The sequence below is a fragment of the Dromiciops gliroides genome, chromosome 1 (genome assembly GCF_019393635.1).
Source record: "Dromiciops gliroides isolate mDroGli1 chromosome 1, mDroGli1.pri, whole genome shotgun sequence".
NCBI classification, from domain to species: Eukaryota; Metazoa; Chordata; class Mammalia; order Microbiotheria; family Microbiotheriidae; genus Dromiciops; species Dromiciops gliroides.
Genome location: NC_057861.1, coordinates 587,359,214 through 587,647,571, shown reverse-complemented (window position 1 = coordinate 587,647,571; position 288,358 = coordinate 587,359,214). Strand labels below are relative to the sequence as shown.

Here is a 288,358-nt window from a genome sequence, read left to right as displayed (position 1 = left end):
TCTCCCATCAGTTGAGAAAATTAGGAAAACAAAACCCATTACAAAAATGTATAGTCATGTAAAACAAAGTCTGACTTAGCTATGCCCTCCACCTCCTAAATAAATAAAATATACTTCAGTCGACAATCTTTTTTTTGGGGGGGAGGGCAGGGCAAAGAGGGTTAAGTAACTTGCCCGGGGTCACACAGCTAGTTAGTGTTAAGTGTCTAAGGCCACATTTGAACTCAGTTCTTCTTGAATCCAGGACCCATGCTCTATTCACTCTGCCACCTAGCTGCCCCTTCAGTCTACAAACTTAAGTCCATTAGCTCACTATCTGGAGGTAGATAGTATGTTTCATCATCAGTTCTTTGAAATTGGAGTTAATCATTGTTTTGATCAGAGTTAATTTCTTACAAAACAATAGTATTCCATTACACTGGCATAGCATAACTTATTAAGTCATTCCCCAATGGATTGGTATCCCAAGTTTCTAATTCTTTGCCACTACAAAAAGAGCTACTGTAAATACTTTTGTACATATGAATCCTTTTTCTATTTCTTTGATATTTTGGGGGTATAAACCTAGTAGCCGTGTGGCTTAGTCAAAGTATATGGACGCTTTAATAACCTTTTGGGTATAGGTCCAAATTGCTTTCCAAAAATGATTGGACCAGTTTACAGCTTTACCAACAGTGCAGATATTTTAAAATATCTGTTCTCCCATAGCCTTTCTAGCATTTGTCATTTTTGTTTTTTGTCAGCTTAACCAATCTGATGAGTGTGAGGTGGTATCTCAGAACTGTTTTAATTTGCATCTCTTTATTGGTGAGGTAGAACATTTTTTCTTGGGTTTCTTCCTCTGAAACCTGCTTGTTTATATCCTTCTACCATTTATCAGTTGGGAAATAGGTCTTATAAATTTGTCTTGTTTCCTTTGTATCTTGGAAATGAGAACTTTATCAGAAAAACTTGCTGCAAAGATCCCTCCCCACCCCCCAATTTCCTTCTTCTTTTCTAATTTTAGCTGCATTGGTTTTGTTTGTACAAAAACTTTTTAAAAATTTTCTAAATAAAAAAAAAATTTTTTTATAAACCGGGCAGCTAGGTGGCACAGTGGATAAAGCACCGGCCTTGGATTCAGGAGGACCTGAGGTCAAATCCAGCCTCAGACACTTGACCCTTACTAGCTGGGTGACCTTGGGCAAGTCACTTAACCCTCATTGCCCCACAAAAATTTTTTTTAAAAATTTTTTTAATTTTCTGTAATAACAATTGTCTATTTTACCTCCTGTAAATAAATATTTCTTGTTTAGTCATGAACTCCTACCCAATCCATAGATCTGACAGTTAATTTCTTCCATGCTTCTCTAATTTACTTATGATATCACACTTTATATCTAAATTATGTACCCATTTTGGTTTATCTTGGCATATGATGTAAAATGTTGGTATATGCCTAGTTTCTGCCAGATTACTTTTCAGTTTTCCTAATAATTTTTGTTGAATATTGAGTTTTTGCCCCAATCACTGGAATCTTTGGATTTATCAAGCATTAGACTATCATGTCATTTGCTTCAACAAATTTGTACACCTAATCTACTCCTATATATTTCTTATGCAGTACTATATATTTCTTATGCAGCTTTGAAGTATAGTTTGAGATCAGCAGATTCCTTCTCTTTTCATTTTTTTCATTGATTCCCTTGACATTCTTGACATTTTGTTCCTTTAGATGAATTTTGTTATTATTTTTTTGAGCTCTACAAAGTAATCCTTCAGTTGTTTAATTGTTATGGAACTGCATTAGTAAATTAATTTAGGTAGAATTATTATTTTTGTTATATTGACTCAGTATATCATTGTGTAATTAATATTTTCCAATTATGTAGATCTACTTTTATATCTATAAAATATTTTGTAATTATGTTCATATAGTTCCCCTATGTTTTGGCAGGTAGACTCCCAAGTGTTTTATAATGCCTGCAGTTATTTTAAATGGAATTTCTTTATCTCTTCCTACTGGATTTTCTTGGTAATATGCAGAAATTCTTGTGTGGGTTTAATTTTCATCCTGCAACGTTAATAAAATTGTTAATTGTCTCAATTAATTTTTTATCTGTTTTCTAAGTCAGTTGTTTTTCCTATGAGATACCTCACATTTTCTTCTATTTTTTCAAACTTTTGACTTTATTTCATTATTTCTTGATGTCTTATGGAATTATTAGTTTCCATTTGGTCAATTCTAATTTTTGGAGTTATTTTCTTCAGTAAGGTTTTATACCGCTTTTTTTTTTTTGGCAGGGCAATGGGGGTTAAGTGACTTGCCCAGGGTCACACAGCTAGTAAGTTCAAGTGTCTGAGGCCAGATTTGAACTCAGGTACTCCTGAATCCAGGGCCGGTGCTTTATCGACTGCACCACCTAGCCGCCCCCTATACCACCTTTAAAAAAATAAGCTATTAATTCTCTTTTTCATGTCTTTCATCCCTTAGTTCTCACTTCTGTTCCCATTTTTCCCTCTACTGTTATTTGTTTTCTTTTTTTCTTTTTTTGTTTTGGTAATTTTTTTAATCATAAAAGTATTTTATTATTTTCTAGTTACATGTAAAGATAGTTTTCAACATTTGTATTCATAAGATTTTTAGTCCCAAATTTTTTCTCCCTCCCTTCTTTTCCCCCTCTCCAAGACAGAAAGCAATATGATATAGGTTATATACTGTGGGGACCAATTTTTAATTGGGGATGTTAGCTATGCGGCTCACCGCAATATTGGGGCAAGGAAGGAGATCGGCAGCCTCCCTCAAAACAGAGCAGGATTTATTTAACAAGAACAAACTTAAAAAAAAAACACAAACAGGATGAGTAGAATCAAGGGAAAGGAAATAAAATGGGGAAAGGGAAATTATACAACCTGAATAACACTACTGCCCAGGAATCAGCTGAGAATACACAGCAGTGTCCTGTCACCTTCCAGCTTCCCACTAGAATGGCGAATCTCCTTCCCAGCAGACCCCAGCCAGCCCCCAGCCAATTGACTGGCCACTCTGACAGTCACATGAATGCCCTCACTAGGCTTCCAATCATTATAATTTTGCCAGGCCCATGTAGATGTCAGCGAGTGGTGATGACATGAGGTGCCAGCGCCATGGTGACGATTACAACCAGTGGGTGGAACACTGTGCCATTTTTGGAGCCCCAGAGGCCAGTTTGCACGCCGATGTTTGGTTTTTTTTTTTAATTCTAGCCAAAAGATGGGGTCATAAAAACCTCAAATAACAATTCTTTACAATATGTACAATCACGTTAAATATATTTCTGCATTAGTCATCTCATTTGTTTTGTTTTGTTTTGTTTTTTTTGGTGAGGCAATTGGGGTTAAGTGACTTGCCCAGGGTCACACAGCTAGTAAGTGTTAAGTGTCTGAGGTCGGATTTGAACTCAGGTCCTCCTGAATCCAGGGCCAGTGCTCTATTCACTGCACCACCTAGCTGCCTCTCATTTGGTTTTTAAAATAATTTTTAGGTCTTTTTTCTTTTACCTTTTTTGCTTTAAATCTTCTAGGAATTTCTGTTGGACTTGTGTCTGAGCTACGTTTATTTTTCTTTGAGGCTTTGCTTATACATGTTTTCAAGTCATTCTTCTGAGTTTGTGCCTTGAGCTTCCCTATCACCAAAATAGCTCCTTGTGGTGGAATTTCTTTTGTTTGTTTGTTGGCTCATTCTTCCAGCCTACTCCTTGACTTTGGACTTTATGTTAGTACTATGCTCCATGAAATTCTTGGGGACCTCTGGCCTAAGTTTCTATCTTCTTATGAGCTTCTGCTTTCACAGCTTAGGTTCAGGGCCTGCAAATTTTCAGTGCTCTCAAAGGAGTGTTATCTGGGGTGGGGTCTGTTCACTGCCCTTTTGGTCTGACCTCTACAAGTTACTGACCAAAATTTGGGTCTGTTGGCTTGTCCTTGGTTAAGAGTTTCAGTAGGCTGATTCTGGACTCAGTTTTGGGTAGACCTCTCAGAGGCTCCATAGGTTCAGTGTGATTGAATTGTCACTTGCCCTTAGGCCTGGAACTCCTGCCCTGGTTATTCCACCGTAGGTTTACATGCTGGGCTAGTAGTTGGTCACTATTTCTAGGATCAGGATCAGAACCACACAGCTATATTTTTAGAATTTGTTTTTTGCTCAGTACACAGTTATGGCCCATGCTCATGACTACTCCTCTCTGCCCTAGATCTGTAGCCTAGAACTGGGCAGTGGGCAATGGAGCTGCCAGATGTCCCTTATTCTTACACCTAGCACTAGTTTGGGATCCCCTGGGACCTTTTTCTGCCCTCATATGTCCTGCCCTGGTGTGCTGTCTCAGGACTCTTTCAGCCCCTGGGCAATGGAATGCTTCCTCCCATATACTTCTAGCCAGGCTATAGTAGCCATAAACCTCGATGTCTGTCTCCCTAAGCCATCCCTGGATGGGAAATTGATTTACTGTAAAATTTTCTTAAATTTCCTGATCAGAAATCAGGCTTGTGCATTATTGTGGAAAAATATTTGTGGAGACTTAAGTTGTACTACTTTCTCTTACTTCTCTATCTTGACTCTGTATCTCCTTAACTCTTTCAAAGTTATTTGTCTTTACCACATTGTTGTCATTGTGTAAATTGTTCTCCTGTTCTATTAATTTCCCTCAGCATCAGTTCATATCAGTTTTCCCAGGCTTCTCTGAAACCATCACCTTCATCATTTACTATAGCACAATAGTATTTCATCACATTGATACACCATAATTTTCTTTCTTTTATTTATTTAGAATTTTATTTTCTCCCAATTACATGTAAAAACAATTTTAACATCCATGTTTAAAACTTTGTGTTCCAAATTCTCTTCCTCCTCCTTTTCCCACCCCCCTTAAGAACATAAGCAATTCAATATGAGTTATATATGTATAGTCATGCGAAACATTTCCACGTAAGTCAGGTTGTAAAAGAAAACAGACCAAAAACAACTTAAGAAAAAGAAACTAAAAATAAATATGCTTCAATCTATTCAGACACCATCAGTTCTTTCTCTGGCGATGGATCACATTTTTTTATAAGTCCTTCAGAGTTTTCTTGGATCATTGCATTGCTGAGAATACCCAAATCATTCACAGCTGATCATCTTACAATATTGCTGTTACTTTGTATACAGTACTTCTCACTTTGCATCAGCCCATGTAAGTCTTTCCAGGTTTTTCTGAGAGCATCCTGCTCATCATTTCAGTTACTATTGCTAACTGAATTTCCCTCCATCCAACTCCCTCCCCATGCCATTTGCTCTATTCTCTATCTCCTTTCACCCTTTCCCTCCCTCCTCAAAGGATACACCATAATTTTCTCAGTCATTCCCCAGTTTATGAATAGTCCCTCATATTCCCATTTTTATGAATTCTAAAAGAGCTATAAATATTTTTGTACATTCTTAGAGTTGTTTTTGTTTGTTGGCTTACAACTAATTTCTCTATTCATCTATCCTCCTTCTAATTTGCCCTTTTCTCCTTTCCTTATTTTCCAGTTTAGTAAAATGTATTGTTATATCTAATTGTGCATATGTACTTTCTCTACTTTGACCAGTTCTGATGAGAGTTAGGTTCAGGGGTCAGTCACCCCTCCTCCTACACACTGCTCTCCTTGTTTTTTATAAATGACTATTTGCAGCCCCTGATAATGTGAGATGTTTTCCCTAACCTTCCTTTCCTTCCCCCCTAGTATATTCCTCTTCCCCTCTCTTTTTATTTTTCTTTTAAGATCATTAAGACATAAAAGAACTACTCCCAGGCTTTTTGCCTAGTTAGAATCCCTCAACAACTCTTGATGATGATAGAGTCATAGGGCACACATGTATTATTTCTCCATTTTAGAATATAAGTGGTTTATTATTAGTCTTTTATCATTATTTATGTTCACCTTTTTATGTTCCTCTTAATGCCTATTTTTGAGCTTCGAAGTTTCTACACAGCCTTAGTCTTTTCATTAGGAATGCTTGAAACTCCTTTATTTCTTTAAAAATCCATTTTTCTCCTGCAGATTATACTCAATTATTTTAGGTGGGTTATTCTTGGTGGTCGGCCTAAATTATTTTTCTTCTAGAATATCATATTCCAAGCTCTCTGCTCCTGAATAGTGGTAGCTACTAAATTTTGTGTAATTTTGACTATGGCTACTCAATACTTGAATTCTTTCTTTCTGGCTGCTTGCAGTATTTTTTCTTTGACTCTGGATATTGACTATGATATACCTGGGAATTTTCATTTGAGGTTTTCTTTCAGGAAATGACTAGTAGATTTTTTTTCTCTTTTACCTTTGCTCTCTGGTTCAAAAAGATCTGGGTAGTTTTTAAGATTTCTTGAAATATGATGTTTAGTCTCTTTTTTTATTCATGGATTTTAGGCAGTCCAATGATTCTTAAATTTTTTTCTTTTTGATCTGTTTTCCAGGTCAGTCATTTTTGCTTGGGATATCTTCATTTTCTCCTATTTTTCAGTCTTTCAACTTTGTTTTAATATTTCTTGTTGCTTCATAAAGTCACTAGTTTCTATTTCATTTATTCTAATTTTCTGGACATCTGATCCTTGGACAATGGTTTTATATCTCTTATGCCATCCTGTTAATCCTCTTTGCAATTCTTTCTTCCATCACCGTCATTTCTTTTCTAGAAATATTTTAACTCAACCCCCCCCCCCAAAAAAAAAAAAAAACCTCTTGCTTCATCTCTTTTGGGAATTCTAGTTGAATTTGTGCCCAAGCTGTGTTGTTTGAGGCTTTTCTTGTAGATAGTTTAGAAGGAGAGAGAAAGGAAGAGAGAGAAGGTGACTAGTACACCACCCAAAATTTTAACATCATAGCTTCTCTCAGGCCTGTGGATTCTCTGCAACAATCTAGGTACTGAGGAGCAAATGGACAGAAAAATCCTCTTTCAATGTAAAACTTTTCCCCCTCTTACCTTTGGCTTACTTATAGAAATTTATCCCCAGGAAACCCGATGAAATTAATTTGGTGATCCGGGTAAAAGATGGCTAAGAAATCCTCAGCGGTTGCTGGTTTATGGAACTGAATCTAACAAGTGTGAACAGACTCCAACAATTTGCCAATGGCAGCAATTTGAGATACTATATTTCACAATCATTGAAGCTGGTGAAATTTTATAGGGTGCTGGTAGAATTCCAGGGAATTGTGCATTGTAAACAAGCAAGCAGACAGCACCAGAAGTTTTGCCAATGTAAAATTCCACCCCTCTGTTCCTTATCCCATAGCTCCATTCCTCTTACCTCCTATTACATCTGGGGCTGGAGACAATGTATGGAATGCCCAGACTATTGACTACAGATCTAGCTGATCTTAGTCTCATACAGACCAGCCCACTGAGCCTATTCTCAGGCCCAGGCCTTCAAGGATCTATAGGTTGATGTTACCCACACAAGTTCTCTTAGGTCAGTTTCTTTAGTCTGCAAAACAATAGTAGCAACATTCAGCCGAAACATTAGGCCGCAACTGGATAGCAAAAAAACCCACAGCTCCTATCAGTTGTACGCTGGGGGCAAATATTTAACAACCAGTTCTCATGGTGAGCAAGATGCACTTTTAAGTTTAATCTGCACTATTAATGTTTTCTCTGTCACTTTCTTAAGTCTAGACAATCAGCAAAATAATAAATCAAGTACTGATTTGTGGCATTTGCTGATTTCTTAGGTGTAAAAGGCTGACACTGAAAATTTGACTATTAACTTTCAAATATGAGCAGACTCCAGTAGACTCCTCAGGGTACCCCATTCAAAAAGATCAGATTAGGCAAAAGGGGAAGTGTAAGAGGTGACATCACATTTTACATTAAGAAGGTGAATTTCCGAAGAAATCTATGAAGCTCTAGTGGTAAGAAGAATGTGGTAGATATTTGTTAAGGGAAAATTAATGACAAGAGTAATAGAATTGATATTGTCATTGGAGTATGCTGTAGACTACCTGAGCCAAATGAGGAAATTGTTGAGGATTTAAGGGAAAAGTTCATAAACATGGAGGGGAAGTATGATGTAGCAGCAATGGGAGATTTCAACCATCTAGACATCTGCTGGTGCTCTCTCTGCCAAAAGCAAAATAGCCAATACCTCTTGGCTTGTCTTAGTAATAATTTGACCCCCTGAAAGGTTGAAGAAATAAATGAAGGGAACTCTTATTTTGTATTTTATTCTTACCAACAAAGAAAAATTGGTTGCTGGGGTGGAAATAGTGGGAACTTTGTAGAGAAGAATTTCATCTAAGAGGTTGAGGAATGCTTGGTTCTGTTTTCCTTGTTAAATGGGAGGTTCACTGAGTGACCACATATTGACTTAGAGAACCACAAATTAGCATTATGTTGTACCATATTTTTACGTATTTCGTTAAACATTTCCCGATTACATTTTAATCTGGTTCCCCTGAAAAATTCCTCAGTGCAAACCATGAGTTTGTCAGCTCTGTTAAGAGACCAATAGGAATTCACTGAGAATTCTTCAACCTACTTAGATGAAAACTACCCACGTGTAACCCCAGTCTCAAAGATAATGAGACTGAAGTTACACATGCATATAAAATATTGAAATTAAACCATCAGGTTGTGCTGCTTGCCACTAAATGGATCCTTTTCAACAGGAAAAATCAGAAGCTGGTCCAGTTCCACAGTTACCCTGACATTTGTGATGCTCTGATGAGCTGAACAGATTTGCTGGGAAATTCTCAGAGTAGATGACTTTCTATCTAACACCTCCATCTCTCTCTCAGTGGCTGTACCAATTTGCTAGTCTAGGGAGCATGGTAATTGTGGAGTTGCCCAATCATAATTGCCTCTCAAGCTCCAATCCTACTTTCAAAACCCTCACTCTTCTCTGAACTTATGTTTCACTCATCCTTAGTTATATGACCTTGACAGGAACGGAATCATCAACTGCTGGAACAGATGAACAGACAGACCTTGTTTATCTATAAAATTTGGCTTGCTCTTTGCATAGAAACAATAAAACACTCACCAGTCAAAAAACATTTATTGAACACCTGCTGTGTCCCGTGAACTGTGCTAAGCTCTGGCAATCCAAAGGTAAAAGACAGTTCCTGCTCTCAAGGAGCTCACAATCTAATGTGGGAGACAATAGGCAAACAACTATATTTTTAAAAGCTATATACAGGGGCAGCTAGGTGGCACAGTGGATAGAGCACCGGCCCTGGAGTCGGGAGTACCTGAGTTCAAATCCAGGCTCAGACACTTAACACTTACTAGCTGTGTGACCCTGGGCAAGTCACTTAACCCCAATTGCCTCACTAAAAAAAATTAAAAAGCTATATACAGGATAGATTGGAAATAAGCAAATGAGGGAAGGCACTAGCGTTAAGAGGGATTGGGAAAAACTTCCTGTAGAAGGTGGGATTTTAGGTGAGACTTGAAGGAAGCCAGGGGAAACAGAAGGCAGAGATAAGAGGTCATTCCAGGCATGGAATGAAAATATTCAGTCAGGAAACAGAAAGTTCAGTTTGAGGAACAATAAAGAGGTCAGTGTCACTGGATCAAAAAAGCATATGGGGGGAGGGGATTAGGCATGGTTATAAAGGGCTTTAAACTCCAAAGAGAGGATTTTATATTTGATTTTGGAGGTGACAGAGTCACTAGAGTTTGAGGGTGTGTGTGTGTTGGGGAACATCACTAGATCTAAGCTACAATGTGGTAGCACACCCATAATTTCCCCTTGGCCCAAGGTATCCCCATGAAGAACAAAAGGAGTTATAGAAAAAACACAATTTGGTTTATTCAGTTTTCCAAGGCCAATCCTTTTACAAACAGATAATTATGGCTGATAATTGGGAAAACTAGATAGTAGTTTGGGCAACAGACCAGTCTTTTACACCATACATCATAAATAATGTGTTAGCAATATTAAAATATTTAAAATATAAGATAAATATAAGAAAGGAAATTAGACTTCATTAGTGTAGATAAGGGATAAATTCTTAACATGGTCTAACTTAGATGAAATAATATGGAAAAAAAGACATATTTGATTATATAAGAAAGTTTCCCTTACTAAATATATCTAGTATGTGTGTATGTATTAGACACTACCATCCCCCAAAATTATTCTTATATATTTATTTCCTTGCATGCACAGTAAATCTAGAAAACTGTTAATACCTGTTGTCTCCATTTCCTCTTTTCTCACTCAACTCTCTCATTTTTTTTTATTTTATTTCATTTCATTTTTTTTTTTTTTGTGAGGCAATTGGGGTTAAGTGACTTGCCCAGGGTCACACAACTGGTAAGTGTCAAGAATCTGATGCCAGATTTGACCTCAGTTCCTCCTGAATCCAGTGCTGGTGATCTATCCACTGCACCACCTAACTGCCCCTGTCATTTTATTTTGAATTCAATAAAAAAATAAAATGAGCATTTACATATACAAAGTAGGATAGAAAAAAAGGATTTCATGTGAAACTGGTAATCTCTATTATATTTATTTTACTTTTCCTTTTAAGAATATCATAAATTTAAGATGTAGCTCTCAAAGCTGTCAGGCTTATCAGAGTTTCTTTCTGGCCTACCTTCTGTACTCTGCTATGCACTTAAAATTTATTATTATTATTTTTTTTAATAAACATTTTTATTTAAAGGGTTGTTTTTGTTTTTCTGCCAGGCAATGAAGGTTAAGTGACTTGCCCAGGGTCACACAGTTAGTGTCAAGTGTCTGAGACTGGTTTTGAACTCAGGTCCTCCTGAATCCAAGGCCAGTGCTTTATCCACTGCACCACCTAGCTGCCCCCTATTTAAAGTTTTGAGTTCCAAATAGTCATTTTGTATAAGAAGACTTGAATAAAAGAACAAAAGGAAAGAAAGTGAAAAATAGCATGCTTCAGTCATCAGTGTTCAATCATCAGTTCTTTCTCTGGAGTTGGATGGTATGCATTATCATTAGTCATTTGGGATTCTCTTTGATCATTGTATGGCTGAGAATTCTGCTATGCACTTTTAAGAGATGCTTCTGGGCAGCTAGGTGGCACAGTGGATAGAGCACCAGCCCTGGAGTCAGGAGTACCTGAGTTCAAATCTGGCCTCAGACACTTAACACTTACTAGCTGTGTGACCCTGGGCAAGTCACTTAACCCCAATTGCCTCACTAAAAAGAAAAAAAAAGAAATGCTTCTGTTAGTCTTTTCTTTCTTTTCTTCTGGTAACCTCATTGGAATAAAAAAATAAATAAACACCATTATGACAAATATGCATAATCAAGTAAAACAAAACCCCAGATTAGCTGTGTCCAAAGATGTATGTCTCTTGCATAATGAGTCCATGACTTCAGGTGATGGGTATAGTATTTCATCATTGGACCTTTGAAATCAGAGTTGGTCACTGAATTCATCATTTGTGTTTTTCAAAGCTATTTTTTCCTTAAAATATTTTTATTGTATAAATTGTTCTTCTGGTTTTGCTCACTTGACTCTGCATTTTTTCATCCAAGTCTTCTCAAGTTTCTCTGAACCCATTTGCTTTGTCATCTCTTTGGTATATAATATTCCATTATATTCATATTCTGTAATTTGTTTAGCTATTCCCCATTTCCAGTTCTCTGCTATTACCAAAAAGAGTTGCTATACATATTTTTGAACCTGTGTTGTTTTTCTCTTTCTTTGATGTCATAGGCCTAGTAATGATATCAGTGGGTCATATGGTAGAGATGTGCTTTAATGACTTTTTTGTATAGTTCCAAATTGTTTTTCCAGAATGTCTAGAACAATTCACAGATCCACCAACAGTGCATTAGTGAACCCTTTTCCCCCCTGTAACCTCTCCCAAAAGCTGTTATTTTTCATTTTTGTCATCTTTATCAACCTGATTGGATTTGAAATGGAACCTCAAAATTGCCTCAATCTGTATTCCTCTAATTATAAGTAATTTAAAGCATTTTTTTCCCCACATAGCTGTTATTATCTTGAACATCTTTCTTTGCATCTCAGCCTTTTGTAATCTGGCTTCCAAACTCAACTGAAAATGCTGTCTCCAAAGTAGCCAATGATTTTTTAAAAATTAAATGTTCTGGGGGCAGCTAGGTGGCGCAGTGGATAAAGCACCAGCCCTGGATTCAGGAGTACCTGAGTTCAAATCCAGCCTCAGATGCTTGACACTTACTAGCTGTGTGACCCTGGGCAATTCACTTAACCGCCATTGCCCCGCAAAAAAAAAAAAAAAAAAATTAAATGTTCTGGGCAGCTAGGTGGCTCAGTGGATAGAGCACCAGCCCTGGAGTCAGGAGGACCTGAGTTCAAATCCAGGATCAGACACTTAACACTTACTAGCTGTGTGACCTTGGGCAAATCACTTAACCCCAATTGCCTCACTTAAAAAAAAAATTAAATGTTCTAATTTTTCAATTATCAAGCATTTTTTTCCTTCTTCCTCCCCACTCCAACCAGTGAAAAATAAAAAATAAAAATAAATAAAACCCTTCTGACAAATAAATAGTCAAACAAAATAAATTTCCATATTGGCCATGTCCAAAAATGTGTCTCTTTCTGCATATGTCTGTCAAGAGGTGAATAGCATTCTTCTTCATCAGTCTCCTGGAATTATGATTGATCAATATCCTTAGGACTTTCAAAATTGTTCATTTTTTACAATTTTGATGTTATGGTGTAAATTATTCTGCTTCTAATCACTTGACACTGCCTTAGTCTATATGCTTTAGAGCATCATATCCCAGACACTATCTTCTTTATCATTTTTTGGAGCACAAAAGTATTCTTTTGTGTTCATATACTGTAATTTATTTAGCTGTTCCCCCATTTGATGGGTAGTCCCTTAGTTTCTATTTCTTTGCCACCTCAAAAAGAGTGCTACAAATATTTCTTTCACAAGTGGGTCCTTTTCCTTCCTTTGATCTCTTTAAAGTATAGGCTGAGCAGTGGGATTGCTGGATCAAAGGATATGGACAGTTTAATAATGTTATGAATGTTATTCCCAGTTGCTATCAAGAATGGTTATAATGATCTCACTGACCAAGTCTAGTGGTCTTTTCTCAATTCTCATCTTTCTTGAACTTGGCAGCCTTTGGCACTCTTGACCACATTTTCCTCTTAAATATCCTCATCTTTCTGGACTTTGATGGTTCTGTTCTTGCTTACTTCTCTTCCTGGCTGACCACTTCTTTTCATTCTTCTTTGCTGTCTGATCATCCATATGCCTCTTAACTATAAGTGATCATCTTCCATTGTTTTTCTATACTCTCTTCCTTAGCAACCAGATTAGCTCCCATGGATTTAATTATCATCTCTGTACAAATTACCCCAAATACACACATACACACATATACACATATATGCATATAAATATATGTATATATGTATGTATATATCTACATCTACATCTATTTAGCCCTAGCCTCTCTAATGAACGCTGCCAGCTGGAAATCTTTTAGGCATTTCAAATTCAATTTGTCAAAACCAAATCTGATTAAGCACTGCTTCCTATTGAACTTGGTCAATATCTGTTGAGGGCACCATCATTCTTCTAGTCACTCAGGTTTGCAACCTGGTTCTCTCTTGGCTCCTCAGCTTCTCATTCTCCCTTATTCTATGTATTTAATTGATTTTCAACACTTTAGAGTTTCTATCTTCATAACATCTCTTGCATTTGTTCCAATCCTAGTTCAGGCCCTCATCACCTCTCACCCTAAGCCCACACTGTTCACAAAAAAGGAAGGTCACACTTAGGTAAATACCTTTCTGAGTCTTCAGTACTGGGCCCCTTGCTTTTTTTTAGTGAGGCAATTGGGGTTAAGTGACTTGCCCAGGGTCACACAGCTAGTAAGTGTCAAGCATCTGAGACTGGATTTGAACTCAGGTACTTCTAATTCCAGGGCTGGTGCTCTAACCACTGCACCGCCTAGCTGCCCCTGGGCCCCTTGCTTTTGCTGGACATTCCTATCCTTTGCCCAATGCGTGTACCTTCTTTCAGTGTGTAATGGAGAGAATTACCATACTCTTCAGAGTATGCCCAGGTTTGCCCTTGCCAGTGGGTTATACAGAGAATGCACAGATATTCCCTACCTGGTTCTAATACAAATATGGAATTTGGAAGCCTATTTATAGCCACGAATGAGGGGTTGGTATTGTGTGAAAAAAGTCTCTATGTAGTCAGAAGAATCCAAGCTCCAAGAACGTGCTAAGCTACAACTGAGTTCCTATACAAAAGGGACAATGCTGATCTTTCATTCTCTTTTTTTTTCTGGCAACTGTGATGTATTAAAAAGTTCGGGAGACATAGATTCTGGGTAATTAATCATTGCTAGTGGATAATTAATAAAAGGGGTCAGCTACACTTTTGAATGCCAAAGACCCTTCATGGAACCCATTCAATGTTTATATGCCCTTAGAAGAATGGGCGTTCCTGAGGGTGCAATCAACTTTGACTGGTTACCAATTAAAGAGAAGAATGAATATTATAATGAGAGGTAGGGCTTATTCTAATGAGGGGCTAGGAGATATGATTCCAATCAGTCAGTTTTAGCATTTCTTGTAGCACAATAATATTCCATAATCGTCATATACTGTAGCTTGTTTAGCCATCTCCCAATTGATGGGCATTCCTTTGATTTCCAATTCATAGCCACTACAAAAAGAGCTGCTATAAATATTTTTGTACAAATAGGTGTTTTACTCTTTTTTGGGATGTTTTGGGGATATAAACCTAGCAGTAGTATTGCTGAATCAAAGGGTATAAACAATTCTATAGCCCTTTGGGAATAGTTCCAAATTGCTCTCCAGAATGGTTGGTTCTTTTCACAACTCCACCAACAATGGATTAGCGTCCCAGTTTTCCCACATTCCCTCCAACATCCAATATTTTCCTTTTTTATTATATTGCTCACTCATTTTTGGAAAAAAGATACTCATTTCCTATACAGACTACCCTCCCTCGCTAGCAATCTAGACAAAAGGGGGTCCATCTCTACTCAGACCTGACTAACTAAAACACAGTGGGCCAGATTTCACCTTAGATTAAATTATTTGTAAGGTTCTCTAGCTGAGTGGGGTGTCCCACCCAGGATTTCAAAGCATGTACTGGGGGCAGCTAAGTGGCACAGTAGATAAAGTACTGGCCCTGGATTCAGGAGGACCTGAGTTCAAATCCAACCTCAGACACTTGACATTTACTAGCTGTGTGACCCTGGGCAAGTCACTTAACCCTCATTGCCCCATGTTAACCTGGAAATTAAGGAAACAATCAATATAGGAGAAATAAGGTCTTTAGTTGGGGCAGAGGAACTATAGCTCGTGGTATCTCAAAGGTCGGAAGCTAGGAATACCCAAAGATGGGAACAGAGGACAGGGTTTTTAATGGGGTAACAGAACAAAAAGAGAACCAAAAGATTGCTCCAGAGTGACATATAGCTAATTAATGTAAATGAACCTTTGACAAAAGAAATAATAGAACTGCTCCTAATTTAAGTATAGGCGTAGGGGCAGCTAGGTGGCACAGTGGATAGAGCCGCTGGCCCTGGAGTCAGGAGTACCTGAGTTCAAATACGGCCTCAGACACTTAACACTTACTAGCTGTGTGACCCTAGGCAAGTCACTTAACCCCAATTGCCTCACTAAAAAAAAAAAAAATAAGTATAGGCGTTACTGACTCTGAATAGAAACTACTTAATGTAGGTGGACCCTTTTTACATAATAACATAAAGTCCAGGGAGTAAGGTGGGGAACTTTGAGAGGGGACAAGTTGCTTGGGGGAAGGTCCATAAGTCCATCAAGAGTCTGGAAATGACAAAGACTGTCAGCCCCAGGTAATTCATTTGCCTGGGAAAGAGGGGACTGGGTGTGGAATCAGTTCTCAGTAAATTTTGCAGTTCTCACCCACAAAGAGAAGAAAAAAAAGAATGGAGAAGCTCAAGAACAATCCTAGTAGGAATTACAATTGTTTACCATTATGCCTAGAACCCTGTGGTTACAGCCTTTAAAAACTTGACCCACTGATTTGAATGGGAGGTGGGAAGGGATCTCAGAGGAAGTACTATACACACTTTCCCTGATTATTCATTTATACATTATTATATGTTTATTAATTTATTAATATTTATTATAAGAAAATGAGCTCTTTCCCCCACAAGTCGCCTTCCCCATCTTCATTTTTATTAGTATGTAGGGCTGATTGAAGTTTGAACTATGGGATCTATGGATAAGCAAAAAGAAAGATTTAGTTTAGACCAAAATCAGATGGTAATAGAGATGAAACTATTAATGTAGGAGGTAAAGAAGGGGTTAACAGATAATCTATCAATAGTAGCTATCAATAGTACCTAAAAGGGGTTAACAAAGAAACCTAAGACCTGAGCTCTAATTTAGATCTGAGCTCCAAGAGAAGCTATAACTTATAGACCCCAGTTCTGAAAGGGATTAATGGATAATTTAAGACTTGGACCCTCATCAAAGTCAGGGCCTAGGTTCTTGTTAACTGCTACCTGGAAGTCTGGCTCCTATTAATCCCCCTCCCTCCCCTCCCCCACCCATTAATCACCACTCATAACAAAAACATAAAGAAGCAGGTCATAGAGACCCTAACTACAACGAAAACATAAAGAGACAGATTATAGAAATCTTAATTGATAAATGTTAATACCCAGAAACTAAGCCTGAGAACAAAAACCACTGGGACACTCTGACTTTGGCAAGTTGAGGTAATATGCACAGAAAAGGCCAATTTGTCACCAGTTCACCTTATAACATGTAAACCCCCAAAACACACCTCCACAGAAAAAGGTACCCACCTTGGGGGTTGGCTTAAGCCCCTAGGAACTCCAAATTAGGATAGGCCCTCCCCTGTACCTCCCTAAGGTGGAGATTATTATAATGAGAGTGATAATCAATTTATCCATACTATAAATATAACTGTCTTCTCTTTCCCTATTTGAGAGATACCTCCATGGTTCTGTCCCTGTGGTCACTCACAGTATTGCTTTAGTTTTGTTTTTTTGTTTGTTTGGTTGGTTTTGGGTCGTTGTTTTTTGCAGGGCAATGGGGGTTAAGTGACTTGCCCAGGGTCACAGAGCTAGTAAGTGTCAAGTGTCTGAGGCCGAATTTGAATTGTGCTACCTAGCTGCCCCCATAGTATTGCAATAAAACTTGGGAAACTGAGTTACTGAGTCTTGTAATTCTTTGGGACGCCTCACGATCAATCTTATCAATTAAACCCACCTCCCACATCACTATGAACCCTACAACTGAGGAACCTTTGTGGGCTTTTGATAGCGTGAACCTCCTGGGATGATGTAAACAGTGGGCTTGACCAGAGGCAGGGAATAGGCTAACTTCTTGTGGTCCTGTCCAGACTTAGGGTTTGAGGACTCTCCATTCTTGATAGGAAATTAAATAGGTTTGAGGGGGTCACAGAGGTCCTAAATTATGGGAAACACAGACTTAGAACAGAAAGGAGCCTTAAACATCATCTAATCTAGTCCACCCACCTCATTTTATATGAAAAAACATTAAGAGAAGGGAAGCAAGAGGTTTATAGATGAACTTTGCAATTTCCCAAACAATGTTAAAGCACAGTGTAAACCTTGAAGTTGTATTAGGCAAACAAGTGTGGGGGGGTCCTTAGGTATTCCTCTGTAAAGAATTACACTTTCACACAGCCCAATGAGAATTAAAATGGTCTTTTATTTGGTGCTAGAGAAAGTGACTGAGGGGTAAGTCAAAGACTCTACCCCTGGGAAGGAGGTGAATTAGAAACATCCTCCTCCCAGAACAGAAGGAAGGCAAAAGCTTTTATAGAGGATAGATGGGGTGACCACCTGAAAATGGAAAGTTCTTTTTGGGGGTGGGATGGGGAAAGCATGCCTGCTTGTCATGTTCCTGTGATTCAGGGGGATTTTTTTTGGAATGATGGTCCTTACCTCTGGGGTTATCTCTGTCTCCTAGCTCTGGTCAGGTAGTAGCCACACCTAAGTGATTTTCCTGCAATAGAATTTTTATCTCCCCTTACTTCTTAGGTGTGTCTGTCCTGATAACTAGTTGGCCAGTCTAAACATTAATAGTCTCTTGATTCCTCGATATGTCTGTGCTGTTATCTGGTCATCTTTTATTTTGCTTCTCACAGGAAAAACTCCTGACTTGTCCTAAGCCCATGTCAAAGTGCTATATAAATATTAGCAAGTATTATTTCCCAATAAAATAACATTACTATGTTATTGTGATATAATACATACTAACATTTATATAGCACTTTAAGGTTTGGATCCCCACCCTACTGCTTAAGAGGAGATATGTAAAGCATTTCACAAACCTTAAGTACTATGTAAATATCGGCCATTGTTATTATTTCCTGTTTGAATAATATTTCCCAATATTATGCAAGTCTTAAAGCAATATATATTAACAACAAATATTCTTTCCTGATAACATAGTATTGCATTATTACATAAATATTTATATATTATTTCCCAATAATGTTATTTTAATATTAGCTAACATAATACTTTGCCTAATATTGAGAAATAACTAAGTATATAAGGCTTTAAAGTCCGTTAGCATTTTATACAAATTGTAAGTTCCTTGAGGGCAGGGACTGCCTTTACCTCTTTTTGTATTCCTAGTACTTAGCACTGTGTTGGCACGTAGAAAGGGCTTAATAAATGTTTATTGATGGAACACCAATACATTGTTGGTGGAGCTATGAACTGATCTAACCATTCTGGAGAGCAATTTGGAACTATGCCCAAACGGCTATAAAGCTGTGCATACCCTTTCACCCAGCAATACCACTATTAGGTCTTTATCCCAAAGAGATCATGAAAAAGGGAAAAGGACCCACATGTACAAAAATATTTATAGCTGTTCTTGTGGTGGCAAAGAATTGGAAATTGAGGGGATGCCCATCAAATGGGGTTGTGGTATATGAATGTAATGCAATACTGTTGTGCTGTAAAAAACGATGAGCAGGAGGAGTTCAGAGAAACCTGGAAGGACTTACATGAACTGATACAGAATGAGATGAGCAGAACCAGGAGAACCCTGTACACAGCATCAACAACATTGTGTGACTATCAACTGTGACAGAAATATCTCTCAGCAATACAATGATCCAATATAATTCCAAAGAACTCATGATGGAAAATGCTCTCCACATCCAGAAAAAAACCGTGGAGTCTGGATCCAGATTGAACCATACTGTTCTACTTTTGTTTTTCTTTTTTTGAGGTTTTCCCCTTGTGTTCTGATTCTTCTTTCACAACGTGACTAATGCAGAAATTTTAAAAAAATGTTTATTGAATTAAAGTGAATATCTCCTTTGAACCTGGTAAGCTGGGTGAGGAACCAAACTTAATTCTAAGAGGAATTCCGTGATCTGTGCACTAAAGCGGGACTCTCAGTTGTCAACAAGATGATGAGAAAGCGGTTGGGAGCTTTGGGACTTTTCCTCTTTTTCAGTTTGGGCATTCATCATTTACGGTAGAGAAGCTTAGGCAGTACATGTCGCCTAGGGAGGGGAGGGAGGGGCAAGGAGGCGTCTTCAGTCTCCGGACCCTCCACACCAGCCCGGGAGTCCTCCCTCCCACCACTCATTCAATAACGCAGAGCGCGCGCCCCCGAAGTGCACGCCTTCTCCGCCCAAGACCGCCTTCCGGCCCTTTCCATTGGCGGATTCCGCCCACGCGCTCCTGATTGGTGGAGCTGCCTCCATTAGCGCCGTCCGTCAAAGCTGGCGGGAGAGTGCAGTTTGGGTCATGGCGTCTGACGCTCTCCCTGCCGGCTCGTGCCGGGGCCCTGGCGCGGCAGTGCGGCTCCCCACGGCGCCCCCGCTGAAGCTGCTGGCCGGACAGCTGCGGCGCTGCGCCCTAGGCGGGCCCGGGGCCTGGCAGCTGGCCAGGGAGTCGGCGGGCCGAGCTCCGTTGGAGCTGGCGGTCGTGTGGATGCAGGGCCGAGTGCTGGAGACGGCGGAGCGGGGCAGCTGGGCGCGGCTGCGGGACTCGAGCGGCTCCTTCTCGGTGCGGGGCCTGGAGCGGGTGCCCCAGGGGAAGCCCTGTCTCGCCCCAGGTAACCCCTCCCTGCTCCCTCAGGCCCCGCCCCCTTATTAACGTTGCCCACTCCTCTGACCCCTCCCCCAGCCGAACCGTCCCTGATCCCTGGTGCCCGCTAGACCAGCCACGTGGAGCCTCGGGTAGACGTATGGCCGAAGCCTTGCACCTAGGAAAGTCTGGGTTCAAGTTCCACCACTGACATGTCCTTGCTGTGTGGCCCCGGGCAAGTGACTTAACTTCTCTGAGCCTCCGGTTCCTCTTATGCAAAATTGAAGGGTTGGGCTCAATGACCTCTAAGATGGGCCGTTCCAGAGCCAAATGTGTAAAACTACAAATGGATCTGTAAGTTCTGGAGCTGGAGTTAAGGAGGACTTTAACTTTGAGCTTGATGCTTTCTGTGGTCCCGGGCTAATCACTTAACCTCTCTGAGTCTGGGTTTCCCTGTCTGTAAAATGAGAGTGGGTGGGCTCAGTGACCTCTAAGGCTCTTTCCCTGGCCAAATTTATGAACATAGGCCCATGCATCTGGATGCATACTTCTAGGTAGAGTGCAGGAACTGGATTTTAATGCAGCCCTTTGATATGGGATGAGTTGTGTGGCCCTAGGCAAGTCCTGAGGTTCTGGGAGATCAGATATGCAAAAGCACCAAGATATTAGTTGAAGGTGGAAGGGAAACTTCGGGGTCTTTCCTAAGTACTTTGTGATGCAGTGAAAAGAATGCACTGTCTGAATCTAAGGGGACCTGAGTTCAGATCCTGGATCTGTCAGTGCATGACCTTGGGAAAGTCACTTAAGTTTTTTCATCTGTAAAATGAGGTCATTGGATCTCTAAGCTCCTTTCCAAATCTTCATCTATGATCCTGGGACTTGTCTGGGCCTCAGTTTCCTTCCAGCTCTAAATCAAAGCCTCCAGAGTGGAAGTAATTTATCTTTTTTTTTTTTTTTTTTGCCGGGCAATGGGCGCTAAGTGACTTGCCCAGGGTCACACAGCTAGTAAGTGTCAAGTGTCTGAGGCCGGCTTTGAACTCAGGTACTCCTGAATCCAGGGCCAGTGCTTTAACCACTGCGCCATCTAGCTGCCCCGGAAGTAATTTATCTTAAAGGCAACTGAGATGGAACTAGAACCCTGTTCTCTTGAACCTTCCTCCCTGCCCCCCTCCCCATTCATAGGATAAAAGATTGAAAACCAGAAAGACTTTCTTTTTAGTTTCATAAATCTAAATCATTTTACTTTTAAAAAGCTAAGATTACAAATGGGTACAAATTATTTTATACATATCCTACTAGGACAGATTGATAATAAACAGGTTGTGTATCATTTCATCATTGGTCAGGTTCAGTGATTGAATATATATCAATAAGAAGCCATCTTTTCAGTCATGTGATTGATTTGGGGGGGGGCAGTGAGGGTTAAGGGACTTGCCCAGGGTCACACAGCTGTCAGGTGTCTGAGGCCGGATTTGAACTCAGGTCCTCCTGAATCCAGGGCTGGTGATTTATCCACTATGCCACCTAACTGCCCCTATGTGATTGATTTTAAATAGTTAATGCGCATAAGGCCCTTATTTTACAGAACAAAAGACAGTTTTCCTAAGATTAATTTTTCTTTTCTAAGTACTTGATTTTCCTCTAATATATTCATAAAATACCCGTGGGAATCAAGATTTCAACAGCAAATAGATGAAGTGAAAAATAAGCCAAAAATAATCAAAGAAACAATAATTTTCAAAATAACACCCTTGTAATAACACCTTGTAACTGCTTAGCATAAAGGGCTTCATTAAAAGGGTACAAATATTGACCATCCTTTTCATTTTCCTCAGAGACTTGGACATTTTGGGGGTTCGTTTGCATGTAATCTATTTTAGAGTTACTGTTCTTGACTGCTTGTAAATAACTATTCTTGTTCCTCTGAGCCAGGTCTTACATTTATGCTCAGTCCCCAGCAGTTCTCCAGGGAATTACTTTGGGCTCTTTCTCCCTTATCTAGAAACTTGCTGCTTGCTAATTGTTCAGGACTCCACCTATTTTTTTGAGGCCGCTAAGGTGGCACTGTGAATAGAATACCAGCCTTTAAATCAGGAAGACTCTTCTTCCTGAGTTCAAATCAGCCTCAGGCACAACTAGCTGGATGACCCTAGGCAAGACACTTAACCTTGTTTGACTCAGTTTCCTCATCTGTAAAATGAGCTGGAGAAGGAAATGGCAAACCACTCCATTATTTTTGCCAAGAAAACCCCAAATGGGGTTATAAAGAGTCAGACACGGCTGAATAAATGACTGAACAATAACCATCTGTTTGCATCATTTTTTCCCTCCTGAGTGTGCCTAAGCCCGTTCTCAAAGCCTCTGCATCAAGCTGTTGGTTGAGAGCTTCTGTCTTTGTCTTCCTGTTTGACTTCTCTCTTCTCTGGGTCATCAGTCATTCTACTTCACAACTCCAGGGTACAGCAAATGCAGATTTAGAATTTTTAAGGCCCCTTGGGACACTAGGGTGGGTGTTATTGCTTAAGTGGAGACCCTACCACGAAAAGAGAACCTAAGACTAAATAAATCTACCTGGTTCCTTTTGGTCACAGCCTTGGGGACAAGAATATAAATCAGTCCTGGAGGATGGAGATAATGTGATAAAAAAAAAAACAAAACACCAAAAACCCAACAACAGAAGCTCTATGGCATGTATCAAGGGCTGGCAGCTTGCCTGTCCTTCGTGCTGTTTGGGGTTTTTTACACAATTGAGTTTTGTGTGGTTTAAACCAGCCAAGTTTTGCTTTCAAGGAGGACCACTTCTCTGAGGAATTGGGAAGAGGGTAGTGGTTAATATGTCATTAGATCATGAATATGGCAGACTGCCCTCTTGTTGATTTATTTTAGTTTGCCCAGTGAGTGGTCTGGGATTAAGTGGAAGGTGGCAGGATATCAGTTTTGTGCAATCTGGACCAGAATGGTACTGGCTGCCAAGCTTTTTTTGGCACTGTCAAAGGAAAATTGGATTTGCTTTCTGTGGATCCGTCAGAAAAGTTTACCTTACTCCCTGCAAAGATGAAGATTGTCCCATCTGCAGAGACCATAACTTGCTTCTCTTCTAGGGCTATTCCATGGCTGTCATTAAGGGAGCATTATATTAGATGACACAGATTTTCTTCTACTTTCCTAAGATCCCATCTAATTGTAACAGATACCTTAACAGTAAAAGTCTTTTTCATCACAACGTCATTGTTTGCATGAGGATTGGCTTTGTTTTTAACTTGGAACCAAAGATGCTGACATTGTCCAGCTGTATTTTCTTCGTAGGCTCCTCTCTACCCACCTCTTTCCTAATAATGATAATAATAGCTAGTATTTGCATAGCGCTTTACATATCTTCTACTGCTTCATTCCTTTGATTACCCCACTGCTTTGGAATTTTGATCTCTAATATTCATCTCTTTTTTCTACATCTGGTGCTTTGTCTATTTTGTCACTCTAGTGTAGTTATACTCTGATAAATTAGAACCTTGTGTCCTTTAAAATTTAATTGATTTATTCAGTAACTATATTTACTTTTTTTTTTCATCTTAGGAAAATATGTGATGGTGATGGGAGTCATTCAGACCTGCAACCCTGAACCTTGTCTTCAAGCTGTGAAGATGACAGATCTTTCTGAAAACCCGATACATGAAAGCATGTGGGAACTGGAAGTAGAAGATTTGCACAGAAATATTCCCTAAGTGCATTTTAATATGTAGTTTAAGGGAACTGGAATTCCAAATGTATTTTGGTTCTTGCACCTTTGGGATCTTGTGAGCCCTAATTGTATCTGTTAAGTTTGAGTTTCTCGAAAGTCCCCAAGGGCACATGAGGTGAATTGTCCAGATAACTGGTTTACAGACACAGTGAGAACTTAGGACATTTTCATGCTGTGGCTATTCCAGCATATTCAACTTCCATTCCCCCTGCTGAGAATGCTGTTGCTGATGGAAAGCAGATGTTTGCTGTGCGTTTTTGTTTTTATTTTATTTTAAAAGCACACGAAAACCTCACACTGCATTTCCCAAATATTACAAGTGATGGTATTTTTCCATTACTGCAGCTACCCTGTTTTAGGATGCGGAATTTGAATCCCAGTCATTGGCTATGGTGATTAAAGTGTGGTTATGGTCAGGAAAACAGACTGTGTAAAAGGAATGACATCATGGCTCCATTTATTCTCCATCAACGACTTCCAGATCCAGTTTGCAAGTCAAATGACATTTTTATAACTGCAGGGCACAAAGTGCTGTCTGCAAAATACAGCTGTCTTTCCTTTTCAAACACCACTGGACCACTAAGGCTCAACTTTCCCTTCCATAGGGACGATTTCTTCCTTCACTTAGATATTGTTGAAATGCTTGATGAAAGTTGCTATAAAGAAGAAATGATAGATATGTGTATATAGATAGTGTCTACTTAGATATGTGTATGTATTCAGGACTTAGCTTCTTCATTACTCTGGACAAGAATTCTTGAGAGAGTATACCTACTCCCTCCGATTTCTTATTCCATAAAATATGAACAGCGTGTTTTTTTCTTGGAAATGTTGAGTGTGTGTTCATGTATTCATTCTCATACCTCATTTTTGTCTTTTCTTTTTTTGAAAATAAATTTTTACCAGGCCCATTTGTTTTCACATTATTCCCTCCTCTCAGAAAGCTATCTTATATATTTAGTTTTTTTTCTTTAGATTGTAAGCTCCAAGGGAAGTGTATCTTATACATAACATAAAGAGATGAATAAGCATTTATTAAACATTTAAATATGTAATAAGTACTGAAGATATCAGTGGAAATATTGAGATAGTCCCTGCTCTCATTCTAATTAGGGGAGATAACATAAGAGTTCAGATGCAAAGCATGGGAAGACTCAGAACTCCTAAGAGTTAAAGGGTAGGGCAGCTAGATGGCACAGTGGATAGAGCACTGGCCCTGGATTCAGGAGGACCTGAGTTCAAATCCGGCCTCAGACACTTGACATTTACTAGCTGTATGACCTTGGGCAAGTCACTTAACCCTCATTGCCCTGCCTCCCCTCTTCCCCCCCCCCCCAAAGAGTTAAAAGGTATTTTGTATTATGAGTTTTAACTTTAAACGAATGGGTGAATGGCAAGCTTCTTTGGCCCTTAGGTTATATTATAGAAGTAGATGCAAGTGGCAATAATGGGGGATGGTAGGAAGGCCTGGTGGTCCATCAACTCATTGGAAAGAATGGAGTTGTTGACTCTCATCTCATCCAAGTCCTATAAGCAGTCATGAAGCCAAAGGCAAGGAGGGAAGGTGGCTGTCTGGGATGGGTTCTGGCATGGAGTTAGCCCAGAGAGGGAAGGAGAGAAGGAATGGAGGGGGAGGGTCCAATTTTAATGGTTTGGGGTTTTTTTATAGTTGTTGTGACTTACACTTTAAAGCTTTTGGGTTTCATTTTTGTAGGCCAGGCGACTAAAGAGCATCTACTTTATGCTTTGTGTTCTTCAGTTTGAAGTTTGAAGACCTTTTAAAGTAAAATATTTGTTTACATTTACCATTTGTCCTTAATCCCATCAGAATCTCTCTCTTTTTTTTTTAGTGAGGCAATTGGGGTTAAGTGACTTGCCCAGGGTCACACAGCTAGTAAGTGTTAAGTGTCTGGGACTGGATTTGAACTCAGGTCCTCCTGACTCCAGGGCTGGTGCTCTATCCACTGCGCCACCTAGCTGCCCCCCATCAGAATCTCTTAATGATGCTGTCTTTGGCATTTGTTCCCCAGGACTGTGTTATAAGTGAGACAGTGTTATTACAAAATCTTTCTGGTATTTCCAGTAGTAAGCCCCTTGGATAAAGTTCATGTTGGGACCTGCATTATATACCAGGTCCCTTTTTACAGAGTAGTACTTGGATCTAGCCTGTCAATCAAGAAACTGGCTTTGGTTCCAGGTAGCATATAACATTTTGTCACTCAGATGTAGCGCATTTGGGATAATCTGTTCTTATTTAATTCATGTAAGTCATTTATTCACTTATGCAACAGCATTTACTTCAGAAGAATGTTAATTGATCTAATAGTACTGTCTGGTTGGGGAGGAGGAGTCAGGGAAAGCAGAACATTGCATGTGTGTCTGTTCAGATTTTCATGCTATTCTGTGCTTGAAGAATGAAGCCTCAGCATAAATTGAACTATTGTGGTTTTCTGTGTATTAATAACTCTCACTGTTTTTGACTGGTGCTTCCTCCTATTGCAATAGTCAAATGAAAATGCAATTCCGGTATTTTGGTTTCATAGTGCCAAATCAGAGTCAGTTTTAGCATTCAGTGCCAGGCGATGGTGAGCTTATGTGTTAAGGTAGAAAAGCTTCCCTTTTAAAATGAGCTCTCCTCCAAGAACTGAGAATATGGAACTAAAGCCTTGACTTCACTTTCCTTGGAACTATTTTGCATAAGAAAAATAAATAAAACCCTAATATAGGTTTCTGAAAGGCTGATTTTGGATCACTGACTTCCCAACTTCATTCTGCTGCAGTTTTATAAGCTGAGGTTTGACCACAAAATGCTTATGTATCTGGTAAGTAGGAGGGGGGAAGAAATGACTACATATATTAGTATTTTTAGGGCAAGCATACCGTATTTGTAATACAGATGTCTTTTCCAGCTTCCTCTCTCTTTTTATTCCTTAAGTCATATAGGAGCAGTCCAGGAAAGGCAAACACAGAATGAAGTGTTTCAGATATTGGCTACATGGCTCTGAGATTTATCAGGCCACCAAATGTGTGAGGGCAAGTTATTGCTAAACCTCTAGGCAGTGGTCCAAAAGTAGGGAACAGATGTTTATTTGTAGGAATATGGAAAAAAGACCACACTTGGAGCCATAGATCACTAGTCTACATTTGGGAGCCAGATTATAGAATCTTTTGCTTAGACTAGGACACACTCGTTGAAATACAACAGTTAGCTGGAAATATTTAGCCAGAGGACTAAAGCTATTCTTTTTTTTTTTTTTTTCCACCTTTTTTTTTTTTTTTTTGCAGGGCGATGAGGGTTAAGTGACTTGCCCAGGGTCACACAGCTAGTAAGTGTCAAGTGTCTGAGGCCGGATTTGAACTCAGGTACTCCTGAATCCAGGGCCGGTGCTTTACCACTGTGCCATCTAGCTGCCCCGACTAAAGCTATTCTTGCACGGTGCTTAAAGTAACTTTTAAGGACCAAACATCAATCCGTGATTTCATCAGACTCATTGTAAATGACTCCTTGATACCACAGCTGAGGGTTTGGGGGGTTGGAGTAGCTGAAAAAAATCATCACCATAGCTAACTTTCTGAGAATGAGGCTCTCTGCACTTAACTTAGGTGCCAGACATAAAATCTATCAGCAGGCCCTAGGAAAGTCACATTTAACATAAACTTTTACATAGGACATCTAATGTAGTCATTGAGCCTGGTGGGCCTAGGCTTGCTTGCTGCCACGATTTTTAAGTGCTTAGGAGTACAGTTACTAAAATGTTTTGGGGGAGAGATTTTAAAAGATGAAGGGGGGAAATGGAAGACAAAACAACAAAGGATTTTCGTGTTTGGGGAAAAATCTGGAATTACATGACCTTTTGAGAAGACTCACATGTTTTGGATTTAACCTATAAGAATTATTCAAATTTTCCTTTTTATAAAAGTTGCTGATGTAGGGGGAGAAGGATATTTTGGAAATGAAGATGATATTAAAACTATCAATAAAAATTTTAAATTTGAAAAAAAAATGTTGCCAATGCTTTCATTTTAAAGTTGCTGATGTTTTCTTAAGTGACAGTGTAATTATTTTGGTTTTGAAAGGGTGTCTAGATGCCTTAGGGCTTTCCTGTGGATTAGTGGTTTGAGCATTTAATCTTCTGTTGGTTCATGGGTTTATTAAGTTAGATGTTCATGCCACCTGCTGGTCACTCTCTGGTATGTAGCTTCTAGTCATGTGTAATACATAATGGAATTGCATAAAACCAAATGAAAAGAGCAGCAGAAAATCCTCTAATAAAGTGTACATAAAGAGCTTCTACAGAGTTACTCTTGGTCACAGCTGTTTTGCATATTATAGATAAGCAGGGGTGGGGAGCAGAACCAAGTGGAAGAGATCTCTCCCTTTACTGATCATTTCTAGGTTCCTTGATGAAATAGAAATAAAGATGATTGTGAAATGTAAGAAGTGAAAGCTGTGTGACCCTGGGCAAGTCACTTAACCCTCATTGTCCTGCAAAAAAAAGAAGTGAAATGGGGAAATGATGCAAAAAAGAAAACATACTAGTTTATCCTATCTGGTTTTAATTTTGTAGGTTTTAAGCCATTGACTTCCTTGGCAAATATCAAATACTTTATAAAGAGTGTCATGGGCTGGGGCAGCTAAGTGGCGCAGTGGATAAAGCACCGGCCCTGGATTCAGGAGTACCCGAGTTCAAATCCGGCCTCGGACACTTGACACTTACTAGCTGTGTGACTCTGGGCAAGTCACTTAACCCTCATTGCCCAGCAAAAAAATGTCATGGGGTGCAGAGCACCCCAGAAGTTCTCTGGGGCACATCAAGGAACCTTCTCCTTGAGAAACTAAACCAGAGGACAGATAACGCCTAGAGAGATAAACTGAGCTAGCTTTGGATTCCCACTCTTCATTCTGGTCCCCCTTACCCTGGGGAGATGAGTATGGGTGTGGCTGTGGCCTTTGTGTCCTGAAGAGAGATCTGTAGCCACCCCTCACCCAATTCCTCCAGTCACTACCAGTGGGGGATGGTCCTCCACTCCTCACCCAATTACCCCAGCTACCACCAGTGGGGGATGGTCCTCCCTCACTAAAGGAACTTTCCACAGTCAAATGGTGACCCCCTCCCCCCATCAGTCTTCTATAAAAGTACCTACTAGTCTCCTGTTTGAGGAGTTTGGTACCTCTGAGCCACTTGCTTTGTGCCAATCTCCCCATGAGAAGTCCGAGGATTTCTTTCATGGTTTCCCTCCCCCCACCCTTCCCTTCCCTTGCCTCTCAATAAACTACCACCTTATTCTAACTAACTTTCATGTGCAAGAGGGTGTAATTCTTTAAAGAGGAATTCCTAAGAACCCCAACCCCTACCTTAACCCGTACCCCATTTCCCCCCTTTACAAGAGGATGAAAAATTCTTTTTACAAATATTTGGAAGCATGTGCTATGTAACGGGACCAGGAGTTGAGGAAAGTTCAATTTATCATTAAATAACTATTAAATAGATTCTGTTATTTTCAGTAATTTTCAGTCATGTCTGAATCTTTGTGATCCCTTTTGGGGGGGGGGTTCTTGGCAAAAATACTGCAGTGGTTTGTCATTTCCTTCTCCAGTTCATTTTTACTCTTGAGGAAACAGGCCCACACGGTTAAGTGACTTGCCCAGGCTCACACAGTGTCTGTGGGTGGATTTGAACTCATGGAGATGTCTTCCTGATTCCAACACCCATGTCTTCTCTCTCTCTCTCTCTCTCTGTCTCTCTGTCTCTCTCTTTTATAGCAGCTCTTTTTTTTTCCTTTTTTTTTCTTTTTGCAGGTAATGGGGGGTTAAGTGACTTGCCCAGGGTCACACAGCTAGTAAGTGTCAAGTGTCCAAGGCCAGATTTGAACTCTGGTACTCCTGAATCCAGGGCCGGTGCTTTAACCACTGTGCTATCTAGCTGCCCCTGTCTCTCTCTTTTAATCATAAAAGTATTTTATTATGTTCCAGTTACATGTAAGAATAGTTTTCAACATTTGTTTTCATAAAGTTTTAGTTCTGAATTTTTCTCCCTCCCTCCCTCCCTCCCTTCTGTCCTCCCTCCCCAAGACAGAAAGCAATCTGACATAGGTTATATATGTACAATCACATTAAACATTTTTCTGCATTAGTCATGTTGGGAAAGAAGAATCAGAACACAAGGGGAAATCTCAAAAAAGAAAAAAAAAACAACAAAAAAGTAGAAACAGTATGGTTCAATCTGCATTCAGAATCCACAGTTTTTTCTGGATGTGAAGAACATTTTCCATCGTGAGTTCTTTGGAATTGTCTTGGATCATTGCTCTGCTGAGAAAAGCTAAGTCTATCGCAGTTGATCATCGCACAATGTTGCTGTTACAGTGTTCTCCTGGTTCTGTTCACTTTATTCAGCATCAGTCCACTTAAGTCTTTCCAGGTTTTTCTGAAGTCTACCTGCTCATCATTTCTTCCTTCCTTCCTTCCTTCCTTCCTTCCTTCCTTCCTTCCTTCCTTCCTTCCTTCCTTCCTTTTTTGTGGGGCAATGAGGGTTAAGTGACTTGCCAGGGTCACACAGCTAGTGTCAAGTGTCTGAGGCCGAATTTGAACTCAGGTCCTCCTGAATCCAGGGCCAGTGCTTTATCCATTGTGCCACCTAGCTGCCCCCCTGCTCATCATTTCTTACAGCACAATAGTATTCTAATACATTCATATACCACAACTTGTTCAGCCATTCCCCAGTTGATGGCCAAGGCCCATGTTCTTTTATGCAAAATTCTTTTCTATAGAGGGAAGAACTTGAGTCAAAATCATCTATCAAGAAATTTTCTTTAGTTTGAGGTAGCAATACAGCCTTAAATGTTTTGCTAGGCAGGTGTAGTGAATCCAGCAAGATTTTGAAACAACTGATTGTGCTTATCCCTTATATGGGAAGATGAAGCTGGAATTTATCTTCATTGACCACAGGGGTGCCCCTCACACCCACACCACCAAGGCCCGATATGTCCTTAAACAGCCCTTTGGATTCTGGGCTTCCCGGCATCTTCTCTACCTTCCCACTTAAGAGTAATTCTGATTAGTACTGGATTGATTCTTTTCCCAGCAATCCCTAAGTGAAAGCTAGTTTATCAGCTCTACAAATCCCTTATAATAGGAATAATGGGTCAATGGCTTATTACCCCGGGGTGATATTTGCATTTTAACTTGTCCAATAGCTCCAACAAGTGACTAATGGTGGTAATTTTATGTGTATTGGTTGGCCTGAGGTGAGGAAAATTGGGGATGTATTATTTCTCCAGTGGTTGGAATGGATTTGTATTGCTTTAACCTAGTCCACCTTCACATATGGCTGGTAGGCTCCGGCTGTGAAACAACAGAAGAAAGTGGTCCCCAAATCTTGGCTTTATCCTCAACTAGCTTAATTGGTCTTGCTGGGCTCTGAATGCAATGGTAAGTATTGATGGGCAAATAAAATCTTGGGAAAACATTTTTAGCATTTAACTAAAATTTTGCTTAATTTGTTATTTATGTTTGTGCCTGAAGTCGAGTGACTACTTGCTTTATGTTAGATTAGTAGAACCTAATTTCAAGTACCTTATCTTACTCTGAGAGTAGTCTTGGAAAATGTTTCGGGGTTGGCTCACTCTCCTAAGAGTCATTGGCATCTTAATTGTACTATGGTTAAGGGCTTTCAGTACCAAATTTGCTTGAAAATCTTGTGAAATAATTTATGGGGAAAGGAGGAATAGAGGAAAGCTGGGTAATGTGAAGCAACTGGCCAGTTTTGGAAAAGTCCCAATATGGGGTTATAACTAACTGAAAGAAAAAAAATAATCACCAAACCTATGTTGCTTCCCAGCTGAACTTAAAATCCCTTTTGTAAATGCCTGGGTTTAAAGCATTCCCAAAGGATTCATTAGGACAAGATCAGCTTTCCAGGGTGGTCACTGAAAAAAAGGAAAAGAACCTAGTCTGTTTTTGTGTTACATTAGCAAGGTTTGTCTGCCAAACAAGTTTCCTTAGTCTCCTTAGATCTGAGTCAGAGATAAGCCACAGCCCCCTCCTACTCACTGGCTATTTTAGCCCTATCAAAGTGGTATTAGTGCTCCTAAACATTCTTTGTGGAATCTGAGGTGCTGAAATGCTCAAGTACAGTTCTAGCTTGTGGGATATGCTCATACAGAATATGTTGTCTTTAACAGGACTGACAAGGAAGAATGGTTTTGGCCTCAGAAAACTAATGTTTTTGACATGAGTTGTGGAAGGCAGGGCATGGTACTGGAAGAATCAAAGCCAAGCTGAATACTTCAGTTCACAGATGGTAAGCAAACAAATAATTCTACCTTTCAAATCATAGTAAGTCATATTGTAAGCATTGTACATGTGTGTATTTGGAGTTAGGAAGACCTAGGTTGGAATCCCATTTTCCACTCTTGGCTCAGCTGGTCTTGGGAACACAGACTCAGTCTGTTGCTAGGGCACACTCAAAGCCTTTCCAAGATGGTAAAACTTGCAAGAGTTTATGTTCCACTGACACAAAACTTGGAGAGCCAAGTGTTATGTCCATCTCATGATGAGTCATCATTATTATGGGTCTAGAGTGTTCTCTTGGTAGCCTGGAGACAGCAAGATGAAGCCTCTGGCATATTATGTGGACCCACCTCTACTTATGATGGGAGGACATAGACATGAATCCCAATTGTTACACAGATCGGGCAGGTGTAAAGTGGTTTATAATCTGTATAGGTGAAGGGAACACCCAAATCTGTGACCTCACTGCTCAATCATTTCTTAAAGGTTTACTATGTGCCAAGCACTACACTAAGTGCTAGACATATGGGGGGGGGGGAAAGCAAAAATAGTTCCTGTCCTTAATGAGTTTACATTTCTTTTATTGTAATTCTGTTTTAAAAACTTAAACATGAAAAAAGAACATTTTTATTACAAGGCAGTACACAAAAATATGAATATTTTATATGAAATCATGGATCTCCATTTCATATTGTTATTTTTTAAAAATGTAATCATAAATTCCATACATTATTTTCAACTCTAAGGATCTTGCTTTGTGTGGTAGGGATGCATGGATATCAGTACTTACACATCCCAAGTAGATGGAATGTAACCTTAGTGAGGAAGACATTAACAGGGGTGTAGGCATGGGGATGGGACAGGGAAAGGTCTCTTTGGGGAGATGGCATTTGAACCAGGGATTCCAAGGAGAGCTTTCCAAAGATGGAGGATGGCCAAGTGTGGAGGCACAGAGAAGGGAGGGAGAGACAGCATCATGTGTGAGGAATGCTAAGTAGGCTGGTGTGGCCAGACTGTAGAGTATGTGGCAAGGAATAATGTATAAGATAACTGGAATGGTAGGAGATCAGGTTATGAAAAGGTTTATATGCCAAACAGAGGACTTTTTATTTGATCGTAGAAGTAAGAGAGAGCCATTGGAGTTTACTGAGCAGCGATGGTCAGACTTAGCTTTAGGAAAACCCTTTTGGCAGCTATGTGAAGGATGGATTGGGGAGAGTGTTAGGCAAGAAACCCAATTATAAGGCAGTTGCAGTGATCCAGGTGAGAGGGCTCAAACGAGGGTGGTTGCAGTTTGAGAGGTGGTCCTATTTTTTTTTTTTTGCAGGGCAATGAGGGTTAAGTGACTTGTCCAGGGTCACACAACTAGTAAGTGTCAAGTGTCTGAGGCCAGATTTGAACTCAGGTCCTCCTGAATCCAGGGCTGGTGTTTTATCCACTGCTCCACCTAGCTGCCCACCGGTTGTAGTTTGAGAGTGGAGAAAAGGGCATGTATGCAACAGATGCTGTGGAGATGGAAATGACAAAATCCATTTGACATCCTAGGTAAAAATTAATTCTAGAAAAGTATTCAGTAAATTATAACCCCTAATTTTGTTTCCTTCACTGAATTTCCTTACAAAGTAAAGATATACAATGGTGAGGTAGCTTCCAGCAGAAACGCTATCACCAATAGGAAAAAATGAGGGTCCAGTGGACATGTTGGGTTGTGAGACAGTGTCCTTAGAAGGTGATAAAACAATTAGAATAATTTGGGTTTGGGGTTTCCTCTTACTGTCTCCACTTCCTTTCTGTAGCCCAAAATGAGCTTCACAGAAAAAGACTTTTCAGATTCCCAGGTGGCAAATGGAATGGCATACTTGAATTGCCAACATCCTGGTCAAGTCAGCAAAATTTATTGGAGCCTGTTTACTAATGAGGTTAAGGTGGTAGGTTTGAATTATGAATGGGCCACAGAGTTGGGGGGGAGGGGGACGACTCTATTTTTAACTCCAGACCTCAGCCAGCCATGCTACAGAAACGTGCTATTGGTCACATCTGGGAGCTAAAGGACAATTGTGACTAAATAACTGTAGAACTAATCAAAACCTTCGTCTTCTCCTTGGTAACCCTGTTTTGTCATCTTCTTGAACAAAGGGCAATGGGTTATTGCCAAACAATAGAAGAACTCTTTAGAGCCCAGTGTTGATCTGAGGATTAACCACAATATTAGCATAATGAGGGAGGGGGCATAACTGGCATTCTTTGTAGTTAAGTGAAATGGAGCTTATTTTTAATGTGCTATAAATCATTAACTTGGATGTTAGTCTGTCTCTATCACAGAAGAGAGAGGGCTTGGTGGGGGGGGGGTGTTACTCATTTGCAAAATATGAGTTCCAAAAATTTTTTTAAACTGAATTTAAACCTATTGCTTTTGTCTTCTGGATCCCCCAACTGTTCAGCATGTTCTAATAACTCACTACAGAATCTGGTATGACTGTTCACACAGCCAAAGCCCTAGAGACAACAACAAAGGAATTTGCCCCCAATGTGATTGGTAACCTTTTCTAGAAGCCTTATTAGTATATGGCCCATGTTGTTATGACAGAAGGATAAACCTTGTATTAACCCTCTGTCTATTCCTAGCACAGAGCCTGGTTGGGGAGAGATGACTGAGCAAGGGCAGAGCTTTGGGAAGATGGAGAATCAGGATGACTTCCCATTTTATCTTCACCCAGATCTACCTTTACTTAGCTTCTCCCTCCTCCTGCCTTCCCCCATCCCCCTGTTTGAAAGAGAGCGAGAAAGAGAGGGAGAGAGAATTGGACTTAAAGTTAAAATAAAATTTAATTTAGATCTCCAAGGTATATAGTCTTTTTTTAAATAAATATTTTTATTTGAAAATTTGAGTTCCAAATTCTATCCCTCCTTCCTTCCCCTCCCCTGTCCCTGAGGCAGTAAGTAGTCAGATATAGATTATAAGGTAGGTATATAGTCTTTTTTTTTTGAGGGGGGGGCAATGAAGGTTAAGTGACTTGCCCAGGGTCACACACCTAGTAAGTGTCAAGTGTCTGAGGCTAGATTTGAACTCGGGTCCTCCTGAATCCAGGGCTGGTGCTTTATCCACTGGACCACCTAGCTGCTCCCAGTATATAGTCTTTTTTTTTTTTTTTTTAGTGAGGCAATTGGGGTTAAGTGACTTGCCCAGGGTCACACAGCTAGTAAGTATTAAGTGTCTGAGGCCAGATTTGAACTCAGGTACTCCTGACTCCAGGGCTGGTGCTCTATCCACTGCGCCATCTGCTGCCCCCCCAGTATATAGTCTTAAAAGAACATTTAGGTTTAGGAATTCAATTTAACAAACATTAAGTGCCTACTAAGTAAGGCAGTATCCCTCTTAGCTTGCCTGGCTTCCTTTCTTCTCAGCTCAGATCTCTCCTTTTGCTGTAGTCTTTCTTAGCAGGTTCCCCCCCCCCCTCCTCCATCAATTTGCATTTATTTATATGTTAGCTTCTCTTAGAAAGTGAGCTCCTTGAGGGGAGGGGCAAGGTTTTTTGTTTGCTTGTTTGTTTTGTTTTAACCTTTCTTTGTATCTTTAGCACTTAGTTTAATGCCTGACACACCATAAGCACTAAAATGACCATTAGTTGATTGAATAGGGACAAAAGTGAGTTTCTACTTTCAAGTGACTGGCATCCTAATTAGGGAAATACAACATATACACAGCTAGATAAATACAAAGTAATTTCAAGAGGAAGAGAGTACTAATCATTGTGGAGGTTAGGAAAGAACTTGTTTAGGAGGTGGCCGAAGTTAGGCGATGGAATACTGCACTCCAAGGTTACTCATTTAGTTGACTAGAAGGATGGTGGTTCTATCCACAGAAATGAAGTTTGGAGTGGGAAGAGCTTTGGGGGAAAATATATTGTGTTCTTTTGGGAATATTTTAAGTTTAAGCTGCCCATCAAGGTGGTTATGTCCTGCAGGCAGATGGTAATATGAGGCTGGAGTTTGGGAGAGAGATTAAGGCTGAATATATGTGTTTAGAAATCATTTTCATCACCTGCTCCATACACACATTAGTCACATTGTGAAAGAAGAAATGGAACAAAAGGGAAAAGCCACAAAAACATTTTTTAAAATAGTGAAAATAGTATGCTTCGATTTGCATTCAGACTCCATAGTTCTTCCTCCGGATGAGGATAGTATTTTAGGAATCACTTTCATAAAGATATTTAAGTCTCTGGGAACTGATGATATCCCCAAAGGAGAGAGTGTTGAGGAAAGAGAGTCTAAGACAAAGCCATTCTTAATGAATGGGAGGAGGGGGATAAATAGGCAAAGAAGCCTGAAAAGGAAAGGTCAAACTGGAGGCTTAAGGAGAGGAAGTTTGGAAAATCCATGGAAGGGATGCTGGGTTTGACCCATGCATGCTTGGCCCATAAAATGGGGGAAGGAAGGAGAGGAACTCTCCATTTTTTTCCATAACCTCAGTCAATCATCTTGCAAAATAACGCAATCACCATTTTAAAAAAATGGGACATCAAGGAGGCCCTGAATTAAAATCTGGCTCCAGACACTTACTAGCTGTGTGACCCTGGGCAAGTCACTTAACCCCAATTGCCTCCCCCTCCCCCCAAATTCAATCACATTACAGGAGCCAAGGGAGAAAAAAAATGTCCAGATCACATTGCTGACAGCATCAAAAGTCACAGAGGGATTAAGAAGGAGGCCACTGGATGAAGCATTTAAGGTTGTCAACCGTCTTGGAAAGAGCAGTTTCAATCAAGTGATGGGATGGGAAATAGATTAGTGTAAAGGTTTGAGAAATGAATGGGAAGTGAGAAAATGGGGGCACTACGTGTAAACAACCTTATCTAGAAGTTTGCCTGTGAAAGGAGAAAGAGATTTTTTTTTTTAAAGAATAAGGGAGGGGCAGCTAGATGGCGCAGTGGATAGAGCACTGGCCTTGGAGTCAGGAGTACCTGAGTTCAAATCCGGCCTCAGACACTTAACACTTACTGGCTGTGTGACCCTGGGCAAGTCACTTAACCCCAATTGCCTCACTTAAAAGAAAAAAAAGAATGAGGGAGAACTGGACGTGTTTAGAGATGGTGGAGAAGTAGTCAGGGGAAAAGAAGATGAGACAGAATGAGAGGACAGGAAACAATTGGATCAAGAGCATGTAGAAAGTCCACTTCTTCAGATTAGAGCAGTGGTGGAGATAATGGGGGAATGATTAAGACGAGTTTTGAGGCATGGAGCAGAAAAGGAGCTTACTAATATGGCCTCTGATTTCTCAATAAAGTTAAGTGCTGCCTAGTTTTGTAGTGAACTCATTTGGCATAGTTTTGTTTGTTTCTCTAGCAGCATTCCACAATACATGAGTTGGAATAGACGAGGCAGGATGGTTGGGAACGTTCCATGTTTGGTTGGGATTTGGCACAGTGTGATGGGTGATTGGAAATGGGGCTAAAGGATTTGAGGGAGCCCTTTGGGGATGGAAGCATTCACTGATTGTACTTCACTACTATGGTCATAAATCAATGATCCTTTGTTCTAATATCCTCACATCATTTTCATATAGGACAACAAATCCACTTTCTGATGACTAGTAGCAGATGTTCAAAAAGCTCATAGGTTAAAGAAGAAAAGCTTCTGGCATGGAGGGGGGTGAGGGCGGTGTGACACCAAGGGAAGGAGCCCAAACTCATTGTACGTGCCCTGGGAAGATATTTGGCTTTGTTAGAAGTAAGGGTTCATTATTAAGGAAATTCTAATCAAAGTCTGTATTAAAGATTAGGAATTAAAATAATTGATAACATTTAGGAAGTGGTGACCTTGAATAAGTGCCATAGTCCCTCTGAATCTCAGTTTCCTGTTTGGATTAGATCTCTAAATCTCATAACCTAGTTTAGTAGCCTGAACAGCTATTAGTTATGGTAGTAATAGTAATATATAGCAACACCTCATTTATCTGGTATTATGAAGAGGTTCCACATAAGCAGTCATTTTTCCAGATAACTAATGCTTACCTAATAATATGATTACTTTGCTATATGGAAAAAGCTTATAAACTTGGTTTTCCTCCAAGGATTTTTTTTGGGGGGGTGGGGCAATGAGGGTTAAGTGACTTGCCTAGGATCACACAGCTAGTAAATGTCAAGTGTCTGAGGTTGGATTTGAACTTGGCTCCTCCTGAATCCAGGGCCGGTGCTTTATCCACTGCACCACATAGCTGCTCCCCAAGGATCTTTCTTTTACTGTACAGTTAATGCTGAATAATCTGTATGTAGATTATCCATGGCAAATATGTCACCTAACTTCCATTTATCAGGGACAGTTAGGTGGACAGAGTGCTGGTTGGACCTGGAGTCAGGAAGACTCATCTTCCCGAGTTCAAATATGTCCTCAGACACTAGCTGTGTGATCCTGGGAAAGTCACTTAACCCTGTTGGTCTCAGTTTCCTCATCTGTAAAATGAGCTGGAGAAGGAAATGGCAAACCACTCCAGTAGCTTTACCAAACCAACAAACATCCAAATGGGGTCATGAAGGGTCAGACACAACTGAAAAATGACTGAACAACTGAAAACTTCTATTTGATATAAAATTAGGATAATAATAGCACATACATCCCAGGATAGTGGTAAAGATCAAATGAGATAAGTGTTTTGTACAGTGCCAAGCATATGGTAGGTATCATGTAAATATTAGTTATTGTTGTTATACCTGCCAGTGTCCCAGGCAACTCTCTAATACTATAACTTATAGGCTACTTGCACATCTACATTGATAGAGGGAATTTCCTCATCTGTAAAATGACAGCATTGGACTAGAGGCCTCTGAGGTCCCTTTTAGATCCTCTGAGTCTATGAGTTTCCCATGCCAGGGAAATCATAGGTCAACAACAACCTCATTACTACATAGCACCTCTTTTCCCCACCTATCTATGTATAGGGACTCATTGATCTGTAGAACTGGTGTACTTAGGAATGGCATGTTCCACTCACTATCTTATGGGCAGGCATATCTTATGGTCGATTCATTTCAGTATGGAAATGGAAAAATACTTGCTTGAGAATGCTTCAAACATTTTGGAGTGAAGTGATGAAATCTACAATAAATCAAGAAACTTCTTCCTCTCCTATGCTCTTTCATGCCTTATTGTTGCCAAGACCTGTAGATTTTACCTTTGTTGCATCTTTCCTATATGGCCCTCTCTCCTTCCCTCCTTCTGATACTACCACCACCCTGTTGCAAATCATCATCCTCATTATCGAATGCCAAGGCTCTTGAGGTAGCTTTCTGGTCAATCTCCTGATCTCATTTCAATCCATAGTCCACTCGCTATCAAATTGATCTTCCTAAAACACAGATCTGACCTATTCAATAAACTCCAGTGACATCCTATTACCTCAAGGACCATATATAAAGGCATTCAAAGCCCTTCATAAAACTGGCACCCTCATACTTTTCCAGTCTTCTTTTACCTTGATCCTCACTACATGACCCTGGCCACCCTTTATCTGTGCCCTTTCACTGGCCATCCCTCGGGCTTGAAATTCTTTCTTTCTTCCCTTCTATGTCCTGCCTTTTTAAAGTCTCAGATAAAACCCCACCTTCTCAGTGGGGAAACCTTTTCCAGTGCCCCTTATTTCTAGTGTCTTCTCTCTGTTGAGCACCTCCAATTCATCCTATCTTGTTTGCCCATATCTTCTTTGCATATTGCATCTCCCAGTAGAATGTACTCATCTGAGAGCAAAGACCATTTCCCCCCTTTCTTTGTATGCTCAGCTCTTGCCACAGTGCCTGGCACATGATATGCCTTTGATAAATGCTTGTAAACTCATTGGCTAATGGAGTTTCACTTGTTTCTGGAAAGGGACACAGAATAAATGACTTTATGTTTGTTAATGTACTTGGTTCTATTTTTGTTAAATACCAAGGATTTTATTCCTTATTCCATATATTTATTTACTTGAATTGCTTTTGGTGGTGGTTATTAAATTTATAATAATTTCTTTAAAAAATGACACTGAATAGTTTCCTTCTTTTCCCTGGAAGCACAGCAGCTCAAATACTCAAACATCTACCAAATGACATTTTCATTCAATCATGACCTTAGCAGATGTGCTTTCTTCCATTTTTAGAAGAAGCCATCAGAGAATTGTAGGATTTAGCCTAGAAGGAACCATCTAATCCAATCCCCAGATTTTACAGATGAGGAAACATTTATATAGTGCTTTTAAAGTTTGCAAAGCCCTTTAAATCTATTATCTCACCAGAGCCTTGTAATAGTTAACATTATCTCCATTTTATAGATGAGGTAACTGGCTCAGAGACTTTAAGTGACTTATTCATCACCACATAGCTAACTAGCAAGCTTCATAAGGCAAGATTTGAACTCGGGGCTTCCTGACCCCAAGTCTTGCCTTCTACCACTACACTAAATGTGAACTAAGGTTCTCTGACAACAAATTTTGTGCTATTTCCAATTAAGTTATATTGAGGTAAGCTTCTGCCTAGATTCTCTTTTTCTTTGTTGGGGGCAAAGAGTAGGGATGGTATTAAAGAGATTCCTGGTGTGGTTGAACTAGATTACCTTTGAGACCTGCCTTCCAATTCTGATGTTTTAGTCTCCCTATTTGTCCACTGAATTTCACCCTTTTCCGCTTTCCCAGAACCTGCAGCCTTCTTCTTTTTAGGGCCCTAGCTCTCCCTATTGATTTCATCTCTTCTGCTTATAAACATGTATGGATGTGCTTCTTCATCTTTGGGGAGGGGCTTTATTTGATGCCTTTTAACTATTGCCTTATTCTCCTATTTTCTTTCATAGCCATTCTTCTTGAACAGGTGGTTTCTAATAACTCACCATTCATTCCCTTACCACATACAACCCTTCCATTTTCCTGAAATAGTACCCTCAAAAGTCACAAAGAGCATCATAATTGTTGAATCCAATAGTCTTTTTTTTTTTCAATAAAGAAATTAATCATCTTTAATGCTGTTAAGATTCAAAGAAGCTCGTGGTTTAGATCTCTTGGGTGAAAAGACAACCACATCAAAGTTAAAACTTACAAACAAGCTACCCCTCAACAAAACCACACAAACTGGATGTGACACTTCTGACCACCTTCTTTGAAATTCTCTCCTTCATAGTATTTCACCACACCACCCTGGTTCTCTTGTTTCTCAGCCCCCTTTTCCATTTTTAGCTCCTTGACACATGGGTATCCTCAATATCATGAACCTCAATCGCTCATCCAAGTACTGGTCATGCATCTCTAACCTTCTACTGGAAATGCCCACTTGAACATCTCACCACCACTTAAGTCAACAAGTCTAAAATTAAACTTATCAACCCTTCCCTACAAATTCATCTCCTATCTTAATTTTCATTTGCCTTTAGTACCACTGTTTCCTCAGGCATTAAAGCTTGAAATCATGGAGTCTTTAAGGATTCTTTCTCCTTTATCCCATCCATGATCAGTTATCTTGATCTTCTTCTTTTTTTTTTTTTTTTTGGTGAGGCAATTGGGGCCAAGTGACTTGCCCAGGGTCACACAGCCAGTAAGTGTTAAGTGTCTGAGGCTGGATTTGAACTCAGGTACTCCTGAATCCAGGGCCAGTGCTCTATCCATTGATCTTCTTTTCATAATGTCTTTAACAGATCCCTTTCTCCCACTGCTATAGTTAAAGCCTTTTTCACATTATGTCTAGTCTACCACAATAATCTCCTAAAATTTCCCAGCCCTTGGTCTTTTCCCCATCCCATACCCTAAGGGGCAGCTAGGTGGCACAGTGGATGGAGCACTGGGCCTGGAGTTGGGAAGACCCATCTTCGAGTTCAAATCTGGCCTCGGACACTGTGTGACCTTGGGAAAGTCACTTAACACTGTTGGCCTCAGTTTTCTCATTTGTAAAATGAGCTGGAGAAGGAAATGGCAAAACACTTAATTGTTTCTGCCAATAAAACCCGAAATGGAGTCATGGAGAGTTGGACACAACCAAAAAAAGACAACAACAATAATCTATCCTAAGTTTTCCTTCTCAAAAACTCAATTATTTTCTATCCCCTGTAGGGATAAAATCTAAACTTTTTTTTTTTTTTTTGGCGGGGCAATGAGGGTTAAGTGACTTGCCCAGGGTCACACAGCTAGTAAGTGTCAAGTGTCTGAGGCTGGATTTGAACTCAGGTCCTCCTGAATCCAGGGCCAGTGCTTTATCCACTTCGCCATCTAGCTGCCCCAAGCCAAACTTTTAATTGGCAGTTTAAGTATGCAAAAAGTAACCCACTCCCCACATTGCGTGCATACCTATGGTCTAGTTCCACCATTTCTTACTGTCTCTTTATGTGTACCTATCACATTAGACAGATTTATTCTGTGTTTCTTGAAAATGCCTTGTGAATTGATATCTCAGAGCCTTTGTTCATATTTTCTCCTACTAGTAATGCCCTTCCCCCTCCTTTCTCCAGCTAGCTAAAAATCTGCCCATTCTTCAAGGTCTAGTTCAAATCCCATGTCTATGATGAATCCTTCTCTGATTACCCCATTCTACCCCTCTACTTCCCTTCTCATGATTCTTAATAAGTACTTAGCATAAGGCAGATAAGCAAGGCAGTGAATAGATTACTGGATTTAGAGCCAGGAAGACTAGATTTCAAATCCTGCCTCAGAAATTTACTAGTTGTTTGACCCTAAGTAAGTCACTCAATCTCTCTCTGACTATTTCCTCATGGGTAAAATGATGATTTAAAAAGCCTAGTCAATAGGGTAGTCACAAGGATCAAATGAGATAACAATGGAAAATTCTTTTGCAAACCTTAAAGAACTATTATAATGATAATGCCCTGCATTTTGTTTTTGCAACTAAGACCAAAGGTAACATTGTTTATTTTTTTCATCCTAGTAAAGAGATCTGAGACAGCTAGGTATGGAAGTGGATAGAGCACTGGGCTTGGAATCAGGAAGACTCATCTTCTTGAGTTCAAATCTGGCCTCAGACACTTACTATGTGACCCTGGACAAGTCACTTAACCCTGTTTGCTTCAGTTTCCTCATCTGTAAAATGAGCTGGAGAAGGAAATGGTAACCACTTCAGTATATTGCCAAGAAAACCTTCTCAGAAGAATTAGACAAAACTGAAATGAAACAGTAACAATAACAGATTTGAAGAAGTAGAATTTTAAACTGTCTAGGAAAAGCCCCAATGATTTTAGACTTCTAACCTTGAACTTTATTCATTTTAATTCTACTTTAATTAAATGTCCCCCATCCTCTATATTATTGAATAATCCTTTCAGGTCACGTGAAGTTGGGAAAGAGATTAGAATCTCAATGGGATAAGGGCCAAATGTAATAAATATTGAATAATTGTTGGGCATATTCATACCCTTGGACTAGGCAAAAGCCTGGGTTGAAGCATTAAAAAATTCTGCACGAATGCATAGGGATTGAAAAGGGCACACAGAATTTCCAGTGACTCAGTTCTACTTGTGCCTGGTAGTGTACAATTTATTAGAAGTGCCATATGTGTGGCTTCCCCATTTATTACCCTAAGTAATAAATGAGTAAGCTAATTCTGGCTAATCCTTTTAGTGCCAAGGTAAAGCAAGTGAACCTAAATGAAAACAAAGGCAGTAGCAAGATGCCTTTTAGCATCAGAAATTCCTGCTTGAGAAGGTCTTAAGCCTATTATTCTCTTTGCTCTGAAATCTTGAATCCTGAAAGCATGACATTAAGTAGGCTCAGTAGAATGAGTGTTCATTCATAATTGGTTTTTACAAAAGTGAAATTTCCCCCCAGCCTGACAGTGGAAAGAACACCAGACTTAGTCATAAGCATCATAAATTTAGAGCTGGAAACAACTTCAGAGGGCATCAAAGGCAATCCTCTTACTTTCCACCCCCATTTTACACATAAGGAAACTGAAGTCCAGAGAGTTTACCTGACTAGCCTAGGGTTACACAGCTAGTAAACATCTGAGAGGGTATTTGAAGCCAGCCCATGTCTTCAAACCCAGTATCCTTTACTCCAAGTACCTAGTTAGTATTCCATGCTGACTCTCAGAAGTCCTGTGTTAGAATTCCAATTCCACCACTTACTAGTCTAGCTATGTGATCTGGAGATGTTTCCCCTCTCCTGGCCTGTTCCCTCATCTGGAAGAGGGAGATAATACTGTCTACTTTACAAGGTTGAGGTAGTTTATTTCAGAAGTTTTAAACTGGGAGACCATAAACTTTTTTTAAACATAATATTCTGATAACCATATTTTGATGTAAGTGGTTTCCTTTGTAATTCTATGAGTTTTATTTTAGTCATTTAAAAACAAAAGGGTAAAAAATCTGAAATTGTAAAGCTTGTATAAACAAAAGTTGAGAACTATCTTTACATGTAACGGAAAAAATAAAATACCTTATACATTAAAAAAAAAAAAAGGGTAAGGGGCAGCTAGATGGCGCAGTGGATAGAGCACCGGCCCTGGAGTCAGGAGGACCTGAGTTCAAATCCTGCCTCAGACACTTAACGCTTACTAGCTTTGTGACCCTGGGCAAGTCACTTAACCCCAATTGCCTCGCTAAAAAAAAAGAAATAAATAAAAAAATAAAAACAAAAGGGTACATAGACTTCACCAGACCAAAGGGGACCACATTACCCAGAAAGATTCAGAACCCTTGGTTTAATAATATATGTAAACGTGTTCCATAAACCTAAACTATCTTCACTGGTAAGTAAATGTGTCTGGATTTTAAATGGATTTCCCAAAGCCATTAAGTGCTTGGATTCAACCAAATTTATTAATAAGAAGCAAAATGAAGGAGATTACATTAAATCAAGTTCAAAAGTTTGATTACAGTATCAATCAGGACCCTGTTATTCCGTGTCATGACCAGAATAAGTTATGAAAACCTGTGACTGAGTCCTTAGCGAATGCTACTATTCACTTGGGAGCTCCCCAGGAATATTATTCATTCCGGAGGTTGTTCCCACCAAACCTCAAAATTTAAATCTAGTTTATTTACAGTATTGGGAAAAAACCCAGCTTGATAACAAGATAACAAAAAAATCTGAAGAGATCATCTCTGCTTTTTGAAAATACTATGGCTGCCTAAGCAAACAACCTTCCCCAACCCTGGTAGCAAATGGGAAGTTGGGACAGCTGAGGTCAAGGGAGTCATGTGCAGTAAGTCAGATCTTTTTGTTTTTGTTTTGTTTTTAAGCCAGTCATAAAATGAAACCTGATGGCAAATTACAGCTAGAAGAAAACCCAAGTTCATGGGATTAATAACTAAAGCAGACCACCTGACATTCTCTCCTCCTTACTGTTGGCACAATTGATCCAGAACCACCACATTTCATATAGAAGGTGCTCAGTAAATATGCACTGGGTTGGTCTTCTTTCCAGCCAAAGCAGATTGTTCTCTCCCTATTCCTCTCTGGAGTAGAACCATTCCTTTGAAGTGTCAGAGGAGAGCACATTACCATCCTAGTGTCTTAGGCTCCTGCAGCAGAGGAAGAAGAGGTTCACTGAAACCTGTTGGGTGAGTCTACTGTGTCCTCTGGCCATGTTACTTAAAACAGTGATAAATGGCTTCCCTTCAGCAGGCCACAGGAAGGTTCGTTGTTTTCTTCATTCTCTTGGGTGCCTGGTCGATGTGTTTTCTGCCTTTGTTAGGAAGGCTTCTCTATGATGCTGCCACTGCATGTTGGGGGTTAGAGCTGGATGATGTCAGAGGGGGAACCAGTTTGCCATCCTTTGTCAGCCTAGGGCTGCCCTGAGCAGAATCTCAAACTGCAAAAGAAAAAGAAAATAGAAATGAGGCCCTTCTTCAAGCAGGAGGGAAAATACTAGTCCTAACAGGCCTTAGCATTTTGCACTGATGCCAAAGACATCACAAAATTATCTTCTGTTGGTCTTCGGTAAATCGGCTATTGTACTCCAGTATAAACTTGAAGACTACAAACTCTTTGCTCTTAAGGAATCATAGAACTTTAGAGTTGGAAGGAACCTTTGGAGGTTATCTCATTTATCTCCCTCTTTTCAGAGCTAAGGAAATTGAGACTTTTTTCCTCCAATAACACTTCCATGCAGCCATATCTATAAATATAAAACCAAACAGATCAGTTAAGATTACATACAATTGTAAAGGTCCCAGATCTGGATTAAAGGAACTGAGTTCAAACCTCAGCTCTATAACTAACCACCTGTGTGACCTTGACTTTAACCATTCTGGTCTTTTTTTTTTTTTTGGTGGTGGTGGTGGTGGTGGGGGCAATGAGGGGTAAGTGACTTGCCCAAGGTCACACAGCTAGTAAGTGTCAAGTGTCTGAGGCTAGATTTGAACTCAGGTCCTCCTGAATCCAGGGCTAGTGCTTTATCCACCTGCAACACCTGGCTAACCCCATACTCTGGTCTTAATATCCTTAGAGGATGCCTTCTTCCTAGGCTTCTCCCTTCTCAGTCTTATGAATCCAGATTGAGGGGGTAGTATCAAGGCACTAGGAGATTAAACTCATAAAATGAGACTAACAAGATATTAGAAATAAAAGGCACCTTTGGGAGATGACCCATTTTAATGCCTTCATTTTATTTATTTATTTATTTATTTTTTTGGGTGAGGCAATTGGGGTTAAGTGACTTGCTCAGGGTCACACAACTAGTAAATGTTAAGTGTCTAAGGCCGGATTTGAACTCAGGTCCTCCTGAATCCAGGGCCGGTGCTCTATCCACTGCGCCATCTAGCTGCCCCTTAATGCCTTCATTTTTTTTTTTTTTTTGGTGAGGCAATTGGGGTTAAGTGACTTGCCCAGGGTCACACAGCTAGTGTTAAGTGTCTGAGGCCGGATTTGAACTCAGGTACTCCTGAATCCAGGGCCAGTGCTTTATCCACTGCACCATCTAGCCGCCCCCTTAATGCCTTCATTTTAAAGATGAGGAAATATTAAGTGTTTACTCTGTTTAAATTGCTGTTTCATTCTCACTAGGCCAGTAAAGAAGTGCACTCACTTAGGGTGAATCTTTTTCTCTTAGGATTGATCACTTTCCAGAAATACCAGGTGATTCTGTAATTCCTACTGTTTGTCATTTTCTTTTTTTTGGTGGGGAATGAGAGTTATGTGACTTGCCCAGGGTCACACAGCTAGTAAGTGTCAAGTGCCTGAGGCCAAATTTGAACTCATGTCCTCCTGAATCCAGGGCCAGTGCTTTATCCACTGTGCCACCTAGCTGTCCCCTGGAAGATTTAACAGTGCATGCAACAGGTAAATTTAGCAACCTAAGTCAAAGCCCTCTCTATTTCTCAACTTCAGGATCCAGCCCACTGGCCACAAATCTGGCAATCACTAAGAACCTATGGCTATTTTTCCCTGAGAATAGCCAATGTTGATGAAGACCAGGTTGGACATCTCTCTCCCCTCCTTCATATGAATGTATGTGGTTTGGCAAAGACCATTTAAAAAAAAAACCATATACGTCTGCAGGGTAAGTACTAAATCTGTTTTGTTACCCAGGCACAGTGCCCAGAAAAGTGCCACACATGTGTGTGATCACTTAATAAGTGCAGGGTGGCCTGAGAAGGAACAGCCGTGTGTGTGTGTGTGTGTGGGGGGGGTAGAAACAGACTGACTAGTTGGTTAAACTTCCCTGTAATTTTCTGAACAGAAACCAAAGTCAAACTAGTCCTCCTCTCTGTACTTTTTGGTCTTAAGAGACAAAGCATGTTTGAGAAGCCTGCATTAAATAAGACAGAGAAAAAGATAGAGCTCTAGCTGTTTAATGCAGAAAGAGTCGGACATGACTGAAAACGACTAAACTCAATGCAACTCCCAGTTTAGATTTCTTGGGCTAAAGATTATCATATCAGCAAAGCTTTAAAAGACAACTTTCATTTTTTTCACCTGGAAGAAGAAAAAAAGAAAACTGAGGCGAGCTTTGACAATGAAATTGTTCCCTAGATGTATCCAAGAGGTCAGCAAAAGCTTGCACCCTTGTTATGGACATTTCAATCTCTTAACCCCCTTTTCCTTTCCTCTCACCTTCTTTACACTCCACCATGAAACCCCACACTGCTATAGATATTTTTGGTCTGCCGGTGGTGATATTATGGGTAGAACTGCTATATGGCTTCTGGAAGCCAAGTTTATGCCAAACCCTCAGTTCAGGAAAAGCCAGCTGGTCTGATGAACTGTGTGCACAAGGGAACTTCAGGGAAATCTCTTTTAGGATTGTTGTTATGAGCTCAGGGAAGCCATTTAATATCTCTAAGCCTTCCTTGACTTTGCCTTTCAAAGGGGGAGAGTAGTCCTTGGCCTCTATCTTTTGGAAAAGAAGGAAAGAGATGGAAGAGACAACAGATGTGAACAGCTGGAGGGGAAGGAGTCATTCTTTGACTCCAACCTTCATTTTATGGGGAGGGCAGGTAATACAGTTAGCCCTTACACATCATGGGGTTAGAGATGTGGCACACACCCCCTGCCCTCAATGTGCCACCTAGCTGCCCCATGACTTTTTAATAATATAACTAATTCCTAATTAGTAATAAATCCCCTGAAGGGGTTGCATGATTCCAATTTACACTATTCAAACTTACAGTTATGTCAAATATTGTCATTGGTTCTAGCCCAACAAATATTCAGTGCTAAAGAATTTGACCATTTCAGGGGAATCATTATTCTAGGGACCTAGCTATCTGATTCTGCCCTAAGGAAGAAAGGTGGAGGATTTCCTTAGGTCCTTTCCAGCTTAAGAAATGGGCACTTCTAGGCTAGATCTTACTTCGGTCATCTCACTAACTTTGACTCACATCATTCCTTAACAGGATGAAAAGATGCAGAACAATTAATCAAATTGTAGTGCAGGTAAATATTTAATAACTGGCTCTGCAAAAAAATATGTATATACACACACAGAAAATTTAATAATTAGCAAACCAGGTATAAGCTGGCTTTAAGACTTTCCTCATACACTGTTCCAGAGCTGTCTGTGGTCAATATAGGCTTAGAAAAGACCTTATTGCCATCATTACTATTGCCACCAAAAAGCCTTTGTTAAATGCCTATTTCTACCTGATGCCTTGTTATGAAATGAAATACCTGATCTCTGATTTTATTAGTGTGTTTATTACTCTTCCATGCCTTGGTTCAATGAGTTGCTTTGGTCAACAAGATTTATCATCTGTTGGTCAACCTTCCAATTAAGTCTCCCTGATCTAAGCTAGTTTAGTTCTTTGGCCAGAATGATTGATCGTCCATTGCTAGGCCTCTACTCAAAGCCTTCCCAATTTGGTAGGCCTTTCCATAGCTTGTATTTCATTGATATCCCTTTTGAGAACACAGGGTCACCTTCACACTACAATGAGCCTCAGAATGGGCCTTTAGTGGAGGTTAAATGAGGCAATATATGTAAAGTGCTTCATAACCATAAAGTACTATATAAATGTGAGTTATTATTATTGGACACCATTTAAAGAACACTACACAGAGTCCTTGGCACTTAGAATCTGATGAGACAAGTATGTAACCTAGGACAATGTAAAACTAAGTGAATAGGGGGAGCATTAACATCAAATATGTCAGGAGTAAAGTGTATTTGTAGCAGTAATAAGGATAAGTGCAACCCATTAGCTACCTAATAAAGCACAAAATCTTAGCCTCCCGAAGTTGGGACCAGTCTGGGTTTATCTCAGATTGCTCCTCTTTTCTTTACTTTAACCACTGGAACTGGAACCACTTCCTAGTTTCCATTCTCTAAGCTTTTGTTGGAACAAAAGTTGGAACTGTCCCTTCTCCCTGGAATATGCTCCCCACCCACTTCTGCCTCTCTGATGTCTATCCATCTTTCAAGGCCCTGCTCGAAGGTCATCATCTCATGTGCCAAACATTTATCAAATGCTTGCTATGTTTTGTATCTCATTGGAGATACAAAGATGACATTAAAACTCTCAAAGAACTCATGTTCCCTAGGCAGCAGAAGTGCCAGCCATGGAGACCTGAGTTTAAATAGGACCTTGGGTACCTACTAGCTGTATGACCCTGGACAAATCACTTAACTGCTGTCTGCCTCAGTTTCCTCAATTGTAAAAGGGGGATCATAATAGCACCTACATCTCATAGTTGTGAGGATCAAATGAGATAACATGGTTGTGCCTGACGCATAGTAGGCACTTTATAAATGTGTCTCTCCACTTACACTAACTTGTATTCAATTTATTTTGCATTTGTTTTAAATTTTTAAAAATAAAATTAAAAAATAATTTGACAAAGTAATCTGTCAAGGAAAGGGGCCTCTACAATGAATTGTGCTCCTGTCTTATCTCCTTACTCACCAAAATACTTCTCTGTTTTTGCCACAGGCACAATATCTTACACATAGTAGGACCTTGATATTTGTTGAATAAATGAATGACCAGGGAGAAGCATCTGTGGGAATTGCAAACCCAGGCAGGGTGGGTCTAACCAAATATTCAGCTTTCATCTAATCAATCTGAAGGACAGCATTTTCTTTTTTTTTTCTTTTCCTTTTTTTTGCAGGGCAATGAGGGTTAAGTGACTTGTCCAGGGTCATGAAGCTAGTAAGTGTCAAGTGTCTGAGGCTGGATTTGAACTCAGGTCCTCCTGAATCCAGGGCCAGTGCTTTATCCACTGAGTCACCTAGCTGTCCCTGGTGGACAGAATTTATCTGAATAAAGTGCAGTGTGTATGAGTTGGAGACAAGAAGGCAAGCAGTACAGCCTCCACCATCAAGGGAACGACCAGGCAAAGACAGCTTTAGAGAGTTGTAAGCACTTACCACATGGAGGAGGAGTTGTCAAGGGGACGAAGCCTCTACTGCACAGGTGGATGTAGGCAGAGACCATGCTGCAGGAAGCCTGGAGCTCGCTCATCTCACAGGTGTCTCGGATGCACATACCATAGAACGGGGCAGGATCTACCTGGAATAGAATGCCCCAAAGCAGCTCCACCTTGCCCATAGGTCAATCAATCCACGACTAATGGGTTGGGGAATAGGGCAAAGTGACAGAAAGGAGGGATGCAGATTAGACCCCCTTCCCCAGATGTTAAGGGTTTTCTGGGACCTAGAGACAAGGCAATCAATGGAATGACTTTCTCAGTTCCATGGAGTGAAGGAGGAGTGGGGCGGGGGTGAATCTGTCACTTACTAAATTTGCTTTTCCAGCCAAGGATGGTGTTGCTAACTCAATTCTCTAAAGGATCAGGTTTTTTTCTTTTTTAAGAGGCTTTAGAGTTAAAGAACTCTGCTTAGTATCTCAGCAGTTAATCAAGAGACTATTGGGAGAACTGATGGCCATTTGGAGATTCTTCTACCCAGCTGGGGGCAATGGGTCTTAGTGCCCAGGAAGGGCCCGATATTCCCAAGCACCCTCCTTCCTGGCTCCTTCTTCATAGTGTTCCTCATTTTGGGGTTTGTGTTTTTTTGTTTGTTTGTTTGGGGTTTGGGGTTTTGTTTTTGTTTTTTACCACCAGCCCCATTTGTACTCACCACTCGGAAGCAATTACGGAGTTCAGAGTGGGCATCCAGAAAGAATGCCTTGCAGAGTCTGGTGGAAGCTGCCTCCAGACAGACCCCTGCTTTCTTTCCCTGGGTCCTGCACTTGCCATCCACCTAGTGGGGTAAACATAAACATTTTCCAAAGAATAATAATGGCTCATCTCATTCAGTATTTACAACACTGCACTACTGGAATTATTCCCATTTTATATTTTAGGGGTTTTTTTTGGTGAGGCAATTGGGGTTAGGTGACTTGCCCAGGGTCACACAGCTAGTAAGTGTTAAGTGGCTGAGGCCAGATTTGAACTCGGGTCCTCCTGAATCCAGGGCCAGTATAAAACCACTGCACCACCTAGCCGCCCCATTACCATTTTATAGATGAAGAAATAAGGGTTCCAAGATGTTATATGGTTTTTCCCTCCAGGGTCACATAGCTTGTAAATATCAGAGCTTGGATTTGGTCCCAAGATCTGTGAGGAGAGATTGTTTTAGTCTTTGTGTTTGTATTCTTGACACCTAGTACAGTATTTGGCACATAACAGTTACTTAATAAAGACTTGCTGATTATTTTTGTGCCCAGGATATTTCAGTTTCTGGTAAAAACCAGAAGTTGAGAGCCTGGGAAATCTTATAAGATGCCATCTATAACTTCTCAGATCTGCTACTTACTCCATGTGACCTTGAGCAAGTCACCTGACCTTTGGTTGTCTCCACAGTAAATCAAGGTAGCCCTCAATGTTATTGTAAGTATGATTATTGAGAAGCCCCAGTAATGATGGGGCTGGCCAATGACAGCCTACTCATCAGAACATATGCAGTATGTTCTGCAGAGGCAGCTAGATGACACTCTATGTAGTGGATAGAGTGCAAGGCCTGGAGTCATCTTCCTGAGTTCTAATCCAGTCTCATATACTTACTAGCTGTGTGGTCCTGGGCAAGTCACTTGATCCTGTTTGCCTCAGTTTCCTCATCTGTAAAATCAGCTGGAAAGGGAAATGGCAAAGCACTCCAGTATCTTTGTCAAGAAAACCCCAAATGCAGCTAGGTGGCACAGTGTATAAAGCACCAGCCTTGGATTCAGGAGGACCTGAGTTCAAATCCAACCTCAGACACTTGACACACTTACTAGCTGTGTGACCCTGGGCAAGTCACTTAACCCTCATTGCCCTGGAAAAAAACCCAAATGGGGTCACAAAGTTGGATGCAACGCAACAAAACAATCCAATGTGGTCTGCATTCTGCCAATCCAAATGAAAGATGCAGACTTATAGTCCCAAAACTGAACCCAGTCCAAGTAAACCTAAAGTTTCAGCTTAAAAAAAAAAATCTACGATTTCAAAAGTTGGGGTATCTTCTCTTCCAAATTTGGAAGACAGACAACTCCATATCTCAGTAGACAATTTTCGCGAATTTCATTGGCCACACAGAATTTTGGTCACAAGCGTCTCAGCTGAGCAAGTTAGTCAATGGATGACAGACCTAAGGTCTAGACTAGGCCTTACTGGCCCTGCCTTTGTAGGGACTTCACAGAGCACAGATTTATTCCATCGTCCTAGCCCTTGAGACTTCAGAGTCACCTCTACCCCTCAGTGCAGCATTGAAATAAGATTTTAGTAGGTAACAGACTCCTGTTATTTGTATAATTTACTAAAGAAATAGAAAGAGGAATTCAACCCCCCCATACCTATGCTATATAGAAATGAGGCTTTGTCCACTAAAAATATAGAAAGCCCTTAGATTCTGGTGGGCCATTGCTAATAGATGTAAAAATCTACTGTTGTTGGTTTCTTGTGTGAGAAATAATTATTAATAACAGATAGTTTGGAGGGATTCAGAACTCTCCCCTTCTTTCTTAGTCCTTCCTCTCTCCCCTCCCCACTTCCCCCTACTGATTCCGAGGTCCAGTTGTCCTTTAAAATAATATGACATTGGGGCAGCTAGGTGGTACAGTGGATAAAGCACTGGCTCTGAATTCAGGAGGACCTGAGTTCAAATCCAGCCTCAGACACTTGACACTAGCTGTGTGACCCTGGGCAAGTCACTTACCCTGCATTGCCCCACAAAAAAAAAAAAAAAAAAGACATTGAATCTCTTAATCTTGGGCAGTCCTGTCCAACAAGGAATTTAGTCTAATCATTGTGTTCTACTCAGACTCAGGTGGGGTTGACATTCTTTCTCTGTCTTTTTGACCAAGATTTGAGTGACCTAAGTCACTTATCCCAAGATCTCATTTTAATATAACCCACCTTCTGATGATGTCAACCAATTAGATTTGATAGCTATTTGATGGACCACCTACAGTTAGAAGGGTATATCAATTCTGAGTCCACTGCCATTTTGGTGTTTGGTTTGAGAGAGATGGCCATTGGCCATCCTTTTATTAGTAACCTGTCAGCCTTATTGATAAAATTATTAAATTACCCAGAAACTGTGTCTTTTATATTTTTAACCATCACAGAAGAAAACTGTGACCAAGAGTTTTTCGTGGCTTCTGACAGAGAAGTGAAGTTGCCCAGAAGAGAGAGAAAGAGCTTGGTTTCCTTTCAGACAGAGTCTAACTATTTAAAAAAAAAAAAAAACTCCTGGGGCAGCTAGGTGGTGTAGTGGATAGAGCACTGGCTCTGGAGTCAGGAGGACCTGAGTTCAAATCTGGTCTCAGACACTTAACACTTACTAGCTGTGTGACCCTGGGCAAGTCACTTAACCCCAATTGCTTCACAAAAAACAAACAAACAAACGAAAAAAATTCCTAATATATCACCCTGCATCACTTTATCTTTTTCCAGTAGAATCATTGATTTAGAACTGGAAGGAACTAAGAGACCAAGTAGTACAACCCCCTAGTTTTACAGAGGGAGAAACTAAGACATTGGATCTTAAGTAAAGAGCTGGAAAGGACCAGAGACTTTCTAGCTTAACCCCCTCCTTTTGGCACATGGATAATAAGAAGACCTAGGATTTGAACCCAGGTCCTCTAATACTCTTTTCACTGTATCCCTCTACCTCTCATAGTAGGTCTTTGGATGGGGGGGGGTAGCACAGAGGCAGCTGGATGGTGCAATGGATAGAGCACTGGACCCTGAGTCAGGGAGACATGAGTTCAAATCCAGCCTCAGATACTCACTAACTGTGTGACCCTGGGCAAATCACTTAATCTCTGCTTCAGATTCCTTAAGTATAAAATGAGGATAAGAGCACCCACTTCACAGAGTTGCACTATTAGATCAAATGCACATAGATAATTATTGTAAAGCATTGAGCACAGTGCTGGGCATATAGTAGCAGCTTAATACATACTTGTTTCCTTCCCACATCATTATAAAGAACTAAGTAGTATTAAAGACTTTGTTGTTATTATTGAGTCCTGTCTGACTCTTTGTCAAGAAAACCCCAAATGGGATCACAAAGATACTGGAGTGGTTGGACGTTTCTTTTTCCTTCTCCAGCTCATTTTATAGATGAGGGAACTAAGGCAAATAGGGTTAAGTGTGACCCTTGTCCAGGGTCACATAGCTAATAAGTGTCTGAGGTCGGATTTGAACTCAGGTCTTCCTGACTCTAGGCCTGACACTTTATCCACTTTGCCACTTAGCTGTCGATCACTTCACAAAGATGAGTCTTCTTTGGTTTCAGGCTTGGTGCCCTCTTCACTAGGTACCCCATTAAAGACTTGCCTGTATCAGAGGACAAACCTTATCTAATAGAGACCTGGAAGCACCTTCTAGTGAGTCAGAAAACTTTCGTGTGCTTCCGACACACCCTCAATGAGGAGTATGAGACTCACCTGCCATGCCTTAGTGAATTCATCCAGGCTGCCTGCCAAAGATCCGTTTGGGAGCAACAGATCATTGCCCACCTCATTGTCATTGGTGCCCAAGATGCCTGCCGACATACCTATGGAGAGAGGTCAGGGCAGGGTAAGTGACTTGCCCAGGAAGAGAAGCTAACTTGAGAGGGGGGAGGGGAGCAGGTATAACCTTTGGATTTCTTGTCCCAGGGTAGAAGATCGTATTACTGAAATGGAATGGTAAAAGCTTGGGAGTCTTGAACAGGGAGAGCCAAGTCAAATTGTGCGTCAGATTCTCACTAGCTGTGTGGCCCTGGGCAAGTCACTTAAATTCTTTTTGCTTTAATCCACTGAAGAATGAAATGGAAAACCACTCTGGTATCTTTGTCAAGAACCAGATGGAGTCATGGAGTCAAATGTGACTGAAGGACTGAACAGCAACAACAACATTCATATAAGCACCTGCAAGTTTAGGAAGCACTTTCCACATATCTTATTTGTTCCTCACAACAAACGCTGTAAAGGAGGTATTATTATTATTATTATTTATTTTTTTTTTGCGGGGCAATTAGGGTTAAGTGACTTGCCCAGGGTCACACAGCTAGTAAGTGTGTCAAGTGTCTGAGGTTGGATTTGAACTCAGGTCCTCCTGACTCCAGGGCTGGTGCTCTATCCACTGCGCCACCTAGCTGCCCCTGTAAAGGAGATATTATTATCCCCATTTTTCAGATGAGGAGGCATTAAGTAACTTGCCCAGAAATCACTCAAGTGACTGAAACAGGATTTGAACTCTGGTCTTCCTGATTCCAAAGTCTAGCACTCTCTCCTCTCTGCCACTTCAACCTCAGTTTCTTCATTTGTAAAGTGATGATGGTGCTAGACTGGAGGGCTTCTATGGTCCTTTCTAACTCTAAGTCTAGTCTCTAAGTCTGGAGGTTTTCCAGAAATCTGGGCAGTGTCATATTTATTCATGGTTTTCAGTAAGGTTAGAGAGGGTATGGGCAGTTGACATTCCTATAATACTTTATCTCATTTGCTCCTCAGGATAACACTGTGCAATATTAGGTAAGGCAGACACCTTTCACCTCTATTTTACAGATAAGGAAACCGAGGTTTGGAAAGGTTGAGTGATTTGTCCAGTGTCACACAAAGGACTCAAACTCAGGTCTTCTTTTTCCTCCAAACCCTATGTTCTTCCCGTGCTACTATGAATCACAAAATCAAATTAACTTGAATCTGGACCATATGATAACTGAGGAGGTGGGGCATATTTGGTGAGCCAGTAGGGCAGGGTGTGGAAAGAGGCTCCAAGCAGACCACAAACGTGTACCCACACCTCGATGACATCCTAATGTCCTCACCCACCTATAGACCTTCCGCCTCTGGGACTTCACACTGTCTGTCTCCCATACCTGGAACGCCTCCTCACCTATGCCTTGCAGATTCCCCAGCTTCCTGAAGACTCAGCTCAGACCTCTCTGGGTGATAACCTCAAGAGCTCATCTGTCCTGGTCCCCTTCCCCATGCCGGCTACCAGAACCTTCCTTTCTCAACCTACTTTCCACCTACTCTGTCTGTATCTTCTATACACTTGCCTATATGTAGACATTTTGTAGCGCCGCTCAATTCCTTAAGGCCTGGGCCAAGTTTTGCTTTTTCTTTGTCCCCCAAGCACAGCCTGCCACATAGTAATGAGCACCTAATAAATGCTGGTTGGTTGATTGAACCAGAAAGTATCCTTCAGGAGAAGGTCTCAAACTGCCTTTCTAATTTCAGCACTCTTTATTCCCCACCAGGACCACTACACCTCCCTCCATACTGGCCTTTTTATTCTTCCTCATCCTATCAATCTCTTGATTCTGTTTTGTGCCCAGACGCCTCCTCCCATTCCTGAAATGCACTTCTTCCTCCTTCAAGGCTCAGCTCAAGTGTCAAGCTCTATACTAAGTTTTTCCTGAGCCTTCCAACTGCTAGGGCTTTCCCTCCCCACCCCAAATTATCTTTTGGTATAAGTGTATGTTGTCTTTTCCAGCTAGAATGTGAACTGCTACAGGGCTCCTTTGGGTCGTGAGTCACACCCCCATACTTAGTGCACACCCAGATTGAAACCTGGAAGTATAGGAGAGAGCAAAGTCATAGAGAAATCCCTAAAATGAAAGGAGTCAGAGGAAAAAAAAAAATCAGCATCTGCCAGACTGGAGATATATCTATTCTTAAGTTGACTTAAATGCATTCTCTCCCCACCCCAAATGCAATTTTTCCTGATGTGCTCATGTGATAGAAATGCTTGACGTGTTTTCTTTTAGAGGCTTAATGTGTCTGGAAGTATTTGATTTAAAGAAGAGACAACTTGGGACATGATCGCTGTCATGGGTTATCTTGGAGGAGGATTAGATTCATTCTGCACAGCAGCAGAAGGCATAATTGGGACTCAGTGGGTGGGGTTGCCAAGAGGGAACAATAAAATCTAGCTATGGGATTATGAGATCATAGACCAGAGCAGGAAGAAGCCTTATGAATCATCTCATCTAGGCCCCTCATTGTACAAATGAGAACCTGAGGCCCTTGAGAAGTAAATAACTTGGCCAGACTCACATAAATACTGTAGTTAATGATAGTGTCCAAAACGATGTGATAGGATGCTGACCCCTTCTTTCTTTTTCACACACACACACACACACACACACACACACACACACACACACACACTACCATTATCATAGTTCAGGCCCATATCACCTCTTGCCTGGATTATTCCAATAGATTCCTAATTATCAGCTGTGAGCAGGATAAATTGGCTCAGGGAGATCAAAGTGATATTCCTAATGCCTTTGTTTATATTTATTAGTATTATATTGTACTTGTCATGTCCCCTGTGGAATGTAAGTGCCCTGGGGACAGGGGACTACTTTGTTTTGTCTTTAGATACCAGTGCCTAGCACATAGTAAATTATTACTAAATGCTGGCTGATGAATTGACTGTAGTGAGCTCCCCATCATTGGAACTGCACAAAATGTGGCTAGATCACTGCCTACCTGCTGCAGATGTTGTAGAAATTACTGCATTAGTTGAAAGGTTGGACAGAGGTATCAAATGCATAGCCTGCAGCCCCCAGAACTCCCAAGTGTGGGCAGGGAACCAGATTAAAATGGAATTGGGAAATATTTAACAAAATAAATCAAAATACAACATAGATGTTATTTTGTGGTTTTCTAAGTCAATATGCACTACGTTTGATACCACTGAGCTAAGTGACTTCTAAGATCTCTTCCAACTATGAAATTATATGATTCTGTTCAATCATCAATATTTCCCTTTGTCTCTCTTAGATTTGTCATCATTTATTATATCAGTCACGTCTGACTCAGCAATTCCATTTGGGGTTTTATTAGCAAAGATACTGGACTGATTTGCCATTTCTTTCTCCTCATTTTACAGAAGAGGAAACTGAGGCAAACAGAGTTAAGTGACTTGCCTAGGGTAACACAGCTAGTAAGTGCCTGAGACCAGATTTGACTCTTCTTGACTCCAGGCTCAGTGTTCTTTCTATTAAAGCACCTAGCTGCCCAGTTTAGATTATAATTATAGATTATGTCTTAGATTATAAACCCACAAAGGGCGGATTCCTTTACCAGTTGCATTCTTTCCATATAATTCCCAGTGCAATAGATGACTGTGATTTTGTGATAACAGTAACAATGTCCACAGTCTGTGTTTGTCACAAAATCGTGGAAGTCAGGAACCAGACCTCTGTCATGCCCCTAGGAGTTCCAGAGCCCAATTTAAGAAATCCCAAACACCATTAATAGTAATATAAAATCTTAAAAACACTAGGCTAGAGACAAAGATATCTTGGCCCCAGTGAAGCTCAAGTGAAGACTTACCATGATTCCAGCCATCCAGCGTCATACTACAGAGATCAGAATGAATGTCACAGGAGAACATAGCACCATTGTCATTGGACAATTCTATTTTAGGAACTTCTTTCCTCCCATTGGTCCTGAGCTTGGCAGGCAGTGGATCCAAGCCCAGACAATTCTCTCCCATCAAGGAGGAATCATATATCTTGTAGACCTGTGATTTGGACAAAGGACTAGATAAGGATATCTTTAGAATTTGGGGGGGTCTAATGGAAGATGAAGTGGGGAGCGGGGAACCTTCATCCAAGGGAAGCAGAATGAGAGCCTTCAAAGAGCAGCCACATACATTAACATACTCCTAGTGGAACTGTGAATTGGCTCAGCCCTTCTGGGAGGCAACGTGGAAAGAATTCCAAGAAGTCATTACTACTGTTCTGCAAAGAGTCAAAGAATGAGGGAAAAGACCCATAGGTTTAAAAATACTTCGAGTAGCTCTTTTTGTACTGGTAAGCAGCTAGAAACTAAGAGGGGGCATCACTTGGGAAATGGCGGAACAAAATTATAGTATATTAGTGTACTGGAATACTATTGTGCTGTAAGAAATGATGGAAGGGGGCAGCTAGGTGGCGCAGTGGATAGAGCACCTGGCCTGGATTCAGGAGTACCTGAGTTCAAATCAGGCCTCTGATACTTAACACTTACTAGCTGTGTGACCCTGGGCAAGTCACTTAATCCCAATTGCCTCACTTAAAAAAAAAAAATTATGGAAGGGATGTTTGACAAAATAAATAAAAATATAATACAATGTAGATAATGTGGTTTTCTAAATCAATATGTATTGAACTAAATGTTTGATACCACTGAACTAAGTGACTTCTAAACTCTCTCCCAACTCTGAGGTAAAATGATCAAAGAAGGGGCAGCTAGGTGGCGTAGTAGATAAAGCACCAGCCCTGGATTCAGGAGTACTTGAGTTCAAATCTGGCCTCAGACACTTGACACTTACTAGCTGTGTGACCCTGGGCAAGTCACTTAACCCTCATTGCCCTGCAAAAATAAACAAAAAACAAACAAACAAACAAAAAATGATCAAAGAAACCTGAGAAAATTTGTATGAACAGATTCAGAGTAAAGCAAACAATGCAGAATGAAAAACTTACATGATTAAGACATTCTGAAGACAACTTTAAAAGATGTAAGATATTTGATCACTTGCAATGACCAACCATAATTCCAGAGGACCACTGATAAAGCATAATACTTAGTCTTTTTCTCTTTTTTGGGGGGAGGGCCGGGCAATGAGGGTTAAGTGACTTGTCCAGGGTCACACAACCAGTAAGTGTCTGAGGCCAGATTTGAACTCAGGTCCTCCTGAATCCAGGGCCGGTGTTCTATCCACTGTATCACCTAGCTGTCCCTGTCTTTTTCTCTTTTGATAGAGATTTGATGGATTCAAGATAGTGAATGAAACATATATTTTGGGAAATGGACAATGTGGGGATTTGTTTTGCTTGACTATGCATTTTGGTTATGAGGGTTTTCTTTTTCTTATTTTAAACTTGGGTGGGGAGCTTGGAAGGGAAATAAAATAAAATAAATACTTGTTAATTAAAAGTAAAATAAAACAAACCCCAGCAACCACAGATGCTACCCAGAGAACACCATCTATGTTTCTCTAGGGGGATGGGCTATCAGTATGGTTTGAGCTTTCAGCAGCGGCAGCCTTTTGAGATGAGGTCCGAAGAGATTCATATGTATACGTTACAGGAAATGTTCAAGAACAGTCCAACATTAGCCTGGTTAATGTTTAAAGATCAATACACAAGAGAAAATCAGAGGCATAATCACACCTTTGCAAATCTCCTTAAGTGTACCATTACCACTGAACAAATATTATCAGCCTCTAGTTAAGGCTTTCGTTGTTAAATGTTTGGTCAGAGCTGTAACTAGTGTGGGGCAAACATGGCTTTGTTTCAAGGCACTGACATGAAGGGAGTATGTTTCCTCCCCATCACAATTATTCTCCACTATGCCCCCCCCCCTTGGCCCATTTTGACTATCTTCTGTGCTTTAGTATGCCCCCACTCCCAGACTTTTGTTCCCCAGGTGAAAGAACTCCTAATTATGGCTCTGCATTAGTGGTTACAGATGTATAATGAATAGTCATCCACAAAGCATCTTTCGCCTACCCACACCCTGGCTGCTCTTGTCTTTCCCACAATAGATTTTATGCTAAGTGATCTCAGCATCTGATGAATGCTTCCTTAATAAGTCCAAGGTAAAGAAGGATGCCTGGTCCCAGAATATCCCTCCTACATCGGCCATATTCCTTCATGTTTACACCTCCAAGTCACAGAGCCCTGAGCTCTAGGTAGGGAGGATGAGGTTAAGAAGTTTAGGATGGGATGCAGCTGGGGGGCAGCTAGGTGGCACAGTGGATAGAGCACCGGCCCTGGAGTCAGGAGGACCTGAGTTCAAATCCGGCCTCAGACACTTAACACTTACTAGCTATGTGACCCTGGGCAAGTCACTTAACCCCAATTGCCTCACTAAAAAAAAAAAAAGTTTAGGACGGGAAGAACTATCATTCTGTAGGAGGTCTTTTCCAGTCTCCTCAGCTTCTAAGGTTAATTAGCCCATCTACTCTATATTTTGTATTGGAATGATTGGAATGACGCCACCTACTGGAGACTTGCTGTGGAGAGCTCCACCATGAGGAAAATGCCTCAGAGGCATTGTGGCTTTTCCTTGGTGTCAGGAAATGACGTTTGCTCATGGGTGCTGTCTATCAAGTCTACCAGCCAATCAACTGGAGGAGCCTCCTATGGTCTGGGAGGAGACAGGAAGGAGGAAAGGGAGCCTGCGCAGGGAGCGCTGGCCTTTTTTGGCTTCCGGACTTGATGGTGGTGGCGGCAGAGGACTTCACAGGAAATTTGAGGAAAGATAGGAATGCCAGGCTGTTAGAATTCTGTTCTCAATCTTTTTCTTTCTATTTTCCAATAAACCCTTAAAAACCTAAACTCGTTTTATCAGTGATTTTTAGTCAGTTTCCCCCAAACTGGGGGAACACATTAGAATCCACATTTAGAATCTTAAATTACACAGTATATACCTACTTGTAAAGATGTTTACTCTTTTTTTTTTTTAGATGTATGCTTGCTAAAAGCCTTTACTATTATTATGGTGGGTTTTGTTTGTTTGTTTTTGTTTTTGTGAGGCAATTGGGGTTAAGTGACTTGCCCAGGGTCACACAGCTAGTAAGTGTTAAGTGTCTGAAGCCAGATTTGAACTCAGGTCCTCCTGAATCCAGGGCTGGTGCTCTATCCAAATATGTTTACTCTTGAAGGCAGGGATTAGGTTTGGGTTTTTTTTGTTTTGTTTTGTTTTTGTTTTTCATTAATATCCCCAGGCTAAGGAAGCTATATGGTGCTAGGTGGTGAAATGGATAGAGTGTTGGGCCTGGAGTCATCTTTCTGAGTTCAAATCTGGCCTCAGACACTTAATAGCTGTGTGACCCTAAGTCACTTAGCCCTGTTTGCCTCAGTTTCCTCATCTGTAAAATGAGCTGGAGAAGGGAATGGAAAACTGCTCCAGTATCTTTGCTAAGAAAGCCTCAAATGGGGGCAACAAAGAGTCTGAAGCAACTGTAGCAACAACAAAAATCCCCATAGATTTAGGGCTAGAAGGTACTTTAGAGGCCAATTATTCCAACTCCTTCTTAGATGAGGAAGTGGAGAGGCCCATCAAGATTACAGAGGCAGTAAGGCAGCAGGGACAGAATTAGCCTCCAGGTGCTCAGCCTCCGGTACTGATGTTTTTTTCACTTTGCTATGATCCAGTCCATTCTCAGTTATCCATGTCTGACTAGCTGTAGCGATTTTTTCCCTCTCTTAATTAGCTTCCACCCTTACTGCCTAACATAGCCATGGGCTGGTCTCCCCTCCTGTTTCCCTCCCCCTACCAACAGTTGATCTGTGCCAGAGAATGTAAACTCATTTTAACGTTGGCCTCAGCCAAAGAGTAGACAATAAATACTTGTTATGAAGGCAAATTGGCCACATCCCAAAGTCAAATACTCTATAAATTACTTTTGGATTATCTGCTGTTTTGGATTATGTTGGATCTTTGCCCTCTCTGGGAATGGGGCCCAGTAGGTATGATCAGAGGCAAATTAACAGGTTCTAAGGGAGGAAACGTGCCAGAGGGGGAAGGGGTATATTCAAAGCCATTATCCAAAATATAAACAGAATTCATTTTCACACAGGTCACTTGGTCTTCTTTAAAAGGATTGGAGAGACTTTACAAGGGAGTTGGGAGCAATGAATAGCGTCTCACACTTCACCCAACGGCATGGCCCCTCCTCTCTCCACTATGCCAGCATCACAGTGTGGCCAGAAACCATACCCCAGTTTCTACTCCCTGTGCCCCAATATCTCACTGGAACTTGAGGCTGTAGTTTGGTGAGATCCCATTGATGGAGAGTCTCTACCCTAGGGCCATAGGATTACAGAGTTAGAACTGGAAGGGACCTTAAGAGTCTACTGACTCCAACTCCTTCGTTTTACCAGTGGGGAAACTGAGGCACTACAAAGTTAAATGACTTATCTGTGGTCACACAGCTAGTGTCTAAGCAGGGATGTGAGCATAGGTCTCACTGATTCTAAGGTTGTTGTCCTGTCCACTACACCAAACTGTTTAATTGTCACGCATGCTTGGCACACCTTGGCTCCCATGGCTCCAAATGCCCCAAATGGACTCATAACAGAGTGAATGGTGGCCCCATTCCCTCCTTGAATCTAGAATCTTTCTCCTGCCCGCCCATGATTAGGAGGGCATATACCAGCCTAGGCATTCTCTAACTAGTTCAGGCAGCCATGCACTGTAGGAAGGGTCCTACAGTACATGGGGTGAATACAGGAGAAAAGTGGGGACAGACCTCATAATTCATATAAAAAGGGCATGTTTTGGGTGAGTAAGTACATTTTTTTTGGTTTTGGTTTTGTTTTTGTTTTTTGTTTTTAGTGAGGCAGTTGGGGTTAAGTGACTTGCCCAGGGTCACACGGCTAGTACGTGTTAAGTGTCTGAGGCCAGATTTGAACTCAGGAAGATGAGTCTTTCTGATTCCAGGCCCAGCACTCTATTCATTGCACCATCTAGCTACACCTACGTGTGCTAATTTAACATGTATGCTATATTAATCCCATGTATGCTATCGTAAGCATTTAAAAACATTAGTACCATGTCTGGCATATAGTAGGTGCTTACTTGATAAGTGTTTACAGATTGATCATTCTGGGAGGGGTCCATACACTTCACCAGACTAACAAAAAGGGGTCATTGAACCCAGTTAAGGTTAAGAATCCTTGTTTGCCCCCCCAATAAAAAATACCCCCCCCCAAAAGAATTCTTGTTTGTAGAAGCAAAGGATCTAGTTTAAAATCTTGCCCCTAATGCTTACTAGCTGTGGACACTGAGTAAGTCATTTAATTTCCTTGGGCTTCATTGTCCTCATCTATAAAATGAGGAAATTGAAGTCAATGAGCATTTAAGTACTTATAATGTAATAAGCATTGTATTAAGTGTGGGAATATGGGGGTGAAAGCTCTCCCTGCCAAAAAGACAGAATTAGTTGGTCTCTGCAATCCTTTCCAGCTTGAAATCTGTGATCCTAAGATATTACACTTCTGGGATGTTACCATTACTTAGGAGAGCCAGCAAGGGTTGCCACAAGTGTTTTTGCTTTCCTAGTGGGTCTTTGACCCAGGCGGAAGAGAGGCCCTAAGAATGCAGGGCTATAAACAGTTTTCATTGAGCCAGACGCTCTGGGAGGTCCTCTGCCCACCTGGTGGAGGAATCTGGGGGCTTAATTTGCTTCAGGCAGAGAGGGCAGCTGACTCTACCTGCTTCTGGAGCTAATCACTGGTTTCTAGGAAGGTTCCAAAAATTCCCAGGATATAAACCAGTTCTGTGGGGGCTAGTCCAACTCTTATAGCTCATAAGGCACTGGCTGGAGGCCTTTTAAGATGCACAGACTCGCACAGAGATGGGCTAGGAGGGGGATTTGTTTGGAATTGTAATAGGAGACAAACCTGTGAGATTCTTCCTTCTACCCAGCCCTGGAACCATCCAAAACCATTACCAGAATATTGTTCTGAGGTCAAAAAGCAGTTCACAGAGGTTAAAAACAGTTCGGGGCGGGGGTGGGGGTGGGTGGGGGTTGCAGCTAGATGGCGCAGTGGATAAAGCACTGGCCCTGGATTCAGGAGTACCTCAGTTCAAATCCAGCCTCAGACACGACACTTACTAGCTGTGTGACCCTGGGCAAGTCATTTAACCCCCATTGCCCTGCAAAAAACAAAAAACAGTCCAGAGAGTTAGGCTGGAAACTATGGAAGCAAGGGTTCTTAACCCTGGAACTTATTTAAAAAAATATTTTGATAGCTGTATTTCTATATAATTGGTTTCTTTTGTAATTCCATGTTTTTTACCATATGCATTTAAAAATATTATTCAGAGGAATTCCTAGGCTTCACTAGACTGCCAAAGGGGTCTATGACCCCCCAAAAGTTGAGGCCACCTCTGTTAAAGGGAATCCGAAGCAATAGGCCCAAAGGCCATAGGATCGTAGATTCAGAGTGGGAAAGGTGCTTGGAGCCCAGTCCCCCTCATTTTGAAGACAAGGAAAGTGAGGCAGTAAGGGGCACAGCTGGGATTTGAACCCAGGTCCTCTGATGCCATCTCCCATTCCCTTTCCCCTGTACCAGGGAAGAAGAAAAAGAAAAGCCTTCCATGGGTGGGTTTATCCTGATACAACTTCTCCCCTGGTGGGGAAATTTAAGCCCTTATCCTTCCATGATTGGCCGAGTTATCCTCATTTTGAGACCAGATATCTGTTTCACCATTGAGGAATTAATTAAGAGTCTTTCAAGAGTGATATTCTAAATTTTCTTTTCTTTTCTTTTCTTTTCTTTTTTTTTAGTGAGGCAATTGGGGTTAAGTGACTTGCCCAGGGTCACACAGCTAGTAAGTGTTAAGTGTCTGAGGCTGGATTTGAACTCAGGTACTCCTGACCCCAGGGCGCCACCTAGCTGTCCTGATATTCTAAATTTTCTGATCCCCATAATTCTCAAATGTTATGGGGAAGATGGTGGGGATGTAGCTTATTAGGAAGGTGGTTATACCACTTCTCATTAAGGAAGGTATATTTTCAGGTGGTAGCTCTTTTAAGTGGTAGTCAAGAGGACTTGTGGCAATAATAGTCATTGAATTAATATTTTTTTGAGGCAATTGGGGTTAAGTGATTTGCCCAGGGTCACACAGTGTCTGTAGTTGGATTTGAACTCAAGTTCTCCTGACTCCAGAGCCAGTCACTGCATTATTACTAGAAAGCCTCCTGCATGCTCTTTGGTCTGCATGCCAATCTCTGTTCTACTCTGGGTAATGAAGAGTTAGAGGTATGGTTGAGTCCTATAGTAGGAGTCATAATTGGACTTCTCCCCCACCAAGAAATCAACCATTACCCTGTGTCTAAGCCTCACCAGACAACCAGAGAACATGTCAAAAAGAAAAGAACACAAAATTTTGAGTTCTAGAACCTAGTTCTGCCCCCTAGTACCCATTATGACCTTGAGTAAGTCACTTTGATCAGTCCATTGATTCACTTCTCTGAACCCTCAACAATTAAGTAAGGGGGTTGGACTGCATGGCCTCTAAGATCCCTTTCAGCTCTTGGAAGTTTGTTCATAGATAGCTGTTTGTATGCTATCTCTCCCACTAATACTGTGGATTCCTTGAGGGCATGGCCTGATTTTGCCTTTTTTTGTATCCTGAGCACTTAGCACAATGCCTGGTACATGGTAGATGCTTAATAAATACTCATTAACTTGATGGCTTGACATGTCTGTTTCAGCTCTAGATCTATGGTTATATGAGAAGGGGGAACAGGATATGCATGGTTACCGTGGGAGAAAAATACAGACATGACCCCTGGACTCAAGAAAGGTAATCCTATACATGAAATTAGCTGGCACAGTGGATAGAGTGCTGGGCCTGGAGTCAGGAAGACTCATTTTCCTGAGTTCAAATGTGGCCTCAGATACTTGCTAGCTGTGTGACCCTGGGCAAGTCGCTTAACCTGATTTGCCTCAGTTTCCTCATCTGTAAAATGAGCTGGAAAAGGAAATGGCTAACCACTCCAGTGTCTCTGCCAAGAAGACCCCAAATTGGGTCATGAAGAATAGGAGATGACTAAAAAATGACTGGACAACTTATCCAGTATCTTGATTTTTTTTTTTTTTAGTGAGGCAATTGGGGTTAAGTGACTTGCCCAGGGTCACACAGCTAGTAAGTGTTAAGTGTCTGAGGCCGGATTTGAACTCAGGTACTCCTGATTCCAGGGCCGGTACTCTATCCACTGCACCACCTAGTTGCCCCTCTGGACAACTTATCTATACAATCAATCAATCAATCTCTCTCTCTCTCTCTCTCTCTCTCTCCCTCTCCCCCTCTCCCCTCTTTTTCTCTCTGTACTTATTGCACTCAGGCCTGAAATACCCATTTGCTCTGTGTCACCTTCTTTCTCCCCCATACTCTCTTACCTTTAGTCCCGGATAGATGATGAAGGCTGTGTGATTCATCTCCACATACAGGGATCTAGGTCCCGTGTTCGACTGGTTCAGTAAAAACACGAAAGAGTTATGAGCAAAGTCTTTGGCGAGCAATAGGCTGCATTTGGAAGTGAGGTCATAGGCCTGTCCATCAAATGTCATCACATGCCTGTCCCCAATCATCACTGCATGGTCTGGAGGAGAAGAGGCACAAAGCCACAATCAGCTATTAACACTTGAACTTTTAGGGTCCGGGGACGTGACTAGGACAGGGAGTCGCCCCTGGGATAAGGGTGATGACCCCCACCCTCCGCCCCAGGGTTTTGCCTCTGCTTCCACAGCCTCACACAGCAGATGAGAGAACTGCATAGGACTTTAGAGATCAGATCTCCTGGCTCAAACTTTCCTTTTATAGAGAAGGTAACAGGGTTCTCTGCAGTCCAGCAGTTGAAGCCTCACACTGATCTGCCACCTTACAGCCCTATTTGGTAGGTGGTGCAGGTATCACCCCGACTTTACAGTGAATCAGCTGTGGCCCTTTGGCTCGTAGGGGTCAGATTTCAAGTCATCTGACCACAAGGACACTGAGCTACATCCTGCCGGGTTCCTTTCATGGGACCCTTACCCTATCTTGTACCCATGAGTCAAATCCTGAATCCCCAAAATACAAAACCCAGGTGCTTTGACTAGAGCTCAAGGATGTTCCCAGATGTTGATTGTGGGGCTGGTTTCTCTTTGTCTCCTCCTCCGTCTTCTTGGCTTTGGGTCATTTCAGTGCTTCTTGACAGAAGGGTAGAGGGCTAGGTGTCAGGGGCACCCCTTCTATCAAGGCCCATGTCAGCAGCTCTGGAGGTGTTGTGTGTGATGGGTGGGAAGCTGAGATGATTTGGGGAATAGTTATAATTCTGGTTGCTTTCACTGCATTAGTAGGCTGGCTTGAGGCTCCCTGGAGTAGAAGGACCCTGGAAGTCAGCCTTGAGACTAAGAACTGTCTAGTCTTGTTCACTAATCATTCCAAGGGTGTGTGTGTGTGTGTGTGTGTGTGTGTGTATATATATATATATATAGTGTGTATGTGTAGGACAATGAGGCTTAAGTGACTTGCCCAGGTTCACACAGCTAGTGTCAAGTGTCTGAGGCCAGATTTGAACTCAGGTCCTCCTGAATTCAGGTCCGGTGCTTTATCTACTGTGCCACCTAGCTGTCCCTTCCAAGGGCACCCAACAAGACCTCTAGGGCAGAGCAGTGAGAGAGACAGCGTGGATAGGTATTATCAGAAGTCCTGGGTTCAATTGTCACCTCTATGATTTATGATCTGTGTGATCTTGGGCAAGACCCTTGCAAATGATAGCTTTAGAGCTAAAAGGGACCATAGATGCCCTCCTTCTTAATTTTTTTTTTTTTTGGTGAGGCAATTGGGGTCAAGTGACTTGCCCAGGGTCACACAGCTAGTAATTGTTAAGTGTCTGAGCTCGGATTTGAACTCAGGTACTCCTGAATCCAGGGCCAGTGCTCTATCCACTGAGCCACCTAGCTGCCCCAGATGCCCTTCATTTTACAGATGAAAAGTGAAGCCCAGAGAAGTTAAGCAACTTGCTCAGGGTAACACAGCTAGTGTCTGAGGTGGGATGAAAATCCAGGTCTCCCTGACTTCAAGTTCAGTACCTTGCCTCTTTCAGTCTCTTACTTTAGCCTCTTCGGACCTAAGTTTCCCCACTTGTAAAATGAGGGAAGTAGACTCGATGACCTCTACCATCCCTTCCAGTCTATGATCCTCCTATTTATTGGCTGTGTGACTTTGAGCAGGTCAATTAACCTCTGTGTGCCTCAGGTTTCCACACCTGCACGCTAGAGATAATTATACCTAGACCACCTTCATGTTATGAGTAGTAAATGAGCTAATGTATGCAAAGTGGTTCCGATTGGGTGAGTACCATATATATGTAAATTCCTTCTCCGTTATCTCCCAGTGCACCGGGTGGCACAGCTTTATAGCAACTTTCCTGGGCCTCAATTTCCTCATCTTTATAAAGGGGGAAGGAGGGGCAGCTAGGTGGCACAGTGGATAGAGCACCGGCCCTGGATTCAGGAGTACCTGAGTTCAAACCCGGCCTCAGACACTTAACATGAACTAGCTGTGTGACCCTGGGCAAGTTACTTAACCCCAATTGCCTCACTAAAAAAACCAAACAAACAAACAAAAAAAGGGGGAAGGACTCTGATGTCCTTCCTAGCTCTAAATATTATACTCCCATCCCCTTCCTTTTTGAAAAGCAAGGAAAAGAACAGAAACTCAAATGGGGAGTGAATCCCATACTGGGTACACAGTAGGCGCTCAATAAACACGTGCCCCTTCAACTTTGTGGCTGGCCAATCACAGATGGGCTACATAGCGAGAGGCCCCCTGAGGGAAGTGGTGTTCATTCTCATTTCTGAATCAGCTGAGGTTCCCACATGATGTGGTTATGGTGCTTGAAGTAGAGACAGACCATTCATTCTCAAGCAGGAAAAATAAAAACCCCAACTTCTCCTTCAAACCAGATCTCCCCTGGAGGCACCATTTTCTAAACCTCATTGGTCCTTTCCCAGGAAGGGGTCTGGCTCTGCTCTTGCTGCTCAATCTGCAGCCCCCTGGGCCTTGGTAGGGGGTGGGGTTGAGTCTGGATTTAATTACCATTCGTTTTGCCTTTCTAACTTCCTCTTGGTTCTGTGTATTATATGAGCCCCACCTCCCACCCCTCAACTTCCTTTGGAATCCGAGGGGTCCTTTGGGCTTTTGGAATCAGCTCGGTCCAAGACTTGGGAGGAGGTCTAGCTTCCGTTCTCCACTGCCGCCCACTGCTAAGGATTCTGCTTTCTCAGCCTTTCCATTCCATTCCCCAGCCCTGGCCTTTGGACCTGTGAGAGAACCCTTTCTGTCAGGCATTTAAAACAAGGGCTCTTAACTTGGGGTCTGTGAGCTTATTATTTGAAAAAATATTTTGATATGCTGAAATATAGTTAATTAGTCTCTTTTATAATCCTAGGGATTTTATTTTAGACATTTGAAAACATGATTCTGAGGAGTCTGTAGATTTTTTGCAGAACTGCCAAAGGGGTCCGTGAAGTAGCAAAGGCCACAACCCCCTGCTTTAGTGGTGGGCCCAGTGCTGAGCACTCCAAAAACACTCGGTCTCATTTGTGACTTCTACTCCATTTCCCTAGAAATTGTTTTTTTTTTTTTTTTTCAAAATGTGCTTCTCCAACTGCAAATGATACAGAGGTCTGCCCAAGCAGGGTAAGCCTCTCAGAACTAGAGATGCAGTATGGTGTTGGGCAGACCCGGGTTCAGGTTTTGCCTCAGACATGTACCATGTGTGACTACGGAGAAGCTTTCTATGGGTTGGTTTCCTCATCTGTAAAATAAAGGGGTTGGACTCAATGGTCATTGGGATCCCCCTTCTGGCTCTAAATTCAGGGTTTTATGAACTTTTTTTTCTTTTTTTTGTGAGGCAACTGGGGTTAAGTGACTTGCCCAGGGTCACACAGCTAGTAATTTTTAAGTGTCTGAGGCCGGATTTGAACTCAGGTCCTCCTGAATCCAGGGCTGGTGCTCTATCCACTGCACCACCTATTTGCCCCTTTATGAACTTTCAATAAGACCTTTGGTCCCTGAGTCAGGAGCCCTGAGTTCTCTTGGGCAAATTTCATCTCTCTGGGCCTTAGGTTTCCTCTTCCACAAAATGAGAGGGACTCAGTTTTCTCTTCAATCAAATGAGGGGACTGGACTCTACTTTCCCTTCCTAAAGTTCTCAATGTTACGTCTATGCACCTCTAAGTTTTCTTCTTTGCTGTTATGTCACCAGAAACATCACTTACCATCTTTTGCCCTCTTGAGAGATCACTACTGACTTTTTTCTTATTTATTTATTTTCATTTATCTATCCATCCATTTATTTATGTATTTGCTTATTTATTTAATTCATCCGCTAATTTATTTATTCATTCATTTATCTATTTATCCATCCATCCATCCATTTATTTATTTCTTTTTGCAGGACAATGAGGGTTAAGGGATTTGCCCAGGGTCACACAGCTAGTAAGTATCAAGTTCTGAGGCCAGATCTGAACTCAGGTCCTCCTGAATCCAGGGCTTGTGCTTTATCTACTGTGCCACCTAGCTGCCCCTACTGACTTTTTTCTTAAAGTTCTGGTATTAGAAAAGCCCCCTCCCCAAAGCCCTTGAGTTGCAAGGAAGGGGGAAGATGGGGAGGGTCTTACGTTCAAAGGGGTTCTCCAGCAGCCGATGCTTGATCCGATAGTACTCAGCCAGGAGGTTGATGCCGTACAGCTCACGGAGGGGCTGGAGCAATTTCTCCTCAATGAGGTAGTTGGTCACCTTGGCCAGGTCCACGGGCTGATCCCCTCCTGGAAGCACTGGAAGCCTTACCACCACGGAGCAGTTCCTAGAGGGGACACACAGAGACCCCTGAGTGGGGATCAAGAACCGTCTGGCCACCGTCAGGATCTGAGCTTCTTAGAACCTTTAAAGTTGAAAGGTCATTTGGTCCAACCCATACCTGAATGTGAATCTCTATCTCCACCAAGTAAACCTCCAGCTTCTGCCTGAAGACTTCTTTTTTCTTTTTGGTGAGGCAATTGGGGTTAAGTGACTTGCCCAGGGTCACACAGTTAGTAAGTGGTAAGTGTCTGAGGCCGGATTTGAACTCAGGTACTCCCGACTCCAGGGCCGGTACTCTATCCACTGTGCCACCTAGCTGCTCCTTGAAGACTTCTAATATCAACATACTATTAGGAGACCCCCTGTTTTCCAAAGGTGCGGCCTAGCAAGCAAGTAGTGCCCTGAGCTTGGCGTGACAACGATCCTTTGCCCTCACCCTTTGGATGAACTCTGCTGCAACTAAATTACAGAACTGATGGTCCCTGAGCTTGGGCAAGCATCAATAGACCCAGACACGGCTATGAACGGACTTTTTGTCACCAGTCAACCTTGTCTCCCTGTTGCTGTTGTACCTCACCACTCTTGCTACACCACACTGTTTGACTCTTTGTCCAGCAGCAAGTATATAAATCGAGGTTCAGCCACACTAAAGTGGCACATGTGTCTATAGCCCCCTCCTGACATGTAAGTCATTTCCCTCACTTTGAAATTGAACTTCTGTTTGATCCTTGACTCTCTTGTCTCTAGCCTTCTCTGTTTGACTCCAGCCACTTGCAGGTTAGAGGCTGATTCTGTACAGTTGACACTAGTGATGGGAGAAAGGCAGGTAAGTGGCTCAGTGGACAGAGCACTGGATCTGGAGTCAGGGGGACCTGAGTTCAAATCCAGCCTCAGATACCTACTAGCTGTGTAACCCTGGGCAAGTCACTTAAGTTTAGTTTGCTTCTGTTTTTCAGGGTTGTTATCAGTTTCCTCAGCTGCAAAATGAAGATATAAAGAGCACCTACCTTACAGGGCTGTTGTGATGGTCAAATGAGATATTTGTAAAGCTCTTATCACAGTGCTCAGCACATAGTAGGTGCTATATAAATGTTTATTCTCTTCCCTTTATTCCCTGATGGGGAGGAATTCTCCCTTTCTCCTTCCAGGCCCCTCCCCTCCATTCAGTTCAATTACAATCAACAAGCATTCACTAAGCACCAGCTATTCTGTGCCAAGCCCTGTGCTAAGCATGGGCACCATGAAGGATCACAGCCCCCACACACCCTTTCTCTTAGTTCTTTATCTTTTCATTCTGAAAAAAGGGAATGAAAAGCTGAATGACTGAAAAAGTATCTATGAGGAAACAACGACGACGTGCCAAACACTGCATTAAATCCTGAGCTTGTAAATAGTCAGGCCCAGCTCTCAAGGAGCCCGCATTTCTAATAGGAAAACAATAGTAGCAGAATGGATGAGAAGAGAAAGGAGGCCAGGAAAGGAAAAGGAAAAGAAAGGTCACCAGTAGGTGCCCATTTAATTCAACCAGCACTTACTGAATGCTTACTAGGCACCAAAAACCCTGCACGGGGGCTACAAAGACAAAACCCAAAACAGTCCCTGCCATCAGGAAGTTTATATTCCATTGGCACGTAGCCCAGTGAATCTTTTTCCCAGATGGCCCCAAACTTTAGTGTGGGAACAATGGAAACCCTGTTCAGGGTTGAGGTCAGTTAGCCAGTCAATAAACAGGAGGGGGAGGGAGAAAACCAGAAGGGAGCTAATCTGGGTTCTGGTATCAGCCGAGGAGGGCAGGCATTTTTTTCTCTGGAACAAAGGTTGCTTTTTAGAGGAAAAAGCTCCCTGGTCTGCTATCTGGGGCCCATAGAGTGGCTTTTGGATGCCAATCTCTTCTTTGTAGCTGGGCTGACTTCTGGTGCATGAGGAAGCTCAGCTTCCATTTGGCCACCTTCCCTTCTGAGCTCAGCCCAGGCTGAGTCTCAGGATCTACGGCCGCCTCAGCAGCTGTGGAAAGAAAGCCAAACTAGAGGGTGGAAGAGAGAGGTTCTCCCTGACTTCAGATTCAGCCTCAGATACTGGCTGTGTGACACTGAAGAACTCACTAAGCCTCCCCAGACTCAGTTTCCTCATCTATGAAATGGGGACAATAATAATACCATCTACCTCACAGAGTTCTTGTGAGAAACAAATGAGATATAAAGCACTCCATAAATCTTAGACACTATATAAATGCTACCTATCATCATCGTCACCACCACCAAAAAAACCAGGCCACTCTTTTTTTTTTTTTTTTTTTAGTGAGGCAATTGGGGTTAAGTGACTTGCCCAGGGTCACACAGCTAGTAAGTGTCAAGTGTCTGAGGCTGGATTTGAACTCAGGTCCTCCTGACTCCAGGGCCGGTGCTCTATCCACTGCGCCATCTAGCTGCCCCTAGGCCACTCTTAAGCAATCCCTCATCACATTTATTCAACAACTATAATATGTGACACACTGGGGTAGGTGCTGACCATACAGACAGATGACACAGACCTTGTCCTCAAGGAGATTGTCATCCAATGGGGGAAAGGACAAATATACTATGATATCACTATGATAAAATGGAAACTCTCTGAGATTAGGAATTGTTTCCTTCATTGAATTTATATCCCTAAGGTTTAGCAAAATACTCTTTGATTGATTGAGAAGTATTAAGTGCAAAGGTAAAGTGACCCTGGGCAAATCACTTGACTTCTATTTGCCTTAATCTCCTGGAGAAGGAAATGGCAAACTTTGCCATTATCTTTGCCAAGAAAACCCCATGGAGAATTGTTGGTGTGATACGGTACACAAAGACTTAGACATGACCGAACAACAAGTTTAAAGGTGTGGCCCAAAGTGTTCTAAAAACATGGGGAGGGAAAAATTACTTTCCTTTAGAACGATTTTTGCCTTTGTATCACCTTTATTTCCAAATATACCTCTTTTCCCAACTGCTCCCTCCAAAGGTACCATCCATCCATCCATCCATCCATCCATCCATCCATCCATCCATCCATCCATCCATCCATCCATCAATCTCTCTCTCTCTCTCTCTCTCTCTCTCTCTCTCTCTCTCCCTCCCCCTCTCTCTTTTTGAGGGGCAATGAGGGTTAAGTGACTTGCCCAGGGTCACACAGCTAGTAAGTGTCAAGTGTCTGAAGCTGGATTTGAATTCATGTACTCCTGAATCCAGGCCTGGTGCTTTATCCACTGTGCCACCTAGCTGCCCCCCCCCCCCCCATGATCTCTCTCTCTCTCTCTCTTTTTTTTTTTTTTGGTGAGGCAATTGGGGTTAAGTGACTTGTCCAGGGTCACACAGCTAGTAAGTGTCAAGTGTCTGAGGCTGGATTTGAACTCAGGTCCTCCTGAATCCAGGGCCTGTGCTCTATCCACTGTGTCACCTAGCTGCCCCACAGTGATCTCTTTTTTTTTTTTAATTTTTTAAAATTTTTAATTTTTTTAGTGAGGCAATTGGGGTTAAGTGACTTGCCCAGGTTCACACAGCCAGTAAGTGTCAAGTGTCTGAGGCTGGATTTGAACTCAGGTCCTCCTGAATCCAGGGCCTGTGCTCTATCCACTGTGTCACCTAGCTGCCCCCCAGTGATCTCTTAATGGACACATTTAATGAATTAATGAATAGCCTTTCTCAATCCTCATCCTTCTTGACCTCTTTGAAACTTTTAACACTATCAACCACCCTCTACTCCCTGATACACTCTTCTCTTTAGGTTTCTGTGGCACTAATCTACCTTGGTTCTCTTTCTACCTGTCTGACCCTGGGTCTCCTTTACTGGATCTTCATTGAGGTTGGGCCTAATAACCATGGATCCTGCACCCTCTTCTCCCTCTATATCATTTTATTTGGTGATCTCATCAACTTCCATAGATTCAATGATCACCTCTATGCAGGTGATTCTCAGATCCACTTATCCAGCCCTAATTTTTCTCTCTTTTGGTGGGGGGGCGGGGGGGGGGGGAGAGAAGCAATGAGGGTTAAGTGACTTGCCCAGGGTCACACAGCCAGTAAGTGTCAAGTGTCTGAGGCTGCATTTGAACTCCAGTCCTCCTGAATCCAGGGCTGGTGCTTTATCCACTTCGCCACCTAGCTGCCCCCACACCCTCACTTTGTTGATCACCTCCAACCTTTCATCTCCAACTGCCTATTGGACATCTCTAGTCGGATGTCTCCTAGACATTTTAAACTCAATCTGTCCAACATTAAACTCATTATCTTTCCTTTCAAGCTTCCCTCCCTGCCTTTCTTATTACTGTTGAGGGTACCACCATCTTCCCGGTCTCTCAGGCTTTCAACCTACGTGTCATCCTCAACTCCTTATGCTTTCTCCCCCTCCCCTATACCCAATCTGTTGCCAAAGCCTATTGGATTTATTTTTTGTAATATCTCTCCTATACATCCCCTTTCCTTCTCTAACACTGCCACTACCTTGCGGTAAGCCCTCATCACCTCACTCCTGGACAATTGCAAGAGACTTTTCATTGGTCTCCCTGCCTCAAGTTTCTCCCTACTCTGGACCATCCTCTATTCAGCTGTCAAAGTGATCTTCCTAAACTACATATCTGACCATGTCATCTCCATAATCAAACTCCAATGGCTCCCCATCGCCACCAAGATCAAATATAAAATCCTCTTTGTTTTTAAAGCAAAGTAAACCCCTTCCAAATTTTCCAGTCTTTTTATACCTTACTCACATATTTTGTAATCCAATGACATTGGTCCACTAGCTTTTCATTGACACATAAGTCACATCATCTCCTTAATCTGGGCATTTTCATATCAATGTCTTTCCTCAGCTGATTATTTCCAATTCATCCTGTATGCATCTTGTTTGTACAAAGCTGTTTACATGCTGTCTCCCTCATTAGACTGAGTTCCTTGAGGGTGGGCACTATTCTTTGTTGTTGTTTTGCCTTTCTGTGTACCCCTAGAGTTTAGTAAATGCTTCTGGCATTGATTTGTTGACTCTTCCCTACCCAGACAGCCATCTCTTGTAACAAAGAATATAAAACAGAGGAGGAAAAAGCCATTTAGCCAAACTAACCAACACATCAGCTGAGTCTGACAGTCTAAGTACAGTTCCACACCCACAGTCTGCTGGTTCTGGGAAAAAGGGAGAACATTGTCTGTCTCATCTCTTCTTCAGGGCCAAGCTTGGTCATTACCATTACAGAGTTCAGTTTTTTTTTTTATTCTGCTAAAGACCACTGTCACCCAATTTGTTAGGGAAGGCTCTGTTGATAAGTTGGCAATGACTTGAGCCTTGAAAGGTGGGTTTGCAATAATGAAGAAAAGGCAGGAAATTCATTCTTTGTGTGGACAAAATTCTGGAGATGAGAGAGGTCAGGACAGGAATAGGGAATAGAGAATGAGCCCAGGTTAGCTGGAACATAGGTTATGGGAAGGAGAGTAGCATGAGTAAAAGTTGCAGGCAGATTGGGGAGGGTCTTGAATGTCTAGGTTAAGAATTCATGCTTTATTCGATAGAGAGTAAACGCTACATTAAGAAGATCATTTGGGCAATGGTGTGGAGGATGGATTGGGGAGGGGGTACCTCTTCCAGCCTCGGCTTCTCAGCCAAATGGGTAAAACCATGCCTACTCTGCCTAGTAGACAAGAGCACTGTGGAATTTAAATTAAATAACAGATGAAAGAGACAGCAAGGGGTATTGTAAAGGATAGAAAACTGGCCTCAAGGAAGACCTGGGTTCAAATCCCACCTCTGACACACGCTGGCTTTGTGACCTTGGGCAAATCCTAGGCTACAACTGTTAAGTAGTTGAATGAATATTGACCTTCCAGGCAGAGAAAATGTCCTCTCCAAGAGTTCCTCAACAACAACAACAACAACAACAGCAACAGCAACAGCAACAACAACAACAGCAACAGCAACAGCAACATGCCTCCTTCATGACCATTACCTTGCAGAGAAGCTGTAAATATTGGACAAGGGTTTCCGAATTCTTCTAATTGCTCTGGAGAATTTGACTTCTGCCCACTTCAGTATCTGGTGGGCAGCCTGGTGAAGAAGGGGACAAATAGCCACAGTAAGAAGTCAGCCTCCCACTCCCTCTAGCTATGATTCTTGTGGTTGTCCCTTTGCTCCAGGGTGCTCAGCTATCAGTCTCATAGGGTTCCTGAGCCATAACCGGCTCTCCATCCCTGAAGGAGGGGGAAAAGGGGTGGGAGGAGATATATTCTGTCTGGGACTCACCAGATCTAGGGCACCCTTCACAGCCTGTAAAGACAGCAGGATTGGCCTCATGAGCCAGGTGTCCTTCATCCCTGAGGGCACGTAGGCCTTCATCTTCCTCAGAGCCTCCTCAGTCCTCTCCTGCCACACCTCATCCAGGGGTTTGAGCGTGACTTCATAGTAGGCGTCCTTCAGTGTGGCTAATGGCTCTGCAAGAGTTAGCCATCCCTAGCCCTCTATGTGGAGACCTCTGTGAGCTCTCCTGAGTGTGTGTGTGTGTGTGTGTGGGGCAAACCAAAGAGGAAAAACCTTTCCAAGCCCAGTTATACTAAGGCCTCTCAAAGAACTTCAAGCCAGAGTCCCAACACCTCAGGCAACAAATAAACACTGGCCTGGATACCCAGAGTCTAGAGTAACCTGGGAAAGCAATTGTTTATCCCCTCCCTCTCCTTTCTCTTCTCTGCTAGGAGACTCTGTAGGAAATATTGGGGGGCAAACAGGGGGGGCAAAATGAGACACAGAAGAGGAGCCAGGGGAACATTCACTCACTTTGCAGCTCACTCTGCGTCTGCTCCATAACAGTTTGGAGCCTCTCCAGTTGCAGGGGAAGGTGATGTCTCAGCACCTGCCTGGCTGAGCTTTGCCTCCACAGTCCAGCTGCAGCTCTACCCCCTACCTGTAGGGCTCTCACGGCAGCCTGGGACATCTGCAGGACCCAACCAGCTGCACTGTCCAGGAAGTCGATCTGTTGCACCTGCCAGCCCAGAGAGGAAATCCCCTGCTAAGTGTCAGCAGCCCTGAAGGCTGGACAGTCTCCTCTAGCCCTTTCACCCCCCTAAGAACCCATGCATAGGGTTTCTGGGAAGTTTTGGCTCCATTCCTAGGGTACCAGAGCCTATATCTGGTATAACTTTAGATATGGATTTAGATATTTACCAAAAAGTAGAGTTAGTGTGGGATAGGGATTTTCCACCCCCAGGGCCACTCCCTGATTCAGAGAGCTCTGCCCTGGACTCCAAAGAAAGAGCATCAGCTTTCAGGAAATAGCAACACCCCAAGCCATATCTCTTCAAACTCTTTATATCTTTTCATCACCCTACAATCCCTTCTGATCTCTTACATTTCACTCTCATTTTCCCTTAGCCCCTAATATTTCTCTTCCCTTACTCCACCGTCCCACCCAAATCCATATGTCCATCAACCAGCCACACAATTCCCCCACTATTTCCATAGCTAGGCAGGGCAACGCTAATATTTTCATGCCCTCTGAGACAATCTCACCCTTGGCAGAAGACACCAAAGCTAGGATTCAATAGGAACTATAGTCTCCCTCAGTGAATGAACTTAGTCCCAGAACCATCCAGAAATAGAAGAGGCCAGGCTTGGCCGGGCCAAACGCACCAGGTCCTGGAACTTCTGGAGGTAGGTGTCAAACACTTGGAACTTCTCCACGAGTCTGGCTTGTAGGTGAGAACCGACCTCGGCCATCTTGGACTGTGGGAACATGAAAATAGGGCTGGGTGAGGTAGAGACATCCTGAGCTGGGCTTGTTATCAGCTATTGAAGTAGGACCCAGGACTAGAGAGGTAAAGGCTGAGGAAAGATAGGGAGTGTTCTCCCCATTGGAAAACTGAAGAAAAGGAGCCCTAAAGAGGTGGGCTGACTTGTCCAATGCATTATAGGTCATAAAGGAGGTGATAGAGTGGAAAGTTGATCCCCAATCTACTTCCTCCTAGTCCAGTCTCTTCTAATTTAGACCATCTATTTCTCAGAAACCAAAAAGTAGGGGGGAGGGGGAAGAAAAAGAGACTGCAAGCCACCTGCCCACCCCTAACAAAGAGGGGGAAATATGTAAAGACAAACCAAAGATTATATTTTGCCTTTGCCATTTCTAAATATTAACTCTAAATCCCCCGTCCTTCTCCTCCTCTCCTAATTGGTGACTCCCTCCTCAGGACCACAATTTTAGGAAAGACATCAGCCCTGCTTCTCATCACTCTTGTCTCAACTGTCCAGATTTCTTCTCTTCACCTCAGGCATTCTCCTCATTTACTCCCTCTCCATTTACTAGCACCCTTGTAGGAGTGGTCTGCCACAATGGAAGCTCCTGGTCGGCGGTGCCACCTTGCTGGATTGTATTTGTACCCCTAGCACTTAGCCTGGCACATAATAGAGGTTCTGTCTATTTTCTGAAATCCACCCCTTCTGTGAACCATAGATTCAAAATGACCTTCCACACTCTCCCCTTCATTGGCCCCCACTAAAGAACACCTCACCCTTGATACATAGCACCACACGGAGGGGCCTGGACAGATTTACCTCCATGTTCCCAATGGGAGTGATGCAGCCATGGGCAGCCAGGCTTACACTCTGGTTGGCAGCCCTGAGGATCAGCTGGCCCAAGTGTTCACTGTGCCCACCACTGGCACGGAGCGTAGCCTCAGCCTTGGCCATCTGCTTTCCATCAGAGCAGGCACTGATCTCCACACCCTCCTCCTTTGTCCCTAGAGCAATGAAAGCACAAATGGATTCACTGGGATGCTTCTCTTTGGCTTCTCTGACACTGGCCTCTGAAGGAGGAAAGGCCAGACTCATTATTATGAGGCTGGATATAAACTAGTGAACATGATATAGTTAAAATAGATATGAGGTGGGGTAGCTAGGTGGCACAGTGGATAGAGCACCGGCCCTGGAGGCAGGAGGACCTGAGTTCAAATCCGACCTCAGACACTTAACACTTATTAGCTGTGTGACCCTGAGCAAGTCATTTAACCCCAATTGCCTCATCAAAAAAAAAAAAAAAGTAGATATGAGGTGATTTGGGTGGGAGAGGGTACTAGCATGGGGGGTGGGGTGGGTGTAGATCAGGAAAAGCTTCATGCAGAAGCAGGCCCTTGAGCTAAGCCTTGAAAGAAGCCAGAAATTCTAAGAGATGATGGTGAAGAGGTAGTACTTTCTGAGCATAGAATGGTGGGCGGCTAATTCAGAGCACGGTTTTTGGTATTCTTCATAACACTTAACAGTGCAGGACACACAATAGGTGTCCAGCAAATAAATGTTGAATCAGACTGAAGCTAGGTTAATAGGTGGAGCTGCCAGGGGCTTAAATCACATTTGTTCCCCCCAAAGTGAAGGGTTCCCTAAGGGTAGAAAGGAATATCAGCCCCAATCTGGGCAATCCCTTCAAAGTAAGTGAAGTTTGTTCCCAAAAAAGAAATACGAGAAAACACCTCTTCTCTCCCTCCCCTGCTCCTTTGTAGCTGTTGGGGTCCACAAGTGTGGAACATTGCATTTAACATTAGATTTTTTTTTGAAATGTTGATCAGTTCTACTGAACTATTTTTCTCTTTTCTTCTTTTTTCTTAAAAAAACTTTGCTAAAAGGAATCACTCTCTAGGGAGGGGGTAGGGATACAGGAGAAATTATAGGCAATGTAACAAATGATGTTAAAATATCTATCATAATTTTGTTAAAGTAAATTTGTTTCTTCTTGTTTGAGTTTTCTATTCATTACAGTTCCTTACCAGCACCATCCAATATGCATTTGATATGTTTTATATGGCCTGAGGCCAGACTAGTAAAAATGGACCAACACAGATTTTGGTTGGATATAAAGAAAATTTCCCTAACAGTTACAATGTGAAAAATGATTCATTTGGACCCTTACTCTATTCCAATCAGTATTAATCAGTATATTTTACATAAATCACAGAGAGAGAATTAGATAAGATAGGTTCTTATAGTAGGCTTTTAGAACGGGCCTCAAACTTGAATGCAATGTTCACTATTTGCTTACCAGTTATGAAGCTCACTTGCACAATCACAAGAATGCTGACAAAGATATCCCCATACTGTTTTACTCAAATTCCATGTCCAAGCCCAGCATGGGTGGGATGCCTAGATGCTTTGGAAAGTCCCCCAACTTATTTTTGCAACTCAGGACATTTTTTCTTGTCCAACACGAGCAAGTGACCATCTTTTGACCACTTAGTGGAGATGCCCTGTGCTTCACCTAATCTGTGACCCCACCCATCCATCTGCTAATGCATCATTTTTAGCCCTCAAGAGCAAGGTCTATAGACTAACAAGATTCCATATTTTACCATGTCTCATTTTGCATATTTCAGTATCAATTCCTATAAAATCAAGGTCCTGGGAATCAGGGGCATCTCAGATTGTGAGGAACATCTGAGGTCCACTTTATTAGAGGGGACCATGGACCCTTTAATAAAGTATTATTTGCTCAGACCTCTCCCTCAGTGGTTTTTCCTACAGATTGGGCAATTATAATGTCCCCAACAACTACTCCTAAGTAGAATGCCTTCACTTCGGTGTTAGTGAGTTTTCTATCACTGGGTTTTTAAGTAGTGGCTGGTTAACCTCTTGTCTAGTTTGTTACAGAGGGAATAACTCTTCAGACAAGATAACCCATAAGGTTCTTTCAACTATGAGACTTTAATGGTCCTTTTTCTGCATAAAATATATATTTCAGGAGCAGCTAGGTGGCGCAGTGGATAGAGCACCAGCCCTGGATTCAGGAGGACCTGAATTCAAATTCGGCCTCAGACACTTAACACTTACTAGCTGTGTGACCCTGGGCAAATCACTTAACCCCAATTGCCTCACCCAAAAAAAAAAAAAAAAAAGAAAAGAAAAAAAACCCAAATGTATAAAATATACATTTCAGTTCAGATGTTTTCAGTTACATCTGACTCTCCATGACCCCATTTGAGGTTTTCTTGGCAAAAATCCTGGAATGGTTTGTCACTTCCCTCTCCAGCTCATTTTACAGATGAGGAAACTAAGGCAAACAGGGTGAAGTGACTTGCCCAGGGTAACACAGTAAGTGTCTGAGGTCAGATTTAAACTCGGGAAGATGAATCTTCCTGACTCCAGGCCTACCACTCTATCCACTGTGCCATCCTAAATACACATACATACTCCCAAAGGTTGCTGCTGCCTTCACCTACCTTTTCCATAAGCCAGGTAAGCCCGGAGACAGTCTGGGTCCCGGGAAGCCATCAGCTCCAGCTTTTCCTCTCTTTCCATGCTCCCCTGTAGTAAGACTGTACTCTGAGAGGCTGATTCAGTGAGTCTTCCCAGCAGGCTTACTTGCTGATCTCCTGGTGCCCTCAGCTATAATTGAGAAAGAAACTCAAGTCTGTGAGGTAACTCATAATCCTCTCCAGCCCTCTGTTACCCACAGGACCCAAAACAGGAGTGTTTGAGGATGTGCTGAGTGAAAGGAGAAAGAACAATGGGATTCACAAACTTCCTTACATCTTCTCTGCTCCCTAGTTTCCCTCCCTCCTGTAGCTCTGAATAATAATGATGGGGGAAGGTAGAAGTATTAGGTTCTTAAGTAAAAGGGTAATAAGAGAGACTCCATATTAAGGGGAAGTAAGCAGTCCCCCTAAGTAATGTGGGAATCAAACTGAAGACTCCCTTGCCCCCAAAAATCCCCTCAATTGACCTGCCATACCCACCTACATACAGTAATAGAATCAGTTCTTCATCTTTACAATGGGGCCAATAATGAGAGATAGTGTAGTAAGAGGGGTAAGAGCACTGAACTGGGGGTCCAAAGACCTAGGTTCTAATCCTGTCTCTCTCACTATAGGGTGAGCATCTGTCACTTAGTCGATCTTGAATAAGTCACTAGGGCCTCAGTTTCCTTATCTGTAAAATGAGTGGGTTGGACTGGTCCCTTCCAGCTCTGATCCTGTGATATGATACATGATGTAATATTGATGATCTAGTCTCAGACTGTCTCACAGAGCTGCTGAACAACTTTTAGGAGAAAATATATGCCAAAGCATTTTGAAAACCGTATGTCACCACTGTATGTAGGATCAGAATCATAAAAGCTTGAAGGGACCTCAGAAGTCATCTAATCCAACCCCCTCATTTTGCAGATAAGGAAATTGAGGCCCAGAGGAGGTTAAGTGACTTGTGCAAAGTCACATTGATAGGGTCAGAGCCAGAATTTGAACCCAGGACCTTAGACTCTAGAGTCAATGTACTTTCCATGGTCTAATGATGAGGTTGCTATTTCTATCATGGGAGGAAGTAACAAGAATAGTTAAGCTTTTTCTGCAGGAATGGAGGCCCTGGAGCCATGGTGATGGGAAAAACAGCCCATCTATCTGTGGATTATGGGTCCTAAGGGACTGAATATGACCTAAGAGGGAGGGAAGCTTGCCCAAGGAGATGGGGACACGTTTCCCTCCATCATCTGCCACTAGATGGCGGTGTGATGTAAGCAGAAGTCAGCCTTCCTCCCCATCCCCATCTCCATAAGAGGGGAATAGGACATTGAGTCAGGAGCCCATGACTAGCCCCTGCTGTACTTTTGCAAGACAGTAAAAAGAGGGACAACAGTGGCCTGAGGAATGGGAATGTTCACCAGTGTCCCAGAGCCATGAGGACCCGTCCCATCTGCCCTCAGCACCAGAATGCAGTTTCAGGTCCAAGGTCCTAATTTCATAGCCCTCTACAACTGGAATAGACTTCACACCCTGTCCAACCCACTAATTTTTACAGATGAGGAAAATAGGCCCATGAGACTCTCTCTCCTCTGAGAACAGAAAGCTGGAAGCAAACTCAATTGTGCTCATAACCCAGAAAGGCTTGCTCAAGGTCACACAGAAAACAATCATCCCAGGCAGGATTTGAACTTGGGTCCTTTCCCTTTGGAGCGAGGGTTCTTTCCACTGTCTGACAAAATCTGACTTTTGGGACAAATGGGGACCATGTGGTCATCGCCTCAAGACTCCCTGGTGGAGCTCTCTTTCTGGACCGCATGAATGCCCTGTGAGGAGGAATGGGGGGAGCCTGCAGTTCTTCCCCAAGCTCGGGGAAATATAACAGCTCTAAGGTGGAAGTATTAGGTGACCTATTCCTCCATCTATATTTTCTCCTTTAAGAACAGAAAGCTGGAATCTAGCTCAGCTGTACCCACGACCTGGAGAGAAGTTATACTAGGCAAAATCTGATGATACAGCTGTCATCCCTGCTCCTGTGTTGTTGGATGCCCGTGAAACCTGGACAGTCTACCAGCACCGTGCCAGGAAACTAAATCGCTTCCATTTGAATTGTCTCAGGAAGATTCTGAAGATCACCTGGTAAGATAAGGTACCAGACACTGAGGTCCTTTTTTGAGCTGAACTGCTGCCAAGCATTCAAACCCTACTACAGGAAGCACAAGTTGGATGGGCTGGCCACACTGTTATATCTACGTTTGCCTACAAACGGGGTTTCTTAAACAGTTTTCACTTGCAACCCCTTTTCACTTGAGAAATTTTACATGACCCTGGATAGATAGGGATGTAAAATGGGTAGCCAAAGCTAACATTTTACTGCCACTTTTTTTGTGACCAGTTACATGACCCCATATGGGGTCATGACCCACATTTTAAGACACTTGGGCCTCAAATACTATTTTATGGAGAACTCACACAAGGCAAAAGATAACATGAAGGTCAGAAGAAGTGATATGAGGACACTCTCAAAGTCTCTCTGAAGAATTTTGGTATTGTGAGACATGGGAGACACCAGCACAGGACCACCCAGCATGCCGTGCCTGCATCAAAGAAGGTGCTGTGTTCTATGAGTAAAGCAGAATTGCAGAAGTTCAAAAGAAACTGGAGGGGCGGCTGGGTGGTGCAGTGGATAGAGCACCAAGCCTGGAGTCAGGAGTACCTGAGTTCAAATCCGACCTCAGACACTTGACATTTACTTGCTGCGTGACCCTGGACAAGTCACTTAACCCCAATTGCCTCACCAAAAAAAAAAAAACAAACCCCAAAGCAAACAAACAAACAAAAGAAACTAGAGAGGTGCAAATTTAGAGACATCTCCACTCCAAATATTCATGGGGACTACTTGTGCCCAACCTGGAGTAGAGCCTTCTGAGCTTGTATGGGTCTGATCAGCCACAGTTGTAGACACTATCCCTTGACCTCAACATAGTGATATCATTTGGTCCTCTTTGAGAACAAAGGACAACCACCACCCAAATGCTTGGGGCACAGGGGTTGTACCAGAAAGCAAACCATGATCCATACACCCTTGCATGCACACACACACACACACACACACACACACACACACACACATCTACATACAACAACATCTACACAGTGGAAGGAGACATAAGACTGCAGTGGCTTGGAGTGGCAGGTACGACTTCATCCCTACTCTCCTTACACTCACTGTTCTCCTCCTGAACTGCTCACCACAGTCTCTGAGGTTTCTCCTTCCCCACTCTAGCATTCTCAGTGCCCAGCCCAGCTTCTAACCACCCCTTTCCATATACACCAGCATTCTGCTCACCTCTGACATTCCTCAATAATCTCTCCTCTCCCAGAGAACAAACAATCCTTCTTCCTAGTCACCCTCGAAACCAGGAGAGGGATTTCTCTCAATGTTCTAGCCAGTGGCGTCTACAGCTTTCTCCCGCTTCTAGTCCTGCAGCTTCCCTCTCTCCAGACCAGAATCCTCCTCTAAGCCCCAGTCATACCCCTTTCTCTTTAGAAGGACAGAGGGGAGCCCCATTTCTTTGCATGCCCTCAAGAAAAGCCCTTCCAAGAATTCCTCCTTATCTAGGGAGCCTGATATCAGCTAATCCACTCCTTTTTTTTTTTTTTTTTTTTAGAATAAGGCAACAGTTTATTTAGGAGCAAGGGAAGGGAAAGGTGGGGGGAAGGAAACCATGAAAGAAATCCTTGGACTTCTCAAGGGGAGATTGGCATAAAGCACATGGCTCAGAGATACCAAATCTCCTAATCCACTCCTTTTTGCTGGGTGGGTGAGTCTGCCGATTAAAAGGGCTCCAATGACTTGTCTCCATGCTTTGTCCAGCTCTTGCTAGGCCTCCTTTCTCTAGGGTCTCTGACCTTTTGTCAGAAGGATAAACAGTGCTGAGGGAAGCCATCCTAATAATTCCTACTATCCACATTTCTTCCCTCTTGTCCACCTGAGGTGAGAATTTAAGTTTAAAGATATTTCTTACAGGGGGGTTTCCTTCTCACTTCTACCTGTAAGATCTCTCAGAACTCCTGTGCCCCTCCAATCAGGAAGGATGTTGATCAGCCCCACTGACACTTCTCTCCTGATGCTTATCCTTTCTTACAATGGTGCTATATACTTTTCAAAATGCTTTGGCATGGGGGGCAGCTAGGTGGCACAGTGGATAGAGCACCAGCCCTGGAGTCAGGAGGACCTGAGTTCAAATCTGGTCTCAGACACTTAACACTTACTAGCTGTGTGACCCTGGGCAAGTCACTTAACCCCAATTGCCTCACTAAAAAATAAAAAAAAAATGCTTTGGCACGTATTTCGTCCTAGGAGATGTTCAGCTTAAGAGTTGAGCTCCCACTTTTTATAGATTCAGATATATAGGATGTCCCAAAAGTCTTAGTGCATTTAAGTTATGAAAGATGCATTTAAGACTCTTGGGACACCCTGAATAGCTGGAGTGGAACCTTAGTCCCATATCTGGTCTAACTCTCTCATTTTACAGATGAGGAATCTGAGGCTGAGAGATGGGAAATGACCTGCTCAAAGTCATGTAGAAAAGTAGAATCATAAAAGTCACAAAAAGTAGAGAATCCTGAGAAAACTCCCAGTGTTTGGCCTTGGGAAAGAACATCATTGTCTAGATCTCCCAAGGGGGTAGATGCACTGGCGTGCTCATGTAGATACCGCAGTAGATAAAGGACTACACCTGGAATCAGAGAGACCTTGAGTTCAAATCCTGTTTCAAAACACTTACTAGCTGTGTGGCTCCAGACAAGTCACTTAACCTCTGCTTGCCTCAGTTTCCCCATCTGTAAAATGAGGCTAATAGTAGCACTTACGTCCCAGGATGGTGGTGAGATGAATATGAAATAATATTTATAAATCTCTTTGCAAACCTTAAAGTGCTCATTGATTTAACCAGGCAATGGTCTAATATTCTTTATTGTTGTTTTTCAGTTATGTCCAACTCTTTGTGACCCTGTTTGGATTTTTCTTGGCAAAGATGCAGGAGTGGTATTTGCCATTTCCTACTCCAGCTCATTTTACAGATGAGGAAACTGATGCAAACCGGGTTAAATGACCTGCCCAGGTACAAATGCTATGACGATGATGATATTGTATCTTGATCCCCACATGGCAAACATAGGCATGAGACCCAATGTGTCGACACCTTGGGGAATCAAGGTTTCTTACTGACCTCTAGTGGCTATTTCCCTATTCTCTTGCTAGTTTATATGTTGCCCAAGGATCATTGACAAATGGGCTAGATGATCCAGGATTCCACATGAAAAAGTCAGGCCATGCCATGCCATGCCATGCCTATCAACTCCGGAAACTTGTCAAGGCCAGCCTTTGGGTCTTATGCTTCCCTTGCCCCCACCCCAGATTACAAAGAAAATCAAAGATTAGTGAAAATAAAGATGTAATTCCCCCCCCCCAATCCAACTTCACAGACTTCCTTGAAATATTATACCTGTGGATTAGACTCTAGGTTATAGTCAAGAGTAAGGTAAACCACTAACTACTCATCTGAGTCTTTCCTAAAAATTTATGCCAAGACGATATTCTTCTCAGCCCCAAATAACTCAAATAGTGAAGCTCATTGATTCATCAGGCATGGGTTTCACATTCTCTGTTGTCATTCAGTCAAGTCCAACTCTTTGTGACCCCATTTGGGGTTTTCTTGGCAAGGATACTGGAGTGGTTTGCTGTTTCCTTCTTTGGCTCATTATACAATGAGGAAACTGAAGCAAACAGGGTTAAATGACTTGTCCAGGGCCACACAGCTGGTTGAGGCCCCATTTGAACTCAAGAAAATGAGTCTTCCTGACTTCAGGCCCAGTGCTCTATCCATTGCTCCCCCTAGCTGCTATTCTCACATCCTACCCCACTCCAAAGGTGCCATCCAGTCAAGTTCAGTCCCACTCGGCTTCCCAATCATTAAAGGTTATCTTTGTCTAATTGGTTGAAAACATGTGTGTCCTAGGTGAGATGACCCTAGGAGACCAAATTTTCTTCCCGATTCCCTTGAAAAATGTATGAGGAAATAATTCTTAACTCTATAGAAAAGCATCTCCCATTCCTACCCTTTTTCCATGGAATAGGAGAATAGCAGACATCCCCAGTACCAGGATATCTTGCTGAGTCACAATTTTAGCAAAGATCACCTATCCATCCAACAATCCATCCAAGGTGACAGTGCAAGGGAAGCTGCCTACATGTTATTGTTGGAGTTACTATTAGGGGGTCTGGTGCCCACCAAACCTGCCCAGCACCCACCAGGTGCTCTCCTTTTTAGAAATGGAAACCCAGAGGCAAGTTTGGCTGGGCTCATGAGCCCAGATTCATTCAGATAAGTTGTCCAGACTTTTACAAGCCACTACTTGCTTGGTATTGGCATACACTGCAGCTACCAAGTTGTGAGCCCTATACTTGCGTATATCAATCAATCAACAGACATTTAATAAATGTCTATTATATGTCAGGCACTGTGCTAGGACTGGGGATACAAACATTCTTCAAGCAACTGTTATTGGGGAAATAAAAAAATATACATATGTCTATACAAAATCTAAATAAAGCAATTTGGGAGGGGGAGTTAGTGGCAACAGCAGTTGAGAGGATAGACCTTATCTAATAGGGTGGTGCAGTGGACAGAGTGCTGGGCCTAGAGTCAGGAAGTCATCTTCCTGAGTTAAAATCCAGCCTTAGACACTCACTCAGACCCTGGGCAAGGCACTTAACCCTGTTTGCCTCAGTTTCCTCATCCATAAAATGAGCTGGAGAAGAAAATGGCAAACCATTCCAGTATCTCTGCCAAGAAACCCCCAAACTGGGTCAGATACAACTGGAAAACAACCGAACGTATAGGAAGTGGTATTTGAACTATTTGAACAAATCTAGAGACTGTCTCTAAGAGGCAGAGGTGAGGAGGGAGTGTGATTCAGGCATGGGAGACAGCCAATGCAAAGTTTCAAAAGTGGAAGATGGGATATGATGGGAGAAGATGAACAAGGCCAATTTGCCTGGACCAGAAAGTTTCTAAAAGGGAGCAAAGTAGTATAAAAAGACTGGGAAGGCAGGTTGAAGGCTGGTTGTGAAGGGTTTTAGATGCCAAAGAGTTTGAATTTGATCCTGAAGGTAATAGAATAATACATGACATCAGTCAGTCAGCATGCATTTATTAGATAAGCACCTACTATGTGCCAGTCACTGCCTTGTTAAGTGTTACAAAGGAATACAAGGAAAGGCAAGAGACAGTCCCTGCTCTCAAAGAGTCTAATGAGGGCGACAATACACAGACAACTATGTCCAAGAAAAACCGGAGACAAGCTACAGAAGGAAGGCCCTAGCATATTCTGGGACCCACACTGAGCATCCAGTGGAGAGTTCCTAGACAAATTCCCTGCTTAGTCTAAAATGTCCCCTCACTATAACGGCTGCCTGTTTTTTCCTATGCTCTGGAACTCTCAACTTAGAATCTGCTTCCAACTCCCCACCCCACTCCATACCTCACTTGGCCTGCATTTACATGTCCCAATTAACAAGATCCTCCTTGTCCCCCCCAACCCCCCCAAAATTGCAATCAATCACTCTTCCTTTTAATCCATCCTCACAAAGACTTGGGGAATCTTCTTGGAAAGAGGCACCCCCCTACATCTCTCCCACTCCCAGGCTAGCTGCTGCCTAATCTTAACAATAAAGCTGATTGAAGCAAATCTCTGTAGCAGAGTTCACTTAAAGGGAAACACCATTGGAAAGAATGAGATTCACTTGTAAATGAGCTAAAATGCCCTTGATGAGACAAGCAGGGTTATTCAGGCATTATTCAGCCCATTAAAGACCAGTTCCTTTTGGCTACATAATAATACCTTACATTTGTACTTGATACTTTCCAAAGCACTTGCTGGTATATTAGCTCATATGTGACAGGCATTGGGACCCAGAACAGAGGGATCACAAAGGGAGATAATGACTCGATGTGGACAAGAACAATGTCACCCTGAAATCAAAGCCTAATGGATCTTCAAAGTACAGGGCCTGTCTGTTCTTTCAGGGTTTAGGGGAATCGGGTCTATGAGATGCGTCCCTCTAAACTGAACGGCTAAAACGGGTTCTCCCATCCTCAAGCCTAAGGTGGAAGGAAGGATAGTACTGAATTCTACTTACCTCTAGCTCTCCAGAGAAGTCTTGAGTCTTTGGGGTACTGTGGTTCCTGAAGGTCAAGGCTAATACCAAACCATCCCCAGGATTTGGGGCAAGGTGGAGCAGGCTCCTGGACTGCAGCATGAAGCTGCCTTGGCTCAGCAGGTGTTCTCCAGAGATCACAATAGCCTGGAGATAAACATTCTTTAAACTGAACTCTAGACACTGAATCAAAGGTTCATTCCCACCAGGCTGACTGCCTCCCCAAAGAAAACCCAGGACCAATTCAACAGAACCCCTCAGTTCTGTGTTCAAGGTATCAAAGGGCATTTCGGAGATCCATGTTGAGTACTGAGTTGGATCAGCTAAAATGAAGATAATAGGATGAATGAGAGCACATCTTTTAAGTATAACCTGGTGGGGAAAAATTCATGACCTCTGCTCTGGTTGGGGGAAAACTAGCCTCGTCAAATATCAAAATCAGTAGCCAATAGTGTTCCCTTCCACTGCCCACCCCCCAAATCCCCTTCTCCTATGGAGTAGGTATGACTTACACTGGAAAGGTCACAGAGCCCCAGACTGAGAGAATGGCTGAGACGGCTGAGGTAGTTAGTCTCTATTTCTCCCAGGAAGCTTTGCCTGGGGCAGGCGGTCAAGAAGATATTCTCTAGAGTCACTTCTGCATGGAGTCTATCTGACTGGAGTGGCTGATGTCTCTGTGGGGAACAGAATAATCCAGGGATTATTGGTGGCAGCCTTTGTAATAAGAAAGAAAATGCCTGCTAAATTGGGATTTGACTTCTTGGTCCAACCTATAACCTATTAGGCCAAGTGTGTTAGCGTACATACTCTGGAGAGGCACTCCTATTGTACTTAACCAGAATAAAAGGGGAATGAGCAATGGGAATGTGTTCCTTGCCACACAGGGCATTCCTGAATACCCAACCTACCATCTATGTATGCCCATGTATATGGACATACCCAGGTACTGTTGATTTTATAGGGGGAGGAAGGAGAGCCCTCCAAAAATTTCTCCCCTCACAATCCAGTCTGTTGCTGATGTCAGAAATTCCACCATCAGATTTCATTCCCTTGTCTTAAAGGATTGATCCCCACTAATAGGGAAATACAATACAAATGCCTTAGCATAAAGGCATTTATCAGATTCAGACCTAGTTTTTATAGTTGGGGTGGGGGGAAACAGGTCTTGAGGGGAGGAAGGGGAAGGGAAACAAAGCAGGAGAATCCTTTTCCTCTAGGAGGTAAGAAGAAGGCAAGGGAGGTAGGAGAATAATGTTAGTGACAATTTCCCTTATTTCACAATTCTATCTAGGGCTAGCTCCATCCCAGCTTCTGGGAGATCAGAGTTCTGAGCAGGCTAGGATAGGGTCTGGATGCTGTCTGTGGAGAGCTCTGGATATGAGGTTTTCTCAAGCTATCCCAGGTGCCCCTGGTAGAGGACAGACTTTGGACCTTCTCCCCTCCCATTTTTGTGCCCCAACAAAACACCCACCTACAGCTCTTCCTCCTCTGCCCCCAACACTACTAACATCCTAGTCATCACTATATCTCTCTACTTGGGGTATCCCAGAAGAAAAGGCTTGTAGTATGGCCCTTGAGTGGAACTTTCCCCTATGACACAGGGTACCAGGTTGTGGACCCTTTAAAGGTCAAAGATGTCCAGGGTTAGCAACCTCAGCCTTCGCCTGAGTGGAGCAAACCAGTTTATCTGTGCAAGGACTGAAGAAGCTTCTTCTGCTCTATCCCCAGGGTAATCCAACACCATGGAGGTGCTATGGTTGAAAAAAAAAAAAAAAGAAAGACATGAAAATGAATGCTAAAACCCCAAATCAAATCCACTCTCATGCCTGGGATATCTCAGGTGCCATTTTCTATGAAAGCAATGAGATGAAGTTAATGGCCGTCCTTGCAGTCTCATGAGAATAAGTAATTCCGAGATGATAGAAAACAGCCCCCTCTTCCCGGCTGTCACAGCTTCCCTTTGGCTTTTCTTATGTTACCTCATATTTCAGGCTCTGTTTGACTTTCTGGCTGTCCCAGGACAGATCAAGATGCTCTCTGAACACCGCTGGAGTCTGAGTTACAGACCCACAGGCCTTGAGATTACCCAGGGTCAGGAATTTCTGGAGCTAATCAAGGGAAAAGCATTGGTATTAATGATTCTGGGAAAAGGGATATTTTTCTCTTTGGTATGAAAATTAAGCGATCATACTTTAGTGCTATTTTCAGAGTTTAATAAAATACAGCCGTACAAAGAGAGAAAGGGATAGACCGGCTGGCTATCTTCAATATCCTGTCTGTATCACGTTTGTACATTGATGTTTGCATGTAGCGATGATAATAACCACCAATATTTATATAGTGCTTACTATGTGCCTGGTCCTGTGCTAAGCATTTTACAATTTTATCTTCTTTGATCTTCACAACAACCCTGGAAAGGGGTGGGGGAGAGTAGGTGCTATTATCACCCCGAATTTACAGATGAGGAAACTGAAGCAAACAGAAATGAAGTGACTTGCCCAGGGTCAAAAAGCTAGTAAATATCTCAGGACAGACAGATTTGAATTCAGGTCCTCCTGTCTCAACTGTGAGTTCTTTGAAAGCAAGGATTGAATTTGGATTTCATTTTGTTTTGCCTTTTTTTTGGTATCTCCAGAGCATAACTCATAGTAGGTGCTTAATAAGTACTTATTGACTTTACTTTGATAAATCTTCATGCCCTAAGAGCCAAATCTGGTCACAAAATCTGAATCCTGATCCAGAAAGCTTGTAAGGTAGAAAGAAGACCCGTTGATTACTATAAGAACATATAAATATAATAATAGCTTAATATAAAAGAAACATCCTTGGAGTTTGAACATGATACAGAATTTGCTTCCTTTTTGCCTAGCCTTTCTAACAGGAAGGACTTGTATTTGTGCCAGAGTAATTGGGCAATAACTGCATTTGGTTAGCATTATGGCCAAGGCCAGTATGAGGTACCACATCTTGATCCATGGGTATCCAATTCAAAGCATTTTCTGAGCACTGGCCATGTGTTAGGTACTGTGCTAGATGCTCTGGATACAAAGTTTTTGGTTTTTTAATGACAAAATCCATTTCCTTAAAGATCTTACACTTTCCTGGGGCACAAGGACCATGATGAAAATGAACATTTTAGAACAAACCACAATGGGGGCATATAAGATCATATATATATATATATATTTGTGGAGCAATGAGGGTTAAGTGACTTGCCCAGGGTCACACAGCTAGTAAGTGTCAAGTGTCTGAAGCCGAATTTGAACTCAGGTCCTCCTGAATCCAGGGCTGGTGCTTTATCCACTGTGCCACCTAGCTGCCCCAGGATCCTATATATTCTACAATGCTCCCTTTCACAATAGATTGGATGCTTCTTGAGAGCAAGAGCGGTTTCCTATTTTTTTTCTTTGTGTCCTTAGTACATCCCTGCAGGTGGTAACATTTATTTATCGGCTGATTGATTGTAGAGTACTTGGGGCTGATGGCAGGTTGTAGTCTGTGTTATTACCCTCTTAATCCTCAGATTCTCTCAGAGGGGAAATCCTCCCTCCCTATCACATGTACCTGTCCAGAGGTTGCAGTCAAACAGCCTTCCCAGCTGGTGGTGGTAGCCTCTGACCTATCTGCCCAGGTGAGCTGGAAGTTGACAGGTTTGCCCCTATTCCAGGCAAGCTGTACCTACGGCCAGAGGTGAGAAACCAGATGTGCTTCAGAATGATAGGACTGGATTGGCAGCCCCCATCTCTGCTCTCTACCCTGCTCCGGTGCCTATACTAGGTTTCCAAGCTGTAGACTTGTTCCATGGCTGACATCTGGGTACCAGATGAAGAGACCAAAAAAAAAAACAAAACCAAAAAACCCCAATACCCAAACCCACAAACCCAACCAGGGCAGAGAAGACCTTATCATCTCTCTACATAGACATGCTTCTTCTAAGGATAGATGCCCTCTATCTTGAACAGTTTGGACACTAACCAACCTCAAAGCAGGGGCTTCTTAGGATCATAGTATCTCAAGCTAGAAGGGAACCGGGAAACCTTAGTCCAACCCCTCTATTTTACAGATAAGGAAATTAAGGCCCAGGGAGGTTCAATGCCTTGTTCTAGCACAAATAAGTAGTAAATATCAGAAGGTCTGCAATGAGATCCTCTGATTCCAGAGGCTCTTTCCCCCTCTTAAATTCCTTTGTGGTTTTTAAAAATAGTATTTTATTTTTTCATATTACGTGTGAAAATAATTCTTAACATTCATTTTTTATAAGATTTTGAGTTTCAAATTTTTCTCCCTCCCTTTTGGCTCCCCTCCTCTCTAAGAAGGTAATTGTTAAGGGCTAAAATTCTAGCTAAACTGTCTAAAATATCTAATGAGTGGTCGCCAATAAATTATAAGCTTTAGCAAGAGTTAGACTTTTAAGCATTTATTAAGGAGAATAAGAATTTGGTAAAAAGAGAGAAAGGCCTAGATTCCTATCTATTAAAGGGAGAGCACATTTCTAGCTCCGCTCTCCACCAGAGTCCAAAGGAAAGACCGTGAGACCAAGCGCCAGTCTCTTCCTTCCTCCTCCCACTAGCTGGCGTCACTTCCTGATGCCAAAGAAAAGACTCCTGGTCTTGCCCTCAAAGACCTTCACTTCATGGGCAGAACTCTTCTACAGTAAGTCTCCAGCAGGTGGCGTCATTCCAATAGTTACATAATCAATGTGATATAAAACCTTTGTACTTTTAAGGAATCAAACAACAGCACATAAGCCCATTTTTTTTTCTGCTTTGAAGTGTGACTATTCTCTCTTAAGAATTCCAGGTAGAAAAAGCCAATTGCTATCCATTTCTGTTCCCTTTACCACCTCTCTACCTATCTTTGCGCCAACCTGGGAATGTTTGCCATCTCACCTGTTGGCTATGCCTGCTCCCTCTCTTCTCTGCCAGGCTCCTGGCTTCGATGTGGCTCCAGGAGAGGTTGAAGGGATGAGCAAATGCCACCTGGCCATCCACGTGATCTTTTCCCAGCTTCAGAGAGGAGGAGAGCACCACCTGGCCAATGAGAAATGTCATGAGCATCAAAGCTTTGACCAACTCCCACTCCCCCCTACCCCCACCCCAATTAACCTCTATGGGCCTCAGTTTCCTGATCTGGAAAATAAAGAAATTGGACTAAATCATCTCCAAGACTCCTTCTAGCTATAAATCAATGATCCTATGATCATTCTCAAAGTCTGGGACCCCCATTTAAGGGAGATCCAGGGAGATGATAGAAATGAGGTAACACATCAAATATTCTTGCCCCCATTCACTAGCCCTTAGCTCACTAAGGGTTAGGAAATTGACTTTGAATGATGGGACACTGGGGTGCTTCATAAATGCTTGTTGATTGATTAGTTGTGGGTTTGATATTTGTGAAACTTGGCCCTGAGGCAAAGAAAATTGGATCTCCCCTTAAGACCATTGGAAGACTATTCCAAACTGAAGGCTTGGTCACCTGAATTTAGCATTTGTTACTTTGAATCACCCTGAGGCCTTTAAAGACAACACAGTGCTAGGCCCACAGTCAATGATGAATATTTCTTCACTTAATCTGACAGACTCCACCCTCAAGGAGGTAGAGTCTTTAATGGGGAACAGTCTCCCCACCCCAAATTTTTTCTCCCTTTATTTTGTGCCTTCTACTCGAGAGATACAGATAGAAATTTTGCTGAACCCACCCCTCGGAGGCAGAAGATACAGAGAAAGAAAAAGAATCAGTCTAAGGAATTTAGGTGAGAAGGACTATGGAGCAGGGGTTGGGTTCAGGGTCTTATTGTGTCATGTTCAGGGTTAAGGGGAAGGTAGGTTTTCAAGGCTAGACCCATAGCTCACTGACCACCTAGTGTACATAACTCAGCTGGCTGGTCACATTTTTCTTCTTACCTTTAAATGGGCATGAGATGTGGTGGAAAAATGTACTAGACCTGGGAGTGAGTCAGGAGCTTCAGGCTTTTGTTTCATCTCTATCATGGACCAATGGTGTGAGTTTGGGCAAGACACATTAAGTCGATCAATAAATATTTATTAAGCACCTACTGTGGCGAAATGGATAAAGTATTGGGCCTGGAGTAAGGAAGACCCGAGTTCAAATTTGACCTCAAACACTTACTAGCTGCATGACCCTGGGGCAAGTCACTTAACCTTGTTTGCCTCAGTTTCCTCATGTGTAAAATGAGCTGGAAAAGGAAATGGCAAACCACTCAAGTATTACTGCCAAGAAAACCCCAAATGGGGTCATGAAGAATCAGACATGACTGAAATGACTCAACAATGAGAAAAAGCACCTACTGTGTGAAAGGTACTGTGCTAAGCACTGGGAATTTTTTTAATCTAATGGGGGAAATGACGCGTAAACAGCTGTGTGCCAACAAGATATAAACAGGATAAACTGAAAATAATCAATAGAGAGAAGGCTGTAGCATTAAGAGAGATCAGGAATGGGGGCAGCTAGGTGGCGCAGTGGATAAAGCACTGGCCTTGGATTCAGGAGGAACTGAGTTCAAATCTGGCCTCAGACACTTGACACTTACTGGCTGGGTGACCTTGGGCAAGTCACTTAACCCTCACTGCCCCACAAAAATTAAAAAAAAAGAGAGAGAGAGATCAGGAAAAACCTTCTTGCACAAGGTGGGCCTTTAGCTTAGGCTTGAAGAAAGTCAGGGAAGCCCCTGAGCCTCAGGCCCCTTGTTGATCAATGGAGGGGGATGAACTAAATGATCTCTTAGGTCCTTTCCAGTTCTCTGACATGGGATGATTTTTCCTAGTGCTTCTCTTCCTCTCCCTCCTATCCCCAGGCTATGTTTACCTGCTCCTTGCTGTTCCATTCAATGACTAGATCATCTTGATGGCTGTGAACGGAGTGTAGCAGGGACATGGTGATCTTAGAATGTTGAGGAAAAGGGATGGAGAGAGGATGGACCAGTTCCACTGCAAGAGAGGGGAGAAGGTTACCAGGGCTGGTTACCAGTGGCTACTGGGGCTTGAGTCAGAAAGACCCAAGTTCAAATCCAGCCTCAGACAATCACTAGCTGTGTGACCCTAGGCAAGCCACTTACTCTCTGAGTCAACTTTAGCCAGGGTGCTTATGAGGAACAAATGATTTGCGAAGTGTTTAGCATACTGACTGGCACATGGTAGGCATTTAACAAATGCTTTTTTCTTCCTTCCTTTCTTTCCTTCCTTCCTTCCTTCCTCCCTCCCTCCCTCCCTTCCTCTTTCCCTCCCTCTCTTCTTCCTTCCTTCTTTCCCTACCCCATACCCCCTTCCTTCCTTTCCTCCCTGCCTCCTTCCTTCCTTCCTGGAACCACTCAGCTCTAGGAGGAGCCTGGGTGTCCCTTGGGGGTACGGTGGAAAGCATATTGGACTTGAAGCAAAAGCACCTGGATTCATCCTTCCTCACTTATCATTTCTATGACTTTGACCAAATCACTTAGTCTCTATGGGCCTCAGTTTCCTCATCTGGAAAATAAGAGAGATGGACTGGATGCTCTCTAAGCCCCTTTCCAGCTCAAAACTTATTACTTTTTTTTTTCAAGGCAATGAGGGTTAAGTGACTTGCCTAGGGTCACACAGCTAGTAAGTGTCAAGTGCCTGAGGCTGGTTTTGAATTCAGGTCCTCCTGAATCCAGGGCCAGTGAAACAGATGGGACCCTGTAAATTTAGCTGGGTCTCTTCTCTTTTTGCATACCAATCACCTAAGGCACAATTCAAGGTGGCAGAACAAGGCCTTCATAACATAGAAACCAATACCAGAAGTCTGTGATTTATAATTCCTTTCAGGAAAGACTGTTTCTTTTAGGACTGCATCGAATTAACTTTTAGGATTGCCATCTAGAAGTGAATTATTTCCCAGGAATGAATTTGGGATTAGAACACATGGCTAAAGCCAGGGTCGGCCCCTTTTAGGAAGTTATTATAAACTTTTTAATCTCTATCTTTGCTAAGGAGTAAACAGCCTTCTCTAACCTCTGGCCCTAATCTGTCTATGGATGCCTACTGGTTGTTGCCTATTCACCGATTTATTGTGATTAAGAAGCTTACCCTGCATGTGTTGGCTCCTGGAGAACTTGGGAAAGAGCCCTGTGTAGCTGCCGATGAACTTGAATTCCTGGCCGCCCCATAATACCAGCTGTTTGATGGTCCTTGTCCCATTGGCCTTCTGGTACGTGGTCAGGAGCACCATTTCCCAGGGGATGATTTTGAGCTACAAAGGAGAAATAAGGAGGCGTCAGCCCCAGGATGGCTACTCAGGCAAAGGCTCAGGATAGATAGAAATGGAAAGGAGAGAAGACTTCAGAACAATGAGGGTTTAATCTAGAGCTGAGACAAAGCTCTTGATTCGGAGTCAGCCCACCTGGGCTTGAGTCTCAGCTCCATCTATGAGACCTCAGGCAAATCACCGCATATTTGAGTTCCATTTGATTTCTTCATCTGCCAAATGGAAATAAGAGTCCTTGCTAGGACCCACTCACAGAGCTGTGGTGAGTTCTCTAAATGAGATAATGGAGGCCCAATTCAACCAGCATTTTTTGCATGCCAGGCACTGCATTTGGTGCTGGAGAGAAAAACAGAACAGCTCCTTCCCTCAAGGAGTTTATATTCTACTGAAGCGCCCTGCAGAAATGTAGGATACTCTGTTTATTCTTTTTGTTTTGTTTTGGTGAGGCAATTGGGGTTAAGTGACTTGCCTAGGGTCACACAGCTAGTAAGTGTCAAGTGTCTGAACTCAGGTCCTCCTGAATCCAGGGCTGGTGCTTTATTCACTGCACCACCTAGCTGCCCCCTTACTCTGTTTATTCTTATGATTTTCAGAGGAGATGACTTTGGGTCTTAAAGTAGAAGAAGGTCCCATGACCGCTCCCCCCCACCACACACACACAGCATGTCTTCTTTGAGACTGCGTTTTGATGACTAATTCTGGAGTAAGAGGACCATGGAAAGTCACCTCACCTTTTTCAATCTCAGCTTCCTCATCTGTGAAATCAAGTGGATGACCTCTGAGGACCTTTCCAGCTCAAATCTATGATCAGTTTCAAAAGAAATCAAAGCCAATCATAGATACCGCCTCCCACAATTATTTTGCATGGACTTTCAATGGTCCTCCATGTCTTGAGAAAAACAAGGGGATTGTTCCCATAGATCATAAATAAAACCAGGTAATGTTTATCATCAATAATAATAATGATAATAATAATAATAATAGCTAGCAAGTATGCAGCATTTAAAGATCTTTTTGGGGGGCGGGACAATGAGGGTTAAGTGACTTGCCCAGGGTTACACAGCTATTAAGTGTCAAATGTCAGAGGTCAGATTTGAACTGAGGTCCTCCTGAAACCAGAGCCAGTGCTTTATCCACTGTGCCACCTAGCTGCCCCCATTTAAAGATTTATAAAGCACATTACATGAATTATTATATTTGATTCTCACAACAACTCTTCATCCCCACTTCACAGATAAAGAAACTGAGGCTGAAGGAGGTTAAGTAACTTGTCCAAGGTGTCTGAGGTGGGATTTGAATTCAAGTCTTTTCAACTCCAAGTATAGCACACCTACATACCTAACAGCCATTTTTAGGTCACTGTGGAGGACAAGGCTCTCAGTTTTTCTCCCTTCTCTGTTATCTCTCCAAGGAGATAAGAGAAGAATGAATCATTGCATAATCAGTTTAGATGGAACCAGAAGTTAACTTCAGAGTGTGGTGCCTAGGGCTTTGCCTTTTGAGAGGAGACCTTAAAGATTTGATTTGAGGAATAACAAAAGGTGCTATCTAGTTAGTGGTGATTCAAAGGGGCAGCTAGGTGGTGCAGTGGATAGAGTGCTGGTTCTGGAGTCCGGAGGACCTGAGTTCAAAAACAGCCTGACACTTACTAGCTGTGTGATCCTGGGCAAGTCCCTTAACCTTATTTCCTCACCTGTAAAATGAGCTGGAGAAGGAAATGGAAAATCACTTCAGTTATCTTTGCTAATAAATCCCCAAATGAAGTCACAAAGAGTCAGAAACAGCTCAACAACAGTCGGGATACAAAGCCTTAAAAAATATATGTAGTTGGGGGCTGCTAGGTGGTACAGTGGATAAAGCACCGGCCCTGGAGTCAGGAGTACCTGAGTTCAAATCCGGCCTCAGACACTTGACACTTACTAGCTGTGTGACCTTGGGCAAGTCACTTAACCCCCACTGCCCCCCCCCAAAAACCAAACCAAAACAAAAAAATATATGTAGTGCCTGCCCTCAAGAACCTTATATTCTGATGTAATGTTTATCCTGTAGAAGACTTGTGGAAAAGGAGGGAAAGGAGGTAGAATATGTGGATCATAGCTATTTTAAAATATTTTGGCTCTCATGATGAAGAGGGAGGAGACTTTTCTGATGTTCTGCCAGAGGACGGAACTAAGATCAGTGGGTACAAGTTTACAGGGAGCTAGATTTTGGCTCAAAAAAGGGAAGAATTTCCCAACAATTATTATCTGATAAGGAAGGGAGATCCCCATCACTGGAAAAGTTCAAGAAGAGGTTGAATGTCCAGTTGTCAAAAAATTAGAGCATTTCTGGGTTGGCTGAGATCTCTAGGATTCCTTCCAACTGAAAGCCTCGTATCTCCAGAGTCTTATACCAAGTAGGCATTTAATAAATAACGTATCAGTTTGGATAATGATTTAATTGAGATAAGGTATTCTGTTATATGTGAGAAGGGCCACATCAGCCAACGTTACCGTTCATTGTCACTAGTCTGAGAATGGGGCCCCCTTCAAAGAAGGGTACACTTTAACAGAGAGGTTCTTAACCTGGAGCCGGCAAACATCTTTTTAATATTTTTATAACTGGTTTCCTTTGTAATCCTACCTGCTTTATTTTATGCATTTAGAAATGTGATTTTAGGGGAGGATTCTGGGATGATGGCACAGTACACCATCTTTAGAGTCTCCAAATTTCTTACACACACACACACACACACACACACACACACACACACACACACACACACACAAATGTGATTTTGAGAAATGTTTCCTAAGCTTCACCAGACTATCAAAGGGGCTCATCAACCAAAAAAAAAAAAAAAGGTTAAGAACCTCTCTTTTAATAGGAGAAGACTTAGGAACAAGTCAATATAAGATATTGCCAATATCTGGGCAATCAAGCAGCAGCAAATGCCTCAGATGGAAGGTAGCACCAAAAAGAATATATCAGGAGTGTGGAGGGGCATGGGGAACCAAGACCAATCTCATCCACTTGACAAGTGGCATTTGGTGGCTTCTTGGCACTTTGCCCAGGACACTCAGACCCTGCTGTTTCTATAAGCTGGTTACAGCACAGGGCCCTGGGAGGGGCTGTTCCTTACCTGAGGAATTGTGTGCATCAACTCAGTCACTTGAGTGAGGTTGGACACTTCGAATGTCAGCCTCGTGGCCATGTGGAAATGGTGCTTTTCCAGGTCAATGGAGATCATGCTTTCAGTTTCATTTCTGGAGTAATTTACCTAGGTGGGTGAGAGGGCAAAAACAAAGTTGCTTCATCAAGAATCTGAGGGAATGGGGCAGCTAGGTGGCTCAGTGGATAGAGCACTGGCCCTAGAGTCAGGAGGACCTGAGTTCAAATCCGGCCTCAGACACTTAACATTTACTAGCTGTGTGACCCTGGGCAAGTCACTTAACCCCAATTGCCTCACTAAAAAAAAAAAAAAAATCTGAGGGAACATTTCACAACTGGTCTGGGTATAGTTTGCTGACCCCTGGCATAATGAATAAGAGTTCAAATCTCGCTTCTGATACTTACTAGTTGTATAACCCTGGAGAAGTCATTTTTTACTGCTTTCAGGCCCAGTTTTCCCATTTGTGACTAATAATAGCACTTACCTCAAAGGGTTGTTGTGAGTCTCGAATAGGATGCTGTATGTACGGTGCTTTGCAAACATTAAAGTGCTATATAAATGTTAGTTATCATTGTTATGTTTCATATATATTTATATATGTGTGCATGTATGCACATGAACACACATTCATAGGGTACGTCCTGGTTACAAAGCACTATATATATCCCATTTGAGCCTCACAAAGACCCTGTGTGTCAGGTCATAAGATCATAGAGCTGGAACTCAGAGGGAAATCAGAAACCATCTGGTACAACTCCCTTCATTTTGTAGCCGAGGAAGCAAAGGCCCGGGGTAGGTGAAGTGACCAGGGCCTCTGCTTCCTCCTGAAGGTGATACAGGTACAAACCCATTTTACAGATTGGGAAGCTGAGACTCCCCCCAACCCCCACCCCAGTCACACAGTTAGGAGGTGTCTGAGATGGGATTCAAATCCTGGTACGCGCCTTTCTGCCACTGAGACTGACTTCTGAGGAATAAGTTTAAGACTAGCTACAATCCTGGGGCTGATAGGAAAGATAACAGTTGTTCCTGGAGCCTCTACAGAAGCAAGTTATATCTGCAAGGTTGCTCTGAGGATCTCTTCTCTCTTCTGACCCAGACTGCCCTGGGACAATGAGGGTAGGTTCAAGAAATAACATCTGCTAGACATCTCCAGTTTGGGACGGGCCCCTCGCACTGCCAGCAGACGTAAGACACAAGGGAGATAAAAGAAATGCTAAACTACTTGTGCCGAGAGACGTCAGGCCCACCATTTGACTGGAAAAAGAAAACCTTTGAGCTTGGGAGACAAAGTCTGAGATGACGAGAAGCTGGAAAAGCAAACAGAGCCCTGGGAGCCACGTCTGGACGGGCTTGGAACGCTCTTTAATCCATCCCAGACTCAGAGCTTGGGCCCCACCAACGGGATGCACTGCGGGGGGAATCTTCACTGAGTGGGGGATCAGACACGCTCGCTGAGGGGATGGGGAGGGAGGGAGGGTGCGGGGCAAGCCCGCTAAGGAATGTAAACACCAAGGGGTTTTTAAGAGCTAGACTCCCATCACTAAAGGGCAATTGGCTGGGGCGGCCCACCTGGGGTTTTCTTTAGCTCCCTTAAACAGATGTGAACACATTAACAGATTCTTCTGTGTCACTAACACTGCCCCTTCCAAATATCCGCCCTCCTCCCTCTCCCCTTCAACCTGTCCCTCTCCCTCAGCTTTCCACTTTGGAGGGCAGCCACAAGAAGAGAAAAAAAGATGCATGTGGAAGGAGTTAGGAGTCAGCAGAGCTAAGGGACCAGCTGAGGGAGGAACAGGGGCCTCAGGGAACAGTTACCTTGGTGGAAAGTTGGGCTCTTCTAGGGAAATGGTTGAGGAGGAAGGAGAGATGCTGTTGGCTGGTAACATGTAGTTCTTTGCTGGAAAAGAGAATCACAGAGCTTGAAGGGAGCTTAAAGGTCACTTACTCTAACCCTCTCCTTTAATAGAGGAGACAACAGAGGACCAGAGAGGTGGAAACCAAGAGAGCAGCACATCACACATGAAGTAAGTGGCAGAATTGGGATTAGAACTCAGAGCATCTGGCCTTGAGCACTCTTGATTGGACCACATTGTTCTCTGAATAGAAAGTATAGTTTGGGAAACCAAAACTCAAATACTTTCCCAAATGGGGTTCCAAATATGGGAGTCAAATATTCAAACTGATAATGGCCTTGGATAAGGGCATAAAGAACATTCTCCGAGATTCCCTCTTATTTTAATAGGGTAGTCCAGGCCTGTTATTTTTATTCATTTATTCATTCATTCATTCATTCATTCATTTATTTATTTATTTTTGTGGGGGCAATGAGAGTTAAGTGACTTGCCCAAGGTCACACAGCTAGTAAGTGTCAAGTGTCTGAGGCTGGATTTGAACTCAGGTCCTCCTGAATCCAGGGCCAGTGCTTTATCCACTGTGTCACCTAGCTGCCTGCAGGCCTGTTATTATATTGGTGCAGAGAACCTCTTCTATAAAAAATTCCTCCACCTATACAGATTGACATTTCAGCTGTAATTTACAGTCTTCGAGAGTTGTCAAAGGAACTTAGACCTTAAATGACTTGCCTCGGGTATTATAGCCATTATGTGATAGAGACAGGATTTGTAGCCAGGTCTTCCTGACTTCAAGGCCACCCCCCTAGCCACTATGAAGAATCCAACATCACAATCAATTCAGGTGAAAAAGTCAGAAAATCATAGAATGCTAGAGTTAGAGGGGACCTCAGACATTATCTAAGTCAACCCTTTCACTTGACAGATGAAGAAACTTCCCTAGAGAACGGAAATGTCTTGTCCAAAATCTCATTACAAGTGAGTAGCTGAGGTATGGCTAGAACCTGGGTCTTCTGGTGCCTACTTTAATGTTCTTTTCATTGCACTGCTTTCCAAGGGCCAGGTCAGCATCATTTTTCCTGAATGGAAACCCATCAGATCTGGGGTATGTAAGGGTAAGCCACCATGGGTCCTGTGTACCTCTTAGCAAAGTGTATTCCCATTCTCTAGTTCATGAGATCATTGATTCAGAGCTGAAAGGAACCAAGGAGGTGGCTCAGTCCAACCCCCTCATTTAAACAATAAGGAAAATGAGGCATAGATAGGGTAAGTGACTTGGAAATGGTCTTCCTGCCTCTTGACATGCTATGAGTTCATGACCAAAGGGCTCTGTGGGTGTCTGGATCCAAAGACCTTTTTTCCTCACCTGAGTGCTTGATTCCTTCCTCTTACATAGACGAGAAGACTTGTTTGGGACTCACAGGTCACTTCCAAGGAAGCTTTCATTTCATTGACTGCCAGGATTTCCTGGAATAACAACTAGTAGGAGGGGGAAGATAGAAGAATAGAAGATCCTGGAGGACAGGGTCTGTTCTTTTTGTCTTTGTCTCTCCAAAATTTAGGACAGTGTCTGGCACATAGAATGTACTCAGTAATGCTTGTTGACTTGAATTGAATTTATAAAACACAGTCAATAGGGTAAAATGGAAAGTGCATGTTTACCAAGTAGACTGATTACATCTAAGCCTTCTCCAACCCACTGATGTAATTTGTGATTCATCCTTCCCTTTTTTACACTACAGTAATCAGACTTACTGATTACTGCTGATTATGTGATATATATATATATATACACACATTATATATGTATATATAATACATGTATACATATGTATGTATATATATATAAACACATATGTTTCTTTTTCGTCCTTTTAAACTCTCAGCACGCAGAGGACAAGGATCTTGTCTGCTGTTTATCCCCCTCTTTCCCAGGAGCCCCAGATCCTACCATTACGCCATGGGCTCCCAATACAAACTTGGTGACTGACCAGATTGTCAACTCTCAGCAAGAAATAAGCTAAACAGAAACTTTTTTCCAGTCACCTTATCTGTGAGAACTTTGGAAGTATACATGTTGGGGGTTGGGGTAGAGAACCAAAGCCACTACATTAAGAAAAAACATTAATACAGAGGAGAAACTACTTTACCCAGGGTATAAGCTGGCTTTTGAGGACTCCAAGTAAAAGCAACTCTTCTTTGTTCTTACTAATAGTAGCAAGACTAATCCAAAATGGTAGATAATTTTTAAATCATTAAAAAAAAAACACTTTGGAATGCATGTGATTTTTCACAGCAGATTTACCTAGAAAACCAAGGAAGGCTAATCATATTCTGTGTAAACACACCAACCTGACCGGAGAAAAATATTTCAGATAATTGGGGAGGGAACCAGCTTGAAATAAAACTTTTTTCAACCCGTGGTCCATCCAGAAAATGGTTAAAGCATGCAGATAACAATTGGGAAGCCAAAGTGACTAACCTCTATAGCCTTTCTAGCTGTAGTCCCTTCCCAAGGGCTAGATTAATCATCTTCTTTCATTACCTGTGTTGTCAAGGGCAGGCCCAGCTGCCTAAGAATTGGCACGGTGTGTTGGATGTGGGTCACAAGCTCAAAAGTTCCATTTAGTTTCAAGGCTGTCAGAACTGTCACATCCACACTGACTTTCCTGTCCCCTCCCTGTATGTCCACATTGCCCTGGGTCTGGGTTTCTAGATGTGGAAAGACAGAAAGATTCAGTAATAGCAAGTATAGTAGAAAGTGTACTGGCTCTGGTGTCACAAAACCTGAATTCATATCCCTCACCTTTGATATTTAATATCTGTGTGACTTTGGGCAAGTTACTGACCCTCTATTCTTTAGTTTACTCATCTATACAACAAGAGGGCTGACCTAGATAACCTTATGAGGTCTCTTCCAATTCCATTTTATGTCACACACTATGATAAGGTGTCTCCCTACACCTTTATCTAGGTGTCACTGTCACACAGCCATTCTGCTCTTCTTAATTCCTTTCTAAGAAAAGGAAGGAACAGGAAAAGAGACTACAGTGAAGATGACACTGATCCCTGTGGTCTCCGCTAATGGGTAGAGAGAGCTAAAAAGCCTAACGCCGTGGAAAGCATCCTTCAGTTGGCCTCAAGCCAGTAATTTTCTTAGACTGAAAGGGACCTTTAGATCATCAAAACATCGATTGAGAGTTGAAAGGAATCTTAGACGCCATCTTGTACAAACTCCTTATTTTACAGAGGACAAAACTAACACCCAGAAAATTAATTGACTTAAATCCAGGGTCACAGAATCATAGAATTTGGAAGTTGGAAGGGACCTTAGCAGCTGTCCAGTCCAACTTACATATAAGAGGAATCCCTACTTTAACACACTGTGTTTGTCTGGGCCTTTGCTCGAAGACCTGCCAGAAGGGAGAACCCATCATCTCTCGAGTCAGCCTATTATAGTTTGGTAGAACCCTAATTATCAGGAAGCTTTGCTTTTGTTTTTTCTTGACAACAATCCTAAATTTCTCTTTTTTTATAGCTTTTAATCATGGCTCCCAGTTCTACCCTCTATGGCCAAACAGAGCCAATCTAATGCTTCCTGCACAAGACAATCTGTCAGATACTTGAAGATGTTATCATGTCTTCCCTGAGTCTTCTCTTCTCCAGTTCCTTCAGTCAATCCTCATATGACATGGACCAAAGGTCCTTCACCATCTTGGTTGCCTTTCCTCAGATACACTCTATTTTATCAATGTCCTTCTTAAACCATGGTAGTCAGGACTGAGCAAAACCATCCAGGTGAGGTCCAGCGAGGGCAGAGCACAGTAGAATCATGATTTCCCTCTGTCTAGGGCCCATGCTTCTCTTCTGACTGATTCTGGGGGGGAGCAGGGCAATGAGGGTTAAGTGACTTGCCCAGAATCACGCAGCTAGTAAGTGTGAAGTGGCTGAGGCCCGATTTGAACTCGGGTCCTCCTGAATCCAGGTCTGGTGCTTTATCCACTGTGCCACCTAGCTGCCCCCAATAGATACTATTTCTATAGCACTTAAAGATTTACAAATCACTTTATATATATTATCTCATTTGATCTTCACAACAACCCTGTGAGGTAAGTGCTATCATTATTTCTATTTTACAGATGAAGAAACTGAGTGAAGTGACTTGCCCAGGGTCAAAAGTAAATATCTGAATCAGGATTTGAACCCAGGTCTTCCCTACTCCTGTCCCCTGGCCACCTGACTGCCTCAAGATATATCTCTCTCTTTTTTAAAGTCTTTGCGGGGAAATTGGGGTTAAGTGACTTGCCCAGGGTCACATAGCTAGTAAGTGTCAAGTGTCTGAGGCCAGATTTGAACTCAGGTCCTCCTGAATCCAGAGCTGGTGCTTTATCCAAGATATATTTCATTTTGCAGATGATGGAAATGAAACCCAGAAAGGATTAGTGACTGACCCAAAGTCACATACTTGGTTAGTGGTAATTCATGGAAATTAGAAGTTAAACCTAGAAACTCCCAGACCAGAGCTCTTTCTACTGAAATATTCTGCTGCTCCCCAAACTCAGAGGTTTAGGGTTGTTTTGTTTTTTAAGTTCTGTAGAATAGGAGACTCTGAAGTCCTTTCCCTCTATCCCCTTCCAAAACTTAGTAGCCTTCACTGTTAGGAAATTATTCTCTCTCTTACTTGAAATACTTTGAGATACTTTGCTGTATCTCAAAATACTTTTGGAAAACTAAGAGCCATTATGAGCAAATCTGGGATTCTTTGTTTGGAAAGCCAAGTCCCCATGATGCATTCAGCCCCACCAGATAGGCCTAACAACATTTCCTCCTTTGTGGGCCCAGTGAGGAAAATGATTTCAAAAGTTCCTTTGACATTGCAAGCAAGGCAGCTCCACGGATTCCTGAGGGGCGTCCACAAAGCCACTTTTGGAGGGTACGTGGCAGGTGGTGCTGAGGCCCTGCTTCCTCGCCAGCTAGCCTTCCTTTCTCCCACACAATGAAAATGTCAAGCTGTCATCTCTGTCTGTTCTTTCCCCTGGCTGAGAAAACCTGCTTCTCAGCACAGCAGTAAAAGTTGGGGAAATATCAATTCTCTGAGTCTTGGAAATGATTTTCTCAGACTTAGGGGAGTTGATGTTTGGAAGAAGATAACTCCCAAAAGGAAGTGGTCATTTTCTCCCCTAGACTGCTGTTGTTGTTTTGTCCTTCATTCTCAAAGAGGACAGTGACATTGGGGTGATGTCATGACTTGCACTGAATTGGATTTTAAGTGAGGGAGGGCTGTGCAAGGTCACCAACCTCACTCTCTCCTCCAGAGCCATCTGGGTCCAGTGGCAAGATATACATAAGGGATGGCTCTGGATGTTTAAGACAATTGAAGTTAAGTGACTTACTCAGGGTCACAGAGCTAGTGTATCTGAGGTGAGATTTGAACTCATGTCCTTCCGACTCCAGGGCTAGTTCTCTATCCCCTATACCACCTAGCTGCCCCATTCCCCCTAGACTATAAGCCCCTTGAAGGCAAGGATCATGTCTTATTCATCTCTTCATTCTTTTTCCACTTTTAAATCCTAGCATAGTGCCTCACATACAATAGAAACTTAATAAATTGTTGTTAGACTAAAGTGAATTTTTAGGCCATCTTCCAGCTTTAACTCTGTATAGACTGACTAAGGTTTTCAAACCCAAACAACATGGTTTAAATTACCACTGCATAGATTAAGAACTAATTTAACTTTATCCCCCCAACCATGTAATACCTATGTGATACCTACAATTATCTGGATAACCCACAAACTCTCAATTATCTGTGGCAACAAAGGGCATAGGGAGTATATATCTTTTTTTTTTTTTTTGGCGGCGCAATGAGAGTTAAGTGACTTCCCCAGGGTTACACAGTAAGTGTCAAGTGCCTGAGGCTGGATTTGAACTCAGGTCCTCCTGAATCCAGGGTTGGTGCTTTACCCATTGTGCCCCCTAGCTGCCCCCCATATATAAATGGCTGGGGTTTTTGTTTGTTTGTTTGTTTTTGCAGGGCAATGAAGGTTAAATGACTTGCCCAGGGTCACACAGCTAGTAAGTGTCAAGTGTCTGAGGCCATATTTGAACTCAGGTCCTCCTGAATCCAGGGTCAGTGCTTTGTCCACTGTGCCACCTGTCTGCCCCCATAGGGAGTATATCTTGTATAAGATGGAGGGCTAAATTAACCTAGAGTGAAAAGGGACCTTGGAGTTCAGCTAGTCCCATGGAATGGGATGAGGGAACCAAGGCTTGAGGAGCCTACTCATGATTGTACAGCTAGCAACTGTTAGAATCAGAATTTGAACCCGGGTATTCCTGTCCCCAGATTCAATGGTTTAACCACTGCATCATGCTACTTCTCTGAGAAGTAATCCAAAAGTTTATTTTAGCCATTTGTTGCCATCTGCTTTCCCCATCAAAAACATCCTCAGATTTGCTTTCACAGACTAAGGGTCTTTTCTCCCCACTAGTCACATCTATCCTGTAGAAAAGGTGACTGCTGAGATGCTCAAGAGGAAGTCAGAGAAGAACAAAGGAGAAGAGCCAGGAACCTGGTGCCAGATAAACCATCTCTAAAAATCAATACTTGACTAAAAGTCAGTCTCTCTTAGTAAAGGTGCTCTTTCATCATCCATAAGTTTACCAGTCCCCTCGGGATAGCTAGGTGGTACAGTGGATGGAGCACTAGTCATGAAAGACCTGGGTTCTAATCCTGCCCCAGACACTTACTAGCTGTGTGACCCTAGGCAAGTCACTTAAGCTCTCTCCCCATCTCTAAAATGGGGATAATAATAGTACTTACCTTACAGGATCGTGAAGATCAAATGACAGGTTATATGCAAAGTGCATACAAATTGTGCAAGCTAATAAAAACAGAAGTCCCTAGCATGAAATTAGGACCTCCAACCCATGTACCATAACCCTGACTCCAATAGATACTTGATGACTTGATTAGGGCCCAGAGGCAATGGCAGGGAGCAGGCTGCCTTCTGACATGTTGTCAGGTGAGAGTAAAAATCTGGACCCAGTCCTTAGCCCAGGAAGGAGAGGAAAGACTAGTATACCCTACTTACCTTGTGTCTGGAGCCCTAACGTGAGGCTGGCCACCTCTGGGTAGCCAGTTTTTTGCTTCAGAGCACTGCTGTTATGTCTGCTCCAGCAGGAGAACACCATTTGCTGTCTGGTATAAGAACAGCTCATGGTGTAGTTGAGAGAGGTCTGCCCCACCAGAATGTTCACAGAGCTGTCAATGTTGGGATTGGTTCCGTGAAAATACATCACAACCTGGAATAATATGAAGGGAGGTAGGTGTTGAGCCCTCATCCTAAACTCCTCACTTCTCATCCTCTGAGAACAACCTCCACCACCACCACTCCAAACCCGTCACATCCGGAACTCCCACAGAATAAGCTCACTTTGGCTCCTGTGATGCTTTGGGTTTCTTGGACCCTCTATACAACATTCAAGGATCCGATCCAGCTAGAAACATTTCCTTTTTTGTTCTATAAGGTATTGGTTTCACACGTAAAATGCTCATTTTGCCAAGCATGAGAATAAAGACGAAGTCAAACAGTCCTAGAATGTGTAGGCTTAACTGTGCCTTCAGAGGTCATCTCATCCATCTCCCTTTGCACAGTATGGTATCTAGTCTATTACAGGAAGAAATTTGCTCAAATGGGGTCATAAAGAGAAGGACACAAATGAACTCACCACCACCAACAAAAATCTGAAAGGCTTGGGGCAGCTAGGTGGCATAGTGGATAGAGCACTGGCCCTGGAGTCAGGAGGACCTGAATTCAAATCTGGCCTCAGACACTTAACCATTACTAGCTGTGTGACCCTGGGCAAGTCACTTAACCCCAATTGCCTCACCAAAAACAAAATCTGAAAGGCCTGAGAGGATGCAGGGAAATGAGGGGAGAAAACCCCACTAACCATCTTGCTTCCACTTCTTCACTGGTTGGGAGACTCAACCCCACTGGTGGTGGGAGCCCAGGGCCAACAGCTATGCTTAACCCCTGTGGTGTCAGAACACTACAGGGATTCGAGCAATGCTCATTTTTTCCCTGGATAAATATGTGAACAAGGATTTCGTGAATTAAGATAGAAACATTTCATGGGGCTATGGAAAAGAAATCTGGGGCCTGGTGTACCTGAAGTGATTCTGGGAGTCCACACTGCAACAACGCAGGCCAGTTATGGGAGAGGCTACCAGACCAGGAGTGTCTGGCTGTGGTGCTCTGGCTTTGGCCTCCAAAGATGATGATGCCTGACCCATACTGGGCCCTTCCAGTCAAGTTCTTGGCTGCTTGGTGGTCCAGAGAGACCTGGGGGTACAAGATTGAAGTCAGTGAAGAGTTCTCTATCAGCTTCCATCATTGTCAATTCAGGGAGGTGGGAACCAAGTGAAGTTCTACAGGATCTCAGGACTAGAGTGGAAGATTGGGTTATAGAAGAAAATCTTAACCCAAGATATGTAATTTGGGGTTTTTTTGGGGGGGGGGCAATAAGGGTTAAGTGACTTGCCCAGGGTCACACAGCTAGTAAGTGTCAAGTGTCTGAGGCTGGATTTGAACTCAGGTCCTCCTGAATCCAGAACTGGTGCTTTATCCACTGCGCCACCTAGCTGCCCCCATGTCTTTTCTTTTATGCATTTAAAAACATCATTCTGAGGCTTCACCAGACCTCCAAAGAGGTCCATGGCACAAAAATGGCTTAAAACTCTTGGTTGAAATCAAAGAAGACAGAATGTTAGAGCCAGAAGGAATATTTGAGATGCTCCAGTCTAGCCCTCTCCTATATAGATGAGGAAACTGAAAGCAGAGAGGTCTAATTCACAGCTCTGACCTTAGATGTCATATAGTCCAACCCCATCCCCCTCAACTTTATCAGTTGAGGAAATTGAAGATCAGAGAGGGTAGTTTTTGCAAAATCACACAGGTACAGTAAAGTCAGGATTCAAACCCAGGACCTCTGATTCTAACACCAGGTTGTTTTTGCTTTTCCCTTCTACAAGGAAGCAGCTTACCCAAGGTCACAGGACAAGTTAGTGGAAGAGCTGAGACTACAAGTTGAGTCTTCTGACTGTTAGCTGAATGCACCTTCAATTCTACCAACTTACCTTCCAAAAGGTATTTCAAACTAACTTTGTCTCTTGGGGAGATGAGAGAGAGGCCTAAGGGACGGGAAGAGGGGCGACCTACCTGCAAATCTATCTTGTCTTCTACCCCCAATGCCTGCAATGTTGGGACATTGTGTCGGATTTTGTAGTCAAAGGAAATATAGTTTGATTGTTGAGTGAAACTGAGCTCTTCAGAAATCTGTTGACAGTTAATAAAGGATACAAGATCAGCCAAGATGGCTGGACAGTTCCCAGAGGGTCCCTTCCTGGACCTTTCCCTCTTACCTGCTTGTTGTCCATGCCAAACCGGATGGTACGCCTGTAACTATGATTGCTTCTCACTGTGGTTACATCCACCAGGGTCCGAGCTGGGATGCCAAAGTGGATAGTGTCAAGGAAGTTGTGGGTGAACAGCATGTCTAGTTCTTGGTGTGTCTGGGTCAGGTAAAAAAGAAATGCCAAAATATTCATGACAGCACTCTTTGTGCTCATGGATTGAGAAATAGGCTATACAAATTATGGTGAATAAATGCAGTGGAGTGTTACTGTGATGTGAGAAATGATGGGTGTGAAGAATTCAGAGATGCATGGGAAGACATATGAACTGACACAGAATAAAATAAACAGAACCAGGTAACCAATATACATGATAACTACAGGAATGTAAGCTGAAAGAACAACAACAAAAATTAAGTTGAATGCTGTGTATTTATAATGGCCAAGATTAGGCCTAGAGAAGAATGGAGAAGATGCACCACCTAAATCATGGATGCATAAAATTGCATACACTGTCAAAAATAGTTTAGTTGCTTTTGTTAGAGTGCTTTTCCCTCCTTCTTTTTAATCTTTGTTAAAGGGATGGTTTACTGCATAGGGAAGAGGTGAGGAAATGAAGATGATATTAAAAAAAACAAAAGCTATCCATAAAAATAAGATTTTTAAAAGGGAGATGAAAAGAAAAGGGGAATGAATACTAGGGGAAAGTCAGTTTCTTGCTGAGGATCTTCCTTGGATTCTTTATTCCTACTGCTCAGGAAATGAGGACATAAAATAGTTGGATCATGACTTTAGAGCTAGAAGGGATTCTAAAGCTTATCTTGTCAAACCCTCTCATTTTTCAGGTTAGAAAACTGAGACCCAGAAAGGTTATAGGACTTAACCAGGGTCACACATGTAATGGGGATTTGGTTTGCGCATGTCCAGATTACTCAATACAGAGGTACCCCCTTGGAAGACACCAGGGACCTGTTTCTGGCAGGAGACATTTGCTGTGTTCTCCTACCAAATGGATGGAAATGACTTCTTTCCATTGGCTGCATAGCCAGAACCAGCTGTGTCTTTAAATCTAGCAGACTGGGACAATCTCTCTCACTTTCTCTCTGGCTTTGAAGCAAATATTCCTATGTAAAAGTTAATTTGACTGCTAAATGGTTTTATTTCAACTGGGGTGACAGAGACTCCCTAAAATTGAGGGAGGGGATGGAGCCAATGGCAGAGATACTAGACACCCCCCCAAAATAGGTATTTGAGAACCCTGGAGGAAGAGTTGAAGTGTAATACATAAGGCCTTCAGGCAGTGGGGGACCAGAATAGTCACTAGTTCACACAGGTAGTAAATTAGCAGGGACAGGATTCAAACCCAAGTCTTCTGACTCCAAATGGAAGATTCTTCCCACTGCACCACACTGCCTCACCCTCAGAGCAGAAGGAAGTCTCTCCATTGTGTGAAGAGCCCTGGCCTTTCCCAATTTCAAAACTTTTGGCCAGGTAACTTAAATGAGCATTCATGTAAAGCACTCAGCATAGTGCCTGGCACATAGTAGGTGCTTAATGGTTTTTTTTTCTGTTAGAGATTCTCCCCAGACAGAGGAGAGTCAGCATTTTCAGGCTGCCGTCCACACCCAATATCTAGCACTTGGCTCATGAGTCACTTACCTCAGTTGCCTTCAGGATAAGAAGGCCTCTCAAGGTGCTGTCATCTACAGTGACAAGCATCTGGGCATCCAGGTCCATACTGTTCAGCACCACATAGCCTGAGCCATCAATCCGACCTGGGGCCCCAAGATCCTGGAGAGATTGAAAGAAAAAAAAAACCCAGATCATTGGATCAGTGAAGAGTGAAGAGTTAGAAGGAACTTTAGACGTCTTCTGATCTAATACCATTATTATTATTGTTGTTATCATTTTATCATCATTCTCATTAGTGCCAGAGTCTGCTTTACAAATGCAATAGCCCCTCACAGGCCAGATCCCAATCCTGGTCAGCATGAAAGCTTGGACCTGATTCATTTTTCTCACCTAAACTGGTTCACCCCTCCTTTGGTCCTGGTGGCCTACTCCAAGGGACTTGCCATATTGAAGCTGTGTAATTGATTTGAGCCCTACTGTACCACAGAACCGCAGAACTCAAGCAATCCACCAGCCTCAGACTCCCCAGCAACAGGGGCCAGAGTAATAAGCCATTGTTCTCAGCTTATTCTTATTATTCCTTGGGCCTAATCATTATGACATTGTGATCATTATACTCATTAAGCACCTAATGGTCCTTCTGGCTATACATGGCACTGAATAATGACCGATTTCCCATTAGACCCACACTGATTTCTCTGAGGTTCTGGACATGTGGGTCAATATTTAATATGATCTGTTTAAAGCCCACATCTCTCCCATCCTAAAACACAAACACACACACACACACAGCTGCATTCCTCCCAACTCCTCTAGCTATCATCCTATATATCACTCCTCCCCTCTTTCAGCTAAACTCCTTGAAAATGCTGTCTACACCAGTGCCTCCACTTCCTCTCCTCTCATTCTCTTCTAAACTCTGCAGTCTGGCTGCCAACCTAATCATTCAATTGAAATCACTCTCCCCAAAGCTCCCAGTCATCTCTTTCATTGTCAAAACTAATGGTGTTTTCTCAACCCTCACCTTTCTTGACTTCTCTGCAGTGTCAGACACTGGTGACCTGCTTTTCCCAAGTATTCTTCCGAGCTTTTGTGAAACCACCCTCTTTCTTCTCCCTCCAACCTGTCTGGCCATTTTTTTCTCAGTCTCTTGCTGGATCTTTACCCATATTGTGCCCATTAACTTTGGATGGCCCAAGGCTCTGTCCTGAGCACCCCCTTCTTTTTTTCTCTACCCCATTCCCTCATAGTGATCTCCCAGGGGTTCAATTATTATCTCTATGCAGCTTATTCTCAGAGCTAGTCTCTGCTGAACGCCAGTCCCACATCACCAACTGCCTATGACATTTCAAACTGGATGCCCCATAGGTATCTTAAACTCAACACTTCCAGAAGGAAACTCATTATCTTTCTCCTTCCTGTCAAGGGTACTACCATCCTCCCAATCACCCAGGTTAGAAACCTCAGTGTTATTCTTGGTGTCTCCCCCTCACTCGCCCTACATTGCCTTTAAGTTGCTAAATCTGCTGTTTCTACCTCCATAACATTTCTTGTATACATCTCTTTCTCTGTACTCACATAGCCACCAATCCAAATTTAGCCCTTCATCATCTTTCACTGGAGTACTACTCCTAATTAGAAGTGTCTGTCTGTCTCATGTCTCTCTATACCAACTCATCTTCCACCCAATTTCTAAAATAATTTCCCTAAAGCCTAGATATAACCATGTTACCCCCACCCCTCTACACAAAAACGCAATAAATTCTAGTAATAATAACAATAACAATAAATATTGTTTGTCCTTCATTTTCTTTCTTTCTTTCTTTCTTTCTTTTGCTTGGGCAATGAGGGTTAAGTGACTTGCCCCAGGGTCACACAGCTAGTAAGTGTCAAGTGTCTGAGGCTGGGTTTGAACTCAGGTCCTCCTGAATCCAGGACCAGTGCTTTATCTACTGTGCCACCTAGCTGTCCCTTTGTCCTTCATTTTCAAAGAGGACCAAAATTCTGCCTCAACTTAAATCCAATTCGTGCATGACTCAACGATAATAATTTCTTAAATTTTTTTGCAGGGCAAAGAGGGTTAAGTGACTTGCCCCAGGGTCACACAGCTAGTAAGTGTCAAGTGTCTGAGGCTGGATTTGAACTCAGGTCCTCCTGACTCCAGGGCCGGTGCTTTATCAACTGTGCCACCTAGCTGCCCCTTAGTGATAATAATTAGCATTTATATAGTATCTTATTATGTGCCAGGCACTGTGCAAAGCACTTTCCAAATATTAAGTCATCTGACCCTGGGAGGTAGGTGGTATCCCCTTTTTGCAGTTGGGGAAACTGAGATAAATAGAAGCTAGGTGACTTGCCCAGGGTCATGTTGGTAGTACCTCAAGAAGATTTGAACTCAGGTCTTCCTGACTCCAGGCCCAGTGTTCTCCTCAGAATGCCAATCTGCCTGCCTGTCTATTTGTAATTACTTCTAGGATGGAATATAAAGCCCTTTATTTGGCATTCAAAATGTAAAGAATTAATTGTTATTTGAGGTTTTTATGCCTTGGTAAGCACTGGCCTGGGGCTCTGCAAACCGCATGGTGCTCCACCCACTGGTTGTAGCCGTTGCCAGGGCTCTGGCACCTCACATCATCAGCACTCGCTGATGCTTACATGGGTCTGGCAAAATGATAATGATTGGAAGCCTAGTGAGGGCAGTCATGTGACTGTCAGAGCGGCCATCCCATTGGCTGGGACTGTATGCGGTGTTTCTAGGTTTGGGGGAGGAGAATTGGGCATTCTAGGGGGAAGCTGGAAAGCGATAGGTGCTCTGCTGCGTATTTTCAGCTGATTCCTGGGCGGTGGTATTTTTCAGGTATTATAATTTCCCTTTCCCCATTTTTATTTCCTTTCCCTTGATCCTACAGATCCTGTTTGTGTTTTTTTTTTAAAGTTTGTTCTTGTTAAAATAAATCTTGTTCTGTTTGAGGGAGGCTGGCAGTCTCCTTCCTTGCCCCAATATTGCGGTGAGCCGCTTAGCTAGCACTCCCCAATTAAAAATTGGTCCCTACAAAAGCCTCTCACAATCTGGACCCTTCCTATCTTTTGTTTTCTTATCTGTCACTTCCTGTCATGACTCCATGGTCCATTCAAACTGGCTTACTTGCTATTTTTCCCTCGCAATGCTCCATCTAACATCTCCAGGCCTGAAATCCACCTCTTCCTCCCCAGTCCTTAGCACACCTCCTGTCAGGCAGATTGTTAGCACTTTGTTGACTCGTTTTTTTCTGCCTAGTCACCCAGAGGTTGGGCAGCACAATGCTCCACTGGCTTCAGCTACCTCTCCCTCCTGAAGTACCTGCATCACTTTGCAGGAATTCTCCACTAGACCCCTCCACTGGAACTTCTTCTCCAGCAGCAGGTCCCCATTGGCTTGGAGTTCACAGGCTTCTGATCTCAGCTCCAGGCTGAGCTGGTATTTGGCCTGTTTTCCAGCTTGGAAAGACAGCTTGGTCTCCTCTGGAATGGCCCAGAGCACCAGCAAGGTGTGCGTGAATGTGGCCCGGATGGTGAGCTGTGGTTGGCACGCTCCCCTGAGTTCCAAGAAGGCTTCCTGGTCACCCATCCGCAGGGTGCAGAGCAGTTTAACCTGACAGCCGGCAACCTGAGCAGATCCATTGAGGTGCATCTGGGAGGGGATTCCAAGGACCTACCGACAATCAGACAAAATAGCCCCATTAGCTCCACACTAAGGATTTTTTACCTCCAGCCCCACAGGGATAGCTCCTCTTGCCTAATCTCATTTTTACATTAGACTAAACACTTTAATCACAGATGTCTTGGCATAGAGGAAAAGCACGTTAGATTAGAGGGGGAAAATAATTAATGTGCTCATAAATGCTAAAAGGTTGCTAAGGCAGGGTGTGGGAGTGTGGGAAGCAGGCCATTAGATTGATGAGGGTCAGAAGGCAGCCTGGCAGGAAGTCAGACTAGACTAACTAGATGAAAGACAAGCCTGAGCCCAAGTGTCCAGCTGTCTAGGAGGAGGATTAAGGAGTGAGAGGAGGGATGAGATAGGGAATGCTTAGAGAAGGAGAGATATAAATAATCTCCTCACTTTGCAGAAGCACTTTGAGGTTTACAAAGTGCTTTTTGAATAATAGCCCTGCCCGGTTGGTAGTATTAGTATAATTGGCCCCATTTTATAGATGAGGAAATTAAAGTTTAAGGAAGTTAACGCCAATCTACCAAAGCAACTAAGTGCAGTTGTGATTTAAACTCAACTCATTTGACTTCAAATTCTTCGTATTTTTGTTTGCTACCATACCACATTGCCTGAGGAGGAGGGTTATGTTACTGAGGCTGGAGCTCTAAAAAAGTATTCCCTTCTCCCCCCTTGCCCTGCCCCACCTTTTCCCCTTTCCCCTTCCCCCTCCCCCTACCTTCTTCTCTTCCTTTTCCTCTTTCCTTCTTTCCCCTCCAAACTCCCCAAGTGTAGTGGAAATAGAAGCAAAATCAGATTGCCTCAGTCTGGCTCCCCCCCCCCCCCAACCCCCGCCCCAGAATGCCATTTGGAGGATCCAAATCTCCCTTCCCTTCCTCACCCACTGCCCTGCAAGGGTCTAAAGGAAGTGTCCCTTCCACTTCACAAACAAATCTCACATCCAAATGCATAGATCTAAAATGACCCTAATCCCCATTTGCAGTGTGGAAAACTTGCCGAGCTTTGGAACCAAAGAGGCCTGGGTTCAAATCCTGGCTCTGATAAAAAGTCTCAGCTGTATAGCTAAGGTCAGCCAGTCGGCATTTATGAAGCATTTATTATCAAATCTATCTTTAACTTGCTTTTTTTTTTTTTTTAGTGAGGCAATTGGGGTTAAATGACTTGCTCAGGGTCACACAGCTTAGTAAGTGTTAAGTGTCTGAGGCCGAATTTGAACTCAGGTACTCCTGACTCCAGGGCCGGTACTCTATCCACTGCACCACCTAGCTGCCCCCAACTTGCTTTCTTTTTCTGTTAGATAACAGCACTTTCTTCAGATGTGACTACAAGGCAAAATTTACAGCTACGGAATCATGCAGAATCCCACTGGAAAGGTATAAAAACTCTTAAGCTTTCCTTGGTAGTTGGGATCCTTGGCTGGAAGGATAGTCCATGCCAGTCATTAAGCATCCTAGCAGTTGCCTGGTTAATTAAACCCTGTACTTTTTTTTTGTTTGTTTCTTTTGTTTTGCAGGGCAATGAAGGTTAAATGACTTGCCCAGGGTCACACAGTGACCAAGTGTCAAGTGTCAAGTGTCTGAGGCTGAATTTGAACTCAGGTCCTCCCGAATCCAAGGCCAATGCTTTATCCACTGTGCCGCCTAGCTACCCCAAACCCTGTACTGTTAATAGAGCTGGGTTCCTAAAACACAGTATGAAGTGACTCGGTTTATTTTTTCTGTCACTCTCTATGCAACCCTGGACAAGCCGATTTGAGCCTAAGCTATCTGAACCTCAGTTTCCTCATCCATAAAGTGGGTTGTTTCAAAGAGAGCAATGTGACCTTTCAATGTATTACATAGTTGTAAGTTATAACTATCTAGCCTTTCCCACCACAGGGCACTGTTCTTTTAGACCTTTCTGCTTCACCCTGCCCAGACCTACCTGCAGCAGCTCACAGTCTGTCTGTGTCTCCAAGACCCACTGGGTTTTGTTCCTGGGCTGGAGCTCTATTCTGCCCTGAAGCCGGCACTGCCCAACTTGGAGGGTCAAGGAGCTTTTTGGGACAGGGCCCACATCCGCTAGCAGGTGGATGGCACTGCTGGGGGGCAGCCCCAGGCGGCCGAGGGGACTGAAGGAATGGTGCAGGCTTCCTTGAACTAAAGGTTTTTGTCTGCAGGAAGTTGCTAAGTGCATGTGGGCATCTCCTCCATCACTCTGGAGGGCCACGTTCAGGTCACCATCACAGGGCCCAACCCTGAGGGAGCCCCTGGTGGCCAGGCTCTGTGGAAAGCCTGCTTTCTGTAATCATGGAAGAAAAAAAAAGTGAGGTTTCAGAGAGCACAAGCTATACACAATGGATCAGAGAGGTTGTTGAATGACTAAAAGAACCCCAGCATCCTTAGGCAAAGGGAACTGGGGGGAATGGGAGGGAAGCTAAGACACATCCCCTCAAAGATAATAGCTCCTACTTGGTACGCAACTTCACACTGTGAATTATTTCCCTTGCTTCTGGCCTCCCTCCATCCTATAGAGCATGGTTACTGTCATGAGTACACTGGATCCAGCTGGTATAGGCTTAGGAGAGCCCATTGTCAAATTTTCAGTGTGAGTATTTACTCCTCGGAAACTGATAAATGCTACAAACCAGGGCTTGATTTATTATTTTGTTGCTTGTCTAGACCTAAGAAAGTGATAATAATTCAGATTAAATTTAAAAGTATGTCATAGCTTTCAGAGAGCCTGTTATTAAACATTTACCTGCACACCCCTGACTTCAGAGGTTACTCTAGTAGCCCCCACCCCTGCCCTGCCTAATTTCTTATCCTGGCATTCAAGGCTCTTCACAAACAGGCCCCAATCCACTTACCTTATCTCAGTACTCTCCCTTATGTATTCCATGCCCCAGCTAAACTAGATAACTACTTGTTAAATATGATCTGTATTTTCTCATCTCTGTGTTTTTGCTCATACTGTTCTCTATACGTCGAATCCATTACCTTAAATCTTGACTATCCTTTGACAGTTAAAACACCTCCTCCATGAAGCCTCTTTGATCTCTCCTCTCTTCCCTGACTGCTACCACCCCTACCAAGGGATCCCTTCCTTCTCTAATTGTCTTTCCTCTCCTGGGCGCTTGCCAAATTCTTTTTATGTTATTTACATACCTATCTTATTCCTTTCACTAGATTGTAAGAACCTTGAGGACAGGGACTCTGCCTGATACATCTTTGTATCTATCTTCCCCATGGAAGCATCATATAGACTCGATACATAAATATTTGTAATAAATTGATGAAGACATGTATAACTTATATTGAATTGCTTGAGTTCTTAAGTGGGGTGGGGAGGGAGGGAGGAAGAGAATTTGGAACGCAAAGTTTTAAAAATAGATGGGAAAATTTGCTTTTACATGTAATTTGGGGAAAAAATCAAATTCTAAATAACTGGATAATAAAAAAAACAGAACTCACAAGAAGCAAATAAATAAATAAAATTGATGAAGAAACTGATTCAATTAACAGTTGAGTTGGCAATAATTCATATCCAGGTTAATTTTCAGAATGCTTGGGACATAATTCATACTTTTGTTCTTCTGAATGTCTTCTCATCCCTACTTCCAAATGATGATGCAAACTCCCAGAAGGCAAGGAAATAGTATAGGTAATTCCCTGCCTTGCTATCTTCTGCAGAGGCACTGAACTGTGATGGAAACTATAGTGATACACTGGGACTATCTCCATCTCAACCCTCTTGTTGGGGATGGGCTCATTGAGAACAAGGCAACAGAATAAATATGGCTGGGCAGTAAGTTGAGAAATATAACTGACAGAAAGTTACCAGCTGAGTTATATGGATAAGTGATGGCTTAAAGACCTAAGAGCCTGATTAACAATAAGCTAGAAAAATTGGAGAAAAAGTTGAATCACTTTCTACCTTTTTTTACCCCATCTTCCCCATCTCTGCCAAATCTTATCCATCCTTCAAGGTTCAGAAACACTGCCTGGTCACTTCAAACCCACATTTTCTTATCTAAAATTCATCCACTCATTCATATATCCAGTCATTCATTTAACAAATACTACTAAACAGCTACTGTATGCTGGTCCATGCTAGGTTCTGTGGGAAATCCAAGGAGCTAGCACAGCTCTGGCTGCATAGTAGGTGCATGATAAATGTGAATTGAATTAAAAGTCAGAGAGAAGAATAAGAAATGTCAAGGGGTCAAGTAATATAGAATGTATCTGAAAAATTGAGACCAGACTATACCTCTAATATAGGGCAATGGTTGCCCAGAGAAAGGGTCCAGTTGGTTTGAGTTGTGTTGCTCTCTGTCCTGACATCTCCATCCGCCATCACAGAACATGGGCCTATAGTCAATTCAAGCAGTGCCCTGGGGGCATCCCCTCCTGTAGTTGACACCCTGATTTGGTTTTCTCTGGCAATTCCCAGTTTCTTGAGTAGAGGCCATGAATGTTGAAGCTGAGCTTCCAAGTGGTTGTGGAGACCACAGAAGGTGTGGAAGCGGATGTGGGTAAAGGCTTCACCAGAAGAGAGGTGTCCAACCAGGCTGGCCTTGCAGCCATGTGTCAGAAGGGAAGCATTCAAGGACATCACAGCTGGACTCTGCAACCAAGGAAGACTGAGGGTGTTAGGGAACTAGTGGCCTCAGGCACCCCTCCACAACCAACACATTCTTTCCTCTGGCTCAATAGCTCATTTCCTATAGCCTGAGGATTTTTTAATAGAGTAGTGTGTAAACTCTAGAATGGAGAGTTTGACATCAATTCTTGGCAAAAATTCTAGAACATTTTATTGAAGAGATGCTTTGTTTACATTTAGAAAGGGAGGCAATGTTCACTGAAAGCCTGCATAGCTTCGTCAAAAAAAGGTCATGCCTATTCCTTTCTTGACAAGGTCACTAGACTGGGAGAAGATGAGACTGCCATAGATTTATAGATTTATATCTCTGCAGAGCATTTAACAAAGTCACTCATGCTTTCTTTGTGGACAAAGTCAGGAGAAGTGGAGTAAGAAGTTAGTACAGTTAAGTATATTCAGGATTAGTTGAATGTCTGGATGGAAGGAATAGTCATGAATGGTCTGGTGCCAACTGAGAGAGCTAAGTGAAATATAGATATAGACTTAGAGATATGTTTTAAAGAGAGATTTCTGGGACATATTCACTATCTATATTATGTGTGACAGATATATGTATATATATATATACACACACACATACATATATAGTGAAATGAGCAGAACTAGAATAATATATATAACAACATCGTAAAGACAAACATATATAAAACATTTATATACATATACATAATATACATATGTGTGTGTAGAGAGAGAGACAGGGAGAGGGGAAGGGAGAAAGACGGAGAGGGAGGAAGGGAGAGAGGGAGAGAGGGAGGGAGGGGAAAAGGGAGGGGGAGAGAGCGAGAGAGAATATATGTGCCATAGCTCTCTTCTTGGTTCTAGGCTATTCGACAATTTCATCAATAATTATATCCAATAATTTGGATAAAGGCTTGGATAGGCAGCTGAGAAGAAACTTGAAAGAATAACATGCTGGATAATAGGCTACAGCAACACCTTGACAGATTAGAAATTTAATTTTAATCTAAAAAGATGAATTTTAACAAGGAAAAATATAAATAAAATTGTTCTCATAATTTTTTAAAAAAACAACTGTGTGAGTGGAAGGTGGAGGAGGAGGGATGGCTAGGTAAAATTTCCTCATTAAAAAAAAAAAAGATCTTGGGTTTTTAGTGGACTGCAAACTCAACAAGGGTTAACAATATGCTGTAGAAGCCACAAAAACAAAGAAAGATCCTAGGCTACACTGAGAGGAAAGCATTCAGAATTAAGAAGGTGAGAGTATGTGCCCTGATTATCTCACATTTGGAGGGTTCAGCCCAATTCTGGGTGCCTCATTTTAGGAAGTAACCCCGATGTGCTAACGTGTCAATGAATCTAGAAGATGGTGAGAAAGCAGGAGGCCAAGAAGAAACCGAAGATGTTTAACCTGGAAAGGAAAAGACCTAGGGAGGACTTGCTAGTTTCCTACAAGTATGTGAATGAGGTTGGGCCTGAACGGCTTGGGCTCTGAGGCAGACTCAGGAGCAATGGGTGGAATTCACAGATAGGTAAGATTTATGGCTGGTGTCCTTATACTTTCTTGACGTCTTCCTGACAAACAGAGATACACAAAAATATAATGTGATGCCTTGGTGAGGTAATAGGTCCTTTCCCCTCACTGGAGGTTTTCAAGAAGGCCAGATAACCACTTGTTGACAACCTTGCAGAGAGGATTCTCAGACAGATATATAGCAGGTACTCCCAACTCTGCAGTTCATTGATTCTTTAAATGCTTCTGCTTTTGGGAACAAACATGCTTTCAGAAGGTTTGTTTTGTCTTATTTCTACATCATAGAGAGAGGAAAACATGACCACTCAAGTGATAAAAGGTCTGGAGAGATGGTTCCTATGAACAACTGTAATCAACTGGGAGATGACTGGATAAATTATGCTATATGGAATAATAACATGCCATAAGAAATGATGAAAGGAATGGATTCAGAGCAACTTTGGAAGAATTGTATGAACTGATACAGAGTGAAATGACCAGAATCAGGAGAACAATTTTTACACTAACAACATTGGAAAGACAAATTAGAAAGACCTAAAATCTCTGATCAATGCAATGACCAGCCATGATTTCAGAGATGATGGGCCCAAGTTATAGAATGAGACATGCCAATGGACATGGCCAATGTAGGAATTAGTTTTGCTCAACTATGCCTATGTTTTTTAATTTTTTTTTTTTTGGTGAGGCAATTGGGGTTAAGTGACTTGCCCAGGGTCACACAGCTAGTAAGTGTTAAGGGTCTGAGGCTGGATTTGAACTCAGGTCCTCCTGACTCCAGGGCCAGTGCTCTATCCACTGTACTACCTAGCTGCCCCAGACCATGCCTATTTGTTACAAGGTTTTTCTTTTTTTCTTTTTCAATTGGGGGAGGTGGAGAGAGAGAAAATAAACACTTGTTAATTGAAAAACACAATATTAAAAAAAGAAAATCGAGACTACTTAATGTAGAGAAGAGAAAGTTGGCCAAAGGTTCAGAGAAGATAAGAAAGTAGAGGGAGACCCCTTCAAATCCATGGACAATGTGTATAGCAAGCATAATTAAAGCTCCTTCACAACTCAGATTCCCAGATCAGAAGGTGGGGGAATATTAAGAAAGGAAGAGGAAAAGATAAAGCAAGGCATGCTTATTTCTTTAAAGCCTTCTGCCTGACTTCCAGTAGGTGTAGCCCCATTTTTTTCTTTTCTAGTTATGCTACAAGTCTGCCTGAAGGCAAGGTGATGAACCAGAATTATAAACTCATAATGTTAGAGGTGTAAAGGGGACCACAATCACTGATATATTTCTGGATCTAGAGGTGGAAAGGCCCCAGAGGCTGTCTATTCCAAGTCACTCACTTTACAGATAAGGAAACTGAGGCCCAGAGAGATGTCCCAGTGACTCGTCCAAGGTCATACAGCTAACTAAGGACATAGCTGGGATTCAAATTCAGGTTTCTAGACTCCCCATCCAGAGTTTTTCATCTCAGATCTCTCTTCTCTCTCAGACAGCTAAGGGGCATGGTGGCTAGACGGATGAACTTGGCAACAGGAAATCCTGTCTCAGACACTTTCTACCTCTATGGCCCCAAGGAAACTAATAACCTCTCTCAGCCTCAGTTTCCTTCTTTGTTAAAATGGTAGAATAATAGCACCGACAAGGAGCTAATATATGTAAAAGACTTTACAGATCTTAAAGTACTATGTAAATGTTAGCTCTTATTATTAATTATTATTACTACAAAACACTATCTTTTCCCTCAGTGGAAAGATCACTGATTTTGGAGTAAGAAGAACTGAGTTCCTCTATCATTTAATACCTGTGTGACCCAGAGCAAGACACTGACCCTCTCTTGGCTTCAGTGTCCTCAACTACAAAATTAATGGACTACAGGACCTCAAAGGGCCCTTCTATCCTTGGTTCTATGATTCTAAAACCAAAGTCCATGGAATTAAATGTGGCTCCATCTCTAACTAGAACTAGAAATTACCCATACAGATAACAGAGGAAGAATTCTTCTACCCTTCTATCCTCATGGAGAATGGGAATTTCTCAAGGGGGGAGGGACTGTTTTGGGGGTTTGTCTCCCACCCACCCACCTCAGCCCCAGACCTGACACGGCTTCTGGACCATGGTAGGTACTTAATAAAGCCTTGTCAGACTAGAAGATGATAGAGCAGATTCTGGCTCAAGGCCTATTCTGTTTAGCCCCTTTCAAAGTTTCCTTGACCCACAGTTCCTGTCCTTTCCTTCCCCAAACTGCTCCTCTGTTTGATTAACTTTGGAAGGGGCCACATCTCCACTTCCAGCATCTTTCTGGACTTGCCTGCCTGCTCCAAAGTTGAGTGTGCCACAGGCATCACCAGGCCCACAGTCAGCGGCATGCAAGAGCCAAAGCAGCTTGAAACATGTTCTTCCCTGGGACGAACATGTTCCTCTCTACCTGGAAGTAGGGACAGTGACCACGGAGAGCCAGTTCCCACTGCCCGGGCGGCCTCCTCCCTCGTCGCCCCACACCGGAGACCCTGCAGGCTCCACTCAGCACCTCCAGGCTCAGGTCTGCCCGACCCCCGAGCTGAGCTGCTCCGTGGAACCAGTTTCTCTCGGGAATGCCAGTCTGCAGCCAGCTCAGGATGGTGTGATGAAGCATCACCTTCAACTCTGTCTTCTTCCCCCAGGAGGTCAGCAGTTCCACTCTCAGTGGCTGACCTCCCACAGTGACTCGGGCCTTGCTCACTAGCAAGGTTGGCCCATAAGTCACCCACCCCACCAGCTGCAGTCTTGAAGGCACAGGGACAGTCCTCAGCTGTCTCCACTGGTGCTCCCAAGTCCAGTTCATCCTGGCTCCATGGTCCAGAAGCCAGATAACCCCACTTGTGTGGAAGGAATCTTGGATTCTTCGAACTTCCAAGCTGCCCTTAATCTTTCTATTTTTTGCTTTCGAGTGGAATGTCACCGACCACCTCCCGCCTAAGCTCTGTGGTTTTGGTTTCTGTGAAAGGTCCTGGAATAATTTGATCTTGGCAATGCCCCAGCCCTGCCAGTGAGTCCTTGCTGAGAGCAGCACACCTCGCCTGTCAAGGGAGGCATGGACATGCCCTTCAAAACCCTGGCCACAAGGCGTGGGAAACCTCCATGTCTCCACTGTGTGGTTGATAGGTAGCGTATCAGCCTTTCCCCTCACGGAGGAAGCCACTCGGCATTTTTTGAACCCCAACATGTTTTGAACATCTAAGTGGGTGTGGATGCCCTGGCCCTCTGCCGTCAGGTTTAGCCTGGCCTTCAGCCCACCAGGCTGACACCTGAGAAAGGCTCTGACCTTCATGTCTCTTGGGATGTGGAGAAAACGGAGGCAGGGGAACGTGTGCACCAGCCCTCCCGAGACCTCATGCCCATGTCCTCTCCTATGACAGCCGCCTATGCTCAGGCCATCCCGGTGGTAGTGCAGCCTCACTGCACCACACCTGCGGAACCCCAGGGCCGAGAAGGAAGTCTGTACCTCAAAAGGATGGCGGGAGACATCTCCACTGCAGTGGCCCGACAGCTGTCTGGAGGAGGCCTCACCGCTGCAGCTGACCTGTAGGGGCCAGGAGGTACAATGAAACATTGGGAGGACAGAGGCATATCTAGGCAGGAGCGCTTGGAGCCTTTTATTTGCCCCAGATGGACCTCTTCTGTGACCAGGAGGACCCTACTCAAAAGTGATAGTGACTGCCCATCCTGTTGTTCCTAACACCAAGGAGAGGCTATCAAAGAGGGGTTCTTAACCTGGGATTCACAGCCCCCTGAGGGGCCTCTAAACTTGGGCAGGGAAAAAAATGACATTTTCTTTTCACTAACCTTCAAGTGAAAATGAGCATTTTCTTCAACTGCTTAAAAGCATGATTCTGAGCAGGGGTCCCCGGGCTTCACCGGATACAAGTTAAGGGGAAGGACTTCTGCTGTAAAGGGCATGGCTTTACCTGCCCATGGCCCGCTTACCTGGAGCCGGGAGGGCACCACACCAATGAGTCCAGGCACACTGTGCTGTAGCCCCAGAACCACCTCTTCTGACTGACCTCCATCCTTCTTCCTCTCCAGCGCCATGCGAAGGTGCTTGCCATCCATGCCAGCCTTCACACTAGCCACCAGCCTGGAGCCAGAATTCTAAATAATGGGATTGGATGTCCCTGAGGCCTTGACCCTGGGCCACAGGGGAGCAGCAGCTAATGGTAAGAAGCTGATGGTACAGTGGAGAAAACACTGGACTTGGAGTCAGGAAGGCCCGAATTCAAATTCTGCCTCACACACACTTCCTAGCTGAGCGAGAAGAGTCACTTGGTTCTCTTCACTGTGTCTCAGTTTCCTCTTCTGTAAAATGAGGATAACAATAGCACCTTCCTCATAGGGGTGTTGTGAGGATCAAACGAGGTGACAAAGGTACTTTGTAAACTTTAAAGTGTTATATCAAGGGGCAGCTAGGTGACACAGTGGATACAGCACCGGCCCTGGAGTCAGGAGTACCTGAGTTCAAATCCAGCCTCAGACACTTAACACTTACTAGCTGTATGACCCTGGGCAAGTCACTTAACCCCAATTGCCTCACTAAAAAAAAAAAAATTAAAAAAGTGTTATATCAAATATTAGCTATTACAGGAGCATATGTTTAGAGCCATGAGGGGCCTTGGGAGTTACCAAGTTCTAGCCCCTCATTTTAAAGATTAGGCACCTGACTTGCCCAGGATCACACAGGTAATAAGTGTCTGAGGCAGGATTTGAACTGAGGCCTTCCTAAAGTCAAATCCAGCACTATATCCACTATACTTGCCCAGCTGCCAAAATAAGAGGAAGGATAGAGTAAATATTGCCCAGTGTAGAAAAGCCACAGACCTAGTCCTGGCTCTACCATGAACTCACTTCACTACAAACTACCTTGACTAAGACATTTGATTTCCTGGTTTTCTGGTTCAATTTCATCTATAAAATGAGAATGAACATGCCTGTGCTGCCTACTTTATAGAATTGCAAGGAAAAAATGAGATTGGGGGGGTGGCTAATGAGGGTTAAGTGACTTGCCCAGGGTCACACAGCTAGTAAGTGTCATGTGTCTGAGACTGGATTCAGGTCCTCCTGAATCCAGGGTCAATGCTTTGTCCACTGTGCCACCTAGCTGCCCCCTGGTATTATTTGTAAAATATTTACCACAGTGCCTAACACATAGTAGGCACTATATAAATGCTAGTTATCATCATCATCATCATTGATATGAACAAGTTTTGAAAAGCACTGTCCAAAATGTAAGGGATTATCAATCTAGAGCTGAAAGGCCATCTAGCCTAACTCTCCATTTTTTTTTTTTTTGGCAAGGCAATTGGGGTTGAGTGACTTGCCTAGGGTCACACAGCTAGTAAGTGTTAAGTGTCTAAGGCCAGCTTTGAACTCAGGTCCTCCTGACTCCAGGGCTGGTGCTCTATCCACTGTGCCAACTAGCTTCCCCACAACTCTCCATTTTACAGATCAAAGTAATGAAGTCTAGGAAATTAGGGAAGTTGCCTGAGGTTACATAGGTGGTAAGCATCAGAGGCAGAATTTGAACTCAGGACCACTTTTTCTAGAGCCAGTATTCTTTCCACTGTACCACACTACCATAAGTCACTTGAGTAAACATTTATTAAGTACCTATTACATGCCAGGCATGTGCTGGAGATACAAAAAGAAACAAAAGATAGTCCCTGCCCTCAAAGAGCTTACAATCTAATGGGGGGGGTCGTCTCCTCAATTTGGTGATATCTTCATCATCTTCTTCATCTTCATCATCATCAGTCATCATGACTCAGGCCTCATGGGGAGTAATAATTACCTATAAGTTGTCATTTTTGCTGTTGTCCATTTTCTTTTTCTTCTTTTTCTCTTTCTTTTTTTGATGGGGCAATGAGGGTTAAGTGACTTGACCAGGGTCACACAGCTAGTAAGTGTCAAGTATCTGAGGCCAGATTTGAACTCAGGTCCTCCTGAATCCAAGGCCAGTGCTTTATCCACTGCACCACCTAGCTGCCCCTGTCCTTCCTTTTCAAAGAGGACCAACCATATCAAGGGATGATGTCTTAACTTTGGAGTGAATTGGATTTAAGTGAGGCAGAGCTGCACAAGGTCATCAGCCTCTCTCTCTCTTTCAGAGTCATCAAAGCCCAGTGGCAAAACAAAAGGGATGACTGGCAATGGCCTGGAATACCATGGATGACCTTGGCATCTTTGACACCTGACCAAGCTCTAAGCACTCCCTAGCAACTGTGTCAGCCACCTTCATGGCTGTTAGAACAAATTGGTCTTATCCATTCATTCCACTGGGGAAATCTTCACACGCTTGGGAGTAGACATCCCCCTATCAACATGTTTGAGGCCTGTCAGTTACCCCCATACTGGCATTTTTAGGGATAGAGGGAAGGTCCCCTAAATGTCTTTCCCACATGACTGAAATTTCTCTAAAGAGATCTTTGATCTAAACCATATTTAAAATTCAAATATTCCTACGGGAGGGTCCCGGGTGACTTACATTCATACTGAGTTGTCAACAACATGCACCAGAGCCTTTGTTGACAGGATATTTTGACAAAGTTGGGGTCAGGGGATACTGGGTATTTGAAAGGATCAGGGAAAGGACATTGCGGAGAAAGGAGAGGACACAGAAAGTGAAGGCAGACTGGAGGTACAGGAGACAAACTCCTCCTTCATGTTCTAGTGTCACAAGCCCAAGTGATTGGAGAGGCATCAAGGCATAATAGACAAGAGAGCTGGACTTGTAGTCAGTAAGACCCAGGCTTGAGATCCTTCCTCAGATACTTAGTTGTGTGTCCCTGGACAAGTCACTTAAACTCCTATGCCTCAGTTACACCATCTATAAAATGAGGAAGATAGATTCTGTCAAAGGACCATGCCCTCTAAGGTCCCTCCCATCTCTAAAGCTGTGAGATTGAGATTCTCAGTGAGAAGGAATTTTGCCTACAAACCAGTAAGTCATTTTTCAGGAGCTCCTCAGGGGAGGAGTCAGCCCTGTTCCATCCCTTTCCCTCAGGTTGCTGGCTGCCTCTTTAACCAAGGGTTAGCTGTAGCATGTGCAGTGGCCACATCCCATAAACCATCTCTGCTGATGGGCTAAACCAGGTTGAGGGGAACCGACAGGCCTCAAACCTATCTGTGAGTTAGGGGATGTCTACCCCAAACATGTGAAGACATCCTCAGTGGAATGATAGGAGGATGGAAACAATTTGTTCCAGTGGCCATGAAGATGATGGAAGCAGGTACTGCAGAGTACTTACAGCTTGGGCAGACATCTATGATAGGCCATGGCCAGTTGTCTTGACTTTTGTTTTGCCACTGGACTTCAGTGACTTGTGAAGAGAAAGGGAGGCCAACAACTTCCCACAATTCTGCCTCACTTCAATCCAATACATGTGCAAATCAAGACATCACCCATGTCATTGGTCCTCTTCAAAAACGAAGGATGAACAACAACAATAATCAAGTATGCTTTTCTTCAGTAGAAATTCCCTGTCTCCCCCCCTTCCCCCCCCCCCCCCCCGCCCCAGATACACATATACTCTGTGGCCCTGTCTTTCCTTCACTCTGCCTACTGCTTTCATTCTGGGAACTAGAAGAGAGGCCTGAGAGAGGAAGATAATCTTACTCCCCAGGGGTACATCCCCTCTCCCTCTTCTTCCTGCCATTAGCATGACCATTTAAAGACCCTTACTCACATGCAACTGACAATCTCCTATTTCCTTTGGAGAGAAGGAAGATCTGCCATACAGCTCTCAATTCAGGATTTAAAGACTAAATTATGGGGCAGCTAGGTGTTGTAGTGGATAGAGCACCGGCCCTGGAGTCAGGAGGACCTGAGTTCAAATCCGGCCTCAGACACTTAACACTTACTAGCTGTGTGACCTTGGGCAAGTCACTTAACCCCAATTGCCTCACCAAAAAAAAAAAAAAAGACTAAATTAAAATGGTCTGGGCTAGGCCTTTGCCCAGCCTGTCACTGAGCTTTGAAGGATGAAGGAAACGGCCCCTTTCCCCAGTGTACCTCTCCCACCATCCTGCTGCAGAGCTTAAAATATTTCCTTCTCAAAATAAGAACACCCCATGGAAGGAAAACATAACAAGAACTCATATTTATAGATATTACATGGAAAGAGTTACAGAAACCTCAAAGCCTTATATAAATGCCATAGATTATTATTGTTTTGCAAAGCTCTTACATGTATTTGATCCTCACAACGTCCCCTCAAAGTAGGGAGTAGCTGCATTATTAGCCTCATTTTACAGATGAGCAAACTGATGCTCAGAGATCAGCACAGTATTCTCTGCCAGAGGAATCCCAGCACGGCATGCTGGATATTTTAACTGGCAACACTAAAGGAAGGAGAGTGGGGATTTGAGCAATCTTGGTTTTCCTTTTCTAAGGGCAGTCGTTTTTTGGTTGAATTTTTTGAGTTCTAAATCTGACAGGGCTCTGAAGTTTAGTGCATATGGATAACAGGCAAATCATAACCATCATCCTACGTGAGGTGGGTCAGTAGAATTTATATTAGAATTATTTCTGTTTTCTTTTATCTACAATAACACAGGCTCCAACATTCCACAGGAATGTGCGTTGGTGAGCGCCAGTGCTGAAACTCCAGCACAGATGGGACTTCGGTGTTTTGTCTAGATAATATCTTGGGATCAGAGATTTAGAGAGAGAAGGGGCCTTGGAGGTAGTCTAGTCTGCCTCCTCCCTCCTGCCCCCCTTTACTCCAAATGAAGAAATGGGGACCCAGAGGGGTCAGACAGGTTGACAGGTAGTAACAGAGACAGGATTTGAGCATACATACAGCCTCTAACTCTGGAAGTCTGAGCTTTCCCCTGTACCACATAACAACAATAGCCACTGTTTATTAGTATAGCAAGTCTTTTATCTCCTTTGATCCTCACAACAATCCAGTGAGGGGAGTGCTGTTATTATCCCCATTCTGCAGATAGCAAACATTTATATCGCACTATGTCAGGCACTGTGCTAAGTAAGCACTTTAAAATTATTATCTCATTGGATCCTCACAGCAACCCAGGGAGTTAGGTACTATTATTATCCCCATTTTACAGATGAGGAAATTGGGGGAAACAGGGGTTCTAATAAATGTCTGAGGTAGAATTTGAATTCGGATCTTCCTTATCCCAAATCCAATACTCTATCCTCTATGACCTACCTTCTTCAACTGTGGGGCATGACCCCATATGGGATCCAGTAACTGAATGTGGGGGGCCACAAAAAATTTAGCAACTGTAAAAGGTGATGTATATGTATTTTCTATACCTGTATAAAGAGGGTAGCATAAAAATTTCTTGGGTAAAAATGGGTCGCAAGTGGAAAAAGTTTAAGAAGCCCTGCTCTATGACATCTCACTGCCTTACTCATAATCAGTAACAGTTATGAAACATGCCCAGAATGCAAAAGGGTAATTGGACAAACTACCACAATTTGGTGGAAATATCTCTTAAGAACATCTAGGCCATAGGTGAGTGGCATTTTAGGACTGAGAGGGATCTTAGCCCAATTCCCTAATTTTATAGATGAGCAAATTAATAGAGAAAATGACTTGTCTAAGGTCATTCAAGGGGTAAGTGGCAGAAGTCCTGGGGACCAAATCAAATACTCTTTCTACCATAACTCAAGTCCCCCTACTCTAACGCTCTACCTATTTGCCAAATAATTCTTTTTTTTTTTTCAGTGAGGCAATTGGGGTTAAGTGACTTGCCCAGGGTCACACAGCTAGTAAGTGTTAAGTGTCTGAGGCCACATTTGAACTCAGGTACTCCTACTCCAGGGCTGGTACTATATCCACTGTGCCACCTAGCTGCCCCTGCAAATAATTCTTAAATGAGCTTGCCACATAAATCTCCCATGGTCATTATTTTTTCGGTCTAGACCTATGATTTTACCAGCAGAGGGATTGCCAGTGAGGAAATTCTATCTACCAAAGCAGATTGGTAACTCTTTAGTGGAGATGTTTGGAGCTCAAACAGATTCGTTGACTTGTCTAGGGTCACAAAGCCAGTATGTTTCAGATGTAGGTCTCTCTTCTGCCAAGGTTGGTTCTCTATCTACTATATAATACCACCTTTCAAATCCCAAGGGAAATTAATAAACTGGGTCTCTGGTTTGCCAGTGGGTACCCCAGTGCCTAGGTGAACTGATAAAAACCAAGTTTCTAAATCTAGAAGACCAAGGTCCTGACCCTGAATCTGTGGTTGTTGCCCTGCTCAGAGGCTCACACCCCATGAGGTCCAACAGATTTTTCCCACCCTCTCAACTATAAATAGGTAGGAAGGTCATTAAAAAACTCCACAGTCTGGCCGGGGTCTGCCCTATTGTATGTAGTTTACTGTTGGGAAAAAGTTCTAGGTGTTAAGAGAGATTTGAGATCAGCCAAGCATCTCCCATCTGCCCTTGTCTTATCCCTGCTCATCCTCACTCACTCTCAGACATCCCACATTAAGTACTCACTTGGTAATAACAGTCTCCTTCAACAGAAAAAGGGATACCAAGCTGCCTGAAGTCCTCGACATTGTGGCTCAGGTTTGCCGTGATCCGGGTCTCTGGGAATTCCCCAGAAGGACCTTCCATCCTCAAGGCAGCATCAACATGGCCTCCATTGCTCTGCAGCCCCAGAGTGAGCCTGTGGTTGGGAGCAAGGTAGGTGTGGGAGAACAGAATCTCTCCATTAGTGGATAGTCCTGGGTGGGAAGAGGCAAAAATAGACACGTAAAATGGAGATGATGACACCCTACCAGTCCATTTCCTCAAGAGCCATGCTGGGGTAGAAGGGGGAGGAGGTAAGAACTGAGGATTTTAGTCTAATCGCTGGGTCCTGTTAGCAGTGTGTCTTCCATGACTTTTGATAGTGGAGAGCTGGCTGGATTTTCAAGTAGTTGCCCTTCTCCCTCAGCCCACTCCATCCCCAGTGTAGGGTCAGGGCTCTGCCTCCCATACCTGCATTTCTTAAATAGCTACTGTTGTGAACCAGATTGGCAGAGAGCTGCCTGTGCCCCAGAGCTAGGATGCAGGTTGCGCCCAGGGACAAGATGGTCTCATCTGCATGGCAAGTGGCATGGGCGAGATAGCCACCAGGCTGGATCTGCAGCTGCCCCCTCAGTCTAAGCTCCTCAGGAATGGCCCGGCTACCATTCTGAATCATCACACAGGTCACACTGTGTATGCTGCTGTTCCCCAGCATGTGTTTGTCCCTCAGACGGAGCCTAAACATGGCGTCATCCACGAGGATGCTGAGGTTCCCTGTGGGAGACAGGAAATGGGACTGCTCAATTAAATGCAATTTCCTCTATCCCCTGCCACATTCTCCAGATTAAGGAACTACTTTTCTCAAGGCCCCAAGAATCCAGGTTAGGAGGACGCAGTGAATACTTTGCTCCTCACTGCCCCTTGGAGAACGTATCCCTCTTTGCCCATCACTTAGTCACTCACTTGCTTTGAGGTCCTATTCATGTGTCTATATCACCTTATTCAGCCTCCAGGTCACTCTCTTTCCTTCCTTTCTTTTTTTTCCCTGAGTTCTTGTTTTATTTCTTTCTTTTTCTTTTAGCAACAAACATTTATTTTATTTTTTCCAGTTACATGTAAGGGTAGTTTTCAACATTCATTTTCCTAAAATTTAGAGTTCCAAATTTTTCTCCCTCCTTCCCTCCCTTTCCTCCTCCCTGCACAAGACCACAACCAGGTTATATATGTACAATCTACAAGTGTTCTTTTTATCAGTTCTTTCTATGGGGGTGGATAGTAAGCTTTCTCATTAGTTCCTTGAGATTGTCTTGGATCATTGCATTGCTGAGAGTAGTTAAGTCATTCACAATTGCTCATTGAACAATACTGCTGTCACTATGCACAATGTCCTCCCAGCTCTGCTCACTTCACTGTACATTGATGTTCATTAGTCTTTCCAGGTTTCTCAGGGATCATCCTGTTTGTCATTTCCTGTAGCACAATACCATTCCACTACAATCATATTGCACAGCTTCTTCCATCAATTGATGGACATTCCCTTGATTCCCAATTCTTAGCCTCCATCAAGAGTAGCTATAAATATTTTTGTACAATTCCCCCCACCCCTTTTCTCTTTTTCATGATTACAATTGTTAACTGTTTCCCTTCCATCCTATTCCCTTCCCCATAATATTTATTCTGTTATCCCTCTTCTTTCATCCTATCCCTCTTCAAAAGGGATTTGCATCTGTCTGTCCCCTCCCCCTCTCTGCCCTTCCTTCTTTTGCCCCTCTCTCTTTATCCCCTTCCCCTCCTATTTTCCTGCAGGGTTAGAGAGATTACTCCACTCAACTGAGTGTGTACATTATTCCCTCCTTGAGCCAATTCTAATGAGATTGAGGTCTTTGAGCCAATTCTGATGAGGGTTAGGCTCATTTACTGCCCAGATTAAATAAATTACTCCACCCAGTTGGGGGGGGGTAGTCCCTCCTCGAGCCAACTCTGATGAGTTTAAGGTCTTTGAGCCTTTTCTGATGAGTGTAAAATTCATTTACTGCCCTGCTCCTCTACCATATCTTCCCCTACTCCATAAGCCTTTTCCTGTTTCTTTCATGTAGGATTTCACCTCTGCCCTTCCCCCTCCCCCAGTGCATTCCCCTCACCCCTCAATTTAACCCTAAGGATGTCACCATGGGGCAGCTAGGTGACACAGTGGGCAAAGTATCATCCCTGGACCCAGGGGGATCTCAGCCAAAACCCAGCCTCAGACACGACAGTCACCCACTGTATGACCCCAGGCATGTCCCCCAACTCCAATTTTTTATGGTTCTCTAGGGTCTTGTATTTGAAAGTCATATTTGCCATTCAGTTCAGGTCTTTTCATCACAAATATCTTAAAATCCTCTTTTCCATTAAAGTCCCATTTTTTCCTCTGAAAGATTATGATCAGTTTTGCTGGGTAGGTGATTCTTGGTTGTAATCCCAATTCCTTTGGCCTCTGGAAATATCCCATTCCATGCCCTCCGGTCCTTTAATGTAGAAGCTGCTAGATTTTGTGTTATCCTGACTGGGGCTCCACAGTACTTGAATTCTTTCTTTTTAGCAGCCTGCAATATTTTCTCCTTGACTTGAGAGCTCTGGAATTTGGCTATAATATTCCTAGGAGTTTTTCTTTTGGGATCTCTTTCTGGAGGTGATTGGTGAATTCTTTCAATTTGTATTTTAGCTGCTGCTTCTAGAATTTCAGGGCAATTTTCCCTGAGAATATCTTGGAAGATGATGTCTAAGCTCTTTCCTTGATCATGGTTTTCAGGTAGACCAATAATTTTCAAATTATCTCTCCTGGACCTATTTTCCAGGTCAGCAGTTTTTCCCAGAAGATATTTCACATTGCCCTCTATTTTTTTTATTCATTTGAATTTGCTTTATTGTATCTTGGTTTCTCATAAAGTCACTGGCTTCCATTTGTTCAATCCTCATTCTTAGGCAATTATTTTCATCAGAGAGCTTTTCCATTTGGCTTTTCAAGCTGTTGACTTTTTTCTCATGTCTTTCCTGCATCACTCTCATTTCTCTTTCCATTTTTTCCTCTACCTCTCTAACTTTATCTTCAAAGTCCTTTTTGAGCACCTCTATGGCCTGAGACCAATTCATATTTTTCTTTGAAGTTTTAGATATAGGGGCCCTGATGTTGACATCTTCCTCTGAGGGTGCACCATGGTCTTCCTTGTTACTGAAGAAACTTTCTATGGTCCTCACCTTTCTCTGCTCATCTTGCCTTTCTTTTACTTGACTTTTAGCTCCTTAAAGTGGGGCACTGTTTCCAGGCTGCACTATCCCAAGCTTAAGAAGTCCCAGGTGGTATGATTTAAGGAGGATCAGGATCTCTGGTCAGTAGATCCCCAGACCAACTTGCTAATCAACCAGCTTTGTGTGTTGTGGTTGTCAGCTCTCACGAGTCTGTGCCCCTCCCCCACCTGGGCCACTGCTACTCAAGCCTGCCTCCTGGTTCCCAGCAGGGGTGAAAAACCCAAGTTCTGCCTCAGCACCAGCATAGACCCCTGTAGTCTCCCCCCTGCCAAGGGCTCAGCCCTCTCACCAGACTGTGAGCTTAGTTCCAGACAACACTGGTGCTTCAGCTGATTCAGAGGCTCTGGGGTGTCTCCTTCTCTGGTGAGGACTTCCTGAGACTGGATCTGTGTCAGGGTGAGTGTGGGGTTGGGCTCGACTCCTGTATCAGCACAGCAGCTCCCTCCTTCTGACCTTCCAAGCCGTTCTTGGTTAGAAGATGATTTCAGCACATTCTTCTGTGAGTTTTGCTGCTCTGGGCATTTTCCTATGACATTATTTGGATGTTTTTTGGAGCGATCGTGTCATGAGTTCGAGAGCTCACTGCCTTTCTTCCGCCACCTTGGCTCCTCCCCAGAAATCGAGTGGCTCACATCTCCTTCCTTTCTTAAAGAATTGAACACTTGAATGATCATCTTCCTATCCACCCTAGTCCTCATGCTTGCGGTCTTTGACATACAAGTTGTCATCCCCTTGAAAACACTACACATATACACATGTAGGTGGCATTTTGAGGCTTGCAAAGAATTCTGGGTATCATAGGTATCATCATCTGTGTTTTATAGTTGAGGAAACTCAGATCTAGAGAGGTGTTGGTTTTTTTTTTTTTTTTGGTGAGGCAATTGGGGTTAAGTGACTTGCCCAGGGTCACACAGCTAGTAAGTTTTAAGTGTCTGAGGCTGGATTTGAACTCAGGTCCTCCTGAATCCAGGGCCGGTGCTCTATCCACTGCACCACCTAGCTGCCCTGAGAGGTATTCAAATCTGGCCTCGGACACTTACTAGCTGTGTGACCCTGAGCACATCACCCCACCCTGTTTGGCTCTGTTTCCTCATCTGTAAAATGAGCTGGAGAAGGACATGGCAAACCACTTTAATATATTTGTCAAGAAAACTCCAGAGTCACAAAGAGTTGGACATGACTAAAACAACTCAACAACAACAATAAATATTGGCCTTAGATCCAGAAAGACATAAATTCAACTCCCACCTCCAGATGTGTGACCCTGGGCAAGTCACTTGACTTCTCAGTATTCTAGGCAATTTTCTAAGACTAAATGTTACAGAGAAGGTGCCAATATGTATTAGTAAAGAGAATTCCCTCATCTAGGAACTACCTAACCAATGAAATCACACATCCAGTCCCTAGCTCTGAACATATATTTAGGTATTAGCTCTACTGACTTCTGTACATATAGGTTATTTTCCTTTTTCTTCCATCTCTTTGTGATATAGACCTTTCTTTATTTGGGGGGGGTGGCAGGGCAACAAGAGTTAAGTGACTTGCCCAGGGTCACACAGATAGTGTCAAGTGTCTGAGGCTAGATTTGAACTCAGGTCCTCCTGAATCTAGGGCCAGTACTTTATCCATTGCACCACCTAGCTGTCCCCACTCTACTGACTTCTCCTTCATTCCGAGTTGGCAGTAACTTTCCCCTCTGGATATAGGTGATGGTGAGAATTCTTTGGCTTCCTTCAAGTCCCAACTAATCTACAAGAAGCCCTTTCATCTAGCGCCCTCCCTCTGCTGATTACTACCTACTTATCCCCTCCATATCTCCTTTGTACAAAGCCATCTGCACGTTACTTTCCTCGTTAGACTGTGAGCTACTGGAGAGCAGGGACTGTTTTTTGTCTTTGTTTTCCCCCAGCAAGGACCTACTGCAGGCTCATTGACTGTCTGACCTTACATTGTACTTTATTTATTTTGCACCTTTCTGGTGCACTTGTCATATAATAGTGTGCATTATGATTATCTGTGTTTTTGCCTTATTTCCCTACTGGACGTCTTCAACTAGTGTCTGAAATGGCACAGATGTAGAACTAGGGTTTCTATTTTAAGGTGAAAGGATTTGGGGAGCTTGGTACAGACAAAATACTTTAAAAACTGGGGCAGCTAGGTGGTGCAGTGGATAAAGCACTGGCCCCAGATTCAGGAGGACCTGAGTTGAAATCCGACCTCAGGCACTTGACACTTACTAGCTGTATGACCCTGGGCAAGTCACTTAACCCCAATTGCCTCACCAAAAAAAAAAAAAAAAAGATACTTAAAAAATAAAACACTGAGGCCCCAAAGGTGTGTTTGACTTTGACAAATGTTCATTCATTTCCCAGATTCCCTCTCCCAGCTCGTGAAGGAAGACGCACCCTCGTTGCTGTGGTTCTTCTGCTTGAGAGATCCAGTGAGGGAAAGGAGCTTTGGGACGGCCCCCCAACTGTCAATGTTGTGCTGGACTCTGCCCTGCAGGGTGAGGATGGGCCCCACCTTCTGTTCCTTGAGTCCTGTGAACAATAGCTGGACGCTGTTCTGATTGAGCATCATCTTAGTGAAGAACCAGACTCTAGGAGGGAAAAAGACAAATTGATGGGGTCAGAGTGACCACAGCCAATCCCGAAGGCCTAAGACCTCTAGACATGTCCTCTAAAGCCAGGGGCAGAACATTGGAGGTGACTGAGTTTGTTTTTCCCTTCTTCCCTCCTGTCTCCTTTTTTTTTTTTTAGTGAGGCAATTGGGGTTAAGTGACTTGCCCAGGGTCACACAGCTAGTAAGTGTTATGTGTCTGAGGCCGGATTTGAACTCAGGTACTCCTGACTCCAGAGCCAGTGCTCTATCCACTGCGCCATCTAGCTGCCCCTCCTGTCTCCTTCTTAAGCCAATGTCCTAGCACCACAAAATGGACTAGAGCTGGAAGGGACCCCAGTGGGTCCCTAGCTCAATCTTCTCATTTTACAAATGAGAAAACTGAGGCCCAGAGAGGTTGACTTGGCCAGGATCATGTGGGTAGTAAGCATCAGAGACGGTATTTGAACCCAGGTCCTATGATTTGAGAGCCGGTTCTTCTTCCACTGAGCCACACTACATACCCACTCTATAGCAGCTTCATATAATGGCCCAGTCAGTTCATAGTGTGGAAAATCCAGCCATTTGTGCATTGCCACGTCTTTCCTTTTTCTTTTCCCCATGAACACTCCTATTCTCTTGGTAACTTCTCTCAGACTTCTGTTGAGAGGCAAGCATATGGTCCTCTCTGCAGTTCTACAGATCAAATCACTATCTATCCTTCACAGCTCAGCCCAAAGACACCATCTCTACCATGAATGAAGTCCTCCCTGACCCCTCTTCTTCAAAGAGAAATAACCTCCTTTTCTTCTGAACTCTCAATACATGTTGCACCTCTCTTATACTTTCCCATTCTTCCTTATTTTTTCTTTTTTTTGCGGGGCAATGAGGATTAAGTGACTTACCCAGGGTCACACAGCTAGTGTCAAGTATCTGAGGCTGGATTTGAACTCAGGTCCTCCTGAATCCAGGGCCGGTGTTTTATCCACTGTGCTACCTAGCTGCCCCCTTCCTTGTTTTTTCTGCATTTATTAATGATCATGTCTTAATTCCCCTTAGCAGACTATAAATGCTCCTTAAATGCAGAGACCTTATCTTACTTAACCTTTCATATCCCAGTATCCTTAATGCATTCTACCTTCACACTAGAGTGTGAATGACAGCTTCATTCATTCATGCATTCATTCAACAAACATCTCCCATTTGCAAAACAGTACATTAGGCACTGGCGGAGATACAAAATTTAGCTAACACAGTTTCTGCCCTCATGAAGCTTATAATTTAATAGGGATAGGGAGCTGCTAGGTGGCACAGTGGATAAAGCACCAGCCCTGGATTCAGGAGTACCTGAGTTCAAATCTGGCCTCAGACATTTGACACTTACTAGCTGTGTGACCCTGGGCAAGTAACAACCTCCATTGCCCCGCAAAAAAAACAAAAAACCACAACAAAAAAATAATTTAATAGGGATAAAAGATACAAACGCGGGTAATGATAGCATAATTTTACATGACAAATACATTAGAGGATTGCGAGTGAAGTAATTTGTGACATCTAAGTGGGAAGGTCCTTATCATGCCAGAATAAGGGAAGATTTCCCAGAGAAGGCGGAAAAGGAGATGGAGAAAGTTAAATTTGAATTGTATTTAAAAGGAGGGATAAGGATGCAAAAGGAAGAGAGCTTGATGTGTTACCCTTCTCCTGGGTAGTTACATGATAAAGTGGATACTCTCACTCACACCAGAGGCAAACCTGCACTCCAAAGGAATGAATTTCAGGTAGTGGGATTTCATATATGTTCATGGGAGAAATGTGACCGAGCAGGGAGATCTTTCTGTCACCCCAAGGGCCATATTCCAGGGGCACCCACAGCCATCATCATGGAACATGCTACAATGTACTTAATTGTGAGTGTGGGGGGTGGGCACTTCTAGCTATGGCCCAGATATCCTGAAAAAGGCAATGCCCTGCTACAAGATGGTGTCAGAGCATCCATCAGATCATTTCCTCTATTCACCAAACCATTTGTTGGCTGAGTGGTCTCTTGAGCATTATAGCACTAGCTTTTATTTTGTTTTGTTTTGTTTTGTTTTTTTAGTGAGGCAATTGGGGTTAAGTGACTTGCCCAAGGTCACACAGCTAGTAAGTGTTAAGTGTCTGAGAGCGGATTTGAACTCAGGTACTCCTGACCCCAGGGCCGGTGCTCTATCCACTGTGCCACCTAGCTGCCCCAGCACTAGCTTTTGTGGGCTATTACCTTGCTGGGGTGACCTTGCCGGACAGCTGTAGCCACACTGCCCTGGGATCGGTGAAGATGGCTTGTCGGAGGAGAGCCCTTGCATCCCATCCGTGGGAGCTCTTCCTGGTCTCTCTGTGCACACTGGCCTCTAGCAGGACCAGCTCCTTCCCTGAGGCATGCACAGACAAGGAGCCATTGATGCTTCGATCTTTGTGACGCCTACCAGCAGCCTGGACCTACAGGGTGGATCACATGGGGGCAAAAAAAAAGGGTCAAAATGGGAATTCACCTTCTGGGAGTCTGGAAGACTCATCTTACTGACTTCAAATCTGGTCAGCTGTGTGACCCTGGGCAAGTCACTTAACCCTGTTTGCCTCAGTTTTGTCATCTGTACAATGAGCTGGAGAAGGACATGGCAAACTACTCCAGTATCTCTGCCAAGAAAACTCCAAGTGGGGTCACAGAGAGTCGGACACAACAGAAATGACTAAACAACAAAACAGAAAACTACATAAATATAGATGAAAACAGCATTAAAACATATCAGAGTCACAGCTCAGTCAAATTAAATATAATGGCCATTCTTGCAAGGTTCCAGAGAACCAATGATGAAATGTCCCTCCTCTCAGTGCAGAGGTGATGGCCTATGGGGGAGGAATATTGTATATGCTGTCAGGGGTGGTTGCTGCATCACTGGTTCTACTGTTATTTTTCTTTGTTATAAGGGAGAGTTCTATTGGGTAGAGGCAATTCCACTGGAAGTAATTGTGAGTTTAAAAAAATAAAACCAAACAACCAAAAGGGGGAAGCTAGGTGGTGCAGTGGATAAAGCACTGGGCCTGGATTCAGGAGTATTTGAGTTCAAATCCAGCCTCAGACACTTGACACTTACTAGCTGTGTGACCCTGGGCAAGTCACTTAACCCTCATTGCCCCAGGAAAGAAAGATAGAAAGAAAGAAAAACCAAAAGTCATTAATAAAACACTAGAAATAGGTTTGTTTGGGGGGGGGGTTTGTTGGTTTTTTTTTAGTGAGGCAATTGGGGTTAAGTGAATTGCCCAGGGTCACACAGCTAGTAAGTGTTAAGTGTCTGAGGCTGGATTTGAACTCAGGTACTCCTGACTCCAGGGCCGGTGCTCTATCCACTGGCCACCTAGCTGCCCCAGAAATAGGTTTTAAGCTCCTTAAATGCTCAGATTGTCATATTTTTGAAGGAAGGGAGGAAACATTAATTAAGCACCTACTATGTGCCAGGCACTATGCTTTGCAAGCATTATTTTGATTGATCCTCATAACAACCCCAAGTAGTAGGTCTTATTATCATTCCCACTTTGCAACTGAGGAAACTGCTTAAAGTTACAAATCTAAGTTAAATGTCTGAGTCCAGATTTCAATTCATCTTCCTTACTCCAGGCCCAGCTCTCTATCCACGACACCACTTATCTGCCCCTGATGCATTTAGCACATAATACAGGGTATTGTGGTTACCTGTGTTTGCACCTTATCTTCCTCCTAGGTTATGTTACATTAATGAAGGGTCACTAGCAAAATTTCCCCCAGTGCCTCAAACAAAACTCTGGACCCAGTAGGAATGAATTTATGTCTCCCATGGTGACAAACACAATGTAGGTGCCAAATAACTACCTATTAAATTAGATTGAGAATAGAGACACCTTGAACTGAGCCAGCCCTAGTACCTCTGCTCGTGCAACAGACCAGGTAAACCTAAATCTAATTCTCTCTCCTATCTTGGGGACACCAAACATTATGCCCACTCTGGTCCACTTTGTTTTGTTTTGTTTTTTTGAAGGGCAATGGAGGTTAAGTGACTTGCCCAGGGTCACACAGCTAGTAAGTGTCAAGCGTCTGAGGCCGGATTTGAACTCAGGTCCTCCTGAATCCAGGGCCGGTGCTTTATCCACTGCGCCACCTAGCTGCCCCCCACTTTGTTTTTTCAAAATTAAATATCTCAGGGCAGCTAGGTGGCGCAGTGGATAGAGCACCGGCCCTGGAGTCAGGAGTACCTGAGTTCAAATCCGGCCTCAGACGCTTAACACTTACTAGCTGTGTGACCCTGGGCAAGTCACTTAACCCCAATTGCCTCACTAAAAAAAATTAAAAAAAAAAAATTAAATATCTCCCTGGGAGGGAAATTCAACTGGCCAAAAATAAGGGGAGTTGATGTTTCTGTGTAACCTTTAAAGGGTACAAAGTGTGTTCCTTAGTTATATTATTTCAGCTGATCCATAAAACAACCCATAGCATAGGTTTTACTCTTCTGATTTTATAGATGAGGCTCAGAGATTGACTGGTCACACAGCTAGTCAGAGAAGTGAGACTCAAACTAAGGTCTTGCCGTTCCCAGGAGCAATACTTTATTCACTAGGTGGCACAGTGGAGAGAGTGTAGGCCTGGTATCAGAAAGATGAGTTCAAAGTTGACCTCTTGTATTTAAGAGCTGTGTGATCCTGGGCAAGTCACCTAATGTCTGTTTGTTTCTGTTTCCTCATCTATAAAATAGGGATAATACTATACCTACTGCCCAGGTTGTTGTGAGGATCAAATGAGATGATAATTGCAAAGTGCTTAGGATGTAGAGCACCGGCCCTGGAGTCAGGAGTACCTGAGTTCAAATCTGGCCTTAGACACTTAACACTTACTAGCTGTGTGACCCTGGACAAGTCACTTAACCCCAATTGCCTCTCTAAAAAAAAAAAAGTGCTTAGGATGGTTGTTAGCAAGAGCAGTATCCCATAATGCCTTTCATGATAGTACAAATCACTGCTGTTTGGGACATTCTCTTCCTGTATTTCAAGGGGAAAGGAGGCATGAAGAGGAAGTTTGAGCTCCTTCATCCTATAAAGAACCAAAAAACCTTCACCATTTTTAAGCAGTTTAAATAACAGAAAATCTGGTAGAGCCTGTTTATGTTTCAGATCTACCTTGGGTCCCCCCTGCCTCCCCCAAGAACAGCATTTCAAAAATAGAACCTCTTTGAGTCCATCCTCATCTCCCGGTTCCCCAGATTAAGATGCGGAAAGTCCTCATAGGGAGTCTGTGGTATTCCACAGATGATATAGTACCTGGAAATTTGGAGGAAGCGTCACCCTGGAAGGATGCCTCAGTTGAGAGAAAAACCCAAAGTGAGACTTGGATCCATTCAACTGGAGCAAGAACTGCAGGAATGAGAGGAGAGAGGAAGAAAAATCAGAGCCAAGCTGGGTACTCTCAGGAGCCCGGGGGAGGGCTTTGTGTGGGAGGTTCAGGGTAGAGAGTTCATCCAAAACTTAATTCAGGCCAATACCAGGATCCTTCTGCTAGTCAAAATTAACCAATCAAAAAGCATTTATCAGGGGCAGCTAGGTAACACAGTGGATAAAGCACTGGCCCTGGATTCAGGAGGATCTGAGTTCAAATCCGGCCTCAGACACTTGACACTTACTAGCTGTGTGACCCTGGGCAAGTCACTTAATCCTCATTGCCCCACAAAAGAAAAGAAAAGAAAAAGAAAAAAAGCATTTATCAAGAACTCACTGTGTGCCAGACACTGGAAATACAGAGACAAAAATGAGACAGTCTCTGTCCTCCAGGAGCCTACATTCTAATAGGAGATAAAACATGTACATATAATGCAAAATATAATCAAGATAATTGGGGAAGGGGGAATCAGGGGTATGTTAGAGCCACTTGTACCAGCTTCCAAGAGCTGATTGTTAAATTTACCAGTGTGAGCTTTTACACCTCAGAAATTGGCAAATGCTACAGTAAATCAGGGCTTGATTTATTATTTTGCTGGTTGTCTAGAGTTAAGAAAGTGGTAGAGAAAATGTTAATAATGCAGATTAAATGGAAAAGAGTGTCCCACATTTTCAGAGAGCTGGTTGTTAAATATTTACCAGCGCGCTACTGTGTCTATGTATGTTTATATATATACATATACATATGTACACATACATATATAACATATATGGGTATATATAAAAATATATAAAACATTCAACAATAAATAGAAGGTAATTGAGGTAGGGGAGATACTAGCAGTGGGGGGGGGGCAGGGGGATAAAGAAAGGCTCTATGCAAAGGGCTTGTGTTGAATTATTTTGAAGGATCTAGGGATTCTAAGAGGTCAAGGAAAGGAAGGAATGCATTCCAGGCATGGAAGGCCAGCTGGGACAAAGACAAAGAGGCAGGAGATTAGAACAGAATGCAAGCCAGTTTGGAAGGGGATTAATAAAAATAAAGCTAGAAAGGTAGTTGGCATACAGTTGTGAAAGACTTTAAATCCCAGATAAAGAGCCCTGTAGGGTCTCTATTGGGCCCGTGAGATAATAGGGAGTTACTGGAGTTTAATGAGTAGGGGAATGAGGGGGTGAGACTTGTGATTTAGGAAAATCACTTTGGCAGCTCAGTGGAGGATAGATTGGAGTGAAGTAAGACTTGGGAAGGGAGACCAGTTAGAATGCTATTGCAATACAGTTCAGGTGAGAGGTGATTCAGGCCTGAAGTACAGCAGGGGCAGTGCAATTGAAGAAAAGAGATTCCTGAGAGATGCAGTGATGGTAGAATCAACAAGATTTGGCCACTGACTTGAAAGGAGAGGTGAGGGAAAGTGAGGAGTTGAGAATGGCACCAGTGTTGCAAAAGTTGGTGAATGGAAGCATAGTGGTGCCCTTGACTAACAATAAAGTTACCAGGGCAGATGGGTTAAGGGAGGCAGAGAAATGAATTCCATTCTTAGACATGTTGAGTTTGAGATGTCTACAAGCAGAAGTGTGGACTACAAGGCCTGCAACACTACTGAGTGTGGCCTGAACCACATTAAAATGTAATTGGGGGGGGGCAGCTAGGTGGCACAGTGGATAGAGTACCGGCCCTGGAGTCAGGAGTACCTGAGTTCAAATCCAGCCTCAGACACTTAACACTTACTAGCTGTGTGACCCTAGGCAAGTCACTTAACCTCAATTGCCTCACCAAAAAAAAAAATGTAATTGGGAAGTATTTAACAAAGTAAGTAAAAATACAATAAAACATAGATAATATTCCATTTTAAAATTAAGTCAATATGTGGACCATCAGCATCCTTATGTATGGATTAATGGCCACCATTTCTCTTTGAATTCAGCACCACTGGTCTGCAGGAATTAGAAATGCCCCAAAGGGAGTTAATAATTCATAAGTACAGGGTAGAAGAGATTCAAGTGACAACTTCCTTGAGTCTGAGTTAACTCATCTATAAAATGAGTGGGCTGATTCTAAGGTCCCTTTTCTAGTTCTAAATCTATGGTCTAAATCTATCAGGATGGAGGATGGATGTACCAGAGAGAGACCAGAGCTAGACATAGAGATCTTAGAGTCATCTAAATAGAGAGGATGATTAAGCTTATGGGAGCTGATTAGATCATTAAGTGAGAGAGTGTATAGAGAAGAGGATCTTAGACCTTTGGAAGACACCTACCATTGGGGAGGGGGAAGATAGAAGAGACTGAAAAAAAGACAGTAAGATGGGTAGAAGAACCAAGAGGGAACTGTGTCACAAAAAACCCAGAGGAACCCCAAGAAAATCCAAGCCCTTAACCCATGCAACCAGCCATTCTAGGAACACACAGCAAAAGGTTCAGAAGACAATGTTTCAGGGACTTGTGAAAGGCCGAAATAACAAATCTGGGGTTGCCAAATTCTACCCCTTTCTAATTTTGCCTCCTGCCTTTCACAAGCTCCCACTCCCAACAAGCCTATTCATTCACTAAAACCTGCTTGGACAGCAGAAAGTCTGGTCTTTTCTACTTAGCCTGTTTACCAGAGAACACAGATTTATCACCTAAGTTCCCTTGCTTCAGAAGGGAACTTGGAAACACAGGATATAACAGGCCCACCCTTCTCTTTCACAACCCCAGAGGGAGGGATGGGTCAGCTTCCCCACCTGAGATGTGACCTTCTGACTGACAGCAGCTTGCACAGTTATACCACAGTCAAACTCTCCCATGGGGTGCTGCCTGAAGAAGATCTCACCATGAAGGCCCAGTGCCTGGGGGATCCTCAGCTGGGGAAAAAAACACACATGCACACACTTTGACATTCACTCTTCTGGAGAATGAAAGTTTAGAGAATCTGAGATAAAGTTGTAGCCAGGAGGGAGTCACAGAACCTTGGATACCTGAGTTGAATGGGTCAAATCCAAGTTCAGGTCATGACGGAAATTTCCTTCCACAGACTTGTTATGGTGTTTTCCCTTCAAGTGTAGAATATCCTTTTGATTGACTTTCAAAGCAGCTTCAACCTCCTGGTTACCCTGGATATAGAAGGAAGATGTGGAAGCTGTGACAAATCACTCCTTTTCAAATGGATATTGAACAAGTAGTTACATATGCAGTTGTGTGTAAATAAATGTTTATGTATGTGTGCATGTACACATATGGATATGTATATGTGCACATGTATGTGTATGTGTATATATACACACGTATGGCAAAGAACTTTACCTATGTGAATCAGCACATTCTCTGCAACTTGAAGAGCCTTGAAGAGCTAGCTGCCTAGCTAGAGATTAAGTGAATTGCCAGTATGTGTCAAAGATGGGACTCTTCATGACAAAGTGCTGACTCTCAGTTATGCACATATACACATGTTATAAGGGGAGGGGTATAGGATCAGGAATCTAGAGCGTGAATACCACTTCTAGTCCAACTCCCTCATTTTACAAATAAGGAAACTGAGGCCCAGAGGAATGAAGTTTCTTGCCCAAAGTCCCATAGGTAATATGTCAGAGCAAGATTTGAACCCACACCTTCTGACTCCAAAAAAAAAAAAATCAAAGTACCCTTTCTAATATATTGTATACAGCTTTGCAGGCAGCTAGAGCTTGGGCCTGGAGTCAGGAAGATCTGAGTTCAAATTTGACCTCAGATACATACTAGCTGTGCGACCCTGGGCAGGTCACTGAACCCTGTTTGCCTCCATTTCTTCATCTGTAAAATGAGCTGGAGAAAGAAATGGCAAGCCACTCCAGTATCTTTGCCAAGAAAACACCAAATAGGGTTAGGAAGAGTTGGACACAACCAAAATGGCTGAACAACATCAAAGGTTGGCCTCAGCAGAGGCAGGATTTTAACCCATGCCCTCTGATTCCAGAGACAGTACCCTTAAAACTAGAAGGGACCTTAGAACTCCTCTATTCTGCCCCTTTCATTTTACAGAGAAGGAAATGGAGGCCCAGAGAGAGGCCTAAGAATGGGTCCATGGTCACATAGTTAATAAATGGTGGGGGCCAAGATTCAAATCCAGGTCCCCAGACCTCTTTCTAGCGCTACCATAAATTTAGACTCAGCCTGGCCAATGAAAATTACAGGTTTTAGGGGGCGGCTAGGTGACGCAGTGGATAAAGCACCGGCCCTGGATTCAGGAGTACCTGAGTTCAAATCCGGCCTCAGACACTTGACATTTACTAGCTGTGTGACCCTGGGCAAGTCACTTAACCCCCATTGCCCCACAAAAAAAAAAAAAAAAAGAAAAAGAAAATTACAGGTTTTAAACTGGGATGTAGCCTGACAAAGTCTCTGTTAAAGGAATACTAACTTGACAACCAAATTTTTCTTGCCAAAATGTCTCCTGCCTCCTTTGCTTCTTTGAAAAGACAAACCTCCCTTACTTTCCCTCTTCAGTTGATGGTTCGGGGACAAGCCCAAATACCAGGAATTTTTGAGTTGTGTCTGGCACAGGTTTCAATATTAAAGATCTTCCCTCCTCTCTGTGCATCTCACCTCATGGCCCCATCAAGGATCACACTTACATTTTGTTGAATCCTTGTCAAAACACACGTGTCTATGCTCTTGGGGATGACCTTGCTGTTGTATGGATGAGTCAAAGTAGCACAGATCTATAAGGAATACACATGCAGTCATGCACTCATTGGCTTAAGCAGTTCACTGTCTCAGCTATCCCATCCCCCACCCTGCTCCAGCCCAGGCTCCTTGGCCCACTCACGTAGGGTCGGTCAGCCTGGTAACCTAGGGTCAGTGTCTGCACACATTCTTCCAGCCCATTCACCAAGACTTTGGTCTCCAACATGTAATGTTTCTGGCTTTTGTCCGCAGTAAATGTCTCCTGCAGGAGGAAGCTCTGAGGCATGGGCAGTTTTAAGGGATGCCTAGATTTGGGATGGGGGGAGATTTTAAAAGGAAAATGTTGTCAAAAGCACCACGGAGGAGAACAACAAAAAACAGACTTCTAGGTTGCTGCCACAGACTAGCTCAGAATCACCACTGACCCCATTCCAAGGTCCCTCTTTGTATTCAATCCATTTAGGAGCAGCCGAAGCCAGAAAGGATCAGAGGATCATAATAATATAATAATCAATTTAAAGGTTGAAGGGTTCTTAAAATCCGCTAGTTCAACTCCTTCAAACTGAGGCCCAGAGAAGTGACTTGTCTAAGGTCACACCGGTAGTGTCAGCAGCAGGATATGAACCCAGGAGCTTAGTCATCTAATCCAACCTACTCATTTAATAGATGATAGGTTCATAGATGATAATAATAACTATAATAATAATAACTAGCATTTATATAATGCTTTCAAGACTACAAGGTGCTTTGCACAGGTCATCTCATTAGATCCTCACCACAACCTGATAGGTGCCATTATCCCAGTTTTACATGTGAAGAAACTGAGGCCCCAAAAGGTTAAGTGACTTGTCCAAGGTCACACAGGTAGAGTCAGAAGTGGGATCTGAAGGCATGGTTTTAGCATCTTCTATTTTAACCTACTCATTTTATAGATCACAGGTTCATATGATGATGGTGATGATATCTGGCATTTATATAGTGCTTTGAAGTCTGCAAAATGCTTTGTATATGTTATCTCTTTCGATCCCAACAACAACCCTGTGGGGTAGGTGCTCTTATGCCCATTTTACATATAAGGAACTATGACAGAGAGAGGTTAAGTGACTTGCACTAGATTGTAAGCTCCTTGAAGGAAGAAGCTGTCTTTTTTTAAAAAACTGTGTTTAGCACAGTTCCTGGCACATAGTAGGTGCTTAATAAGTGTTCATTGATTAACCTACTGTTGCCCAGAGTCACATAGCTATTAAGTGCCTGAGTCAGGACTTCTTGACTCCAAGAGTCCAATACTTTTTGCTTTGCACCACCTAGCTGGAAGGGGCTTTTTTTTTTTTTTTTCAGGCAGGACCCAGAGTCACACAGCTAGTAAGTGTCAAGTGTCTGAGACCAGATTTGAACTCAGGTCCTCCTGAATCCAGGGCCAGTGCTTTTTTTTTTTTTTTGGGTGAGGCAATTGAAGTTAAGTGACTTGCCCGGGGTCACATAGCTAGTAAGTGTGTAAAGTGTCTGAGGCCTTATTTGAACTCAGGTCCTCCTGAATCTAGGGCCAGTGCTCTATCCACTGTGCCACCCAGCTGTCCTTGGAAGGAATTTCTTAAAGCCTACTAATCCAATCCACTTATTTTACACATGAGAACACTAAGATGAGGGGAAGTTAACTGACTTGCCCAAGGTCATACAATTAGTAAACAGGATTCTCAAAGAGAGAAAATGAATTGCCTACAATCTGTGCAGGTCCAGACAAAATACACTCATGGAGCAGAGAAGACAGAGATTCCAAGTACCAGATCAAAGCTTTCAAAAAGATTTAGAAACAAACTCTCTCAACCTTTTTGCTCCAGGTCTCAGAGGAGGCCAAAGTTCCCCAAGCTGGTCTGTGATTCAGAGGGAACCTGAGATTCTGCTACGTTGGCAGGAGCATCAAGAGACCCTTATGGGAGGAATGGGGGTGTGTGTGGAGGGAGGGGGTGTTCCGCTCACTTCACTATCTTCCATATATTCTATTCTACAATCCAGCAACAGTGACCTTGCTGCTCCTCACACAGATTGCCTCGTTTCCAGACTCTGTCTTTTCAAGGACTGCTCCCTCTGCATAGAATGCCCTCCCTTCTCCCCTGTGACCCCTGGCTTTTCTGGTTTCTTTCAGCTCAAATCCCACCTTCTGCCAGAGGCCTTTCCCCATATCCCTACTGCCAGGGACATAGATATAGAAAAAGACATAGACATCTTACAAGATGTACATAGTTATCAGCATATTGTCTCCACTTAACTGTGGATTGTGAGCTCCTTAAAGCCAAGGGCTGTTTCTTATTTCCTTTGTTATCCCCAGGCTTAGCATTACCAGCACATAGCAAACATTTCATAAATCCGTGCTGACTGATTGATGGACTGCAAACATGCTCAAGGAGTCCGTTTCAGCCCTGCAGGTATTATCGTGAGCCTCAGCGGGGACCCTCCACACGACTCCATCCTGCATCCTTGAAAAAAGCCACTCCCTCAATGATAAAAAGACTTCTTTTTAGGAAACCAAGGCAGGTTTCCTTGGGTTTGTTACCCAGACACCTCCTGTAGGGATAATGGGTTGGGAAGGGAAATCGGGGCTGGCTGACCATTGTGATCCTTCAACAAGGGGGTCTATGGACCTGAACTGAAGAGTCCCTCGCTTCTGGTACAGCATCCTCTCCCTCCTCAGCTCCTCCAGCTGACCCTCCAGGTGCAGTCCGTTGGGCTGGCTTTTAGAATCACTCCACAGAGCTGTTATTAACACGGTGGTCTTTCTGGGCTGCAATGGGAAAGACAGAGTGGGGGGTTGAAGAATGAGGAGAGAAGAACAGGCTGGAAGCGGAGATCCAGCCCTGTCCTGAGGGGAGGCAAGGGTCAAATAATTCAGGTGCTGATTAGGCTTTACGACCTTGAGGATCCCACATAGGAAGGACGGCTACCCCCATCCTATGTTTAGATGTATATGTGTATATGAACATATACATATATGCTTGACTCTTCTATATGCCTATTTCCATGTTGCTTCCATCCATTGTTATAATGCAAGGTCCCCAAAGAAGGGACTCTGTGTGTGCAAGCAGGATGCACGCACATGTGCATTAAGTATGTGTGCATGCATGTACGCATGACATGCACGCACCTAGTTATTTGCATGTTGTCTCCTCCATTACAATGCAAATGTCCCCAAAGGAAGGTATATATGTATGTATAGATACACACATACATATACACATGTATGTGCATACATGTGGATCAGTGTATATATGTGGTATATATTTATTCACATACTGTATCCTTATTTCATTAAGGGCAGGGACGGTGTGTGTGCATTTATGTAAATGTACATATTACAATGTAAAGTCCTTGAGCACAGGAACTGTTTCTGCCTTTCTTTGTATCCTTAGAACTTAACCTAGCCCAGAATAAGCATTTAATAAATGCTTGCTTGGTTGATTGATGATGCAAAATCAGAGTCTCTGAACTGGACTGAGTCTGACCTTCCAGGACCAGGTGGCTGCAGGGCACTGACAATGACCGAGGCCAGCTGAGCAAGATGGGGCCTGTGCACAATGGATCAAGGACTTTGGGCATCCTGAACAAAGCAGCTGGGTGTCATCTCTCCAGAGGGCAGAATTATCAGACATCAGAAGTACCTGCGGTACTTCTGATTTCAGGGACTGACCCTATAGAAGAAGGAGGATGGGGCCCTCCCAGCCCAAAGCAGAATTGGATACCATGTTCTCACCTGCTCTGTGTGTCTGTAGGCAGAAGTCAGATTCAGTCCCTGCCTGGGACCCTTTAGCCAACAATGGAAGAGCTTCTTGTTCCGGCGATTCTCCAGGTGAACCTTGATCTGAACCAGGGGACTCCAGGTGGTCACCAGCTCACCCTGGCTTCGGAGAACACTCTGGTCCCAGGTAATCAATGTGGATGCCTGTAAATGATGCAAGTGCATTGGTCCCCTTGTAAAGGCTCCCTAGGGGAATGTCACCAGCTTTCAGAGCCCAATTGGGAAAAGGCTACTTATCTCCTCTAGCACTGGGGGTGATGGGCAAAGGTCAATCCAGTTCATACAATCAAGGATCTGGGAACAAAGGGTCAAGGAGAAAAGAACCACTGGTCCAGAGTCAACATAAAGTCAAAGCCAGATTTGCTGAAGTGCCAAACTTCCACTTAAACTAGAGGCAAAGAAAAGGCTAGCCTGAGGCAAAATTGTGAAGCAGATGAGGATGAGAACCTTGCATATCTTCCTGTTTCCATTTAACTTGTCCCTCTGACTGCTCCAAGCCCTATCCTTACAGGACCTAGCTCTGAGCTGGAACTCATGCTATCCTGCAACAAGCTACTCAATACAGGCTAAAAAGTATTAACTGTCCTAAGAGTATCTTCATTTTCATGGAAGACTGGAAGACCAAAAAAACCTTATGGAAAGATCCAAAGAAAGCTCTAACTATGGAATTTCAGGCATTGGGAATGGGCCAGTAGGGGAAAGTGTTGATAGGTAATACATGTATGGTCCTTTAAGGTTTACAAAGAACTTTATAAATATTTCATTTTTTTCCTCTCACAAGGGGAAATAACCTGGGAAATAGGTACTATGATTATCTCCATTTTACAGATGAGGAAACTGAGACAGAGAAATGACTTGCCCGGGTTACACAGCTAACAAGCATCTGAGGCAAAATTTGAACTCAGGTTTCCCTGACCCTATGACCAACACTTTACCTACTACACCACCCTGAATTCCTCAAACAATGCCACATAGGAGATTTCTACTCTCCTTTTGGGACAACTTTTTTTTTTTTTTTGCGGGGCAATTGGGGTTAAGTGACTTGCCCAGGGTCACACAGCTAGTAAGTGTTAAATGTCTGAGGCCGGATTTGAACTCAGGTCCTCCTGAATCCAGGGCCAGTGCTCTATCCACTGCACCACCTAGCTGCGCCGGGACAACTATTACAGGAGGCACATTTTTTTTTAAAAATCTTATTTTTATGAGAGACTTAAAGGTCAGCAGGTCCAGAATGCTGGAGGAGCATCTGAGGACTCTAATTCAAATCCTGCCTCTGTGGCTTAAAGAATGGAAATGGCAGGGGGCGGGAGGGAGCAGCTAGGTGTCGCAGTGGCTCAGTAGATAAAGCACCAGCCCTGGATTCAGGAGGATGTGAGTTCAAATGCGACCTCAAACACTTGACATTTACTAGCTGTGTGACCCTGGGCAAGTCACTTAATCCTCATTGCCCTGCAAAAAAATCCCAAACAAACAAACAAAAAATAACAAGAATGGAAATGGCAGTCCTAAAAGTTTCCTCTTCCTCCCACCAAAACCCAACTGCAGCTTAGGGTAGACCTTGTGGCAGAACAGCTTCAAGCAAGCAAAGGATGAGAGGTCTCTTCAAGGAGAAAACTGTGATGAGTCATGGAGATTTTTTTCACTCTTGGTATCACCCCCATACACACACACACACACACACACACACACACTGCACAAAAGGACTTGTAGATAACAAAGAGTATAGTGGCAGTCTGGTAGGCCTGAGTCCAGTTAGGGATGCTCTGGCCCTGAGGGGGACACTATGATCATGAAGAAATGTGGTTGCTCAGCTTGCTGGGGTCAGTTAGAGATGACTCTTTCCTTGGAGAAAAAAAGTATTTGATTAACCAGGTAGTGGTTGGTCAAACAGATAATAAAGCAGCCACTCAGAAAGCTGGGCTCCTTGAATTTACAACATGAGCTTAGTTTGGAGTCAATCGTGTTTGCTCCGTGATTAGGATCAGGTAGTGACAATAATCTCAAGTTAGAAATGTAGAATTTTTATTATTCATATATCCAAATAGCTAACATCATCATTTTCTTTTCTTTCTTTTTTTTTTTTGGTTGGGCAATGGGGGTTAAGTGACTTGCCCAGGGTCACACAGCTAGTAAGTCAAGTGTCTGAGGCTGGATTTGAACTCGGGTACTCCTGAATCCAAGGCCGGTGCTTTATCCACTGCGCCACCTAGCCGCCACTACTGGAACTTTTCAGTCTTAGGTCTCTCCCCCCATCCCCTTCTCACCTCTATAAAATTGTGATCTCCTTTGTTCAGGGAGTTGAAGTTAGGCTTCTTCTCCCAGCCATGCCCGTGTGTGCCAAATAATAAAAACTTTTACTTAAATTTTGATTGAATTGTGTGGGTAATTCTTTGAAAGAGGAATGTTTTCAAGAACCCATCTAGTGGTAACAAAGAGGAAGCTTGAAAGCAACACTGGGTAGTGGAAAGGGTTAGTAGGAGTCAGGAGACGCTTACTAGCTGAGTGACCATGGGCTTAACCTCTCTGAGACTTAGTTTTTGGATCTGTAAAGTGGAAATAATTCTATATATCCTAGCTCCCTCAACAGCTTCTTAAAGAGCTTTGCAAGTTTTAAAGGGTTATGTATAAATGTCAATTATCAATATCTTGAGGCCCAGAAGGATCAAGTAATTTGCCCAAGGTAAGTCAGCATGATGCCACATTCAGTATATGCATGTGTGTGTATATATGTACACACATGTACACACAAATGCACACATATCAATTGTTGATGCAAAATTAGGGCCCCTGAACTAGACTGGAACTAGAACTGGCCTGCCACGACCAGATTGCGGGGCATTGACAAGGACCAGAGGCCAGCTGAGCAAGAGGGGCCCACGTACAAAGGACATGCTAAGATACATACATGTGTATCTGCTAAGCAAAACAGATACATACATATATGTTTGTGTGTGTGTCAATCATCTCTATATATCTCTTAAATCAATAGGTATTTCTGTTTTTTTGGTTTTTGTTTTTTTGTTTTGTTTTTTAGTGAGGCAATTGGGATTAAGTGACTTGCCCAGGGTCATACAGCTAGTAAGTGTTAAGTGTCTGAGGCCGAATTTGAACTCAGGTCCTCCTGACTCCAGGGCCGGTGCTCTATCCACTGCGCCACCTAGCTGCCCCAGGTATTTCTAAATACATAAAATATATAGTTTGATTTTGTAGGTATATAGATATTGCTTGAGTGCTTATGGTGATGCATCTAATACTGAACAGATGCCTTTGGACTCACCCGGAGGTAGGTGGTGGTTGGTGTGTGAATGTGAATCTTCCCTTCTTTGTCTCGGATTTTGTTTTTGCATGACATCTCCACCACCAGGTTCCTGATGGACAGGGCCTTCCCGGCCGTCAGCTCCCAAGTGGCCTGGTACATAGCACGGTGAGGTTGGTGCAGCCTGTGAGCCAGGGACAACAGCAACCATGGGGTATCCAAGTTCAATGAACCTGTTTGGGGGTGGGGAAAAGAGAAAATGGAGGGAAGGACAGGAAGAATGGAAGCCAGGGTTGTCAGAGCCTTCTATAAATACTGAATTTCTTTGTCAAGGAAGAAAAAGACAGAAAAGCTACCCAGGCCTCAAACACATCTAAGCAGCACAGTGGATAGAGTACTGGAATCGAGTGGAATCAACTTGATTCAACTGGAATCAAGTGGAAACAACTTGATTCAACTGGAATTAAATGGAATCAACTTGGAATCAAGGAAAATCTGAGTTCAAATCCTGCCTTAGGGGCACCTAGATGGCACAGTGGATAGAGCACTGGACCTGGAGTCAGGAGGACCTGAGTTCAAATCCAGCCTCAGACGCTTGACACTTAATAGCTGTTCGACCCTGGGCAAGTCACTGAACCCCAATTGCCTCACCAAAAAAACCCACAAAAAACCCAACAACTAAAAACAAGTCCTGCCTTAGATACTAATTAGCTGGGTGACTCCAGATAAGTCACTTAACCTGTCTGCCTCAGTCTCCTCATCTGTAAAATGGGGATAATAATAGCAACTACTTCACAGAGTTATTGCGAGGATCAAATGAGATAAATATATGTGTGTGTCTATATAGTGCTTTGCAAACCACAAAGCATTATATAACTCTTCTTCTTCTTCTTCTTCTTCTTCTTCTTCTTCTTCTTCTTCTTCTTCTTCTTCTCCTTCTCCTTCTCCTTCTCCTCCTTCTCCTCCTTCTCCTCCTCCTCCTCCTTCTTCTTCTTCTCCTTCTTCTTCTTCTCCTTCTTCTTCTTCTCCTTCTTCTCCTCCTCCTCCTCCTCCTCCTCCTCCTCCTCCTCCTCCTTCTTCTTCTTCTTCCTGATGTTGTTATTATTACATTTAAACTCTACTTTCTGCTGAAGCTGGAAACCTGAGCAAGACAAGGGGCTAGAAAGGGGCAGGTATATGAGGCTGTAGGAGTGAACTTTCAACATGGTCTGATAACAGTAGCCTAGTACCAATATTCTACCAGTGTTGTTGTGAGTCATGGAACACTAGAGTCTCTGAAGAAGTGAAAGTGATTATCATCCAAACGATGATGGATGGGTATGACCTGGCTGCAACATATTCCAAACAAGGAATGACAAAGAACTGGAGTAAAGCAGTGTATGAATGGGGGGAAAAAGATGACTTAGTCATGTATTGAAAGAAAATGATAACTGATTAAATGAATGAATGAAAGAATATTTATTAACCACTTACTGTGTACTAAGCATTGTGTTAAGGGCTGGAGATACAAATACAAAAGGGAAGATAGCCCTTGCTCTCAGGAAGCTTGAATTCTTTTTTAGTAAACATTTTTTTTTTTTAGTGAGGCAATTGGGGTTAAGTGACTTGCCCAGGGTCACACAGCTAGTAAGTGTTAAGTGTCTGAGGCCAGATTTGAACGCTGGTACTCCTGACTCCAGGGCCAGTGCTCTATCCACTGCGCCACCTAGCTGCCCCTTTAGTAAACTTTTAAAATCTAATTTTTAACTTAACAAAAATCTATTTTCCCCCCCTTCTGCTCTTACTCCTCCACTAGAAAAAAGAAAAGAAATCAAAACTCTTATAACAAATACACAGAGTCAAGGAAAAACAAATTCTCATACTGATGATGTCAAAAGCCTAGATTCTAACGAGGGAAATAATACATAAAGGGAAATGATGGCAGAGGATGAGTATTTTGGTTTAGAAAGTTACAGGGGGGCAGCTAGGTGGTGCAGTGGATAGAGCACCGGCTCTGGATTCAGGACTGAGTTCAAATCCGGCCTCAGACACTTAACACTTACTAGCTGTGTGACCCTGGGCAAGTCACTTAACCTCAATTGCCTCACTAGAAAAAAAAAAGAAAAGAAAAAAAAGAAAGTTACAGGGATGGTAAGTGGGAACAAAGGGGAGTAGATTGACACATCCTATCCAGAAACAATGGCAGAGTTTTATCATGGCTCATGGTTCTAGACTTGGAAGGGGAGAGGGTACAAGGAAAGGAAAGGAAAACAACAATTTTTGCTGTAATGAGGTTGGTTAGGAGGCTGCAGAGGAGATGGCTGGGCAGGAGGGAGCAATAGACAGCCCATGTGCACCAGTGGCATCCTTGTAATGTCAAGAGAAATTGAAGAAGGCCTCCAGATTGTTAAGCAGACCCACTGTTGCAAATTTATGGGGAAAAATGTGGACAAGAGTCCCAAAGAATGAGTGGGAGTGGATAGGCTGGGATGTGCCTCTTTATTTGTTTATTTGTTTGTTTGTTTGTTTGATTCATTCATTTATTTTTTGTGGGGCAATGAGGGTTAAGTGATTTGCCCAGGGTCACACAGCTAGTTAAGTAACAAGTGTCTAAGGCTGGATTTGAACTCAGGTCCTCCTGAATCCTGGGCTGGTGCTTTATTCATGGGATATGCCCCTTTAGAGGGAGGATCCACATCAATGAGATCACAGATCCACTGGAATGTTTGAGTTTTGGCTGACTCCAACAAGGTTATCTCCTGAATGGCAATAGAGATTTGAATGAGAAAGGGTTCTGCTTCCTTTGACTTGGCCCTTTTTTCCCAATTCATTCCCTTGAGAGTTTCCCCACATAGTAAAACTTATCATGGCCAGAAACTATCCTAAGTGTTAGGAATACAAAGAAAGGCAAAAAAAAAAAAATTCCTGCCTTCAAGCAATTGTTGAGTTGTTTTTCAGTTGTGCCCAACTCTTCATTAACCTATCTGAGGTTTTCTTGGCAAAGATATTGGAATGGTTTGCCAGTCCCTTCTCCAGTTCATTTTACAAATGAAGAACTGAGGCAAAGAGGGTTAAGTGACTTGCCCAAAGTCACACGGGTAGTAAGTATCTGAGGCCAGATTTGAACTCAGGAAGATGAGAGTTCCTGACTTTAGGCCCTGCACTCTATCCACTGGACCACTTAAAGGCCTAGAGAGCAACCTGAGGCACTGAGGAAGTGACTTACTTGCCCATGGTTTATAGAGTTACCATGTAGCAAAGGAAGGACTTGGATCCATTTTCCTAACTTCAAAGTCAAGCACCTAGCCATTTATTTATGTCACACTGATGAAGCCTACAGTAATCTGGGTCAACTTTTTAGTTCACATCGAAATCCATCTTCCTTCAAGGGTGTACTGGGGCAAGCTTGACCATTGAAAGCTGATTGTTAAATTTAGAGTGTGAGCATTTTACACCGCAAAAATTGGCAAATGCTACAAATCAGGGTTTGATTTATTGTTCTCTTGATTGTCTAGACTTAAGAAAGTGATGGGGGAAATTCTAATGATGCAGATTAAACTTAAAAGTGTGCTATGTGGGGGGGGCAGCTAGGTGGCGTAGTGTATAAAGCATCAGCCCTGGAATCAGAAGGACACAAGTTCAAATCCAGCCTCAGACATTTGATACTAGCTGTGTGACCCTGGTCAAGTCATTTAACCCTCCTTGCCCTGCAAAACAAAAACAAAAAACAAAAACAAAAAAACCCAAAAGTGTGCTATGTGGTTTGGTGTTAAACATTTATCAGCACACTCCTACCTTCCTTGAACATACCCATAACTCCTATAGCCTTGTTCCTCTACCTACTCCATTCTAGAATGAAAAGTCCCTAGGGGCCAAGAACAATGTCTTATGGTGGTTTATATCTCCATCTAGGACCTAGGACTATGCTGGGTCCCAAAGAATTCACCCAATTATGACATTAATTAATTCCACCCTTCTATGGGTCATAAATTGAGTCTTCTTGAGGTCTCTTAGAGAAGATGTCTCAGAGGGGCCCCCATCCCAATTCTCCAGGGACACCAAATGTTTCCCCCCAAGAGACTGGGGTTGTCCTGCAACTACGCACCTTCCCATTTCCACAGAAGACCTCGAGACGTGTCCTTCCACTGAAGTCCAGCCATGAAGGGGAGGCGACCATTATACTGCACCTTCAGATGAGTGCTGCTCTCCACATGGCCCTGGGAGAAGCTGGAATGCTGGAGCTGTGTTCGGTAATCCACCTGCCTCTCCGGCACCTGAAGCAGGAACTGGGGGAGCAAAGGACCTGGGGTGGATGATGGCACCTTTGGCATGTTCCTCCAAAGGATAGGACCCATAGTAGTAATAGTCATAGGAAATCATTGGGTTTAAAACCTGGATATGTGAACTTTTTAAAAAATAGTTTTTGTGGGCAGCTAGATGGCGCAGTGGATAGAGCACGGGCCCTGGATTCAGGAGGACCTGAGTTCAAATTTGGCCTCAGACACTTGACACTTACTAGCTGTGTGACCTTGGGCAAGTCACTTCACCCTCATTGCCCCGCAAAAAAAAGAAAAAGACATTTTAAAAAATAGTTTTGAATTTTATTTTTTCCAATTACATGTAAAGATAGTTTTCAACATTCATTTTGCATATGAACTTTTTAATCATAGAAGTTATTATTATTTGTGGGGGGAGGGGCAATGGAGGTTAAGTGACTTGCCCAGGGTCACACAGCTAGTAAGTGTCAAGCGTCTGCGCCACCTAGCTGCCCCAAAGTATTTTATTATTTTCTAATGAACTTTTGAAAAAAACATTTTAATCACTATATTTAAATATAATTGGTTTTCTTTCCAATCTTACTTATTTTGTGCATTTAAACCCATTATTCTGAGAAGAGGTCCATAGGCCTCATCAGACAGCCAAAGGGCTCCCTGACATAAAAAAAGGTTAAGAAGAGGAGTCCTTAACCTTTGTAGTAAAGAACCACCAAAAAAAAAAAAAAAAGAGTTTAGACCTAGAAGGAACCTGAGAGATCATTAGGTCCAACTGTCTTATTTTATAAATGAGGAAACTGAGGCCCAGAGAGGTTAAATGATTTTCTTGGACTCACACAAGCTAGTAAAGTGCCTATGGTGGGATTTTGAACCCAGGTCTTCCTGACTCCAAGTCTATCTACTATACCACTATAAGAAGCAGTGGCCTCTTCATGACAGGGAACAAGTGTTCCCTGGCTATCAGCACTAGTGGCCACCAAGTTCCACCCAGCATGAATCCATATCATCAGGAGTGGTCCTGTCTGGAGGTAGGGGGGCTAAACTAACTCACTACTTGAATTCTCCTTCAATTATAGGTCTCTCAATTATAGACCTCAGATTCCCTCCTCCATTTTCCTTTCCCACCCCATAGACTACTTTTCAGAAGCCTCAGGAAGAGTCTACAGGGCTCACCTCCATGAAGTAGTTGCTCAGGGCTGGACCAGAGTCATTTTTGAAGGTCTGGCTGACTCGCAGCTTCCTTTTGTTGTTGATCTCATCCCAATGCTTCCCATAACTCACTTCCAACATGGAATATAGGCGGGACACGCTCTCCTCATGCTGCAGTTGAACCTGGTGGACACAGACCCCTCAATGTTGACTCCCCAAGGCTAGACTGGACCATTAGATATCATCTCTGTAAGACTATAAGCTTCTTGAGAACAGAGCCTTGTCTTACTAACACTGCATCTCCTCCAGCACCTAGCACAGTGCTCTACACACAGAGCTAATTGAATTGACTCCATCTCCATGCCTCTATACTGCATAATACTTAAGCAAACCCCTCTCCCCTTTCCCTGTATTGCCTTCTCTTCTCTGTCTGCTCTTTTCTTTCTTCAATTAGCAAGCATTTCCTTTTTTACTGCCTCATAACTCCCCCTACATTGTGGGGTGGGAGGTGGGGGTTGGGGGAAGAAAAAGAAAAGCCTTGCAACAAATATGCATAATTGAGCAAAATAAATTCATGCACTGGTTCAGTCCAGAAATGAGGGTCTCTTTGTGCATCCTGAGTTCATTGTTACCTCTCCGTCAAGATCAACCCTTTTTCAAAGGAGGCTAGAAAGAAGCCATAAGTTTGGGAAATGTGGGCAGGGAGCAGTAGCAAAAAGGGAGTGGGAAACTTAGGTAAAACCCTTTTATGAGAGTCAGATATTGGGATTTGGGATATTGAATTCAGTTCTAGACAACACCACTTAAGGATATTGATAAACTGATTGGTGATTGATAAGCATGCAGAGTAATCAGGATGGTGAAAGGTCTTGGGTCCACAACATATGAGGTCTTTTTGAAGGAAGCCAGCAGTTTCACCAGGAAAGAAAAGACTCAAGGAGGACTATCACAGAGGAGAGATGGGACCTGTTCTGTTTGGCTCCATAGGACAGAACCGGGGCAATGGGTAGAAGACACAAAATGGCATATTTAGATTAGACGTCCAGAAAAACCTAATAGAACTATCCAGAATTGGAATGGGCTTCCTTGAGAGGCGGTTGGTTCCTTCCCAATGGAGGTATTCAAGTAGAGGCGGGATGACTGCTCGTTGAGTAGGTGATAGTGGGGATTTCGTTTCTTTGGGTATGATAGGGACTCAATAGGCACTTGGGTCCCTTCTACCCCTAAATTCTGAGATTCTGTCAAAGTACAAACTGGGGCAATTTATGCATCCCTTAGGGAGCTTTACTTAATAATCAAGTACAAGGTCAGGATGAAGATTTGGGGACAACTACTGAAGTTATAATAATCTATAGAATCTCAGAACAAGAAGACATTTGAAGGTCAACTAATCCACACTGAAGGATTTGACTTCTGTGGACCTGGATTCAAATCCTGATGAAATCACTCCTCATCTCAGTGACTTGGGGCAAGTCACTTAAAACTCCCTAGAATTCCATTTCCTTAAATGTAAAATGAGGGAGTTAGACAAGATTATACTTAAGGCCTCCTCTAGTTCTAAATCTATGATCCCTCTGAACTTTTCCTTCCACAACATCCCTGACACATATTTATTCTTCTGCTAGACTATTTCCAAAGTCAGAGAACTTGACACTTGTTTGCAGGGCTGGCTATTCCATTGTTGGCCGCTTTTATTATTAGGAACCTGTTTCTTATGATTAGCTTAGAAACCAAGCTCCTTGGAACTTCCCAGCCTTGGCTCTAGCTTTACCTTGCAGAGCTACACTGAAGAAGTTTCCTTCCGCTTCTAATTCCTTTCACTTTTTAGAAGACAACTATCATCTTTCCCCACTCCCATCCAAGCTTTCTCTTCTTCAAGGCAAAAACATGCCTGGCTTCTTCCTTTGATCTTCTTATGTTATGGTTCCTAGAGTCCTCTTTCTCCAGGTGGCCCTCCCTCTGGATGTGTTCTAGTTTGTCAATGTCCTTCCTAAAATGCCTCCACTTCCCCTAGATGTGAGTACAAAGGACCATATGTGATCTGGGCAGTACAGCTTGGTGTCAAGAGAGATTCACAAAAGCAGAGAGAGTGGGGAGTGGAGTGGAGAGGAGAAGTGGAGAATCCAGTCTTTTGGTCTCTCTCAACTGCTAGGTGGGCAGCAGCACTGACTAGGTAACCCACTGAATGAGTCAGCCAACCAGACAAGAGATAATCCTTTCTTTGTTTCCCATAATGGTTGGGCACACCCAGACCTATTCACCCACTCTCCTTCATTTTGGCCTCTCTGGTAGGATCTGGCCAGGGAGCTTTTCATCCCTCGTTGAGATCCTGGATCACTTAATTAATGCTCCTGGAATAAGTGAATGAGTGAAAACTGTCGTATGGATTACTGTTCTAAAGAAGTCTGGCCTTAAACACTGGATTTTTGTGGCTTCCCTCAAAAAGCAAGTTACAAAAGAAGTTACAGCTCCCATCTATGATGTATGTTCATGGCAACGACTGTGAACTAGGAAAACAGTTCAATAGAACCACCCTCAGAGTCCCATCTCCAAGGTTGCAGCGAAGGCGGACTGGGACTTCATGCAGACACCTATCGTACTCAACCACCTACCTTGTGATTATACGTGGGCACCTGAGTGCAATGAAACTCATGCCCAAGGTCCAGCTTGTACACCTCCAGACGGTTCTCCACTTTGAGCTTCTGGCCGACATTGCATTGCTGCTGGAGGTGCTTGGCCTCTCCTATGCCGGTCAACACAGCCGGTCAACACCTGCCCTTCTCCTACCAGGCAAACACACAGCCCAGCTCCTGGGATAGGAGAGCACAGGATGCCCACAGCCCCAGCAAACCACCCCTTCTTTAATATTTACTGAGTCTCAGGGGACAGCTAGGTGGCGCAGTGGATAAAGCACTGGCCCTGGATTCAGGAGGACCTGAGTTCAGATCTGGCCTCAGACGCTTGACACTTATTAGCGGTGTGACCCTGGGCAAGTCACTTAACCCTCACTGCCCCAACAAAAACAAAAACAAAATTTATTGAGTCTCAAGAGAGGGTCATGGCATAGTACAGTAGAGTGTTGAATTTAGAGTCAGAGAACATGAGATCAAGTGCTGGTTCTGCCACTTGGAACCTGTGTGACTTTGGGCAATTCACATCATTTCTCTGGTACCTTAGTTTCCTCATCTGTAAAATGAAGCAATTAGACTACATGTCCTCTAAGATCTTCTCCAGCTCTAAATCTATGCTCCTGTAATGCCCCCATTAAAATCTTCCTAAATGTGGGGTAGAGGTGACATTCCCACCTAATTATGGGATAGAATTGGCTTTGACTTCTCAAGGCATATTGGCCTTAGGTCACAAAGTAATAGAACAGACCTCAAATCCAAGTATTATTTTCCTGCTGTCTCATGCCACTCCTCATGTAGGTGTGTGCACACACCTTGGGTTTGAGCAACTATCTGTCTTGTCTGGGTTTCAACTAATTTCAAGGTAAACACTACATCTCTGAGTTCAAATCTCTACTTTCTTTAAAGACTCCTCTGCCTTCCTGCTATTGGAGTCCAAAACCCAAGGGTACTATTTTTAATGGAGGGCTATCATCCTCTTTTTCCTTAGTTACTGGCAGCAGAGAGGAAATTAGAGATGTCAGAGACAAGATACCGTCCTATGTCCTTTATCATCATTAGTCAATTTTCAAAAATACAGAAGATTCCTCTTATTGAGCCAATAGAGAGTAGTAGACAAAGTATTAGTCCTAGAGTCACGAATGCTTGAGTCTAAATTCCAGCTCAGATACTTATTGGCTAACTATATGACCCTGGTCAAGTCATTTCATTTCTCTGTACCTCAGTTTCCTCATCTGTAAAATGAAAGAGTTGGACTCAATGACTTCTAAGGTCCCATCCAGATCTAAATCCATGATCCATTTCTCAATAAGGAAGGACATTAGATTCCTAAATAGACAGGATGCTGAACTGGGGTCGACAGGTCCAAGGATCCAGTCCAACTTTCCCAGGAAATGTGACACTCACAAAATGGTACAATACCTAGGAGCCCGTATTTTATCCTTAGGGCATTGGTCCAGAGGCTCCCTCTCTGCTGCAATAGGCCAATGGCATGGAAACCCAAGATATCTGGGAGGTAGACCTCTGCTTCCAGTGCGTACATCTGGAGACCATCCTCTGCCTTCTTCTCCAGTACTGCTGCAGAAAGGAAGGCCCACCAGGTGACATAAAGAAACAGAGCCAAGCAGTGGAATACCAGACCCAGGGGTGAAATGGTAGCCAAGGCAAAGATCTCCAAATAGACTTAAGAAAACATGGGGTAGGGGCAGCTAGGTAGAGCAGTGGGTAAAGCACCGGCCCTGGAGTCAGGAGGACCTGAGTTCAAATCCGGCCTCAGACACTTAACACTTACTAGCTGTGTGACCCTGGGCAAGTCACTTAACCCCAATTGCCTCACTAAAAAAAAAAAAAAAGAAAGAAAGAAAGAAAGAAAAAAAAAAAGAAAACACGGGGTGGGGAGAGATGGAAGGCAGATCTGAAGCCTTGCTCCTCTAGGGTGCCAGCCAGAGGCCTAGAGAAAGAATAGGATCTGAAATTGGGGGGAGCAATGAACCCAATGGCCTGGCTTTGTTCTCAATGTTCACTGAGATGTTCACATGGAGGGTTGTGGCAGTCACTGGGAGATAGGACACCTGGGTTTTTATTCTATGCTCCGCCACTTGTGTGACTTTGTTTTTTTTGTTTGTTTGGTTTTTTTAGTGAGGTAATTGGGGTTAAGTGACTTGCCCAGGGTCACACAGCTAGTAAGTGTTAAGTGTCTGAGGCCGGATTTGAACTCAGGTACTCCTGACTCCAGGGCCGGTGCTCTATCCACTGCGCCGCCTAGCCGTCCCTCTTGTGTGACTTTGAACAATGAACTCCATCCCTCTGAGTTTCCATTTCCTCATCTATCTAGTCAGTAAATGACACTAGATGATCTCTAAGGTCCCTTCTACCCCGAACATTTTGTGCTTCTATAAGGCTGGGGAGGGGGGCAGCTGGGACCAGGGGCAGGGGAGGTGGGGAAGGAGGAGAGCCAGGACTGGGGCAGGGAAGGTGGGGAAGGAGTAGAGTGAGAAGGAAGAAGAGAGAATGGGAAGGAATTCACAATGTGAGAGGGCCACGGGGACAGGGGCTGTTTATTGCTTTGCTCCTTCCTCCTTACCTGACAAGTAGGCTTTGTCTTTCAGCATGTTCATCAGGGACACAGAGAAGGTCATCTTCCTGCCCACTTGTTTGGTGATATTGCCCATGAGAATGACAGGGCTGCCTCGTCTGATCAGCTTCGCCTCCAGCTGAGTCTCATATCTCTGTTCCCCTCTGGAGGTCTGCACATCACTCAGCCCCTGAAATAAGCACCTGTATTCTTGTCCCTCGTCCCTTTTTTTAAGTTAGGCTATTAAATCTAGTAGAAATGAAATGGGGGGGAGGGAGCGAGGGGGATTAAATTAACTCTTCCTCTATGTCCCAGTGCCCTTCTTGCTTGACTTTTAAGAGATTCTCATCTAGGAGAATTTTCTCAGAGATGATCACGTGATTGAGTTCAGAGATGCAAAGGGCAAAAGAAAGCATTGGGGCCAACTAGGGGGATAGTCATTGGCTCTGGGGGTGGGGGGTACAAATGGACCCACTAAGTAGAATTCTAATAATTCTGTGATTTCTGAAAAATAACAGTGTGCTGTCATGAACAGAGCATGGAACGGAGAGGCAGGAGACCTGAATTTTCATCCCAAACCTGTCATTAACTTATTTGATTTCTCTGCACCTCAGTTTCCATAATTGTAAAATCAGGGGCTTGAGTCAGATGACGTGTCTAGTTCAAACATTCTACAAGTCCACAATTGACAAAGATGATCAATTGATTAGATGCCCAAGTTCATCAAATGGGAGGTTATTGTGGCTATGAGACAAAGAACTTGTCTCTCAAGTCATCTTCCTGCCTACACCAGAAATGATTATTCACCCCTTTCACCCCCAAAACCCACAGCCTAATAGATGGTTGCTTTAATCACCCAGAAGCAGGTAAGTGGCAAAATGGATAGAGGTGCGGGCCTGATCTGGGTCAGGAAGACCTAAGTTCAAACATAGCCTGACTAACTGTGTGACCCCAGGCAAGAGACAACCTCTGTCTGCCTCAACTGTAAGACAGAGATAAAAACAGCACCTACCTCACAAGGTTATTATGAGGATCAAATGGAGATAATATTTATAAAGCACTTAGTACAAAGCCCGGCACACAGTAGGCACTATATTAATGCTCATCTTCTTATTCCCATTATATCTAAGCCCAGCTCCAACTGCGTTTTACTTGTGTCCCCAGGCATTTTCTTGCCAGTCCTGCCCACCTCCCTCTGCCCTTTCCAGTTGTAGAATTATAACCAAGTCAACTCCATCTTTATTCCTAGAAAGGGCATGACAATCTACTCCCCCATGGCTCCACTTACCATCCCTGTCACTTTCCAAACCAAAAGCTTCCCTAGCCACTCTTTCCCTATATACTTGTCTTCCTCTATTAGAATTCAAGTTCCCTGAGGGCAGAGGCTCTTTATTTTTGTATCCCTAGTACTTAGCACAGTGCTAAGAACACAGTATAGGGGGGTTTTTGTTTGTTTGTTTTTTGTGGGACAATGAGGGTTAAGTGACTTGCCCAGGGTCACACAGCTAGTAAGTGTCAAGTGTCTGAGGCCGGATTTGAATTCAGATCCTCCTGAATCCAGGGCTGGTGCTTTATCCACTGCACCACCTAGCTGCCCCAGTATAAGTTCTTAAAAAACGTTTTTCCTTACATTCGTTCCTTAGACATTTGATCACCTCCCTTTCCAAAGGAGTAGAGAAGGTAAGATGGCAGATGTGTTTTCCAAAAAATAGCATGTTAGCCCAGACCCCCTGGCCAGATACTGCTGAGCCTTGTAAGTATCTATACTAACAAGGATCTAAAGGTTCCCAATAAGAGAAAAATCACAAAGTAGTAAGCATTACGCAAATAATTTGGGGATAAGGGAAGTGGGAATGTTATGTATCTCTTGCAGGAATTAGCCCGTCTGAGTCAGCCTCCAAAATATGCCTTCCATCTGTCCTCTCCTCTATATTCCCACCATTACCAAACTTGTTCAAGTTTTCACACTTGGACTACTACCCCCTGTTCCAACAGATTCTTCTCATGCTGCCAGAAGAATTTTTTTTAAAGAACTCAGATTACATCACTCCTCTGCCCTACTATACCTTTCAGTGGTTCTTTTGACACTCACTGCCTGTGTGGCCTTGGGCAACTCACTTAACCTTGAACTTCAGTTTTCTCATTTGTGTAATGAAGAAGTTGGACTGGATGGTTTCTGAGGTCCCTTTCACCTATGATCTATGATTCTAGGTATAAAACCCAAACTCTCAAATCTGACTTTTATGGCTATCCAAAATCTGACGTCACTCAATTTTTTCAATTAAGTGGCTCTATGGGTAAAACCATTGACTTTAAGTCAGGAAGACCTGAATTCAAATCCAGACCCAGGCACCTGCTAGCTGTATGACCCAGGGCAAGTCACTTAACCCTGTTTGCCTCAGTTTCTTCATCTGTAAAATTAGCTGGAGAAGGAAAAGGCAAACTGCTTGCCAAGAAAATCCCAAATGGGGTTGCAGTCAGATACAACTGAAAATGACTCAACTACAAATTATCATTATCATTACCACTACTCTCTTTTTCTTTCTTTTTTTTTTTTGGTGAGGCAATTGGGGTTAAGTGACTTGCCCAGGGTCACACAGCTAGTAAGTGTTAAGTGTCTGAGGCCATATTTGAACTCAGGTCCTCCTGAATCCAGGGCCGGTGCTCTATCCACTGTGCCACCTAGCTGCCCCTGCCACTACTCTCTTAACAGACCATGCTCAAGCCACAAGCCACTGGTTTCTTCACCATACCCCAAATGTTCATCATGCCATTTGCTACTCACAAAATTTCACTGTCCCTTCCCTGCTTTCTGAATTCCTACCCACACTTCAAGGCCAAGCTGAAATGCCACATCCTTCATGAAACCTTCTTTGAGGTCTTCTCCCCACCCCTTCCAATACCATCCCTAGGTAGACATGATCTTGCCCTCCTTTAAATTCTTATACAGTCTATGTCTACTCTTACTACCCCATTCACTTATCACATTTTAATTTTTATTATAATTATTTGTATAGTTCTCTTATCTCCTAGACTATAAACTCCTTAAAGGCAAGGACTATAGTTTATTCAACTCTGGTATATTGTATACGGTAACGACTTAATAAAGGCTCTTGATGCTTTGCTTTGTTGTAACAAAAAATGTAAAACAAATGGTAAGGTAAGTCTCTAACAATTAAATATATATGTAAAGCTTAGTTGTAAAGCCTGTTGAAATGAACTTTGGGGTCCATGGACCAACCTTGATGTAGTAGACGGCCTTTTCATCCAAGATCATTTCCAGGTGGCCAAAACGGGTGCTATGGAGAGAATCAATTTTTCCTGTTGGGAAAGAACACGTGGATGAATTTCCATCAAAATATTATATGAAGAAAGGGGGCAAAAAAAAGAGTAATACTTTGACTTAGTACTTTCAAATTCAAGCTCCTACTTCTAAATGTGAAATCCAGCCATGCGGTGAAATAAACTAGGCTCTGGGCCTATGAATATTTAGCCAGGCCCTACCCAATTTCCCCTACACAACTTCAGCTGATCCTGTTACTGGGTGGTCTGAGACCTCTATACTTTCAATTCAAGCTGTATGTAAGCCAGAGGCAATGTTGGGGAAGGCAGCATAAAAATATGTGTTTTAGGGGGTTTTGTTGACCACATGAGTCAACAGTGTGAAACTACAACTTAAAAATAAAACACTAATGTGATTATAGGCTGCATTAGTATTATTCAATCTGTAAGCATTTATTAAGCTCACTATATGCTATGCACCTGTGCTACGTGCTAGGAATACAACAAAGAAAGGCTAACACAGAATAGCCCCAGCAACTGGACTCACATAAGATCCAGATCAGGAAAAGCGATAGCCCCATTGTACTTTGTGCTGATCAGACGACACATGAAGTATTTACTGTGATCACTTTAAAGGAGCCACATTTCAGAGGGACATTGACAAACTCCAGTGGGTCCAAAGGAGAAAGTGATTAGGTTGGTGAAGGATGTGGAAATCAAGCCATAAAAAGCATGGTTGAATGAACTAAGAATGTTTAGCCAGTAGAAGAGAAGACTGGGGTCAGAGTGGAATATCACCATGCATGAAGTGCCTCCCTGTCACTGGATTTGCTTAAATGGTGACTGTAGGCCAGGGAAATTACAGCAAGGATCCCTATGGTTGGAAAGAAGTTAGATTAGATGTTTCTCTGTCACTTCCAGGACCATGTTTTTGTCTTTCTTTGTTTTCCTGATGCTTAGAAGAGCCTTGCAACAATGTGTGCTTAATAAATGTTTATTGAGGGAGATGTCCTTCCCAGATTTAAGGTTCTGTGGATAATTACACACATCACCCTAAGGAATCACCAAAAAAAGATTCAGCTACTGGATAAGGGTACATTAACAAGTCATTCTACAATCTCATCTTTTGTACACATACCATCCACCTTGATTTTTTTCTTGGGATGAAGCAGCTTGATTCGGAGTTTCTTCTGAGGCACACTGAAGCTGAGATCCACACCTACATCCCTAGGTCTTTCTGACTTTGGTGTGCCCATAAAGAAATGGATGGTGGCTTCTTCAGGGATCCAACTCTCCTTCTGGAAATACAAAAGGCTCCCTCACCTCTTGGAAATCCCTTCCAATATTAAGATTTTATAACCCTTTGGCAAGTATCACCTTCCCTTTTAGGTCTCAGGGCTCTCAATCCCCACCCTACCTTCAACCTCTTTTGACTGCTCCTCCAAAAAAAACAACTGAGAATCTCATGGAGTCTCATCTGAGTCTCTCCTAAAATCTGAGACATTCTTGAAAAAGTTATATTGTTTAGCACAAACAAAAAAGAAGCTCGGGTATTAGTGTTTACGAGTGAAATTTATACAGAATCCTGCTGTAGAGTATTAAGGCTAGAAGGGACCTTTGAGATAACCTAGTCATAAATCCTCAGAATGTTCAATCTAGAAAGAACCTGAGAAATCATTAAATCAGAGAACCACAGAGCATGAGAGTTTGAAAGGGCTCTTGCAGATCATCTAGTCTGACCCTCTCATTTGACAGAGGACAATGGGGCCCAGAGAGATTTAAAAAAAAAAAAAACTTACCCAAGGACACACTGCAAGTTAGGGACAAAACTGGGATTAGAAGCCAGGCCACCTAATTCCTATGCCTGTGTTCTTCCTGCTCTATCCTGCTGTTTTGAGCAGTTTTCACTCAGCCAAGCAGCTGAACTGGGAGGCCAGATTGAGCCAGAGGGTGGTTTGTGGGAACAAACAGCACTGGCCATGCTGTGGTAGCTGAGACACAACCAGACTGAGGTCACATCGATAGGTTCATGATGGGGATAGAGAAGGGGGGAAGAATCTTGTTTGGCCCTACCTGAGGAATGTAAGTATAGGCAGCTTCTAGCAGGTACTGTTGCAGTCCCTTGTCCTGCTTCGTTAATGTCACTGCTGCAGTTATTGGCAGAGCAAGAGAGAAAGGCTGGCCCCGAGATGGGTAAGACACTTGGGAACACATCTTCCAGCCCCAAATGCGAGATTCTGGAGAGACACAAGAAAGGGTGACAGTACAGAGATGGTGGTGGTACACTGTTGGCTGGTGGATCCCAATTACAGGGTGATCAATAACCAATAGCTGCATCCTTGTCTTACTGCTGATCCTGGAATGCTGGGGAAATGGGTGAAGTCCTAAATAGGGTCATGGACACACAACTCCCTCGTTTTCCCCACACCTCTAGGGTTCTATTCCATGAAAAGAGGCTCCATCATCTTAAAATTCCTAAGGGAATTCAGGCTTGCTTCTTTGAAAGGAAGGATGATATTGAAACACCTGAGTTTATATAGAAGACTAGAAAATCTGGACATTGTCATTATTCTTGAGATTTGTCATTTCTGTTGTTTTGGGGCCACCCTGAACCTTATCATAGCACATTTCCAGTAATAGACATATATGCAGCATTATATCCACACTGTTTCTAAATCCATTCTTTTAGGGACCCAGGAACTGATCAAACATGTCCAGGGCTTCCTAAATTTACAGTAATATTCCCCCTAACATTCCTCTGAACAAGAAGGAGACACTTAAGGGTCTGGAGTCAGCTCCTTTACCTACATACCCCACAAGATTTTCCCTCTCAAGATGGAGGAATGATGAGGTTGGCTACCTACCTTCCTCTCCAGTGCAGGACTGCATCTCTGAAGGGCTGTTTAATTGGTCAATATTCATCGCACCATCCACGGTCGTGAGATACAGCTTAGAGCTGAGAGAAAGACAATGGCTAATTCTGGAGTCTTCCACTTAACTCACCCAAGCTACTAGATGCATCTTAGATGATTTCCATTGCTGACCTCACCACCTCATGAGCAAAAGCCTAAGAGATGGTTAATACCTGAGACAAACCATGTCCAAAGGGAAGATGGGAAATGGAGCTAAGGCCAGGGCTGACTCCTTCTTAAATATCTGGTAAAACATGGTCCCGGGCAGCTAGGTGGCGCAGTGGTTAAAGCACTGGCCCTGGAGTCAGGAGGACCTGAGTTCAAATCCAGCCTCACACACTTGACACTTACTAGCTGTGTGACCTTGGGCAAGTCACTTAACCCTCATTGCCCCATTTAAAAACAAAACAAAACCAAAAAAACATGGTCCCTTTCTCCTTGGGCCTACCTGAAATTCACCAGTTCCATGGATTCCTCAGGCGTATTCAGGAACATCTTGAGCTCCTGCCCCCTTTTCACTGTGATTCCTCCATCAAGGCTGGTGGAACTTCGGATGCCAGTTACCCACTTCACCCCTGCTTTCCCATGGAAGCCTGCCACACCCATCTGAGCTGAGATCTGTATTAAGGCACTAAAGTGAAATATATAGACAAGTTGCAGTTGGTAAACCAAATATGGTAGAGGTTTCTTAGGAGAAGCAGTTAAAATGAAAGCAGAGAACAGAGTGAGAGCTTGGAATCAGGAAGACCTGAGTTCACATCTTGCCTCAGATATCTACAAGCTGTGTGACTCTGGGCAAGTCACTTAAGCCTCAGTTTTCTCATCTGCAAAAATGGAGATAGCAATAGCACCTACCTCCCAGGGTTGTTAGGAAAATCAAACAGAGCATATATAAAGTGCTTTGCAAATCTTAAAACACTGTAAAAATGTTAGCTATTATTATTATTAGTGTCAGGAAAACTATAGTCCCAGAGTCGTACTCTCTACCAACTCTCAGTCTTACTTCTTTCTCTGTCCACCATGCCTTCTGTAAGTGAACAGAGTCCTAGGATATATAGTATTTCCCAAATATGGAAAATGAATATTTCATTTTACATCATTATGTAAGGAATCTGTGATTTCATCCAAAGGCTAACTCCTATTGTAACCCATTTGTAACCTATAAAAGTTAAATATGGGGCAGCTAGGTGGTGCGGTGGATAGAGCACCGGCCCTGGAGTCAGGAGTACCTGAGTTCAAATCCGGCCTCAGACACTTAACACTAGCTGTGTGACCCTGGGCAAGTCACTTAACCCCAATTGCCTCACTTAAAAAAATTTTTTTTAATTAAAAAAATAAGTTAAATATGGAAATCAGAAAAATTAAATGATTTGTCCATGGTCACACAGTAAGTATCCAAGGTAGGAGTTGTACCCATAGTGGACCCCCTAGTATCCAGTGAGTGCACTGCCCACCAAGCCATTCTGCCTCTTTTCATTCCACATTTTACTATTTGTCTTCATAGTCTCATAGATCTAAAGCAGAGGCCTTCTACCTATCACTTAGCACAATACCTGGCATATAGTAGGTGCTTAATAAATGTTTATTGATTAACCAATTAACGTCCATCTTTTTTGTTTGTTTGTTTTTCAAGGAAATGAGGGTTAAATGACTTGCCCAAGGTCACACAGCTAGTGTCAAGTGTCTGAGGCTGGATTTGAACTCGGGTCCTCCTGAATCCAGGGTTGGTGCTTTATCTACTGCGCCACCTAGCTGCCCCCTGATTGATCATTTAAGACTCTCAGTTTGCAGATGAGGAAACTGAGACCCAAAGAGGTTAAGAATTTGCCCAAAGGGGGCAGCTAGGTGGTGCAGTGGATAAAGTACTGGCCCCGGATTCAGGAGGACCTGAGTTCAAATCTGACCTCAGTCACTTGACACTTACTAGCTGTGTGACCCTGGGCAAGTCACTTAACCTCAATTGCCTCACAAAAAAAAATAATAATTTGCCCAAAGGCCCAGAGATAGAAAGTATCAGAGAGGAGGGATTTGAACCCAAGTCCTCTGACTACTGAACCAAAGCTCTTTCTACTCTCCCATTTTGCCCCAAATTTCTTGTTTTTGTTGTTGTTTTTTCAGTTGTGTCTGATTCTTTGTGATTCCATTTGGGTTTTCTTGGCAAAGATACTGGAAGTACTTTGCTATGCCCTTCTCCAGCTCATTTAACAGATGAGGAAACTGATGCAAACAGGGTTAAGTGACTTGCCCGGGGTAACACAGCTAGTAAGTGTCTGAGGCCAGATTTGAACTCAAGAAGAGGAGTCTTCTAGTTCCATATTCAGTGTTTTATGCACTCTGCCACCACCTAGCTGCCCTTAAATTTCTTTTTACATGTTTTCAAATATATACACACATACACACAAGCACACATGTATATTATATAATATGATATATAAGTGGAGAGACAATTTCAGCTAGGTTAGTTTACTGTTTAAAGTTAAACCCAAAAAAATCAATGCTAACAACCAGAACTAGAAAGGTGACATCAGTACAGTTTCCTGGAAACTTGGAGTCAAAAGACATGGATTCATCTTTTAACTGCAGCAATTATTATTAGCTAGGGTAATCTTGTGATCCTGAGTAAGGCACAACCTCATACAGCCTCAGTTTTCTCATCTGTAAAATGGAAATGATATTTTCACAACTGAAAATAAAATATAAACTCACCTATTAATTTTTTAAACCCCTCCATAACCTGGCCTCCACCTACCTTTCCGGCCTTATTGGATATTACTTTCCTTCCTCTATTTTGGGAGGCAGCTAAACTGGCCTTTTCTCTGTGTCTCACTCACAATAGTCCATCTCCTCTCTCCATGCCTTTGCACCGACCGTCCCCCAAACTTAGAACATACTCTCTCCTTACCTCTGCCTCACAGAGATCCTCTCTTCCTTTAGAATTCAGCTCAGGTATTAGAATTCAGCTCAGGTACAATGTTTGCATGGAACCTTTCCTGATTCCCCTCAAATGCTATCTGTGTGTATGCCTGAGAGAGGGAACAGGGTGGGGATAGTGACAGAGAGAAAGGTACTCAAGGACAGAGGGAGAGAGACTGCTCATTATTGTACTTAACAAGAAGAAAGGGAAAAGGTGCTTTGAGATCTTCATCTGAGAGTCAGAGGCAGCAATGGGGGAGCAGAGCTGAGGAAAATGCTGAACGAAGCCCTGACCAAAGCAGAAAGTGACCAGTAAGAGGTAGACAACAGGTTAGACCATGTGTTCAGAGTGCCTTCCCTCCCAAACTGCCTTGTATTTAAGTACTTTAAATATCTTTTTTTTTTTTTTTTAGTGAGGCAATTGGGGTTAAGTGACTTGCCCAGGGTCACACAGCTAGTAAGTGTTAAGTGTCTGAGGCCGGATTTGAACTCAGGTACTCCTGGCTCCAGGGCCAGTGCTCTATCCACTGCGCTACCTAGCTGCCCCTTTAAATATCTTTTAATTCACTTTATATTTATCCTGTATGTACTCCCAGGATTGTTATATGGATCAAATGAAATAATATGCATAAGGTAATGTAAGAACCATAAAGGCTTACATAAATGTGAGCTGTTTCTATTGTTCTAAAGTTGTCCCCTAGCCCAAAAGGATGATTCCATTCAGCTCCATGGCTTCCTCTACCCTTCTTCTGCAGCAGGTAAGAGCCATGGCAGGGACGTATGAGAATTGGCACTTCAGTACCTACACTTTGGACAGCTCTGGTACCTTGGCTTGATATAGCCCTCTAAGGAGAAATCCGAAAGCTGCTTGAAGTCCACGGTCCCTCGAATCCGGATGTTGATGGCAGCTGAAGCATTCAAAGCTAATTGCACAGGGAGGCCAGACAGAGTTGGAAAGGATCGCTCTTCTGTGGCCAAACTCAGTCTCCTGTTAATCTGCACCTCCTGACCCTGCAGTCAAAGGGAGGGGATTGACTTCACTTCCGGTCAACCATCAGCTCCCAAGCCCAGAGGCGGCTCCACCCCACATATACCTTGAGGAGCTTGACGGTCAGTTCAGCCAGGTTCAGGGAGTACCTCTTCATGTGGCTTTTCACAGCCCCACAGTCCACAAAGCTAAGCTCATTCCCAAAGATTTTCAGACTGAGACCACACTGCAGGTCCTTCCTCTTTCCCCACCTTTGAGTCACCTGGGCAAGTAAGAATCAGAAAAGTTAGAATTAGTGGGCACCAGTGGTAGAGGTCATCTTGCCCAGCACACATCCTTTATTTTTATTTCACTTTCTTTTCATAGAATCAAAGCATCATAGATTTATAGTTGGAAGGGACCTTAAAGTTTATTGAGTTTCACCCCTTTATTCTATTTTTTTTTGGACGATACCTGTGACTTGATTGATATAAGGGAACTCTCAGTGAGGAAGTCCCCTCCACTTATGCAGGTCAGGACCTCCTCAGTCTCAGAGAGCTGCCTGGAATGATATGCCACACAGACACTATGCATCCGAGGCAAGATTTGAACCTAGAAATTCCCGACTTCAAGGGGGGTTAGCCATCCACCTTTTCCTCAACCTCTTCATTTTAATGAGGGCAAACCAAGGCCTTGAGATGGGGAATAACTTACTTAAGGTCATACAGGTGGATAGAAGAGGAACCAGGATTTGAATCTAGATCCTCCAATTCCAAACCCACCACTGCACATTGTTTCCTCCCAAGCTTGATGCTCAGATGGGATTTTGTAAGAGGTTTGGGGTTATCCAGTCCACCCCCTCCTTTTACAGATGAGTTAGCTGAGACCCACAAAGGTTAAGTGACTTGACCAGGGTCACACAGATAGGAAGTAGCTAAGGCAGTATTTGAACTTAGGTTTTCCTGATTTCCCCAGGGGAAAAGGTCTGGATATGGAAGAAAAGGGAAAAGATGTGAAGGGTCAGGATAGAGGGAATCTAGATTAACCTTGGGGTAAGATGAGGAGCAGAGCATGATTCCAAGCATTGTTCATATAGAAAGAGCAGGCACAGCTATGCCCTAGAGATTTATATAAGTGGGAGAATATACACTATCTCACTGATGTACGAATCATCCTCCCTACTCTGATCACTTCTAAATGGCTTCAATATTTCTAAAAGCTTGTCCCAGAGCCCCTGAAAGGATGATGGGTATCGTATAGGTGTGGGTAAGACAATGGCTGTGGGTCTATAAAATTTCCTTACCTTTTCCTGGAGCTCCTTCATCTTACTATGCCTCTGGCCTGAGCACCCTATCCTTGCCAACCCCGACTTCTTCTCATTGACTCCATCTGCCAGTTCCGTGTCAGTATCTGGTTTGGTCCCACTTTTCTCCTCATCGTCCCAGAATGCTGCCATTGCCGACTGCCTACCAAACAACCTGTAAGCCAGCTTTTCCGCATTTTCTACCCGGAGCCCAAGCTGAGAAAAGAAGCACATTCAGAATAGGCAGTGGGGATTTTGCAGAATTGGATCAGATAGAATCTTGGGAAGCTTATGGGAAAGCTGCAATTACAACCTCCTGGGTTCCATTAGGATTGGAGAAAGGGAACAGATTTGGAAAGTACCTAAGTCTAACGTGGTCCAAGGAGACCTACCAGCTTCAAGGGATACAGTCAGTTGAGATCTTCTCCTGGAACAATCACATGGATGCTACCAAGAATTTGTATGTATCTGACAAACATTTATTAAGCACCTATTGTATGCCAGGTACCATGCTAGACACTAGTCAGGCATTAAAAAATGAAACAAAATACAAAGAAATAATAACAAATAAACATAATAATGATTAATAAATAAATAATGTGATGAAATAAATAAATAAAATGAAACCGTGCCGGCATGCCAGGAGCCCATAGTAAATAGAAAATCCACTCCAAGTAATTTTAGTGGGCAAATGACTGGTGTTAGCAAGTGAAGGAATTAATATAGGTCTCTTGTAAGAGATAAAACTTGAACTGAAACCTGAAGGAAACTAGGCATTCTAAAAGACACAGGTGAGGAGAGTGAATTCTCAAGATCTCATAGATTCAGAGTTGGAAGAGACCTTTAGAGGTCCTCAAATCCAATCCACCCATTTGATAGATGAGGAAACTGAGGCACAGACATATAAGTGGTGTGTTTTGCCACACGGCTACCCAGTGTCTGAGTGGGTATTTGAATTCAAGTCTTCCTGATTCCAAATCTAGTGCTCTACCTTAGACATGCTGGAGAGCCTGAGCAAAGGCATGGGGCAGAAGATGGAAAGTCATATGACCAGGAACAGCAAAATGTCTAGTTTGGTTGGAATGTAGAGTACATGAAGGGAATAAGGTGAAATCTATTCGAAAAGGTAGGCTGGAACCAGACCATGGCAGGTTTAAACAAAAGGTTTGGGAGGAAAGCTTCCTAAATAAATCATGGAGGTACTCTGAGCCTCAGTATCCTTATCCATAAAATGGGGGTAACAGTACTTGCACTACCTATCTTACAGGTTTTACTATGAGGAAAGTATTTTGTAATTATTAAGTGTAATACTAATGGTTGTTGATATTTAAATATCACTTTAAGGTTTAAAAAGCACTTCTATAGTCATTATCTCATTTGACCCTCACAACAAGCCTCCGAGGTAGGCACTATAAGGTATTCCATATCACACAGGAGGAAACTGAGACTCGGAAAGGCTAAATTATTTATTTGCCCATGGACATACAACTAAAGTCAACCTAGGTCTACAAATCAATTCCATACATGACCTATCTGGGTCTCATAGGCTCATGGGATCAAAGTGACCTTAGAAGTCATTAAGTCTAACCCCTTCATTTTACAGAAAAGGAAATTGTCACACCCAGAGGTGAAACGACTTGTCTAGTGTCAGAGGCGAGAGTTTAACATTTGACCTTACTCTCCCTCCTACATTCTGTCATTCAGCCAAAGTGGCCTTCTCTCTGTTCCTGTCTTCCTGCCTTTGAAATGGTTCCTGGAATGCACTATTTACTTATCTTTTCCTTCAAAGAGTTACACTTTTTGTTTAAGATGAAATTTAGGCACTCTCTTACATGAAGCTTTTCCTTATCCCCCCAATTTTTAGTGCTTTCCCTCTTAGACTACCTTTATTTTATATAAATATCTTGATATAGATATTTATGTAGATATCAATAGCTATCTATATAATTATACCTATCTTTATCTATATAGATATCTATACCTCTCTAAATATAGATAGATATCTATATCTAGATAGATATAATAGATATACCTATTTATTAACCTTTTAGTCACATTTATATATTTCTTTCACTTTCTTAATTTATATTTAGATGTTTTAACATTTATATTAGATATTTTATATATTTTTACATTTACCTGTTAGCTCTCCCTCTTCCATTAGAATATAAGTTCCTTTACTATTGTGGTATGAGAAATGATGAGTAAGATGGTTTCAAAGAAACCTGGGAATACTTATGTCAACTGATGCAAAGTGAAGTGAGTAGAACCAGGAAAACATTACATACAATATTGCAACAATGATCAACTATGAAAAACTTAGCTATACTGATTAATATAATGATACAAGGCAATTCCAAAGGACTCTTGATGAAAAATGCTATGTCCAGAGACAGAAGTGAAGAATTTTGAGTATAGACTGAAAATATAATCTTTTTTTCCCTTTTAAAAATTTTCATGCCTTTTTTGGCAACATGGCTAATAAAGAAATGTTTTTACATAAGTTCACACATATCATTGATATAATATTGCCTGCCTTCTCAATGGAGAGGGGCAGGAAGAAGGGAAAGAATTTGGAACTCAAAAATTTTTTTAAAAGAATGTTAAAGGGGGCAGGCAGCTAGGTGGTACAGTGGATAAAGTACTAGCCCTGGATTCAGGAGGACCTGAGTTCAAATCCAGCCTTAGACACTTGATACTTACTAGCTGTGTGACTCTGAGCAAGTCTCTTAACCCTCATTGCCCCCCCCAAAAAAAAGAATGTTAAAAATAATAATTTAAAAGTTTAAAAAAGAATGTAAGTTCCTTGTGGGTAGGGATCATTTTATTCTTTATACTTCTATCTCCAATACCTAGCACAGTGCCTCACACATGATAGGTACTTAGTAAATACTTGTTGATTAATTGATTGAATGTAGGGTCTTTGACTTTAAATCTAGTATTCTTTCTGCTGTGCCATGCTGCCTCATTGAGACCTTCCTAGACATCTATCTTGCTCTCCAGGAGAGAGATTTTAAAAAGGAAAACAAACTTTGTTCTTACCTCCAGAATGTTGACAGCATGGCCCATGACATGGATGGTCAGGTTGGCCATGATGGAGCGGGGGAGGAAGGAGGCTGGAGAGAAGAGCAGGGTACCCTCCAGATTGGCACCCATATTGCTGGAGGCTAGAAGGGAAGAGATTAGGGTCACAGTTCTCATCTCCCTTCTATAGCAAAGCAGTATTTTTAAGCAAGCAGTTGATTTTGAAAGTAGGTTCAAAGGCTGCAGCCTTTCCAGATGTTCTGACAGTGACAAGGGGAAAGTCTTCATTTCAGTCTTTCCCGCTTCTCTCTTAGAGTAGGGAATAGACATCTAGGGAGGTCACAGAGACAAAGGTTAAGGAAATAATAAAGGGGAAAGAAGGAAAAAAAAGTCATTAATTCAATGCCCATATGTATGTTAACTGGACTAATGGGGTCCATAGTGTGGATAATCAAAAAATACTGATAATCCCCAATCCCAACAAGAGGTCCCTGGTTCAAATGCAGGCATGAAATGTAGTGTGGTGTAGTATACAGGAAATTGCCTTGGAGTCAGGAAGACCTAGTTAGTTCAAGTTTTGTTTCTAAAACACATACTAGCAGTGTGATGAAGACAAGTCATTTAATGCCTCAATGCTTCAGAAAACTCTCTAAGATCAGGTGTTGATCCATATTAATAGAGGGAGTTTTCTCACTGGGAGTATCCCATACCAATAAAATCACAGGTCTGGTCCAAAACCAAAATGATCCCAAGAAGAAACGTTTCCCAGAACAATGCAGTTTAGCCAATCTCCTGAATGCATTCATTCCATAAATGTTTATTGAGAGTGCCCTATAAACAAGTGCCTATATCAGGCACTAAGTGATAAAATCCAGTACCTTCCCTTGTGAAATTTATGTCTACTAAGAGACACAAGATATAAACAAGTAACCACCATGGGAAATAGAATATAGTAAGTGCATTCAAGAGGCATGGAAGAGAAAAACTTCAGGCTAGAGGGATTAGGGATGGCTGGGTAGAAGAATTGGCATTTATATTGAGCCTTAAAGGAGGGATAAAATTTCAACAGGCAGAAATTGATGAAAGATTTCAAGTATGAGCAAACTCAGAAAAGGGTGGAACATATTCAGAGGACAATGAATAAGAATCCAGTTTGGCTGAGATGTAGTCTATAAGAGGGAGTAACAAAATATAAAGCTTAGGAAAAGGAGGTTGGGGCCACGTTGTGAGGGTCCAAAATGGCAGGTTTCCATCAAATCTCTTCCAAGAATTGTTAACAAGGAAAAAAAGCGAGCTGATAGTGTTTGATCATACCTGAGCGAAAGGTGATGTCCGAATAGGAGGAATGTTTCCAGGTCTCAGCTTCGAATTCCTGGCTGAGGATGTCATCAGGGAGGGAGTCCCGAAGGGAACGTTTGAGGGGGTCATCGGTCTCCAGAAGCTGAGAGAGGTGACTCCAGACAAAGGCTCCCACTGGAGCCCAGAAGAGGTGGGATGGGGAACAGGATAATCAGTGAGGAAGAAAGCAATATGCTTATAAAGTCAAGTCTGGGTGCATATTTTGGGAAGAACATTGAGAAACTGTAGATCATCCAGAGGATGGCAAGCAATAATGCCAATGTCCTTGAGATTGTCCTATATGATGATCAGGTGAAAGAACAAGAAATGTTTAGTCTGAAGAAGAAAAGCCTTAAAGGGAACCGGAGAGCTGTTTCAAGCTTTAGAAGAGCTCTTGTGTGCAACAAGGATTTGGGCAGGAGCCAGAAGTAATAGGTAGAAATGAAGTTAGGCTCCACATAAGGAAAAATATTTTAATAATCAGAGTTGTCAAACAGTGGAATGGCCTGCCATGAGAAATAGTGGGTTCCCTCCCACTAGCAGTCATCAAAGCAGTCTCCATGATGGATTGGTGGCATGTTGGGTTCAAATTTGTTGGAAACATTGTCGAAATTCTTTTTCAGGGGTGGGTTGAACTAAATGGCCCCTGAATCCCTTTCAACTCTGCAATTCTAAGATACTAATGAGAGATACCAAGCTTTTCAGGACCCCTGCTGGGGGGGGGGGAAGACTATATATCCCTACATACCAATGCTTCCCCTAATGACTTGTTTCCATAGCCCGTGCCCTGGGAAAATGGAAAGCCAAAGGACATTTTTTGAAATCTGGAAATTTATCTTATAATCAGGATCCTGACACTGTTTTTATGTCAGTCTGGCCTTAGGACAAAAAGACTAATGGTTCCTGAAACATTTTATGGGAGAAGGATTCTCTTAGGTTTTTTTGGTGGGGGAGAGAAGTGGGACTCTGAGTTTTCTGAGCTTCTGGCTATTGTGAAGCTCAAATGAGGTAATTTAGGATAAAAGAGTTAGAGTTGGAAGGAACCTCCAAGATTACCTAGTCTAATCCTCTAGATAAGGAAACAATTATGCTAAAAATCCTATGGAGAAAAAAACAAACCTCTAAAGGACTATGCAAGTATAGACAGGAAGCTGAGATATCAGTGTTCTAATCCTATGCTTGTGACCAAGGACAAATCCCAATTTTCAGAGCATTAGTTTCCTCATCTACAAAAATGGGAGTTAGGGGGCAGCTAGGTAGTGCAATGGATAAAGCACCAGTCCTAGATTCAGAAGGACCTGAGTTCAAATCTGGCCTCAGACACTTGACACTTACTAGCTGTGTGACCCTGGGGAAGTCACTTAACCGTCATTGCCCCAGAAAAAAAATAGGAGTTGACTGATGTGGTCTCTCAGATTCCCTCCACCTAAAAGTCTATGACTTTTTCCTTATAATTCTCACTTACAATTATTATTACTTCAACATCATTTTGTTTCATATCAGCCCCAACATGATCCATTTCCATTCACCAAACACAGTCTATTCTACAGTCTATGTGGGCCTGGCCCACCAGATTCCAGGACACCATTATGCCTTCTAGAAATACTGTTTTCCCAGTCTAGACCTGTGTAACGATTGGAATGACGCCACCTGCTGGAGACTTACTGTAGAAGAGTTCCGCCCATGAAGCGAAGGTCTTTGAGGGCAAGACCAGGAGTCTTTTCTTTGGTGTCAGGAAGTGACGCGGGCTAGTGGGAGGAGGAAGGAAGAGACTGGCGCTCGCTCTGAGGCTCTTTCCTTTGGACTCTGGTGGAGAGCGGAGCTAGAAATGTGCTCTCCCTTTAATAGATAGGAATCTAGGCCTTTCTCTCTCTTTACCAAATTCTTATTCTCCTTAATAAATGCTTAAAAGTCTAACTCTTGCTAAAGCTTATAATTGATTGGCGACCACTCACTAGATATTTTAGACAGTTTAGCTAGCATTTTAGCCCTTAACACCTGGCTGGCTCTTCTCTGTGGAGTGGAGCTAATTACTGACCTTGGGTAGACTGCTCAGCTGCCTGGGTTTCACGCACCAAGGCAAATGCTTCCTCGCTGGGACATTTCATAAAGAAGTAGTAGGCAGTCATGCGTATTTCAACCTCTTCTTCTGTGGCTTGGTATAGCTGGGCAAGCTGGGAGCGCTGTCACAAGCAAATGGTAGAGTCAGCACAATTTAGATTATTGTAATGTTAAGAATGCCTCGCATTTGTAGAGCACTGGCAGTTTATAAATTTAATTCAATTCAATTCAGCAAACACATTTTAAGGCCCAAGGTCAAACAGCTGGGAGTCAGGAGAGTACACCCAAGGTGTACTGCCTTTTCCCCACTACAACCCAGGTGCCAACAAACCATAGGAACAGGGAGAGGAGCTCACGTCCACAGAGCAAGGGATCCTCCGGAAGGCCTGGATCGCAGCCAGGCGGATTGCGGGGGCATTGCTTTTTGTGGCTGCACAGGAGCTCAGGATGGGGGTGACAGGGGCCGCCGCCAAGCCTGCATTGCCAATGGCCTTCAAGATGAGCTGGAGCTGAAACAAAATGGCCAAGCATGTCGGGAGCAGGACTAAAAGTTCGGGGCATGGACCAATCCCTTCCCGTCACATAGAGCCATAGCTAAGATGAAATCACTGGGGCTTTTCCCCAGAGTGGGAGTACGTCCTTCCCAAAGAATGCTCCAACCAGGGAAGGGCAGGGGAAGGTGATACCATATCCCTGGCGAGTTGGTCCCAGGATAGGGAGGAGGCAGGGATGGGGTGTGCCAGAAAGATGCTATTTCTCCAGACCAGATGCAGTATAAGAGTTGTGAAATACCCAAGTATCCAAGGGATGAGCATTAGGTTGCATTGAGTCCCCCTGGACCACTTTTCACCCAATAAAGGGAGCCCTAGTTTCTCTGGGGAAGAAGATGTTCTCCATATCTCATTTCACTCATGGAAAGGAATACCAAAGGGACAAATGACAGGCTAAGAAGAGGCCTTTCAAACTGCTTTCTGCCCAAGGAAAGAGAAAAATTTGAGGGACCAGGCCTTCAGGGGACAAGGATTGAACTGCTCTGGGGCAGAAGGCATACCCACCCATACTGTGCTCAGTTCAAGGAGAAGACTAGCACAGCCCCAGCACAATCTATGGGCCAGGAAGCATTCCTAGTTCTCTCCCTTCACAGCTAAACTGTTCCCATTCCTCAGAACAGTCTGTGACAGCTTGGCTACTCCTGTTGTCATTGCCCCAATTTTCTTTCTTCTCCACCCAGTGTTACCTTAATCTTCCTCATCATACCTTAGTATCAGTCCCTCCAGGTTCCAGATCTCCTTACCCGGCCACTGTCCTTGGTCCCCTGAGAGCTACAGTTCTCTCCTAAGGCTTCTTTAAGGATCCTCATTAATGAGCTCACTCCAGGGAGTCGCTCACAGGCCCCACCTGCCATGCAGAGGTTGTGTACCAGGGCTGTGATGCTGAGGAAGGCACTCGGACCGGCTGCTGGGGACTGCAGCAAAGGCTAGAAACAGAAACATACTCCCGTGTCAGAACCCCACTCCTCATACACAAACACACAGAGACAGATTTTTGACTCACAGCAGGTAGGCCTCACAAGGAGTCAAATGACAAGCACTCAGGGAAATGGCCTGCCCATCTGTGTTCCACTCAATGGAACTATTATTTAGAGAGGAAAGGTTGGCCTGAGGGAAAGCGATGAAGATGAAAATCTTTTCACATTGCATCATGGATAGATGGATAGATGGATGATGGATGGATGGATGGATGGGTGGATGGGTAGATAATAGAGATTGTGTATATGTATGTATATAACCAATGTATGTTATGTTTATATATAAAATATATAAATATTATGTATAAAATGCATAAATATAAAAATCCTTATATATAAAATATACACATATTCTAATTATATATTATTTATATATTTGTATGACATCTTTTTATTACATATTTTATAACACATTTTAATAAACCATATACTAAAGTATGTTTTCTATACATAAAGTATGGTTTATATACATAAAACATTTTGCAAATCTTTTCAAAAATTGTTTTCATTTGCAAACCTGAAGATGCTGTATGAATGATACCTATTTTATTAATAGTAGCAGGAACTCTCTCATTAATTTATTCAACAAGCATTTATAAAGCACCAACTGTGTCCCAGGAATGATGTCAGGAATAAAAGGACAAAAACAACAGTTCCTGCACAAAACAAGATGTACATTGAAAATGAATTCTATGGGGCAGCTAGATGGTACAGTGGATAAAGCACCAGCCCTGGATTCAGGAAGACCTGAGTTCAAATCCGACCCCAGACACTTGACACTAGCTGTGTGACCTTGGGAAAGTCACTTAACCCTCATTGCCCTGCACCCCCCCCCAAAAAAAAGAAAAGAAAATGAATTCTAGAATCTATACAAAGTCATTTCCAGGGGTAGGGCACTAGCAGCTGGGGGTGGCAGGGAGGAAGCAATCAGGAGAGGCATCCTGTAGGTTGAGACATTATAAAGGGCAGAGTGGAGGGAATAAGGGCATTCTAAACTTGTTCTACAAAGCTATAGGGTCAAGAGATAGAATGTCCATGTAGTGGAAACATAAAGCAAGCCATCAGGTTAGAATGTAGAGTGTGCGATGGAGGATCATGTACAGCCAGCCTGGAAAAGAAGACTGGAGCCAGATTGTGAAGTATTTTTTTAGCCAAACAGAGGAATTTATACATCATCCTAGAAGCAAGAGGGAGTCACTGAAGGTTCAAATGACATGGTCAGAACTATGCTTTGGGAATATCATTTTGGCACCTGAGTGGAAGACAGATTGGAAAGGGAAGAAACTAGGGGCTGGCAGCCACAGTCCAGGTGAAGGGTGATGAGGGCCTGCACTAAAGTAGTGGGTCCTATACTTAGCACACTCTACTTTGCATGATGTATTTCTTGGCTGTATAGTAGAGCAAATAGAAGGAAGCCAAGATTCAAATTCCACCCCAGATTTACACTAGCTATTTGACCCTAGGATAGAAACTTAACCTACTCCAGAATCACTTTTGTTAGCTAAAATGGAAATAATCGTACCTGTAGGAGACAGGGTGATTCTGGGGACTGAAGGGAAACACACACACACACACACACACACACACACACACAGCACTTTGCAAACCTCAGAGTGCTATTTAAAGCATCAGCAAAATAATACAATGAGCAGAGTACTGGACCTGGAGTCAGAAAGACCTGAGTTCAAATCCAGCCTCAGTCAATTATATACTGTGTGACCCTGGAAAAGTCACTTAACCTTTGTTTGACTCTGTTTCCTTATGGTGATAATAATAGCACTTTACTACCAGGGTCATTGGGAGGATAAAATGAGATAATAGTTGTAAAATGCTTTGCAAACCTTAAGGTACTATATAAATGGCACTATATCCCTTATAAGTCTGTTCTTCTCCAGACTAAGCAATTCCAATTCCTTCACCAATAATCATGTGGTGGTGTTTCTATTCCTCCCACCCCTTTCTTATCAGTCCCATCATTGTGGTTGGTTGTCTTCCCCTAGACTTCCTCCATTCCTAAAATATGGCACCCAGAATGGAACATGATATTCCAAATGTGATCTAGGATTCTCATATTTTCCCTGATTCTGGCTACTTTGTTGTTGTTCAGTCGTTTTCAGTCGTGTCTGACTCTTCATGACCCCATTTTGAGTTTTCTTGGCAAAGATACTGGAGGGATTTGCTATTTCCTTCTCCAGCTAATTTTCAAGATGAGGAAACTGAGTCAAACAGGGTTAAGTGACTTGCCTGGGGTCATACAGCTATTAAGTGTCTTAAGGCCAAATTTGAACTCAGAAAGAGAAGACTTCCTGACTCCAGCACCAGCCCTTTACCCACTGAGCCATCTAGCTGCCCCGATTCTGAGTACTATTCCCTTCTTAATAGCGTCAGGGTTTTCTTGGTCACCATGTTGTACTGCCACTCCATGCAGGGATTCAGAAATTATACTGAGCACCTCCCATTACAGGAGAGCGCAGCATAGTTTTCTTCCCATTCACTTTGAGAGTGTCTCATAGACCACTGATAGTGTAATTTAGTGAGTTTATTGTTGTATTTGGAGTCAGAAATACCTAGGTTCGAATCCTGCTGCACACACTCATTTACCTGTCTGACTCTGGGCAAGTGATTTAATCTCTGTGGGGTCTCAGTTTCCTCATCTGTAAAGTGTAGGAGGTGGACTCAATGACCTCTAAATCAATGATTCTGTGACCAAAAGGTGGCAGAGAATTCTATGCATCCTGACATGAAATGATTAAAATGGGTATCATATGCAAATATATGGAGAAATTGATGCTGTGAGTTGGGAAATTAGCAATACTAGATCGTTTTTAGCCTGGGACCCAAAGAATGCTATGGCATAATTGCCTTTATGCACAGATTTCAAAAAGAAAACTAGAAAATGCCAAGGGACTCATTCTGAACCTTCGTTATTAGTCATCAACAGATCTTAGAGTGATTTTAGTTCTACATATCACATACATACATACATACACACATGCACATACACATGAATGCACATTTTTATTTTCTGAATTGACACAAAATGGTCACTTATTCATCTCTCATACCATATGTCAAATTTTCTGGATTCTCATCCTGATTCAGCCCTAAAGTGACAAGTTGTGTGTGCTTCCTTTTCAATTCATATAACTAGATTCCATCTCATTTATCTCAATTACTTGAACAAAACTACATTTGGGAAACTAATCCCACAAGATAGCTCCATATTGAATAATGGCCCCCCTCATTTTTGTCTTTTATATTATAATTATAATTTTAAATTTATTTTCTCTTCTCTTAATGGATATTCCTTAGGGTAAAAGAATTTCCTTTCCTAAGTCCCCACTGGAAAACTTGTGCTATTTTATAGGTCCTTTCTTTGCCCTGGTAGAATGAGCTCTACAGTCTAATGTACTAGAAAGAGCTTTGGATAAATGCCCATATTTGAATCCTGGCTCTTCAAGAATATAAGATTCTTGAGGGTAGCAACTGTTTTCATTTATGTACTTGTATCCTCAGGGCCTAGCACAGCACTTGATATTGTGAGATTTAAAATTGGATATATTAATGTGCTCTCCCTTTAATAGATGGATGAATGTAGGCCTCTCTCTCTCTTTACCAAATTCTTATTCTCCTTAATAAATGCTTAAAAGCCTAACTCTTGCTAAAGCTTATAATTTATTGGCGACCACTCATTAGATATTTTAGACAGATTAGCTAGAATTTTAGCCCTTAACAATATATAGTAGCAAGTGCTTCTTGAATAACTGTTATATGGCTTTTTAAAGACTTACAAAGTAAAAAAAAAAAAGACTTACAAAGTGATTTCTCTATAACAATCTAGAAAGGTAAATAGAAACTATATGAATCAATCAATTAAGCTCTTCTATGCTTCAGATACTATGATAGGACTAAAGATGGAAAGATAAAAATTAGAGTCCTCATCTTCAGTGAGTTTACATTCTATCATCCCAGAAAACAAGTCCACAACTTTAGACATCTTTTTGCTCCCTATAATCCCTTGCTCCCCACTAATGAGTACAAACCTCATGAGCTAGAGTCCAAAGCATGTTATAGGAACAGAGGTAGGATTAGAGGCAATGATCTGGAGCAATTTATCTTAGCTGTGCTCCTTGGCAGCCTGAACACATCCTGATGATGAAGTGGAGACTGAAAAACCTAAATTGGAGTTCCTTGTCCCCAAGCTTCAATTAGAACCCAACACCTCTCTAGTACTCTGTCCAAGGTTCTGACCTCCAGTGAAACTCTTGGCCAGCCATGAAAACTTGAGGAAGGAGACATCTGGAGAGCCAGACAGATTGATGCTTTGGGAGTGGAGATGGAAACAAAGGCAGAAGGGGATTATTGGCAGGAGAGGTATAAAGGGTAGAATCATAAGGTAAATCAGAAACAGGGAGGAAAATTGGACATCAAAACTGTCATTTATGGGAACACTCTGCCCAGTGTTTCTGTATTACTATACACAATTGGTATTCTGCCCTGTCAGGAATACTCTCCACTAATTCTGGAATTACCAAAGGCCCCCATGCAAGTGACAAGGAGAGCCTTTTTTCCCCACACCCAGATGAGAGAGACAAGCCAGAGACCAGCCCCAATTCCATGGGCTCATCCTTCAAGATGCCACATTTCACCAGAATAATGTCAGATCTTCTACAATCCTATAAATGCTTACTGAAACTCACACACCAGGAATCATCAATAAGGTCCAAATTGATATAGTTATGTTCTTTTCTCATTCCAGCTATAAACCTGACCTGGATTATTCAGAATCATCACCAACTTCCGAATATAAATGCATAGCTGTCAGAGCTAGGTAGGAGCCAGGCTGGTGAGTCACTTCTCCAGAGGGCATTTAAGGATTACACTCTAATCTGGAGGACCTGGGTTCAAATCCCAACTCTGCTATTTATTTCCTGTGTGACATTGGAAAAGTTGTACAAACTACCTGCACCTCCTTCACTCATCTGTATTATGAGAGGATTGGTTGAGAAGCAGGTTGTTATAGTGGATAGAGCGTTGGACTTAGAATTAGCAAAACCTGGATTCCAATCCTGCCTCAGATATCTATATATCCTGTGACCTTGTTTAAGTCATTAAACTTCTCTGGGCTTTAATTCTGTCATCTTTAAAATGAGGGGGTTAGACTCAATGGCTCCCAAGGTACTTTTTTCAGCTCTAAATCTATGATACTATGAGGAAAGATCCTACTGCTTATACTTGAAAAAACTAGGGTAGATACAAGAGCCAAATGAGTCAGGAAGATCTGGCTTTCAGTCTGACATCATGGGGATTTCTCTAGTATGTCTCGTGTGGGTGGTCAGACACATTGGCAGGGCCCCCACGTGCCCTCCCAAATACTCCAGAGAGCAGCAGGGTGAGGTCCAGACAAAGGGGGTGGAGGCTTACTCACCAGCAGTAAATGAACCATGCCAGCTGTGGGCTGAGGGACAAATGCCAAGGACCAGAGGAAGGACTCCACCTCATCATTTTCCACATCCCCAGACACGATGAGCTCCTTCATGAGGGCAACACAAGCCTCTGTTCCACAAGAGGGCAGAGCATCCACCAAGGGTTGCCTGAAACAGCCATGGGCCAGCAATGATCATCATCAACATAAGCCATCCCCTCCCACACCATGATACGTCCCCAAAATCATGGTGGCTTCAGGAAACCTGGGACCCCAGGAATATATCAGAAGCACTTAGCTGTGCTTTTCTGTACAATTTGATGCTGGTGGGGAGGGAACTAGGGCTGAGGGAACTAGAGCTGAGGAAAAAGTTATTTGTACATTAAGTAAACTGTGAGTAAATTGCTTACAACTAAACACCTAATTTTGTTGAGCCTCTCCCTCTGGGAACTATTTAACACCCCATGCCATTTCTACTATTTTGGGTTGTTTGGATCTAGTGTGGAGTAGCAGATTGGGCAGGCAGCTAAGTGGTTTCAGTGGATAGGGCACTGAGCTTAGAATCAGGAAGACTCCTCTTCCTGAGTTCAAATCTGGCCTCAGACACTTAACTAGCTGTGTGACCCTTGGGCAAGTCACTTAACCTTGTTTGCCTCAGTTTTCTCATCTGTAAAAATGAGCTGGAGGGGCAGCTAGGTGGCACAGTGGATAGAGCACCGGCCCTAGATTCAGGAGGACCCGAGTTCAAATCCAGCCTCAGACACTTAAACACTTAGTAGCTGTGTGACCCTGGGCAAGTCACTTAACCCCAACTGCCCTGCAAAAAAAAAAATGAGCTGGAGAAGGAAATGGCAAATCATTCCAGTACCTTCACCAAGAAAATTCCAAATGGGGTCATGAAGAATTGGACACAACTGAAAAATACCTGAATGACAACAAGTGGATAGAGTAGTGACTTTTAAGTCAAGAAGACCTGAATTCCAATCCTCTCAGACATTTATTAGCTGTATAACTGTAGGCAAGCCACTGTGCCTCAGTTTCCTCATTTATAAAATGAGAATCCATTCCAGCTTTAAATCTATGATCTTATGATCCATGATTTCATTGGCATAAGGAATATTTCCAGTGTGAGAGCTTCCTCTACCCTATACAACTCATCTATACTTACAATCTAAGAGTTGCTTGAATTGTTGAGAAGTCCAGTGACCCATCCATAGTCATAAAGCTAGTGTGTGTCATATATTAAATATGTTAATATATGTGTGTCATATATTAAACTCAGGTCCTCTTGACTTCAAGGCCTCCATGCTGCCAATCAGTTTTCAAAATACTTTCGTATACATGAACTTATTTGATCCTCACAATAATCCTGTGAGGGTGGCAGGGCAGGTATTATTGTTCCCATTTGTCAGATGAGGAAACCAAGGCTCATAGCAGTAAAGTGATTTGCTAAAGTTTATATAACTAGTAAGTGGCAGAACCGGGGCTTGAACCCACCCATGTCTTCTGATACCAAGCCTAGTTCTCTTTCCACCAAACCATACTACTTCAAGAGACTGTGACCAACCTTGGCAAGTTAAAAAACAAATCTAGAAGCACAGCCCTTGTTGAAATGTAGATTTGTGAAATGGAAAATGAATGCAACAGTCCAGGATCCTGAGGTCACATCACAGAGGGAGATGAATCTCTCAGAAATCCCCTTTTTCCAAACACAAAGGGCAGCAGGGTCTGGGGGAGGGGGAGAAGCTCTTAGACAAATTAGCTCTGGCAAGTGTCAATCACAAGTCATTTTTTCAAGAAAGCAAGAGAAGAAGAGAGATGCTCCATTGTCAGCAACCAGAAGCAGAGCCTCCTGACCGTGGGACTTTGGATAATGACAACAAACAGCAACACGACCTGTTTGTACAGTCTTCCAAAGAACTTTTTCATACATAGCGCTATAAAGACTTAGGTCTCTGAAACCCAACCCTTTGTGAGAATTAAGAACTGTGGGAAGAGAGGGAAAGCTTTTGGAAGAGGTTATGTACCTTGGAAAACTCTCTGATTAGATAAAATAGTAGAGCGGTAGAGAAAAATGAAGGTTCCAAAAGTGGCTACCAGCCTTATGCAATGAGGACATTATGAGCAGTCACGACACCCAGCAATACCCCCCGGAAGGCTGCTATGACTTGAATTGGTATCATCCAAAGACCTCTAAGAAGGCAGAGGGGCCAAGAGAAAAAAGGCTCAAGTCCTGAGCCTTGCTTTTGTGTTGGCCTTAGCCCAGTGAGCAGGTGTGTGTCTTAGCAAGTCTGCTTGGAAGGCAGGCCAGATGGAGCCACCCAGTTCACCTGTTCCCTCATAGTTCCCTTCTAGTCTTTATGGTCTCTCTCCACCCATAGGTTCTACTTGTTGGCCAGAGAGTTCCTATGTATAGCAGAGTTCTGATGCTAGCAGTGAATTTCATCCCTAGGCATGTTAGACACGTACCCCAACCCTGCTATCATCTCCCCCCCCCTTCTTGAGTCTTTTCCCTAGGAATGGTACCCAAGATGTATTTGAATGCTAATTCCATCTCTGAGCAAGAGGGTCCTCTTCTGTGGGAGGGAACAATACCAGCCTTTATGTAACTTGACCTTCCAGCTCTCTATTCTGCAGCAGGACAGTGCTGGGGTCCGTGGGAAACTCAAGGTTGCCCTGCCCGGTTTGCCATCCTGGCAGACTTCCCAAGACACACACCAAAGTCTGGAGAGTGAGTCCCAGGTCAGTGTCACTCAGAGGAGACAAACCAAGAGACAGATGGAGGGACGTTATTATCTATCCTGGTGGCATCCAAGTCACACGCAAAGACCAGGCAGTTCCCAAAACACCCAGAAGAATCTCAAAGCCCAGGCAGAGTCATCCGGATCTTTCCCTGGGTCCTTCACTCTGGGAAACAACCCCTTACCAATTGTCCCTGCACTTAAATGAAGATCTTTGCCAGAGATCCATCAGTGCATTGGCCGACAAGCCCCTCAGTTCAAACACCAGCTCCATGAAGAGTTCTGCAGTCTGTGAATGAAGGGGAAAACTATGAATCATATGGAGCACTCAGTGGACAGAGACTTTGAAAGGTCATCATAGTCATTCCATTGCTTCTGGACAGAGCAAGATAAACATCTATGCGAGGCTTCAAAAGAGGGCAAGTCACCTCTACCCCCTTTCTGGCCCTTGGTTTCCTCACCTATAAAATGACTCCCAAAAAGAAGAAAGAAAATAATTGTTTATTAAGCACCTATCATGTGCTAGGTATTTTACAAATATTATCTCATTTGATCTTCACAACACCCCTCACAAAATAACACCATTTTAGGTTTTGGGTTTTTTTGCAGGGCAATGGGGGTTAAGTGACTTGCCCAGGGTCACACAGCTAGTAAGTGTCAAGTGTCTGAGGTCGGATTTGAACTCAGGTACTCCTGAATCCAGGGCCAGTGCTTTATCCACTGCGCCACCTAGCTGCCCCTAATAACACCATTTTATAGTGGAAGAATCTGAGACATACAGAGGTAACTTGCCCAGAGTTACACAGCGAGTGTCTGAGTTAGGATTCTAACTCGGATCTTCCTGGTTGCAGGCCCAGTGTTCTATTCCCTCTACCTCCTAGTTTCCCTAGGCCATATTATTAATCCCCTGCTTCCAGAGAGAATCACAGATTAATTGAACTAAGGGTCCAAACTAGAGAAAATCATTTCCTCCAGATAGCACCATTTAGCTAGCTGGCATAGTAAACAGAGTCAGGTAACCTGAATTTGAATCCTCCCTCAGACACTTATTAGCTGTATGACTCTGAATAAGTCGCTTAACCTCTGCCTACTTCTGTAAAATGAAAGGGCTGGACTTTTAAGGGTCCTTCTAGCTCTAAATCTATGAATCTTCTTGGACCTCAGTTTCTTCACCTGTAAAATAGGGCAGTTGGACTATCTGATGTCTAAGGTCCTTTCCATTTCCCGATAGCTAGAAAAATAATAGAAATCAGGATTTGAACCCTGGCCCTTTCTGACTTCATGTCTGATGATCTTTCTCTAGCACCATGCTGCCTCCAAACTTCCTATTCTTGTCTTGTTTGCTGATTATCTGGGGCCCATGTGGGGCCAATGTCACAACCTAAAGCAACATCAGAAGCTCCAAATACCAAGATCTGTTTGGTCCTAGAACAAGCTGCTTTCATAATTCCTTAGGCCTGGTTTCTGTGAATGAAGCCCCTGTTGTAGGTAGAGCTAAGAAACTAGCCTCCCTCTCTGGCCCAGTCCAGGCTGCCGCTTCATCTATATTGTGCTTTCTAGGCAAGGCCCCAGGGGTTGTCATTTCATAATTTCTCTCTGTGTCCTCCAACCTTCCGGATTCCAGCCAGCTCCAATAACAGAGGTGCTAGGGGTTTGGGAACTCCCTTTCCATGAGTGGCATTTGCATGAAAGGTGCTCAGTTCTCCTGAGGGCTTGGCATTTTCTATGAGAATCCTTCATCTTAGGCATTGCTCTTCATTTCCTGAGATTGCTGGGCAGAGAGCCAGGCTCTTGGGAAACTCAGTCATGTGTTTCCCACTCACTAGTAATTTCCTTTCAATTATCATCTCTTAGTGTTTCCTGGGTTCTGAACAGATTTTTCCCTAAAAATAACTCAAGTTTTCATATTCTCTCATACACCAAAGTATCTCTCACCCAAGGTGCCTTGTTCCCAGTGCATTCCCATACAACATGTTGCAGCTTATGCTTTGAGGGAGCTAGGTGGTAGAGTGGAAAAATAGATGAACTTGTTAGCTGTGCAAGCCCGTGTTAAGTCACTTCATCTCTCTCAGCCTTCATCTATGAAATGGGAATATTGACGGCACCTTCCTACCAAGGTTGTTGTAAGGATCAAATGAAATAACATAGATAAAGCATTTTGCAACTTTTAAGTGCTATATAAATGCTAGCTATTATCATCTTCATCATCAATTAGTCTAAAACACTTAAGTGCCTACTACACATCAAGCACTGGGAATACAAAGAAAGGTAAAAGATAGTCCCTGCTGTCAATTAGTTCATATTCAAAGGGGAGGAAATAACAAGCAAAGAACTATAGACAAACCACATATATAGGACATATATACAGGATATATATATATTTATATATATATATATACACACATGTATACACACATATATGTGTGTAGGAGATTAGATAGCTAGCTAGATAGATAGATAGATAGATAGATAGATAGATAGATAGATAGATAGATAGATAGATAGATATGAGATAAGTTGGAAATAATCAACAGGGGGCAGGCCCTAACATTAAGAGGGATCCAAAAAGACTTCTTATAGAAAGTGGGACTTTACCCGGGACTTGAAGGAAGCCAGAAAAGTCAGAAGAAAGAGATGAGGAGGGAGAGCGTCCCAGGCATGGAGGAAAGCCAGGGAAAATACTTGAAGTCTGGAGAGGGAGGAACTTGTATTAAAAAACAGCCAGAAGTCACTGGATCAAGGAGTAAATGGGGGTGAGTAAAGGAGACCAGCTTATGAAAGGCTCTGAACACCAAACAGAAGATTTTTATATTTGATCATGGAAGTGATAGGAAACCACTAGAATTTACTGAGTGGGGTATGGAGAGGAGTGGGGTGTGTGGGCAGGGTGACATTGTTAGAACTGTGCTTTAAGAATATCAGTCTGACAGCTCTGAGGTATCACCTCACACCTATCAGGGTGGCAAATATAACAAAAACGGAAAATACTGGATGTTGGAGGGAATGTGGGAAAGCTGGGATGTTAATCCACTATTGGTGGAGTTGTAAAAAGATCCAACCATTCCAGAGAGAAATTTGGAACCATGCCAAAAAGGGCTAGAGGGGGCAGCTAGGTGGTGCAGTGGATAAAGCACTGGCCCTGGATTCAGGAAGACCTGAGTTCAAATTCGGCCTCAGACACTTGACACTTACTAGCTGTGTCACCCCGGGCAAGTCACTTAACCCCAATTGCCTCACCAAAAAAAAAAAGGGGGGGCTAGATAACTGTGCATGCCCTTTGATCCAGCAATACCATTGCAAGCCTTATATCCCAAATACATCCCCCAAAAGAGCAGAAGACCTACTTGTACAAGACTATTTATAGCAGCTCTTTTTGTATTGGCTAAGAATTGGAAATCATGGCTGGACAAGTTATGGAATATGAATATGAAGGAACACTATTGTGGTGCAAGAAATTATGGAGAGGATAGTTTCACAAAAATCTGGGAGGACAAAAAGAGAAAAAGACCCATTTGTACAAAAATATTCATAGCAGCTCTTTTTGTGGTGGCTAAGAAGTGGAAATCAAAGGAACACCCATCAATTGGGGACTGGCTAAACAAGCTGTGGTATATGATGGTGATAGAATATTATTGTGCTCTAAGAACTGACAAGCAGGATGATTTCAGAAAGGCCTGGAAAGACTTGTATGAATTGAAGTGAGCAGAACCAAGCGAACATTATGTGCAGAGACAGCAATAGTGTTTGATGAAGAACTGTGGGTGACAACTATTCTCAACAATACAATGATCCAAGACAATCCCAAAGGACTATTGATGAAACATACTGTCCACCTCCAAAGAAAGAACTGATCTTGATGGAACACAGACTGAAGCATGCTATTTTTCACTTTCTTTCATTTTTCCTTTTATTCAAGTTTTCTTATATAAAATGACTAATGTGGTAATGTTTTGCATAATCATAGATGTATAACCTATATCTGAGTGCTTACTGCTTCTGGTAGGGAAGGAGGGATAAAAATTGGAACCCAGGGAGCAGCTAGGTGGCGCAGTGGATAGAGCACCAGCCTTGGAGTCAGGAGGACCTGAGTTCAAATCTGACCTCAGACACTTAACACTTACTAGCTGTGTGAACCTGGGCAAGTCACTTAACCCCAATTGCCTCACTAAAAAAAAAAGTAAAAATTGGAACCCCAAAACTATAAATAAAAATGTCTATTACTTAAAAAAAAAAGAGTATCAATTTGACAGCTAAGTAGAGAATGGATGCAATGGGGGAGAACTGGTGGCATGGAGACCAACCAGCAAGCTCCCTGGCACAAGTATCTTCTCCCAGAATGAGAGTGTGACATTTTCCAAGGGATCATTATTTCTCTTCCCTATACCCTAACCCCAAGAATTATCAAGAGCTTTCTGGAAAGACAAACACTTATCCCAAATTATACCTCCTTTCCTGCTGCCAAGGTTGTTCCTTTCCAAGAATTCATGAAGTTGTATCCAAAAAAGAAATCAGGCCATCTATAGGTCATGGAGAATAGAGTACTTACTGTTTGCTAAATGGAGTAGAATTTATTAATGCTCAAATATTTCTCTCCAGCAATCCAAAGAAACAGTCTCATTGATTCACTTCCCATCTCTCCTCCTCTTATACTCCTTTACTTGGGTCTCATCTACTTCCCCCTACCTATTATCATTCTCTCCACTTGACTCATTCAATCTACACTCTCAGGAGTTACACACATCCATCTCGTGAAGTAACCAGGCCAGAGAGATTTTCTCTTTTTTAATACAAGTTTTGTTTTTCTTATTCAAAACATAAATCTCACCTTCCTCCCAGAAAACTATAAGGAATCTAAATCCCAGAGACCAAAGGCACTAATCTCTAGGCACCTTCCCAAAACCCTCTAAAGGACAAGGTCCTGACAGAGGTTTGTTATTGCTTGAGGTAGTTTCTGAAATGGCATTTTCTATTTATTTGTTTGTTTGTTTGTTTGTTTATTTATTTATTTATTGCGGGGCAATGGGGGTTAAGTGACTTGCCCAGGGTCACACAGCTAGTAAGTGTTAAGTGTCTGAGGCTGGATTTGAACTCAGGTACTCCTGAATCCAGGGCCAGTGCTTTAACCACTGTGCCATCTAGCTGCCCCCTGACATGTGCCCTGCTTTCCTCTCCCTCCCCCTGTCCCTGTCACGCTTAACCAAGTTGGGCTGGCACAGCAGGAATCCTTTTGTTTTGTTGAATGGTCATTTTTTAGTCGTGTATAACTCTCTGTGACCTCATTTGTGGTTTTCTTGGCAAAGATACTGGAGTAGTTTGCCATTTCCTTCTCCAACTCATTTTACAGATGAGGAAACTGAGGCCAACAGGGTTGTGACTTGCCCAGGGTCACACAACTAGTAACTGTGTCACATTTTAATTCAGGAAGTTGGGTCTTCCTAATTCAAGTCAGGCACTCTATCCACTGCACCACCTGGCTGCCCTAGATGGACCCTTACTGGTCATCTAGTTTTAACTTTTAATTTTAAAAATTAGGAAATTGAGACACAGTGAGGTTAAAGACATTTGTGGATTGTTGTTTGTTTGTTTTTTTTTTTTAAGAGCATTGGTTAAGTGCTTACACAGGTAGTAATTAGAAAGCCTGTGATGTCAATCCAATCCTTCCCCCACCCCTGCAAATCCAGTGTCCAATAATTGCCACTCAGTGGTGAGGACCCTCTAAGGAGTGACCAAGGAAAGAGAAGGTATTGTCTTCTCCAGAAGTCTTTAAGGAGGTGAGTGGATTGTGCTCAGACTTGTTGAAGAGGAATAGTGACACAGATACAGGACAGTTGGGACATTCTCAGAGAGGGGTAAATTGCAAGTGGAAGTTCCCAACAATCTGTGACACAAAAGTGAACAAAACCAGAAGCACTCTAGTGTGCCCTGACATAACCTTTGAGTTATTAATTAAATAATTTAATTATTAATTAAATTACTTGTTAGGTCCCTTCCAGCTCTACAATTTGTGAATGAATAGACAAACCTAGCACATTTTGTATATGGCTCCCTAATTGGTGGAGAGAATAATGACTCAATCTCCACGCCCATGTGAAGGGCAGAGTTTGGTGAGAATCTGTGGGAAGAAAAACATTCTTTATTCCTGCTTTGAAAGAGGATTATGGATTGGGATTGACTCGAGGGAGAAAGCTCTCTTTCAGACATTTTAAGGTCCTGGCTTCCCCTATAAGTGTGTAAGAGACAAATGTTCAACATGTCCCTAATTTCAGCTTGTTTCCTTAAAGACTCAGGGAAATTTTCCCTTGGGTGAGACCAGGGCCAGATTACAAAGAGAGAGAGACAACAGAGAGATGCAGCATTAGTTAAATCCTTACTTTGTGCCAGGCACTGTGCTTTGTATAAGAAAGATTGTCGGGGCAGCTAGATGGTTCAGTGGATAGAGCACCAGCCCTGGAGTCAGGAGTACCTGAGTTCAAATCTGGCCTCAGACACTTAACACTTACTAGCTGTGTGACCCTGGGCAAATCACTTAATCCCAATTGCCTCACTAAAAAAAAAAAAAAAAAGAGAAAGCTTGTCCTGGATCACAGAATGTCAGGCAGTAGGGACCTCAGAATTATTTTTGTTTAAACTGAACAAAATAAAAATTCCTTTTACAGTACACCTGACAAGTGGCCCCTTGGCCTTCCCTCAAAGAACCTCCAAGGAGCGGACTTGCTACTTCCCAAGACAGCTCCTTCCATTTCTAATGATTGGGAAATTTGTGAGAGATTTGGATCAGTTCTGAGCAAGAAGGTAGGCCGCACTAGAAGACCAGCAAAGGTCATTTTTCAGATCTAGGATTCTAAGAAAGAGTCTACCATTAGTTCCCAGACTCTTAGTCACTCACAGAGTTAGCTGCCACATTTGTTATCTCATCCATAACAATGACTCCACTAAATTTGGCTTGGTTCCTAGGATAATGGCACTCTCCTTGGGGGGACAGCAGTAACCACAGGCTATCTGCAGACAGGGAACATTGCCAGAGCTGTGGGCTAGAAATGCTCCAGACTCCAAAGTAATATAACCCAACTCTCGTCCTCCCTTTGTTTCTTTCCAATGTCCCATGTTGTCACCACATTTGTTCTTCTTCCACCACTACAGGGGAAGCAGTTCACCTTGAGCCTCAGCCAACCCACTAGTCACTAGTTTTCAGTCACCTTTAAAACCTGTAACCACACTTAATGATGCTGAGTGTCTAGAGTTTAAAGGTATTTGTATAATCCTTTTGTGTGTTTTTTGTTGGGGGGGGAGTTTGTTTTTTAGTTTGGGGTTTTTTGTTTGTTTGTTTGTTTTTACAGGGCAATGAGGGTCAAGTGACTTGCCCAGGGTCACACAGCTAGTAAGTGTCAAGCGTCCGAGGCTGGATTTGAACTCAGATCCTCCTGAATCCAGGGCTGGTGCTTTACCCACTGCTCCATCTAGCTGGCCCCTCATTGTTGTTGTTGTTTTTGTTTGTTTGTTTGTTTTTACCAAGGAAATGGGGGGGGCAGCTAGATGGAGCAGTGGGTAAAGCACCAGCCCTGGATTCAGGAGGATCTGAGTTCAAATCCAGCCTCGGACGCTTGACACTTACTAGCTGTGTGACCCTGGGCAAGTCACTTAACCCCCATTGCCCCGCCAAAAAACAAAAAAACAAAAACCAAGGAAATGAGTACATACAGCTAACCATATGATTTGGGCAGCTAGATGGCCCAGTGGACATACTCATCTTCCTGAGTTCAAATCTGGCCTCAGACACATTAGCTGTGTGATCCTGAGCAAGTCACTTAATTTTGTTTGCCTCAGTTTCCTCATCTGTAAAATGAGTTGGAGAAGGAAATTGCAAATCACTCCTGTATCTTTGCCAAGAAAACCCCAAATGGGGTTCTGAAGAGCCGTACTGAAAAACAACTGAACTACAACAACCATATGATACTACCCTTAGAGGAAGCTTGGTGTAGTAATTTATAAAGAGATGGTCTTAGAGTCCAAAGGATCTGGCCTTAAGTCCTGCTTCTGTGACTCTGGACAATTCACTCTAGCTCTAAGTATCCCAAGCAACTCTAGAAGATAATACACTAAAAAGTGAGGGGATCTTCACTGGGAGTTCCCACCAGAGAATGTACAGGCTTGAGACCCCACCCCTACCCCACCCCCAAATGAAAAAGAGCAGTGTATAAATTCAAGAAATTATAGGCTCAGGGGCAGCTAGGTGGCACAGTGGATAGAGCACTGGCCCTGGATTCAGGAGGACCTGAGTTCAAATCCAGCCTCAGACACTTAACACTTACTAGCTGTGTGACCTTGAGCAAGTCACTTAATCCCAATTGCCTCACTAAAAAAGAAAAAAAAAAAAAAGAAATTATAGGCTCAGACAGTTCAACCCCCTTCACCTTTCAGATTGGGAGAAGAGGTCAGAGGACCTGGGTCCATTTCTCACCTCTGTCAGTACCTCTATGACCTTGGTCAAATCACTATATTTAGGTCCCAATTCCCTCATCTGTAAAATGAGGGGGTTGAGATAGGTGTCCTCAGGTCTGTGAGCCTACAATCATGGCAAAGTTAGTGGTAGAGCCAGGACCAGGCCTCAGGGCTGCTGTCTCCCAGACTCTTGCTTTTTTTCATTTTGAATTAAATGGGGGCTCTGGAGGTCAAGTTCATTGTCAGAGGTCATCAGTATAACAGTATTATAGGCATTTCATTTTGATGCACAAGCTGGAAGGAGAGAGCTGGGCACTCTGGGGGGAGGGAGCTGGTCACTCCAGGGGGAGGGCCCACACCACAGGCTTGATGGGACAGAGAACAAACAGCCCTTCCAAACCCCTCCCATGTTCCTATGTATGAAATAAGGCTCCTGTCCAGGGCACTGCCTGGAGGAAATGAACGTGGTCCTTGGAGCCTATAATTGCCTCTGGGCAGTCACAGAATCCCAAAATATCTCAGCTCATTTCAACTACACTGCATTCTCTGAAGCCCTGTGGCCCCCTGAAAGCAGTGAGTGAAGAAGGTATTTATTTTGGAAACTGATGTGTTAAGAATAAATAAACAGATGTGCATTTGAATTCTCTCAAGCAGATGTGTTGGATCAGAAAGGGAGTACAGAGCCCCTTTCTCTGGCCCCACACATTCCAGGTTTTGCATGGGAAAGTGCACACAGTCAGTACCATGAATGATCATTTGTGATAAAAAAGAGTTCATGTAGTAACTGACATTGAGATTTCACTTGTAGGTTTGCTTCCAAAGTAGCTTCTCTTTCTCTCTCTCTCTCTCTCTCTCTCTCTCTCTCTCTCTCTCTCTCTCTCACTCTCTCTCACTCTCTCTCACTCTCTCTCACTCTCTCTCACTCTCACACACACACACACACACACACACACACACACACACACACAAAATCATCTTATCCTCCCAGTATCTATAAGGGCAACCAATATGATTATCCCCATTCTACAGATGAAGAAAGTAAAGTTGATAAGTGGCTTGAACTAGGGTAAAGGGCTTGAATTTAGATTACCTGACCCTAACCATTCTACTATACCAACTCTAATAACAGAGACAACACTTTATGGTTACCCAGGTTCACCTTCACTTACATCATCTCTTTTGAGCCTCAGAACACCTCTGGGAGGCAAACAGGACAGGTATTATTAATTTTTTTTAATTTTTAAATTTTTTTGTGAGGCAATTGGGGTTAAGTGACTTGCCCAGGGTTACACAGCTAGTAAGTATCAAGGGTCTGAGGCCAGATTTGAGCTCAGGTCCTCCTGAATCCAGGGCCAGTGCTCTATCCACTGCGCCACCTAGCTGTCCCCCAGGACAGGTATTATTAATCCTGTAGGACCTCATTGTACAGATGAGGAAACAGAGGGACAGAACTTGTCCAGGATCACAGCTAGTCTAAGGTAGGATTTGAACCCAGGTCCTGACATCAGATCCAGCACACTGTATCCCCTGCCATCCCACCTCTCCTTTGCAGATGTCCAAGCTGAAATTTCAAGAGATGAAGTGACTTTTCCAGTTTCACTCAGGGTTCTGCCTAGTTTTCTGGATCCCAAAGGTTTGCATGATGTTTTACTCTTTGCAAAATGCAAAATTACCTTTCTGAGATTATCCAGGCTGAAATCTGACCAAAAAACAAATACCTGGCATGATCTAAACTCAAACGTCCATCTTTCCCTAAACTGTTTGTGATGACACCCCAAAGTCTACAATGACACAATATGGCAGAGATGCTCTTAGGGAATGTAAGGCTCAAGACATCCATAGTGGCCAATCCTAGTAGATAATAATAAAGATCAGCAGCAAGGTAACACAGTGGAAAGAGTATTGAGCCTAGAGTCAGGAAGACCCAAGTTCAAATCCAACTTTAGATACTTCTTAACTGTTTGATACTGGGCAAGTCACTTAACCTCTGTCTGCCTTTAGTTTCCTCGTCTGCAAACTGGGGATATAATAATGACAATAGAGTCACAAAGAGTTGAATGTGACTGAAATGACTGGACAACAGCACCTGCCTCCTAGGATTGTTGGAAGGATTAAATGACATATTTGTGTAATACTCTGAAAACTGTAAAATGTCATACAAATTATTAACAGCTACTATTATTCATATGTATATTGTGTTTAAAAGTTTACATTTTTATTATTTAAATTTGCAGTCATATACAGTAGTATCGGGAGCAGCTAGGTGACACAGTGGATAGAGCACTACAAAATAATACAAGAATAATGACAATAGCTAACGCTTATATAGTACTTTAAGATTTGCAAAGCACTTTGTGCATAATCTCACTTGATTCTCAGAACATCTTCTTGAGCTAGGGGCGCCATCCATTCAGGAAGTACGTGTCAAACATCCCAAACTGTTTCAAACACCCTGGGATCATTACAATTCCTTGGCTTATCCTGCTCTGAGCTCTCCCCTCTTCATTTATTTAAACATGTGGGAGCAAGGAGGGAAATTAGGGCCATGTGTTTCTGAGCTGGGGGTGGAGGGAAACTCTCAAAGCCACAGTCAGGACTGGGCTACAGGATTCCTAAGCTTCCCTTCCATAATTCATGCTCCCTGGTGCTGGCCCAAACTTGAACATTTTGGAGTTTGGGGACTTGGTCACCAAGTCCACCTTCTTGTAGGCTACAGAGGACTTTCCTTTATATTGACTGATCTCAAGGGTTCTCACATCTTTAGTCAAGAGTGTGCTGTAGCCAGTTGAACCTTAAGGAAGCCAATTCCGAAATTTTCCATGTGAGCATTTATACCCTAGATATTGGCAAATGCTACAAATCAGGGCTTGGTTTATTGTTTTATTGATTGTCTAGACTCAAGAAGAACAGCAGGGTGGCACAGTGGAGAGAGTGCCAGGCCAGGTTTCAGGAAGACTCATCATCCCTAGTTCAAATCTGGCCTTACACACTTACTAGTTTGTGACCCCTGGGCAAGTCACTTAACCTTATTTGCTTCAGTTTCTTTATCAAGAAAATGAGTTGGAGAGGCAGCTAGGTGGCACATTCAATAGAGCACTGGCCCTGGATTCGGGAGTACTTGAGTTCAAATCCGGCCTCAGACATTTAACACTTACTAGTTGTGTGACCCTGGGCAAGTCACTTAATCCCAATTGCCTCACCAAAAAAAAAAGGAAGGAAGGAAGGAAGGAAGGAAGGAAGGAAGGAAGGAAGGAAGGAAGGAAGGAAGGAAGGAAGGAAGGAAGGAAGGAAGGAAGGAAGGAAGGAAGAAAGGAAGAAAGGAAGAAAGGAAGAAAGGAAGAAAGGAAGAAAGGAAGAAAGGAAGAAAGGAAGAAAGGAAGAAAGGAAGAAAGGAAGAAAGGAAGAAAGGAAGAAAGGAAGAAAGGAAGAAAGAAAGAAAGAAAGAAAGAAAGAAAGAAAGAAAGAAAGAAAGAAAGAAAGAAAGAAAGAAAGAAAGAAAGAAAGAAAGAAAGAAAGAAAGAAAGAAAGAAAGAAAGAAAGAAAGGAAGGAAGGAAGAAAGGAAGGAAGGAAGGAAGGAAGAAAGAAAATGAGCTGGAGAAGAATATGGCAAAGGACTCCAGTATCTTTACCAAGATAACCCCAAATAGGGTCACAAAAAGCCATACATGACTGAAAGTGATTGAACAACAACAGACTCAAGAAAGTGATAACTTGTTAATAATGCAGATTAAATTAAATAATGAAGAAAAATTAAATAATATAGATACAAATATCATTTTTCCCTGGGAGAGCTGACTGTTAGATATTTACCAGCACACTCCCATCCCCTGGTGACCCACAGAAGTCTCTAAGAGAGTCTACAAAAATCAACTTACCTCAAAACTTGTGGCCTGAGCCAGGCACAGCTTCCTCACAGATTCAGCTACATTGGCTACTTGGGACCAGGTGGCCAGGCCTTCCCACTCATACAGTAGATTGCTCACATAAAATTTTCCATATTCTGCTTCAGAGACAAGAAGCATACATAGAGGGGGTTAACATCACAGGTTGTGGGATAGACTAGATGACCCCTCAAGACCCCTTCCCAGTCTATGATTCCATACAGAATGATTCAGTAGGGGAAGTATTACTTCTGTGAAAAGGGAAGGAGAAGGGGAAGAAAAAAAGAGAGGGGGGAGGGAAAGGGGGCAGGTAAGGGAGAAATAAAAGCTGAGAGATCTCTTGAGATCACTGTAAAGTGCTTCACAAGCTACTAGAAGGGCAAATTGGGGACCAAAATCCAAACTTACAAATTTACTGTGTTAAGTGCTTACCATGTACAAAACACTGTGATAAAACTAGGTATTCAAACGTAGACACAAAGGCAGTTAGTCCCTGCCCTCAAGAAGTTCACATTCTAATAGGGAGAGACAACAAATAGAGGGAAGTAGTGGCTATGGAAGCATATTCTGGTTTGTAAAATTACAGGGATGGTCCACAGAGCCATAGGGGAGTAGATTGTCATGCTCTTTTTGTCAGCAGTGGAATTATTGATTTGATCAATACAACACATATGTATTAAGTAGTTATTAGTGCAACACTAGGATACCGGATATCAAGGCAAAAAAAAATATTCCTTGGCCTCAAGGAAGTTAAATTTTGTGTGTGTGTGTGTATGTGTGTGTGTGTGTGTGTGTGTGTGTGTGTGTGTGTGTGTGTGTGAGATACAACAACAGCAGCTAATACTGAGGGGAGAGCTAGGTGGCGCAGTGGATAAAGCACCAACCCTGGATTCAGGAGGACCTGAGTTCAAATCCAGCCTCAGACACTTGACACTTACTAGCTGTGTGACCCTGGGCAAGTCACTTAACCCTCACTGCCCCACAAAAACAAACAAACAAACAAAATAGCTAATATTGAGTTCAAATCTTGCCTCAGATATTTGCTAGCTGTGTGGGCCTGGGCAAGTCACTTACCCTCTTTTAACCTCAGTTTCCTCAACTAACAAATGAGGATAATGATAGCACCTACCACTAAAGCTTTTTGGGAGGACCAAATGAGATAACATGGATAGCAAACCTTAAAGCACCATAAAATGCTGGCTGTTATACTATAACACTTTAAAGTTTGCAAAGCACTTTACACATGATCTCATTTGATCCTCCCAGCAACCCTAAGGAGTAGACGCTAATATCATCCCCATTTTATGAATAAGTAAACTGAAGCTGAGATAAGTTAAATGATTTGCCCAGTGTCATACAATTGGTAAATGCCCAAGGCAGGATTTGAACTCAGGTCTCCATGACTCCAAGTCCAGTGCCCTACCTACCAAATCACAGTCTGTTTTGAGGGAAACTATGCTGGATTGTAAATCAAATCTGGTTTCTACTACTATCCGTGTGACCTTGGGCAAGTTACTTATCCGCTTGTTGCCTCAGTTTCCTCATCTCTGCAAAAGAGAATTGGACTAGAGCACCTCTAATATTCCTCTTCGTTTAAATCTATGATCTTACACACTCAAATAAGTAGGTACAAAACAATTTCGAGAGGGAAAGAGCATTAACACTCAGCAATGGGGGATTAAGAAAGGATTTGAGCAGGGGATATTATAGCAGATGCCAGGGTGCTAACTCAAAGCCTTTCCTAATCCCTCTGGTTGTTGGTGTTCCTCTCGCTTCTGCCAAATTCTTTCTTTAAAAATGTCTTGGGGTATAGTGGAAGGACCTTGGGACTCTGAGTCCAAAGACTTGAGTTGGGATCTTGGTTCCAATACTTCCTAGCTGTAGGCTGCAGGCAAACTACTTCTCTCCACCTCTGGGAGAAAAGGCACTAGATATAGTATCAGTGGACATGGGTTCAAATCCCACCTTCCCCACTCGCTAGCTGTGTAAACCTGAGCAAATAATTTTCTCTCATCCTTGGGGTTCTTGTCTGTAAAATGAGGATAAGAACATTTGTGAAGAGAAGGGGAGGCACCTCCTAGGAGATTCATTGGACAAGGTAAACTCTTAGAAGCACCTCAAGGCAGGAATTGTGTCTCAGCCTTCTTCTGTAAGTGTCTTTGGACCTTTGTTCATCCTTTGTTCTTGAAGAGGACCAAGCAGCATGTCTTAGCTTGCAAGTGAATTGAATTTGAGTGAGGCATAGATGTACAAGGTCCTTAGCTTCACTCTCTCCTCCAGAATCATCAGATTTCAGTGGCAAGACAAAGGTCAAGACCACCAGTGATGGCCAGGATGCAGTGTGTGTCCTTAGCCTTTCTAAATCATGGTCTTTCCTGGGTCTCAGTTTGTCTGAGGGCTAGGTAAGAACTGAGACAAAAGATGGCCATTTCTGAGCCACCCTGATCTCAATAACTGGAAGTAAGATAAGTAGATATGGCACTAGACCAGGACACAAGAAGACTGAGTTCAAATTATGCCTCAGACACTTACTAGCTGTTTGATCTTGGACAAGTCACTTAACCTCTGCCTGTCTTAATTTCCTCAACTATAAAAGGAAGATAATAATAGCACTTACTTCACAGGGTTGTTGTGAAGATCAAATGAGATAACACATAAAGTGGTCTATAGATGTTAATCATCATCATCATCATCGTTATTGTTGTTGAATTGAATTGAAATGAAAAGAAAGACCAGAATATCCTCCTGATAATCAACAGAACCCTGTGAGAGGCAGCATGACACAGTGGGTAGAAGTTCAGCCTTGGAGTCAACAAGACCTAGGCTCAAGTCGTGCCTCTGACATATAGCTAACTCAGTCTCCATAGGCTATTCACTTAACCTCTCAGTGTCCCAAGCAGATCTCTCAGGCAGAAAGTTATAGACAAGTTGCTCATCTGCATCCATGGAAACAGTTTCCACACCAGGAATTACCTACACCAATAAAACCATATGAGCAGGAAAAGAAGATATCTTAAAGCTAAGTCCCATTTCTGGATTTATCTCCAGAAACCCTTGTCCATTTCAATCCAAGGTGGTCCTAGCTGGCTGTCATCCACCATTGCAGACTGTGGTGCCTTCCTATTCACCTCCCTCCCCTCTGGGGCTAACCTATGTACTAACCATTTGTTAAATTACTGCTCTGCTGTCATTCTTCAATGGAGCCCACCCAGTGAATGGGAGACCCAAAGCCATGTTCCCAAGGCTACACTGTGCTTTCATTCACACCCGGGGGGGGGGGGGAGAAAGAAGCTGGTTTTTAGAGTCTCCATGGGAAGATTTTTAGCTCTATGGTGAAATCGATTCTTCTCCCAAACAGGGAGTCTGACTGTTGCCTTATATCCAGCAGGGATGGAAGAGCTCCCAAACGCCAAATCCCCTGGGAACAAAGGCCAACATATTCGTGGGCATTCCCACACGGAGATAAAGAAAATGTTCTAGTTACCAAGGCCAGGCTCTAGGAAGATAAATAATCATTTTGCCAAGAAAAGGGAAGCCAAAGAGGTTTTCAGTCCTATTAAGGCATCTCATAGCAACTTATTTCTTCCCTGTATAGGTCACTAGACAAGAAATCATCAATTGAGATCTACCTAGGACCTCAGAGGGCATCTACTATTACTCACTCATTTTTACAGATAAGGAAACTGAGGCCCAAGTGATTTCACCAAGATCACAGAGACAGAAAGTACCTGAAGCAGGAGTTAAAGCCAAGTCCCCTAGGACTATACTATGTTGGGCAGGGATTGTGTTTTTGCTTGGTTTTTTAAATCTATTTCCAGTGCTTAGCACAGTGCCTGGCATAGATTAAGTACTTAATAAAATGCTTGTTCATAAACTGACTCTGTGTGGGCAGCTAGGTGGTACAGTGGATAAAGCACTGGCCCTAGATTCAGGAGGACCCGAGTTTAAATCTGGCCTCAGACACCTGACACTTACTAGCTGTGTGACCCTGGGAAAGTCACTTACCCCTCATTGCCCCACACAAAAAAATTATATAAAATAGATATTATGAAATTGATAAAGATATAAACAAAAATGAAAACAAATAAACTGACTCTATGTCCAGAGCTAGTGCTCTTTTCACTATTGTATTCTTCCTCCTTGGTGCTGGGACCTTCTCTTTTGAAAAAAAAAAAATTAACCCAGACCAAATTCCTGTTATTTACACCTATATGACCTTATCCATCTGTCAAATTATAGTTCTGGAATAATATCCAACCAACCTACTCTCTCTCTTTTTTTTTTTTTTTTTTTGGTGAGGCAATTGGGGTCAAGTGACTTGCCCAGGGTCACACAGCTAGTAAGTGTCAAGTGTCCGAGGCTGGATTTGAACTCAGGTACTCCTGACTCCAGGGCCGGTGCTCTATCCACTGCGCCATCTAGCTGCCCCTCTTTTTATTTTTTAAAAATAAAACAGTATTGCCTCTTCCATCCCCCTCCTATCCCCAGAGGATTTTTTCTTCCTTTTTCAAGTTCAATATTCTAGGCTCCTTCAGCTCTTTTCCATCTGCAAAGGCTTCCTTAGCCCCAGCTATCCTGGCCACCTCCCACTGGATGCCCCCTCATTTGTCAATGTCCCTTCTAAATTGTTGGTTTGGAAACTGCATTGTACAATCCTTTTTCTGTTCTGCTTTGTCTATAGAAATATTCATCCTCTATGAACAGGCAGTTTTCTGATGAAGAAACCAAAGCTATCTATTCCCATATGAAAAAATGCTCCAAATCACTATTGATTAGAGAGATGCAAATTAAAACAACTCTGAGGTACCACCTGACACCTATCAGATTGGCTAAAATGACAAAAAAGGAAAATAATAAATGTTGGAGAAGCTGTGGAAAAACTGGAACACTAATGCATTGTTGGTGGAGCTGTGAACTGATCCAACCATTCTGGAGAGCAATTTGGAATTATGCCCAAAGGGTGATAAAGCTGTGCATACCCTTTGACCTAGTAATACTACTTTTGGGTCTTTTGCCCAAAGAAATCATGGAAAGGGGAAAGGGACCCACATGTACAAAAATATTTGTAGCTGCTCTTTATGTGGTGGTAAGGAATTGGAAGTTGAGGGGATGCCCATTAATTGGGGGAATGGCTGGACAAGTTGTGGTATATGAATACAATGGAATACTATTGTGCTGTAGGAAACGATGAGCAGGAGGAGTTCAGAGAAACCTGGAGGGTCTTGCGTGGGCTGATGATGAGTGAGATGAGCAGAACCAGAAGAACATTGTACACAGTATCATCAACATTGTGTGTTGACCTACTGTGATGGACTAGATTCTTCTCACTAATGCAATGGTACAGAAGAGTTCCAGGGGACTCATGATGGAAGAGGATCTCCAAATCCAGGAAAAAAAAGAACTGTGGAGTATAGATGCTGAATGAACCATACTACTTTTTTTGTTTTTGGTGCTGATGTTTATCTATTTTGAGGTTTGTCGTCATTGTTCTGATTTTTCTCTTATAACATGACTAATGCAGAAATATGTTTAATGTTATTATGTATATATATATATATATATATATATATATACATATATATATAAAACCTATATCAGATTGCCTGCTGTCTAGGGGAGGGGGGAAGGAGAAAAAAATCTGAAATTGGAGAGCTTGTATAAACAAAAGTTGAGAACTATCTTTACATGTAACAGGAAAAAAAATAAAATACTTTATTAATTAAAAAATATTCATCCTCTTTGGGGTTTTAAATGAAATTTTTTTTTTGTGGGCAATGGGGGTTAAGTGACTTGCCCAAGGTCACACAGCTAGTAAGTGTCTAAGGCCGGATTTGAACTCAGGTACTCCTGAATCCAAGGCCAGTGCTTTATCCACTGCGCCACCTAGCCGCCCCTAAATTAAAAATTTTTAATGAAATTTAAAATAAACTGTGGTGCCCCAAATTGAAGAAAATCTCACTATGTTCTGCACCAGTCAGACCTAGAGGCATAAGAGGGAATTCTCATACCTGAGGGAAATTCAATAGAATGGGAAAACCTCAAGGGGGATAAGATAGGTCAGGAGTGGTGAGGCTGGGAAGAATGAATCTATGAAGCATTAGTATAAAAGGAGACCCCTCTTTTCTGGAAAATTTTAAAAACAGGTTGAATTTGGGGGAAGCTAGGTGGCACAGTGGATAAAGCACTGTCCCTGGATTCAGAAGGACCTGAATTCAAATCTGGCCTCAGACACTTGACACTAGCTGTGTGACCCTGGACAAGTCACTTAACCCTCACTGCCCTGCCCCCCCCCCAAAAAAAAAAACAGGTCGAATTCATCATCTGCTAGAATGTTGGGGAAGTCCTGGTCATTGACAGGGGGAAGAATGACAAGATCTCAAGATTCTTCCCACGTGAAGGATTATGGGATTCTAGTACATGTACCCAGTCCTATCCTGTAGAGCTACTTTTGTGGGCAAGGGCAGAAAATCTGTACCCGTCTGGACGTAGAAGTTACCTTTGTTGGACAGAGCCTGGGGCCTCATGTGTAGCAGGCTCAGGGTGGAATGTGTTCTTGTTTGCACACCATTCCCCTTCTCAGAGTAAGGTCTGACTACATCAAATTCTGTGCAGTCTGTGTCCTCCAGTAAGCCTTCCTGGAAACTCTGGTAGCATTCCAGCTTTGAAGCCAAGATTGGCTGTGGGGACCGAGAAGAGGAGAAGAAATACTTCAGAGATGACAACAACAACAAGGGCTCCCACAAAATAAGGACCCTGACTCAGGACAGTGAGCTCCAAACCCAGGGACCACTAGGACCAAAAATGGTTTGGGGGAGAAAAACTTATCATTCTACTGTTACCATGTTCGTTGGGTATTGGGAGGAATTCATCTATTGAACTGGGGCTAGATGAGGTAGAAAAGAAAAGGTGGGGTATAATTATGAAACTCAGATGTAAACAAGGCCTGAAAACAGATTGCTTAATGATCAACTACAATTGTAGTAGGCCAGTGATTAAGCCTGCTACCTACCTCCTGACAGAGAGGTGATAGACTCAGGGTGCAGAAGGAGGCATATGGTTTTTGGAGAGTCAATATGGGTTTTGTTTTGCTGGATTATACATGCTTGTTACAAGGGTTTGTTTCTTCTCTTTTTTCAATGAGAGAGGGTGGAGAGAAAATAGATTTTTGTTCATTGAAATAAGTTTAATTTTAAAAAGAAAAGAGGTTGCCTAAGTTGATTTATGCATGTATATATATATAGAACCTACAGGTGTCTATGCATCTTTAATTAGAGAGGAAGTATTGCAGGCTGGAAAGACCATGGAACACAAGCTGAGGAGCTGGCTCCTAGTTGTGACTCTGCCATTATATGGCTCTGTGGCTTTGGATAAATTTCTTTAAATCTCTAGACCTCAGTACATTCATGTGTCACTGCAGGGCAATACATAAGAGCACTAGACTTGATGTCATCATTGGACATCTGTTAAAAAATCCTGCCTCAGCCAGTACTCATGTGGCTCTGGGAAAGAATTATCACCTCTCTGGACCTCAGTTTCCCCATTTGTAAAATGAAGAGTTTGGACTGCATGACCATTAAGGTTCCTTCCAGCTCTAATTCTAATACAGATGAGGAGGTTGGATGGAAGTCTAAGGGGCCTTTCTAGCTCAATTGGTCTATGGTGCTATGTATCAAAAAAAAAAAAAAAAGAGTTATGTATCTTTGGGGCAGTTAGGTGACGCAGTGGATAAAGCACCAATCCTGTATTCAGGAGGACCTGAGTTCAAATCCGGCCTCAGACACTTGACACTTACTAGCTGTGTGACCCTGGGCAAGTCACTTAACCCTCACTGCTCCACCCAAAAAAAAAAAAAAAAGTTATGTATGGTGCTATGCATCTTCTTCCATCCCTTCTGCTTCATAGTCCTGAATGAGACCCGGGAGAACACTGGTTCATCTTGTGTGAAATACACCAGAACTCCTTCTCAGAAAATACTCTGTGTTATAGGGCCATTGGAGTCTTGATTTGGCCCCCAGGGCTTGTCTCATTTTATTCTTTGATAATGTAAGTTACAGAGGCATTGAACATATTGGTGACTGTGGGGATAGGAATTGGGACAAGACAGAGAGAATAGGTAAACAGCTTTGTCCAAACAGTGGCTGATTGCAGAGTGAGCTCTAGACTTTGCAGGCTTATGAGAAACAATACATTCCTTCTTGAAAAGTCCCAACAGTGCAGGGTGGGACTACAATGAAGGTCAATAAGACTTACGGGCATCCCCGGAAGAACCTCTGACCGAAGAAAAGTCAATCCATGGTATCGGAGGGAGCACTGGTTTAAATCCTTTGTCTTCAGGAGTTGAGAACCTTTTCGCTCATATGTGGTAGGGCATTTACCCAAGACATCAACCTAGAATCAAAGGCAAAGGTATATGAGTGAGATGAGGATTTCTCTCCCTTTCTCTCCATCTCTTTCTCTTCTCTATTTTCTTCTTCCCCATTTCCTTTCTTCCTCCTTCCTCACCCCCTACCCCCCTCTCTCTGTCTCTGTTTGTCTCTGTCTCTCTGTCTCTCTGTCTCTCTCTCTCTCTCTCTGTCTCTCTCTCTCTCTCTCTCACACACACACACACACACACACACCCCTTTCTCCATGTCTCACCTGAATCTCTCAGCCCCTATCCCCTCTGAGAAAAAATCATGCGGCTAGTCTTGCTCAGGCAGGAAATCCAAGCTAAAAAATGGTGATTTCTCCCATTTCAACTAAACCCACCCAGGCTTCTCCTAGTACAACCAGCAGGCTTTGGGGAACCAAGATATGCCATGTTACACCCTAGCCAAGAAGTAACTAGATTTACCTCATCAATGGTTTCTGGTTTGGTGGTCCCAGGACTGGTCTGAAGAAGACTCAAGATGCCGCGTTTGATGTTCACAACCCAACTTGGATCTCCTTGTTGGGGGCAGACCTTAGGAATCTTTCCATCGCGAAATACAAAGGAAAGTGGAAACTTTTCCAAAGTCATCCTAAGCGGAATCAAGTAGAATTAAGCTGACTCCACCGACCACAGTGAATCAAGGTGGGAATCACAGATTTAGACCAAGAAGTGCTCTCAGAGGTGAAGGACCTGGCAGACAGCTAGGAGCTTAGCTTTTGTTTCCAATCCTCTTCCAACCTCCAAATTTCACACTTCTTCCCAGCCTTCTTCCCTACAGTAGCTTTTTTTTACCCTTCACCCAGGGTTTCTTCCCATCATTCTCTTTCCCCTAAACAGCTTCTGGGTCTGTTTTGAGGAAGTGTGATACAGTGAAAAAAAAAAAAAAGCAATGAATTTAGAAACAAGAGAACTTGGTTTCAAATCCCACTGCCACTGCTCATTTCTTGTGTGACCTTGGGCAAATCATTTAACCTCTTGAGGCCTCAGTTTCCTTTTTTATAAAATGAGGAGATTGCACTAGATGATCACTAAGGTCTCATCTAGTTCTCAATCTGAGTTCATTCTCTAATCTATGATCTATGTCTGTCCTATCCTCATATCTTCAATGTCTCCCTCCCCAGAGCACATTTTTTCCCAGCATTTTTCTGCAGTCTAGACCTTCAGAAATGCCCACTGGGTCTCAGGTCACACATCTTTGCCTGTGCTGGGGAAACGCTAATGGAGTCTGACCACCCAGAATAGTGAGTGTCACTCTCCCGGCTTCAGGGAGCCTGATGTCTTCCATCCCCGTGACTTAGCATTTCTGATGAGGGACTCGGGACAATAGACATCACTGCCCCGTTTGAGCAGCGGTTCCTCCCCAAGCAAGCCTTTGAGCAGAGGATCCATCTGCCCCCTCAACGTTCCCATATCCTCAGACAAAAGCTCTCACAAATGAATTTAAAATAAAAGAAAAAGAGGAAAAGCTGGAGAGATGAGGAGAGCCAGGGTTGGGCAGGCTGTTTGACTCTTGGCTTTGAAGTAACTGTCTCCCAAAGAGTCCCAGTCTTGGGGGAGGGCTGGGAAGCGGATCAGGAGGACAATACCAGGAGATTCCTAGGCTTGGCCAAGACAGACAATAGAGTGGCTTTTCTTGATGATGAGAGAGGACCATTTGGTTCTCTTGGGGAAGTGGGGAGAGGAGGGAAAGTGGGGGACTTTGGAATCTCTGCTGCTCCGTGCGGGTTCTGGGACTTACCAGAAGTGAGCTTGACATAAATGGAATGAAAAAGGCAAGAAACTAAGTTGGGTAAAAGTGTCTGTGTGTATACACACATACATATGTACATATGTAGATACATACACACATATGCATATAAATGCAGATATAAGAAACTGGTCAGACAATTAATAAACAGTGTGGCACTGTGCTGAGCACTGGGTATATGAAGAAACAGTCCCGACTGTCGAGGAGCTCACAGTCTCAAACGTTTACTAGATAGGAAGCTGGACTTGGAACCAAGAAGACCTGAGTTCAAAGCCTGCCTCTGACACATCCTAGCTATGTGGCCCTGGGAAAGTCATTTAACTTCTTGGTGTCCTGGGTAACTCTCTAAGTTCCAGGTAGTTGCCAATCTGCATCTGCAGAAGGAGTTTCCACATTGGAAAGTCCCCCCATTACTGAAAGCACAGATCTAGAGATATATAAGTAGTTGTCCAAGACCCGGTCTATGCTGTACATTGAGGAAGACTGGAGACATGAGCCAGACCTAAGCTTTAAGTGATTCAGTCTGGGTCTCTGGGATGGGAGTGTAGCTAACAAGAGTTGGAGGGGGCAAGGGAAGAGTCAGATTCCTCACTTAGGGACCAGACTACCCTCAATCCATGTGAGTATGAATCCAGACCAAGGGGCTGTTTTATAGGGAGAGGGTGAGCACTCCCTGGGCCCAGAAGTGATTCTGTATTATTGTAGACACTCACAAAACACACACACACACACACACACACACACACACACAGGGGTTTTTTTCCCCTTTTTTTGCAGGGCAATGGGTGTTAAGTGATTTGCCCAGGGTCACACAGCTAGTAAGTGTCAAGTGTCTGAGGCCAAATTTGAACTCAGGTCCTCCTGAATCCAGGGCCAGTGCTTTATCCACTATACCACCTAGTCCCCCCCTTCCCCCAAAAAAGGTCTTAACATTCAAGAAAAGATAGGGAACAAATTCCTTCCCCCCAGAAGAGGCAAACCCATTTCTCAGCAACCAACTCCTTCTTGTGGCTTCTAGACTCCTACCATACTTCCCCAACCTTCATTAAGCATCCCTCGTTCATGTTTCAGAAGTCCACACAGTCCTTAAGTAGCAGCAGGGGACTTTCTACTGGCCTAGAGATCTAACCAGGGGTTCTCAGACCACTCAGGAGCATTAGTCATTTGCAGACCCCATTTGGCCAGGAGCCATGTTGGGGTAGGGTGAGTCATTTCAACCCAGTTAAAAGCTGCCTTGGTACTTGGGTCCTTACCTCAAACTCTCTGATTCCTTCACAGGTTCTTCCTTGGATTCCAGAGAAGACTTAACCTGGATGTCTTGGAGCTGAGATGGAAATGTTGTTAGTTAATGTTTTCTTGAAAAGTGTTATGATATCATTCAATTATCAAAGATAATTTATTTAGTTTCATAATTATCTCTGGGACCATGCTCAAAGAGTCAGAGTGGTAGAATAGATAGAACACTGATCTCTGAGTTAAGCATTTAACCTGGGCAAGTCACATTTGCCTTGCAAGAATCTACTCTTTTAAGACAGCAAATTGCAGAGAAGGTGCCTCTACCTGCATTGATAGAGGGAGTTATCTCTTCTGAGAGTTCCCCATATGAGCAAAACCACAAGTCTAGTGTATATGATGTTATGTACTATGCAAAGAGAGAGACTCATAACTCTCAATCTCTACAGCCATCTCCTTTGGGGAAGATGCTGCTAGGAAGAAAAGAGCCAGGTTGGTGATCCCAAGACCATGAAAAAGGGCTGTTTTCTCGACCCCAGCTTTTATGAGTATATGGCCACCTTGGAAGGCTTTTACAAAGCCATTCACAAAAGCATATCCCCAAGGGCCAAGGGCCTAAAAGAAACCAGGATGCTTTCAAGAGCAAAGACAGAAAATGCAAACCACCACACCAGAGAATAAGTCTTCTAGTTACCAATGTCTGTTGCCATCTAAAGTCAGCCTTCTCAAATCAGCAGACAGGTAGCTACCAAAGGGATGATATTTGAAGAGTAGAGGGAAAGACCTTCCCTTTTTCCCACAAGGCAGGAAGTACCAGACTAGAAATCAGGAGATCTGGATTCTAGCGCCAGCTAGGAATAGGAATTTAATCTGCAATTTCATTGATACAGGGAACTCTCAGATGAGGGAGCTCACCCTACCAATGCACCTTCTATAAAATAGAATTAGGGGGCAGCTAGGTGGCGCAGTGGATAGAGCACCGGCCCTGGAGTCAGGAGTACCTGAGTTCAAATCCGTCCTTAGACACTTGACACTTACTATCTGTGTGACCCTGGACAAGTCACTTAACCCCAATTGCCTCACTAAAGAAAGGGAAAGGGAAAGGGAAAGGGAAGGGGAAGGGGAAGGGGAAGGGGAAGGGGAAGGGGAAGGGGAAGGGGAAGGGGAAGGGGAAGGGGAAGGGGAAGGGGAAGGGGAAGGGGAAGGGGAAGGGGAAGGGGAAGGGGAAGGGGAAGGGGAAGGGGAAGGGGAAGGGAAGGGAAGGGGAAGGGAAGGGGAAGGGAAGGGGAAGGGAAGGGAAGGGAAGGGAAGGGAAGGGAAGGGAAGGGAAGGGAAGGGAAGGGAAGGGAAGGGAAGGGAAGGGAAGGGAAGGGAAGGGAAGGGAAGGGAAGGGAAGGGAAAGGAAAGGAAAGGAAAGGAAAGGAAAGGAAAGGAAAGGAAAGGAAAGGAAAGGAAAGGAAAGGAAAGGAAAGGAAAGGAAAGGAAAGGAAAGGAAAGGAAAGGAAAGGAAAGGAAAGGAAAAGAGAAAAGAGAAAAGAAATGATGAAAATGGAATTAGAGTTCCCCAAGCATTGACTGCTTAAGTGACTCACCCAGGGTCACACAGACAGTAATTGAGGCAAATCATTTCATCTCTTTGGGTTTCAGTTTTGTCATTTGTAGAACAAGAAGTTTGTAGTGGAGAATCTCTAAGGTTCCTCTCAGTATTTCCTACTAGTCTTCTTTTTCCCACTCCTTTGAGTTTAAAGGAATATGAAGTCATCAGCTATCCTTAATAAACTTAGGTCTAAGGAGTCTATCAGGAGGATTACTTCCACGGAGGAGATCTGAAGAAATGGGACAGAAGACAGGTAAGAATCAGGAGCACTAGGCATGTCATAGTTAGGAAATCATGGCTGGGGGTTCTGAGCAGCCCAGGGATCAGATGGTGGCCCGGGATAGCTACAGTGTGGGGTTAGAAAGGTGGGAGTGGGAAGCACAGAAAAAGAGAAGAGGAATATGGGAAGAAAGGGAGAATAGAGGGCTTCACTATCAACTATCCCCTCTTTGTGGACAACCCCTAAATGAAACCTTCTTGCCCTGATCTCTCTCTTTCGGCTCTACTCCTCCCTGCATCTCTAACTGCCTATGAAGCATTTTCATCTGGATATCCCAGAGACACTTCAGTTCTCAACTCAACTTCTACTGGAAGCCAAGATCATCATTTTCTTTCCAGCCAAGGAGGCAGCTCACCGGTTCTGAACTCATGAGTCCTAGGTTCAAATCCCTGCCTTTCTAGCACCATGGCTTAGGGCCCTGGGTGTCAGTGTCCTCATCTATAAAATGCAGGAGTTGGATCTGATGACCTCTCTGATCCCTTATAACTTTAAATCTACGATCTGGCACGTAGTGCAGTGCCTGGCACATAGTAAGCACTTAATAAATGCTTGTTGACTTTCTGTGGTCTTTCACAAACTCACTGCCTGTGCAGATGTGAGCAAGTCACTTCCCTTCCCTGGGCCTCAGTTTCCTCATCTATAAAATGCAGGAGTTGGATCTGATGACCTCTCTGATCCCTTATAACTTTAAATCTACAATCTGGCACATAGTGCAGTGCCTGGCACATAGTAGGCACTTAATAAATGCTTGCTGACTTTCCGTGGTCTTTCGCAAACTCACTGCCTGTGCAGATGTGAGCAAGTCACTTCCCTTCCCTGGGCCTCAGTTTCCTCATTGGTAAAATGAGGGAGTTGAAGTAGACAGTCTCTGAGATCTGTAGTAGCTGCAGATCTATAACCCTATGATCTGCTGCCTCTTGTGACAACCTTATTTCTGTCGATGTCACTCAGGCATGAAACCTTAGTCTGACTCCATCCTTTCTGGACCACCTTGGTCTTGAGGGACCTTACCTTTCTCTGAACTCTTCTGTTACATCCTTCTTGTCTGACACACTTCCCATACCCTGCTTTGAACTTTGACTCTTTCCCCCTTTGTTTTGCTATAGCTCTCATCTCCCCCAAAAGGAAGTGAGTTCTTAAAGGATAAAGACTGGAACTTATGCTTTTTTTTTTCCTTTACTCCCCAGTAGATCTTGGACAGCACTCTGAAAACAGCAGGCACTTGAGAAGTATTGTTAATAAAATAAAATTGGGCTTCAGGTTGGTCCTGGATGTGTCATACTGAGGATGCTAGAAAGAGACCAGAAATTGGGCACTGGTTTTTCCTTTGAACCTATGTGACACGTTGTATTAAGCCATCATTTTCTAATTCTTTCTTGTAACAGAACTCTGGGGACATGTGGTGACTGGGGTGGGGTGGGGGCAGGCCTATGATACAGTGCCTCTGGAGTTAGAAGATCTGGGTTCGAATCCTATCTTGGATGTTTACTGCTTGTGTGACCAAGAACAAATCACTTAACTTCCCTGTGCCTCAGTTTCCTCATCTGTAAATGAAGGCATTGGACTAGATGACCTCTGAGGTTCCCTCCAGTCCTGGAGCTATGATCAAAGAATTTCTGTTGGTTTATTAGAGGTTTCAACTTTCCACAGTTGAGCCACATCTAACATTCTCCAACAGATAAGAACAAGCTTCAGGAGTGACTGCTTCTGCCCTGCCCCCATTGGCTTTAGTGCCACTCCCCCACCCCGGGAGGACTTCCTGAAGATACTTACCCACAGCACCATGTGGCACCTGCTGATAACATCTAGAATCACCAGACCCTGAAGCCCAAGACTGCTCTTCTGCATCCCAGGGCCCTGCAGAGAGGTACTGCTGCTGGTGGAATATCGATAGCTGTATCGGGTACCCTTGGAGAAGTACAGCACACCAGGACCTAGGGAACAAGAGAGGGGTGGTTGCCATCCAGAATGGAACCCATCACCCCAGCAAACCTACATGCAGCATGGAACATAGCACGTAGGTCTGGAAGGCAGAAGGTCTTTAAAGAGGTATCTAATCCAGTTCTCAGTTCTGCATCACGATAGAGGGGCAGCTGGAAGAAGTGAACAGGTATTGATTCAAATATGTGTGGTACAAGGTAGAATATAACAGATCAGGGCAAAGAAGAAGTCCAGTCCTTAGCACTGTGAAATGGTTCAAAATCTGACAGAACTGTCATGATTTATCAATGGAAATGACAATAAAGAGGATGTGTTAACATCTGCTTTGCTGTTCTACCCTTAGAACCATGAGACCTTTCTATCTAACTTGCTACATGTGTTGTCTTCCTGTAGTAGACAGTAAGTTCCTTGAGAAGAATTGTCTTACTTTTCACATAGTAAGTACTTAATATGTGCTTTTTCATCCATTTGTTCTTGTAATAATCCAGGTAATAAACGTCTAGGGTGGTGTCGGTGTGAGTGGGGAAGAAGAGGTATAGTGAGGAGAGGGTCTCTAGAATTCAGCCATTGATAGAATGTGGAGTTTGAGGGAGAAAGAAGATTCAAAGAGAGTTGTGAAATTTGGTACCAACAAAAGAAATAAGTGGTGGATTTAGGACAGATAGGTTTCAGGGGAATATGACAAATTCAGTTTTGGTCATGTTGAGTGTGAAATTCTATCAGCACCTCTTGGTGAAGATATTTGGTGGGACTGGAGTGCAGGAGGAGAGATATGGACTGGATATTTGTAGATTTAAGGAGTCATCTAGAGAGATCCAGTGACTGAAGCCATGCGTGATGATGAGAATAGGCTACCTACCTAGCTCCAGAGTAATCATGAGCTAATGAAACATGTATTGTTGTTTGTTGGGGTTTCTCTGGGGGCAGGGGGAAGGGGAGGAGTGCTGGAGGTGCTGGTGTTAGTGGTACTGGTTCAGTGGCTAGAGCGCCAGTCCTGGTGTCAGAAGGACCTGAGTTCAAATCCATCCTCATATGCTTACTAGTTGTGTGACTCTGGTCAAGTCGCTTAACCCAGTTTGCCTCAGTTTCTCATCTGTAAAATGATCTGGAAAAGGAAACGGCAAACCCAATATCTTTGCTCAAAAAAAAAAAAAAGGATTTCAGTTTTTGGAAGCATATTCACATCCTATCTTATCTGATTCATAACAAGCAGTCACTTTTACCCCCTCAGACCTTCAAATGCCTTATTTGCAAGATGAGGAAGTTAGACTATCTACTGTGACCAGTTAGACTCAGAGACAGATAGATTTGGCTTCCAAGCCTGCCTCAGACATAAACTAAGTACAGAATGCTAGGCTAACCTGGCCCCTTCTTACCTTTCCAGTTTTTTCATACTTTCCTCCCCTCCATAAACTCTATGACCCAGCCATACTAACCCTTCCTCCACCCCATGTGACACTCATCTCCCATCTCCATGCCTTTGCCCTGTCTATGCCCTCTGCCTGAAATACTCATTTCCTCTGTTTCTTTCAATCAATTAAATGCCACCTTCTTTTTTTTTTTTAGTGAGGCAATTGGGGTTAAATGACTTGCCCAGGGTCACACAGCTAGTAAGTATTAAGTGTCTGAGGCCAGATTTGAACTCAGGTCCTCCTGAATCCAGGGCTGGTGCTTTATCCACTGTGCCACCTAGCTGCCCCGCCCCTGACTTCATTTTAATATAACACACTTCCAAATCATGCCAACAATTAGATTTGATTGCTATGTGATGGACCTCCTACAATTAGAAGAGTATCATGACCCCACTGCCATTAGGGTCTTTGGTCTGCAAGACATAGCCAGTAGACCATCCATCCTTTGAGGAATAACCTGCAGCCTATTGACAAAATGATTAAATTACCCAGAAATTATGTCTCTCATATTTCTAATCATCACATCAGGAAGATGAATCTTCCTGGCTCCAGGCCCAGCACTCTATCCATTGGGGCACCTAGTTGCCCCTGTGCTATCAGGTATTTTTGTTTAATTGTGTTTTTCGTTAGTGTAAGGAAAGATTCAAAGTGGGAGGAGGGAAGGTAAGAGGAGAAGGAAGAAGAGGTAGTTTGTGGTTTTTTTTTACAAAAATGACTACAATTCCAGGAGACCAATGATGATTCATAGTACCCATCTCACGAAATGTATATTAGACAGGATGGCCAATGCAAGAATGGGTCTTGCTTGACTATGCATATTTGTTCTAAAAGTTTCTGGTTTTGTTTTTTGATGTTGGTAGAGAGGGAAAGAAAATAAATGTTTGTTCATTGTAAAAAAAAAATAACTACAAAAAAAGAAAAGAAATGTTAATTTTAAAAAATAAAAAATTACATTTTAAAAGAAATAACTGTGATGTAATGGTATCAATAAAATACATTTTAAAAAGAAATACTCAGAGGGTCAGAAGGAGACATACATTGAATAGAACAGACTTAGCCAATGAGGGAATTTGTTTTGCTCGACTATGCTTTTTGTTATAAAGGTGGGGTTTTTTTCTTTTTTTAACAGTGGGAGAGAAAGAAAATAAATGCTTGCTAATTGCAATGAATAAGTAAATATGGGGCAGCTAGGTGGCACAGTGGATAAAGCACCAGCACTGGAGTCAGGAGTACCTGAGTTCAAATCCGGCCTCAGACACTTAACACTTACTAGCTGTGTGACCCTGGGCAAGTCACTTAACCCCAATAGCCTCACTTAAAAAAAAAAGTAAATAAATAATTTTAAAAGAATTGATTAGACTATGAAAAAGAAATGATTATTATTTTCAAAAATTAAAAAGTAAAATTAATGTTTAAAAAGAAATGTCACATAAAGACATCAATAAAATACATTTTGAAACCAAACAGCCAGAAAACACGGATTGGTGTCACCAGTCTGTCTTTAGGGTTACAGAATGAAGCCTCAAGCTCAGTTGGCTGTGGTCACTCTCTGGGTTGTCTCCGAGTTACCATCTAACAGAGCCCCTGGCAGGTACCACCGCTCCCCCCTTCCACTCCTCCCCTCCCCTCCACTAGATCTTTTTTTTTGGGGGGGGGCAGGCAATGAGGGTTAAGTGACTTGCTCAGGGTCACACAGCTAGCAAGTGTCAAGTGTCTGAGGCTGGATTTGAACTCGGGTCCTCCTGAATCCAGGGCCAGTGCTTTACCCACTGTACCACCTAGCTCCCCACCCCCACCCCAACTAGATCTTAATACAATCCTATAAACTACAGAGTACATGTTAAATGAGATAACATTTGTAAAGTGCTTAGCCCAGTGCCTGGGACATAGTAAGTGCTATATCAATGTTAGCGGTTATGATTATCATCATCAACATCACTATTATTAAACTGAGAGAGGGAGACCAGGGAGAAACCTCAAACAGCCAAGTCTGTTGGGCACACCCAGAAGTTAACTTCACCCTCCAGTGCATCTCACTCACCAGCACACTCCGTCATACAGGAGGTTTCCTGCCCCGGATTCTCTGGAGTATCTGAAATAATAAATGAAATTTGTAGGAGTTGTACCTAACTACAAAGCATCCTTGTGAAGCTTCAGGCATAGCTCCCGTGCCTTTGGCTTGCAGTGAACTTGAAATACCACCTCCGAGTGCTATGAGGCTTCAACGTGCAATGGCCAAAGGCCTGTCACCCCACCCCTTCACTCCCCATTCATGGCAGCACTAGAACCCTCCTATCTCCAGCAGCAGCAGCAGCAGCAATAGTGTTCTTGGGGTACCTGTGCCAGTAGGCTCTACTCTCCCTTATCACCTGCCATCTGGAAGCATCTGTCCCAGTATTCCATCTTTTAGTATGGCCCAGTAGCAGGAGAACCAGAGGACCTCAGTTAGTTACTAATTTCTGACCTTGCCCAAGCCTCTAATACCTGTTTCCTCATCTGTAAAATGAGAGGAGTTGGACTGGGTGGCCCCTAAGGTCCTTTTCACCTCTAACCTATGGTCCTGTGATGCTGATCCTTTGGGTGCTGAGTGGGTGCAAAGAAGGTGCTCTGTCAAATGGGAGAAGAGCAAAGCATGTCAGGATGGTCATAGACCCCTCACTCTCAATGTGCCAGAATCAGGCATCTCCATCTTCTCTTCTGCCTGCCCTGTAGGAATGGGGCCAAGCAAGGATGTGAAGGAGCCAACTGGAACCAATTCTTGAGATTGTTCAATTTTCAACGTGATCATTTGCCCCTCAGAAACCAGCAGATGCTACAAATCAGAGTTTGATTTATTGTTCTGTTGATTAGCTAGACTTAAGAAGTCAATGGAGAAAATACAAATAATGCATACTCAACTTATGAGTTGACTCAACTCAAAAGTGTGCCCTACATTTTCTGAGAGCAGGCTAGGAAGCATTTACTAGCACACCCTTGGACCCAAGTATTAAACAGGAATCACCTGGCACTTGGAACATCATTTGTTTTTTGTTTGTTGGGTTTTTTTCTCTCTCTTCCATCCCCCTTTAATCTAGCTAAACTCAAGCTGCATTTCCTTTCCACAGGACAAACATAGACACTTGTGAAACATATTCCATTCTCCAGGGATATGGCTATAACTATGATGGGACCACTAAGGTTTTGTGCCAAAGTAGGAAATGGAGAGATTAACAATACAGTTACTTGTTACACTCTCTCCCCTTTCCATCTAAATGCCCTACATTATCCTTCATCCAGCTAATGCCAACACCCCCCAGGTGAACCTAGTCTTATCTCTTCAACTTGGTCCAGGCACAAACATCTGTTCTTTATAGTTCTGCCCAAAATTTCATAAAACAAGGGGCAATGATTGCAAATAATGACTGAATTTTATGGTAATTTTAGTGCTTTCTGGAGTTTCAGTTCTACCCCCCCCCCCCAGGAGAATGTAGCTATGAGTATGAAATACCAAACTGAGTTCCTAAAAAGTTATTTTTCCTTGTTAGTTGGGGAAAAAAAAGGAAAAGAAAAAAAAACATTTACAAAAAGAACACCTCCCTCCTCAATACATTATTAAAAGCCTTTAAAATAATCAATCAAGAAATGCAGGTTTTCTGATATTTATTCTAAATGTTTTGACCCTCTTCGATCCAAAACTTTTTTTTCTCATAAAAGCAGAGTTGATGTTTAACTAATTGTCAGAAGGGGTAAAGTCACATTTCAATCCCACATAGTTTTAGTCCATCTGACTTCTCTTTGAAATAATATCTTCCCTCCCCAGGACACCTTGGATGGAGCCTGTGTGCCAAATTAAACAGCTTTATGGGAAAAGCCAGCTTTAAGCTTTCAGTTTTATAAAAGCTAAGCATTTATTCCTTTTTTTTTTCATTTAATCATATATGCTCTGCCACCCAGCATCTCTGATGAGGTGATCCCACAAGAATTCTGCTGTGAATTCTGAAGAAGGAAAAAAAAAAAGCAAAATCTTCTTTCCCTAAGGTAGTGAAGGCTGACAAGCCACAGGAATTCTAAAATTAATCCTCCCATTCTCATTCCATTCTGATGGACTTTTAAAAAATCTAAAACAAGGAAAACAATTACAGATCAATCCTTCAGTAATCATATTTAGCAAATCAAAGCTAACCAACACAAGGTTTTGTTTGTTTGCTTGTGGGTGTTTTTTTTTTTTAATTCCTTTCCAGGGACTAAATCTTCCACTCATAGCTTATCCCCCTTCTCCCAAACTTCTGAAATAGATATCACCTTCATGCACAGACCCAAGAAATCAAATCTAATTACACAGCTCGACTCTTTCCAGCGTAATTTCTGCACTAGAGATTCCCACTGAGGTCACCTGGACAAATAATCCACTTCCTTTCAAAGCTTGACACCTATCAGGGGGACAGCTTAATATCTTCAAAAACCCCAGTTTCCAAACACAGCCAGCCAGGAATCATTTCATTGCCCTAGATTTGAATGTCTGGCACTGGGAAATATTGCTAAAGTTCTCCAAACTCCACCTCATTTCTCTGTTTCCCCAGATACTGGCTGAAGATGAGACAGTCTGGTTCTCTGACATTACCAGTAAAGGGATCTATCTCCCTTTATACTTCCCTTCTCTCCTCCCATTTCACAAGCCTCTGATGTGAAACAGTACGAGTTGCAGGAGAAGGAGGAAGAGACACTCTAATTCTGGAAAGCTTTCCTGCCCTTCAGAACATGCTTTCCCGGAGGAAGGTAGGACCACAGAAGGAACATCATTGTGAAGCGAGGGAGGGCACCCAGACCTGCAGCTGCTCTAACTGATCATTTACTTACTCCCTGAAGCTGCTGCCACCACAGTCCAGAGTAAGACGAAAGTCGTGAGCCCCATGGCCTTCAGGATCGCCTCCTTAGCCCAAAGTTAACCAAACAACATTAGCTTCAACTCTCAAAGGCAGCTCTGAGCTGGGCAGAACTGAAAGGATACTTTCTTTACAGGCTAGCAATGCACCGCTTCATTTCTTAGCCAGAGGGGTGTGGGGAGGGGAGGGGAAGGGGCTTCAGGAGGAAACTTGCCAGCCAATCAGAGCCCCGTGATAAAGTTATAAGCTCCCCATCTGAAAGGAAGAGAGAAAAAAAAAAAAAAAGTACTGGCCAATGAGAAAATTCCCCCTTTCCTAACCTGGAGAAAAGAGAATTTTGCCTTCTTGTGCCTGGCCAAACTCACAGGGCCTAATGGAACGATTAACCCATTGGGAATGAAAGGCAAGCATTTTCCCTTTCCCAGGCCTCATTTGGGGAAGGGGGCAAATCAGAAGAAATGAGGCAGTTAGGCAGAGGGAATCATGGGAACATTTGGAGCTGGAAGGGGATGTTAGAGACCAGTGAATCCAACCCCCTCATTTTACAGATGAGGAAACTGAGGCCCAGAGAGGCTAACTGACTTGCCCATGGTTATACTAAACTGAGAAGCGAAGAAGCAGCTCATGCAACATTTGATTTGAAAGGTCTCCCACTGATTCCAAGTAGGGGACAATGGGAAGGAAACAAGCATTTGTTGTTTTTCAGTCGTGTCTGACTCCTTGTGATCCCATTTGGGGTTTTCTTGGCAAAGATACCAGAGTGGTTTGCTGTTTTCTTCTCCAGCTCATTTGACAGATGAAGAAACTGAGGCAAACAGGGTTCAGTGACTTGCCCAGGGTCTCACAGCTAGTAAGTGTCTGAGGCTGGATTTGAATTCAGGTCTTCCTGAGTCTCGGCCAGCTAGGTGGCATAGTGGATTTGAGTAACTAGCTTGGAATCAGGAAGACTCATCTATCCATTATAGTACACTGCCTCTTCCTTCTAGCTGAGAATAAAAGAGTTCTTTACTTCAGGCTTAGGACACAGCAACCAAATCCACCATCTCTGATAATATTTACCTCTACCTCAAAAGTCTTTGAACCTGGGCCAAGATCTGTTGTGCTTGGGAAGGATTCCTTGGGAGAGCTCTGTATTAAAAAAAAAACAACAACAACAAAAACAAAAACAAAAACAAAAAAGCCTGTTCTTTGTGATATCCTCAATCCCTTACATACTTGTTTCTCTGCAGCCCACTTCCCCTCTACACCTTAACTATCTCTATTCTCCTGGTTCCCAGCATTCTGATTTTCAGAATCGTGTCCCAGAATGTTGAAACATTCCCAGGATAAAAAGTAATGATCTTTGGCTCCAAACTGAAGCAACCCAACTTAGAAAGTATTTGAGAAACTAATGTATTCAGCACTGTGTATTAGAGAGAGAGAGAGAGAGAGAGAGAGAGAGAGAGAGAGAGAGAGAGAGAGAGAGAGAGAAACTAATGTATTCAGCACTGTGCTCTAGATGAATGACCAATCTGAATTTCAGAGGCCTCAGAATAAAGCATTCTTCCCTCCTCCTAGTAGAGAGGAGGTAAACTGTAGGTACAGAATGATGAATACATTATCTGATATGGTCAATGCATTGACTTGTATTGCTCTGTGTGTGTGTGTTATGTTTTAGTTGTCACTGAGAAGTTACAACAATGTAAAATATATATAATATATAAATATGTAAAATATATAAAGTATGTCCATATAATGTATGTTTCATGAGCATATATACATATATACTTGGGGGGGGGGGGGAGAGAGAGAGAGAGAGAGAGAGTATAACTGGCCTTCCAATAGAGCCCTGAGGTACTTCATGGGTTGCTGGTACTGAGAAGGAAGAGCAACTCCTAATTGAGAGAGCGAATGCTAAGGCAGACAGGGTTGGTAGCAGTTTCTTAGGAGAGACATCAGCCATTCTAGAGATTCTTCAGTAAAGACATGATGATAAAAAGACAGATTTTAGGGGCAGCTAGGTGGCGCAGTGGATAAATCACTGGCCTTGGATTCAGGAGTACCTGAGTTCAAATCCGGCCTCAGACACTTGACACTTTACTAGCTATGTGACCCTGGGCAAGTCACAAAAAAAAAAAGATAGATTTTGGAAGCCTTCTGTTGTTTGTCCTTTGTTCTCAAAGAGGACTGTGACATCAGGGTGATGTCATGACTTACAGTGAATTGGATTTAAGTGGTGGAGCGCTGTGCAAGGTCGCTGATTTCACTCTTTCCTCTAGAGCCATCTGGGTCCAGTGGCAAAACATATATAAGGACGACTAGAGATGGCCCCAGATATTTAAGGCAATTGGGGTTAAGTGACTTGCCCAGTCTGTGTCTGAGGTGAGATTTGAACTTATGTCCTCCCAATTTCAGGGCCAGTGCTCTATCCACTACACCCCCTAGATGTCCCTTTGGGAGTTGTAGAGATGTAGGGGAAGTGGGCTTTGTAACAGGTCTTTGTCAAAGCTTTTAAAGCTTTACATTCTCTCTACATTTCTTTTGAAAACTCTCTGGCACCAATTCTGTCTCTACATACGTATGCAGAACCAACTCAGCATTCCCTTCTTCACTTAAAAGTCACTTCTCCTTCTGGGTACCAGAACACCAAGAAACACCCCACACTTCACTGGAAGTCTGTTTATATGTCTTGTAAGTGTTGTGAGAATAAGACAGTCCCTCTCAAGGAACTTATAATATAGTTACAGTGGTGGAATATATTTATCCAAAACTCAGTGTAAGAGTAACAGGAATTAATAAATGAATAAGTATTTATTCTGTCTTTCACTGGAAACCTTTCTAGTGACTTTCCTCTGTTAATTATTGCCTATTTATCCCATATATAGTTTGCCTTGTATATGTTTGTTTGCAAGTTGTCTCTCCCATTAGATTATAGCCTCCTTAAAGGTAGAGACTGTCTTTGGACTCCTTTTGTATCCCCAAGTGCTTAGCACAGTTTCTGGCACTTAATAAGTATTTTTTTCAATTGATTAACTAATTGACTGATTGATTACAGAGAAAATCACTGGTGGGCCGAGTAGTCAAGGAAGAATTAATGAAGGAGGAAAGATTTAAAGTAGGTCTTGAAAATCAGCAGTAGATAAAGTTGTTAACTTGTCTTCAGAGACCACTTCTGACTCTAGATAAACAAACTGGGATCAAATTCTACCTTTGATGTCTACTACTTTTGTGAACTTGGAAAAAATCACTTAACTTTGGGAGGGGGGCTCAGTTTCTTCACATGAAAAATGGCCTGTAGCATCCCTTCCAGCTCTTAGAGTCTATTGAGTCTTGCATTCACCTCAGGCAAAGGCCCTGTATTTCCTCATTTTCACCCTAGCCACCATGGTCAAAGAGATAAATCTGGAGGAAAATGTTTTCATTCATTATCATTGGCATAGTGATTTGTCCTGTAAGGTAACCAATATCTGTGAGGTCTGCCATTGAAACATGCACAATGCAGCATCATTTTGACTTCATTTATGTTAGCAGATGAAAAAAAAAATCAGGTATTTCCTTAAAGCTGCTTTTGTTGGAGGCCAACCTAACTAGATAGATCCCAAGAACGCAGACCTTGTAAATACCCAGAACCTCACAAACAAGATTCTCAGCTAAGATGTTTTTCCATAATACATACATCTATTTTACATCCCCCCCCCCAAATTCCATTTCCCCCAAGTTCATTGGCCTCCTAAAACTGGTGAGTAGCTGGCTGGATTACAGAACTGGACCATTAGGCCCTATGCAACCGTGAGGGTTTCTGTAATGCCACTGTACCACCAAACTGAGGCTAAAAGCTTTGGGTGCAAAAATAGCCTGTTCGATATCAAAAGACAAGCCATATAGAAAAAATGTGCATCTTCACCCAAGAAAAAGAACTGACCAGTAGGGGGTGCTGTGAGCCTCTATAGATTTTTGCATGAGCTGCAGGGCAGTACAGTAAACACTATATGAGTCTTCCATAAACCTAGCTACCTGTGGCTGATCCCTGCAGATTGAAAAAAACTCGTAAATGGGGGGGGGGGGTACATTTTGTGTTCATCTCCTTACTCACATGGACAAAATTGGAATTGTTTCCTTAGCAAATAAATTCAAACTTAGTTTCACAACTAAGGACCACACACCGGTGTGTTTGCATAGCTCTGGGGAGAAATGTTTTCATTAGAATACATTGGCTTGCCTTTGGAAAATACTAGTCAACATGTAAGAGGGTGGACGTTCATTAATATGCTTTATCTTCCCCAGAATCGCCCATCTTACTCACCAGGAGGGGAAATAAAAGGAGGGGAATGACTGAAGTCCCTTTGAAGAGCTTGATGGGAGTTTTCTCCCTGCCCCTTCCCCAGAGCAGCAAGGTCCAATTTTTTTGCCTTCAATTTCTGCCAAGTAATCATTCTACAACAAAGGAGATCTTTCTTCTTCCTTCCTTCCTTCTTTCTTTTTTCTGTTTTTTCTTTCTTTCCTTCTTTCCTTCTTTTTTCCTTCCTGCCTGTCTTTTTTCTTTTTCATTCTTTCTATCTTTTCTTTCTTATCACCTGTGATTTCATTTTCAAAGTTGTTCTTTCTGAACCTCATCTTGCCTTATTAAGGAGAAATAAAATTTTTTTTTAATTTCACGGAAGGTAGCTTCCAGTTTACTTTGCAGATGAATAATCAGAATCTCTTGGTTTGTGTTACTCATTAACCCTACAAGGTACCAAAAGGACCATGGTATGAGGTTTCCTTAATATTCCTTTACATTACAATCAGTTATTTTCCCTTATTTCCTTCAATCAATCCTCTGAAAGGAGGCAGACTCACAAAAGGGTTGTGAGCCGTTTTGCATAATGGAAAGATCAATGGGAAGGAGAGTTGAGAGACCTCCACTCAAATCCTGACTCACTAGCTGTGACTTTCAGTTAGTCACTTGTTCCAGAGCCTCAATTTCTTCATCTTTAAAATGAAGACAGAGATTGCATAACATCTAAAAGAGTCATTGTGAGGAAAGAATAATGTAACTCTTAGATGAAGCTTTGTGTACAGTGGGCTGAATGTTGTAAATTAGGGACAAGAACATCTGAGTTTAAGTCCTAACTCCAAAACCTATTAGTCATGTAACATCTCTTAGTTTCCTTGTCTGTTAAGAAAAAAAGGGGGAACAGGGAGGAGGGGGGAGGGATACTAATACTTATCCCATTTCTATGAGAATTGAATAATAATGTATATAAAGTATTATATAAACCTTAACATGTTGCATAAATGCCATGTTTCTATTATCATATAAATGATAGTTTTCATAATTAGAACTGTTTCGCTTTTTATTTATCCAAGATTCAAGTACATTTGCCATTAACAGGTTTCTTCATATCCTTCCTTTCCCCCACCTCCCCAAAAAAAATCTCTGCCCCTTCCTAAATGTTAAAGTGGGGAGGAAGAACAACACTATTTCAAATCTGGAAGAGAAGGATATTTTTGGAATAGTGGAGACCTTAAAATTATAACATAGAGGTCACCACCTACTATCTCTACATGTTGCCCATCCTGCTGATGATACCCATCAATACTGATGCTTCACCAGTAAGTCAAGGCTAGCACCTTTTAGCTGGCACTTTGGGACTATATAACTTGGTCTCATGGATAATGGTATTGTATAATTACCTTATATTGTTTGCTTTTTATCATATATATCAATGCTCACTTTCACCAACTCTTAGGAGCAAATATTTATCCAATGTAAACATCATTTTATTTTCCAATGTGTTGATTGATTTTCTTGGGGTTTTTTCCTCTTCTTCCTCTTAAAAAAAGTTATTATCATAAGGGACAACTCTCTGGGAGGAGAGGGGATAGAAGGGGAAATGTAGTTAACATAAAAACAAAAGATATCCATTAAAATTGTTTTTAAATTTTTAGTTCATCTATTTTAATGCCAGAAAATTCCATTCTTCATGGAACACAGGCATTTCTTTTGTGATATCAATTAATCAAGTTGTATATATTACACCCAAAGACAGTAGTAACATCTGTGTGGGCATACAACAGAACAGGCTTTGTTGAGAATTCTTTGGCATTGAAAAACTTCAGGACACTGATCAATGCAAAGACTATTAATGGCTTAGAGGACTAATGATGAAGCAGGTCTCCTGCCTCTTGTAAACAGCCAGAATATCATAAAGAAGAATGTTAGCTACACCCCAGGGCCAATGTGCTGGCTTTGGGCTTTGGGGTTTGTTTGGGGTTTTTTGTTCTAATACTTAGTTCTTAGAAGAGAGGGCTCTCTTGGGTGTAAGGGAGTCATTGAGAAGTGACAGCAATAGAAAAGAAAGGAGCATGAATAAAACATTTTTTTAAAAAAGACTTTGGCCATTGAATACCACCCAATATAAATGAGGCATTGCAAATGCTTCTATGAAGTGTACTTTGTCATGTTGCATTTTGTGTGTGGAAAAGGAGGGAAAAGACCCTGCAGGGTTCAATGGAACATAGCAAATGACTAGTGATCTTCCAATGAATTGCCTTTATTAAAGGAGTAAGCTATTTATCATTTTCATCTAGACAAATGCTGGTCCTGATCTTTCTCTTTTATAGCCAATCTCTGAACAACAGATACATATCAGATAATTAAGAAAATAAGCACCTGTTTTAATATAGTGATGGAATGATTGAGTCAACAAACGAAGTGCTGACTATGCATTGGGAACGGTGCTACGGAAGTAAGCAACAAACATTTATTAAGTAAGCATTGGGGGCAGCTAGGTGGTGCAGTGGATAAAGCGCAGGCCCTGGAGTCAGGAGGACCTGAGTTCAAATCCAGCTTCAGAGACTTGACACTAGCTGTGTGACCCTGGGCAAGTCACTTAACCCTCATTGCTCTGCAAATAAACAGACAGACAGATAGATAGATAGATAGATCAATGAATAGATAAATGAATAAATAAATAAATGAATAAATAAATAAATGAATAAATGAACGAATGAAGAAAGAAAGAAAGAAAGAAAGAAGAAGAAAGAAGAAGAAAGAAAGAAAGAAAGAAAGAAAGAAAGGAAGGAAGGAAGGAAGGAAGGAAGGAAGGAAGGAAGGAAGGAAGGAAGGAAGGAAGGAAGGAAGGAAGGAAGGAAGAAAATAAGTATTGGGGTAGCAAAGAAAGGCAAAAAACAGACCCTGCCTTCAAGATGTTAACATTCTAGTGTGGTGACAAACATGAAAATAATTATGTATATACAAGATATATATAGATAAGATGGACGGCAATCTCTGAGAGAAAAGCACTAGCGGGGGGGGGGAGGGATTGGGAAAGGTCTCTAGTGTTAGGTGGGGGGGAGCTATCACTGGACATGACATGTGTGTGTGTGTGTGTGCACGCGCACATGTGTGCACGTGTGGCAGGGGGAGGGTGAGATGGCTAACCAGAAGTAAAAGGAATGGCAGTCCTGGTGGTGAGATAATAAAACACGATACTGTTTTCAATCAAGTATTGAACAGTATTTCTGACCACAAACTTTTGTGAGAACTAAACTAGGGAGGTGGCTAAATTTGGGTAGACTCTTCCTGTGAAGTTGTCGAACTAAATTATTTATACATTTCAAAATGAAAGAGAAACTGTATCAATTTTTATCAGACATATAATTATTCTTGCCAGATTTAAAATAGTATCATTGACTAGCAGGTGCCAAACTGAGAGTTAGGGGAATGTGTGGACCACTGAAAAGAGAGGCATCATAATAACCCCGATCAAGGCAATGACCAACCATCATTCCAGAGAATTAATAATGAAACATTCTATCCACGTCCTGCCATGGAGGTGATGAACCCAAAAAATGTTAAATTTTTTACAAAGAAGTGACATTTAACTTTTCGCTGAAATAGGCAACTATTAATGCAAAAATCATCATCAAAAACAAAGTGTATTTGCTACACACAAATAGCCTATTTCCTTGGATGGAAGCACCACACCAGAAGCTTAATGTTCTAAGGCCAAACTAAGCCAGACATGGTGCACTTATGCATGCAACTGACCCACAATGGCAAGGAATAAGAACAACAAGTTAAAGAAGAGTAGTATAGTGAAATTAAGGGTTAAGGCTAAGGGAATTGCTACTGTTAACTTGTTCGTTTCTCCTTAAATACACACAAACACACACACACACACACACACACACACACTGCAGAAGCTTGAACATCACATAAAAAGTTGGGAGCTGATTTGATACAGGTAATAGGATGGAAGCAAAACAAAGAGTGGAAAAACAAAGCTCTTACTACACAGGAAGTTAAATTACACAACCAAGTGCAGCTTCAGAGCTGAAGTGGGGGTGAGGGCAGGGAATGGACAATCATTAACTTATCACCTTACTCTACTCAGAACCAGTTGAAACTGAAAAATGTAGGACTGGCTATAGGTAGAAATATCATAAAATATCACAGGGCAGCTAGGTGGCACAGTGGAGAGAGTGCCAGGTATGGAGTCAGGAAGACATCTTTCTGAGTTCAAATCTGTCCTCAGACACTTATTAGTTGTGTGACCCTGAGCAAATCACTTAGCCCTGTTTGCCTCAGTTTCCTCATCTATAAAATGAACTGGAGAAGGAAATGGCAAACCACTCCAGTATCTCTGCCAAGGAAGTCACAAAAAGGGTCATGAAGAGTCAGCTATGATTGAAAAACAACTGAACAAGGACAATAGCTAGGAAGAAAAAAAAAACAAACTTTGGATCCAGTGGTATAATGGGTTCTATTTTAATGGCAAGATAGATGTTCTCTGCAGGCAGTTAGGTGGTGTATCTTTAGTCAGAAAGTCCTGAGTTCAAATCTAGCCTCAGACGTTTAAGAGCTGTGTCATCCTGGGCAAGTAAGTTTATTTCTATTTGCCTCAGTTTTCTCAATGGTGAAATGGGAATAATGATAGCACCTCCCTCCCAGGGTTATTCTGAGGCTCAAATGAGGTATTTGTAAAGCATTTAGCCAGCACAGTGCCTGGCACATATATAGTAGGTGCTTAGTAAATGCTTGTTTCCTTCCTTCTGGAAGCAACTGCTTCAACTTATCAGCACAATGTGTACATTGTACAGCATTAAGTGCTCAGCCATGAAAACAAAACAAAGAATTTCTACTCCTCCCCATAAAGTCAGTGAAAAGTTTTTCTAGCATTTCAATTTTAGACATCAATAGTGTTGGTCATAAAAACCAATGGTTTTGTTTTGTTTTTTGGTGAGGCAATTGGGGTTAAATGACTTGCCTAAGGTCACACAGCTAGTAAGTATCAAGTGTCTGAGGCTGGCTTTGAACTCAGGTCCTCCTGAATCTAAGCCCGGTGCTTTATCCACTGTGCCACCTAGCTGCCCCCAAAACAGCTTCTCTAGTTCTGCTTCTATCCTGAGACTATAACTGGTACTTGACACTGGTTGGGAAAAACCAACTGGGCTCTCTGCACAAGTGCCCTCTGCCTATGATCCTTTTCCCAGAAATCCCAGGTAAGTCTCATCTCTTACCTCCCCAACCCCTTACCCTAGGAATATTTTTTTTTTTTTGTCACACAGAGACCTTTGACAGTCCGGAGAAACCTACGGTCACTTTTCTCAGAATGTTTTTTTAAATGCAAAATAAAATACATAGCATCAAAAAGGCAACTAACTATGCTGAAAATTATCCAAAGATTTTATCAAAAGATTTTTTAACAAATTAACAGACCTCAGGTTAATAACTCCTGAACTAGACTGAGACAGTTAGCTATCACAAAGACCTTGGCCAATAAATCAACCCTATGGATACCCATGACTCCATTGTTAGGGCACTGGAATCTTTTGAACACTAGACCAAAAAATCCTCCTCTCTCCCCCATTGTTTTTTGTTTCTGTTTTTTGCAGGGCAATGAGGGTTAAGTGACTTGCCCAGGGTCACACAGTTCATAAGTGTCAAGTGTCTGAGGTCACATTTGAACTCAGGTCCTCCTGAATCCAGGGCCAGTGCTTTATCCACTGCACCACCTAGCTGCCCTTCCCCCATTGTTTTTTTCTGTACACACGGTGCTGACACACAGGACTTCCCAACACAATGTAAAACCTCCAATTAAAAACCTGTTACCTATTACTTACATAACTTTGGGCAGGTTGTTTTAACATCTTTGGCCCTTGTTTTGAATAAATAAAAAAGCACTTATGCTTACTATGTGCTAGGCACTATGCAAAGCACTAGAGATACAAGTACAAAAGAGACAGTCCCTGCCCTCAAAGAGTTTATATTCTAACAGAGGAAGACAACAGTATCCAGAAGTGGAGATGGTTAGTGGAGCCTTAGGACAATTGATTAACCTATCATTTTTCTCATCTGTAAAAATGAGGGGATGGGGTTAGCTGACCCCCAAGTTCCTTCACACTTTACATCTGTACCACTGTGATGGGAATCTTTTTATATCTTTTTAAAAATGTTTTCTTGTGATTGTACATATATAACCTATATCAAATTGCTTGCTGTCTTGGGGAGGGGGAAGGGAATGGAGGGAAGGAGAAAAAATTGGAACTAGAAATCTTATAAAAACAAATGTTGAAAACTATCTTTACATGTAACTAGAAAATAATAAAATACTTTTATGATAAAAAAAAAACTATTCTGGGGCACTACCTCATACCTATTAGACTGGCCAGTAGGTTAGGACAGAGGAGGAAAATGAAAATATTGGAGGGCATGTGGGGGAAATGAGACATTAATACTGTTGGTTGAGTTGTAAACTGATTCAACCATTCTGTAAAGCAATTTGAAATTATGCCCAAAAAGCCATAAAACCAAGCATACTCTTTGAACTAGCAATACCACTTAAGTTTGTATCCAAAAAGAAATAAAAACCAAAAAGGAAAAGGACCTATAGGTACAAAAATATTTATAGCAACTCTTTGATGCTGGCAAGTAATTGGATTGAAGGGCTGCCCATCATTTCAGGAATAGCTAAACAAACTGTGCTATGTGATTATGATGAAATACAATTTTGCTATAAGTAATGATGGAAGAGGATGCTCTCAGAAAAAGCTGGAAAGATTTACATGAGCCAATGTAAATTGAAATGTACAGTGCACAAAGTAACAGAAATGCTGTGGGATGATCAGCAGTGAATGACTTAGCTATCCTCAGCAATACAATGATCCAAGAAGGACTTATGATGAAGAATGGTATCCATCCCCAGAGAAAGAACTGATGGTGTCTGAATACAGACCGAAGCATTTTTTAAACTTTATTTTTCTTGAGGTTCTTTGTTTATTTTCTTGTACATGACTAATAAGGAAATGTTTTGCATGACTACACATGTAGAGCCTATATGGAATTTCTTTCCTTCTGAAAGGGGGAGGGAAAAAGGAAGAGAATTTAGAACTTAAGTTTTAGAAAATAGATGTTAAAAAATGTTCTTACATGTAATTGGGGGAAAATAAAATACTTAATAAAGAAAAAACTTAAGAAAAAAATTGTGCATGAAAACAGATTTCCCAAAATCTAAAAGGATTCCTACCATTTTCTTTTTCAGAGTCATGTCCAATATACTCATGTGTCCATCCCTCTCCTACTTCCCCTAAGCATTAGGATTCTTTAATGTTCTTGTATTGGTTTATCTGTGGACTTGTTATATCCTTTAATAGAATTCAAGTTGCACAGAGGCAGAGACAGTTTCATTTATGTCTTTGTTACCCCAGCACCTAGCACTTAGTGTCTTCCACATTATAGATGCTTAATAAATGTTTATTTTTTAATTTTTTGATAAATGTTTATTAAATTTTTAAAAATGTTCTCTTTTCCCAAAGACCTTACTGAAGGCCTTGAGTTGAAGCTGATAGTTTCCTATAATGATCCTGGATCCAAACCAGGAGTATATGCTTACACTATAAATACCAGGAAATGAAAATGCCAGAGTAGATTACATTTTTGTCATTTTCATACCTGAGATACATAAATTGATAATACCATAGATTTACAGCTGGAAGGAACCTAGACTTACAACCCCAAAGGCAACAGGGTTGAGCACTAATGATAAATCTTCTTGGCACGTTTGCCAACCTTTTTTGGCGACTCATCAAGGTGTTTGTTTCAAAAGCAGATGGCCAAACACTTGGACAGAATACAGGTGTGTATCTGGGTCCAGACTTGTAGGAATATAACTGCTTATTGGAAACCAAGTCGTTCTTGATGACGCCCTCCCGGTGTAACATACAAAAAGCCAACATTCCCTAAATTTAGGAAAGAAGCCAAGCTGGGATTGTGAAGACATTCAAGTGCTTCTATTTTATGTCATTTCAATATAACAAATGTTTAATTACCATCAGCAACATTCAGGAACTGACTAGGTTAGGCACTGAGGAGAGAGATTTGTTGTTGTTTTTGTTGTTCAATCGAGTCCAACTCTTCATGACCCCATGGATCACAACATGGATCATGACAGGCCCTTCTGTCCTCTACTATCTCCCAAAGTCTATCCAAGGTCATGCTCATTGCTTCCATGACACCATCTATCCACCTCATCTTCTGCTGTCCCCTTCTCTTTTTGCCTTTGATCTTTTCCAACATCAGGGTCTTCCCAACGAACCCTGTCTTTTCATTATCTGGTCGAAGTATTTAGGCTTCAGCTTTGGTGTCTGTCCTTACAATGAATAGTCTGAATTAATTTAAATAGGGACTGATTTGATCTCCTTGCTGTCCAATGGATTCTCAAAAATCTTCTCCAGCATCACAACTCAAAAGGGTCAATTCTGTAGCAGTTTTACTGATAAAGATACTGATCTTTGTTAGCAAGGTGATGATGTCATTGCTTTTTGATATGCTATCCAGATTGACCGTAACTTTCCTTCCAAGGAGCAAGTGTCTTTTCATTTCATGACTGTACTTAACATCTGTGGAGATCTTTGAGGCCAAGAATATAAAATCTGACACTGCTTCCATTTCTTCCCCATCTTCCATTCCTTCTCCCAAATACCATGATAATAATTGTTATAAATAAAATATTGTGCATAAATATATAATTATATAATAATATATTACATAAGTAAAACAGAATTATACATTAAAATCATAACATTTATATAGCACTTTAATTTGAATCTTTTTTTTCTTTTTCTTTGGGGCAATGAGGGTTAAGTGACTTGCCCACGGTCACACAGCTAGTGTCAAGTGTCTGAGGCCAGATTTGAACTCAGGTCCTCCTGAATCCAGGGCTGATGCTTTATCCACTGTACCACCTAGCTGCCCCTTATATAGCACTTTAAAAGTTTGCAAAGCACTTTATAAATATTATCTCATTTGATCTTCACAACAACCCTGGATGGTAGGCTCTATTATTACCCCACCCCACATTTTACAGATGAGGAAACTGGAACAGACAGAAGTTAAGTGACTTGCCCAGGATCACACAGCTAGCAAGTGTCTGAGGCTCATTTTGAACTCAGTTCTTCCTGATTCCAGTTCCAGTGATCATGTCAACTAGCTGAGAGAGAAGCCCTTACCTTCAGAGGGCTTACAAACTAGTAAAGAAGCAAAGCTCTTACACAACTAAAGACTCCAGAGGAATCATCTCTGGCCAAGGAGAGTCAAGAAGGGTCACATGGAGAAGGCAATTACTCAGATGAAGAATGGGCAGCATGTCAGCCAACAGATAAAGGGAGAGGGAAGAATATTTTTCCAGACAAAAAAGACAAGATCAAAAAACGGGCTGGAGGCTGGGAACTCCAGGATTCACAGAAGGCATAAATTTAAGAGACCAGTTTGGTTGGATCAAAGGGCATGTGAAGAAGATAATATAAGCCATAAATATGAGTTGGAGCTAGAATGTAAACTGAATTCCTGGTAAGGATGTTGGACTTTGTTCAGTAAGCAATGAAGAGCCATAAAACTGGATGTTCTGGAGTGGAATAAGCAGAAACAGCAAATTAAATCATAAAAGAACAGTGTGACTACATACTATAGACACCATTGAATCTTGCTATAAATTCCAATCATAAAAGTTCATTTATTTTATTCCTTAGAGGAAAAGAAAAATCAAGGACTCCCTAAATTATTTGTAAGCATTTTATGATCACCACCTAAAGGAAAAAGAACAGTGGTTAGTGGCAGTAGGACACCTGGGAAATATAAGCAGGTACTTAAGAAACACAGATCTCTGCAAGGCAGGATCAATGCATATTTGTGAAAAAGGTCATTTTCAATGTCAGCACAAGGAGCTCCAAAAATAAGATGATCCATGATCATGTTAGTTACTGTTACATGGTGAAAAGATGCATTTCTTTAACAAGGCCACCAAGCCCAAACATCTGGATGTCCAGCAGTGTTCTCTTTATTCCTGTCTTTGTGCTTCTATGAGAAAAGATCCATACATGCTTCATGCATGTCCTGAGCCATGCCTGCTACAAATTGAGTGCTTGACAAAGGCTTGACAAAATATTAGAACCATTTTTCTAAAAGCTTTAGAAAAACATGAAATGAGCAAACTTCTTCTTCTAAGGGCACAAAAGGGTTGGGTGAATGAATAAAGCAAAAACAAAAAAAATTCTCTAAAGGCTTTAAGTGCTTTTTCTCTAAAAACATTACTCAAGAGAATTTTTTTTGTAATATTCTCTTTCTCTTTCATATATAACCTTGGAAGTGACTTTTCAATTCATTAATCATTTTCCTGCCAAAAACAAAAACCCAACCAGAGGTGACTATTTTTAGACATCTCTATTCATACAAACAAGGAGATAACTTTAGTAGAATTCAGAATGACAAACTTCTTTATAAATAATATGCACACATTGAGGTTCATTTGTAATATTCACACAAAGAAGGAGATTTCAGTCCACTCAATTGTGGCTATATTTTAACACCCCACCCCCCAATGTAACAAGCTCCCCTTGAAAGAAGAACCTACAGTAGAGCAAGAAAATAGCTTTTCTAAACAGTTCAGTAACAAACTGAAGAGTGTGTATATTCAGGATGCTAACTCAAAAGGTCCCTGTTGCTATGGAATTGACTTTCCACTGGCAAATGTCATAGACTGCAAAGATATAATAGGAGTGGTCACAGTAAAAATGGAATACTTTCCATGGAAAATGAACAAGATACAAATAGATACCTATGTAATAATAATCAAAAATACTACAACTAAGCGGCTTTGCATAGGCACACTGGTACTTTTGGCCTGGAATGAACTAAAATCCTTCTTTAGGGTACAAGCATATTTAAAACTATTTATACTATTAAATTCATTGCTTGCAAATTACCTCACTTAACTTACTTCCAACCATATGAAAAATTAATAAATATGAACTTTGCACAGGATAATGGAATGTCCTAAAATGCACCCAATTTTATTTTTTAATTATGTAATTATACATTTTGCTGTCTACAAAGTGCATTTTCATGCACAATGCAAAGTGCCTGCATTACAGAATTTGCATATATTAATTTCAACAATAGCCTGAGACCATTTTACAAAACAGCTAGAAACATTGAACAAAACAGCTAGAAACATACCATCTTGAGTTCTTTACAACAAAGGAAGAATTCTAAACACACCTGGTATTAGTAAGCAGTGATTTTTAAAACCATAAATTATAAATGTTTCAATGACAACATAAGCTGCATCGAGATGATATTCCTTAATTTCCTGAACCCTTCCATATGACTGTCTAATTAGGTAAAAGCAAATGTATGATTAGCAATGTACAGGTATACCTCATAGATAGGCTATCTTCCTCCTGGCACCAACAAAGGTCCCAGTTAATCATCAAATAAACCATATTTTATTGGAAGCATAATCATGCTTTTCTTCCATTTTCTTTACATTTTGTTTATAATGTAAGATCTTGCTCTGGTTTGAGTTTTGCTGCCATTGAGATAAAATATGGGTTCAAATAAGCTATAACCAAATTTGATTCATTGAGTGTGTGCATCTCATAATCATTTATACTGACTTTAAGGGTACACTGTCAGAGATTAGGTTAGTCTTCACTCTTTATCACTAAATATATTCTATCACCATCTGGCTAATAAAGAATTGGGGTTTTTCGTGTTGGGTTTTGTTGTTGTTTTGGTTTTGTTTGGTTTTGTTTTTGGAAGCAACAGCTGCAACATAATATGAAACCTTTCCTAAACCCACAAGGAGCCTTTTATAAAATGTTCACCAAGTAATTTAAAGACTTAATAAAAGGCCAAAGTACTGTAAATAAAAGCCAAAGTACTCCAAGAGAGCTATATACCTTTCAACAACCTTACTTTGGAAACAGTATGGGCTTTTACCCACACTTAAAAGAGAATAAGCCATCCTAATTATCAATATAACTATTACAATTTTTAACCAATGGATAGCTTTCATCCAACATTTTAGGGCTGATTTTTAAAGATATTATCCAGACATTTCCTTTGCTTTCACTGAATACTGAATGAGGGAATCTTGAAACCAGAGTCTTGTTTGTGTGTTGATTTTGAACACAATATAGTTCTTAACCAAAAGGGCTCTCAGCTGGATAACAGTCTTAACAGTCATGTCTTACAATGTGTTGAAACTCATTTAATTTGTGAAAATAATAGTAAATTCTAGATTCCTTTGAAGTAGGTCAGGTTCACAAGGTTTCCTACAATATGCAGGCTTTTGGTAAAAGGGTTCCAAAAATAAGCTCGACCTACAAATCAAAGCCATGCTTTCACACATTTTACAAAACCAAGGAGCCGAAAGTTTTTAACTTTTTGAATTATGATTGTGAAAGTTGTAGAGAGCTGCAATGAGTCAAATTAAAGGCAGCAAGGTAGTATTTTTGATTTGTGTATTTGTTTTTAATAAAAAGGGATAATGCCACACTGGCATATGTAGGAATGATGTCATTCATTCACAGAATTAGTCAAGATGGGCTGATGAGCATTTGCTTTGAAGTCATTAACAAAGATAAATCAATCCAAAAGTAAGTTTCTTTAAAAAAAAAAAAACCCAACTCAATTGCTAAGAAAACTAATGGATCAGAGGGACCCATAGACTTCATGTGCTAAAGGTCTGACCACTCAACTATAACTGAAAAGAAATTCTACTTCTCACAAGCTCTTGTGAACTCATAGAAATGTATCTGGTAGCAAGCACCTTGTGTTAAGAATTACTAGGTTCCCCTCCCCCCCTTAAAAACAATAAAAAAAGTTAAAGTGAATTTTTGTGCTCATAAAAGGTCCCTAATTGAATGGTATCTGAGACTAGCATCTCCTAAGGTCTCTAAACCAAGATTCTGCCCTATGGATGGGCAAACTGTAGGCACTATGGATTGATTGGGCCTCTTTCTGGCCAGTTCAGTCTCAAAACCAAGGCAGCCCATGACTTCTATGTAAAGACCATCAGCAAAGGTGCTAACAGAGGAGGCAGGAAGGGCCTGCCAATCAATAATCACCAAATGCAATCTTAAATAAGCCAGCAATCAGTCAAAGACAGGGATGACTTTGGTTCATACATAGGCAGACTATACTTAAAACCAATGTTCTCGAGGTGAATGTCTCTGTATGTCCTTTCAAGTCCTCCAAGTAGTATGTTCGTAGGTTTGGAGGTTGTTGGGGGCTTGATTTGGTTTTGGTTGGTTTGTTTTTTCTCCTTTAAATGGACCACTGGAAAAATCTGACCACCAAAAAGCAGATCATCACCAGTGGTGGGCTTGGTGAAGTTTCCGAAGGACTTGAAAAGCCATCAAACCTTTTTAGGCAGATTCATCACATTTGATTTGGTCCTATAAACGCTTATAGGTGCCAAGAAGAGCTTTGCAATTTGGACAATAGTGATCAACATCCTGAAGGGCATCCACACAAAATGGAATGAAACAGCAGCCAGCAATACATCTGGAAGAAAAGAAAAGGAAAAAAGTCTTAATTCACCAACCCAGGTGTTCTTCCTACAAGCTTAGACATAAACTATAATAACCAGAGACTGCTTCTATCTCAGTTTCTGTGGAGACCTAGAATAGCATTACTTGTAAAACAAAGGTTCCTAACTTTGCTTGTGTCATGGACCCCTTCTGCAATCTAGTGAAGCCTATGGACTCCTTGAGAAGGGTCATTTTGAGAGAATAATGTTTTTAAATGCATGAATAATGAATATATAGGAATACAAAAGAAATCAATTGTATTGAAGTATAATTTTATACATGCCACGCGCGCGTGTGCGCGCGCGCGCACACACACACACACACACACATACACATACACACAGAGTTCACAGACCTCAGATTAAGGATCCTTGGGTAAAAAAGGGCTCAATGTTTTATGATATCGATAATGTTGATAACAAAATAAATTTACAAACAATCTTGAAGGGAGGAGGGTAGAATTTTTATTTCTACTAATGTAGATCTGTACATTCTGTACAATTTATATAGTCCCAGAGAATTGACTTGGGTACTAAGGGGAATTAAGTAATGACTAAGATCCAAAAGCCCAGTGTTAGAAGTGGGTGTTGAACTTGAACCTTTAGGCTATCTCTCTATCCATTATGCCTTTCAAAATCCCTTTTAAAAAAAAAAAACTTTTATAATTTACCAGTTGACTATTAGTAAAAAAAAAAAAAGAAGACAAGACATGTAAGCTAATTCAATCCAACCAACTGTGGGGGCCAAATTTAATATATGAAGAGTTAATTGGGTGGCTTGCCTAAATATTGGTCCTGGAGATAATGAGGGACCTCTAGGTTTAAAGCTCCCTCCCCTCAGAAACTGCCTATGGAGAGAGGTTTTCTCCTTCTGACATCAGTAACATATGCAACTTCGGGGCAGGCCAGGTGTGGCCCCTTCCAAATGAGTCAGTCGAATTCTAATAATTTTACCACACAATATATTAAATGCAGACTACTTACAAGGCACTGCCTTCAGGGAGTTTACATTCTATTCATAGCCCTTACCAAAAATACTAAAGCAAAACCTTGCTAACATAAGCATTTTAATAAGTGATGTTAAGTTGGACTAGAAAGAAGTAGCTTACTATTACCAAGAAGCACTGTTGGGTTGGAGGAAAAAAGTCAAAAGTCAAAGTTGAAAGACTTTGGTTTGAATCCACGCTCACCTACTTTGACACTTACTTGATCTAAGATTTTGAGCAAGCCACTCTCTGAGTCTGTCTTTTCATTTATAAAATAGGAAGAATACTTGTACTTCCTACCTGAAAGGGCTGTCATGAGACTTAAGGAAAATATGATAGCAAAATACTTTGCAACATTAAGAAGCTATAAATATAAGCCGTCATCTCCATTATAGCAACTACCAATTAGGAATTATATTTCTGATTTACTGCAATAATCTAGAAAAAATCTGATCCCCCCAAAACTCTCAAGTTTATTTTTCATGTGCATTTATCATTTTGCTTAAGGGGATAATTTAGCTAATAAACTCTTCAAAGTTAAAACTGAATATGTGGGGCCATTGTTTAGCATTTTCCTACTTTCAGAGATTAAAACACAGTCTTTGATGCTGAGGCTCAAAAAGGATGTTTAGCATTTTCTTCCTAAGGAATTCAGAACATGTAATCAACAGTATAGTGTGAGTGGGTGGAAGGAATAGTAGATCAGGGGCCAGGAAATCTAGTTTTAGGTTTTTTTTGTTTGGGGTGTGTGTGTGTGTGTGTGTGTGTGTGTGTGTGTGTGTGAGAGAGAGAGAGAGAGAGAGAGAGTCTAGAGAGAGACAGAGACAGAGAAAGAGAAACTGAGAGACTAAAGGAGACATTGAGAGATAAAGACAGATATTGACAGAGATGGAAAGAAAAAAGAGATAAAGAAAGAAAGACACAAAGAGAGACAAAGATAGATAGACACCTTACGCACATTATTGTGTCCCCACTTGGAGGCAGGAAAAGGGATGCTGTTCAGATCCTTTACCTGTCTCATAAATAGTGAAGAAAAATGAGCCAGTACATAGGAAATTGGTTAGGGTTCTTTGAAGGAAAGGTGTAAGGATTATTCATTTTACAGAAAGAAAAACTGAAAACCTGGGATAGCTAAATATGCATGGCCCAAAGTCACTCAATTTTCACATGTAGCCAAGAATTAAGTGATGCTACTTTTTTTCTCTTGCTTTGGGAATGAGGCAAAACCATGCCTTTTCTTTCTTTTATTTTCCTTTTTTAAAAATTTTGATTTTTTTAAATCATAAAAGTATTTTATTATTTTCCAGTTACATGTAGAGATAGTTTTCAACATTTGTTTTTGTAAGGTTTCTAGTTCCAAATTTTTCTCCCTCCCTCTTTTCCCTCGCCCCTCCCCAAGACAGCAAGCAATCTGGTATAGGTTATATATGTACAATCATATTAAACATATTTCTGCATTAGTCATGTTGTGAAAGAAGAATAAGATCAAAAGGGAAAACCTCAAATAAGAAAAAAAAAGTAGAAACAGTATGGTTCAATCTGCATCCAGATTCCACAGTTCTTTTATTTGGATGTGTAGAGCATTTTCCATCATGAGTCCTTTGGAATTATCTTGGATCATTGTATTGCTGAGAAGAGTTAAGTCTATCACAGTTGATCATCACACAATAAAACCATGCCTTCTCAAAACACTCTCACAAACCAGTAACGACTATGTCTTTAAACACACTACTGTAAGTCTAGACAGATTTTGTGCATCCATCTAAGCTGACAAGAGAGAAAAAAACTTGAATTCATAATAGGGCAAGACGTTTTGAAGAGACTGGTATAAAAGTATTTTTAATATAAATCTATGCCCCAAACTTTCTATTATGTTGAAAGGCAATGTGACATAGTGGATAACAAGCTGGCCTCAGAGTCAGAAAGACCTGAGTTCAACTCTAGTCTAGGATACTAATAGCTATGGACAAGTAAGTAGTAAAGCAATCTTTAATTTGAGTTGATAGAGTTTCCTCATAGGGAGTGTTCCCTTACAGCAATGAAATCACAGATTCAGACATACACAGGGTATTCCAAAAGTTTTTGTGGGGAAGCTTTAATAGATAAAAGTTGCACAAAAACTTTTTGGTCACCCTGTATATTTAAGTGAATACTGTCATTCGGGACACAAAAAACTTCCCCAAACTCCAAGGTTTAAAAAAAATTCTCTGTAGCAAGAGTTCTTAAGCCTACTGTGTATGTGTTTTGGTCCCTTTGGCAGTCTCATCAAGCCTGTGGATCCCTTCTCAGAATGTTTTTAAATGCATAAGACTTAATGTATAGGACTACAAAAGAAACCAATTATTTAGAAATAGTTACCAATATGAATATATTAAATATAGTTATTTGTTTTTTAATGTCACGGATTCCAGGTCAAGAACCTTTGTTCTAAGGAAAACACTCAGCATAACAGAAAACAATTACTGTGAGAACAAAAGAAATTAGGAAATGCAGACTTCCTGGTTATTTTACATCGGAAGAGGAACAAATGTGATATACATATATGTAAGCAAGGGTGACCAGGAGAACCCCAGATAAGTATGTCCCTGAACAAAGGGCCAGAAAACCCTCCCTGTCCAGCTGCATGGGAGGTTACTCCCCCCACTACCCTCCAGGTTCTCTTTATCATCTCTGCTCAATTGTCAATTTCTTGTGATAAGATACAAGAAGTTTCTCAACTCACCCCAGTAAGCAAAGGCTGCCACAAGAAAGCCAAGTGAGGGCTCCTGCATTATAGGAGAGACTGGTCACTATCATCTTGTTACATGAGGGACAGCACATCTGGACGGGACGGTCAAAAAAGGAGACAGGCTGCTGTACATACACAGTCTGAACCGCAACTGATTAGGAAGAGAGAGAAATGCTTTTAAATGATGACTATTAAAGTTAACAGTTTCGGGCAGCCAGGTGGCACAGTGGATAAAGCATAGGCCCTGGATTCAGGAGTACCTGATTTCAAATCTGGCCTCAGACACTTGACACTTACTAGCTGTGTGACCTTGGGCAAGTCACTTAACCCCCATAGCCCCGCAAAATTAAATAGATAGATAGATAGATAGATAGATAGATAGATAGATAGATAGATAGATAGATAGATAATAGGGTTAGCAGTTTCATTTATTTGCCACTCACGTTAAAGAGCAGTGTGTTGAGGGCAGCTAAGTGGCGCAGTAGATAAAGCACCAGCCCTGGATTCAGGAGGACCTGAGTTCAAATTACTTAACTTCTCTGGGTATCATTACACTCATCAGTAAAACGAGAAGATGAGAGTAAAAGTCTTTGAGATCTCTTTCAGCTCTTGGTCTAAGATGCTATGACTGTTATATTGATTACTCATCCACTTTTTTCACCATTTTCTATATTTATTGCCTCTTTTTGAGCAGTTGTGGGAGTCTGAGGCCCTGAGCCTGAGATGGCCTCCTTCTTCCCAGACCACAGGGCAAGTAACTTTGTCTTTCTCAACCAAGTTTCCTTATTCCCCAAATAGGAATAATAATAGTATTTGCCCTAGCCATATCATAGAATTTCTGAGAATGACTTGAGAATGATCATGGTATAACACACTGCTTTTTTTTTTTTGGGGGGGGGGTAACTAAAAAATCTCAGTGTAGGGTTTTTAAGGAGGGGGGTGGCAATGAGGGTTAAGTGACTTGCTCAGGGTCACACAGCTAGTAAGTGTCAAGTGTCTGAGGCTGGATTTGAACTCAGGTCCTCCTGAATCCAGGGCCGGTGCTCTATCCACTGTGCCACTTAGCTGTCCCACTTTACAGGCTCTTAATTTTGATTCTAACTTTTAATCAAATAGAAATCCCTGAAGAAGAATCCATCTTTCTCCCCATCCCAAGAAACCCAAGCTCCCCTTTCTATTTTTCAGTACTAGAGTAAATGCTTTGTAACTAACACCAGTCATTGTCAGGAAGTTCTTTCTTATGATGTTAAATTGACTAGCATTTCAATATCCAAAGGATGTGGTGGGGCCATCAGATCCCAGCACCCTAGGATCAGAGATTAGAAATTGGAAGAGACCTCAATAACTCCAAAAACTAAAGGCTCAGAATAATAATGACAATAAGTGTCCCTGTAGGAAAGGAAATGGACCATTCAAAACCTATTCAGCTTTCTTGATGTTTGGGATAAGTAAAGAACAGGAAAGGACCTCAGGTGTCTCAAGGTGATAATTTTTTTTTTAATTTAATAAAGAACTACTTAGAAATAATACAGGATTTATATGTTTTTTTTAAATAACACACAAGAGGGGGAAGGTACATCCAGGCAACAGTCATGGCCTAAAATAACATAAAATGATTCTCCTGTTCCTTTCAAGGACAGAGTGTGGTATAGTGGTTGGAGAGCCAGCCTAGAATCAGGAAGAGGACTTCCTGATTTAGCTCATTGCTCTAAATACACACTAGCTGTCAGACTGTCAGAAGAGTCACTGAAACCTCTCAGTGCTCCCAGGCAATTCTCTAAAATTACACATTACCACAGTGTGTATCTGTGGAGAGTTTCCACACTGGACATCCTGTACACAGGGGTCTGCTTACCTCCTCCATCCCCACCAAAAAAAGAATTTATTTCAGCCTCAAGAGGTAAGGGGGACTAGAAGGGAGGTTAAAATAACATAGCTAGAGAATTTTACTGAACTGGCTTTAATTATTAACTAATTACCTACCTAAGACGGCCCAGATGAGATGGCAGGTGTAGAAGGCAGGAGGGGACAGGACAAAATTTTGCCTGAGTGTAAGGCAATGCAGGCTGTCCCGAGGGCTCCAGCTCACTCAGTGCTAGGCCACAACTCCTCCCATCCCTGTTTTGTCTTCAGTCTCCATGGCCACATAGAACCACAATTCATGGTGGTCCCTCCAACTGCCATTCCCACCCTGAAAATCACCCTGGGGACACCAATAGCAGGTTAGGCCCCTGTAATGGGTTGCAAAATCAGTCTGATTTACAGTACGAAGAAAGACACTCAATCTACTCTGCTTCATATACTCTGGCAGTATAGAAATACAGAAGCAACAGGACCCTAATGATGAATGTCTGAGTCCCAGCAACAACTCATCAAGTCAAACAAATTATCCATGGATGCAACCAAAGGGAACAGTTGTTTCTAATATTCCAGGATAGATTGTCTTCCCCCACCCAAACCCTGCAAATTTATTTTGTATATATCTCACATTTATTTATCAATGAATGTATTACAATATAAGCTCTTTGAGGTCAGGGAATAGTCTTACTTTTGTCTTTCTATCCTCAGAGTTTGGCACATTTTGTTGTAATAGTTCAGCAGTGTCACAGAATTGGACACTGCTAAAAATGACTAAACAAGGGGAAGCTAGGTCAGGAGGACCTGAGTTCAAATTAACACTTACTAGCTGTGTGACCCCAGACCCCAATTGCCTCCCCCCCCCAAAAAAAAAGACTAAAGAACAAAAAAGCCTGAAGAAAGAAACCTTATGGCAAAGGGAAAAATGGAAAGGGTTATAAAGAAATAGGTTGTCAATCACTTACTTGCATTAGGATTAGGAACTGGCAATGGCTGAGTATAGTAGGCAGGAGGATTCATGCCCTTCCCATCTGCGCCTGGCACTGCTCCTGGTATACGCCCAGGGGGAGGAGTAGGGAAAAAATTGTTGATAGCCATTGTCTCTTCATAGGAAGGAGGTGCAGTTGGAGCAGCTGATGCTCCTGGAACAACGTTATGTGGTCCTGGAGCTGACATTTTATCTAAAATAAAATTAGAAAAAAAGTTATTCTTTTATTCTACATACATTTATTTCGTGCCTACTAGGCTTTTTACTTGTTTTGACACTTCTCTACCTTGAAGTCTCCATCAACACAACCACCACCCCATCATTTGTCTACAATAGCTGCCTCAATTTCTTTCTTCCCTACTCACATCTTAATCCCTCCCTTGTAGTCTGGCTTCGGAGCTCAACCCTCAACTGAAACTGCTGTATTTTGAGTTATTGATGGTCTCTTAATTGCTAGATCCTTTTCTCAGACCTCATGTCTCTGCTGTATCTTAGGGCTGACCGCTGTCTTGAGAAAGGGCTCTAGGTGGGAAATTTAAGGGGATGGATGAGAAAAAAATTACACTATGATTTCCACCAACCTCTCACTGAAATTTAGCATCTCCTTCATTATGAATATAGGCAACAATCAGCAGTAGTATCACTAATACTTTTGATGACTTTCTCATCAAAAGAAATTACAGATATTTTCATATCACAATATAGCTGAAAATAGATTGGATAGCCAACCTGACATTCATGTTGCCTTGTCAAAGACCACCCCATAGTTTAATGTGCTGATTCAAGCTAAGATTATTTTAAAAAATAAGATTTACAAAGGAATGCCCATCAACTGGGGAATGGCTAAACAAGCTGTGGTATATGATTGTAATGGAAAAGTTGTTGTGCTATAAGAAATGACAAGCAGAATGAGTTCAGAATGTCCTAGAAAGACTTATATGAACTGATGTGTACTGAAGTGAGCAGAACCAGGAGAATGTTGTGGACAGTCAAAACTATATTATTTGATGAAGAACTGTGAATAACTTAACTAATTTCAGGGAAATAATGATCCAAGACAATCCCAAAGGACTAATGATGAAGCATACTATCCACCTCCAAAGAAAGAACTGATATTGATTGAATACAGAATGAAGCAGGCTATTTTTCACTTTCATTCTTTTTTTCTTTTATTCATTTTCTTGTACAAATTGACTAATATGGTAATGTTTTACTTAATTACACCTATATAACCTATATCTGATTGCTTACCACCTCAGGGAGGGGGGAGGCAAGTAAGGGAAGGACAAGTAGAATTTGGAACTCAAAACTTTAAATAAAAATGTTTATTAAAAATAAGATTTGGGGCAGCTAGATGGCGCAGTGCATAGAGCACCGGCCCTGGAGTCAGGAGTACCTGAGTTCAAATCTGACCTCAGACACTTGACACTTACTAGCTGTGTGACCCTGGGCAAGCCACTTAACCCTCATTGCCCCACAAAAAAAAAATGCAGATAATAACAGAACCTACCTGTCAATGTTGTGAGGATCAAATGAGAGGATAATTATAAAGCTCTTAGCACAGTGCCTAGCACATAGTAGGGGTTATATAAATATTAGCTATTATTTTCCTTGTAATCCTATGTATTTCATTTGAGGCATTTAAAAATCACTATTCTGGGGCAACTAGATGGCCCAGTGGATAGAGCACCAGTCCTGGAGTCAGGAGTACCTGAGTTCAAATCCAGCCTCAGACACTTAACACTTACTAGCTGTGTGATCCTGGTCAAGTCACTTAACCCCAATTGCCTCACCAAAAACAACAACAACAACAACAATAAAAATCACTATTCTGAGAAGAGTTCCATGAGAAGGTAAAACCTGCCAGGGGAATATTTTCTTCTTGAGTTTTTGTGACACTGTTCTGTGTGTTTGCCTATCCTACAACTCTTAGTCTCCTTTGTGTATCTTCCCCTAGATCCCCTTCCCTTCCTGTAGGGAAACCCCCTTTTTTCTATCAAAGCTCAGTTCTGATACCACCCACAAGAAGCCTCTCTTTATCCCTACAGCTGCTACTGCCTTGCCCCTGCCCCAAACTGCCCAGTATTTTATTTTGCATATATTTGTAAGCATTCATGCTGTCATTTCATATGTAGACATGTTGTCAATTCACAATGTAATGTAAATGTCTTGAGGACAAGAACAAATTCATCTTTGTGTTTCTTTCCCCAGTATCAACACTATATATCCTAGGTGCTTAATTAATACATGCTTGTTAAGTTCAGTCTTGCCTTAGGAGATGACTCCAATGATGATTTGATGTCTCTCCCCCACCCCATTGATACCACTGTCATGCATTTTGCTCAATGTATATGAAAAAGCCAGATGAAGAAAATGACCCGAATTAACCAACATCTAACACAAAAGGCCAAAGGGAAATACCAACCAAAGCTTTATATAAATATATTTTTCTTTGCTTCAGTGATAAGCCAATATTTAAACTGTCTTCAAAATATTTAGAAACTAACTTAATTTCCCATTTACACTACTCCAAAATCTTTAGTAAACAAAATGAAAAGGTTTTTAAAAAAAAAACATAAAACTTTTTTTGAAAGGTAATACAATTGCATCCAGCATACACACCCCTTTTTAAGGAAGGGGGGGGGGGAGTTTTTTTTTTTTCAAGCAAACCAGGTGGCTAGAATTACAATTTGTAAACAGAGTGTGTTCCAGTCCAAGACTTTGTTAGCTGAACCATAAAGTAGCTTGATTAGTAGACAGTGCCATCCTTTGTGTGCTTTCAAAAAGAAAAAAATTGGGCAGGGCATACCTGGTTGGAAGAAATATTCAGTATCTGTCTCAAGTGGAAGTCAATAAAAGAATGTGTGTGAGAGAGAGTCCATGGTCATGGGGCCCTGTTTCACTTTATATTGACATAGTTATTTTATTCTGCCTTTTCTCTCATTTCCAATATCCTGCTACCACCTGCTTGTGCTCACTAACTCCTGGATGGGGCAAAGGGTGACATATCATATGACCACAGCAATAAGAACGCCTTTTAACGTCAAACGACATGCAAGTGGAACAGAGGTTAGATGGGAAAAAATGCAAAAAGGGAATAAGCCAGTTAGAGGATATTAGTCATAGTCCTTAAATGGAAGACTCAAGGAATTCATTGCATAGAAGTTAGCTGAAGTCTAGTTACTGATGACACTAATAATTCCTGCACATTTGCTTCTATCATTTCCTTTGTGGTGCTTGTAAGACATTTTCAACAAAGAGAACAATGTCATCACTGTGATTCTTTGAAGTAATTTACATCCTCGCTGAATTTCAAGGACTCAAGGCTCCCCTCCCCCACCCCCACCCCCCCCACCCTGCCTTTTTTTTTAATTAAACTGTAAGTCAGAGAGATTTGCTGAAGAGATTTACTATAAACATTCAATGTTTAAAAATTAAAAGACTAGACAAATGGACACTAAAGGGACAGATTAAAGGGGGGAAAAACCATCATCTTTACAAATGTACCACCTTTGGCCCTGGGGAATGGCTAAACAAATTGTGGCACATGAATGTAGTAGAATTCTACTGTGCCATTAGAAATGATGAAAATAAAGAATTAAGAAGCATGGGGAGGGGCAGCTAGGTGGTGCAGTGGATAAAGCACCGGCCCTGGATTCAGGAGAAACTGAGTTCAAATCTGGTCTCAGACACCTGACACTTACTAGCTGTGTGACCTTGGGCAAGTCACTTAACCCTCACTGCCCAGCAAAAAATTTTTCAAAAAGAAAAAAGAAAAAAAGAAACATGGGAAGCCTTATATAAAGTAGCACAGTGTAGCAGAACAAGGAAAACAATACAGATGATGAAAACAACAGGAGACCCGAATTAGGATATCACCTGGGAGCTCTGGAAAAAGTCACTTAACTTCTCTGGGCCTCAGTTTCCTCATCTGTAAAATCAGGACTAAAAGACCACTAAGGTAGCTTCCGGCTTTAAATCTATGATCACATGATAAAAAAAAAAAAGGGGGGGGGGACCAATAATAACTAAACATTATGTCCTTATAATACCAAGCTTTGCTTTTGTTGAGAAACACATCCTCCCCTCCTTTTGTACAAAAGAGAAGGACAGTGGGTGAGGAATGTAGCATATGTAGAGACAGCTGAGGTTTTAATTGCTTCTGCTAAACTGCTTTCTGTTTTTAAGTCTTTTGTTACAAAGCATGGCTGTGTATATGTGTGTGTGTATGTATATGTGCTGCCAACAAAGAATATATTGAGATTTTTTTTAATGTGTGGCTCATTTTAATGGACATAGACACGTATGGGGTGAAAATAAATCCTATGCCAAAAGTTGTGAAAATATAACTTTTTCAGCTTTCCAACTCTCTGAATGGCAATAACTTAGTTGTCCTTATTTATGTGGTTAAATGAAACATGAAGAGCTGATGGGAGAAAGATTCTCTAACTCAATTTTTTAAATCTCTACTTCTTATTACATAAATTAAGAGTTTTCATCACATTTTACTGACCAAAAAATTAGGACCCAATCTGCCAGAATTTTAATATATGGTTGATGAAGACTTTTAAAGGCTAATAATTCAGTACTTGTGTTTTTGCTGTTATCACAGGAAAGCAGGAGTTCAAAATGGTGCATACGGCCTACTGGTAACTGAAACTTTGTTTTCATAAGGAATCTACAATTTTCCCTTTGCCTCCAACCAGGAAAAGTTGCTTCTACTTGCACTAAAGGTCTTTATTCTGGCCTATACAAACCGATCTTTGTCCAGGAAGCCCTATAACCAGCCTCCTTTCTCATCTCACCTGAAACCAAGTATAGCCTGTGATCCAGAACTTCTACCTAAAACTGTTTGAAAAGCAGGGAATCCACTACCATCAACACAACCTACCACAAGAATGTCAACAGGATACATATTTAATACTTTATATAGCTAAAATTTATAGAAGGTTTTCTGACTTTAACAGAAATAGCAATGTAGGAGTCAAGTTTAAACTTATTATTGGCCTTTTGTTAGGAAGGAAATGACTTTAAATGGAAGACATTTCTTTTTTGTTATTAAAATATTTTATTTTTCCCCAATTATAGGTAAATAAATAGAAGACATTTCTAAAAAAGGAACTGGACAATTTGGCCACAGACCAAAGACAGCAGAGTCTCAGTCGCCATAGAAAAAAGAAGTTTTGAAGGTCAGGGGGATGTCTCATTCTCAAGTTTGATTTTATTATTAAGTTAGGCTGCCGAGAATGGCATCAGGAATGAATTGTCCATTTTAAGTAATGCTTTTGGTCAATTTCCCACCCTCTTGCCACCTTTCTGCCAAAGTATGCTAAAAGCAGGAAGTTTTGTTTTCCTCATCTTGGTGGTATTATTTGATTAGTTATTTCCTATATATTCTAAAAAGCAGCTAAGGAATCTCTGAGCAAATTTAAATTGTTTGTATTTTAAAATCTGACTCTTAGGAACAGAAACAGAAAGTAAAAAGTGGTAAAAAAAAAAAATGCAGCATCAGGGGCAGCTAGATGGCACAATGGATAAAGTACCTGCTCTGGATTCAGGAGGACCTGAGTTCAAATCCAACCTCAGACACTTGACACTTGACACTTACTAGCTGTGTGTCCCTGGGCAAGTCACTTAACCCTCATTGCCCTGGGGAAAAAAAAAAAGAGAAGGAAGGACAAAAGTGCAGCATCATGGATCACAGGAAAATACTAGCACTTAGTATGAGTTTTATTGAACTTGGTACTGACAGGGCAGGAAGGCAGTCAGAGTATCTAATTTCTAATCACAATTTTTCTTATTAACCAGTTATTTGCCTTTGAGCAAATTCCCTCATTTCTCTGGGCCTCAGTTTTCACTTCTGGAACATAACTGGCCAAATGATTTTTGAAGATCACTTTTAGCTCTAAAGTTATGATTTCAAAGTCTCAACATTTAGCCCAGTGAAAATTTCCCTAAATTTCAAGTTGTAGAGCAAGCAACATATAGCTACTTACCTACATACTGCAGATGTAGTCCCACTAATTTTAGTAATACTTCTTTCACCCAGCAGTACTAGGCAACAAGGTGTTCTGGATAGATATTTCTCCCCTAATTTATCCTTTTGAAATATAGACAGTTCGAGTCAAATTTATTAAAATAAGAGCCATTCATTCCCCAACTGATAAATAATCAAAAGACATGAACAGTTTTCAGATGCAAAATCGAGGGGATGCCCATCAATTGGGGAATCGCTGGACAAATTGTGGGATATGATTTTCTCAGAAAAACCTGGAAAGACCTACATGAGCTGATGCAAAGTGAAATGTAATGTATACAAAGTAACAGCAATATTGTAAGATGATCAGCTGTGAATAACTTTGCAATTCTCAGCAATACAATGATCCAAGACAACTCTGAAGGAATTATGAAAAATGTGATCCCTCTCCAGAGAAAGAACTGATGGTGTATGAATACAGATTGAAGCATAATTTTTTTAGTTTATTTTTCCTTGAAGTTTTTTTGTCTGTTTCTTTTTTCACAACCTGACTGATATGAAAATGTTTTGCACGCCTGCATATGTATAACTTATATTGGAATAGCTTGTCTTCTTAAGTGGGGGGGAGGGAGGAAGGAAGAGAGTCTGGAGCACAAAGTTTTAAAAATGGACATTAAAACTGTTTTTACATGTTAAAAAAAAAAAAGATAGTTCTTCCCTTACCTTATCTAAATAAAAGTGTACAAAACATAATTTAACCTTTTCTTTAATTTTGGTTAATTGTTAACAAAGTAGTCAATGTACTTTACTATGCTATAACACAGTGATGCCCTCAGGAGCTATGGGGGAGGGGAGTAACAGAGCCTAGCAGCTTATGCCTTAGCTGTAATCTCCCCAATTACCATTCTTCACTGATTCTTTTTCTCTTTAACGACATACTTTCTACTCAAATCTGAGTAGACATTTGTCAATGGAGGGTTAGAAAGTCAACATTCTATCATTCCACCACTACTTTCCATTGTGTTAACTTCAGGAGCTGTCCTCATCATGCCCACATTGAATTGCTTCTAATCTGCTGGCTAGTATAACTTAGGAAAAATTGAAGATGCCTAGTGAAAACAAATTTGTAAATAAGTAGCCTTAATATTACACATAATCCTAGATCAATAATATATGGCCTGGGGCAGCTAGGTGGCACAGTGGATAGAGCACCGGCCCTGGAGTCAGGAGTACCTGAGTTCAAATCCGGCCTCAGACACTTAACACTTACTAGCTGTGTGACCTTGGGCAAGTCACTTAACCCCAATTGCCTTGCTAAAAAAAACAAAACAAAACAAAACAAAATAATATATGGCCTGGGGCAGCTAGGTGGCGCAATGGATAGAAGATTTTTGAGAATCCATTGGACAGCAAGGAGATCAAATCAGTCCATACTTAAATTAATTCAGACTATTCATTGTAAGGACAGACACTCAAGCTGAAACTTAAATAAATAAATAATAAATTGTGGCATGTTGTAATAGAATGCAATAAAGCAATTTAATTATGAAGAACACAAAGAAATCTGGAAAGACCTTTATGAAATACTAAAAAGTAAAAAAGAAACATTAGGACAAAGTTGATGCTAACTAAAAGTATAAAACGGGGGGGGGGGGGTCTTAATTTTTTTTGGTGTGTCACAGACTCCTCTGGCAGGCAGGTGAAGCCCCTATATCCCTTTTCAGAATAATGTTTTTAAATGAATGTAATAAATTACATGGGATATCAAAACAAACCAATTATATTGGAATACACTTATCAAAAAAAAATTTTTAAGTATAGGGACTCTCAAAATGAGGCCGAATTACAAACTGCAATATGTTTTGTTTTGTTTTGTTTACATTGTAGTTATAGACACTAATCAAAAGGACATAACATGGGAAGAACTATTGGTTTTGAAAAGGAGGGATTATATATAGTAAGGCCACAAATTAGGTTAAGAACTCCTGATATAAAAGAAAATGAGAATAAATGAACAAAGTATTTTAATAACTCCTTCCTCCCAGAGCCTAGCAGTTAAGACATTTTATGTCCTTAGCAAGTTTAAGTAGGTTCATACATTTAGAAGTGAATTAAAACATCAAAGACTTGGAATCTAAACCTCTCATCGGACAAGTAAGGAAATTGGGGCCTCACTTAAGGGATACTCACTCGGGGAGTAGGTACCATTGGTCCTCTAATATTAAATCTAGCAATCTTCCCAATGTACCCAATTAGTTGCACAGGTATTCAATATTAAGTTTTCAATGAATTCTTTAATTAAAAATCAAAATATGCTCTTTAGAACATCATTACAGTCAGAATTCCCTTCTCAGTGAGAACTAATTTTGTCCTTGCCAGAGCAGATAGAGTTCTGAAGGTTCACACAGGGTGATTTACCACTGACTGGAAAAAGAGCTAAGGAGAACTAACATAACCACTTTCCCAACCTCAGCTCATCTGCTTTTCACCTTATTCATTCTACGGTCGCTTTCTATTTCCCCTAAACAAGAAAGAAGCTGTTGACTTCTCAATGTACCTCCACAGCACACTCTAGCAGAGAGCAGAGAACTCCACCTTTTTTTTTTGCCCTTGTCCTCAAAATGAAAAAGGGAAGAAGAATGCTCAGTGTAAATGCCTTCTTTAAAATATTTCACAGCTTTTGCTTCCTCTTCCTCAAAAACTGTTCAGAGAACCTCACTTAAAGTCACCTTTCACCCTTCTACTAAAGAAAGTCATTTGTGTTTAATCTCTACCTTTGTCACTGAAGGCTGGGTAATTCTGGGTGACTAACTCTAGTAAATGGAAATCATACAATTACAGATCAAGGAAGATGGCCATGTGCCAGGACCCAGATGCTCACAAGTTTACAATAAAACATGGTAGAGATGGAAAGGGGAAGCAAAGACAGATTCACCCTGCATGACTAACAGGTCATGAGGCAGCTGGTGACACAATGAATGCCAGACCTTGAGTCAGGAAGACCTAAGCTCAGATCGAGCCTCAGACAATTACTAAACGTGTGATCCTAGCCAAGTCACTCAACCTGTTTCTTCAACTGTATCAGGGAGATTAATTGTAGCACCTACCTCCCAGGGTTGTTGTAAGGATCAAGCAAAAAATATTTGTAAAAACACTTAGCACGGTTCCTGACACATAGTAGGTACTACATAAATGTTTATTCTTTTACCCCTAATGCTTTTCCAGAGAAAGAAATTCTATTTTGTGGCATAATGCTTGTTAGATGACCATTCTAATACCAACACTCAATAAAACAGTGATTGCAGACTCTAGTTGGCATTTCCAAAATGACAGAAACCAAGCTTAACTCAGCTTTTGCATTTCTTGGCCAAAAAAGAAAAACTTGCAAACCTGGAGAAAGGCCATCTAGTTAGTAATCTCTAATGCTTTCTAAACACTCCACTTGCAAGGGAAAACACAGAAATCTTCAAAATATCAAAGATCTGACTCATTCTGGATCCTTCACATTCTTCTACTTACTTATTTTTGTGACCTCAGGGAAGTCAGGTAAACTGTCTGGGACTTAATTTCTCATCTATAAAATGAGGAAAAGACAGACTAAGTGGCCCCTAAAGCAATGATCCTGGGCTTCAAGCTCAGACTAAAGGAAACACAGTCAGGAGGCATAGGGAGCCAGAGTGGAATTACAGCAGAAGCTGAGTGATTCCTCTCCTTTAGAGATCAGACTCCCCAGGATTGAAATTGGTGGGCCCTGCCTCTTAGTGGAAGGGGGCTACCTAGTCAGTCCCCTTGAACAGTGAGTCTTGACAAACAGAAGGGGATTTTACCAACTTCCCAATTTTGACACGCTTCACAGAAGAGAAGTGCTTTTAAAAGTTTTGTGTAGGGGGCAGCTAGGTGGCAAGGTGGATAAAGCACCAGCCCTGGATTCAGGAGGACCTGAGTTCAAAATTCTGTCTCAGACACATGACACTTACTAGCTGTGTGACCCTGGGCAAGTCACTTAACCCTCATTGTCCCGCAAAAACAAAAAACAAAAAAAAACAAAAACAAAAAAACCCAACAACACCACAAAAACACAAAAAATTGAGTGCAAAGAGATTTGCTCTAAGTATGCAAATAAGGAGAATCAGGAGGCTTCCCTCTTTCCCCATCCCTATCTGCTCAGGATATCAGGCTTCATGAGTTCTGCAGATGATACAAATCTGAAGACATCACAAGCTATGTGAGTCCTGTGAATTCCGCAAGTGCTTTCTATATCTGTTTATGTCTTCTGCGAGTCCTCCCTGATGGCTTACAGTTCATGTTTTAAGTATTTGGCAATGTGTGCTTAATAGTCCTGTGTTTTTAAGCATTTCTGTTGTGGTGAAGGAAACAAATCTGTTCTTTTTTTTATATTGATTTCCTTCCTAGGTGGGACTCTCTAAATCTCCTTTGGAAAGATCCTAAGCTGTGAGACTTTACTCCAGGGGTCCCAGATGGGGACAAAAGAAACCAGAGTCTAATTGGATCCTGACTCCCCTCCTTTAAAGGTCAGACTCCCCAGGACTGAACCTGTTGGGCCCTGCCCCTTAGTGGAAGGTGGCAGCCCAGTCAGTCCCCTTGGCCTGTAAGTCTAGACAAACAGAATGGTTATTTTAAATACATTTAGGAATGGATATTGCGGTCAATCCATTTGTGAAGCAAAAAGTCCTTTGGAAATACAGATATTTACTCCCTAATTCACTTGTTTTCTAAGTTTTGATGATCATAAATTAGATCATACCAACATTTCCCTTAGGTCTGACATGAAAAGAGCCAAATCCTCAAGTTAACGGGAAATGTCTGAGACTGCCTCAGTTTCCTCAACTGTAAAATGAGGATTTTTTTTTTAAAGCATCAACCTTGCAGGATTGTTGTAAGGATAAATCAAATGATAACATCTGTAAAATGCTTAGAAAAGTGTCTGGTCAGGCACATAGTATTACTGGTCCTTGTTTCTTTTCTTTCTTCCTAATGCCTCTTCCCATCCCCCAGAATTACCTTGTATTTACTTTGTGTGTAGTTTGTATTTTCTTACATGTAAAATTGTTGCTTCATTAGATAGAATGTTAAGCTTCTTGAGAGGAGGGCCAGTTTATTTATTTTTTTAATTTTGTATTCACAATAATTGGCCCATGGTAGGAGCCAGTCTGCTGATTGATAAGAAGTGTTTTGCAGACCATCAGCTGTTTTACTCTCTTACAATGTCTTCATCAGTTCATGGCAATGTTTCAACTTAAGGATTTATATCTTCAATGCCAGAATGTCACTAAATTTGCCCCAGAATTTCAACAGGCTCAGGTCTCTCCGCCCCCAGAACTGACTTCATTCATTTTCTACAAGATTCCATGGCAAGAATGATGTCTCTAAAATGGTTCATTCTAGGATATCCCGGCTGGAGATAAAAAGTCTAGACTATGTTAGGGAGGAAACAAGTATAAAAAAAAAAAGACGCCAGGAAATGCAGAGGCGTTCAAAAAATGAAGAGAAAAAAAAATACAAATCACAATCTCCCTCAAGAGCTGATCATTTTTGGTTTTTGCTGAAAGGTCTGAGTAGTGCCTGTTTGTTTATTTTATCCATTCCTCGATTTTGTCTTTATTTTATTTTATTTTGCTGGTGCTCTCTCTATTTCTACCCCAACATATGGGAGGGGAAAAAGGAAACTCAAATTTATTCCTATATAAAAAAATTTGACAAAATTGCTTCTTTAAAAAAAAAAAAATTGCTTCCATGTCGGAAACTACCTGATTGGCTTCAGAAATCGAGTGGTTCCTTATATATGAGGATACTGAGTTCCACAGAAGCTAAATGACACAATCAAGGTCCTGTTGATACTAGGTAACAGGAGAGAATTTGAACCCAGGTCCTCTGATTCCACCATCATTTTGCCTTACATGGGATACAGTCCCTACTCACTTCCTCCACATCTTAGAATTCCTGGTTTCTTTTAAAACTCAGTTCATGTCACCTTTTACTTGAAGCTTTCCCTAATTCCCCCAGTTTTCTAAGCCTTCCTACCCCAAACTACTCTCATTTATTTTGTATGGACTCTGTATATACTGTAAAGTTGCTATCTGGGGGGGGGCAGCCAGGTGGTGCAGTGGATAAAGCACCAGCCCTGGATTCAGGAGGACCTGAGTTCAAATCCAACCTCAGACACTTGACACTTACTAGCTGTGTGACCCTGGGCAAGTCACTTAACCCCCATGGCCCCGCCCCCCCAAAAAAGTTGCTATCTGTATGGAGCTACAATTCTAGCTAAACTGTCTGAAGTTCTATTGAGTGGTTGCCATAAATTAGAAGCTTTAGCAGGAGTTTAGACTTTTAAGTATTTATTAAGGAGCATAAGAATTTGGACAGGAGAAAGAGGCCAAGATTCCTTCATCATCTATCTCAGGGAGCCAGCATCTCAGCTCCATTCAAACTGAGGTCCCATGGGAAAGAGAGTGCCTTGCCCCTTCCTCCTCCCAGAAGTCTCCAGAGAAAACAGAAACAGGGCCGTCCACACACAGAGAGCTCCAAGCTAACTGGCTGGTAGCTCTGATTGACAAGTCCCACAGGTGGTTCTATAAATGTAACTTCCAGATGCTAAAGTCACATGGTTTCTAAATCACATGCTTTCTCCTCATGGCGGAGCTTTCCTACAGTATCTTTCCGATAGGGGATGCCAAACCAATTCTCACAATACTTATATATACACATGTTGTCTCCCCTATTACACTGGACCCAGGTGGTTCTGGAGGAGAGAGTGAGGCTGGTGACCTTGCACAGCCCTCCCTCACTTAAATCCAATTCACCGCAAGTAATGGCATCACCCTGATGTCATGGTCCTCTTTAAAAATGAAGGACAAAGGGGCAGCTAGGTGGCACAGTGGATAAACCACTGACCCTGGATTCAGGAGGACCTGAGTTCAAATGTAGCGTCAGAGACTTGACACTTACTAGCTGTGTGACTCTGGGCAAGTCAATTAAACCTCACTGCTCCCCCCCCCACCCCCCCAAATGAAGGACAAACAACAACCCCTATTACAATGTAAAGGCCTCTAGGGTAAGGAATATAGGACTTATGTCTTCCTATTTATGCCAATGCTTAGCACATAGTAGGCACTTAATAAATCCTTGTCTGATCGACAGTATACAAAACAGTCATTATTAAGCCCTGATAACTCAAGGCAGAAAAGACAAAGCAAAGGGGTCATCCTGTCCAAAAAAAAAAATGTCATTAGCATTTAAGACATTTTCCTTTACAGCATCACTCTCTAAAATACTGATAAACTTCTACAGGCACTTAACCATCCTCTCTTCCCTCCCCAGAAGCAAAGATTGATTCTCCCCTAACCACTATCTACCTCAAACACATTTTTGGTGAGATTAGAGGCAAAAAACATGAAGAAGACAGGAGATGCTAAGTCTGGGCAGTATACAAAATACATGACCATAGCTTCTGAGAAAGATTCAAAAGAACCTCAACCCCAAATGGGAAGGAAGCAGATCCCTCAGGTACGAATGTGGACACCTTCGTTATGCTCTGAGAACCTTGGAGGGGTCGTTTCTTTTTGTAATATCAGAAATAGTTAAAAATATAACGTTCAAAAGAAACAAATATGGCTAAAATGAACACCAGTGGGGGCCTATAGATGTAGACTATTGCTTATACTATCAGGATCATAGATTTACAGCTGAAAGGGATGGATCTTGGAAGGCATCTAATCCAAGCCCAGTCATTTTACAGATTAGGAAACCACAAACTGGGGCCCATGACTTGGTTAGTTTTGCTAAACTGAATTTATTTTCTCCTAAGTTATATTCTTTGTTATGCGGGAAGGGCTTTCTAGGCAGAAATGGAGATATGGCTATATTCTGAAATGAAGATGATATAGAAATAAAATATAACAATAAAAATTAAAACAAGATTAGTACCTTTTCTGTCCCACTCAATAGCTTTTTTATAATAATGATGATGATAATATTAGCAATTAGCATTTATAGAGTGCAATAATTTATTTGATCCCTATAACAACCCTAGGATGTGGGTGCCATTATCATCCCCATTTTACAGAGGAGGAAACTGAGGCAAGGAGAAGTTAAGTGACTTGTCCAGGGTCACACAGCTAGTAAATATCTGGAGCCAGATTTGAACACAGTTCTTCTTCATTCCAGGGCTAGTGTTCTAACCTTGCTACTTAGCTGCCTTAAATCAAAGGCAAAGGCAAAAAAGAAAATGGCAGAACAGTATAACAGTATGCTGAAAGACAAGAAGGCAGACCCACTTTACAAAAAAAGAGTAGGTGTTGAGGAGCTGGGACAACTAAGATTGGCTAGCTTGGGTGGAGTGATATTACAGAGAGAGGAAAAGGAAATTTGACTTGATTAAGTGGAAGAACTGTCATCTATCCATTTGGGACTCTGCTCAAGTCTTCCATTTAAGGAACCAGGAACCAGAGAATACCTCAATAAATAGCACCAAAACTATTAACTGCTCTTGCCAAGAATGCCAGTGCAGCCTCTGAAAATAAAGGGTAGATCTTAAGACTCCAGAGTACCAGAAAGATACCACCCACATAAGAAAACCACCCCAATAGTTCCAAGTCAATGTAAACAGTTATCAAAGTTAGAAAAGGCTTGAAGCCAAAGGCATCTTCCCCAGATGGCTCAAAATTTATATGGAAAAACAGAAAAGTTGGCAGATCTAGAAACCTCTGGAATGATTGTTCTAGATAATTGAGATTTCCAGAGAACTGAGTGTTTACCCCCTTTAAGGTCCATTAATAAAAAAGATAAGAAAAATTAGGACATAGAAAAAATAAATACACAGTGATTTGGCAAGCACTAACTGCTTCAAGAGGTAGCCTGGAACAATAAACAGACAGAGTCCACCTGGGAGTCAGGAAAATCTGAGTTCAAGTTCTGCCTCCTACCTTCTGCTCACACATACTGACTCTGACCACAGGCTGCTTGCAGGATGCCTGGCACATGCCTGACATTCTCTCACAGCCCAAGGAAATTTTTTAAATTTGTAAATTAAACAGGACTTATCAGTCTCCATGGGTAGAAAGAGTTTACACACTAGGAGCTTGTGATAAAATCAAGGGTCCACCCTTACCCCAGGCCAAATTTTTCTTGAACTATTTGATGGACTTTAGTTTTGAAAAGATCATCTGCTTTCACCTAAACAAAAGAAATATTTTCTACAAAAATCCTGACAGGTTGTCACAGAGACACAATAAGGTAGTGATAGGAGATTTTAGTTGTCTAAATATCTGTTAGAGGACTCTGCCTACCAAAAGCAGAGCAGCTAATAATTTCCTGATTTGCCTTAATAATATTTTCCTCTTTCAAAAGGTGGCAGAGCTAATAAAGGGTAATTTTACTCTATCAGTTTCTGGAGTAAGAATTATGGGACCCTTGGGGAGGGGTGGGGAAAGGACTGCTCACTCTATCAGTAAGTGTTAAAGAAGCAAGGTGCAGAACCTGAGTTCAAGTGCCAGCTCTGACACTTTGACAAGTCACTTAAAACCTTTGGACATGTGGGCAGCTAGGTGGCATAGTGGATAAAGCACCGGCCCTAGATTCAGGAAGACCTGAGTTCAAATCCAGCCTCAGACACTTAACACTAGCTGTGTGACCCTGGGCAAGTCACTTAACCCCCGTTGCCCTGCCCCCCCCCCCAATTCCTTAAAACCTTTGGACATCAATAAAATGAGGGAGTAGATTAAATAACCTTTCAACAGGGCTTCCTTCAAGATCTACACCTATTATCCTATGAAATGAAGGAGAGGCTCCACCTCCAGATAATAAGCTGATGACACGAAGAGTGCAGATTGAAGTGTATTTTCTTTTTCTTTTCTTTCTTTAGAGCATGGCTAATGCAGGAAATTATTTTGCATGACCATGTATATTTGTAATGGCTTTTGTTTTTCATGACTTTTCAAGTGGGTGAGGAAGGAGGGAAAGAATTTGGAACTGAAAATAAGATTTTTTTTTAAATTTTTAGTAAAGAAGAGGAAATCCAAGAATAGTTTGACAGACACTCTAGGTTTAAGCAAAACAGATTTCAAAGGGTTTAGAAGGATAGAGTGGATCCCAGGAAATAACTACAGAGGAAATCAGCCCAGGAGAGATAAGCTCTCAAGAATTAAATTCTAAGGACATTAAAGGAAATAATTCCGGTGAGAAGAAAAGGAAAGAGTTATCTAAAAAGACTAAGGTGCAGTTCAGTCCCCATCTCTAACTGCTTGCTAGACATCTCCACCTGATGTCCCATAGGCATCACGAACTCAACATAACCACAACATAACTCATTTTCTTCCCTCTAAATCTACCTCCCGCCCAATATTCCTATTTCTGTAGAGGGTACTATTATTCTTACAATTACCAAGGTTGAACAGCCAATAAAAATATATTAAGTGCCTACTACTACATGTCATGCACTGCACTACACACATGAAGATATGAAGAAAGGACAAAGACATGCCTTGCTCTCAAGGAGCTCAGTCTTAAGGAGGAAACAACATGCAAACAACTAGGTACAAATCAGCTCTATTCAGGACAAATTGGAAATAACCAACAGAGGCAAAGCACTAAAATACTCAGGACTTACATAAAAAAGTTGATAACCTGAAATCCATCTTTGATTCTTCATTCTCAGTCACTGTCCATCAGTCCATAATCCCTATAGTAGCCAAGTCTTGTGAATTTCACTTTCTCAACATCTCTAACATATGTTTATTTATACTACAACCACCCTATTCAAGGCTACTTATCTTGACTTCCAAAATAGCTTCCAATTTGGTCTCCTCGACTTGTCTACCCTCTCTTCCAATCCATCTTTCACCCAGTTGTCAAATTGATATTCTGGGGGCAGCTAGGTGGTGCAGTGGATAAAGCACAGGCCCTGGATTCAGGAGGACCAGAGTTCAAATCCAGCCTCAGACACTTGACACTTACTAGTTGTGTGACCCTGGGCAAGTCACTTAACCCTCACTGCCCCCCAAAAAAGAAAGAAACAAAGAAAGAAAACAAAACAAAAAAACTAGTTGAAATAGTTTATTTTTAAGTCTTCCTTGAGTCTTCCACTATAAAGGTTCTTGTGATTTAAAAAAAAAAATTTTTTAATTCAAATTGATATTCTGAAAGCACCTACAATAATCAAGACACTCTCAGGCCCATCAATTAGGGAATGGCTAAACAAGCTATGGTATATGATTGTAATGGAATATTATTATGCTATAAGAAATGACAAGCAGGATGATTTCAGAAAGGCCTGGAAAGACTTATATGAACTGATGTATAGTGAAATGAGCAGAACCAGGAAAATGTTGTGCACAGTGACAGCAATATTGTTTGATGAAGAATTGTGAATAACTTAACTATTTTCAACAACACAATGATCTAAGACAATCCCAAAGGACTAATGATGAATGAAAACATACTATCCACCTCCAAAGAAAGAACTAATATTGATTGAACACAGAGTGAAGTATGCTATTTTTCACTTTCTTTCATTTTTTTCTTTTATTAAAGTTTTCTTATACAAAATGACTAATATGGTAACGTTTAACATAATTGCATATGTATAACCTATATCTGATTGCTTACTGCCTTTGGGAGGCAGGAGGCAAAGGAGGGAAAGAAGGATAAAATTTGGAACTCAAAACTTAAAAATAAAAAAATAAGATACTTTACGGCTCAAAAACCAGAGGCTCAAAGCACCTAGAATAAAATATAAACTCCTGTTTGGCATTTAAAGCCCTTCACAGTCTGGCTCCAGTCTCTCTTTTCAGGATGATTATACATTACTCATCTCACCCACTCTACCCTCCAGTGAAGTTAGCTCTAAATGCCATTCCCTGTACATGACATGCTATTTCCCCCTTTTGTACCTTTGCACAGACAATCCCCTCCTGTGTCTGGAATGCTTTCCCACCTCATCTATACCTCTTGGAATGCCTTAGCTCCCCTTTAACACTCAGCTTCAACTCCTCCTTCAAGAGACTTTTCAAATTTTCCCACATATTAGTGCCATCTAAGTGTATTTATCTGGCACATGCCCTGCAATGACTTATCTGTAAACATGTTGTAACTTCATTTGGGCAAAAACTGTCTTATTTTTATATCTGTATCCTAAGCACTTAGCACAGTGCCTGATAGTAGATGGTAGCAATGTCTGTTAATTGATTGAAATCTTTTTAAATACTTCCCTTTCTAAACAGAGTTTTTTTTTTTTAATCAACATAATTTAAGAGAAATGACCGTGTGAAAGAGTCCCTATTGCAGTATTTTGAAATTATATCTGATTTTTTTTTAGCATATCTGCTTTTTCTTGTTTTTCTGTGGTTCTCGGACAGTCCTCTCATTGTCCTTACTGTGAATGCAGTCGTACCTTTCCTTCTCTTACCTGCTATGGGTCTGGGGATCAGATAATGGGGTTTTTAGAATTGTGCAAAAAATAAGAAGAAATAAATCCCTCATGGAAGCCTTGGAGACTGTCCCGGGACTTAAATACAGGAGCTTTTAGTCCTTGGACTTTGTGTCATCTGCTTGGGCAATTCAGTGTTCCTTTTTTTTTTTAAATTACTTTCTTGTTCTCTATTATGTTCTCCATAGGTCCAATAGCTAAAATGTAAATATTGCTGCATCAATTATTAAGGGTTCAGTTATTACTGAATACACACATCTTTAGGGGGGAGAAGCAGAAATAAATGAAAAGATCAAAAAATTTTAAAACATTGAAGGTACTAAAGAAAAGATAGAAACATACCATTTCTCTCATAGGGACGGCTAGAAGGTAATATTGAACACTATCAGACAGGCTGGGTTGGTTACATGCTTTTGCTTACTTGCTTTCTTCGTCACAAAGGGCACATGGGATTGGGCAGCTACGTGCCATGGTAGATAGAGCACTGGACTTGGAATCAGGATGACATCTTCCTGACTTCAAATCTGGCCACTTAGTAGCTATGTGACCCTGGGCAAGTCACTCAACCCTGTTTGCCTCAGTTCCTCATCTGTAAAATGAGCTGGAGAAGAAAAGGGCAAACCACTCCAGTATCTTTGCCAAGAAAACCCCAAATAGGGTCAGGAAGTGTGACAAGACTGAGCAACAACAACAAAAGCAAAATTCATTTATTGATTTTTTTAGTTAAAAAAAAAAACAAATAAAATGCTGGCATATATTGTGAGTAATATTTATATATAGCAACTTAGATAGAAGGATCAAAGCGGTTAGTCCTAAATTGTAGTAAACACTACTGCTTACTTACTCTTTGATTTATCCAATCTAATTTCCTTACCCCCTTCAAGTTTTCACTAAGCAATCAAGCACTTGGTTATATATTATATTATATTGCTTTTTAAGTGTCTCATAAGACAATTTCTTTCTCAAAATAACTTTTATTGTTTCCTCCAGGGCAGGGACTACTTTTCTGTTTGTTGACACATAGTAATGACCTCAAAAGATCATATCATAAATCATAAATTTAGAGCTTGAAAGGACCTTCAGAGGCCTTCTGGTCCAAATTTTTATAGATGAGGATATTAAGACCTAACAAAGTCAAGCAACTTGGCCAAACAGTAAGTGAGCAATGCTGGACTAGAAACCCATTGACTCTTACTCCAAATCCAGAGATCTTTTCCATCACATCAGGCTGATACCTCAGACTTTTATGAAATGTCTATCATACTTTGGATGGCAGTTTTGTAAATAAATTCCTGCTAAAGTAAAATGTGTGTGTGTGTGTGTGTGTGTGTGTGTGTGTGTGTGTGTGTGTGTGTGTGCGCGCGCGCGCGTGTGTGTGTGTGAGAGAGAGAGAGAGAGAGCAGAAGGAAGAGAAGAGGGAAGGAAAAGGAGGAGGGGGAAGGGAAAGTAGAAGGGGAAGGGGACAGAAAGAGGAGGAGGAGGAAAAAAGAAAGGGGAAGGGGAGAAGGGGAGAAGGAGAAAGGGAAAAGAAAAGAGAAGAGGAAGGAGAAGGAGAAGCAGATTCAAAGATCCCTGAGGTGAAAAAATGTCAGAGATTTTCAGAGGAGAAAGCATGTTAGCTTTTAAGTTTAAAAAACTTTCCCTGGGGGCAGCTAGGTGGCGAAATGTATAAAGTACCAGCCCAGGATTCAGGAGGACCTGAGTTCTAATAAGAACTCAGACATTTAACACTTACTAGCTGTATGGCCCAGGGCAAGTCACTTAATCCTCATTGCCCCACCCAAAAACACCAACCAACCAAACAAACAAACAAAAAAAACCTTTCCCTTTCTGCCTTCCCCTCCTCCCCCACAAAAATTAGAGTCTGGGATATTAATTCCTGGAGTTATACATATTATTTTAAGTTCCTGATGGCAATATGTATTGAAAATGTTATTAATTCTTTCAAAATACATGCCAATTTATGTATATAGTTGTTCTCTAGACTAACCACTCACTGTACATGGATGCATGACACAGGAGAGGATATGAAGTAGCCTTTTAACCACCAACCTAAACCTTAAAGACCAATTTTGAGAAACTAAAAAGGAAATTAATTGTCACATCCTTGACCAACGAAGTACATGAGAACACAAAGCTATTAATGAGTTTGTCACGGAATGAGTCATAGAAAATTTGTTTCAGAAATTTCCTTATCTCTAAAATGGAAGGTGTGCAAAGGAAGTCAAAGACAAGGAAAGATCTAACTCCACATGAAAATATAAATTATAGCAGCATTCATTGTGGTAGAGGGGAAAAAAATGGAAATTGAGTAGCCATCGTTTTGGGAATGATCAATCCAACTGAGATATCATTATAATGTATATTATTTGCCCTGTTAGAAATGACGACTAATAAAGAATTCTGAGAAACCTGGGAGGACTCTTATGAACTGATAAAGAATGAAATATGCGGGGCAGCTAGGTGGCGCAGTGGATAGAGCACCGGCCCTGGAGTCAGGAGTACCTGGGTTCAAATCCAGCCTCAGACACTTAACACTTACTAGCTGTGTGACTCTGGGCAAGTCACTTAACCCCAATTGCCTCACAAAAATAAAATAAAATAAATTAAAAAAAAACAACAACAAAAAAAAGAATGAAATATGCCAAGTCAGAATAATCTATAGTGACCACAAAAAAAAAAAAGATGCAAAGGAAAAAATAACACCAACACTGAAATACATCAGAACTCTGAGCAATTCTGACTTCAAAGGACTGAAGGTGAAGCATCCTGTCCCCCTGTTCAGAGAGGTAGACTGAGGTACATATATAGCCAGTGTGGTTGGTTTTACTTTGCAACCACTTCCTTGTTATGTGAATTCAATGTGGAAGAAAGTGGGTAAAGTCATTGAAAAGTGACAGCAATGATTTTTAAAACCATCAGTAAGATGTGTAAAATTTATTTTTAATTAAGAGGTTGAACTAAATGATCTCTTGGGTCCCTTCCAGTTCTAAGGTTTCATAAGGTATGTTTTAATTCCTTAAGGAAATGGAGTGATTGTAATACAAAGCCCTTGAAAAGAATGAAGTGGGGGTGGGGGTGGGGGGGTGCTAGGTGGCACAGTGGATAGAGCACCAGCCCTGGAGTCAGGAGGACCTGAGTTCAAATCCGACCTCAAACACTTAACACTTACTAGCTGTGTGACCCTGGGCAAGTCACTTAACCCCAACTGCCTCACCAAAAAAAAAAAAGAGAGATATTTGATGAAAATTAAGTCTAGAAAACCATTGTGGCTAAATGAGGTGAAGCTCTCTTTCCCAACCCCCCCAAAAATCTACTACTTAGCCATACTCTTTACTAATGGACCTTTTTTTTTTTTTTTTGGCAGGGCAATGAGGGTTAAGTGACTTGCCCAGGGACACACAGCTAGTAAGTGTCAAGTGTCTGAGGTCGGATTTGAACTCAGGTCCTCCTGACTCCAGGGCCAGTGCTTTATCTACTGCACCGCCTAGCTGCCCCTGCCATACTCTTTAAAATGTGTTCATAAGGCTTTATTTCCCAGTTTTTCAGACTTCTTCAATACTGCATATATTAAAAGTCAGCTCCTATTCAAGGAACTCAAAGACTATTCACATTCTCTGGCTGAAATGAGATTTTGTTATATTGACTTCATCCTGAAACAGAGGGAGCCCTGCCTAGCAATTTTAGTCATACAGAGATTTTATAATGGTGGCTCATTGTAATGGCATGTGACTTCTGTATGGCAGCAGTGTCATGTTGTGGAAAGAGGACTTACTGGATGCAGAATCAAAGGACCTTTGTTCAGATCCCAGCTCTCAGCTCCCTGTGTGACGTTAAGATAAAGTGTGTGTAGATAGCACAGTGGATAGAGCACCGGCCCTGGAGTCAGGAGGACCTGAGTTCAAATCCGACCTCAGACACTTGACACTTACTAGTTGTGTGACCCTGGGCAAGTCACTTAACCCCAATTGCCCCCCCACACACACACAAAAAAAAACAAAAAAAACAAAAAACAAGTATCCTCAGGAAGGAAGTTAAAAGCCAAGGAGAATTGCCCTATATCCATCTCTATAGGGGGAAAAGCTAGAATAATTTATCTAGCTAGAAAGGCTAGAATAATTTATCTGACTTCCATCTCTTAAGCATCCTATTTACCCTACTGCCTCTTCAATTATAACTATGTAAAAATAATGCCAAAATGCATAGTGGAATATTTGAGAAAATCCAAAATCCAAATTAAGGGTCCTCTGATACTGCCCATGGATCAGAGATCAAGTTACAACTGTCTAAATGTTAGATTTTAATACATAGTAACTATAACCTACAACAATTTGTGTAATGGAAAAATACCTCCATTGAGTATCTAAAGATATCCTGGATAAATCAGAGAGGGCAATTTCTCATCAAACCACAGTACCACAAATCACTGTTTCCATATGAAATAATAGCTTTTGGAAAAGTGTACCATGACCCAAATTAATAGCACCATCAACCAACAATATCATCAAGCATATGTGACAGTGCAATCTTCTTCACACTGACAAAATGATACTCTTCTGTCTATAAAACAATGATTTTCATCTGCATTAAATTTTACCGTATATTTTGTAACTGTATGTGATCGATGCTATAAAAGCAACTTTCAGCTCACTTCAGCAAGGGAGGTAGGTGAACAGACCCAGCAGTCAGGAAAGTCCAAGTTCAAATCTGGCCTCCGACATATACTAGCTGTGTGATCCTGTGCAAGTCACTTAACCATGGCCAGCCTCAGTTTTCTCAACTGCAAAATGGGGGTGGTAATAATAAGACCTCTCTCACAGGGTAGTTGTGAGGATTAAATGAGGTAATCTTTGTAAAAAGCACTTAGCACAGTGCCTGGAATGAAGTGGGTGCTTAATAAAGGTTATTTTCTCTCTGAGCTACCTCTCCAAAAGGGATCATTTCATCTCAGCAGTGCAGAGGACAACATATCTGTACCTTTCTCATCCTATATAATTCTTGTCCATACCTTTCCATAAATCGTCCACAGGGTATCTGTCCACTTGGCTAAAGGCCTTCTCCTAAGTGTTCGGCTTTTCTTTAAAAACAAACACATTTGAGATATACTGGTCTAATATTCAAGTTGTCTGTTTCTTATTCTCACTCTGTGACTCAGTTTACCTCCTTTTCCATCACAGCAGGTAATATGCGGCAGGCTACTCATACTTGCCTTCCCTTCCCAAAGCAATTTGAATTTTGTGTTAAGTAAACAAAAGGGGTTAATGATACACCAAGTCTATGCAAATTCTTTCACTGTTCCATTTGTGACATTCAAATATTCAGTTTTGTCCCTACCAGGGGTTATTTCTAGGAGTACACTCAAATGAATGGCCCTTGCTGCCCTGATAAGGACATTTCATGAGCAGGGCAAGAATTATTGTCAAAAAATGAGTAGGGGAGACTAGGTGGCGCAGTGGATAGAGCACTGGCCCTGGAGTCAGTAGTACTGAGTTCAAATCCGGCCTCAGACACTTAATACTTACTAGCTGTGTGACCCTGGGCAAGTCACTTAACCCCAATTGCCTCACTAAAAAAACCAAACCCCCCCCCCAAAAAAAATGAGTAAAGACCAATTTGGTTCATGTTAGCTTTCCAAGAGGACTTTAAGAACTGAGCTCCAAAATGGCCCAGTGAATCCATTCAGCAAGGATTCCCTTAGTTGTTGTTCACTTGTCTTGGTCGTGTCTGACTCTTTGTGACTCCATTTGGGGTTTTCTTGGCAAAGGTACTGGAGTGGTTTGCCTTTTCCTTCTCTAGTTCATTTTACAGATAAGGAAACAGGGTCAAGTGACTTCCTAGGGTCACACAGGTACCAAGAATCTGAGGCCAGATCTGAACTCAGATCTTCCAGAGAAGTCACTAGGCCTTGAATTCCATCTGAAACAAACATGGCTGTGTCCCTGAGGTCCAAGGAAATGGTTCTATAGGAACCTCAGCTAAAAAATCAGCTAGGAGACCATCACCAACAAGCTGGCTCTCTGCATCTATCCTAGCCAGTTGAGCAGTGTCCTTGTATTTATTTAGTCAGTCTTCCACCACCACTAGCATCACCATGGTATAAACCACACAAAGGCATATACATACACATGCAAGTCATACACATAAAAATGTGTGGTGTGAAAAGACTACACCTGGGAGTTCATTAATAGACAGAGCTCCTGGTGAGGGATATCATTTCATAGTCTTAGAGAACTGCCTAGAAGCACTGAAAGGTTGAAAGATTTTTTCCCAGGGTCACAAATAATAATAATAGCAATAGCTCACATTTACATAGGGCAGCTAGGTGGATAGAGCTCTAGGTTTGGAATCAGGAAGATTCATCTTCATGAGTTCAAATCTGGTCTCTGGCATTTACTAACTGTGTGACCCTGAGCAAGTCACTTAACCTTGTTTGCCTCAGTTTCCTCATCTGTAAAATGAATTGGAGAAGAAAATGGCAAATAACTCCATTATCTTTGCCAAGAAAACCCTAAATCAGGTCATGAATAGTCTAACATAACTGAAATGACTCAACAACACCAAGAATAAATGCTTTTAAGCTTTGCAAAGCACTTTACAATTATTATCTCATATGATCATCGCAACAACCCTTGGACGGTAGGTAATATTATTGCTCCTGTTTTACAGATGAATAGATTAAGGAAAATAGAGTTTAAGTGACTTGCCATGGGTTTCAGAGCTAGTATCTGAAGCTCAGGACTTCTTGACTCTAGGTCCAGAACTCTATTCACTACAACAGATAGCAGACATAAACAAATCCTGTTTATATCCAAAACAGGACTCAAACTGAGGCCTTTCTAACTTGAGGTGACCTCTCTATCCACTCCAACATTATCTTTATTTCTTTGACTCAATACCACTGAATGGACACATATGCTATATTCAAGTGCATGTGAAAAATATACATGTACAAAAATCACTCATGTGACTACTACTCATGATATAAGTATATATGTAAGCTCAATGAAGGCAAGAATTGTTGGATTTTTTTTTTCTTTGTATCCTCTGTCCCCAGAACGGGACATGGAATATAGCAAGATGGCACTTGGTAGCAGGCAACAACTCAGGGTTGTTTAAAAAACAATTCAGTTTTCCAAACGGGATTTCGCCATCCTTCTTCCTCTTCCTCCTTCTCCTCCTCCTCCAACTCTTAGTACTTCTCATTCTGCTTGCCCAACTTGTATGCACCAAATCAACTGAATTCAGCAGTTGAGGATAAAGAAACCATGATATTGAGTCTAAATTCATTTAGAATCTAAGTTCTTTGGGGTTTGGCAGCTCTGAAAAAAAAAATTAGCTTGTATTCTATAAACCAAAGGGGCTAAAAATATTTCCACAATTGTTCCTACTGGAGAAAAGACGTATGTAAAGCTTCTGCTACATTAAAAAAAGTACTAAAGTAAACAGGCTCAAGAAAACAACAAGGTATCCTACAAATCTGATATTACATTTATAATGCTTAGGGAGTTAACTCTTCATCTGCTAGACACGGAAGCAAGGAATTGTCATAAAATTTCTCCCAAAGCCAATCCATAAATACCCTTTTTCTTTTCTTTACTCTCTACCCATGGAATTAATTCCTACAGAATCTAAATCATTCCATTTAAACAATCTTCAGCCAAAGATTAATTTAATCAAACTTATTGTTCCTTCCAAAAATAAGTATGTGCATATGCATATGCATATGCATATACACACATGCGCGCATATATATTCTACCTCAGTGTATCAAGAAGATAGCATGCAAACTAGGAACTACTTGAAATAAAAACTGGACACTGCCAATTTAGTTTGTAAGATTTAGAACTGGAAGGACCCTTACAGACCAACATCTTCATCTTAGAAATGAGGAAATTGAAGCTGAAAAAGGTTTAGTGATTTACCCAAGATCACACAGCCAGTAAGTGTCATAGATCCAATTTAAACTCAGGTCTTTCTGACTCCAAGCTATTTGCTCTATGCACTGGGCCACCTCACTACCCAGATTTAAATATGTATTAAGCATGTCTAATATGCCAAGCATTATGCTGAATGGTCTCTTTTCCAAGCATCTCCAAATATTTAAGTACAAAATTTCAAAGTCAGGAAGATGGTTTACAGCTATCAGAAAGAGTCACTTGTCCTGTTTTTGCTATTTGTATTACACAGAAGACATGGTACTAAATCTCTTAATTGTTATTATTGGGACAAGTATAGAAATTACCTTTTTCAGTCACTATAGTGGTAATACTCTATTGTCATAATGAAATGAAGCAAAATGCTAGCTCTCAGACCAAAAAAGCTCTATATACTACTCATGAAGATGCACTGATTCATACTAATTTTAAGATAAAAAGGAAAGGATAAGAAAATAGAAGCACTTTGAATTACTCAGAAATAAACTTAAAAGGAAACCAGGCTTTGCTCATCTTTTTCAAGCAGATTGGTCTCTTGACTCTCTCAAGTTCCATGATCTTGCTTGTTTCTAACTTTTGCTAATGCTGCTCTCTTGCAAAACATTTTCACTGTGACTTTTTCTCGGTTTTCTTGATCAGAATTTGGTGTGATGCATTTTCTGGCTTGTTGTGAAGGTGTGTTGGGTGAACTAGGCAAAAATGCTTCCTCTCACTCCACCATCTTGATTCTACCTCTTCTGGAACACCTTACAAATGTGTTTCATCAGCCCAGATCAAGACTCATCCATCTGCTGACCTCAAGGAAAATACTCCCTTAATTTTTGTTCTCAACATTCCATATAATTTGAACTATTATATCACTTTCTGCCTCTTCTTCCTTTTTCTCCTATTACACTCTAAGTTCCCCAAGGGAAGGAATTTATGTCTTTTAATATCTCTGGTCTACCTAGGTGAGTACAGATCACAGGATAGGTGGTCAAGAAATGTTTAATGAATGGAATCACCTAGGGCTTGGTGTCAGGAAAGAAGTGGATTTGAATTCCAACTTCAATATTAGCAAGAAGCATTATTAAACACCTACTGCATGTAAGGCACTTAGGACTATCAAGACAAAACAGAAAGGAAAGAAAAAAAACAGTCCCTATCCTCAGGGAGCTTCCTTTCTCTTTCTATTGGGGAGAATATATACAAAGGAAATACAATATAATTTTAAGTGGGAAAGAACATTGAAATCAGGATGACAAGAAAAGGGGCCATGAACCAGATCCTGAATTTTATTCCAAAAACCACAAGTGAGGAGGGAGACTGGTCCCTATGTTCCAAACATAGGGGACGGTCTATACAAAGACATGGAGACAGAAAGGAGACTGGTCTGGGTGTCAAGTAGTTCATGAAGGGATCAACCTGGAAAGACAGGTTGGCCATCATCATCCAGTATATGAAAGGCTATTTTGTGGAAAGAGGCCACCACATTGGACCACCCACATCTTCATTCCCCCAGCTTCTCTCCTGAATGTCCAGACTTTCTTCACCATGGGAGCACCTTTGTCCCCACTCCTTTTCAAATTCCTCTTATGTGTTATCTCCCTATTTAGAATGTGCATTCTTTGAGGGTAGGAGCTTTCTTTCTGCTTCTATATGCATTCTCATAATTGAATACAGTGTCCAGTGTCTGACACATTGTCAGTGCTTAATAAATGCTAGTAGGCTCCGATCCAAAAACTGAATGAGTAGCCTTAGGAAGTAACTGGCTCCTCCTCATAGGCCTTTAAGCAAAGGATGAGCAACCACTTGGGGCAGATGTTTAAGGAAATTCTTGGCCAGGTCATAGATAACTTACTTCTTCCTCTTAGGTCGCCTACAGGTCCAACTATCAGACATGTAATCCTCCTGTACCGTGGACACCTGAGATGACGTTTGAAACATTCTGTTAATCCTATCTCTGCTATTTATTATATAGGCAGTTCCTATACTACTTTTGGCTTAACCAATCTGAACCTCCATTGGATAGTGTGAGAGCTAGAATTGGAATACAAGTCTTCTGACTCCCAAGTTCAACTCATCAAATCCTCCCAAACCTCTTTCCTACATCCCTCCTCACCTCTTATACTCATGATCCACATTCTAAATTGCCAATATAGGAAACCCAAGAATACTCAAGGCCTGAAGGTGATTTGGCTGTGTCTCAAGGATGTTCATTGGTTATTGATTCTGGTGGTGCCCAAGCACACAGCTTTGGGAAATTTCAGCCCTCTCTGACATGGGGAAGAGGGTAGAGCAAGAGAGGGAAAGAGGGAGGGCAGGCAAACTTTCTACCCATCCATCAAATCCCATGCCTGGGGGCAGCTAGGTGGCACAGTGGATAAAGCACAGGCCCTGGATTCAGGAGGACCTGAGTTCAAATCCAGCCTCAGACACTTGACACTTACTAGCTGTGTGACCCTGGGCAAGTCACTTAACCCTCACTGCCCTGCAAAAAACAAACAAAACAAAAACAAAAAATCCCATGCCTGCAGCTCCAGCAAAGTGGGGAATTCTTCATCAATCAGGACAAGTCAAGAGACAGGATTTATATCAGGTACCTGGACCCCTCTTCAATATGCCACCCTATCTATAGCACAACTTCCAACCTGAGCAACCACACATCCAGCCTCTCAACTACCAACTTTAAATCCTATAAATCCCCCAAAGACAGCTGTTGGCAAAGTGGCCAGCACACGTGTACTGATCCTGGAGTCAGGAAAACCAGAGCTTCAGTGGGAAGTCATTTAATTTCTATGTGCCTCAGTTTCCTCAACTGTAAAATGGGAAGAAGACTAGCATGTACCAAAACTTAAGATAATTTCTGGCACATAGTAGGAGTTATATAAATGTTTATGACCTCCCTAATTTTACAGATAAGGAAACTGAGTCCCACAATAGTTGGGTAATTTGTCCAACAATCGCAGGGCTAGGAAATTGAAGCCATATAATAAAAAGAAAACTTAATATTTATTTTAAATGTTTGGATTTAATCTATTAATTGTAACTTTGTTGCCATCTTCCATCCCAATAGAGTCAGTGTTTTACTAATTATGCGTGCCTAGGAAATAATATTTTTAAACTGCCAACTCTCAAGAAAAGTAACTTGGCACAAGTTGAGGAGGGTTTGTGCGGTAGGGGGTGGGAGGCAGGGACTACAGAAGATGAAGTAGTCTTACCACAATCTAAAGCAAGCCATTACTTTTCAGTAACGTGTCTCAGGGGATTTTTACAGTTGATATAATTCAGGCAAAACTTTAGTTTCAAGTTTCAAGTGAAAGAACATAAACTCTACTACCCTGAATGAAATCTATCTACTTATGAAGTTTAGCAGCAGAATCTTCCTGGCCACATTTTTGCAAAGAAACCACCAACTTTAGAAGACCTAGACAGTTAACTTCAAGGAACCTTGAATTTCCCAATAATCATTTTAAAAAGTAAATGAACTCAATCCCATTAAAAAAAAAACATGCAGTGGCAAAGTATAATATAACCCTACAGCCTAAAAGAAAACCAACTTCAGTACAGAGCTAATGAGAAATAGTTGTCGTTTTAAACTAAGACCAAAACTAACATATTTGCACAATTATTTTTACAATGAACCTGGATCCCTTTCGGGTAAGTTTCCCAATGTCTAATTCTTATAAATTCCATTTGACCAGACATTCTAAATCAGGAGTTTTTAAACTTTTTTGTATATGTCATGGACACCTTTGGCAATCTGGTTAAAGTGGAAGTATGGAACCCTTCTCAGAATGTATTTAAATGCATAAAATGAAATATACAGGAGTACAAAGGAAATCAATAATGAAAACTCATCAAAATTTTTTAAGTTCTTGGACACCAGAGAAAAAAATCCCAGGTCTATAAGAAATCATTATGTTATAATGGGATAGTATCTGTAGTGTTTAGTACAGTGCCTGGCATATAATAGGTGCTTAATAAGTGTTTGCTTCTTTTCCATTTTCCTTGATAAAGGTATTAGAGACTGGACCTGTGCTTTCACTGATGTAGGGAATTCCCTGCTGAGAAAACTTGTCTGACAATGCTGGTCACAGAGCACAGAGCTGAGCACAGAGAGGTTAAGTTATTTGCCCAGGATCACACAGGCTTGGAGACAGGGGCATGCCACTTGCTCTAGATTATAATATAACAAATTAACATTTTAGTCTAGATAGGGAAACAGGGAACCTTTAAGGGGATGAAAAGTCAATAACTAAGGTGAATGTACTAGTAACCAGATCTTCAATATGCTTTTATTTCAGGAGTGTGAGTACTTCCAACTTCTCACCTCAGGAGCTAGGATCTATATATTTAGTAATATTATTATAATAATAATAATAGCAATTTTTATAGACCTTAAGGTTTGCAAAGCACTTTACAAATATTATCTCATCTGATCCTCACAAAAACCCTGGGAGGTAGGTGCTATTATTAGCCTCATTTTACAGACGAGGAAACTGAGGCAGAGAGTGGTTAAGTGACTTGCCTAGGGTCACACAGTTAGGGAGTATCTAAGGCTATATTTGAAGTCAGGTCTTCCTGATTCGAGCTTCAAATGAAGGGAAGTAGTAATGTGTTCATCTTTTGAAGAAAAGTGAATCTCTGTCTTGGTCCTCCTCATAGATGAATGACTAAGTGGGGAATGAGCAGTGTGTGGCAACCGCCTGTATTAAAGTCTTCACAAACTGTTTCCTAACAGGGCTGCCACAGTAGGGTTTTTTTTGTTTGTTTGTTTGTTTTAGGGTTTTTTTTCTGACTTTAAACGCATAGCTCGAGTTTTCCTTTTGGCTCTGCCTCCAAGTCTCTGACCTCACTCAAATCATTGGACTCCCCTGGGAAATAAAAATAGAAACCTCCTCCAGTTATTGCAAACTGGACCAGTGACTTTACATGCCTTTGCAAATAGTCTGTCCCAATCACTATGGAAAGCAACAATAAGTGCTCTACCAATCTCGGCCACAACTTTCATCCTGCCCCCACCACTGGTCATCTGCTACACCCCAACTCCAGCTCCTCACTCCCCAGCCAATAACAGGCTGTTCCCTCAGTTACCCATCTAGTACCCCATCCGGATCAGTTCAAAACTGCTACACCCTTTCCTTTCCGTTTCCCAGACCGAATCGCACCCGCCTGGGGCGGGAGCAGAGGGTTGGGTTCGGGGGAGAGGTAGGTCCGCATTCTAGAGGCAAGCTCCCTCCCTCCCTTTGGCTGCTCTCCATCAGATCCAAAACGGAGTGGTCCAACGCGGCACCAACCTGTTGGCATTTAAGCCGGTCCGAACTTCCTCTTTGGCCAGCACAACCAAAAACCCTAGGGAACGGCAAACTCCCTCACCAGCTGAGGCTGCCCAGGGGCAGGTCACCACGAATCGCCTGAAATCCTGGGGGAGGTGAGGGTTGAGTTTTCCTCTTCCCTTTAGCCGGCCCCGAAGGACTGCCCTGGGAGGAGGGAAGGTGCCTCTGCCTTCTTTAACTAAGCCAGCGTGGGAGGAAGGACTCGCTTCAAATTCTGCCCACCCGGGGACTTAGAGTCCTTGGCCCTAAGCACGTCTGAAAGCAGAACACGGCGGGGGGGGGGGGGGAACCACCGGGGTACGCCCCGAGGTCTCACAGATTTAAAAAAAAAAAAACGAAACCCGACCCCAACACGGAGCCAACTCCCGGTAACCAGATCCTGGAGGAGACAGCCCGGGAGAAGGTGCCGAGTAAAGAAAGGAGGCGGCGGGGCCGGGGCCCAGCCTGAGCCCCGCGGGAGCCCGGGGCCCCCCTCCTCACGGTCCCGGCTTCAGTTCAGGACCAGCCTGAAGGCGGCCACTCACACTCTCCGACCCTCCCCGAATACCCATTTCGTGCCTCGAAAATCACCAAGACGAGTTTCCTGTCCTCCTCCCCAGCTCTGTGAACCCCACCATCAAACCCCCCGGGGGTCTTGGTTCAAGGAGCCCCGCACTTACCACCGCCTGCTGAGCCGGGCCGAGCCGGGAGGTCTGAACTAGCCGGGGCAATCGAGGGGGCGGGTCTGAGCTGACCGGGGCGGGCAGGGCAGTAGAGAGGCTTCCGGCTTCTCCCCGCCTCCTGGCCTGGCTCCTGGAGAACTGCAGCTCCGTCCCGTCCTTTCGCGTCCCGTCCCGTCCCGTCCCGTCCCGTCCCGCCTAGTCTCGCTCTCCGCCCCTTTCCCTTCCCTGCCCAGCCCCTTCCTCTTGTGGCTGAAGGCTCCCTAGCCCTACTCACAAGCCCTGGCCTCCCCGCTGTCCCTCTGTCCCTCTATCTAGTTCGCCGAAGACCCTTTTAGCCTCTCCAGCCTCTGATTCACAAACTCTCAAAGTTGGAAGGAACCTCAGAAATCGTCTAAT

General features: G+C 42.1%; 3 protein-coding genes across 3 annotated transcripts; 1 reads left to right on the top strand and 2 right to left on the bottom strand.

Annotated features, from left to right (window-relative positions):
* Positions 1–19,745: 19,745 nt before the first annotated feature.
* RMI2 (RecQ mediated genome instability 2) lies at positions 19,746–23,770 on the top strand. Its single transcript, XM_043979303.1, has 2 exons — positions 19,746–20,055; positions 23,601–23,770. Exons 1-2 carry the CDS (start codon positions 19,746–19,748, stop codon positions 23,747–23,749), a joined length of 459 nt encoding a protein of 152 aa, XP_043835238.1. The 3' UTR covers positions 23,750–23,770.
* Positions 23,771–45,127: 21,357 nt separating this feature from the next.
* On the bottom strand, positions 45,128–228,428 carry LOC122752259. The gene is made up of 73 exons (XM_043999277.1): positions 228,413–228,428; positions 224,792–224,952; positions 221,162–221,232; positions 218,585–218,750; positions 218,002–218,139; positions 216,227–216,428; positions 209,746–209,873; positions 197,616–197,719; positions 194,693–194,858; positions 189,031–189,213; positions 188,093–188,245; positions 187,714–187,858; positions 185,652–185,810; positions 184,356–184,480; positions 181,314–181,529; positions 180,138–180,293; positions 179,870–180,054; positions 176,579–176,761; positions 176,083–176,174; positions 175,292–175,455; positions 174,357–174,516; positions 173,178–173,257; positions 169,946–170,126; positions 168,784–168,939; positions 167,347–167,477; positions 164,759–164,917; positions 163,417–163,597; positions 159,354–159,565; positions 156,032–156,220; positions 154,926–155,065; positions 152,429–152,591; positions 152,229–152,321; positions 150,603–150,737; positions 150,369–150,488; positions 147,532–147,624; positions 144,467–144,684; positions 142,017–142,210; positions 136,795–137,097; positions 136,309–136,538; positions 129,771–129,935; positions 128,233–129,366; positions 123,997–124,281; positions 121,600–121,956; positions 119,311–119,661; positions 115,998–116,129; positions 114,348–114,497; positions 114,145–114,261; positions 113,095–113,268; positions 112,015–112,225; positions 107,466–107,632; positions 106,287–106,399; positions 104,886–104,967; positions 103,038–103,175; positions 99,739–99,901; positions 98,504–98,625; positions 96,568–96,708; positions 95,243–95,356; positions 93,658–93,786; positions 92,191–92,352; positions 91,661–91,825; positions 83,440–83,605; positions 80,789–80,973; positions 79,871–79,963; positions 79,019–79,223; positions 78,491–78,678; positions 78,198–78,295; positions 72,061–72,245; positions 67,792–67,994; positions 59,219–59,408; positions 55,331–55,440; positions 51,538–51,660; positions 50,827–50,968; positions 45,128–45,831 (listed from the first exon to the last, which is right to left on the bottom strand). Exons 1-73 carry the CDS (start codon positions 228,426–228,428, stop codon positions 45,827–45,829), a joined length of 12,516 nt encoding a protein of 4,171 aa, XP_043855212.1. The 3' UTR covers positions 45,128–45,826.
* Positions 228,429–245,946: 17,518 nt separating this feature from the next.
* LITAF (lipopolysaccharide induced TNF factor) lies at positions 245,947–288,123 on the bottom strand. Its single transcript, XM_043976876.1, has 4 exons — positions 287,960–288,123; positions 255,607–255,822; positions 252,779–252,935; positions 245,947–249,045 (listed from the first exon to the last, which is right to left on the bottom strand). Exons 2-4 carry the CDS (start codon positions 255,815–255,817, stop codon positions 248,937–248,939), a joined length of 477 nt encoding a protein of 158 aa, XP_043832811.1. The 5' UTR covers positions 255,818–255,822; positions 287,960–288,123; the 3' UTR covers positions 245,947–248,936.
* Between the last annotated feature and the right edge of the window lie 235 nt (positions 288,124–288,358).

What these genes read in the sequence shown, in the direction of transcription:
- RMI2 (XM_043979303.1), top strand. Translation starts at nt 19,746, where the DNA reads ATGGCGTCTGACGCTCTCCCTGCCGGCTCGTGCCGGGGCCCTGGCGCG. An exon ending in GAAGCCCTGTCTCGCCCCAG is followed by an intron (nt 20,056 to 23,600) that starts GTAACCCCTCCC and finishes TTTTCATCTTAG; the next exon opens with GAAAATATGTGATGGTGATG.
- LOC122752259 (XM_043999277.1), bottom strand. An exon ending in TGACCGTCAAGCTCCTCAAG is followed by an intron (nt 180,055 to 180,137) that starts GTATATGTGGGG and finishes CTTTGACTGCAG; the next exon opens with GGTCAGGAGGTGCAGATTAA. An exon ending in GGCAAGGTCACCCCAGCAAG is followed by an intron (nt 142,211 to 144,466) that starts GTAATAGCCCAC and finishes TTTCCCTCCTAG; the next exon opens with AGTCTGGTTCTTCACTAAGA.
- LITAF (XM_043976876.1), bottom strand. Translation starts at nt 255,817, where the DNA reads ATGTCAGCTCCAGGACCACATAACGTTGTTCCAGGAGCATCAGCTGCT. An exon ending in AGTTCCTAATCCTAATGCAA is followed by an intron (nt 252,936 to 255,606) that starts GTAAGTGATTGA and finishes CTTCCTAATCAG; the next exon opens with TTGCGGTTCAGACTGTGTAT. An exon ending in GGCAGCCTTTGCTTACTGGG is followed by an intron (nt 249,046 to 252,778) that starts GTGAGTTGAGAA and finishes CTTTTCTTCCAG; the next exon opens with ATGTATTGCTGGCTGCTGTT.